Source organism: Galleria mellonella, unplaced genomic scaffold, assembly GCF_026898425.1.
Source record: "Galleria mellonella isolate WM207_F2 unplaced genomic scaffold, CSIRO_AGI_GalMel_v1 utg176, whole genome shotgun sequence".
NCBI classification, from domain to species: domain Eukaryota; kingdom Metazoa; phylum Arthropoda; class Insecta; order Lepidoptera; family Pyralidae; genus Galleria; species Galleria mellonella.
In genome coordinates, this window is record NW_026442019.1 from 491,585 (window position 1) to 779,942 (window position 288,358).

The 288,358-nt window shown below is 34.6% G+C and overlaps 4 protein-coding genes across 4 annotated transcripts; 2 read left to right on the forward strand and 2 right to left on the reverse strand.

Annotated features, from left to right (window-relative positions):
- Positions 1-1,530: 1,530 nt before the first annotated feature.
- Positions 1,531-1,869, reverse strand: LOC128200349 (snake venom metalloprotease inhibitor 02A10-like). The gene has a single exon (XM_052893513.1). The coding sequence runs from the start codon at positions 1,867-1,869 to the stop codon at positions 1,531-1,533; it is 339 nt and encodes a 112-aa protein (XP_052749473.1).
- A 36,065-nt stretch (positions 1,870-37,934) lies between these two features.
- LOC113509471 (uncharacterized) lies at positions 37,935-187,129 on the forward strand. Its single transcript, XM_052893529.1, has 8 exons — positions 37,935-38,144; positions 123,871-123,966; positions 139,116-139,321; positions 163,779-163,880; positions 168,064-168,172; positions 173,660-173,771; positions 179,065-179,243; positions 182,260-187,129. Exons 2-8 carry the CDS (start codon positions 123,891-123,893, stop codon positions 182,364-182,366), a joined length of 891 nt encoding a protein of 296 aa, XP_052749489.1. The 5' UTR covers positions 37,935-38,144; positions 123,871-123,890; the 3' UTR covers positions 182,367-187,129.
- A 33,346-nt stretch (positions 187,130-220,475) lies between these two features.
- Positions 220,476-221,873, reverse strand: LOC113509470 (zinc finger protein 271-like). The gene has a single exon (XM_026892809.3). It carries the CDS (start codon positions 221,801-221,803, stop codon positions 220,541-220,543), a length of 1,263 nt encoding a protein of 420 aa, XP_026748610.2. The 5' UTR covers positions 221,804-221,873; the 3' UTR covers positions 220,476-220,540.
- A 35,815-nt stretch (positions 221,874-257,688) lies between these two features.
- LOC128200350 (uncharacterized protein K02A2.6-like) lies at positions 257,689-261,998 on the forward strand. The gene is made up of 3 exons (XM_052893514.1): positions 257,689-258,257; positions 258,888-261,245; positions 261,713-261,998. The coding sequence occupies exons 1-3, from the start codon at positions 257,689-257,691 to the stop codon at positions 261,996-261,998; spliced, it is 3,213 nt and encodes a 1,070-aa protein (XP_052749474.1).
- Positions 261,999-288,358: the final 26,360 nt, after the last annotated feature.

Sequence of the window (288,358 nt, forward strand, 5' to 3'; positions counted from 1 at the left end):
ATATGCAGCGTATTTTACGATTAATGTTTATTTCTTTAAATATTTACACTTTTATGCACCATTTATAAAAATAATAAATACAATAAATGTTAATGAGAGAAAATGGCGGCCTTGTCGCTAATCAATCTCTTCCAGACTTTTTAGGTAGAAGACATTGAAAAAACAGACAAAATGTAGGTGGCGCACTATTATGATGAAGAGAGAACACAAAAATATAGTACTAAAGGAGAGTTAGTAAGGCTTAACAGAGGTTTTGAAGCTAGTGAGGCAGCTAGTGAGTGCCACAGGCGACTACGTGGACAGTAAAGAATTTAGAATAAAAGGAAGAAGAATTAGCGGCAGATTTATAAATGATTTGTCTACGTTTTACCATAATAAGCAGAGTTTTTTTTTTTTTAATAATTATTTATAAACACTAAAAAAGGTTTAATAAAGTTTTTAAAAATTGTCAGATAATTGAGATGTTGACCACATTTCGGTGAGGAAAAGTTATGAACGCTCTTAATTCAATTTAGAATGTATCCTACGTAGATTGTCTGAGACTGCAATACCAGATGAGGGTCAAGGAGTCTGCTATTTTTGCTGAAACAAGTACAGAATATTGATTTCTGATAGAACGGCCGGCATATTGTGTACTAGCTGGAAATTGGTAAATTGTTCGTGGAAATTTAGATAAAAATGATTCCAGGAACGAGCCATCTTTTTTAAGGGATTTTATTTGATGACGTTTATGAGTTATTCGTAATGAAATAATGGAGTACATAGAATCATCATTGCCAGTGTTCATTTTCGTTGTAATAAAATCTTGTTAATGATTCCATATTTCCTTATTCATAAACTTCCAAATATTAAAATGATAGGTATATAGTGTTCTTAGAAAGAATAAAATACGCTAAGAGACGAAGAGATGGTTTTCATCGATTTAAATAAATTAAATAATTACTTTTTATCACTATGTTACTAGGCAACTGAGAAACTATGTGCTGGAAAGTAATAAGATACAGTTTTTTTTTATAAAACTTGGAATGGCAAACAAGCTGACGGCCCACCTGATGGAAAGTGGTAACCGTCGCCTGAGCCGTAACATGAGCAGTACCATGGACATAACAGAGTATACTGTTTCGCCCATGATACCCCCAATGCGTTGCCATTCCTGAGAACTCAGGTGTTATTCCTCTGTACCTAGTAAATTCACGCCCTTCAAACCAAAACACAGCCATGCAAACACAATTTCTTCACGGTTAAAACACGAATGGGACAGAGGTACCCAAGCAATCGACTTTTGTACAAAGTCTCCCTCCTCTCCTATTATTCTACTATTCTATTTCTATTCTATTTCTATCCTATTTCTATTATATTTCTATTCTATTTCTATTCTATTTCTATCCTATTTCTATCCTATTTCTATTCTATATCTATTCTATTTCTATCCCATTTCTATCCCATTTCTATTCTATTCCCATTCTATTCCATTTCTATTCCATTTCTATTCTATTTTTATTCTATTTCTATTCTGTTTCGATTCTATTTCTATTCCATTTCTATTCCATTTCTGTTCCATTTCTGTTCCATTTCTGTTCCATTTCTGTTCCATTTCTGTTCCATTTCTGTTCCATTTCTGTTCCATTTCTGTTCCATTTCTGTTCCATTTCTGTTCCATTTCTGTTCCATTTCTGTTCCATTTCTGTTCCATTTCTGTTCCATTTCTGTTCCATTTCTGTTCCATTTCTGTTCCATTTCTGTTCCATTTCTGTTCCATTTCTGTTCCATTTCTGTTCCATTTCTGTTCCATTTCTGTTCCATTTCTGTTCCATTTCTGTTCCATTTCTGTTCCATTTCTGTTCCATTTCTGTTCCATTTCTGTTCCATTTCTGTTCCATTTATATTACATTTCTATTCCATTTTTATTCCATTTTTATTCCATTTCTATTCCATTTCTATTCTATTTCTATTCTATTCATCTACAACATCTGCAACATAAGGAGAAGCAAGCTGAAGTGGCAAAGGGCTGGTCACATAGCTCGACAACCGATGGGGAAGAAAAGTTCTTGAGTGGCGACCACGTACGGGTAAACGCAGTGTAGGACGACCCCCCATTAGATGGAGTGACGACCTGAAATGCATTGCAGGGAGTCAGCGGATGCAGGTGGCTCAGGACCGTTCTTTATGGCAGTCTGTAGGGGAGGCCTATGTCCAGCAGTGGACGGATAATGGCTGAAATGATGATGATGATGATGAAGTTTTAAGAGGGATGCTGCTGCTCATCCCTCGACCATTAAAATACTTAGTCGCCTTTTACAAAACCCACGGGGAAGAAAGAGATGAATCATACATAAATATCATACCGGGACCGGATAGATATTATACCTAAAAATATCGCGTACTTAAAAATTACAGTCCAGTCGAGAGTTTCCCCCGTTTTGAACTAGTTTCAAAATAACTTTACTAGTATCGTATTTAGACGTCGTAAAATGTATTTTAATGGTAACTGGCGTATCCTAGGTATGATCGTATAGTAAAGTTTTATAACAAATATACTCTTTTCTTAAATAAAATAAACCGATATTATATTTTACCAGAGGGAGACTTTGTACAAAAGTCGATTGCTTGGGTACCTCTGTCCCATTCGTGTTTCAACCGTGAAGCAGTTGTGTTTGCATGGCTGTGTTTCGGTTTGAAGGGTGGGATATGGCGTGAATTTACTGGGTACAGAGGAATAACACCTGAGTCCTCAGGAATGGCAACGCATGGGGGGTATCATGGGCGAAACAGTATACTCTGTTATGTCCATGGTACTGCTCATGTCTATAGGCGACGGATACCACTTTCCATCAGGTGGGCCGTCAGCTTGTTTGCCATTCTAAGTTCTATAAAAAAAAAAAAAAAAAAAAAAAAAAAAAAAAAAAAAAAAAAAAAAAAAAAAAATATTTTTACTGGTTATACTCTAAACCGACTTTAAATGGTTATTCGACTAATATAGTAACAGCAATAGTTGACTATTACCACTGCCTCTAATACTTTATCTGAGGGGGGAAAGGGATTGTTAGTAATGGGGACTGAGAATCCCATTGCTAGCAATATACCCAACCAGGTCGACCTCCTCGCGGTTCCCCCTGGAAACTGTCATGGTTAATTCCTGATGAATTCATCATGATGGGCTAACTGGCCTGTTTCCATTCTCATCTATCACCCTTCACTGGTGCTCCGCCAGCGTATCCCGTCAGCGCAGGCGGGGTTACCATAACATTTTCACTCATAAAAAAATACTTTATCTGATGTTACAGTTTCTTTTATTCCTTTTCATGTATTAAGAGTATATCGAGCATTAGAAATAGTCACCATTTCCTATGCCACTGTGTTTTTTTTTAACGGATGATAATGGAATGGTAACCCCACCCGCGCTATCGGTATACACCGGCGGGGCACCAGTGAAGAATGATAGGTGAGGATGAAGCAGGTCAGTTGGCCCATCGTGACGAATTCAACAAGAATTGTTCACGATGGTTTCCAGGGGGAACCACGTGGAGGTCGACCTAATAAGGCATATTGCTAGGAATTTTTTTTTTATACAACTTAGAATGACAAACAAGCTGACGGCCCACCTGATGGAAAGTGGTTACCGTCGCCTATAGACATGAGCAGTACAATGCACTTAACAGAGTATACTGTTTCGCCCATGATACCCCCCATGCGTTGCCATTCCTGAGGATTCAGGTGTTATTCCTCTGTACCCAGTAAATTCACGGCATATCCCACCCTTCAAACCGAAACACAGCCATGCAAACACAACTGCTTCACGGTAGAAACACGAATGTCAAACTCCATTGCTAACAATCCCTTTCCCCCCTATGCCACTGTGTTAGGTTGACTGGAAGAAATCTCTTTTAGAGATAAGTTCGCCATTGCTTGTTAGTCATTCTAAGTATTACAAAAAAAAAAAAAAAACTATTAATGAATACAATTTTTATGATTCTTTTTCAATTGTCTCATTATAATTCTTTTTTATTATTAACTGACTTCAAAAAGAAAGTGTTACTCAAATTAGTTAGTTAAATTAGATAGTAGGTAGGTAGGATTTTTTTATGCATTTTAGATTGGCAAACAAGCTGACGGCCCACCTAATAGAAAGCGATAACCGTCGTTTAAAGACATGAACAGTATCATGGACATAACAGAGTATACTGTTTCACTAATGATATTTCCCTGCGTTGCCATTCCAGAGGAGTAAGGTGTTATTCCTCTGTACCCTGTAAATTCACTGCCATATCCCACCCTTCAAACCGAAACACAGTCATGCAAACACAACTGCTTCACGGCAGAAACACGAACGGGACAGAGGTGTCCAAGCAAATAACTTTTGTACAAAGTCTCCCCCTGCTACGTAAATAATACCTACATACCTGCTTCTTTATTGCCGACGATTCGACGTGAATTGCACCAGAACTAAAGATGCAGGTATGAAGGTACTATTTGCTTTTAAAATTTTTCATCGCGCTAAGTACCGATAGTGTATTTAAAATATGTGTAAACACCGCGAAAGATTTTAATTTTTTTTTAATTAACTATGTATAAAGAAGAATATAGACTACTTCTTATACACGGCAAAAGTCACGGTTGAAAACTAGTAAATGAATAAACAATACTCAAGAAAAACTCATAAAGCCTAACACTCCACCCCCGCCATCTGGATTTGACGAGGACCTAAATTCCAATTTGAATTGAAACCACATAGAATAGAAATAAAAGATCGCGTAAAAGTTATTTCAACCAATGAAAAGGGATATGTCGACGGTTCGACGTTTATACGAGAGGCAATTTTATTGCTATAAAATTGTTTGAATCCCCTATGCATATTTGAGTTTAATATTTTCCATTACGAAGAACAGAGTTGGCTAAGCAAGCTCCCCTGTCTCTTGCATTGAAACTACTCAATGATATTTTGAGCCAGTATCCGCAATTGGGTGTATTTGCCTCCAACTTGCTGGAGTCTCGTCGAGTGACCACAGAGTATTTGTGTTCACACGTTTTTTGTTTGAGTTAAATCTTATTATATTATTCTTGTTATTTCTTTTTTATACAACTTAGAATGGCAAACAAGCTGACAGCCCACCTGATGGAAAGTGGTAACCGTCGCTTATAGACATGAGCAGTACCATAGGCATAACAGAGCATACTGTTTCGCCCATGATACCCCCCATGCGTTGCCATTCCTGAGGACTCAGGTGTTATTCTTCTGTACCCTGTAAATTCACGCTATATCCCACCCTTCATACCGAAACACAGCCATGCAAACACAACTGCTTCACGGTTGAAACACGAATACGATTTCTTTTGAATTGAAACTACTCAATGACATTTTGAGCCAGTATCCGCAATTGGATGTATTTGCCTCCAACTTGCTGGAGTTTCGTCGGGTAACCACAGAGTATTTGTGTTCACACGTTTTTTGTATGAGTTAAATCTTTTTATATTATTCTTGTTATCAATGTGTAATATTCCTTTTTTATATGTTATTGTACTCATGCTTTCCTGGGTGAGCTTATTGGAAGACTGTAAGGCTCACCCAGTGGATGTAATAAATAAATAAATATTCATTGCGTATATTCAACTGTCTTCAAAATGAAGAAGGTTTTTAGTTCCGTTGGATTTTTTTTTACTCGTATGTTCGTTACCACATAATTCTATCAGTTGTAAATCAATTTGGAAGAGGGGAAAGGGATTGTTAGTAATGGGGTCTAACTGACCCATTGCCAGCAGTAGCTATCAAGTCGTCCTCCACGCGATTCCTCCTGGAAACATATCTTGGTTAATTCTAGCGGAATTCGTCGATGGGCTAACTGACTTGCTTTCATCATCTCTCGTCCCTCACTGGTGCTCCGCCAGCGTATATCGATAGCTCAGGCGGGGTTACTATTCCGCAAAGAACGACCTCGAGCTACCTCTGCATCCATTTGAGGTCGTCACTCCATTTAGTGGAATGGTTGTCATTACAAGAACCTTTCCCCCCATCGGTTGTCCAGTCTTCGTTTTTTTGTTTCTTGTGACCAGGCTATTGCCACTTTAGCTTGTTTACCCTTATGTCATTATCGCGAGCAAACTTTTCATTAGCAAAACATTTATTTCATTATCTATTCCATTAACAGGCATATTTGTGGATCCACTAATTATATGGGCAAACAATTTACCTTCCGCTAAGCTACGTCGCACTTCATTAATCACGGCCCACCAGATCGATGATTACGAAAATAATGTTTTGGATATGGTTTTCTTACAGAATATAATTCTATAATATATATATATTGTTTTATTTAACTGTATATTTGTTTATGTACTTTAGCACTTCAGCTGCCCGCTAACAACGTGCTTTCTAACTGCATTGGTTTGACTGGAAGAGATCTCTGTCAGAGATAAGTAAGATTAACAATGTAATTTACAAGTGCAATAAAGAATATATATATATATATATATATATATATATATATATATATATATATATATATATATATATATATATATATATATATATATATATATATATATATATATATATCCACCAGGTGGGCCGTAAGATTGTTTGCCATTCTACGTTGTATAAAAAAAAAATTATAATCCTTTAAAAAAATTATATTAATTTCATAATGCAGATATTGTGCCTACTCCATTATTAAACATGGATCTCAGATCGAGTGTTCGCAGTATATAGACAACGCGTTGCTAAATCAAAACAAGTCAACAGTATGTCAGATATGCTAAATAATTAAAAGTAAGCTCTTGCAGACAAACATACGGCCCGCCTGATGATAAACAGCTATCATACCAATTGAATAAGTCTTAAAACGTTAAAAGTATTTGTGTGTTTACGTTCTTCATGCAACTTAGAATGCATACACGCAAATTCTCTGTTTTTCATGCAACTTAGAATAGCGAACAAGCTGATGGCCCATCTGAAGCAAAGTGGTAACCGTCGCCTATAGACATGAACAGTATCTGTTACTCTATCACCTATGGTACACCTTACGTGTTGCCATTCTTGATAAGTAAGGTGTTATGTCTTTGTACCCTGTAAATCTCACTGTAATATCTAATCCTTCAAACCTATACATAGCCATGCAAATACAAGTGGTTCACGGCATAAACACGAATGGGGCAGAAGTACCCAAGCAAACGACGTTTGTTCATTTTCCAAAATATTTATTTGTTCACAAATGAAGGTATCTTGAAAAGATTTATCTACTATCATTTATGATCATCATGATTTTCGTCATTGTATGTCTAGTGTCAGACAGATCACAAGCCTCCTAATAGGTGACAAGATAAATAAATATTTCTTTATACGAACTGTTAGTGTGAGGCACTTTTTTAATATAGAAATAAATAAAAAAAAAACTTTGTCACACACCGAAGTTATTTATTTAATACTAGCTGACTCGGTAAACGTTGTTTTACCATATACATTATTTCTAGAACTATACATGAAAATATATCGTACTACAATTATTATATTCGATTGTCATCTTGCAGCCCTATTGCGGCGTATAAAAATTGCGATTAAACAACAGGGGTTGATCAGCATGAAAATTTTAATTTATATGTATTAAAAAAAAATTAAGGGTTGAGTCACCCCTATCATTGAGTGGTATAAAAAATAGATGTTAGCCGATTCTCAGACCTACCCAATATGCACACAAAATTTCATAAAAATCAGTAAAGTCGTTTCGGAGGAGTTTGGTAACAAACACCACGACACGAGAATTTTATATATTAGATTTTACACAGTTCACAGTGCACTTCAACTAATATGAAGGTTTACTTTGACACGCAACGCGCGAGATCTTGGTTCAGGGTTTTATTGAGACTGGATGGTAAATGTAACTAGTTAATTTTACTGGCCAGACGCGCTAGGAGAAATCAGGTCTTAATAATACTGGGCAGTAATTTGGCTAGCTAAATTACGACTGACTGATTTAGAATTTGTATGAGTTTATACAGGCATAATACAGCTGATTTAAATGCAAATAAATGATATTGCTATTCAGCATTAATAAGTCTACATGTTAGAGTTGTAACAGAACTTATATTTCAAATAGTCGTTTTTTCCCGTCCCGATGAGTCCCGACATCGCATGGATGGACATTTTTACATTTAAAAAAGTGGCCATTAAGGCTTCACACGCGACAGAAGCTTAAAAATGCAGTAATTTCTCCTGTTTTCCCAACATTTCTCTTCACTGCTCTGCTCCAATTGGTCGTAACGTGATGAAAGTATACTATAACCTGCCCAGAAGTATGAAGAATAATTGTACCAAGTTTCGTTAAAATCCGTCGAGTAGTTTTTGTTTCTATACAGACGGACAAACATTTTACTGATTGCATTTTTGGCATCAGTATCGATCACTAATCACCCGCTGATAGTTATTTTGGAAATATATTTCATGTACAGAATTGACCTCTCTACAGATTTATTATAAGTATAGATAATTGGATTCACGCAGGCGAAGCCGCAGGATGTGGCTAGTACTCGATATACACCATACATAGCGACGTAATCGCAAAATATACACACGAAAAAAGAATCATATGAATTGAGAACCTGCACCTTTTGGAATTGCTTGAAAAAGGTTCAATAGAATGAAGGATGGTAATTTGTCAACGGTGACTTAGGTCAATGTACCTATAACAAAACGACTGGGACCCGACAAATGGGGAGTCTTATGGGGAATTGATTTTCTCCCATTTCAATGACTGGCCTTTGAGCCAGCTCCTAACTATTGTCAGTAGTAAGAAATATTATGTACAATGATTGATAGAAGACGAATAGATTTGCGCTTAAAGTTTGTTTCAATAGAATTTAATACAAATTCAAATCCATTTAATGCCAGACAAAAAGATTTATTAGGTTATATATTTTATTTATTTATTTATAATATTGTATACATTAAAATATGTCTTCAGGGTGGACTTAATGCCTGATAGCATATGTTAGGTAGGTAAATTCACGCCATATCCCACCCTTCAAACCGAAACACATCCATGCAAACACAACTGCTTCACGGTAGAAACACGAATGGGACAGAGGTACGCAAGCAATCGATTTTTGTACAATGTCTCCCTCTAGTAAACTGTAAAATGTATATATTGGATTTAAATTCAATATATACATTTTATTTTATGTATAAACTAAAAGATCGGTAGAAGTTATAGTAAATACTCCTATATCCTAATACGTATATATTTCAAAATTCAAAATATAATATTGCCAATCGTATGCAAGGTCCACTCCGTTCGGATTCAGATGCGGGCCGATCTGAAATAGTGCAATATTCTGTATTTGGTACGATAGTCACGTAGGTAAATACTGGTGTGCTGGTGCCAAAAGCAGGCTGTGCTGGTTAACAGTGCCAACTATTGATACTCGACATTACTTGCTATAAACTATTTCTATATAACTTGATAAAAATATTTAAAAAAATGGTTAATTGACTGAGACATGGTCTACTGATGGCCAGTAGTAGCAGAAATCAATAATTTGTGTTCTACAAAAAAAAAATACAATTTAATTAATTATGTTGATTTATTTTATTTAATTAATTATATATGTTAATTTAATTAATTATGGAAATTCGATTTAATTAATTTAATTCATTGGGGAAAAAACCAATTATATTGATTTAAAAACTAGACATCGATTTTAATGGAATTTCTATAGAACTAATCTGTAAATATAATATCTATCTATGTCCTTTCAGATACAAAAATATTTTTTCAAATCGATTCATAATTGACTAAATTATGAGGTAACAAACAAAAAAAAAAATACAATCGAATTAAGAATATTATTCTTTTTGAATTTAATTTAAAATTATTTGGAAGTTTCGATTCGTTGCTAACTTCATTTAAATAGTCTTACTATGATATTTTCAATAAAACTTGATTACATTTTCATTGACTTCTACTGAAACAAAGTATAAATATTATTCGATGAGGGTATCTCCCTTTGATGAAGTTTCTGAGTCCTAATGTACAAAAGCTACTTACGTGGCTTCCGCCCCGTGGCTTTCCATACCCTTCTAAGTACAAAACAAAATTGGAGTAATGAGAGTAATGTAATGAAGTTTAACGGTTACTGTTCTCTGTAACTGTTCTGTTATATTGTATACTGTTCTCTATGGACAGGAGCGCCACAGTACCAACTTCTTCTGTTAGACCGCATTCAAAGTCGGGCAGCTCGAATTGTTGACGATCGGCGCCTTACTGTCCGACTCGACCCACTGAAACTGCGTAGAGATGTTGCATCTCTATGCATCTTCTACCGAATTTATCATGGGGAGTGCTCTGAAGAATTATTCGAATTGATACCTGCTGCTAATTTTCACCATCGTACAACCCGCTATAAACTCAAATTTCATCCCAACCATCTGGACGAGTGGCGGTCCTCCACCGTGCATTTTTCAAGGCATTTTCTCCCACGCAAAACCATGGAATCTTTGAAATCAACTTCCACCAGCAGTATTTTTGAACCGATACGACATCATAATCTTCAAAAAAAGAGCATATTCCTTTTTTAAAAGGCCGCACACCTGCAATGCCGTTAGTGTTGTGGGTGATCATGGGCGGCGGTAGTCACTTACCATCAGGTGAGCCGCATGCTCGTTTGCCCCGTGTGTTGTAAAAAAAATTACATTTTAGATAATTTCAGACCTTACAGTAATAATACTTAGATATATTTAGATTGTTATTCAGAGTTCTTAGTAAAGGAACGGGTAAAATGGCAGACTTATCTAATAAAAGTAATTTATTTCTGGTTAGTTGATTAGAATTATTCTGTTTAATTCCGCTACCATTAGTATGCGTGCGACTGCCAACACTCGAAAATCGACTACTATTACGAGAATCGATCGGCACCCAAACTGCCAACGGTTAATAATAGACTCCGAGTTGCAATCTATTAATTTGCCTGACCAATTCTCGTTTAGAGGTTAAACACGTGTCGCAAAACGTGCGTAGATTGAATAGCGGTCGGAGTTTGCAGGCTAATATGGAAGCTGTTGTGTAGTAGCCATGTGGTCCCGGCGTAGAACAGGCCATCTCTTCATTTCCCGTGGATTCATTTCCCGTCGTAAAAGCCGACTAAGATAGGGCGAGGTATTGGCATATTGACCTATTGGCAGCAGCGTTTCTCTTAAAACATCTTCAAAGGCTAACTGCGGTTAGCAATCCGCCTGCCAAGCGTGGCAAATACTGGCAAAACCCCCCAAGGGGGTGACTTATATTCAGCAGTGGATAGTTAAAGGCCAATATGACGATAATAGAAGTTTGTAGAATTTTTGTTATATTAAATTTTGGCTTAACCGAAGTCGCTTTTTTTGTCGATTTATTATTTTTAATTGTTGAGGTTTCTAGCTATCTATCCATTTAAGAGCTGCGCTCTTGTCAGTGGAGCTCTTGCCACTCACTACGATTTTCAGCGAGTCTCTACACCTCTTGATACGACACGACACCAACTTCTTCCTTGGTTTGCCTGATGTAACTATGTCTCGGTCTCCCTCTCCCCCTTCTTCCTTCTATCTTACCTTCTATTATAATGGTCATAAGTTCGACGTGTCGTGTCTAGTGTCCCAACATTTTTCCCCTTCTGTCCTCAATAGTTCTAATAATTTGTCTTTTTTCCTTAACTATTAGAAATAAAAAAAAAAACTTATCTCTTTAATATTACTAGTAGTAGTAGTAGTAGATCTCAAGCCGATATATCACAAGATATTTCCCTTCCATTTGCACAAATGGTAGTGGCAACAAAATCTACAAAAGCTTCGAAGCCCGGCATATTTATCATACTCCGCTGGATACTACGTTTAAGCATTTCCAAAAGGAAAATTTATAATAGCAACTCACATATTTTAACGTCGTAAATCCGACAATATCTGGTTACATGACAATCTGTTGTTCTATTTTTATCTTTATTCCTTTTCCAACAAGATTGAAACAATGTTGTTGTTGTATGCAAAAGAGGGAAACTCATATACTATGTTATAATATAATATTGATGGACAGTTATGTTATTGGGGATTCTAGAATAAAATCAGCATGTAGCGATGAAGGAATTGATATAAAATGTTGCTTTGTTTTTGTATCAAAAATTTAAGCCCAATGTTTGTATATCATAGATTTAGATTATACAGATAGAGTCTTCATATAAATGCTTCGACAAAAGTATATTAACTTTTTTATACGTAAGATTAGAAAAATGTATGTACACTTACGAGTATATACATAGGATGGGAGAAATTATATTATGTAGTTACATTAAAAAATACATAAAAACCAAAAAGAAAAATTTTTACAAAGGTATTTGAAAAACACAAGCAAAAAAAAAATGCATAATGACTCGTAATGATCTTTACTGAATACTGAATTAATTAAAGATTAAAACCATTTAAATTAATATAGTATATTAATTTGTAAGCAATATGTACGTGTGTATATTTATATTATATCAGAAGGAATAATAGTTCTCAATTCATATTCAAAATATCGATCTGTGGGGTTACTCTTGTAATAAATTCCAATAAATCGATATTGAGATTGAGCCGTTTCGCACTCTCGAATTGCAATACTAGCGACATAATGGCTCCATATTGTTCTGACAGATGTATGTTAGTGCAACTTGCTAATGAAAACTATAGTAAATCGATCCCAATTATAACCTAATTCCTAACTGTTGTTTCACGAGTACAGTATAAAATTGTCATTGGCAATAGATTGGATATTGATATTAGATACAAGAGTAGAAACACTGTTCCGGGATTTTTTTAATCCGATTACTAGCTATGGTACTAGAGGGAGACTGTACAAAAGTCGTTTGCTTGGGAACCTCTGTACCATTCGTGTTTCAACCGTAAAGCAGTTGTGTTTGCATGGCTGTGTTTCGGTTTGAAGGGTGGGATATGGCGTGAATTTGCAGGGTACAGAGGAATAACACCTGAGTCCTCGGAAATGGCAACGTAAGGGAGGTATCATGGGCGAAACAGTAAACTCTGTTATGTCCATGGTATTGCTCATATCTATAGGCGACGGTTGCCACTTTCTATCAGGTGGGCCGTCAGCTTGTTTGCCATTCTAAGTTATATAAAAAAAAAAGAGTTGGCAACCGCAGTTAGGCTTTTACAGATGTTTTAAGAAGGACGCTACTATCCATCCCTCCACCATAAACTACCTTAGTCGCCTCTTACGACACCCACGGGAAAGGAAGAGGTGGCCCATTCTATGCCGGGATCGACACGGCAAATCTTATTTTTATACGTTATCTAGAAGTAGGTACCCACTACCTAGTTACCAGTTAAAGCTAATAACTCATAAAAAAAATAAGCCAACGCACAGCGTGTCTTTCACTCTATCGTGTTCGACACAATTTTATGTCATTGAACAAATCCGGGAGTAAAGATAGCGTGCTGAAACTCATTTTTCAGTTCATCAGTCGTTCACGATATGGCTTCAGTCCTCTGGAAAATGACGGCGGGTAGATATGGTAACAACCACGTTGGGTGTAATAAATATTTTGTTCTCCTCACCTTTTACGTCGTGGATTTAAGACGTTATTATAATATTTAAAACATTATTAGTTGATACGTAGTTGTAAATGTAAATACCCTACATTTACTTACTTCTAGAAAAGATTGAAATCTCACCTTTTAAATAACATTACATAATAATGCTTAATACAAAATAATATAATACTATAGTTAATACACTTACTATTATATGTATTGTATATGTGTATATTTTATATATATATATATATATTATTATTTATTATGTCTTTGTTCATAAATAAATTTATACATATTTTTAAATTTGTGTATGTGTATTTTATTTGTATTTTATTTATCTTGTATACCTTTTTACCTGTACCTTTCCTGCACTAGACTATCCGCTAATTATTTTCTATTTTTTGTTGGCTAGAAGAGATCTCTTTTAGAGATAAGCCCACCCTTGCTAACAAGTTAATTAACAGTCAAACTAATTCATGTATCTGTTTTTTCAAGAGTACTAAATAAATAATTGTATTTCGGTTTGAAGGGTGGGATATGGCAGTGAATTTACAGGGTACAGAGGAATTACATCTGAGTCCTCAGGAATGACAACGCATGGGGAGTATCATGGGCGAAACAGTATACTCTGTTGCATCCACGATACTGCTCATGTTTATAGGCGGCAGCTACCACTTTTCATCAGATGGCCCGTCAGCTTGTTTGCCATTCTATATTGCATAAAAAATAAAATAAATAAATATATTATAAAATAATATCAAATGTCGATCTGTATATAGAAAAAAGATAGTATCCAGAACTTTGGTACTAGATTGATTCTACCTACCGTTTGCAAGATCTGACATAGTGACAGACGACTGGATAAAGCCATGAAATCTCAGACCTAATTTCAAAGCTTCAGCGGTACGAATGATAGATCGACTTATATCCGTTTTAAAATAGATTAGTCTGTATTCCTAATGAACGTAGATACTTAAGACATTAACTGCTATAAATATAAATGAGATTATACTAAGTGGGGGAGCTTTTAACGATCATAGGGATGAAGTGTGTTTACTCGATGCTTCAGTTAATACGTACATACGTCTTCATTTATCATTAGAGGAAGGTGTACGACGAAGACCGAAGACCTCGGTTGGGTGGAATAGGGCTGTTATATAAAGGTGTTAAATAACAGTTTGTTATATAACAGGTGTTATATCGTCATAGTCGTAGAATACTGACGGATCTTTATATGTAATCTTTGTCAGATCCGTCAGTATTCTACGACTATGACGATATAACAGGTGTTATCTTCGCTGGAATATTGACTTTCATTACCTACTTCATCTCACACTTAGGTTGCTGGTTCAGCACACACACAACACACACACACACACGTCTGTGTGTGTGTGTGTGTGTGTGTGTGTGTGTGTGTGTGTGTGTGTGTGTGTGCGCTGTGTGTTTGTTCATAGCACAATGAAATGAATATTGTATGTCAGATTCTGGTGAAGAGTGTGAACAGTATTTAAATTCTTTTTTTTTATACAACTTAGAATGGCAAACAAGCTGACGGTCCACCTAATGGAAAGTGGTAACCGTCGCCTATAGACATGAGCAGTACCAGGGACATAACAGAGTATACTGTTTCGCCCATGATATCCACCATGCGTTGCCTTTCTTGAGGACTCAGGTGTTATTCCTCTGTACCCAGTAAATTCACGCCATATCCCACCCTTCAAACCGAAACACAGCCATGCAAACACAGCTGCTTCACGGTTGAAACACGAATGGGACAGAGGTACCCTAGCAATCGAATTTTCTACAAAGTCTCCCTCGAAATAAATATTTATATACCATCCTTTTTAGCACTTTTCAAACAAAATAAAGTTATTCGCAAATTGTTTGTGTATTTTGTATACCGACTCATACACTGTGTCCCTTCATAGTTACTAGTATCACGTATCCTGTGTCAGTTCCAGTAAACCTTTTCATATATCTTCGTCATAAGGTGTGACTATAGGTAATATATTTATATATAATAATTTGCAATCACTCATCTGTTGGCAGTTTGAAAGGTTCGTAGAGATTAGTACAATTCAGTTGATTATTACAGTGTAATAAACTACTTTTGAGTCCTTTATTACACGTTCGAAGATGGCATCCATTTGGCTAAAAGTTTCTAAAGAGACTTGCTTACTTGAAACCTTTTTCGCAACCGAGTGTCTTTGCTTACGCTTCTGGCAGCATAGACAAGATATTTCTTGGCGTACTTTTTGTAGGTTAGTATAATTATTTTAACCTACAAAAATAGGGGGGGAAAGGGATTGTTAGTGATGGAGACTGAGAATCCCATTGCTAGCAATATACCCAACCAGGTCGACCTCCTCGCGGTTCCCCCTGGAAACTATCATGGCTAATTCCTGATGAATTCATCATGATGGGCTAACTGGCCTGTTTTCATTCTCATCTATCACCGTTCACTGGTGCTCCGCCAGCGTATCCCGTTAGCGCAGGCGGGGTTACCATACCATTTACACCCATCAAAAAAATAACCTACAAAAATAATCTGTCAGTTCACAGAATATCAATGTAAAATAATAACTGTTTATCACTACTCCTCTCCATACATAAGTTACCTGGAATAAATCGCTTTCAGCGATAAGGCCGCCCATTGTTTTCTCACTGTGATCATTTCTTGTAATTGTTTGTATCTATAATAAATTTACTATTGTAATCTTTTGGAGGAAAAGTGAAAAGTATCTATTTAAGGGCGTGTATTCTTGACATGGAACGGGCCACCCCTCCCTTTGCTGTATGTGTCATATGAAGCGACTAAGAGATGGCGAGGGATGGGCAGTAGCGTCCCTCTTAAAACATCTCCAAAGCCTAATTGCGGTTGCCATATGGCAACTACTGGCAAAACCCCTCATGGGAGAGGTTTATGTCCAGCAGTGGACAGTTAAAGGCCGATGTGATTATGTCGATGCTCAAAAGGTTGCCTGGAGCAGATCGCATTTAGCAATAAGGTCGTTCATTGTTTTTTCACTGTGATAACTTCTTGTAATTGTTTGTATCTATTTTACTATTAATAATATTAATAATCTTTTAAAGGAAATACTAAAGAATATTTATATATCTATCTCTTTAACGTGTTATGTGGAAGCTCTCCATATATTAAGACATAGAATTTGCTTTCCAAGGATAAAAATCCTCATGCCAATGATAAAGTAAGTGTGCCAACTTATCACAAACAAATCCACTGATAAAAAGTCACGACTGAATACAACAAGAACAGAACATGACTTGGACATCACAGTATATACTTCGACGCCCTATAATAAATAATGTATAATGACTTTATTCATAGGAAATATTTTGCCTAACAATGTTCTTTAGAGATATGAAATGAAATATATATTTGCTTTAAACAGACATTTAATATTATAAAGGTCATGTAACAGAACTTTTTGGCATGTGTTTAATTGCCTTAAAACTGTAGGCATGTAAATTTAATGTATTAATTAATTAAGGATATAGCATTAATGTCGGTAATTACTATTATTACACAAAATAAATGTCATAAATAATAAATTTTAATTAGGCCATATTTATTAATTAATCAAACAGTATAAACAAATAAGTGAATATAATAAAGAGTGAGTCATATAAAAACCGACTTCGAAAAGTGATGTTGATTTAAAAATAAACTATTAAACCAATTTTGATAAAATTTGTATGAGACTAATCTATAAGTACCTATATTTACTTTCAGATAAAAAAATCCAAATTGGTTTACAACTGACGGAGTATTTTTTTTTTATGGATGATAATGGAATGGTAACCCCGCTCGCGCTATTGGTATACACCGGCAGGGCACCAGTGAAGGATGATAGGCGAGGATGAAGTAGGTCAGTTAGCCCATCATGACGAATTCAACAAGAATTGTTCACGATGGTTTCCAGGGAGAACCACGTGGAGGTTCGACCTAATAGGGCATATTGCTAGCAATGGTGCTATCAAACTCCATTGTTAACAACCCCTTTCCCCTTTCAACTAATGGAGTTATAAGGTAACAAACATTAAAAAAAAAATACAACTGATTTGAATTTAGGATAATAATTTTCAGTGTTATTGGGTAACGAACATAAAAAAACTACAATCGAATTCAGAACCTCCTTTTATTGGGTGTCGGTTGAAAATCATTGTTATCAGACTTTAGTTATACTGCATTATTCCTAGCCAATCAAGTCATATCCTCATTTCTTTCCTTTCAATAAATGTTCTACGTCATCGTTGGTCAAACTCTAAGGAAATTTGTCGTTTGTATTCCTCAAGGAAATTGGCAAAACCCATTCCCGTCTGCTAAATCCATCTTAATCTATGACAAGCCCTTTACGGTCCGGGTAACCCAATTGCCCTTTGTAGCGAATGGTCCTTTAGAGATCTTTAGGCGATGCCGAACATTGCTCAGAATGAAAAAAATCCCTGGTCAGTAGTTCAATTCGATTAGTACTTATTCGATTAGACTAAGGGACGGCGAGGGATGAGCAACAGCGTCCGTCTTAAAACATCCTCAAAGCCTAACTGCGGTTGCCAAACTGCCTGCCAAGCGTGACAACTACTGGCAAAAAAAAAAAAAAAAAAAGCTGATATGATGATAATGATATAGCAATTTTATTTAGCTTTAGATTTAGCTATTATAGCAAGACATATGACCGCACCATCCTCATCACAGAGACAACATGTTCTAGGAATATGATTAACCGAAAAGAGATTTAATTAGGTCTCCCCCATAAGGGGGTTTTGCTGTTTTTTTTTACGAGTATTTTTACAACTGATCAGCTTTTCAAGTTATCATTCTATTCTCTTAAACAGGTAAATCCCTTTTTCCTTCCTAGGTGTTGTCACTATTTTATTTACGCAGATATCTTGATACGGTTTTTTTTATAACAGATGATAATGGAATGGTAATCCCACCTGCGCTAATGGTATATGCTGACGAGGCATCAGTGAAGGATGATAAATGAGAATGAAAAGGCAGACAATTAGCCTCTCATGATGAATACAACTGGAATTTAGCACGATAGATTCTTGGAGGGACTACATGAAGGTCGACTTGATGGGGCATATTGCTAGCAATAGGACTGGTAGTCCATATGACTAACAATCTTTTCATCCAGAACATATTCCTTTTTAAAAGTCCTGCAATGCACACAACCTGCAATGCTGCTAGTGTTGTGGGTGATCATGGGCGGCGGTAGTCACTTACCATCAGGTGAGCCGCGTGCTCGTTTGCCCTCTGTGTTGTAAAAAAAAGCCCATCGCTTTTCTTACGGATTTTACCAAGTAGCTTCGATCACAGTTCACTAGTTTTGCTCAAACTTTCAAATTTTTCGCTAAAATTTATGATTTGTACTACTGCAGTTATTTATTTCACCACGTCCCAAAGGTCTTAAGACGATAGTATTGTGTTGTTTGATCGAGCACCAAGCACTCCTCTGCGGCTTGTGTCGAATAGGTAGCAATGAAATTAAATCTTCTAGGAAGTCATGTGGACAGTGATAACCTTTTAGTGGATTGTTTATCTTAACTCACGAATATAATACAATTATAACCATAATTTATTCATAATTAATGACAGAATTGTTATAGAATTAACGTGGGGAATTCATCTTCTTATCTTATTAATTTGTTGTTTAACCCTTTATAATTGAACCTACCATAGAATGGGCCACCCCTTTCTTTCCCGTGGGTGTTGTAAGAGGCGTCTAAGGGAGCTTATGGTCAGGGATGGGCAGCAGCGTCCCTCTTAAAATATCACCAAAAGCCTAACTGCAGTTGCCAACCCATCTGCCAAGCGTGGTAACTACTGGTAAAACTCCCTTTTTAGGGAAGGCTTATGTTCAGCAGTGGACAGTTAATGGCTGATGAATGAATTATAATTTACCTGAGTTTATCTCAATATTTTTTTTTAATACAACTTAGAATGGCAAACAAGCCCACCTGATGGGAAGTGGTAACCGTCGCCTATAGATATGAACAGTATCATGGATATAACAGAGTATACTATTTCGCCCATGATACCCCCCATGCGTTGCCATTCCTGAGGACTCAGGTGTTATTCCTCTGTACCCAGTAAATTCACGCCATATCTCACCCTTCAAACCGAAACACAGCCATGCAAACACAACTGCTTCACGGTTGAAACACGAATGGGACAGAGGTACCAAGCAATCGACTTTTGTACAAAGTCTCCCTCTGATGCCATTCGAATTCGTGGTGAATTTCGACCAAGTTTCACCGACCATGTCAAGAGTACACTGATGTAGTGCTGCCTTGCTTCCTCTACTGAGGCAAAAGTCTTTTAAATATTTTGGGTTACCAATGTTGAAGTTTGAAAATCTAAACTCACCACTCCTGACTATGCAAGCTGGGATTATTCTTTATTCTTTATTGTACACAAAACACACTGTTAATTACAATTCATTATAAACATAATGTACAAAGGCGAGCTTATCTCTAATAAGAGATTTCTTCCAGCAAAACCTTTCCATGTTAATTGTGTTATTTTAAAAATAAAAATAGGCATAAGTATTGTATAAACGCATAAGTTATGTATATATAAAGAATAATACAAACTACACATTATAAATTACATAAAATACCCTGTAAACATACACATATATTTTACACGAACATACATATACACATATATACACATACATATATATACACATATAAACATATATAAATATACATACACATATATATAATACGTCAGCATAGTGATAAGTAATGCTCTCTTAGACGACGCTTAAACATGCCTATACTTGCCGATTCCCTTATTTCGGATGGCAGACTATTCCATAGTCGAATAACTGTAAAGGAATTCCCAAAAGCCTGAGTATGATGTGGTGGAGTTCTTAGAAGTAATCGTGTCTGAGGGCTTATAGTCGTGAATATAGATGTTAGTAAGAACGTATATATTTTTTTTTAAATTTGGCAGGTAATGCAAACTGTTAGTTCGAAAAGCATCGTCTTAAAGGTGATTGATGGTTTGTCTCTAAAATGATACATGCGAGGTGCTATTTATATATTCGGTTCGTAAAGTGCAGAAGGAAATGGAAAGGAAAATTGTACTTAGAGCATTCACCTATAAGGGGAAACACTCCCCCTTACCCCTCCACCCACTCACTGCATAACACCATAATACACAAGTAAAAGATTCAAATCCATGGAGTTTTCTCAAAACGAAATTAGTAAATTACTCTGCTAGTGCAGTGTAATTTGGGCCAATATCTGTATATTGCAATTATAATATCTATGTATTAGCCAAATAACGAATGAATTCAATTAAATGTCGGTTACTCAATACGTAATATCCAAATGAAGAACCTGATCGAAACCTTAATATCGTATCTCAGTCTAAATCTCTGTAATTGTCGAATTCATGTTTTAATAACATTGTCAATTGCTTCGTGCTTTAGAGGGTACATAAGGCCTTTCTGCGGTCAGTCACGTCATAAACCTTCATAGAAATAAAGGCTGCCTAGAAACTTTTGAGTGCTTGTGCTAGAATTCTAACTCTTGGTACCAGAGGACGTTACCCTCACACGGAGATTAGTTCTTTTTATGACGCAATGGGAAAACGAGCATACGGTTCACCTGATAGCAAGTGATTACCGTCGCCACTAGACACCTGCAACATTAGAGAAATTGTAAGGCCTTGTGAACAGAAATAAGTTCATTAGTAGAGAATCGAATGAATATTGATGTCCAACTAGTATGAGGGATATCGATATGGTAACAATTTTTTTTTTTTTCATCAATGTTCAGAGGAACCCAATATATAGATATCGGAGAAGGCAAACTAATATTAGCAATGCATACTCTGCTCTCGCGCGCACATCCAAGTGAACTAAACTCTAGTTTAGAGTTCATAATCAGCAGCAGTGACGGTTTCTTTACTCTGCGAATAGTCGTAGAGCCAACTACTTAAATATTTCTTGTAGATTCTAGTTAATTCACTTTTTTATATTTTTTTTATAACACGGCTCACCTGATGGTAACCGACTACCGGCGCCCATGATCACTCACAACACCTAAGGCATTGCATATGTGCTGCCGGCCTTTTGAAAAGGAATATGTCTTTTCTTAAAGGTTATGATGTCGCATCGGTTCAAAAATATTGCTGCTGGAAGTTAATTCCAAAGAGTGGTGGTGCGTGGAAGAAAGTGCCTTGAAAAACGCACGCTGGAAGACTGCAATTTATGCAGATGGTTGGGATCAAACTTTAGTTTGTGGCGGATTGTATAGTGGTGAAAAACAGCAGCAGGACAAATCTGAACGATTCCTCAAAACTTGAGTGCTTGATGCATGATATTTTCGGTAAAATCTTTGCTGGGTTTCAGTAAAAACACCGCTTGCTATGCCATTTAATGCAATAATTTGCAATGATAAATTCTGTGCTAATACAAACATACTTTGTTAAATAAATAAATAAATATCTAAAAAATATCTAATATTATGTTCGCTAATCTTCTTTACTTTTTACTTTGGAAACCGGACTTTACAAATATTTGAGAATATTGAATCCAAGTTCTTTGTCCGCGATTTAGTCTGCATGGACTTTAAAAGTAGGAAAACAAACGAAAGGGACCATTTTTTTGGCGTATTAAGATAAAATATATATTAGGTTCTCCCAAAAGACTACAGCATGGCGTTCTTCAAAAGGGGGGTAAAGAGATTTCTTCAGGGTCAGCAACGCACGCGTAATACCTCTGGTATTGCAGGTGTTCATACCTATGCCTAACCACTTACCATCAGGTGGACCGTATGCTTGATTGCCACCTCAGTAGTAAAAAAAAAAGAACTTTCTAATGGAGTTATTCAAGAAGTAAAAGTAATTATTAAAACAATTTACATTAAACAAAATCTACGGCAATTGTCGATTACACAGCGGACCCCAGAAGCTTAAGTGTATATACTTATTTCCCAGTACCCACTTATTCTAGCGTAAATCCCAGTAATTACTCTATTAATTAGTCAAGAACATTATCTCGGTTCTCTTTGTATATACCAAATTATACAATATTAAAGAAGCTATGTTTATTAGCGGATTCAAGTGAGCTAAGGATTATAAGGTACTGCATGAATAATTTATCGAAACAGACGTATTTAATACAGAGCGCTAATATGTATACAATTAACGTATTTAATTAGATTACAATAATTCTCTATTATGTATTTCGTGTGGTCCCGGCATAGAATAAGCCACCCCTTTATTTATCGTAGGTAGTAAGAGGCGACTAAGGAGGGCGAGGGATGGGCAGTAGTTCCTCTTTAAACGTCTCTAAAGTCTGATTGCGGTTGCCAATCCGCCTACCAAGCATGGCAGCTACTGGCAATATCCTTCAAGGGGAGGCTAGTGTTCAGCAGTGGGCAGTCAAAAGCTGAACTGATGATGATGATGAATACTGTATCAATAATTATTTGATCAATCTTATTATTATTATTTTTTGATGGGTAAAAATGGTATGGTAACCCCACCTGCGCTAACGGGATACGCTGGCGAAACACCAGTGAGAGGTGATCGATGAGAATAAAAACAGGCCAGTCAGCCCATCATGACGAATTCACAAGTAATTAACCATGATAGTTTCCAGTGAGAACCGCGTGGAGGTCGATATGTTTGGGTATATTGTTAGCAATAGGATTCTTAGTCTCCATTACTAACAATCCCTTTCCCCCTGGATGGCCTATTTTATGCCGGAAAAAATATAGAAAAAATAGAAAGTATCATAATTTGTGCTTCAATCACCTATAAATAACCAGTTTGAGAACTGATCAGAGATCTCGCCGTTTGATCTAAATATAACTAACAAATTCTATAATAATCTATTTTCACTTAGCTTTTTATTTACTGTAGCGTATTTACAAATCATCTTTAACAAAACGCCCACACAGCAGTCTATTGTGGAATGCTCTCGCTCGGTTGTGAACAGAAGTAGATGGAGACGCATTGCGAGGACCTCAATCGCGAAGGAGGGCCTCATCGACGATCCACTATTATAAAAACCACGACCACTCGGTCAAGAGTGCACGACTGAAGAGAGATTTACAAATGCTTCTTCGTATCAACGCTTATAATAATACTAGTCTTTACCCGCGACTTCGTCGACGTTATTACGCTATATTCACTGACCGAGATAAATAGAACCTACAAAGGTAACAAACAAACTCACTTTTACATAATTATCTTTCTTTTTACTTACTTTACTTTCTTTACTTTTTACTTTCTGCCATCGTACGGCTCGCCATCGACAGGGAGTTCATCCTCATATCCTACAGCCTAAATGGTCGCGTACTACGCGGTTTCAGAGATATTTCCTCCCACGAACACTCAAGTTATGGAATGAGTTCCCTGCCGAGGTTTTCCCAAGAGACTACAGCATGGGGTTCTTCAAAAGGGGGTAAAGAGGCTTCTTCATATTTACATTGAAGTTTCCATATTAAATATTTTATTAAAAAAATGTGTTAATTGTATTATTCTGATTGTATGTTAAAATAAACTATAAATCAGAATCTTTACAATAATAGTAGTATGATTGGTGGAACAATTTAAATATTTTTATTTAAATTGTTTAATTTATTTAAATATTTGAACTAACAAATAAAGAAATGTAAAAAAACATATGTCAAAAAGAGTATGAAATAGAATAATATAATAAAAAAACAAATATACATATAAAAAAGGCCGGCTAGCGAAGCTGTCAGCAACAAGTGAATAGTAGAACTCGTATTAAATGTTTTTGTCTAAACGCTACTTCATCCCAGCGCTCATACAATGCGTTGAAATGAAATATAATTTGTAAATGTGTTTTACAATACAAGTTTTTCAAAAAGCCTTTCAAAACAGTCAAATGGTACAGAATGTTGCTAATTAAGCGATTCCCAACTAAAGTACTGGATGCTTGTTAATTTTAATCAACGTTAACTATGGTACTAATGTTCGTGTTGCCAAAATTAGAGTTTGGCAATATTTATAATAGATTTCGACATGCTGTTACCTTATTTAACCCTTCTTTGCATGATTCTTTTTATTGGTGTAATAAATCAAGGTGATATAATTCATGTTTAAAATTATAGTATGCGAAACAGTATACTCTGTTATGTCCATGGTACTGCTCATGTCTATAGGCGACAGTTACCACTTTCCATCAGGTGGGCCGTCAGCTTGTTTGCCATTCTAAGTTGTATAAAAAAAAATTTGTAAAGTCCGGTTTCCGAAGAAAAAGAGTAAATAAAAAGAAGATTAGTGAACATAAATGGCATAGCAAGCAGTGTTTTTACTGAAACCGGGTAAAAATTTTACCAAAAATATCATGCATCAAGCACTCCCGATTTGAGAAATTGTTCAGATTTGACCTGCTGCTGATTTTTACCACCGTACAACCACTACAAACTAAAGTTTCATCCCAACCATCTGGATGAGTGGCACTTTCTTCCACGCACAACCACTCTTTAAAATCAACTTCCAGCAGCAGTATTTCCGAACCGATACGAAAACATAACCTTCAAGAAAAGAGCATATTCCTTTTTAAAAAGCCGGCAGCACACCTGCAATGCTATGCGCGTATCTGTCTAATATTTATATCTGGTGTTGTGGGTGATCATGGGCGGCGGTTGTCACTTACCATCAGGTGAGCCGCATGCTCGTTTGCCCCTTGTGTTATAATAAAAAAATAATTATTATTATATTATTGAAAATTTTAAATCTAAACATTTACGCATACGTAATAATATATAAAAAAATATCTAAAAATAACATTACGAAATATTGATATAATTAAATTAGTTATTTTTAGTGTCACTTATCCTGTGTCTCCCACAAGTTCTCATTAGCAAAAGGGAAACTAATTGATTAGATAAGTCTCGGGATCTGGCTCATTAGGTGACATTATCTTCGACAGCGGATGTTCGTGTTAAGTGTCGGCTAATAGGGAAATGTAGGGCGACCTTCATTTAAAAAAATTGTGGGACATTCTTTTTTGTAATAGTTCAGCTGATAGATAGATAGATAAACATTTTCTTGAATCATTTATGACGCACGTAAATTAACAACTGAATTCATACAAACAAATGAATTAGGTACATAATTATAAAAAATAAAACAAAAGATAAAATACAAAAATATGTTTTCGACACGTGTATCGCAGTGGCCTAGTTTTTTGTACTAGTTCAGCTGACAGATAAATAGATAAATAATTTATTTGAGTCATTTATGACACACGTAAATTAACAACTGAATTCATACAAACAAATTAATTAGGTGCATAATTATAACAAATTTACCAGTGAGACTTTGTACAAAAGTCGATTGCTTAGGTACCTCTGTCCCATTCGTGTTTCAACCGTAAAGCAGTTGTGTTTGCACAGCATGGTGTTTCGGTTTGAAGGGTGGGATATGGCGTGTACGGTTACCACTTTCCATCAGGTGGGCCGTCAGCTTGTTTGTCATTCTAAGTTGTATAAAAAAAAACAAAAGATAAAATACAAAAATATGTTTTCGACACGTGTATCGCAGTAGTCCAAATAGGCACAATGTTTTGCTTGAAAGCAGTGATTTTCAGCTGCAGCCTGAAGTTAGGCTACACGGATGCGTGCAATAACCTCAAAATGTCCGTGTATGACCAAATTAACACACTTTGATAGTAAGACGATTAACATATAAAGCGGCTTAGTAGGTACCGCGACTCGCGGCGGATCAAAGCGGTTTAAAAGTTTTTTTATTCCCCGCTTTCCTATATGTAAAACATGGATTTATGCACACGACGGCGCATTCACTTAAATCCCCGATAATCTCTCCGTATGGTGATGGAGTAAAGAAAATACGATGTGCCGCTGTTTTTAGTACGTAAATTGTCGATAAAAGGGACTATGGGCTTTTTTAGAGGGCAAGTATAAGTATGTAATGGTTATCTCACCTATTGGTATACGAATAGATGAGATGATAGGTGAGGATGAAAGCAGGAGAGACTTTGTACAAAAGTCGATTGCTTAGGTACCTCTGTCCCATTCGTGTTTCAACCGTGAAGCAGTTGTGTTTGCATGGCTGTGTTTCGGTTTGAAGGGTTTGATATGGCGTGAATTTACTGGGTACAGAGGAATAACACCTGCGTCCTTAGAAATGGCAACGCCTGGGGGGTATCATGGGTGAAATAGTATACTGTGTTATGTCCATGGTACTGCGCATGTCTATAGGCGACGGTTACCACTTTCCATCAGGTGGGCCGTCAGCTTGTTTGCCATTGTAAGTTGATAAAAAAAGCCTGTTGTAATAAATTTTATAAGAATTAACTAATATGGTTTACAAAAGGAATCACATAGAGATCAACGTTATATGGTATATTGTCAACAATGGGGCTATTAGACTCCATTATTAACAATCCTTTTACCTTCGGGGTCTACGGGTGTATTGATCAATACATCAACCTAAAAAAAGGAATGCTCACACAAAAGTCAATAGGATTTTGTTGTTATTGGATCAGATTAGTGAACTGTAGGCTAATGTTACTCTCCTCTTTCAAAAACGAACACGCATTCAGTTGCTACATTCACTGAATAGTTCATTGAAGATAAGTAGACATTTCTCATTGGAAAGTTACTACTTCACAGATACTAAAAAGTAAAGATATTTTACTGTATGTTACCGGCATCATCGTATGGTCCAGGCATAGAATAGGCCACTCTTTCCCGTGGGTGTCGTAAGAGACGACTATGGAAGAGTGAGGGATGGGCAGCAGCGTTCCACTTAAAACATCTCCAAAGCCTAACTACGGCTGCCAATCTGCCTGACAAGCATGGCAACTACTGGAAAAACTGCCTAAGAGGAAGGCTTATATTCAGCAGTGGACAGTTAGAGGCTGATATGATGATGATGATGATGATGAAAGAATTTTGTTTTAATATGAAACTAGTAAACGTTTCCAACGTTCCCTTCCTTTTTTCTTCAATCCTTTCCTTCATACCGTAGGTGGCGGAAACCACCAACAAATGCATTCCCAAAGAGGATTGACGTCAGGCCGGTCGTAAAACTAAAAACCAAATCTTTTTGTAATATGGATAAAATCATATTACGCCGACCCCAAATGATAGGGATAAGGGTAGGAAGATGATGATGATGAAACTAGTAAACCCTTCTACTGTTTCTGTGGCGTCCTCTGATTTCAAGAGTTACATAACTAATAATCATCATCAGCTCTTAACCGTTCGCTGCTGAACATAGGCTCCTCTCTTCCTTAGGGGTTTCGCCAATAGTTGCCGCGTTTGGTAGGAGGGTTGACATCCACAGTTGGGCTTTGGTGATGCTATAAAAGAGACGTTACCTTAATTGCCTCTTACAATGCTCACAGGAAAGAAACGTGGCTTATTCTGTCGGTACCACACGGCGAACCCAAATTTTATAGTGTACCTTAGAACGTCTTAATGGCTTAACCAATAAGCCATTAAGACGTTATAAGGTAATAAATAAACAAACTCACTTTCATATTTTTAACTGGAGCATCAAAAGCTTTTTATTCTATTTAAATCATCATCTCGGCTATTATTCGTCCACTGCTGAACATAGGCCTCCCTCATTATATTTAAATATTAAGTACCAATTTTATTCCATTTTTCTTTCCATCGGGTGATCCCGTCAATTTGTTTACTTTTTTCAGTTGCATAAAAACAAACACCGTCATTTCGGAGAGGGATTATAAACAAATTTTCAATATGTTTCAAAGAATCTTAGAAACGGAAACCGAACTGCGTCGAACCTCCAACAACGCGAATTATTCGTGAAAAATCGAGAAAAAAAATACGGGTATCAATCACTGACACCGCTGTTTACAACAACAATTGTATGATTTATATTCAGTGAATAAAAAGAAAGCAAAAATAATTATAATACAAATATTCGTAAGATTTGTATAAAAAAAAGGTTTTAGGGAAATATCCATAAAATGTTGTTAGTGTTGTCACTCCTAATTAGTCGCGGCTACTAAAATATATTGTTACAGGGTACTTACGAATAGAATACATCTAAGTTACTCATTTTAGTGTTATAAGCGATACAGACTTGCGATTTTTATTCTATTTAATAAAAATCGCAAGTCATAGTCTGATGTATTAAAATGCCGGCAGCACACCTGCAATGCCGCTGGTGTTGTAGGTGACCATGGGCGGCGGTAGTCACTTACCATCAGGTGAGCCGCATACTCGTTTGCCCCCTGTGTTGTAAAAAAAAAGGTTGTAAACTGTCGTCATTGTATTTAGTCTCTGCTTGTCTTGATCACGACTCGTTTTGCCAAAAGGGTTTTACGATTTTTATATTCATTGATTACCACCACCAAGTCATTAAATAACTAGTACTTATTTTGTAAATTTAATTATTAAAAATATAAATTGATAGTTTTTAATAAAAAAATTATATAAAATTAATAATTGGTATTGTTTTTGAACATACAAAATAAACAGCGATTTGATATAAATAAACAAAGGAACCATTGACAAAATAGCATTTCATATTACACACAAAATTAACATAATCTTACAGTAGCGACTACTAAAGTATACTATATTAGAATACTTACGAATAAAATACATTTAAGTTACTGTCTTTACAAGCGTATGAGAGTCGTCTATATTGTTAAGAGTTTATGGGCTACCGTTGTTGTACTTAATCATGAAAAATATAGTATTAGTATAAGTAGACAGATTGTATACTAGCTTTTACATGCAACTTTGTTTGCGTAATCAGGATGCGTTTCCTTACCGGTATAAAAAATAGTATATATCTTACTCCATTTTATATATTATGTGTATTATAAATTTCATATTTATTGTTTAAACTGCTAAAGAGCTAAGAAGTAATAAACAAATTCACTTTCTTTTTATAGTCCTTATCATATCAGCCGTTATCCGTCCACTGCTGAATATAGATCTCCCTCATAGACTGCCACAAGGAACGGTCCAGAGCCACCTGTACCATTGATTCTAAAAATGCATTTAGGTTCGTCACTGCATGTATTCTTACACTATATTTTTCCGCACGGGTTCGCCACTCAAGAACTTTCTTCCCCATGGATTAGTCGGTACTTCAAGCTTTCTGATCAGCCCATTGCTACTTCAGCTTGTTTATTCTTGGGTCTATGTCTGTCACTTTGGTTCTTTTGTAGATATCGCCATTACGGATTCTATCACGCAAAGAAACATTTAGTATTAGTAAGGATAACAGGATCTTTACAAATAGAATACATCTAAGTTCCTTGTTTCAGTATATTAAACGATGCAGGCTTGCGATTTTTATTCGATTTAACTTTAAGTATTAGCTACTAGTGGTATCAAGGTAGCGCTTCCTGATAAGAGTTTATAGGCTGCTCTCGTTGTATTTAGTAGCGACTACTTTTTTTTTTTTTATTATGTTACACGATACTTATGAATACAATACTTCTAAGTTCTTCATTTTAGAGTTACGAGCGACACAAACTTGGCATGTTTATTCGACTTTTAGTACAAGGCACTAGTTGTGTGATGTTAACACGCTGTAATGAGATAGGCCGCCTTTGTTGTATGTAGTCGTAACTAATAGTATTTTTTTTTTTGTTACGGAGTACTTACGAATAGAATACATATAAGTTCCAATACAATTACAAGCAAAATTCGTGTATAATCTATATTAATAACACTTAATGAATCTATCAGCGTTTAACTTTCATTTTTAATAAGAGAGATATGAACACATGTTAGACATGTATTTATAGTAAGAAGTCTAAACATGTTTTGAACATCAGTCTATCGCAAGTTTAACTTTATGCGGTAAGACGGTGAACGTTTTAATTTTCACTCAATTGCGTTCTCCCGCGGCTTCAGCCAAGAATACTGTGGGGCGTATGCAAATATATGTGGAAGCTTTTTTCTTACGTACATATACGGAGCGGCTGAATTTCAATAAGTGTTTATCTATTTAACTTAATCTCCATGGTATTTTCCTTATGAAGGTGGAAGCATATATCAACTGTCTCTACCTATATCGCACATACATTTCATTTATAAGTCAGTTTAGAATTTTATAATTAAATAATTAACATCATATCAGCCTTTAACTGTCCACTGCTGAAGCCTCCTTCTTAGGGGGTTTTGCCAATAGTTGTCACGCTTGGCAGGCGGAGTGGTGATCGCAGTTAGGCTTTAAAGATGATTTTGAGAGGGACGCTGCTGCCCATTCCTCGACCTCCTTTAGTCGCCTCTTACAACACCCACAGGAAGGGGTGGCCTGCTCTATGCCAGGACCGCACAGCAAGTAATAAATAGACAGAGACAGACAAAGTTGTAAACAACCTCTTTACTATTTTTTAGTACGAAACCCTACTAGCATTACAATTTACCAAGTGAATATTTGACTATAAAATAAATATGAAGCAGTTGTATTTATTTCCACGGCTCTGCTTCAGCTTAAAGCGTAGGCTATGGCAATGAAATTACAGGGTACAGAGGCGTAACACCTAGGTCTTAAGGAAACACATGAAGGGTGTCACGGGCAGTACAGTATACTCTATTATTTCCATGCTATTTTTCATGTCTATAGGCAACGATTACCACTTTTCATCAGCTGAACTGTCAGCTTCTTTGCCATTCTAAGTTGCATAAAAAAATGTAATTTGAGATATTATAAAAAAAAATATTCGTATTTACATCGTCAAAGTTAATAAAATATCTAGGTTAATTAATAAGTTCAAGTGATTAACTTTCAATCCAGATTAAATGTCTAGTGATTAACGGTATCGAGATACTAAGATATAAGCTTTACTATGCCTAATCCCTATAAAGTTTCCGATCTGGATTCGATATATTAAAAAATCGATCGAACTTACCGGTATTTTAGAGCGGTATTTATTAAATCGAATCAAATATCGATACAAATATATTATTTTTGTTGTCGTCCTTTTTTTTTAGAAAAAAATCATTTATAAAATTCAAAATTATTTGTACAAAAGTCGATTGCTTGGGTACCTCTGTCCCATTCGTGTTTCCCTGAAGCAGTTGTGTTTGCATGGCTGTGTTTCGGTTTGAAAGGTGGGATATAGCGTGAATTTACTGAACGGAGGAATAACACCCGAGACCTCAGGAATGGCAACGCATGGGGGGTGTCATGGGCGAAACAGTATACTCTGTTATGTCCATGGTACTGCTCATGTCTATAGGCGACAGTTACCACTTTCCATCAGGTAGGCCGTCAGCTTGTTTGCCATTCTAAGTTGTATAAAAAAAATTGTCAAAATCTCTAATATATGTGAGAACATCTATTTTCTCATGGATTAATCTTAGTCTTCCTGATTCGAATCGAAAACATCGATATTATTGCCCTAGATATTAGAGCCTTGCTGAGCGAGAAATAATACTTACCTCAAATAATCTCTTTACACATAATTTAGAAGAGCGTAGGTCTCCATAGCGAGTGATATAATGATAAATTATTAATAATTTTGTAACTCGATATTCGAATTTTGAACGATATTTCTAACACATGTGTATCGATACTAAAACCGGTACAAAAATGAACAAATCGAGATTGATTTATTCCATTTTATATACATATATACCTATTACATTTCATACTACCTCACTATTTTTTAAACAAAATTATACTATTCCATGTATTTGTTTATTCACTCTATTTTGCACCACTTAAAATATAAAAGGCGGTCTTATCGCTAAAATATTTTTTTCCAGACAACCTTTGAATAGAGGAAAAAAAGAAAAAAGTCAGTAGCCGTTTAGCTTTATGCTTTTCCTGTTTTAAATATTAACGTGTACAGTAAAAAATTGAGATCGATTTTCATCGAATCGATAAAATGATTCGATCCTTTTACCCCAGATGGGAATTTGCAATCACTACGTTGCACTGAGCGAGAAACGATTCTTATCTCCAGGCGGCTAGTGTCACAGTGAAATTTCTTTATTAAATTCTCTTTGCACATAGATTTAGAAGAGCAAACGTCTCCACAGCAAACGGAATGTAGATGAATTATTCATGCGTATACATTTTGTGAAGTAACACGAAATTCGATGTCCACACAAACACCGCCTCTTCAATCTCAATTTACTGCGGAAATTTGAATTCATCAGGGTTTTTTTTTATTACAAGTGATGACTAAACATCTATAAATAGATATAATTTAAAAAAATATTATATATTTTTTTTATTATTTCAGCCGTTAACTGTCCACTGCTGAACGTAAGCCTTCCCCATAAAGGGAGTTTTGCTAGCGTTTGCCACGCTTGGCAGGCAGATTGGCTAATGTAGTTCGGCTTTTACAAATGTTTTAAGAGGGACGCTGCTGTCCATCACTCGCCCTTTCCTTAGTCTACTCTTACGACACCCACGGGAAAGGAAGTGGTGGTATATTTTATGCCAGACATACACGGCGAGCTTATATATATATATATATATATATATATATATATATATATAAGCTATATATTAATGGCGGACTTATCCCTTATATTATAAAGGGATCTCTTACAGTCAACCTTTGAGATGCTGAGAAAAAACTGTAGAATGTATAAGGGTAATAACCGCTTATCTGATCGTAAACAGAGTTACCATATCCCATGGACGCCTGTAACAAAAAGGACATATTAAGAAACCTTAATACGCCCTTTTCAAAGAACCTCATGCTGTAGTCTCTAGAGAAAGCCTCGGCAGGAAGATTACTCCACAACCTGAGTGTTCGTGGAAGGATGCTCTCTTTTATCAGCTGGGCAGTCAGCTTGTTTGCCATTTTAACTAGTTTAAACATTAATTGCTTCATGTCACTAATTAGTACAGCAAATACTTACAAAAGTTTATTAAGAAGCCATTACGAATAACAAAGTTCGCCAATTGACAATGAACTTTAGCTATTAATCACAAAAGTTTATTTTCTCTTCTCTTATATTATCTACAATATGAAAATTTTAATTGGAGAGTTTCGTGACGCGTTCGGGTATATTGCTAAGTGAAAATGAGGTCATAAAATATTAAAATATTAATCTTTCTTTTTTTTTATCTTTCTCTGTTTTCTCTTATATATATATATATATATATATATATATATATATATATATATATATATATATATATATATATATATATATATATATATATATATATATATATATATATATATATATATATATATTAGTAGTAGTAAATGCACCACCTACTTAATTTTCTGCTTGTCTTATAGTTGACTGGTAAAGAACGCCGTTAGGTGTTAAATCCGCTATTTATACACTTATATTATATTATTGTGCATTATAATTTGAATAAATAAATCAAACCGAATATAAGAAAATGGAATAAATACATACATATATATTATAATGGCATATATGTTATTATTTTTATTCTTTATTGTTCTTTATTTGACCACATTACAAAAAAATTTCTGGTACAAACGTATTGTGTCATTAATTATTATTAACAGAATTGTATTAATTTTATTAAGACAAAATAGTGTTTTCGAAACAAAATCTCAAATTATAATGCATCTTCGCCACAACGAGGAAAGTTTCCATAGAATACTACGGGGCTTATGTAAACAAGGAGATTTCGGAGTCGACGGTTTGGCAATGGCGATATTTCTTACAAAATCTCCCGTGGAGAAACAAATATTTTTTTATAAACGTGCCTAACATAATAATATGTTAGTTCGTGTAGATCTTAATACGTCATGACATTTTGGAAGCACGAAAAAAGACTACAAACTTTAGACGCCAGATGGCGTTACCCTAAAATTAAGTTAATAGGAAACAGTGAAATCATTTTTAGATTCTCTCTCTCTCTCTGATTATTATATATATATATATATATTTGTGAATTTGTATACCTCGATAGATGATGTCCATCATAGAGGACTTATCTTGTTTCACCGTTCATTGTTATGTACTGTTACCTATGTATCATCACAAAACAAATAAATAAATGAAACGAAATAAAAGTATGCATTAACAAAAAGAAAAAGCAAAATATATAAAGCAAGTAACACTTTTTGTCTTTCATACGTGTGCCACAGTAACACAAAATAGTCACAACACAGTTTATTGCTGTACCCTCAAAAGAGTAAAACACTGATATTCTGCTGTGACCAAGAGCCAGTCGCGAAATTCCTTAATAAAAAAATAAATATATATATATATATATATATATATATATATATATATATATATATATATATATATATATATATATATATATATATATATATATATATGAATAAAATTATATTATCTGTGGTATAGTTGAGTTCTACTTTTCTTGTATATCTGTATCCAATAATAATAATAATAACCTTCAAAGCAATATTTATGCTTCTCAGCGCTTCATAATGAGGCTACCTTTTTACGCTTGACTGCAGCTACGTTGGAGCCTCTGCAAACATGCCGGGGGAACTACAAATGAAGCGGACTCAAGCGCTTTATAGTGCTTAATAATCGGTTCGAATCGATTATTATTCGATAGCTCTATAGCTTATACGAACGATTGGGGCCATTTTCATTTTCATCATTTAATTATAGATTTTTTTAATTAACAATTAATATTACCCATTCATATTTTGCTAAACTTGTTATTTGATTTGAATTATTTTGTTTAATTCCGCTACCATAAGTATGTGTGAGACTGCCAACATTCGAACAACATAACAGAAGCATTATTATTATTTGTATACTATTTTATTACTTTTAGTCCTTTTCTAATATCGATTATAACTTTAATCGATAACGCCTCGACTAAAATTAATCATTAGATAATAAATCGATTAAATTACACACTTTCATATCAACTGATCGATATTCCGATTATTCTGGGTAAAAACTATCGATTAATTAATAATCGATTTTTATACAATACTATTTTTAAAACTTATGCACATTTTTTAATACGATGTCTATATACATAGGCATATAAAAGTAAATATTAATTTATTTAAAAGGCATACACAACAGGTCACAATCAATAACGTTATAAACATTTATAGAAAGACTATAGTATGAACTAGATTGAGACCCAGACAGGTGTACACACAGCACGGTTAAAGCAGTCGGCAAACAATGTTAAATTATAAATTGCATAAAGAAAGCAAATGAATGTGGTAAATAACAATGAAGTACATGCAAATAACAAAAATATAAAAAAAACATGGACATGTCAAATAGACTTGACGGCTGATTGTAAAATGTTTTTGAAGGCATTCAGACGTGAGTTGAAGATATGGAATTCACGAACACGAAAACGTTTCCGACAGATGCTTCGACTTCATCCGGAAGTCTTCTTCAGGGGGCGTACGGGGCTTTGGGTCATACCGTCTCGCCTTGTACTGCGGATCGCAGCTCGGGTAGCTCGTGATGATATCGGTTCTTTTATACAACATTAACAACATGGGCTTCAAAAAGGGCGTATTAAAATTTCAAAACACGATGACTTCCATGGAAATTTTCAGAAATCTGGCTTAAAATAACAATTTGATTTAATCACAATATATTATTTAAAAAGTCTAATTCTAGTGCATTGTTTTTACCAAAAAGCATAAAAAAAAACAAGCATAAAATATAATTTTATTTCTTGAATTCGAAAATGGCGTCCTGGAAAAGAACGCCATCTATGAGTTATCTCGTAGATGGCAGTCAACGTGTTAAGGATCGGCAATGCGTGCGTAACATTCAGGTGTTACAGGCGTCCATAGGCTACGGTAACCCCGTTTACCATCAGACGGGCTGTATTATTCTCTGCCACCATAGTAGTATAAAAAATAGTCTCGGAAAATAAGCGAAGCCTTGGAAAATTATGTATTATTATAGATTTTGCAATAAAGAATTATGATAGTGATTTTTGAAGTGTGAACTGTAATCAACCGTGGTGGATTATGTATATATATATATATATATATATATATATATATATATATTATAATAGAATAGTAACAATAGAGGGGTACAAATGAAAGATAATAGATGGGGATGAAGTCAATGTAATCATGAGGAACAAAGTCTGTGTCTTGATTAACCTAACCGCTTTCCCTCATGGATAATTTAATAAAAACAAGCGCTGATAAGTACATTAACCTCGTATCGTTCAAAGGTAAAAAGCAAAAAAAAAAACACTTTAACACCAGCATATTGTAGCCATCTATTGATAGTAGGACATATTCTTTTAAACCGACTTCAAAGAGGTGATATTTTTTATGGTTTTCTTTTAATGGGTGATAATGGAATGGTAACCCCGCCTGCGCTATCGGGATACGCTAGCGGAGCACCAGTGAAGAATGATAGGTGAGGATGAAGCAGGTCAGTTGGCCCATCGTGACGAATTCAACAAGAATTGTTCACGATGGTTTCCAGGGGGAACCACGTGGAGGTAGACCTAATAAGGCATATTGCTAGCAATGGGGCTGTCAAACTCCATTGCTAACAATCCCTTCCCCCCTGTTTTTTATGGTTGTTTATCACAATTTCGTTAGTTGTAAACCGATTTGGAAAATATATATTTTTTGCTTACACATTGGTGCCAAATTTTATCAAAATCAGTTGAGTAGTTTATTTTTTAGATCGAAATAACTGTTTTTGTCACAATTGAAATCAGATTTGTAGGACACATTCTTCAATTATCAATTGATTGTAATCATGTACCATATTGTCCCTGTATTTTTTTTTATGGGTGAAAATGGAATGGTAACCCCGCCTGCGCTAACGGGATACACTAGCGAAGCACCAGTGAAAGGGTGATAGATGAGAATGAAAACAGGCTAGTTAGCCCATCATGATGAATTCATCAGGAATTAACCATGATAGTTTCCAGGAGAAACCGCGAGGAGGTCGACTTAGTTGCTAGTATAACAATCCCTTTCTCCCCATTGTCCCTGTATTTGCTCAAAATAGTGTTATCACATAACTTACTAGAGTAAAAAAATATATTTATATAATTATACCTATTATTATATATATATATTAAGAAAAAGCAGCTCAATTTCGACAATAAATCATTCACATACAAAAAAAAGTTAGCCCCCAGCGTCCTATGAAAACCAAACTCTACCGGGCGTTTCGAACAAATTCGTGTATTAATTAAATAATAATAAATTTTATTATTCTAATAAAATTCTCCCCAAATTGTAATCTCCGTACGACCATGGGTTGTTTGCTGTACTAATATATTCATGGTTCGTCCAAAATTTTTTATACAATCAAATTAGCGGAATTAAAGTTGGTGACACAAAAATTATACAGTGATAAATACGGAATTTATATGTCTCGATGTGGCGCATGCGCGGTGAGCGCACGATATACTTGTATACGCAATAGGGGGTGGGGGTTAGAGAAGGTTTCACCGGCAAGGGGGTAGGTCGTATCTTACCCTATCGTTGATTTTCCGCGCGTGAAAAATGCAGTGAAGTGACAGATGTATAGATCGAAAGTGCTGTGATAAATTATTTCAAAGTGCGAAGTGATTTTTCTCAAGTTGACAACTTTGAGTTTTTGAGATATAATATTTTTTTTTTTTGAGTGCACTGTAAAATGTGTTATAAGGAGTAATTTGGTGAGTTCTATTATTTTACTGTCACTGGGCGATAATTGTTTTTATAATGTATGAAATAAATTAAATGTACTATTATGAAATTTTTGTTAAAAATACGACGTTTAACTTTTGACTTTGTTACGTAATTATTACATTTGAGTGGTAACTAATTAATTAAATTTTAACTAATAAATCGTATAATTCGTTCAAAGGTTGTCTGGAAGAGATCGCTCAGCAATAAGACCGCGTTTTGTACCACACTATACTTATTGAAAATTCATCAAAAAGTCCTGTAATACTAGTGCAATAAAGTATTAAATAAATAATAAAAACTCTTAGAAATTTCCTTTACTACCCGTATTATAAATGCAGCAGTTCGTGAGAAAGTTACAATAAAGATGTTTGTTTGTTTTTTTAACACAAAAATTATTAAACTGATTTAAATGGAATTTGGTAGACGGATAGGTTAATATCTTAGTTAAACATGTATGATACTTTATACACTAATTCAAGTGAGCGAATCCGCGGGATATAGCCACTTATTAAATAAAAATAAAAGTATACTCATTCCAAATATTCTTACATACATGGAGTATATAATTCATATCTTAATTTTTTTTTGAAGGTAAAAATGGAAGGTAACCCCACCTATGTTATCGATATACACAGACGGTATATCAGTGAGTAATAATAGGTGAGGATGAAGCCAAATCATTTCGGCAACTGTGGAAATTTCACAAAAAAAAAAATAACAACCAGGGTTTCTAGAGGAAACCTGTGTGAATGTCGACCTGTCTTCTCCCCTTTACTAACAATCCCTCCATATCTTTATATTACATCGCATACATACCTGTTAAAGATTACTTAACAAATTTATTTTATTTTTATGCAAAATAAAATGGCTGTTAAAAATAGTAACCGTCACTAATAAACATAAATAGGTTGTCTGTATGAGATTGCTTTTAGCGATAAGGCCGCCTTTTGTATATGCACATTCTGTATAAATACTCCTTGTATACATCTCTATTGTACGCAATAAAGAGTTTATTATTATTATCATAAATAGGATCATAGCTATTACATAATACTTTACCAGAGGGAGACTTTGTACAAAAGTCAATTGCTTGGGTACCTCTGTCCCATTCGTGTTTTAACCGTGAAGCAGTTATGTTTGCATGGCTGTGTTTCGGTTTGAAGAGTGGGATATGGCGTGAATTTACAGGGTACAGAGGAATAACACCTGAGTCCTTAGGAATGGCAACGCATGGGAGGTATCATGAGCGAAACAGTATAATCTGTTATGTCCATGGTACTGCTCATGTCTATAGGCGACGGTTACCACTTTCCATCAGGTGGGCCGTCAGCTTGTTTTCCATTCTAAGTTGCATAAAACAATAAAAGCATAAAACTGTGATTTATATGGTACCCCATATGCGCTGCGGTTTTTCAAAACTGTTTTTTTGTTTTAAAAACTTAAATAAAATGGTAACCCATCTGCGCTATTAGTACACACTGTTAGTAAAAACTAATTAAATAGGATGATTGTAAGCTATTTGAACTATTGTGATTAATTAACAAGGAGTTAACCATTATAATTTATAGGGGGGCCACGTGGAGGTCGATCTGATAGTGTATATTGTATCTTCTCTTAGACTGAGGGGATTTTATGGGTAAAAATAGAATTGTAGTTTCGCCTGCGTTATGGGTATACGCTAATGAGGTACAAATGAGTGATGATAAGTGAAGGTGAAAGCAGTTCACAGGGCCCACGGTGATGAATTCAAGAATTAACCACCGTGGTTTCCAAGAGAAAATGCGCGGAGGTTAACCCAAAGGTTGAAAGACTTTTAATGGGTGATAATGGAATGCTAAACTCTACCTGCAATATCGGTATACACTGACGCGGTACCAGTAAGTGATGATTGATAAGGACGAATGCAGGGCTGTTGGTCCATCGTGACAAATTTAACAAGAACTTCAGACTTAAGTTTATTCCAATATCTCATCTTCTAGTCTCTAATATAGTCTCTAACGAACCATCCCTTTCTTTCCCATGGGTGCCGTAAGAGGCGACTAAAGACAGCAGCTAATGGACAGCAGCGTCTATCTTAAAATACCACCAAAAGCTATCTACGGTTGCCAATCAGCTTACCAAAGTTGGCAACTACCGGCAAAACCCTTATGGGTGAATGCCTATTCGACAGTGGACACTAAACAGCTGATGTAATGTGAATTCCCTTTTCATTTCAAACCATAGTCACAGTTATATGTAGGAAGTAAGGAATATAAGAGCTAGAACATATATAAATGATACATATCTGTATGACATGATGAACATATCTATATGAATAGATACACACCAATATTTAAATAATGAATAATAATAATAAGAAAATACACACGATATACTTGAAAAAAGTGTTGTAGGGTAAACCTTATGTAATAATTATGTATTATGTATTAAGTAATTATTATGAATAAAAATATATACAACTTGTATAATTGCTTCAACAAACGAACACTCGTCTAATTGAGGTGTTTTGTTAGAATTTTTAATGATTGTTAGTATTTATTATTGATAAATACGTATTTAACGTTATCACTGCAGCGTGTTACATTTACGTACGAATTTTAGTTACTTATTAATAAATATAAACAGTCTATCTGTTTATAATTACTCCTCTCCATCCAAAGGTTGCCTGGAGGAGATCGCTCTTAGCGATAAGGTCGCCCGTTGTTTTCTCATTGTGATTATTTCTTGTAATTGTTTATATTTATAATAAGTTTACTATTGTAATCTTTTAGAGGAAACAATAAAGAGTATCTATCTATCTATCTATAGATAAAAAAGGCAGATAAATTATTTCATACCTAACTTAAAAAAAATTATAGCAAATTGTTTTTATTTAGTTGAAATAGAGAATTGCGCCATGACACGGTTCAAGACACATATGACTTGCAAATAATTAATCAGATTGGCATAAATATTATTTACCTAAATAACCAGACTGACTTCAATTTATTCTTATCTGATATTTTAAATTGTTGTTTATTTATTTAATGTAAATATGTAAAATATTTTTTTTTCTTATGCAACTTAGAATGGCAAACAAGCTGACAGCCCACCTGATGGAAAGTGGTAACCGTCGCCTATAGACATGAGCAATACCATGGACATAACTGAGTATACCAATTTGTAATACAGTAACAATTGTTTTTGTGTTTGAAAATGTTTCACATTAATAAATAATTTATTCACCTATTATTAATTTAAATAATATTTAATTCCTTATAGAAACAATGGAATAAAATGAATAAATATATATATATATATATATATATATATATATATATATATATATATATATATATATATAAAGAAATGTATACTTTTTTGTCTGTTTCAAATGTTTACTTTTAAATGCTAATAATAATAATTTATTTGCTTGATTTATTGTCTGTACAAATGGTCTTATATGATATATGTGAACAGTGCTATACATTTCGCCTTCTCTAAAGCCTTGCAAATTGTGTCAAGTATTTATCTCAGTACATTTTAAAAGTATAAATTCATTAATTACTTTAGTCTAAGCAGTTATTTTCAATACTGCTTAGACTAAAGTAAAAATTTTGTCAAAAATGTTTAATTTAACTAAACGCACGGACTATATATATTTTTTTTGAGTGAAAATGCTATAGTAACCCCGCCTGCGCTAACGGGATACGCTGGCGGAGCACCAGTGAAGGGTGATAGGTGAGAATGAAAACAGGCCAGTTAGCCCATCATGATGAATTCAACAGGCATTAACCATGATAGTTTCCAGGGGGAACGGCGAGGAGGTCGACCTGGTTGGGTATATTACTAGTAATGGGATTCTCAGTCTCCATTACTAACAATCCCTTCCCCCTCCCCCCCCCCCCACCCACGGACTATATTAAAACACATTAAATTCAAAATCAAACTTGAAACCATTGTTATCCAAATAGACTTGTTTACAAGCTAATTTTAAATCGTTATCTTTTATGATTCATGATGAGGCCACATTTATCCAAAAACCATAGAACGTTACAACGGTCGCATATAAATTTCTCTGTCGTTGCTTGTTACCTCAGATAGGTAACAAGCGACGATATTTTAATGATATTCAAAAAGACGTTCAAGATTCAGTACGAGTTCTCCTTCCGGGGCGTAAACGGGAATTCATTTAATTCGGCACAGGTTCGAGTCCTGCGAGAGGCAGTAACTGATTTTAGTGGTCGTAAACCGTCTTTAAAATGGAAATGAGAATTAGTGGGCACAATTCTTTTATTTTTATGTTTTGTAATTAGTTCAAAGCGTATCTATCATTAATAAATAATTCCCCTGTTGTATGGTCCCAGTATAGAATAGGCCATTTCATTTTTTCCCCTGGATGTCGTAAGAGGCGACTAAGGGAGAGCGAGGGATGGGCAGCAGCGTCCCTCTTAAAACATCTCCATTGTCCAACTAAGGTTGCCAAACCGCAGTCACCAAGAAGAAGGCTTATGTACAGCAGTGGACAGTTGAAAGCTGATATGAAATGTGAATTAAAGCATTTTAGGATAGTATTTTTTTACTATGGTGACGTTTGTGTCTACAGTTGACAGTTTTTATCAGGTGGACTGTAGCTTGATTAAATTTCTGAGTATCATTTAAAAAATTATGCCTAATAAGCAATGATATTCGAACGCTCAGGCTGTGGAATGAGCTCCATGCCGAGGTTTTCCCTGAAGACTACAGTATGGGGTTCTTCAAAAAGGGCATATTAAGGTTTCTTCAGGGACAGCAACGCGTACGTGACACATCCAATATTACTCTCCTCCTTAGGTTACAGTGACAGACTGTGTGCTTGTTTACCAGTTTCGTGGTTTAAAAAAAAGAAGGTATATTAGCGTTCTTAAACTATCAATTATTTTTCTGCACGATATAACTTTGAAACGACGTGAATGTATGCAATATTTTATTATATACCTACCACATATATATTTTTAATAATATAAAAATAAACATCAAAGATTCCGATGTATGTATTGTTACGTCGTTACAAAGTTATGTGTAGCAAGTCAAACGAGCGGAACTGGTTCAAAGTTATACTCACTTTGACCTTTTTTTCGAGGTTTTATTAAAAGAACTCAAAAGAGAAGGAGATATTTTGTCTAATTTAACAGTTTTATTCTTATATTTAAGAAATGTTTATCGTTATTGGCAAATTTTTAATTAAATTAGATTTGCCTCTTGCCAAATTAATGCCACAGTTGATCATTACGGCACTTAATTTATATCCAGATATTGTTTGGCTTTACCAGAGGGACACTTTGTACAAAAGTCGATTGCTTGGGTACCTCTGTCCCATTCGTGTTTTAACCGTGAAGCAGTTGTGTTTGCATGGCTGTGTTTCGGTTTATATGAAGGGCTTTCATTCCATGGGATATGGCGTGAATTTACTGGGTACAGAGGTATATAAATAATAACACCTGCGTCTTGAGTAATGGATAATACATTTCCTAATTTCTTATTTTGAGACATAATTGTGGTTAAAAAATGGGTTTATTTTTGGAGTCATGGGGGAAACAGTTTACTCTGTTATGTCCATGATACTGCTCATGTCTATAGGCGACGGTTACCACTTTCCATCAGGAATAACATCTGAGTCCTCAGGAATGGCAACATATTATATAGATACCATTTAAATTAGCAGTACAATTTTGAAATTTTGACTACCCTTGTGGTACCACCTAGCAAATAAAATAAAATAATTTTTTTTTTCAAATTATTTCCAATGCAGTTTATGAGAGCTAATTATATGTAAAAGTGTACCAAGTTTCAAAACAATAGCATTAATAGATGCTAAGTTGACGGACGGTTTAAGTCGCTGCATGAAGGTTCCTTTGCACCATATCGGTACGGAACCCTAATAATTGAACGCGAGCGGAGCTGCGGATAACAACGAGTAATATTATAATGTTAATGTTATAGAGACGCGGGCACTCAACTAGCAAATATTTAAATTAAACAGTTTTATTATACTCTGTTATGTCCATGGTACTGCTCCATGTCTATAGGCGACGGTTACTACTTTCCATCAGGTGGGCCGTTGTAAGTTGTTGTTCTAAGTTGTATAAAAAAAAATTACTGTTTTTATTAAAAAATATTATTATTATAGATAGATAGATACTCTTTATTGTTTCCTCCATAAGATTACAATAGTAAACTTATTATAAATATAAACAATTACAAGAAATGATCACAGTGAGACAACAATGGGTGGCCTTGTCGCTAAAAGCGATCTCTTCCAGGCAACCTTTGGATTATCGTTAAAAATTAATCATATCAGCTTTAAACTGTCCACTGCTGAACATAAGCCCCCCATGGGGGATTTGCCAGTAATTGTCACTCTTGGCAGGTGGATTGGCTACTACTACTACCTAGTAATTCCTTGACAAACTAAGTAAGTTTCCATAGAAAATTCGCTTATCCCTTGCTACTTTGTACACGTGAATTTATTGTATAGGAATATTATTTAACTACATCACTCCTAAATGCTATATTTAACATGCAATAAATTGGATGTTACTCAGGAGTCTTAGAAATATAACTATGAAAACTACATCCAATTTGGTGCAGTAGTCTTTACGTGATGTCGGAACAAACATACAGACAGACAAACAGGTAAAATTTGTTCGGTTTCTCTTGGTCTTATTTAGAGCCCTCCTATTCTTTTTTTTTTACAACACAGAGGGCAAACGAGCATGCGGGTCACCTGATGGTAAGTGACTACCGCCACCCATGATGCCCACATACCCACAACACCAACGCCATTGCAGGTGTGCTGCCGGCCTTTTAAAAAGGAATATGCTCTTTTCTTGAAGATTATGATGTCGTATCGATTCAGAAATACTGCTGCTGGAAGTTGATTCTAAAGAGTGGTCGTGCGTGGAAGAAAGTGCCTTGAAAAACACACGGTGAAGGACCGCCACTCGTCCAGATGGTTGGGATGAAACTTTAGTTTATGACGGGTTGTACGGTTGTGAAAATCAGCAGCAGGTATCAATCCGAACAATTCCTCAGAACACTCCCCATGATAAATCCATTTTATTTTCAAATATTTCCCGTGTACAGGAGTCGTTTAATTAGAATTTTATTAAATTAATAAGATAATGAAGATGAACTCTCCATGTTGATTCTGTTACAAATTTGTCTCTAATTTTAGCTGAATTTAAATTAATTATGTAAGTTGTTACATGTAACCCACGTTTACCCACACCAAAGTAACGTATCCATTATTGCGTTAGAGAGTGTAATTATAAATAGAAATAATGAAACAGCAACCCGTAAACACACATTCATACACATCAATTTTACAGGGCCGTATAATCGGTCCCATCGCCCAAGTGGTATAAAATAACCCTTCTAACATTCTGACGATGTGAAGTATCAAAATAAACGTGCCCCAAAAAAGGTAATACATAATTCCGAACTCGTCAGTACTTGTTTCGATTCTTCGTACTGTATATTTTTACTCATCTATTATTATTAAAATTAAAGGATATAAAAGTATAATATATATTTGATTAAACTAGGTATTATATTGCGGAAGTCCTTATTACTGGTTATTTAATTAGAATTATTTTGTTTAATTCCGCTATCATTAGTATGTGTGCGACTGCCAACACATCCATACTAATGGTAGCGGAATTAAACAAAATAATTCTAATCAAATAACCGGCATAATATATTATTAGGAGTAACGGATGAGGGGGCCCTAAGGTGTTATGTATTGTAATGTAAATGGCTGTCCATAGTGCTGTTCATGTATATAGGCGACAGTTATAACTTTCCAATAAATGCGCCTTCAATTTGTTTGCTATTCTTAGACTCATTAACAATGGACGCAATGATTTTTTAGGTAATTTCGTAAAGAAAAATAATTTATTCTTTATTTTTCTTGTATATTCTTTATATATTTATAGGTATTTATTGAAATATATTGGTATATTTCGCTTAAAAATTTAACTTATGATAGATATTTTGAAACTAAACACAACAAAGGTACAAACTCTGAAAAACATTACCTCCCTTGTGTCAGTCTTGAAAAGATAGCCCATCAGAAATATACTTCTGTCCCGAAGTCGGCTAAAAACTAACGTTGCTACTAACTTATATTAAATATCCTAGTTCTATCTTTATCAGACATTTTTATCAAACTTAGAAATAATTGATGGTAAAGATTTTAAAACTAAATATCTATAATTTGGCATACGTGCATACATCTGAAAAATATTACTTTGTTTATATAAAAACAGCATTAATATTGTACTTCTTTCTCGAAACCGGTATAAAACTAGCAGGACACCTAACTTACATAAAATATAGCCCTACCTTGTCCAGAAATTTTGATACAAATTTAGGACTACTTATGATAATGATTTTCTTTCTCTTTTTTTCATCTCATAATACATCATCATCATCGTATCAGTCGTTAACTGTCCAGGCTTGGCAGGTTGATTGACAACTGAAGTTAGACTTTGGTGATGTTTAAAGAAGGACGCTGCTGGCCTTGACCATTAAGCTTCATTAGTTGCCTCTTACAACACCTACGGATAAAAGAGGCATGGCCCATTATATACCAGGACCACATGGTTACATCCATACTACATACATACTGTTGAGATGGTTGGATGAAAAAATAGACGAGAACTTTTAATATATCTTATATTTTATTACATATTTTAGCCATGCAACGCAAGTGACAGAGGAAATCAGAGAGAGAAAAACAATATGGCGTGAGCAGAGTTATTTGACATAATTTGTTTCTCAAAGCGATAACAGATGGCGCTACGTGTCCCCTTTACATAAATATGATTATTAAATTTAACTTAATTACAACACATATTATATACATATAAATAATACTACACTGTAATTTTCAAGAAAAAAGCATATGTTTTTTTAAAAGCCCAGCAGCATACCTGCAATTTCCCAGTATCCTTGGTGCTCTTAGGCGGCGGTGATCACTTCTCATCAAGTGAGCCACATACTCCTTCGCTCTGTGTCACAGAAAAAAACCATCGGTAAAACATTACCTTTTTTTGTAAGAACTGCATAAATATTGTCCGTGTTTCTCGAAGCCGGCTAAAAACTAACTCAACGACTAACTTACATTAAATATAGCCCTACCTCACCCAGAAACTTCGCTACAAAGTTTCCCTGTACAAAGAAAGCCACTAGCGAGCAATATTCCCGTAGGATCAAAGTTATTAAGACCACTAAGTAATTAACGCAATCAAATTCACTTTGCTTGCTGCTCTGGTATCTAACTGTTTTTTTTTTTATAACGAGGTGCGGAATCAAGTTTGCGGCTCGCCTGATTGAATTCGCTCATGGTAGTATGTTACGCCTTTTCACACCAGACGTATCTCATGCGGTTTGTTACTTTTTTAAGATTTCTAAATAAGTATTACTTAGAAATCTTCTAAATAAGTCTATTCTAAAGATTTCCAAAAGTAATAGGTTTTCCATTCAGCTGAATTATTTCTTCAAATATATTTCACGATACATCAACCTTTCATGAACAAATCAATCGAGTTTAAAATAAGGAGGAGGAACGGAATAGCAACGGGGACTAATTTCCTCATTACTAACAATCCCTTTCCCCCACACAATTTGGGTTATACGTAGTATTTAAAACGGAGAAGAGTATTTGATACACTTAACCTTGATTAATCGATATGTCCTAGTCATGCAGACAAAGATACAGGTAAAAACTAGTAAAGTAAACAAATACATAAAGTAAGGATGAAAGAGATTAAAATTAAAAAAAAAAATTCGTACCTCAAAGAAATACGTGACTTATGAAATTATGTTAGATAAATAGACACACAAATAATCTACAATAGTGGTTGTCTAGAGTTTTATTGAAGACAGTCTGATATTGAAACTTGGATTTAACGTAGCATGTCTATTATTCATATTGTATTACATATTATTGATCAATCAATACATGTAATAAAATCGTAACTGGCCGCTGTCTGTACATGGAAGATATATAAGAAAAACTATTATAGGGTAGATTTATAATGTAATAGAACACAAAACAATGGTTTTTATAATTTTTGTCGGTCTGTTTGTCTCTACGTTTGTGCATTCTAATTTTAAAAACAGGTTTGCTTCACTTAACGATTAGTGTTTTTTTTATTTCAATTGATTCATAAATAAATATATATATATATATATATCAATCTAATGAATCGCATATGTATAATGCTATAAAATAACAGATCAGTTGAATTGGCTGAAACTTTTTTTATTACATATATTAATTTTGGAAAATTCTGTTTACTTGTGCGAAGCTGAGTCGGATCACTAGTTTAATATAAATGAAAAAGCTGGAACATCTTTACAAATGAATGAAATGAATTACAAAAAATTAATTTCATCTTTTCTTGTTATCAATATTTATACTATGAAGAGAAAAAATTTCATTGTTTATTTGCAATTGATAGATTCAAAAATTACTCAACCGATTTTTAAAAAATAGGCTATTCGTTATTTTTGAAAATTCTGTTTACCCGTTGGAAGCCAGGATGTATTGCTAGTTTATTTATATAGCCACATATTTTTTTCAAGCTACGATACCCTAAATTATAAGGAACTAGGCAACAGCCACAACAGGAATCGAATCCAAGACCTTGTCTACACATAATCTATATATAAGATAAGATAATTATGTACGAAAAGTGTAAATGTGAAGTTTATTTAAATCAAACATTAAATGAGATAACATCATATTTTTTATTTGTCTCGTCACGCGCCTACTAACCATTGCAGATCTGGCATGGTTATGCTGTAGATGTGCCTCGGATGTTCCACGGATGTGCTCATTACTGTGAATAAAATAGGGATGTGAACTTGCTTTGTAGATATATCGAGTAGTCAGAATTCGTCGATAGACAGTACTCGATAATATTTTAAAACTGAACTCTATCTTTTTAGTTTTTTATTATATTCACATTAAAGATACATACATATATTTGTATTATATATGAAAATTATATAATTTAAATATATAAGTACATAAAATATCCTACATCCTAAGTTAGTTTATAACGTATTCGTGTATCACATTTAATTCAAATCTGTTCAGCAGTTTTTGTGGGAAAGAGTGATTAAATCCATCTGTCCTTATAAACTTTCGCATTTATTATATTACGAGTAATAGGATTTGTTTCGTCACGTAACTAACTATAGCACTAGTAATACTAACGCAGTTATACCGTAGATATGCCGCTAATGTGCCACGGATGTGCTCATATCTAAACTAGATCCATTTCTATATATATATATATATATATATATATATATATATATATATATATATATATATATATATATATATATATATATATATATATATATATATATATATATATATATATATATATATAATATAATATATGTAACTTGAACATTTGATAAGGTCATGAAAGATGTTCTTATTTTGAATGAATGATTTTATAATTTTGGAGGTCAAAGACAAAATATATGAATGAAAAAATCTTAATATGATGATTATTTTCTGCCTATCGTTGGCTTAGTTCAACTTCTATTATGTACGTAATTAAGGACTTCGAGTAGTCACTATATAATAATATAGTTCTAACTCAGATCTATACTATATTATATTTTAAAGATATTATTTCTGACTAACTAATCGTAACTGATTCAAGACTACTGAAATCGTAAATACAAAATTTTATCTAGTAGAATTCTCCAGTATAAGAAACGACAAAGTGTTTTTGAAAATTCATTTTGTGGGGTTATAAAAAAATCGGTATTCAAATATAATAAAAAAGTATAATAAATATGCATCTGAATATAGTACCTAGTGTAGTCACAGGACAAATAAATACACACACAGTATCTCACCTGGCGTCAAATGTCAAGCACTGTCATTATAATGAACGCAATATTTTCATGACTATCCAAGAAGTAACGTAAAGTTTTCATGGTTCATATATGTATGTCGTGTAAGTTTCTTTATTCCAGCATAACTTCTAAACAGAATAAATTAATAGATTCCGTTAAATTCTAAAATTATTCCAGGCGATACTAGCTACATTATTTTTTTAAATAATTTATTTTTGGTAGGGCAGCCGTGTTTTTAATTTGCGGAGCAAAATTTACTTTTATATTAAATTGATATATTAATTATTAATATATTAAACTTCAATTACGTATTAAGATCTTCTAGCTTCTAATAAATTATATGATAATATTTTAGAATCACAGTTTACTACTCAATCTTATCGACAATTAGTCAACTGAATAAAAGGTACATCACTACTTATTACGTATTCGACGTAACCGCTCCGTGTCGTACATACACGGGCACATTTTTAAGGCGAGGTAACGCAATAGCCTTAAATGGGAGTGAAAAATTGAGTAGATTTCATGAATCTCATTGAATTTAAGAGTATATGCTTTTTGTATTTACGAAAAATACGTTTTCATTATGTATATAAAACCAGAGAGAGACTTTGTACAATAGTCATTTGCTTGGGTACCTCTGTCCCATTCGTGTTCCTACTGTAAAGAAGTTATGTTCGCATGGTTGTATTTCAGTTTGAATGGTATGTTTTGACAGTGAAATTACTGGTTATAGAGGCAGAACACCTTAGTCGTTAGGAATGACAACGCATGAAGTGTGTTATTAGTGACACAGTATACTGTGTTATATTCACGGTACTGTTTACATTTATAGACGACAATTGCCGCCTTCCATTAGGTGGGCTGTCAAATTGTTTTGTTAGTTTCTAAGTTACATAAGAAAACTTTTTTATGCGAATTGGACTAGTAGACAGGACTGATAACCATGACCTTTTACATGAATGTTCATAACTGAATATACTGTGATGCCCACGATAAATCTATTGCGTAACCATTTTCGAGGATTAAGATGTTATATCTTGATATTGTATGATTTCGCTTTCATAGGTTCTTTGATCAGATTTATTTTGTTTAATTCCACTACCATTAGTATATGTGACTGCCAACACTCGCACACTAAACACCACTATTACTACCAGAAGTTCCATTCCATATCAGCCATTAATCGACTGCCATTAAAAAAAGTAATGTAATAGCTAATCTGGGAGGTTATGGAACTTCTGGAAGTAACAGTGGTGATCAATCTTCGAGTGTTGGCAGTCACACACATACTTATGGTAGCGGAATTAAACAAAATAATTCTAATCAAATAACCAGTATTGGCTTTCGTAAGATAACACCTAGTTCAATAAAATATTCACACAAAATAAACAGCTTTGCTAGACATATCATCTTTCACACAATCCATCTCCCTTTTTTGGATCTATAGATAATTTATTTATTTAGATAGGTGCCTATTTAAAATGATAGAATTAAATCAAATCTATTATAAATCCTAAATATGGATTAGGACTTAAGTCTAAACTGTCAATCTGTCATCTAGGTACGCCTTAAAATATTTCTAATCAATATTAAAAGTATCTTTCCATTAAAAATAGTAGAATTGGATTATATATTTTTAGGTTTTTAGAATTATATATTTTATTGTTTATTTGTTTGAAATTGACAAAGTCACTACTTAGCTGATTTTAAAACTTCTTTCACATTATTAAAAGCTACATTATCAGTAAGTAACTATATATTAATAGATTATATATTCATCCTCATCATCATAGGAGAGTTTTACCAAAATATATGATATATATATATATATATATATATATATATATATATATATATATATATATATATATATATATATATATATATATATATATATATATATATATATATATATAGCATATTGCATTATAACATATAGGTATCACAACATTATACAATACAATATTAATGCACATGCCTATTATAGTATTCACAGCATTTACTTTAACGTAATTATACAGTGTAAGAAATTTAAGTAAATAACAAAAATAAACATGTAATCTAGTTTGAGCAAAATCAGAAAATAAGATTATGAGTAAATTAAATTAAAAAAAATATTAAAAAAATATATATTATGACAATTAGAGTTAATGTTCATAAGATTGTTGTACAAAGTGCTTCAGCAATTTATTCCTGTAGGAATTCGAATTATAGTACACTATATCAATTTCAGGTAATTTGGCATTAATTTCATTGTATGACGCACTAATCCTGGCCAGATGATGCAGTCCTAGGTTTGTTCTGCAGCGCGGTAAGCTAAATGTTCTAGTTATAGGGTGTCGAGGATAATTTAGAGGTACCGTTAATTGGAGTGAACTCAGTAAATCTGCACAATGAATTTTATTATTGAGAATTTTATGAATAAACATTAAATCTGCAATCATACGACGCGTCTTAAGAGAGGTAATGTTATTCTCTGACTATAAGGTCGCCTATGCGATATGTTACGGGTTATGTAAGATATATATATATATATATGGATTCCAGGAAACAGAGGCAAACTACTACGTACTACTGTTATAAAGAATTAGTTTGCCTCAATTTAAAGCCTTTTATATATATATATATATATATATATATATATATATATATATATATATATATATGTACGAACATTTATTTGTGTTAAGTAACATACCATTCAAAGTACACCATTCCCCAACACCATCTAAGTCTTTTTGGAGAAGTTCTGCATCATGTATGGATTTTATTGTGCGATAGATTTTTAAATATATATTTATGTATTTTATATATATGTAATATCATTAATAAATATCAAAAAGAGAACGGGAATATACGCCTATATATATTATGAAATCCATTAATAACTATAGGTCTTTGAAATAGGTATGACTTAAACCAACTGAGTATATTCCAAAAACAGCCAATTTGTTTAGCAACACAACATATATATAATGTCAACTTGTTCACCATTATCTATTTCGCGAGCTATATCAGACATATATATATATATATATATATATATATATATATATATATATATATATATATATATATATATATATATATATATATATATATATATATATATATATATATATATATATATATATATATATATATATATATATATGTTTAAATATTTCTACACAAACACTGTCAAGTTATAATTCTATATTATGTGTATATATTATAAACAATAATTAGAACTTTGAACGAAGATTATCAATCCATCATCTAAGTACGTCTCAGTGCGAAAGACCCAAAATAACCCGATCAATCTAAATGTGACCGAAAAATGACGTGTTAGCTGCTTCATCGGTCACCGTGGTACGATGATGAATGAGGTCATACATTACCTCGGGTAAATATACTATTACAACATTATATTACTAACACTAGCTGTGTTTGTGGCTTTGTCTGCATAAATCTCCGGAACCCGCTAACTACGAGTACTTTTTGTTTTTATTTTTTCAAAAGTCTTAATATTTTTTATTTTTAAAAGAAAATTAAAATTAAAAGCAGTTAGCAGTTAATATTAAAAGTGGTTATATAAATCAATTCAATGTAGTAGTATTCAATGGCAAACAAGCTGACGGCCCACCTGATGGAAAGTGGTAACCGTCGCCTATAGACATGAGCAGTACCATGGACATAACAGAGTATACTGTTTCGCCCGTGATACCCCCCATGCGTTGCCATTCCTGAGGACTCAGATGTTATTCCTCTGTACCCTGTAAATTCACGTTCTTTTAGTCGCCTCTTACGACACCGACGAGAAAGGAAAGGATTGCCCATTCTATGCCCATATCATACCGCAATAATGGTCAGGATAAATCACTAATTTAGTGTTTTCATAATAAACCAATTGATAAATGAAATTTCATAAATATATCGTTACTACGAAGTAGCTTGTAATATTAAATTTAAATATAAATACAAGTAATATTATAAATATACGCTTTTAAAAGCATTTTTATATGAAACAAAGGTTTCACAGACCACAACCGTCTGAAATATTGAATTGATATAAAATATAATACTACATTTCGCCGCTGGCGATATTAACCCAAAAAACGTACTCAGACAATGGTCGTGTATTTACAATTTCATAATTTTTATGCTCCAATACCTAAATCTTTCTTAGAAATATCATCGTAATCTCTAATGTTATTCCTTATAAAATATTAATTTCCACATTGTGGGTTCAAAAGTTATTTTCTCGATTACTTTCTCCTTTTGTGATATTAAAAAAAAAAAACCCCTTTTTACATTTATCGAAGTCTGAATTAAGCTTCAATAATATTCTTTCAATGTTGTCACATCAAATGGCTGAAATTTAAAACTCATTTGATCTTTTGATAGAAGTGGCTCACATTTGAAATTGGAACATTAGAATAATTCCATTTCTAAATTGCCGTTAGATATGTTCGTCAAATGAAAATAAAATGTTAGAGAAAATATTTGAAAATGGATACACTTTCACATGAAACAACAAAGCGGTTTTTATTTTTTATACATACATTACTTAATAACATTTTTGTGATATCAAATTGAATTGAAATAGGTTTTTTACGCATAGTACTTGTTCTTTATTAATTTAATATCTTTTTTATCTTAACTTTTTATATATTAAAAAGTACTTGTATTATATATATTTTGTAATAAGCCTATTTACAACTTGATTTTGTTTCAAAACAAACGACTTTTTACTGCTGCTGCTGTTATAATTGTAGTTGCCATGCTTGGCAGGCGGGTTGGCAACATCAGTTGCTATCACCCCTCGACTATTAAGTTCCTTTAGTCGCCCCACAGGAAAAGAAGGGGTGATCCATTCCATTCCGAGACCACACGGCTATCAAATAAATAATAACATATATACAGCAACTAGCGACCAGCTCCAACCTCGCACGGGTGCAATGCTGATACTAAATATACCTACCTACTATAAAATGTCCTTATAAATAACGTTTACAGCTTTTTTGTCATTTGACAATACAAACATGATAAAGTGCGCCGCCGGCCGCGCCGGTACCGCCGTACCGCTATGTCCCTGCATTTTAAATCTGTAATATCTTCGGAAATATTCATTTAAACTACATGCTGTAAAGGACTATATTAAGTTAACATAAAATATTCTCTCTTTCTTGAACATATGATTATTTCATACATAATTATTGCTACAATATTTATCCACAATATAATAATGAAATAAAAGATAATTTATTACATGTTCCATCCAATAACAGGCTCTTTTACGGCCGGCGTAATAAGAATTCATTATTCGAAGTAGGTGTAGAAAATAAATATTTATTTACATTGTTAGAATTGAATTAAAATATTGTACAGATATTGTTCAGTCGGCAGTTTGAAGTTAATATAACAAAACAAGAGAATATTTATCGCCGCGAGCTAATCTAAGCCCGACATAATTTGTACCAATTTCATTATTTCATTATACGAGTGCCTACAGAATTTTCGATATATATATATATATATATATATATATATATATATATATAGAATGTGCTGCAGATTTTCACCATCTACAACCCGTATCTGGACGAGTGGCGGTCCTCCACCGTACGTTTTTCAAGGCACTTTCTTCCACGCACAACCACTCTTTGGAATCAACTTCCAGCAGCAGTATTTCCGAACCGATACGACAACATAACCTTATATTCCTTTTTAAAAGGCCGGCAGCACACCTGCAATGCCGTAGGTGTTGTGGGTGACCATGGGCGGCGGTAGTCACTTACCATCAGGTGAGCCGCATGCTCGATTGCCCCCTGTGTTGTAAAAAAAAAAAAAAAAAAAAAGTAAAGGTTAGGTTTAACTACATAATTTTAAAATTTACTTATTTATTTATTTGTCTATAGGCGACGGTTACCATTTTCCGTCAGGTGGGCCGTCAGCTTGTTCGCCATTCTAAGTTGTATAAAAACAAAAACAAAAAACGGAAATTGGTAAATATAAAAGTAGGTATATAAATTAAGATTGTGTATAAAAAATAAGAATTTAATCATGACAAAACCAGTTTTTTTTTTTTATTTAAAACAAAACTACTGAACCAATTTCGATAAAATTTCTACGAGAATAGTCCTGTATGTATATTCTCTCAAATTAGAAACTAGAAATAGTATTTAAGAGATTGTATATTAACTTTAGATATACTTTAATTGTTTACAAGTTATTTAATTATTTACCTAAATTGTAAATTTTTACTAAACTTACGGGGTTTTTATCAGACAAAAGGGAGAGATTTTTAATTTTTTAGTACAATTTTTATTATATCACATATAATCATATTTACCTCTGTATATATATTTCTTTATACAACTTAGAATGGCAAACCAGCTGACGGCCCAACCGATGGAAAGTGGTAACCGTCGCCTATAGACATGAGCAGTACCATGGATATAAAAGAGTATACTGTTCCGCTCATGATATCCCCCATGAGTTGCCATTCCTGAGGACTCAGATGTTATTTCTCTGTACCCTGTAAATTCACAGCCATGCAAACACAACTGCTTCACGGTTGAAACACGAATGGGACAGAGGTACCCAAGCAATCGACTTTTGTACAAAGTCTCTATATATTATCGTAAAATTATAATACTCATCTACGTACCAATTAGAAAAAAAAACAATTGACAGATAAAAAAAAGAATTTTCAGTGAATTCTTATAACTGACACAGTTATGTTTTTATTTATTTATTTATTCTTTATTGAATATATTACGAAAAATTGATATTTTTCTTTCTTTCATTCCTTCCTTCATTCTTTCTAGCTTCTATTATCTCTTTTTTTTCTTTTTTTTTTTACAACACAGGATGCAAACGAGCATGCGGCTCACCTGGTGGTAAGTGACTACCGCCGCCCATGATCACCCACAACACCAACGGCGTTGCAGGTGCGCTGCCGGCCTTTTAAAAAGAAATATGCTCTTTTCTTGAAGGTCTTATATCTGAAGTCCTATAACATTCCCAGACATCCTATCCTCATGTTTTAGAAGATGGCCAAAGAGGTATCAAACTCATAATATTAATAATTGTGATAATCCGTCTAGGTATTATCATGCCTCGGATCCTATTATTTCACACATAATCTATTGTGGTTTTTCACGAGGGTCTCGTGTGACAGATTGTGAGTTCGGTTGAGGCGCAAAACGCGAAAGGATTATAAGGCGGTTGTCCCAAATTAAATTAATATTTTATGTTAACTTAATAATAATAACTTTTTAATTGTTGACTGTGTTTGAGGTTTTTTTGTTTTCATTTGTCACGCCCTGGATACACAAATAGAATAAAAACAAAAAAAAAATTAGTAACCTGAATTTAATAATAGGTAAACGCTTATCATCTGGTGAGCTGTATGCTTGATTTTTTAATGTCATTGAGGTGGCAGTGATACAAAAAAAAATTCTGTCCTCGTTAATTAATAGTTATCCAAATTTTTCTTATTTGATTTAGTTTAAAAAACAGTTAAATGTAGCAATGATGAGGATATGTGTCGTAGATACTTCGAAACATTTTAATTTAGAAATCGGATACGTGTAACATTTTTGCTTAGCAACAAACGAATATTTTTCTCTACAAATGATTTGTTAAAAATATTGTCAAAATTATTATTTTCCTTAGAAAAAAAATAAAATAAAAAGAAGCTATAAAAACATAAAATTCTAAAGAATTCGAGAATCTTCTATCTTTCTCTTCTTTTGAAATCTCTTCTCCTCTTCCTTTTAGGAGCAAAAAAAAATTACAATGTACATTTTGTAATAAATAAACAATGACTGGTCACTAATTTATCATGTCATCTATTCAGTTGTATGGGGGAAGGGATTGTTAGTAATGCGAGCTATCAGTTCCATTGCTATCAATATACCCTATCAGGTCGACCTCCACGCGGTTCCCCCTGGAAACCATCGTGGTGTGCTGGTCCCCCCCTTTCCGCCCCTGTGTACCCCTTCATATAATAACTACCCTCTAAACTAAGCTACACATGGAAAACTTACAAAGCCTAAGAAAAGCCTACGAAGGCTTAACCTAATGAAATCTATGAAAATCCAATGAAACCTACTCTAAAGAATGGCTTAACACCCTCAATATAACCCCATACCTATATTGCCTTATACACCCCAAACATCCTATGAATCATATAAACTCTTACAATAAACACATAATATTGAACAGATCTTATAGTAGAACACTTGATCATCTGGCCAGATAAATAAATGTGTGATCGTCTAGTAATGTAGGACCCGTTGTGTGTGTAATAACCAAAAGGTTCTTTAATTGGTATATGATAGGAGTTAAATAATGACGATGATTGATAAATCTTTAAGGATTAAGAATAATTAATGAATTATACTCATAATTCATGTAACTAGGAAGTTATGTTAATTTAATAGTAAATTACAGAATAACTGTAATAATAAAAAAATGGGGGAGCGGTCGGACCCCTCACACGCCCGGACCAGTGGAAGACTTTCCAACTATCTATAACTCTTCCTCCTAAAAGGTAGGGAAGGGTATTACTATTTATTAATGCACTCTGATGGTAATAAGGGCATGAGTATTCTCAGTTCCAAACCAAACATAAGTACATTTACTTCAACATTACAGTGGCTCCACCAGCCCCACGATGCTTCCAGTATAAATTGGTGTTTGCCAGAGGCAAAAAGATCGGAACTGAAATCCCAGGATCACTCCGACACGAGAGCTTACTCATGGGCGATGACCCTTTCAGTCCTATATGGCGACATAGAGATCACCCACTAACAGTACGAAACTGTTTCCCAGCGTCACCCTGTTACGAGCTTACTCAATGGGGTTTCCCTTCGGCTCCACAAGAGATCAGACCAAGAAGCGAGATCACCCAGACACCAGAACTTACTTTGTTGGGACATAACCCTTCGGCCCTATAATGTGACATTAGAGATCACCTGTGAAGACAGTCCGATAGAGATGAAGATTTGTGTGATAGGGGATACCTTCCACACCCTGGAATTGGCCAAGCCATATAATGTTGATAATTGCTATATCATAACATAGCATTGTCAATTTAATATTATTTACTTAATACCAAGAATACTCAAGGTTCAAGTTAAATCTGTTGATTAGGCCGGAGCCTAAGAACGAGTAGTCCAACCCATAGGTCGAGAGCTACTAAAAGTAATGAGTGCTATTGAATGAACTATAAGTCCAGTCAATTATATATAATATTATTGTTGATTAACCACATTGTGAATTAACCAATTATTTATTCAGAGAGATATATCTAAAGTATAGTTCCTTTAAAAGACACTGATTAATCACAAGTTAACAACGTCTCGTGAAATAACCAGTTGGGTTTTCTATAAGTTTGAGGACACTAAGTCCAACAAGCTATTATTGTGTTGAGAGTAATAGAGATCTTTTGTAATATTTGTAGAGGTTTGATTAAACACATTGTGAAATAATCAGATTAAATAATTATGTAGCTTTATAGAGAGGACTATAAGTCCTAATTGGTTGTTGTCATAAGTACTGATAAATTACACATTAAAGTGCCAGGTCAATTATTATATATAGGTATATAGGAAGGACAATAAGTCCTATTTGTGTATGTTGTAGTAGTAGAGGCAATATATTGCATAATTATAATGTGAAAGATATAGATTAAATATATATTTGTATAGAAAGGACAGTAAGTCCCATACAATTATTGTAGCTGTACTATAGTTATACTATATCTACTTCCTTTTAGTGTCTTAGTAAACCTATTTACTAAGAGGATTTCTCAGATAAACAAGTGTTTTAGTGTTTAAATCATCATGATTAAATCCCTAAGAAATTAAGTCTTTAAATAATTATCATATCATTTAAGTGAAATTTCTCATATAAATAATTCCAATATTTCCCCTACAGTTATTATAAAATAACAGAAAATTACATAAATTTTCTATGGACTTAGATATAGAATCATAACGTGTATAATCTCCTTTTGTTTGACATCTGTCACATTAATGACGTATTGAATGACGTATTGATGTATTGAATTGAATTTTGAATTCCAGACAAATTATCTTTTTGAAGACTAGGCAGCATGGTCTCCGACCTTAGCCTGTTCCAAACGGAACAAACGTACTAAAAAAAAAAAAAATTGAATTTTGATTATCTATCACAACTGTCAACGTAACAAATACTAGCAAGTTTGTTTATTTGTATTTGTTTAATATAATTAAATATAAAATCATCATATATCAACCGTAATATACAACTAAATTATCAGTGATATAAATAATCATGGTTTACACCAGAAATAATTAATAGTATTCAGTAATGCTGCAGTTTTATATTCATATCAGTAGCCAAGCTTACTTTCAAATTCAAGAATGAACAGAAGATTAGAAGTTTAACATTCTTATTGCAATTGTACTTGCAATAATATATACATATAGTACTAATTATCAAGAACATTCCTCAAATACATGTGTGGTGAAGATTTCCCAATATGCTATCTATTTGATTCCTAACCTCTAATGTAAATTTATTAAAGAAGTGAATAATCAGTGTTAGTGTTTGCTTTATTAATATTTAAAGTAATTGTCCTAACTTGATATTAATAGGATAATATCTCCTTGGATACAGTCCGACATAAACATATAACTCAATAATTAAATTTATAAAATACTATTATTATATTTTACTACTTGTATATCTCCATACTAATCCCATAAAATATTCAAAACATGTATATTAAATATAAATCCAATAAATATTCACTAATATTAACCCTGTCTGAACTTGTCTAGTCAATATAACATGAACAAACAACACACATACAAACCTTAACGCCAGGACAACTTCCTTTCTATATATGAGTAAAATACATAGTCTCACAAGTGTCATACAGTACCAATTTTATACTGAACCTCATACCTAGTTAAGAGTAACTATAGTCAGAGAATCTTTTAGTACTTTTATTACCATTAGGAAATAAATCCACACCTATAATATCAGCATAATTAAATATTATTAGTAATCAGTAATACACACAGAATTGTTATTATCAGCTTGCTTACTACAACAAAATCAATATTAAAGTTTATAATAAATCAAGACAAAATATCTATTTAAACAATACAGGCTTGTTTACCATAAACACCCCACAGTCACATGAATTTATCTACTAACACAACAATGTATTAAAAGTATTACATTCACATAAAATCACTTGCAACAGTTAAGCTGTCTCTTTGTACATCTGGTGTAAAACAAATCCCCACATGTAGTCATGGATAATCAAATATAGACTAAGAATCATTAATCTGGTCGACCGAGTAATGGTATAAAAACACTTCACTATGAAGCGTTAAGTATGAACAGATATTCCAAACCAACACTGTAATAGTGTAATTAATACAACTATTTCATCATCATCATCGTCTCAACCATCACCAACCCACGACTGAGCACAGGCAATTTCCACCGACTGACACAAGGAACGGCCCCACAATACACATAAAACAGTCACTCCAAACAATGGGGGTAGCCCACACCGCACTTGCATTTACAGGGTCGCCACTCAATAACCCCTCTCCCTCATCAATGGCTGTTTCCCCAGCAATGAGACCAGACCATAGTCACTTTAGTCTATTATCCTCAATAAATAAATACTTTATAATAACTAGATATGAAACTAGTTCAATAGTTGATTCAATAAGTATTTTCCAAACTGGACAATTAGAACATTGAATCAAATTGATGAAGTTCTATCAAACGACCATATAATTGGATTTTTTATATGAGTAGAATAACGTAAGTACGTAAATTATATTGATGTAAACTTTGTTCAAATGTGATTGCATTTAACGATATACGCATTACCTAAAGGTATATGGACTCGACTAAATACGTATTTTAACAGTTGTTGGGAAAAATATTAAGTATAGACTTTGCCTGTGATCACAGTCAAAAATCTAACTACGTAGTAATAAATGGAACAAGCTCACCGGATACTCCAGTCTTCTATTGATTAATTTCACACACTTAATCCATAGTGATACACTAAGATCTCAAACCCCTTCATCGAACCAGTCCCTCCTAGATCTATATCCTAGTTATTTTTTTTTATTTTATTGCGCAGTTCCTTAAAACACGACTCCTGCGCCATTTTTTTTTTCTTTTTCCTCATTGCGCAATTCCTAAAACCGACTCCCCACGCGCCCGCCGATCTGCCGGCTCTCCCTCTTTTCTTTCTTTCCTTCTCTTTTAGTAACGTCATAGATTATGTCACCGAAGGGTAGATATTTCAATAATCAGATTTAGCCTATTATTCGAACTGAACTTTTCTTTAAATTCAATTTAATTATATGTTAACGTATTTTGGTATTTTCTATTAAATTGATTATCGAATTTATAAAACTTTAAAGGCTCTCATAAACCTTATTAAACTGTGTTGTATGCATCCTTTTTTACATCTGATGATAAAAGGTAAACTATAATATGGTTATATATAAAATATAATATATTTTTGTTTAATTTATTAAATTTTCTTGTGACATCCACTACACTTTGGAAACACATCAAAGGAGTTTCCTTTCAGTGTCAATATTTCATATATGGTAACGTCTTCTCTGTACGCTATTGTGAACCTTGACTTTAAAGTTTGTTTATATTAAATAGCTCAGTTTTCGTAGCGGTCACCCATAGAAACCCCTGTTTCTTTTCTATGTACTTATGGTATTAAACCTATTGTACTATAGGCGAACCGTCACAGTGGCTAATTCTGATTAAATTCGTCATAATGGGCTAACTGGCCTGTTTTCATTCTCATCGATCACCCTTCATTGGTGCTCCGCTGGCGTATCCCGTTAATACGTAGGTGGTAGTCCGTACCATTCCATTTTCATCCATCAAGAAAAAACCACTCTTTGGAATTAACTTCCAACAGCAGTATTTCTGAACCGATACGACATCATAACCTTCAAATTCAGTTGTATTTACGTTTGTTACCTCATAACCTCGTCATATAATTCTTATTTATACATAATTCTTTATTTTTCCTGAAAGTATATACTTTAATAATAATTATTAAATCTAACTACGATTGATGTTTTCCCTTTTGTAAAACATAATTTTAAATTAGATATAAATCTACATATTGTAACGTTCGGTGAAAACAGATGTTCCGAGATGACAAATTTTTACCAGGCACGTAAAGCACTCGGGAGTTTGTCAAATAAAATATGGTAATTTTGGTGGCTTGCTATAAAACATGTGTAACATATGTTATATATCATATGTATATATATACATAAATCAATGAGGTAGTTGTGAGTTCACAATTTTTTTTATACAACTTCGAATGGCAAACAATCTGACGGCACACCTGATGGAAAGTGGTAACCGTCGCCTATAGACATGAGCAGTACCATGGACATAACAGAGTATACTGTTTCGCCCATGATACCCCCCATGCGTTACCATTCCTGAGGACTCAGATGTTATTCCTCTGTACCCTGTAAATTCACGCCATATCCCACCCTTCAAACCGAAACACAGCCATGCAAACACAACTGCTTCACGGGCTGGACTTTTTCGACTGTATTGCCACAGAATAAACAAAAAGAGGTAACAAATTAGGCAGAATTGCATTTTTAATGTTTATTTTTATAGTGTAATTAGAATTTATTATAATTTTTTCCATAATTGTAATATTTACACCAGAGGGAGACTTTGTACAAAAGTCGTTTGCTTGGGCACCTCTGTCCCATTCGTGTTTCTACCGTGAAGTAGTTGTGTTATCACGGTTGTGTTTCGGTTTGAAAGGTAGGGTATGGTAGTGAATTTATAGGGTATAGAGAGAGGAATAACACCTGAGTCTTCAGGAATGGCGACGCATAGGGAGTATCATGGGTGAATCAGTACACTCGGTTATGTCCATGGTACTGCTCATGTCTATAAACGACGGTTACCACTTTCCATCAGGTGGGCTGTTAGCTTGTTTACTATTCTAAGTTACATAAAAAATAAAAAAGACAAATATTGTATTTTATTTTTGCTTTTTAGTGAGTGCATTGTAAAATCTGTAAAATTGAATAAAATATGTGTATATATATATATATATATATATATATATATATATATATATATATATATATATATATATATATATATATATATATATATATATATATATATATATATATATATATATTCTATATACGAATTTGGCATTTAAACAAACCACTTGCATCTCAAAGGTTAAAGTTCCAAACTTAGTTACAATCACTGCGGCGGACATGTTACCAACGTCTCTCGGAACTACAGCCAAAATCAATTAAGCATTAAGCACTATTCAAGCTCAAATTTCACATTCTAGCTAAGCTATGTACGTATATAAAGCAATGCCTTCTGCAAGGACTTTGTGATTAAATATAAAAAGTGCTGTTTCAAGGAGAGATAAAGTTTTTAAGTTTTTTTTTTTATACAACTTAGAATGGCAAACAAGCTGACGGCCCACCTGATGAAAATTGGTAACCGTCGCCTCTAGACATGAGCAGTACCATGGACATAACAGAGTATACTGTTTTGCCCATGATACCCCCCATGCGTTGCCATTCCTGAGGACTCAGGTGTTATTCCTTTGTACCCAGTAAATTCACGCCACGTTTTTTAAAGACACTTAGAAAGGCAAACAAGCTGATGATACATCTGATAGAACCCCGCCTGCGCTAACGGTATACGCTCGCGGGGTACCAGTGAGGGATCATAGGTGAGCATGAAAACGCAGGTCAGTTGGCCCATCGTGATGAATACACTTGGAATTCAGCACTATGGTTTCCAGAAGGACCGCGGGCAGGAATAAATGTTCACAATTTAAAATGTATTCGTTTTGCGATAAAATCAAGTAAGCGGTCATATCTTCGAATGACTTCACAACTAGACATCCATTAAAGTTAAAACAATAGTATATACGCCTTATTTGCGTCTAGAATTTACTTCAATAACTGTGCTAAACATTTTGTATGTAATACTATTTACAGAGTAAACAAGAGTCTAACATAAACATTTTGTTTTCAAAGGTCTAGACAAACGTTCTGTGTAATGTATGTTGATATAGTATATTTAATGATAATCTGCCCAGGCAGGCTAGGAGAGCGCGTTTGTACAGCCTGTATGCTGTATAATAAATAGGCTTACGGTTTATATAATTACTAGCGGCCCGTACCGTCTTCGCACGTGTGGACATTTTTACAACATGTTAAAAAGTGATTATTGTGACATAACGATAATAGTTGGACATATAGTATTGTGAAGTCTTTTGTAGTTATTGATATTTCCTTCAATATTGTAGAACATACTTTTGTTCTATCACCAATAGTTTCCGCAGCGCATGGGACGAAAGATATTTTATAGCATTTTTTTTTACACCTTGAGTTACGTTACTAAAGTTTTACTAAGGATCCCTAATCTTTTCTAGCAATAAATATAGCCTATGTGACTCAGGGTGAATGTAGCTTTCTAATGGTGAAAGAATTTTTGATATCGGCAAAGTAGTTTTTGAGTTTATTCATTACAAACGTATACACAAGGTTAAATTAAAGGTTAAAATTAAGGTTTAATCCAAAGATAATATGTGTATTGCAATTATTAATATTCAAGTATGTGGTGTAGAATAGGCCACCCCTTCCTTTTTCGTGTGTGTCGTAAGAGACGACTAAGGTATGGCGAGGGATGAGCAGCGGCATCTCTCTTAAAACATCTCTAAGATCCGAGTGTAGTTGCCAAACATGGCAACTACGGGCAAAACCTCTTAGAGAGAGAGGCTTATATTGAACAGTTAAAGACTGATATGGTGATAATGATCCTTTCAGATAAAAAAAAAGTCCTACAACTGACAGAGATATGAGGTAATGAACATAAAGAAATATACTACTGAATTGAGAACTCTCTCTTTTGAAGTTGGTTAAAGATGACATAAGCAACAAAAAATAATGATAAAAATCTAGAACTCGTGCCACAAGGAAAGCAGTAAAGAGGACGTCGACAGTGGGTATTGAAGCCGGTGATTTTATGGCTCTCCACAGAAGCCTTTCTAATTCAAAGAGATATGACTTACGACGGCACAAATAAATCTATCTTAAGATCTTTTAAGCCAGTCTCGTATTGATATTGGACTGAGTTTCCGTTTTAAGGGTAGGGTATGGCAGTAAAATTACTGTCGCATGTCGAGTTTTATTTTTTATAAGGGGCAAACGAACATGCGGCTCATGTCAGGTAAGTGAATACCGTCTCCGATAGGCTCCTGCAACTTAAGACAAATAACAGGTATGTTGCTGGTAGAAATGTAATCTTTTCTTGAAAGTTTCAATGTCGTATCTGTACGGAAACACTGTTCTTAGAAGACGGTTCCAAAGTATGTGGTGCTACTAAAAAAATTGGTTACTGTTTATTGGCCCTAAGTGGTGGTTAATTTTCAATACATGGAATTAATAGAAAGTCTCTCTCTCTCTCTCTTTCTCTCTTTGTCCACTTCATTACTTAAGGTCGTGTATTTGAAAGGTGTTTGTTGCCTCTCTTATGATGTTATTCCATTTCGCACGGTCTTTAGCTTCTCGCAGGGCAGCTGCAATTGACAGTTCCGTAACGGCGGTTACTTGGTCCGACCATCGACTAGGTGATCGTCCGCGTGGTCTTTTCCTCTCTATCTTGCCTACAACCGTTAGCTTGTCCAGATTGTCGAACTGTCGACGAATGATATGAACAAAATAAATGTAACATTTTCGACGTTGTTGCTTAACATAGAGATAAAAATATGGATGGGTTAAAAATCTCATTTCCTTTTTAAAGTCATACAGAAATACATACTAGTTATTACTTTTACTCGCGACTTACCGTCGCCTATAGACATGAGCAATACCATGGACATAACAGAGTATACTGTTTCGCCCATGATACCCCCCATGCGTTACTGTTGCTGAGGACTCAGGTGTTATTCCTTTGCACCCTGTAAATTCACGCCATATCCCACCCTTCAAACCGAAACACAGCCATGCAAACATATACACCTACATATGGATAAGTGCTTGCAATAATTCAATTCTATTCCTTCTTGGAAATGTAATATTAAAGCTTGTTAATTTATCTCCTTACATGATATTTGCGGTAAGCGATGTCGCTTATATATAGTATGTATATATTATATATGTGTGTCGTGTACATTAACGTAATGTAATATCGGTTTGTCTTGTGGTATCCAACTTGTAGATAGAGGGAACTTGTCTCTCTTAAAATAGTTTAATTATACCTAGTTTATTTAAATAAAAGTTTAATAGAAAGCTAACAAAGTTCAAACAAACGGAGAGTACTGTGCTCGGAGTCTCTTTGCGTGAAACGAGTATATCCGCATATGAACCAAAAATAGGGACAAAGCCCGAAGGATAAGCAAGCTGAAGTGGCAATGGGCTGGACACGTAGCTCGAAGAACCGACATCCGATGGGGGAGAAAGGTTCTTGAATGGCAACTGCGTACGGGTAAACGCAGGACACCACTAGATAGAGTGACGACCTGAAATGCTTTGCAGGGAGTCAGAGAATGCAGGTGGCTCAGGACCGTTCTTTATGGCAGTCTATGGGGAGGCTTATATCCAGCAGTGGACTGATAATGGCTGAAATGATAATAATAATACTATTAACGTTCTGTTGGAACTATTAATGAAATTAGTAAGAAATCGGTACATTTAATCAAATAATCAATTTTCAAGTCCTCAGGAATGGCAACGCATGGGGGGTATCATGGGTGAAACAGTATACTCTGTTATATCCACGGTACTGCTCATGTCTATAGGCGACGGTTATCACTCTCCATCAGGTGGGCCGTCAGCTCGTTTGCCATTCTAAGTTGTATAAAAAAAACTATTTATCACGCAAAATTGTATGAAAATGTTGACCAGTTTTTCTGTATGGAGACACTATATCTATATAATCTAAAAAGAGAACAATTTAAAACAATATAAAAACAGAACTGTCGAAACGAATTGATCAGATCCATAAACGACATTACCGAAGATTTCGTTGCGCATTAGAACGAGCGAATGGTGAAATTGAGTTACAAATTCAATTCCATGACGCAGTGTGTCCCTTTATTTCATTACCGGCTTAATTTTGGATATTGTGCGATGTAACATCATTACTATGATCATTGTCCACTGTCATGTCTAATTTTGTAACAGAAAATATGTAATTAAGACCTGACGGGATGTCCTTGGTACCTTGGAAGATGGGACGTCCGCTTGTATGGGACTTCACCTGCGTCGATACGGTGGCGCCGTCTCACTTTCCAAGTACATCCAAGAGGGCTGGTGCCGCCGCAACGCACCAGGAGTCTATTAAGCGCCGTAAATATTCATCCCTTGGAAATGGATATATATTTGCGGCGTTTGGAGTTGAAACTCTGGATTCGTGGGGCCCCGAGGCCATGAATCTTTTCAAAGAGATTTCACGCCGGCTGGTGGAAACCTCTGTTGACCAGAAGGCTGGCCTATATTTTGGTCAACGCATTTCCATTGCTATTCAGCGTGGAAATGCAGCGAGTATCCTAGGCACCCTACCAGCTGGCAGTGATCTCAAAGAAATCTTTTATCTTTAAATAATTTTAAATTTTTTTAATTACTTGTTCTTGATAATTGTAATAAATTAAAGCAATTAATTTCAAAATTTTTTCTTCTCTTAATCTCAGGTCATTTGGAGGTTTCCAGATGACCTCAGATTAACCACCATTTCTATAGTTTTTATGACGAATCATTCGCTGCAGTTTCCCATTATTTGTAAAAGAAGCAAGACAAAGAGGTGACAATGGACGGTCTTGTCGTTAAATATTTATACTATATTCTTTCTTTCTTTTGTTGAGTTTTTTCTTTTTTTTTTATTTTCTTTTTTTTTCTTTTTTTCTTTACTTTTTTATGTCCTTTTTTTCACTCTTTCTTAAATCCTCATATTTAGGATTTGTTGATTGGTGATTTGAACTTGATTTTGATCGTAGTACTTGTAAACCAAATGTTAGGAAAATTCATAAAGCTGTTAAAACGCCAAGAGGTAATAAACAGAAATACAAACTCATTATCATATTTATAATTACGATATTTTTTAAGAAATTTAGAAAAAAAAAAGAATTGCAAATAATAAAAAATATAAACAACACTTCTCGAGTCAAAGTAAAAAGGACGAAATAAAAAAAAATGTATATACTCGTAAAATTATTTTTTGTCATCAAAAATTATTCATCCATCTATTATATTCTCAATTCTCTACTTTATCTTCAACATTTCCATACAATATTTTAAATACAGCTATTCCGCAGAAATCTTGTAAAAAAATATTTTTACAAGACAAATGCATAAAATTATATTTTATATCTGTAACAAAAAAAAAAGGTATAAAAATAGCAGTATGCGAGAATTCCTTGGCCTTCGTGAGGTTATATTTTAATAATAAATAAACATGAAATATGGCTGCCGTTACGCACAATATTAGCACCTTATTACGTGGGGAAAATGAATAACAGGCTAACATTTTTCACTATATTCCTGCTTAGTAAACAGATTGCACTGATCACGTTATCTCTATGAATGTAAAAAAAATATTTTAGCTGACATTTATTGACATTATTAGAGCACTAGCTTTTGCACGTATTCACTATACATAAAAAAGTATATATATATATATATATATATATATATACACGTATATATATATATATATATATATATATATATATATATATATATATATATATATATATTATATATATATACAATATATATATACATAACTAATTTTTATTTACCAAATTTCATAGTAATTAGTCAAGCCGTGAAGGCGCTATACAAACAAACAAACTCGCTGAATTTTAGTATTAATCATTATCAGTTTTTATTCTATTTAAATATTAATTAGCCATTTTTGCTTTTATGTAATCAAGTTTATGTAATTAATTATTCATTTTTTTATACATATTATTAATCTTTATAATCTGTATCGTTCTTTGATATTCACCTATTTTTTTTTATACAACTTAGAATGGCAAACAAGCTGACGGCCCACCTGATGGAAAGTGGTAACCGTCGCCTATAGACATGAGCAGTACCATGGACATAACAGAGTATACTGTTTCGCCCATGATACCCCCCATAGGTTGTTATTCCTGAGGACTCAGGTGTTATTCCTTTGTACCCTGTAAATTCACGCCATATCCCACCCTTCAAACCGTAACACAGCCATGCAAACACAACTACTTCACGCTAGCAACACGAATGCGACAGAGGTACTGAAGCAATCGACTTTTGTACAATGTCTCCTTCTGGTGATACCTAATAATAGTTTTCATTCATTCATTTATTCATTCATTTTATTTTTCTATCCATCAGATGTCCCCGTCAGTTTGTTTACTTCTGCAAGTTGCATAAAAACAAACACCGTCATCTGAGAAACGGATTATAAACAAATTCTCAATATGTGTCAAAAAACCTCAGTAATAGGAACCCGAAATGTGTCGAAGCTCCGACAACGCGGATTACTCGCGAAAAATTGAGAAAAGAAAAAAAAATACGGGTATCAATCATCGACACCGCTGTTTGCAACAACAATTGCATGATTTATAACAACTCCTGACCGGCAATTTTTCTATAACGCTCGACGTGTTCGTATTGATTCCGTATGCGGGCGCCGCGTCAAACTTTTGGGATATTGGAGAATAGAGTTGTTGAAACACTAGGACGGGGGGAAAGGCGCGAGAAACATTGGCGTTTTTTATGTTGAAGTGCGGTAGTCTTAACTAGTATTATAAATATACGATGTGGTCCCGGCATAGAATGACTCCACTGCTGAACATAGGCCTACCCTATAAAGGAGTTTTTCCAGTAGTTGCCACGCTTGGCAGATAAGTTGGCAACCGCAGTTAGGTTTTGGTGATGTTTCAAGAAGGATACTGCTGGCCATTCCTCGACCGTTAACTTTTTATATGTAAATTTATAAGTAAACGTTCAATATTTATAATGCATATATGTATGTACGTACATGTATACATTTGTACATGTGTGTACATGAATATTTAAGTCTTTTATCTTTGTATTGTATATTTATTTTCAAGCTTTTAATTTTGCTGAGTAATTTATATACTCGTTTTTATGTCTTTTAATTATTGTTTTATAATAATACTTTTAAATTTATAAAACAAAAGTTGATGATATGAGTATGGACGATCCTTTAGGCAGGATCGTATTGTAAAAAAATATATTTGTATGTGTATGTATATGTAGTATATATTATATGTTATAATAAGTAGTTTAATAAATAAAATGTAATTGATATTTTTGTGCATTATAGGTATTGTATTTAATGTACATAAAAATTATTAATTCATTCTTGCGCCACCTACCCACTTCTGTATGTTCTTTAACCAAAGGTTGTCTGTAAGAGATTGACCTAGCGATAAGACAACCTTTTGTATCTTTATGTGTATATTTTAATCTGTATTTCATCCTACTGTATTTTACTTAAATTGTTTATATGATATTATTTATTTTTATGTTGCTGGTGCAACAAAGAGTTAAATATATAAAATAAATCCAATTTCTATAGAATTGCCACTTCTTGTAAACGGTGCTATGGCACAGTGCGCTTGTGTTTATATATGTTTCACAACGTTTGTTCTCAGGTATCTTGTTACACGATATCTCAGTTTGAGAATTTTATTATTATTATTGTGTAAGTGTGTGTACTTAAGTCTTTTATCTTTGTAGTAGATTTATTTTTAAGCTTTTAATTTTGCCGAGTAATTTATGTAGCCGTTTTTAAGCCTTTTAATTGTCGTTTCATAATAATACTTTTAAATTTATAAAAGACAACTTGACGATATGAGTACGGAAGATCCTTTAGTCAGGATCATGTTGTAAAATATCCCATTTCTATAGATTTGCCACTTACCTTCTTCTTCTAAACTGTGTGTGTTCTGTAAATTTTATTATTACTATTGTGTGTGTATGTGTATTCAAGTCTTTTATATTTGTAGTATATATTCATGTTTAAGCTTTTAATTTTGCTGAGTAATTTATGTAGTCGTTTTTAAGTCTTTTAATTGATCTTTCATGATTTCTTTCTTCTAAAATTTAAAAAGAGAAGTCGACGATGTGGGTACATATGATCCTATATATAGGATCACACTGTAAAAAGTCTCATTTATATAAAATTGCCACTTACTTTTTCTAAACGGCGCTCTGGCACAGCGCGCTTGTGTTTATATTTGTTTCAAAATATTCGTTCTCAGGTATCTCGTTACACGAGGTCCCAGTTTGAGAATTTTATTATTATTATTATGTTATTAAATTGGTACGACCAAGTAAAGTTATTCGTTTTTAACATATTGTAACCATTTATGCATTTATTTTTAAATGTAAACAATAACTTTCACTCATATACAATTATATTCTATTATTAACTCATGATGGTCCATTGCTGGACAAAAGTCTCCCCCACCTCCTTCCAAAAGTTTGCATTAGTTTTTAAATGTGTCTGGGTCGTATTCCTGTGCCAACGGTGACGCTGTCCATCAATATAGGTGGAGACCTATGTAACCATTTAATTTATGTTTGATAAACATCTTTAATACCATAAAAAACTTTAATATATAATAATAAAACGTATGCAATTATAAAGATCATACATATACATACGATTTACTCTCCTGTTATATCGTGACGATATAATCATGCCATGCACGTTTAAATTCAAATTAAATTTTATTAAAATTTTATTTTAATAAAAATAAACAAATTGTACGATATCGTATTGTACTATAATAAATGATTAATAAGTCCAATAAATTAAGATTTATAATATTTTTTATTATAATATAGTAGCAAAATATACAGACTTTTTTTTTTATACAACTTAGAATGGAAAACTCTGTTATGTCCATAGTACTGTTTCGCCCATGATACCCCCCATGCGTTATCAGTGTTATTCCTCTGTACCCAGTAAATTCACGCCATATCCCACCTTTCAAACCGAAACACAGCCATGCAAACACAACTGCTTCACGGTTGAAACACGATGGGCCGTAACTTTTTAAATTTCTGTGCATAGGCACAGATAGGCATTATTAATTTTCCATAATGTTTGACTCAATATCATTATAAGTTGTATACATAAAAAGTTTTGCTCTCTCAACGGAAAGATATATGTATTTTAATGACGTCTTTCAAAAAAAAAGTTTATGTATATATGTGTATTCACCTCATCATTACTTAATATTAAATAAGATTGTAGTCAAACGAGTTTAAATTTGAAATAAAAAATTCACCCCGGTAAATTGTAAAAGCGCTTATGAACTTTGCAAAACCTTTTAACAGTCGGGTATGACTTTGCAACGTCGACTTGTTACGGAATAATTATATTCGTTTAATTTTAAACAATTCAATGCTATATTACCTGAAAATGAAAACGGCCGACCTTTCAAAGTAATAGCCATTTAGCAAATGTACCTCCATTGTATTCAAAGAAAATCTTTTAATGACTGTTGTAGGTTTTCATTTGCGTAATAAACAATTTAAAAAGGTTACGGGGCGCGCCTCTTTTATGTCATTATTACTTAAGTATTGAATCGTATTCTTTCCTTTTCAAAGGACAAAAATATCAAAAGGATTTTTTAGGAGACAAGATATTATTCGAACATTTCTCTTTAGTTTTGAAAGTGATCGTTGATTTTCTTCGATATTCGACATCTAAGAACCGTTTATTGGTCAATATTGATATAGATAGATAAGCGTTAATGCATAAAGGATAAGCAAGTAATTAAGAAGTGACAATGGGCTGTGCATATACCTCGAAGAACCGATAACCGATGGGGATCGTACGGGAAAACGCAGTTTGAGATAACTCCCCACTAGACGGGGGAAAAGGATTGTTAGCAATGGAGTTTGACAGCCATTGCTAGCAATATACCCTATTAGGTCGACCTCCACGTGGTTCCCCCTGGAAACCATCGTGAACAATTCTTGTTGAATTCGTCACGATGGGCTAACTGACCTACTTCATCTTCACCTATCATCCTTCACTGGTGCCCCGCCGGTGTATACCGATAGCGTGGGTGGGGTTACCATTACATTATCACCCTCTAAAAAAAAAACTCCCCACTAGATGGAGTGACGACTTGAAATGTATTTACTGCAAGGATTCAGTAGATGCAAGTGGTTCAGGATCGTTCTTTATGGCAGTCTATGGGGGCTTATCTCCAGCAGTGGACCAATAATGAGTAAAATGATCATCTAGATAGAGCCGTTAACTGTCCACTGCTGAACATAGGCCTCGCCTATTAAGGCGGTTAAGTCCGTAGTTGTCAGGCTTGGCAGGCGAGTTAGCAACCACAGTTAGACTTTGGTGATATTTTAAGAGAAACGCTACTGTCCATCTCTCGACTATTAAATTTCCTTAGTCGCTATTTAAGACACCCACGGAAAAGGAAGAGGTGGCACATTCTATGCCAGAATCATAATTATAGCGGAATTCTTTATGGGGTTCTTCAAAAGGGGGGTAAAGAGGTTTCTTCAGGGTCGGCCACGCACGCGTAATGCATCTGGTATTGCAGGTGTTCATAGGCTACGGTAACCACTTACCATCAGGTGGACCGTATGCTGGTTTGCTACCTCAGTGGTATAAAAAAAATTTATCAGAACAATTCTTATTAACTAACCAGTTTTTTGTGTGTATGACGCCCCCCCCCCCCACTAGATGAAGTGACGACCTGAAATGCATTGCAGGGAGTCAGTGGATGCAGGTGTCTCAGGACCGTTCTTTATGGTAGTCTATGCGTAAGGCTTATGTCCAGCAGTGGACGAATAACGGCTGAAATGATGATGATTTATTTATTTATTTATTTAAAGGAAAACCAACAGCATATTGCGTTATAACATATATATAACAAACATGAAATACAATACAATATTAATGCACATGCCTATTATAGGTATTCACAGCATTTGCTTTAACATAATTATACAGTACGAAATAAAGTTACAATTGTAAGGATTTTTTTTTATACAATTTAAAATGGTAAACAAGCTGACGGCCCACCTGATGGAAAGTGGTAACCGTCGCCTATAGGCACGAGCAGTACCATGGACATAACAGAGTATACTGTTTCACCCACGATACCCCCCATGCGTTGCCATTCCTGAGGACTCAGGTATTATCTCTCTGTACCCTGTAAATTCACGCCATATCCCACCCTTCAAACCGAAACACAGCCATGCAAACACAACTGCTTCACGGTTGAAACACGAATAGAACAGAGGTACCCAAGCAAACGACTTTTGTACAAAGTCTCCCTCTGGATACTAGACTACAAATATTTTAAAATTTGCTTTATTAGTTATGGAAATATACATGTAACCTGAGTTGTGAGTAAAATCAGTAAATACGATTTTTTGTAGAACATAACTATTACGGAGCGGTGGACTGTGATGAGGTGATGAAATTATGTAGACACGTAAAAACAATTTTAGGATTAATACATTTATTTTAACATATCACATAGTAAGCCATAATATTCTGAATACCCTCTTGACAATTTTAACAACACTATAATTAATTACGTATATAAATTAGACAATAATAAATAAATGTAATTCTAATTAGGCAATTATAACGTTATTAGGAATAAAGTTAGTAAGTTTCAACTATAAACAATATGATATATAAGTTTAATAAATCATAAAAATATAAAATTCTAACTTAGTTACACAGAGACCGAAATGTCTAATACTTGCTTCCCGCCTACGGCGTGGCGGATGTTGTAGTGGGGGGGGGGGGGGGGGGGGGAAACTCGACTGTTTTTTTAAATGACGATAACACACGGAATTTAGTAGCGAAATAAATGTATTAAACAGCGAGCAAGGAGCAGAACAATAATGATATATGTCAAAAAATATAAAATTTAAATTACAAATAATAAGAACATACTAAAAGTAAATGTATATAAAAAAAGTATAATAACGTCTAAAGAGTTTGCATCGGCCGGTCGCCAATAATAACCTTTATATGTTTTTGTTCTATCCATTTGTTATGTTACGATAAAATCCAAGTTGAAGAATGTTTTAACATAATACTGGTAATGCTGCATGCTTCCCGTACGTAGTTTATGAAGATTTTACTATAAAGAAACGTCGTAAAAGAACCTCAGCATAATAAAGAGCAAGTAATTTCTGGTATGGGAAACGATTAAGCGCATCGTATGTTTTTATGGTGGAGCTTCAACTATTCGGCTCCATGGACGGGCCGCCAACTCTTTCTGGTTAAATTAAATGTACAATCTTGGGTCAGATGCTTTATGAAAACGGGGCAATATCGAAGGGATCGGGAGAGGGGTTTGATTAAATTTATATTGTTTGGATATTATATATATATATATATATATATATATTTCATGTACAGAATTGACCTGTCTACAGATTTATTATAAGTATAGATAGATAACTGAGTGATTGAGATAGTGCCTAAGTTTTTTTTTAATGGATGCCAGAGGGTTGGTAACTCCGCCTGCGTTAACGGTATACCAGCAGAAGGACACCAATGAGGGATGATAGGTGAGATGAAAGGCAGGTCACTTAGCCCATCGTTATGAACACTTGGAATTCAGCACGATAGTTGCCAAGGGGGCCCACGTGGGGGTCGATGTAGCAGGGTATATTGCTAGCAGTAGGACCAGTAGTCCGCATTAATAACAACCCCCCCCCCCTCGGTACCTATGAGTTGTCTTTGATAACATAAATTGCATAACAAATTATTTATGGATTCAACAATTTTTTTTTATTCGAGACAATTACGAACATTTTTGTATAGTCATTTTTCTATTATTGTACCGCCCATTTGGAATGCAATTTCAACTGAAATGAACGGCCTGAAAACTCAACTGTTGCTTTTTTTAACAATAGTTGATTTCACAATTGCAAATACATGTCAATAGAGACTTAACAAACAGCACAACAAGACTTATATTAATTATTAAACAAACCTAATTTGTTATTTTAAATGTTACATTTAGATGTATGTTACATAATATATTTATATCATATTATATATATATATATATATATATATATATATATATATATATATATATATATATATATATATATAATATAACACAAATAACACAATATATATATATATATATATATATATATATATATATATATATATATATATATATATATATATATTGTGTTATTCCTCTGTACCCTGTAAATTCACGACGTATCCCACACTTCAAACCGAAACACAGCCATGCAAACACAACTGCTTCACGGTTGAAACACGAATGGGACAAAGGTACCCAAGCAAACCACTTTTGTACAAAGTCTCCCTCTGGTTGATGATGTGTTGATGATGATTATTCGGTATAATGAATAAAAGCAATACTTTCACGTCGTATACTCGTACATATATATAATAATTAAAATACCCATGCATGACCATTCAGAGCCAGGCATGTTTGTTATGAAAGTAGAGATATATAGCAATATCTATATATTTCAGTTTCATGGGCGAAATAGTTTACTCTGTTATGTCCATGGTACTGCACATGTCTATAGGCGACGGTTACCACTTTCCATCAGGTGGGCCGTCAGCTTGTTTGCCATTGTAAGTTGAATAAAAAAACCTGCATCCACTAATAGTTAAATCGAGAATGATGATAATTATTTAAATAAGTTTTTTTTCCGACGTTTTCCCAAGAGACTACAGCATGGGGTTCTTCAAAAGGGGGGTAAAGAGGTTTCCTCAGGGTCGGCAACGCGCGCGTAATACCTCTGATACTGCAGGTGTTCATAGGCTACGGTAACCGCTTACCATCAGGTGGGTCGTATGCTTGTTTGCCACCTCAGTGGTATAAAAAAAAATTTCCAAATTGTATTACTTATTTAACGGAAAAAGAACAAGGAAATCATATTTAGATATACATTAGTGGTTGAATCATTACATTATCACAAAGGGGCCAAGCCGCTGTCCGCTGACATGACCCCGCCTTCGCTTATTACTTAATATAACATATTTTCCTTATCCGCCCACAATCTTATGATTAAATTACTTGTACGACCCATATTATATAAACTTTTCTTACGGCAATGGATTCCATTAGTTAATATTTTTAACCGACTTAAAAAAGGGGGGAAAGGGATTGTTAGTAATGGAGACTGAAAATCTGCTAACAATATACCCAACCAGGTCGACCTCGCGGTTTGCCCTGAAAACTATCATGGTTAATTCCTGATGAATTCATCATGATGGGCTAACTGGCCTGTTTTCATTCTCATCTATCACCTTTCACTGGTGCTTCGCCAGCGTATCCCGTTAGAGCAGGCCATACCGTTACCGTTGCCGTTACCATACTATTTTCATCCAATAAAAAAATATATAAAAACCGACTTAAAAAAAGAGATTTTTGAATGTAAATAGTATCAGTTATTGATTTGATTCCCTATCTGTCACATGGCCCTGTGACAGAGAAATAGTAAGTTTTTTTTTTATTACTTGATTATGGAATGGTAACCCAACCTGCACTATCGGTGTATGAGGAGTAGGAGGAGTAAGTCATTTAACCTATTGTAAGGAATTCCACAAGAATTGTTAGCGATGGGGTCTAACAGCCCCATTGCTAGCAATCTTACTAATCCGGTCGACCTCCACACGGTTCCCCCGGGAAACCACCGTGGTTACTTCCCGTGGAATTCTTTACGATGGGCTCACTGACCTGCTGTCATCCTCGTCTGTCATCTCCCACTGATGTCCCGCCAGCGTATACCGTAAGCGCAGGCGGGGTAACTACGTATTTAATTATCACCCATTAATTAAACGGGCTATATTGCTAGCAATGTTGCTATTACCCTCAATTACTAAAAATATTATTTGTAACACAAACTCTTCTCTGAAAATACATAGATGGCGCTGTGTGATACTTAAAAATATACATAAAATGAAGTATTAATAATATAACATATAATATATTATATCTAAACCATAACATTCCGGAAAGAGGGATCAATTTTAATAATGATTACAAAATGTAAAACCAAACTTTTGGGGGCTTGCAAATTAAACTTTTTGCGAGATGATAAAACATTTTACACCCTCCTGTCTCTAGCACGTTGTACGAGGCCCTTAATTACGCAAAGTTTTTATTACTACCTCCTTCGAATTCACGTAAAGACACGTTTACATCGTCCAGTTTGCATTATGCGAACACAGTGTGATCATTTTAAAATTTTATCTTTTATCTTCTTTTATAATAATTAGTATGACTTTGAATAAAATCCGAAATGTTTCCTATTTCTGTTTAACCGACTACTAAAAAAAATATACAGTTAGTTTTGTTTTTAGAGAGATTTAATTATATTTAGTAATATAAAGAGTTTTCTAGGGTTTTTTTTTCGGATGCTTTATTATTGAATACCGATCCATACATTCTGAAGGATGGGCAGCAGCGTTCTTCTTAAAACCTACCCTAGCCTAAATGCGGTTGCCAACCTGCATTATCAGTGCTTAATTTGAATTATGTACAATAAAGATTTTACAATACAATACAATGCATGCCCAGCATGGCAACTACTGGCAAGACACCCCCTTATAGGAAGGCCTCTGTTCAGCAGTGGACAGTAAACCGCTGATATAATAATAAAAATAAAATATAATAAAACATTAGTTTTAACAAATTGATTTTTCTGCACTTAGCCTTGGACCGTAATTACAATAACGTAATTAAGTAATATAACAAAATAAAAATTAATTGAAGTTTATAATATATCAACGTCTTTGAACACATTTTTTCAGAATTTTCATATTTTGCCCAAAAGTGCTTAAGCATATGATTAATCATATCATCATCTTACCCTTATCCCAATAATTTGTGGTCGGCGTAATATGATTTTGTCCATATTACAAAAATACTTGGTTTTTAGTTTTACGACCGTGATATATATATATATATATATATATATATATCACGGTCACAATTTCAATTAGTATAGTGCTAATTGGATAATGTAATTCGCACTTCACAAAGTTGCTACAGTAAAGAGGTAATGGCCCATAGTGTTTATTACTATAAAACAAAGTAAACAGAATTTTGCAAGCTTTTTCAACGCAGTCTTACAATTGACGAAAAAATTAAATTAAATTATTAAATCGACCATTATATTATTTTTAAAGAACCAAAAAAAACAAAAAATAAACGGAAAATATACTCTTTTAAGCAGAAATATAATTTTCCAAATCGGTTTATAACGGACGGAGTTATGAGATAACAAACATAGAAGAGAATTACAACTGAATTGGGTACATTCTCCTTTTTCCAAATCTGTCGAAAAGATCTCCACCCGTTTGGAAAATACGACAATACACAAGGAACGAAGGCTTAAATTTCCCTTTTTTGCGATACGGATTAAAAAATGCATCAATGAATTCATCACTTGAATTTTCCGATGTCAAATAACAATATGCTCATGTTCCTTTCATATAGATAAGAATATGTTTACATTTGGATTGTCGTTTGACCTTTACCCTGATTTTCTTTACGGCATTGAATGCCCCGAGGAATCAGGGGACTTTGCCTTGACTAAATGTACTCGGAACATGAGAAATGTATATCTATTTGGCATGTTTACACATGTTTACGTTATAGTTTGTGTGTTGGATAAATCATAATAACAATTTATAACTCTGATTGTGTATAAAGATCCTTATTAATATTTTAATGTTTTTTTCTAACTGGCAATAATAATAATAAATTTATTTGCAATAAATAAGTTAACTATCGGTGGTATTATATTACATAAAGTTTCGAGCCTATTTAGCCATTTACAGAATAACATGCAAACGTTACATTTTGGTAGAAAGTTTAAGAGAAACTCTTTTATCACGTCATCATCGGTAGGAAAACAAAGACTAATAATGACAGAATTGTAAAAACATAAGAACAATAGAAATATAAAAAATAATTAATTTATGCATTTACAACTATACTTGATATTTATCTATACTTTAAAAAAAATTCATCTACCGAGTAAAAGCTTTTATTAAAAGCTTTTAATGGAATGGGAACCATAGCCTGCGCTATCGGTATACGTTGGCGGAGCAGCAGTGAGTGATGGTAGAAGAGGATGAAAGCAGGTCAGTTGGCGCATGCTGATTAAACCACACTACTGAATTGATTTTAAAATAATTTCTATAGGACCAAACTGTAAGTTTATCCTTTCAGATAAAAAAATCTGGTTTATAGCTGACGGAGTATGAAGGTATGAAATATAATAAAATACAACCAAATTGTAAACATTTGATGTGGCGAAACATAATGGACATCTTATAAACTTCACATATGCAACACCTTTTCTACAATGTTTCTAGCAAATAAATTTCATTTCATTTCATTTCGTTTCATTTCTTCTTTGTGAAGTCAGTTGAATAATGACAATAATTAAGATACAAAGAAAAAACTGTATTGTTACTGTTGTAGTAAAATTAGTTATTGTTATTTAAAAACTAAACTTCTGAACTCATTTTGATGAAAGTATATTTTTTTCAAATAAAATAAAAAATTTCCAAATAAGTTCATAACTGAGTTATGAGGTAATCAAATATAAAAAAGTACAACCAAATTGAGAAATTTCCTTATTTTGTCGTTTAAGTCGTTTGTAAATTCGTCGTTCGGTAAACTATGTTAGAGGCCTAGTATAGAAGAAACTTTTGACAATAGATTGTGCACCTTCACAGGATTAATTTTATCTATACATATAAATAAAATTGTAGTGTCTGTTTGTAATATTGAAATAACCATTTTTTACTACATGTATATGAATATATATGTATGGTACATATATCAAAATAACATTTTTTACAATTTTTGTCAATCAATCTGTCTCTTTATTCCCGCTAATCTCTGAAATGGCTGGACCGATTTTGACGGGACTTTTATTGGCATATAGCTGATGTACTAAGGAGTAACTTAGACTACGTTTATTTTAGAAAAAATATTTTATTTTAGAAAAATAATGTTGCAATGTCCAATTACTGTCCAATACCGCGCGCAGTTAGGCGAAACGAAGTTCGCCGGGTCAGCTAATTATTAATAATATTAGATAACCATCTACAAATACCTCTAATTAAGGATTAATCTAATTTAAAATGTAATATCAATATTTATACAATGCTTCCTATGAAACGAGGATACGATTGAAAATTTAACCCTCCGCCAATCACGTTTTCAATCAAGCCACGGAAGGACTGCTTGTCGCTTGGCAAATTTCAATTTCTTTTTTTTTCGACATCATTAAGTCCAACGTTGGAGCCAATTACTTCGTTAAAAGAAGAGATTGGAAAAATTACCAATTGCGCACTCCTTGGGGTGATTTGAAACGCGATTACTTTAGGTAGCGAAGGGTTAGGCATTTGTGGCTTTATAGGCCTGTAAAGGATGATGTTTTCCACGTAACATTTATCAACTAAAAATTTGTCTATGATGTAAGTCCCAGCATAGATTAGGCCACTCCTTCTTTTTTCCGTGAGTGTTGTAAGAGACGACTCAGGGAATTTAATGGTTAAGGGATAGGTAGCAGCGTGTCTGTTAAATATCACCAAAACCTAACTGCCGTTGCCAACTCGCCTGCCAAGCGTAGCAAGTACTGGCAAAACCCTTTAAATGAGGTGTTACAGGACAGTCATTAGATGATGATGAACTTAGATAAGTTCTTATATTTATATCTTATATTCTATAGATATAGACTTGAAACATCATCGAGATAAAAAATCATTATCTCCCTATCCGTGTCCCATTGACAATCTTCGTGGTGCAGTTGTGGGTTTGAATCCCGCTTGGACTAATTTAGGAAACGACAATTTGACTCAGGATTGACTGTTCTTTACATGGCCCCTATAACACAAGGTCTCATAATTTTAGTATCAGGTGATAGGGGTAATTATGTGGAACTTTTTTTATTTCTTTATGCAAATTAAAATAGCAAACAAACCGACTGCCCATCTGATGGATAGTGGCAACCTTCGCCTATAAACATGAGCAGTACTATGTACATAATAGAGTATACTATTACGCCCATGATATCCCCCATACGTTGCCATTTTTGAGGACTCAGGTATTATTCCTCTGTACCCTGTAAATTCATCGCCATATCTCAACCTTCAAACCGAAACACAACCATGCAAACACAACTGCTTCACAGCACTTACGAGTATTATTTCTACTTATTTTTTTTCTGCATAAAGAATCAAAGTTACCGACATAGCCCGAAGTATAAATAAGCTGAAGTGGCAATAGGCTGGTAACATAGTTCGAAGAACTGACAACCTATGGGGAAAAAATGTTCGTGAGTGGCGACCTCATACGGGTTAACGCAATGTACAACGACTACTAGCCACTAGATGGAGTGACGACATGAAATGCATTGCAGGGTGTCAGTGGATGCAGGTGGCTCAGGACCTTATGACAGTCTATAGGGGAATCCTATGTTCAGCAGTAGCCATATAATAGCTGAAATGATGAGATGATATTTAATTTTTTGAGTGACCATTTCTCCTCTTTTTAATTGATTAATACATTTAAATTGGTACCCCATTATATTATACTGATATAGAATTTTTTAATGGATCAAAATGGAAAGGCAATCCCGCCCACGTTAACGGTATACACTAACGGGTTACCAGTGAGGAATAATAGGCGAGAATGAAAATGCAAGTCAATTAGCCCATCGTGATGAATACATCTGATATTCAGCACGACGGTTTCCAGGCGGGACCACGTGGAGGTCGACCTGACAGGATATATCACTAGCAATGAGACTAGTAGTCCGAATTACTAACAATCCCTTCCCCCTACTAATATAAGGTTGGATACGTATTTGTATAGAAACTAGAAGCTGTATAGCCTAATAGCAGAAAGAATCAGAAAGTTCAAGTGGGAATATGCAGGCTGTATAGCGTCAAGAATCGATAATCGATGGGAAAAAGAACCTCAAGTGGTAACACGGGACAATGAAACCAGATATAGGCCAATCCTTCACGAAGACCAAATAAATAAACTGTAAATTCGTCAGTACACTTAGTATCCCGATAGCTAAATGTAATTGGCTCTCAAAAATAAGGAAAACGGTATTCTCTAGCAAAAAAAAAAACGAGGAAATCATGATTTGATAAATCAAATTAGTTATCAACCTTACGTGATCCTTTATTTATTTATTTATTCTTTATTGTACACAAAAAATTACAAATATATAATATATATTAAATAAAGATGTACAACAGGTCAGCTTAACTCTGTAAGAGTTCTCTTCCAGCAAACCCTGAGTGGAAAGGAGCATTAATTACCAGCGGGCAGTGTGCGTACAATAATAGAAGGAAACAGTATAGTTGTTTCTATTAAGAAATAATAATTATGTTGACAGATATATATTATATATATATATAAATTAACTCATTAAATTAAAATCAAAATACATACATATCTGTACATAATAATATATACACATATATACTTACTATACTTTATGTAAACTATAATTATTTATTTATTTATTAATTTATCTGAATTATTTCCACGTATATTTTTAAACTAACTATCGAAATTTAACGCGATGAAAAAAATTTGCAATAAATAGTACCTACATACTTGCTTCTTTATTGCCGACGTTTCGACGTGGATTGCACCGCGTCGTGGTCACGACAGAACTGAAGTGAGCGGCGTATATGTCTAGCAGATCGCACAGTTTTCTCGGGTACCCTCACACTGTATACCTCACTCACTCGATCCACATCTTTGTATTATTCTTTGAGTGATGCAATAAAGAGTAAATTAATTAATTAATTTGTATTTATTTATTTATTGAATAATTCATTTTTGTAAATAGAAATCTATTGTAATATGTATTAATTAAGTACATATTACAGAAGTCTGTTCATATCTTGTGCTTATAAAATTTGTTGTACACAATATCCAGTCGAGTGAAACCATCGACAGTAATTCATATTTTTGTTATGTTTTGCGGATTGAAGTAAAATGAAAGAGAATTGTTGGAAATATTGTACAAGCCCTATATCTAATATATAAAAATTCTCGTGTCGCGGTGTTTGTTACCAAACTCCTCCGAAACGGCTTTACCGATATTTATGAAATTTTGTGTGCATATTGGGTAGGTCTGAGAATCGGCCAACATCTATTTTTCATACCCCTCAATGATAAGGGTGACCCACTCCAAAATATTTTTTTTTTATTTTTATGACATTTTTTTATTATTATTTTATTATAACTAAGCATTGAAAAATACATGCAACTTTAAATTTTCATCATTTTACGACCAACCCCTGTATTTTAATCACGATTTTTATATTTCGCAATAAGTGGTAAAACAACGTTTACGGGGTCAGCTAGTTTATATATATATATTTACCTTGACTTTTATTATTTCTAAAGAAGTATTACTTTAATACCGATTCCGAAATTGCAAAACATATCCATAAGTAGGGACGAACTATCCATTAGGTAGTAAATCTTAGGTAACTACCTAGGGCCCCTCATCGGCTAGTGGTCACGCGATATAATATATTATAATATTATTAATTATATTATTAGTAAAATATTAGTTTGTTCTAAAAAAATTCGTAAAATAAAAAAATATTAGTTTTTTTCTAAAAACAATTCTTAAAATAAAAAAAAAAACACATTTAATTTACATTTGGTAATTAAAGAATGTTTCCTTCAAATAAAAACAACCTCAATTGTGACAAAACCAGTGATTTTGGTCTAAAAATGAAACTACAACCGATTTTGATAAAATTTCTATGGGACTAGTCCAAATTATACCACCATCTCTTCAAATTAACACAGCTAAGTAAGCATAGCTGTATCCATTTTCATCAGAAAAGTTTGTACAAAAGCCATCTGCCTGAGTAACTCTGTTCCACTTGTACTCCTGCCGTGAGGCAGTTGTGTTTGCATAACTGTATTTCTCTTTGAAGAGTGAGTATACAATAGTAAAAAACAAGATATGGAGGCATAACACCATAATCCTCAGGAATGGCAACACATGGGATATCAAGGACTCTCTTCGATGTTCATGTCTACGTCTAAATGACGAGTACCACTTTTTTTTAGGTAAGCCGTCAGCCTGTTTATCATTCTAAGTAGCTTATATACCCTTTGGACCTATTTTTTACCATGAAGGCAGACATACAGCCCGTCTGATGGTAAACGGTCACTGTAACCTACGGACGACTGCAACACTAAGGGCTAAATACGTGCACGTTGCCAACCCTAAAAATAAAAAATAAAAACACTTTTTGAGACCCTATACAGTAGTTTCTAAGGAAAAAAAAGAAGTTGGAAAAGAAATCCTAATTACTTAGTAACAATATTCATTTTACAACAACATAGCAGTGCTTCTTCCAGAGTATTTTTCAATGCGTCTCACGTCCTAGGAACTACATCGAACTTTCATCAAGGACCCTCTGTTTATTATGTTTGTGGCGATATCGTCCGGATTAAAGATCGATACGATATCCCTTGGTTTAGGCAGTCTTGTTTTTCTCCTAATAACTTCATATCCATGTTGATCTTTATCGAAGATTCTTGAAGTTCTTGAGTGGCAAAAGCTTACGGGTAAACGCAGTGTAGGATGACCCCCCACTAGATGGAGTGACGACCTAAAATGCATTGCAGGGAGTCAGTGGATGCAGGTGGCTCAGGACCGTTCTTTATGGCAGTCTGTAGGGGAGGCTTATGTCCAGCAGTGGACTGATAATGACTGAAATGATGATGATCAAAATATGTTGTGACATGGCTCAACCATTGTTATAAAATTTGGTACACATGTACAAATTAGGATGGGAAAAGACAATAATCAATCGGTAATCCCGAAGAGTGAAACTAAATCACAGCCAGAACAATTGTTTACATAAAAATTTACATCGAATTGCACTAAATAGACGTTTTTCAAAGTTGGATTACTTCAACCTAATCATGGTACATATAGGGGGGGAAGGGATTGCTAGTAATGCGGACTATCAGTCCCAATATGCCCCATAAGTTTTAATGATAACAACATAATTTTTAAAAATAATATCACCTAAGCCGACTGTTGGGATGTATCATGGAACAAATAAACATAGAACTACTCCACGTGACACCACAAAATAAGATCTAAAACATTTAAATTGATTTTTTTTATTCTAATTCTGTATAGGATAAAATTGAAATAAAATGTTCTACCAGTAAAATTTTATATCTTTCTTAACGAAAGATAAGTCAAGAAACGATAAAAACCTTAGAGCCTCCTCCTATATTGACCTGCCAGCTGAGCTGTGGTATTGTAGGCTAAAAAATTCTTCATTTTCGGCTCATTGTAAATTAGGGTAAATGTTCAATTTTGCTGGTATTTCTTAAACTAACTGGATTTCAGTGTTATTGGAGATTAACAAATTTCTTAATTGAGTCATATAAAATCAAAAACAGCTAAAGCCAAGTTTGTTAAATGTTCAGGAAACTTCAAAAACTAATATTTTGTCAAGGATATAAAACGATATCTTTTTTATTTTTTTTTTATTATTCAACTTAGAATGGCAAACAAGCTGACGGCCCACCTGATGAAAAGTGGTAACCGTCGCCTATAGACATGAGCAGTACATAACATGGACATAACAGAGTATACTGTTTCGCTCATGATACCCCCCATGCGTTGCCATTGCTGAGGACTCAGGTGTTATTCCTCTGTAATCTGTAAATTCACGCCATATCCCACCCTTCAAACCGAAACACAGCCATGCAAACACAACTGCTTCACGGTAGAAATACGAATGGGACAGAGGTACCCAAGCAATCGACTTTTGTACAAAGTCTCCCTCTGGTATTCTAGCGATATTCTATATTTTAAATCAGATTGAAAAAAAAATTAGAATATTATTAATAATTTGAATTTAAATTAATAGAACTTCCTCTATTCTTGAGTACAGAGTGAAAATGAAATCGATTTAATGGCATTTAGCTACCTTTGATTTTATAGGCTTCAATTTTCGATTCATGATTAGGTGTAATGATCGGTTTTGCAGGTATTCTTTATAAGGATGCTAAGGATTTAAGTGTCAGCCTATTCGATAGCATCCTATTTTTCGCATTTAATAATTCTGTACATTTCTTTAATAATAATATAGAAGATCTTTAGCACGAGCGTATTATCTGGGTCTTAATTTAAGGAAACGCAAATGCCTAAGGCGTGCCCTGAATTCCTTAGTAGCCCTAGTAATTCTTATCGGTTTTAGTCGACGATTTCTATTAGATAGACCGTCAGTTTATACCTAACTTTAGTATATATAAATATACTGAGAAAACCAAGTGATAACATGAGTTATAACAATAATACCAGAGGGAGACTTTGTACAAAAGTCGATTGCTTGGGCATCTCTGTCCGATTCGTGTTTCAACCGTAAAGCAGTTGTGTTTGCATGGCTGTGTTTCGGTTTGAAGAGTGGGATATGGCGTGAATTTACTGGGTACAGAGGAATAAAATCTGAGTCCTTAGGAATGGCAACGCATGGGGGGTATCATGGGCGAAACAGTATACTCTGTTATCTCCATGGTACTGCTCATGTCTATAGGCGACGGTTACCACTTTCCATCAGGTGGGCTGTCAGCTTGTTTGCTATTCTAAGTTGTATAAAAAAAAAAATTCAGACTTTTTGGTCCATTAAATATTTATTAGTATCATTACTCTTAAAACTAATGTAAGTATATTTGCACACACAACACACACATACGCACATACGCAAATATATTAGATAGTATACAGATAATCACCGCTATACAATTCCATTGGAAATTGCGCAGCAGTGATTAACGTACACACAGTCCAGCCTGCTCGCTATCATACTCAGGATGCTGTTGGCGCTGGCACGTACTCTGCGCACCAGGGATGCGCACCTTTTCCGCATCATGGCATAAAAACAATCTACACAATGCTCTGTGAACATCCTCGACGCGCTGCAGAATCGTGACAACCCCATCAACACCCTGAACGCTTTGTTATATTGGATACGGAGGTCGCTGCAGGATTATTGGGTAAAAACCAAATATACAAATAGAAGAGTTTTGCTCACCTTATGAACTCATTACAATAGTAGCTAATTATCAGCTTTTATATTTTATTTATTTATATATTACTTATATTTTATATATCTATTTATTTATATGCATATTTATTTATTTTTATTTTGTATAGGTGTACATTATTAGTCGTTATTTTCTTTACTTATCTCAATAATAAAGTACCGCGTTCGTAATTCACTGTTCATCCAAAAGGTTGACTGGCAGAGAATGCTACTAGCATTGAGTCCACCTTTTGTACCATATTTTATTTTGGTCAACAAAGTTATTTAAATAAATAAATAAATATACTATTCATAAAAAATATTAGATAGACAGGTAGATACTCTTTCTTGTCTCCTCCAAAAGATTACAATAGTAAACTTATTATAGATACAAACAATTACAAGAAATAATCATAATAAGAAAACAATGGGCGACCTTATCGCTAAAAGCGAATTCTTCCCGGCCAGTTTTAGATGGAGAGGAGTAATTATAAACAGATTGATCTGAGGCATGATGACAATTCTATTATTTATTATATTATATATTAGTTAAACCAATTATCTTATTGTGTGAATCCCAAATAGATTTATTAATATTAGCTTCAGTAAATCAGCCAACATAACAGTACTAAACTAATGTAACGTTCCAAAACTTGATGGAAACAAACTTAATTGCAACAGTTTAGATCAATTTAACTGACATAATTGAAATGTCGAAACAGCTTAGTCCCACGGGCCATTACTGACTCGACGGAATCCTGACAACGGACTTGTTAAAATCAGCGTTTGTATAAATAAAACATAAGGCTCGAGACACGCGGACGGTTCTCCCGTCGTATTAATAAAACATAAGAGCTTTGGTACAAGGACGATTTTTCTACTGTAAATGCTGTTCTTAAATCGTCCGGTAATGATTAAACTAGGTAGGGTCGAAAGAAACTGGCATATTAGAGTTACAACTTGTCTTTGGTCTGCACCAAGATAGACTATATATTCTTGACCATTCCAAATAATACAAGTACTTACTGGAGGGAGACTTTGTACAAAAGTCGTTTGTTTGGGCACCACTGTCCTATTCGTTTCGACCTTGAAGCAGCTGTGTTTGTATGACTGTGTTTCGATTTGAAGGGTGGGACATGACAGTGAATTTACAGGGTACAGAGGAATAACACCTGAGCCCTCAGGAATGGCAACGTACGGGGGGTATCATGGGTGAAATAGTATACTCTGTTATGTCCATGGTACGGCTCATGTCTTCAGATGACGGTTACCACTTCCCATCAGGTAAGCAGTCAGCTTGTTTGCCATTCTAAGTTGCATAAGAGATCATAAAATACCTTGACCTGTTTTTTTTTTATAGTACTTTACTTATTCTATTCTTAAAATCCCAATTTATATTTAAAATTACACTCTGCTCTACTAAAAGACTGTTCTTGTTTCGCTTATCATTCTGCCATCAAGTTAATTTATCCAGATATTCATCCGCTACTTACTCGTGCGATAATAACACCCTCTAGCGTTAAAAGTTTCTTTGCCTCCATTTTATTCATCCACTGCAATATTTAATTTCTTATCCTCTTAAAGAGTTTTGTTTCAATATTTCCCGGCATAGAATAGGCCACCCCATCTTTTTTTTCGGTTCTATTAAGAGCGACTGAGAGAACTTTATAATAGAGTCCTCTCCTCTTAAAACATGTCTAAAAGTCTAACTGTCAATAAGTGTAATCAGCCTGCCAAGAGTGTCAACTACTGGCAAAACTCCTCTTATGGGGAAAGCCTATGTCCAACAGAAATGATTGAAGACTTTTAATTAAATTAATTCTGTGACGTTTTATAAACGGATCTGTGGTGAGAAAACCGCTCGTGTAGAATTCTCCGAGGTAACGCTTGCCTTTTGGGAGGGCGTTTGTGTGCTGTTACACCTGAACGGATCAACAATTCCAATTTATCGTTTTCCTGTTTTCTGCAATTTGTAATATCATATACCCCAATGACTTTTTAAAGACGATACGTCATATGCTCAGTGAAAGGTACCGCCTTCAATTGTGACAAAAACATTTTTTTATACAACTTAGAATGGTAAACATGCTGACAACTCTTCGAATGGAAAGTGGTAACTGTCGCTTATAAACATGAGCAGTAACATGGACATAACAGAGTATACTGTTTCACCCATTATACTCCCCATGCATTACCATTCCTAAGAACTCAGGTATTATTCCTCTATACCTTGTTCTTTTCACTTTGGGTTTGCTGGACAAGAACTCTTTTAGAATTAGGTGTAGGTTTTTGTACATTTGTTTATATCTGTTATATTTTTGTGTATAAATACAGTGTACAATACAATATTAAATAAAAAACAAGTATATCCATTTAAATGAAAAAAAAATCCAAATCGGGTTACTACTGACAGAGTTAGGCTACGGCAACCACTTACCATCAAGTAGGCCGTATTTTTATTTGCCACCTCAGTGGTATACAAAAAAGTTACGAATTAACAGACTTAAAAAAGTACGATATAATTGAGAGTGTGCTTCTTTTTAAAGTCGGTTGACAATTGAATAAAAATATTCATGAACTCATTCATGAACAGAGTACATTAGAATTTCACTAAATTGTCAAATAATTTAAAATAGGTGAAGTTATTAAAACAACGGGAATAGACAATATGATTTTCGTTTGTCACTGGTACTAAATATAATATAGGTAATAAAAATACGGCACACCTGATGGTAAGTGGTTGCCGTAGCCTAACTCTGTCAGTAGTAACTTGAATTGTATTTTTTTTTTATCTAAATGGCTATACTTATTTTTTTATTTATTGTGAATGATTACACAGAATGTATTACATATATTGTAAATGCTAATTTAGTGTTATCTCCAAGTTACAATTTTAGCACGTTTGTAAATATTCTACCTTTTCTTTCTTTTGTAATACCATTGATAGTTTTTCCCGGTACTACGTAGGCGCAGATTTGAAATTAGTAAAGCAATAACGTAGACCGTCGATCTAGATGGCATATCAAGATAAAACATACACCAGTTTTTAGGGTAGGAATATACTTTAATAACTTCAGGAATATAACTGTAAAAACCGCAACTTATTATGTGCAGTAGTTTCTGCGTGATACCAGAACAAACATGCATACGTGTAGAAGGATAAAATTTCTAAAATTATGATTTTAGTATCTATTCGTCTTATTAAAACTCCTTATATTATATATTTTTTTCAAATACCTCCCAGATGTACAGAAATTGTCCAATTATAATTTTATTATCTTAATAAGATAAAAATCAATGATTCGATGGTTTGCTATAGAATTTTTATGGGATTTTAGTTTTCTTGGATTTATATAGATAGATAGATAATTTATTTACATTACTACAGCACACAAATTACAATAAAAAAACATGCACATAATACACAGTAAAAAAGATAAAAGAATGAAAATAAAAAACACAGATAAAAAAAAAACAAAATATATAAACTAACAATCTCCCTTCTTTCCCTTCCTTCATGCGTGTGCCATAGTAACACAAAATGGTCACAACTCAATTTATTGGTTTGCCCTTAAAAGAACAAAACACTGATATTCTGCTGTGGCCATGAGTCAGTCGCGAAACTCCTCATTGGAACTAACAATAAAAAGAAATATAAATAAAATGCATTGTATGTGTCCATTATGCATGCATGTATTACAATTTGATCCCCTTATGGAAATGAAATTATCTTGGGGATTAAAGTGTTGACACTTTTCTTTTATTATTAATAATGACAAACTTATTTTGCATTTATAACTATATTGTTTGCAAATGCATTCCAAAAGAGGGTTGACGTCAGACAGGCGACTGGTCGTAAAACTATAAGACAAATCTTTCTGTAATATGTATTAAAAACATATTACGCTGACCCTAAATAATAATTGGGATAATAGTAGGAAGATGACGAGTAAAATAAACACCTATATCGATTCTATTATTAATTTAATTGTCACTCATTAAATATACCTTCTTAACAATTCATTATTGTCCTGTTAGACATGGGTCGTTTTTATAAAGAAAAAAGGAATTTTACCAGAGGGAGACTTCGTACAAAAGTCGATTGCTTGTGTACCTCTGTCCTATTCGTGTTTCTACCGTGAAGCAGTTGTGTTTGCATGGCTGTGTTTCGGTTTGAAGGGTGGGGTATGGCGTGAATTTACTGGGTACAGAGGAATAACGCCTGAGTCTTCAGGAATAGCAACGCATGGGGGGTATCATGGGCGAAACAGTATACTCTGTTATGTCCATGGTATAGCTCATGTCTATAGGCGACGGTTACCACTTTCCATCAGGTGGGCCGTCAGCTTGTTTGCCATTCTAAGTTGTATAAAAAAAAATTTTATTCGTGCCCTTAACTGTCTCTTACAATATTTTGGATATGACTTTTTTTAAACAACTTAGAATGGCAACAAGTTGTTGGCTGGTGTCTTATAGGAAGTAGTATCACTTATAGACATGAACAGTGCCATAGATTTAACAGAGTATACTGTAAAACCTATAATAATCATCCACTAAGATCTTAAGCCTCTGTACCCTGTAATTTTGTAATAATTTATAATTGTATAGAATAATAATAATAATAAATAATTTTTATTCAAGTAAATTTACTAATAAGCATTTTTGAATGGTCACATTTTTTATAAATCTACCGCCAAATTCGAAATGTAATTTCAGTTTAGGAGAACGGGAAAGAGCACAAAACTGTTGTTTTTTTTAAACAAAAGTTATGTTTACAACTAAAACTGAATGGGTAAAATAACTATCACAAACTTCGCATCGATAAAAGAAAGAAAAAGCTGCAATCAATCACAGTATTCCTGCTTTATGTTCTAATAGCTTCAAAAATTTACGCCAGACTTATTAACATCTGGTCTTTTCATATTAAATTGATGTCGATTGGACACATAATTAAAGATTAAGTCGCAAAAAATCCAGCTCCAATTGTGAAAAAACTAGAATATAAAAATTATTTTGATCTAAAAAATAAAACTATTAAACCTATCTATCTATCCTATTTAAGAGCTGCGCTCTTGTCGGTGGAGCTCTTGCTACTCACTACGATTTTCAGCGAGTCTCTTCACCTTTTGATACGACGCGACACCAACTCCTTCCTTGATCTGCCTAATGTAAGGTCTCGGTCTCCTTCTTCCCCTCCTTCCTTCTATCTTACATTCTATTATAATGTTCATAAGTTCGTCGTGTCGTATCAAGTGTCCCAACATTTTTCCCTTTCTGTTCTCAATAGTTCCAATAATTTGTCTTTTTTCCTTAACCCTAAACAGGGCAGGAGAATGAGGAGGTCCCTCATTGCTAATTCGTTTTGTTATTAAACCTATTTTGATAAAATTTATGTTGAACCAATTTGTAAGTATGTCCTTTCAAATACAAACAGAATTTTCCAAATCGGTTTAGAACTGACGAAGTTAGAGGTAACAAAAAACAAGCCCAAGCTTTTGAAGCTCCTTTCTGAGGTCTATTAAAACAAGACCCATTTCAATTAAACAGAATCGTAAAAAATATAAGATCAGTGTGCGCTGGAACGAAATCTAATCGTGCCTCATATCCTATTCGTAGAGTGATATGCAAACACCGTACTGCCGCTGGTCCGAAATTGCTCTGACACAGACGTCCTTTTATCTTCTCCGTTTGAATGGCTTTGTGTATACCAGTATCTATAAGGTTTATCCGGCTTGGTAAATTTGGCCTTGCGCTGTGCGGAAACGTAATACGTCTCTCCAGGAGATATATGACTTTCTCGCCACGTTATAATCTTTATCCGTGACTTTGGACGCGCTGGGGGTTTTAAACGTTTATTTGTGTAACTTACACAGTCACTTTTGTTTTTACACTATCTGCATGTGGTGGTTTTGCTCGCATGAATCAGTATATAAAATACCACTTTTTTAATATAATATGTTCCAGGTGTATACATTACGATGGGCTAACTCCCCTGCCTGAGATGAGCTGAGATGAGAATTAAAATCTCACCTATCATCCCTCACTGGTGCCCCGTCAGTGTATACTATAAGCGCAGGCATGGTTACCATTTCATTATCATTTATTAAAAAAAATAACATAATGGGAACATTGTAGTATATTTAGTGAGCAAATCAAGGAAATCCTATAATGTATGTAGTTCCCTATATTTTGCATATCGACTATTTTAAATAGCGCCATAAATTGAACAAATGTGACAGTTCGGAAACCACAAATACAATTTAATGGTTAATGGCGCAAACAGCTCTGTATTTATTCCGTAAAAAATTACATTATTGTTAATTATTTTTTATAACAAGTATGCGAGAGTTATAGTTAAATTCTAATTTAAACAATTTAATTTCTGAAGTAAAGAAATTTAACGAAATTACGATATGAATTTAAGTCAATAATCCGCGAAAAAATAAAATAGCTACTTCAAATTCTCTAGGTTATATTGTTAGCAATTTAGATGTTTTGATTTTTATGGGTAATAATAAACAAGTAACCCCACACGCAATATCGGTATACACCGGCGGCGCACCAGTGAAGGATGATAAGCGAGGATGAAACAAGTCAGTTAGCCCATCGTGACGAATTCAACAAGAATTGTTCACAATGGTTTCCAGGGGGAGCGACGTGGAAGTCGACCTGATAGGGCATATTACTAGCAATGGGGCTGTCAAACTCCATTGCTAACAATTCTATTCCCCCCGCAATTTAGATCTTTGTTCCGCATTTCTAACAATCCCTTCCCCCCTAGCAATAGGTGCAATTCGAATACTTATTCCAACATCATCACCATATCAGCCCTTAACCGTCCACTGCTGAACATAAGCCTTCCCCATGGGAGGTTATGCCAGTAGTTGCCATACTTGGCAGGCGGATTGGCAACCGCAGTCAGGCTTTAGAATTTTTTTAAGAGGGGCGCTGCTACTAATCCTTCGCCGTTCCTTAGTCGTGTCACACGACATCCACGGGTAAGGAAGAGGTAGCCTATTCTATGCCAAGACCACACGACCAATTGTTATTTATTTAATATCAAATGACGAGATCTCCAGTCCGTGATGCCTTGTCAGGTTGACCTCTACGAGGTTAATTTCCTACGGAAAAATGATGGTTAATTTTTAATGAATTAATTATAAGAGACCAACTGACCTTCAAAACTCACCTATTATCCCTCATTGGTGCCCAGACGGCGTTAAATCCACCAGAGGGAGACTTTGTACAAAAGTCGATTGCTTGGGTACCTCTGTCCCATTCGTGTTTCAACCGTGAAGCAGTTGTGTTTCCATGGCTGTGCTTCGGTTTGAAGGCTGGGATATGGCGTGAAATTACTGGGTACAGAGGAATAACATCTGAGTCCTCAGGAATGGCAACGCATGAGGGGTATCATGGGCGAAACAGTATACTCTGTTATGTCCATGGTACTGCACAAGTCTATAGGCGCCGGTTACCACTTTCCATCAGGTGGACCGTCAGCTTGTTTGCCATTCTAAGTTGTATAAAAAAAAAGGTAACTGTTTACAACCAAACGAACTGTATATACCATACAATGCCATCATAGCCATAATAAAATATAATATATACTTAAAATTTTGACACTGTTTTAAATTAGGGATACTTGAATACAAAGTAGCAATTTTCTTTTTGCTCGCAAAATGACTTGCATTAAAACGGCTCAGTGCCAGTTTCGAACGAGTTCTGTGACAAATTATTTTAACTAAATTGATTATAAAAAAAAACTTTGTTAGCTGAATTATAAATCGTGAGTGGACTTATTCATTTTAATAATTAAAATATTTTGTAATAATAATAAATTTTATTTTCTTTAAATAGGTGATAGCAAAGTTCTTATTGGTTAAAAGTAAAGAGTTCATATTCAGCTTGTATAAAACGTGCAAATTATAAATTGTAGCTTATTTCTTTTATTTTATGTACCTTACCGACTTTAAAACAAGCTATGTGCAAGTGATGTATGTATTTTATGATAAATTAAAAAGCAAAACAGGACTATGTAAGTTGTATTTGAATTTATTTTACATTTCTTTCATCATGGATAGTCTGATCAAATGAACAAAAACATTACAAAAATATATAACGTATCGGGACAAAATCTCGTACAGCGTAAGCCCTACACAGATTTTAATCACCGAGCTTTAAAACTCTCCGAAAGTGAATGAGAAACTCAAACAGTAAATGTTGGGGAAAAAAATCCCCGAAACTTTTAACAACGCGCCTCTATCTGGATTAAAAACTGAACGTTGGATCGGACTGCGACCAATCTGTGTGATCAACTATTGAAGTATCATCAGCGTAGGTAGATATCGAAATAACTCAATTTTTATATTTTCGAGGTAATAAAATACCTAGTTATTTGATTTGAATTATTTTGTTTAATTCTACTATTATTAGATAGATAGATAGATGACATTTATTACCATTACTAAGAAATTAAAACAACAAAAAGGAAAAAAAAAACAATTAATGTTGCTGGTAATAGGAGCCGCCTCAGCTATTGCTATATATGTACAGCTCCAGCGAGATGTACCTATATAGCGCTGATTTTCAGGCGGCCCCTTAACTTCTTTACCTTTAGCATGCGTGCGGATCGCTAATACCTATTTCTCGGATGGGAGACTCAACACGCTTACCAACAAATACATAATACATTACAACACATACATAAAACATTACAATAAATACATAAAACATTACAACAAATACACAAAATATTAGTACAATAGAATCTCGATTATCCGAATCAAATAAAACCAGGAGTATTCCGTATAATCGAAAATCCGGATAATCGATTTTATGGTCGAATTGAACAATATGTAATTAAATTTTAATATTTTTTTTTTATTTAAAGAGTTTTACATACGTCATTTAGACAATATGATATAAAAAATTACAAGCTATAAAGATAATAAATTACACGATACACATTTACTAAATTAATACATAATACCATTTTTAAATCGGTAACTAGAACCGTGAAGAATAAGATAAGATTAATAATATTTTTTTTTATATAAGAATTGTTAACATTGTTCATGTAGTATATATATATATATATATATATATATGTATTTTAAATTTTGCACGCCAAATTGTGGCGAAATTGTATGAATAAGTTAACCCGCTTTTTTTTTCGGGGCATTTGTGTGGAGACACTCCGTCTATATAATCTAAAACTTTACCAGAGGGAGACTTTGTACAAAAGTCGATTGCTTGGGTACCTCAAAAAAAACTACACCAATTAAATGATAGAATCGATCATTTAAATTTATTAATTCATTTAAATACAAACTGTTTATAATTACTACTCTCCATCCAAAAGTTGCCTGGAAGAGATCGCTTTTAGTGATAAGGTCACCCATTTGTTTTCTCACTATGATTATTTCTTGTAATTTGTTTGTATCTATATTAAATTTGTTATGTCCATGGTACTGCTCATGTCTATAGGCGACGGTTACCACTTTCCATCAGGTGGGCCGTCAGCTTGTTTGCCATTCTAAGTTGTATAAAACAAAACAAACAACACTATTGTAATCTTTTGGAGGAAACAATAAAGAATCTATCTAAGTCCGGATAATCGAATATTCGGATAATAGATGTTCGGATAATCGAGTTTCTACTGTATACGACTGCTAACAGCTGGACTAATCACTATCAAATATTTATGGTCACACAAGAACTAATGGTAGTAGAATTAAACAAAATAATGCTAATCAATAATTAATTACTGGGACACTGCAGTTACATGCTGAGCACGCACGTGGTTTTGATGAATACTGCGACTCACACATGTACCATTCTATACTGAGACTGATGTAATGTTTCTTGTATTGTTTATCCTACACTAGCGACCCGCCCCGGCTTCGCGCGGGTTCAATGCTGATACTAAATAGCGCCGCCCGCCATTACATTACGATATTACATTAGAAACCTCTAAAATTATCAGTGTTTCTCTACTATCTTATGTATATATTATGCATATGAATCTTCCTCTTGAATCAATCTATTTATTTAAAAAAAATGCATAAAAATCCATTGCATAGTTTTAAAGATCGAAGCATACATAGGGATAGATAGACGGGAATGAACTTTGTTTTATACTATGTAGCGAAGATAATTTGATAGTACAGTAGTATTTCGTTATCAACATCATATCTGCCATTAATGGCTGAACATAGGGCTCCCCTAAAACGAGTTTTGTTGTTGGTTGTTGCCACAGTTAATTTTAAACATTCGCATTGTTTACACATATTTTAAATACACAATCGGAACTTAACGCGATATGAAAGCTTTTACAGGTAAATAGTACTTACCTGTTTCGTCATTGTCGACGTTTCGACGTAGATTGCACCACGTCGTAATGTCCTGCAGTTATAACATTTTTTTTATTCAACTTAGAAAGGAAAACAAGCTGACGGCCCACTTGATGGAATGTGGTAACCGACGCCTATAGACATGAACAGTACCGCAGATATAACTGAGAATACTGTCAGCCCGATGGAAAGTAGTAACTGTCGCCTATAGACATGAGCAGTACCATGGACATAACAGAGTATACTGTTTCGCCCATGATACCCCCCATGCGTTGCCATTCCTGTGGACTCAGATGTTATTCCCCTGTACCCTATAAATTCAAGCTATATCCCACCCTTCACACCGAAACACAGCCATGCAAACACAACTGCTTCACGATAGAAACATGAATAGGACAGAGGTACCCAAGCGATCGACTTTTATACGTATATTACAATCATCGTTTTATGTTACTTATTTTGTAAAATTATATATTATTAGCTGTTATTTCCTTTACCTATCCCAATAATGAAATACCGCGTTCGTGTTTCATTGTTCATCCAAATTGTCTGATAGAAAATACTACTAGCATGAAGTCCGCTTTTCGGACCATATTTTCTTTTAGTCAATGGAGTTATTTGAATAAATAAATAAATATTTCAAATGTTTGTTTTTAAATTTCCATCCTAACTAAATAAGAGCCAATGTTAATATTGTAAATTTCATTATTAAACTTTTATAACGAACGAAACTTTAATAATGCTTTTTTATTGTTATAACATTAAAATTATAACAAAAAACCACTTCATTATAACAAATGTTGTTATATCATATTTTGTTAAGCAAAATGTATCGATAGAAATTAATATCGACAAATATTTGGAGGAAACTTGAGTCACTAAATAAACCCATTTCGTTGATACAGAAGGGAATGAAGTTAAATAAAGGACGACACTGGGGGACGACTTTCTCCTTAGATTACTGGGGGCGTCCTTGACGGCTCGAAACGTGAGAGAGTGCTCCAATTTTGTTTGTCAACCATCTATACGGAATACTGTGTGATATTATAATGTACTAGCTATATCCTGCGACTTGAATCAATAAAGTATCATGTGTGTTAAATAAGATTTTTTTTATAGCGCTGAGGTGGCAAACAAGCATGCGGCCCAACTGATGGGAAGCGGTTACTGTAGCCTATGGACGCCTGTAAGACCAGGAGTATTGTTGTATTGTTTACCATTCTAAGTTGCGTAAAAAAAAATATAATTTTTTGTAAGTTATTATTGATTACTTTATTACATCATACTTTTGCTGTTTTACTGTAAAATTATTTTATGACCTCTTTCTTATAACCTATGTATATAAAATATTTAACACAATATTATATTATTACGAATAATCCAAATTGATGAATGAATCCAAAACACTTCTAATTTCGGATGTTGAGTTGCACCATTTTTACCACGGTGCCCCATAATAGTATTTACAATTTGGCAGGAGGCCGAGATATCTAGCCAGTAAAAAGGAGCTTCATTCATTTCCCGGGCTTTCATAAATACTGACTTCGGATTTATTTGGGATAAAACATTCCCCTAATAAAAGAGCAGAAGTTCGCTGGTGAAATAACGGAATGGACTGGCTCTGTCAGCTAATAAATGTTAGTAGATGTATTGTGTACGCACACATATTATAATATGTCAAATTTATATAGAACAGTAATTATATATAATATAAACTTCCACACAAAAGATTTTTTGGTTAATACCTATCCTGTTTCGGCGTTAAAAGCATTTTCAAAGGTATTTTTTTACACCTTTGAACCTTCGGTTCAAACGGTCAGGTTTTTATCAAAAAGAAGTTTCTACAGGGTCATCGACGCGCACGTAATACGTCTAGTATTGTAGGCGTTCATAGGCTACGGTAACCGCTTATCATTAGGTAGGCCGTTCTTGTTTGCCACCTCAGTGGTATAAAATTACCTTTTTTTGAAAAACAGTACAAGTGTTTTTCAAAATTATAAATATGGTTAATCGGTTAGAATTATTTAATAACATACTTTAGTGAAATATAAATATCTATACAAAAGTTGATTGGGAGAGAATGCTTTCCGCATTAAGTCCGCCTTGTATATATATATATATATATATATATATATGATTTTGTTTTATTTTTTGTATATTTATTCAATTAGTAATTATATAGCTATTAATAATATACTTGATTATTTATATTATTCTTTAGCTTTATATGCCAGTAGTTGACATGCTTGGCAGCCTCAGTTAGGTTTTATAGATGTTTAAAAAGGGATGCTGCTGCCCATCCCTCGCCCTCCCTTAGTCGCCTCTTACGACACCCACGGAAAAGAAGGGGTAACCTATTCTATGCCGGGACGACAAAACGATATATTGCAAATAAATACTATTAACAAATATATATATGAATGAATGAGTATACTTTATTTGCATTATACAATATAGGAATAATAAATGTAACGATACAGTCGTATAAGTACTGTAAAGCGGTCTTATAGCTGAGAGCAATCTTTTCTAAGACAACAAAATATATATTGCAATAATATATTTTTATTAATAGCAATGCAGATAATATGATTAAATGTACGTCACTCGGCGATCTATGGCGGGTGTGTGCGTAAAAGTTTCGCTAAGTGATTGATTTCGAAACAATAGCAGTCAATAAAACGCGAGCATCTAAGAGAAATTGCCTACGCTAAAATGTCTGAATTTCGGTGGATATTTTAAGAATGGACGCTATTTATAAATGGTTTTTTTTTCTTTGGCTTTTGTTTTGTGTGAACTTTATTATTTCAATAACCCGATTTATATGCCACTGTTGGACAAGTTTAACCCCGTAAAAGGAGTAGAGTACTTTTGAATTAGTAAACGGGGCATATTTGTAAATTTTATTAACACAACTCTACCAATGCAAAAAAGGTGCAGTTCCTCATTCATATGTATTTTGTATTAGTTTTTATATAAGTATTAGCACTATATTAATGTTATTAAAAATGTACTACTACCAAGAATGGTCACACACAGTGCGGTTTTAGAGGAGCTTCCTCCCACGAACATCCAAGTTATGGAATAATGTTCCTGCCGGGGCTATACCTCACCAGAGGGAGACTTTGTGCAAAAGTCGATTGCTTTACCTCTGTCCCATTCGTGTTTCAACCGTGAAGCAGTTGTGTTTGCATGGCTGTGTTTCGGTTTGAAGGGTGGGATATGGCGTGAATTTACTGGGTACAGAGGAATAACACCCGAGTTCTCAGGAATGACAACGCATGGAGGGTATCATGGGCGGAACAGTGTACTCTGTTATTTCCATGGTACTGCTCATGTCTATAGGCGACGGTTACCACTTTCCATCAGGTGGGCCGTCAGCTTGTTTGCCATTCTAAGTTGTAAAAAAAAACCTAGTGACTACAGCATGAGATTCTTCAGAAAGGACATTAAGATTTCTTACCACTCAGGAATGCGTATGTGACAATCCTGGTGTTACAAGCGTCCATAGTCTAGACGGGCCGTATGCTTGACACTATATTTATATACAAAAAAAGGGAAAAAATATATAATATCTTCTTACGATAAAAAAATTATGAGAGTTCAAGGTATTTTTATAGTAATATCAATATTTGTAACAAATTTTGTCAAGTGCAAATATTTTTTTTATACAACTTAGAATGGCAAACAAGCTGACGGCCCACCTGATGGAAAGTGGTAACAGTCGCCTATAGACATGAGCAGTACCATGGACATAACAGAGTATACTGTTTCGCGCATGATACCCCCATGCGTTGCCATTCCTGAGGACTCAGGTGTTACTCCTCTGTACCCTGTAAATTCACACCATATCCCACCCTTCAAACCGAAACACAGCCATGCAAACACAAGGTATTTTTATAATAATATCAATATATGTAATAAAATCCTTCAAGTGCCAACAATCTTGACTATTAACATTACACCAAAAATCTTTACTAATTCTAAAGTAACATTAAAGATTCTTTTGTTAAAAAGAACCGTTTACTTCCATGTTTTTCTTAGAATGATTTTATCCAGATTGGAGTATTTTTAGTTCCTTTGAAGTGTATTGTTTGAAAGAGTTTAAAATAGCCATCGTGGATTAACTCCATGCCAAATAGCGTGTTAAAGGGGGGAAAGGGATTGTTAGTAATGAGATTTAACAGGCCCATTGCTAGCAATACACCCCACCAGGCCGACCTCCACGTGGTTCTCCCTGGAAACCATAGTGGTTATTTCTTGTTCAATTGGTCACTATGGGCCAACTGACCTTCCTTCGTCCTCACCTGTCAGCCTTCACTGGTACCCCGCCAGCGTATAATGATAGTGCAGACGGGGTCACCGTTCCATTTTCAGTCATTAAAAAAAATTGCATGTCAAATTTCAAGATTGAGCCTTTAAGTCATCAAGAGTAACTTATTTTTACATTAATTACTAGTATAGTATTATATTATCTGTGCTATTACTAATAATCTGATAGATAGATAGAAAGATATATTAGTAACTTAGATTATATATATATATATAGAGTGTCCCATACAAATACTTCGAGAAAAACGGGTCAACTTTTTCATACAATTTTGCGTGATAATTAATGTTTGGTATATATGTTATAATGCAATATGCTGTTGGTGTTCCTTTAAATAAATAAATAAATCATCGTCATTTCAGCCGTTATTCGTCCACTGCTGGACATAAGCCTTACGCATAGACTACCATAAAGAACGGTCCTGAGCCACCTGCATCCACTGACTCCCTGCAATGCATTTCAGGTCTTCACTTCATCTAGTGGGGGGGCGTCATACACACAAAAAACTGGTTAGTTAATTAGAATTATTCTGATTAATTGTTTTTTATACCACTGAGGTGGCAAACAAGCATACGGTCCACCTGACGGTAAGTGGTTACCGTAGCCTATGAACACCTGCAATACCAGAGGCATTACGCGTGTGTTGCCAACCCTGAAGAAACCTCTTTACCCCCTTTTTCAAGAAGTCTCTTGGGAAAACCTCGACAGGGAGCTTATTCCACAACCTGAGTGTTCGTGGGAGGAAACATCTCTAAAACCGCGCAGTACGCGACCATCGAGGCTGTAGGACATGAGGATGAACTCCCTGTCGATGCCGAGCCATACGATGGTAGAAAGTGACTGTGGGCATCGTGTTGAACAATTCCTCTTAGCACAATCCATTGTACAGGTACTTTTATAACTTCTATATTTATTTTGTCTTATAAATTCTGCACCTTTTTAATGTGCAACAACTTATTTTATTAATTAAATAATTAATTTACACCAGGATACATTATGTGCGTAAGTATATAAAACATTAATAAAAACAAGGAGTCAGTTAATTTGACAATTAGCTGACAAAAAGTTGACCTGTTTTTAAAACTCGATCTATCGATCTATCTAGTTATTATATTGCTCTATTAGGTTACATTGGTTTCACAAATAATATACAGTCTTTGTTACTAGCTGATAATATAGCATTCGGTAGTTAAAAAATTTAATTAAAAGAATTTCTATCTAATAGATTTAATTTTTTTTTTTTTGAGTTTATCCATTAAAACATTTTATTTATTTATTTTTAACTATAACTATTAAGTCGATTGGTACACATGTATAACTGTAACTACTAATGAACTGTCAGTTTTCTCATATTGGGTTTGCTGGAAGAAATCTCTATTGGAGCTAAGCTCGCCTTTGTGCACTGTTATGTTTGTTTTTACATTTTAATAACCTTTTGTGTACAATAAAGAATAAAGAATAAAAAATAATTATGCAAAATTAGCGTTCATATAAATAAAATATTTACAAGTAAATGGATTATATGTACATCACGTAACCTTCTGTTTTAAGTGTAGAATAAAATATTTTACAACGTATAAAGAGTGGGAGTGAACTGGTAAACGCCAAAGAAAGCGTGATGACATTTATTCGTTTCTCTCTGTATAATGCTGACAAAGACAGCTGGAGGTTGGAATATCATTATTCCAAACTCCAGCTGTTTGAAGTTATCTTCTAAGTACCTACGTACAATGTTTGAACAGTTCTTTTAGTATTTCTACAATATTTTTCAACGTTTTACGTAATTTACGTTATTATGTCACTTATATAGTAATAATTATATATCTGTACCAAAAAATAATTAATGATTAATAATTAATTAATCAATTTATTTATAATTTGTTAATTAGTATTTACCTCTATCTCATTCGTGTTTCAACCGTGAAGCAGTTGTGTTTGCATGACTGTGTTTCGGTTTGAAGGGTGGGATATGGCGTGAATTTACAGGGCACAGAGGTATAACACCTGAGTCCTCAGGAATGGCAACGCATGGGGGGTATCATGGGCGAGACAGTATACTCTGTTATGTGCATGGTACTGCTCATGTCTATAGGCGACGGTTACCACTTTCCATCAGGTGTGCCGTAGCTTGTTCGTCATTCTAAGTTGCATAAAAAAAAAGGTTACATTTCATCCCAGTCAGTAAAAAGATCCCTACCACTTGAACGAACTAGTGGACAAAAGCCAATAAAGTAATAAATATAACTTTTCTTTATCTAAAATACCGGGAAGTAATATTTTATTCTCCGGTGTAAAAAAAAAAAATCAATCAGTGAAAAGTGTTCAGCGACTATTACTGGAGATTCGGGGGATTTGTCAGGAAGGGATGGAGGGATGATTCCGCTAGGGATTATAGCTGGATTCACTAAAGAAATTGACACCCTCACGGGGTAGACTGTGTGTGTACACGATCGAGTTATATTATCGCGTCTATCAATTGCGACATTCGACAATAAACAGGAACTGTCCTGTTTTTACTCAACTTCACGAGATGCGTATTTTTTTTTTCGGATACAGTAATGTGGATATCGCAAGATTGTTATAAATGTGATATAAAAATATATCTACAGCTTAAATTATATAGATAGAGTGTCTCCATACAAATGTTTCGAGAGAAGCGGCTCAACGTTTTCATACAATTTTGCGTGATAAATAGTTATGAGTGATTCCTTTATACCTACCTATCCATTTAAGAGCTGCGCTCTTGTCGGTGGAGCTCTTGCCACTCACTACGATTTTCAGCGAGTTTCTTCACCTCTTGATACGACACGACACCAACTCCTTCCTTGATCTGCCTGATGTAACTATGTCTCGGTCTCCCTCTCCCCCTTCTTCCTTCTATCTTACCTTCTATTATAATGGTCATAAGTTCGTCGTGTCGTATCAAGTGTCTTAACATTTTTCCCCTTCTGTCCTCAATAGTTCTAATAATAGTGTAGTGGCAGAGTTCCATAGAAACATCCTTCTGCGGAATTTCATTTATATCACATTCCGCAAGCTCAATATACTGATAGATATTTCGTACCCTTTTTGCGACGAAATATGAGCAATAAAGTGGGACTTTTAGCTTGTTACTACCATTTTTGTTGATATTCTTTGCTTTTGTTCGTACACGTTTGTATTCTTTGTAACATGTTTATAAAAAATAAAGCAAGTATTAACTGTAGAACAATACTTGGATTTGACGAGCCCCACTAGATGGAGTGATGGCCTGAAAGGCGTTGCAGGGAGTCAGTGGATGCAGGTGTCTCAGGACCGTTCTTTATGGCAGTCTGTAGGGGAGGCTTATGTCCAGCAGTGGACGGATAATGGCTGGAATGATGATGATGATGAATACTTGGGGTACCGGGGTACCCCAGGGCGGTTTATTTTTTATTGAGAAATATGAAAAATAAAACACATAGAATTTCGTGTATTTCAGTTTAATTATGATCATTATTAATATTTTTTTTTATTCAACTTAGAATGGCAAACAAGCTGACGGCCCACCTGATGGAAAGTGGTAACCGTCGCCTATAGACATGTGCAGTACCATGGATATAACAGAGTACACTGTTTCGCTCATGATACTCCCCTTGCGTTGCCATTCCTGAGGACTCTGGTGTTATTCCTCCGTAACCTGTTTTCTCTTAACTATTAGATCTTTTTATCTTAATACATTGTATATATTAAATACAACATGATATTAGATCTTGACAATTTTTATAAAAAAAAATAACAATATATTTTAAGAAAATTAAATGTAAAAAGAAAATGGAGCTCACGCGTGAAAATTTCGACGCAGTAATTTATCACAATTTACGCCGAGGGTTGTCCCGAGAAGAATGTCCCACTGAACTTGTTTCACTTTACAACGTTGAAGTATCTACCAAGTCAAACCATAATATATCATTGCTATTAGGTATGAGTACTAAGGGTACCGGGGAGGGAGGGGAGGGATTGCTAGTAATGCGGACTACCAGCCCCATTGCTAGCAATATACCATGTCAGGTCGACCTCCACATGGTCGCTCCTGGAAACCATCGTGCTAAATTTCAAACGCATTTATTTATTAATTTATTCTTTATTGGCCATATTACAAAAAAAAATGTCGGGTACAAAAGGCGGACTTAATAATATAGATAGATAGATAGATAGATAGATAGATAGATAGATAGATAGATAGATAGATAGATAGATACTCTTTATTGTTTCCTCCAAAAGATTACAATAGTAAACTTATTATAAATATAAATAATTACAAGAAATAAATTCTCTCGCAAATAACTTTTGACAAAACAGAAATTTAATTATGTGGTGAAAAAAATTAAAATTGTTTCAGATAAACTATTACATGTACGTATCTATATATTCACAAATCAAAACATATACAATGGAGAACTACTGCACATTATGATTATTTATTTATTTATTTATTACATCCACTGGGTGAGCCTTACAGTCTTCCAATACGCTCACCCAGGAAAGCACGAGTACAATAACATATAAAAAAGGAATATTAAACAAAAATAATACAAAAATACTCAACTGAACACAAAAAACGTGTGAACACAAATACTCTGTGGTCACTCGACGATGACTTATACATTTATATAAATAAACATGTATTTATCATGATGGACTAACTGGCATGCATTTTCATTCCCACCTATCATCCCTCACTGGTGTATCGCCAGCGTATCCCGATAGCGCAGGCAGGGTTAACATTTTATTATTATCCATTAAAAAAAAAATTAATACCTTACCACTTATTGAGCCCTACCAATTTTCTTGTAACCTATACTTATAATAAATCTGTAGAGAGGTCGATTCTGTACATGAAATATATTTCCAAAATAACTATCAGCGGGTGATTAGTGATCGATACTGATGCCAAAAATGCAATCAGTAAAATTTTTGTCTGTCTGTCTGTATATTCGTTATAGAAATAAAAACTACTCGACCGATTTTAACGAAACTTGGTACAATTATTCTTCATACTCCTGGGCAGGTTATAGTATATTTTTTTATTACGCTACGGTCAATAGGAGCAGAGCAGTGAAGGGAAATGTTGGGAAAACGGGAAAAGTTACTCTATTTTTAAGCTTCCGTCGCGTGTGCAGCCTTAATGGCCACTTTTTAAAATGTAAAAATGTCAACCTGTACGAAGCTAGGACGGGCTGCTAGTTTGTTATAAAAAAGAGAAACAAAGAAGATATATATATATATATATATATATATATATATATATATATTCAAACACATTGTTATTCAAAGCGTTCACTCAGCAACGCATGGTATTATAAATAGGTAATGTAATATGTCTACTATTGAAGTCGCTGTACACCCATAAACTTTTATGTGTTTATATCCAGGACAGACGTCAATGTGTCGCCAGAGAACTGTATTGTTACTATATTATATTTAAGTGGATCCGTTAAAATTCATTTTGTATAGGTGAAGTTTTAACAAGTAGCTATAATATAGGTACATCTCGCTGGAGCTGTACATATATAGCAACAGCTGAGGCGGCTCCTATTACCAGCAACATTTTTATTTTTTTCTTTTTGTTGTTTTAAATTTTTATTTTCTTAATACTGGTAATAAAGGTTATCTATCTATCTAACTTCTGTTAATAACTTTTTACACATGGAGTTTAAATATGGGTGACAATTTCTGTATAGTGTGCTGAGGTAAAATATACACCTACAGTCCTACTCTTGAATTTAATATGGATTTTTTTTTATACAACTTTGAATGACAAACACCTATAAGCATGAACAGGGTATACTGTGCCACCCATATAGAATATTTTTTTATGTAAATAAAGCCACGGAAAATAGATATCGATTTTACATATTCCAGTGTCTGTACTTATTTAGTATTCATTATAATCGGTTACTGGTTATTGGACACGAGCCCACAATATATTTAATAGACATTTTCGTCTAGCCTTTATGATGAAAATGAAAAATATTACTCACCGTCCTGTATGTCATTACAACGAGTCTCTTTATTGGAAAACAGTTTATAAGAAATTCCATAAAATCAGTGACTTCATATTTTTTTTTATTGATAGTTCGAGAACATTTTTCATTTACAAGCAAAATTTAACAATAAATTGCAGTTTATTTATTTATTTATTTATTCTGTATTGCACAATAAAATTTGGGAGGTGATACCAGTGAGAGGTGGTAGGCGAGGATTAAAAGGCAGATCAGTTACCCTATCATGACGAATTCAATGATAAATTAGTCACGATAGTTTCCAGGGGGAACCGCGTGGAGGTCGACCTAATAGGGTATATTGATAGCAACGGGGACTAACCTCCCTATTACTAACAATCCCTTCCCCTGCTTGGGCACCTCTGTCCCATTCGTGTTTCAACCGTGAAGCAGTTGTGTTTACATGGCTGTGTTTCGGTTTGAAGGGTGGGATATGACGTGAATTTACTGGATACAGAGGAATAACACCTGAGTCCTCAGGAATGGCAACGCATGGGGGGTATCATGGGTGAAACAGTATACTCTGTTATGTCCATGGTACTGTTCATGTCTATAGGCGACGGTTACCACTTTCCATCAGGTGGGCCGTCAGCTTGTTTGCCATTGTAAGTAGTATAAAAAAAATTAGACTATTTCATAATAATATCATAAACATCATTGATGTTTTTAGTAGAAGCCTGCCAAAGATGTTAGGAGCGGCTCAGAAATATCTGGAGTCGAGTTAAATATCGTTAATACAATTTTGTATGTAAACACTAGAGTTATAACATTGATTTAGTTTTTTTCTGTCATAATGTTATAATTATTTTAATAAAATAAAAAAAATATTTTTTAAAAAGATTGTGTTTCCTAAAAAAACTGTCTTCAAATGTGACAAACCTAGTAATTTTGATGTAAAAACTAAATTACCGAATCGATTTTGATTGAATTTATATAGAAACAACCTGTAATTATAAATATACCTTCGGATAAAAAAAGAATTTTCCAAATCGGTTTATAATTGACGAAGATTTGAGGTGACAAACGTAAAAGGAAAATGGATCCGTATTTAGAACCTTCCTTTGTATGATGAACTCTTTGAATGGCAATGTATTGAATGTATGTAATATAAAACAAAAGGAAACATTCTTTTTTGTTTGTAATAAAGTACAAGAAAATTATGGACTATTTTTTTATCTTTTCGTTCATTTATCTCTCACCCCCTTTTTCTCAGAGAGAATGAAAACAAAATGAACGAAAGAGAGGGAGAGAGTTCTCTCTCTCCCTTCCTCTCTCTCTCTCTATACGAGTAACAGACAATAAATTTGATTAGTAACATGTATATTGTTAGTATACATTTTCAAGCTCATTTAATTTTCAAAAACAATACACGTTTTCATATAAAAACTCGTCACTAACCGCAAACTGTGCTCGCAACCACGAAACCAATTATAACAGAGACATCACATCTGTTACTCTGTTTGTGACTGTCAAAATTTCTCATAACTTTCAGCGGGGCCGGACAGTTTTTGAATATTGTATATTGTTTGTTGGCACACCTGACGGGCTTTATCATGGCTTTCTACGAAGCTCTCGTTTTAGTTCAGTTTAAATAATATGAAATTATACACTACAGGAAAAAATGAAAGGATCAAAAAAAAATGCCAAATTTTGAGGTTATTCAAGTAACTGTATTTTCCTTAAAAATGGTCGTATTAGAATTTAAAAAAAAAAGGATTTTAAAGCTCAAAGTTTCTAGTTTTGAGATTTTATGAAACAAAATAGACCAAAAAAATTTGTTTCGGTATTCATTAGAATTGAGCGGAACATGTTGCTTAAAAAAATTTTTCATCATAAAAATAACCTCAAAAATTTGGCGTTGTTTTTGATACCTTAATTTTTTCCTCTAGTGTATTTTAAAAAATTAAGAAAAATAATCAATAATCTATGACATAGTGATGATAATGATATCAGCCGTTAATTGTCCACTATTGAAAATGGGCCTCCTCCATAAGAGGGGTTTTACCAATAGTTGCCACCCTTGGCAGGCGGGTTCTTTTTAATAGGTGATAATGGAATGGTAACCCCGTCTGCGTTATCAGTATACGCTGGCGGGGCACCAGTGAGTGATGACAGGTGAGGATGAAAGCAGGCCACTTAGCCCATTGTGACGAATTCCACTAGAATTAACCACGATGGTTTCCAGGGGGAACCACGTGGTGGTTGACCTGATAAAAGGTGTATTGCTAGCAATAGGTTAATTAGACCCCGTTAGTAACAATCCCTTTCCCCCTTGGCAGGCGGGATAGTAACTGCAGTTGACCTGCCTTTTCATTCTCACTTATCATCCCTCACTGGTACCCCGCCAGCGTATACCTTTAACGCGGGCGGTGTTACCATACCATTATCACCCAAAAAAAGATATTTTAAAAGAGACGCTGCTCTACCCTTGCCTTAAGTCGCCTCTTAAGACACCTAAGAAAGAAAGAAAAGAAAAGTATGGCCTAAATAGGCCATGGCACATGACATAGTTACACTTGGCGTAATTCTATGCCACCACATAGGTATACGTGGCATAAAATTATGTCATGGCCAGACGGCCAATCATGTATATATATTATACAATATAGTAATAATAGCATATTAAAAGTGCATCTTCTGTCCACATAAACTCATTATGTCTATGTATGTATATATGTATATGTATTATTATATACATATATGTATGTATTTTGTTTTTAATTATATGAGTTACTTTGTATATATGTCAACATATTTATTATATCTTAATAGAAACAACTATACTGTTTCCTTCTATTATTTTACGCATACTGCCCGCTAGTAATTAATGCTCCTTTCCACTTAGTGTTTGCTGGAACGGAACTCTTACAGAGTTAAGCTCGCCTGTTGTACATCTTTATTTAATTATTATTATATGTTTGTAATTTTTTGTGTACAATAAAGTATAAATAAAATATACAATATTATACCCATTTTTTTATTCTCATTCCCTATCAATAAATATGATTAAAAAATGAATGATACCAATTCAGACTTTAATTCAGCTGAATGTTCTATATGACAACGCGTGGAACAAAACTATTTTATCCCTCGACACTAGATGGCGCCTCTTACAGGTTTCATTAGTTAGAAAGCTTCATTATTATCATCAATTAAACGTTCATTATAATGTCTAGACCAGAATTTATTAAGTCTCGTTGCCTACAGCATAAAAAAATTTACTGATTTTAATTTTATAGATAACTTAATTTTTTTTTTAGTTATCTATATAAGTATGTATCTTTGTCCACTAGTGTTTCTACGGCCAACCTGTTTCTATCTACGCATCTATAAAGGAAGAGATCTTAGATTATATAGATGAAGCATTAATTGAATAAATTAATTGAAGTATAACATTTAATCAAATAAACGTCACTTTGACATTGACACATATTTTTTTTAAACTAAGTGCACGCCACTTTTTCAGCATTCCAAGTAATTTGTTTAAAAATTTCCTAGATCAGACCGATTTCTTCAGTTTGTATTGAGAACTATTTTTCTTACATAATATAAATATGTATAAATTCAAATTCAAATAAACTTGTTTACAAGTATTTTAATTCGTCATTTTTTTAATTTACTGCAGAGTTCAGAAAGATGCCATCTCTTGAGAAGAGCCCGCAAGAAACTCAACAATTCAATATTGTTTTTTATACAACTTAGAATTGCAAACAAGCTGACGGTCCACCTGATGGAAAGTGGTAATCGTTGCCTATAGACATGACAGAATAAACTGTTTCACCCATGATACCCCCCATGCATTGCCATTCCTAAGGAATCAGGTGTTAAAATAATATTTTACCAGAGGGAGACTTTGTACAAAAGTCGATTGCTTGGGTACCTCTGTCCTATTCGTGTTTCAACCGTGAAGCAGTTGTGTTTGCATGGCTGTGTTTCGGTTTGAAGGGTGGGATATGACGTGAATTTACTGGGTACAGACGAATAACATCTGAGTCCTCAGGAATGGCAACGCATGGGGGGTATCATGGGCGAAACAGTGTACTATGTTATGTCCATGGTACTGTGCTTATGTCTATAAGCGACGGTTACCACTTTCCATCAGGTGGGCCGTCAGCTTGTTGCCATTCTAAGTTGTATAAAAAAAAAGTATGTATATATTGTTTACAAATAATAATTATACATGTGTTAATTAAAATGGAAGCCATTTTCAATTTACTTTAATTGAAAGTGTACTGCTCCCATTTTAATTACTATAACGAAAACCCATTTAAGGTCTAGTCTCGAGAATAAATCAAATGAATCCGTAAATATTAGCATCACTACGAATTATTATTTTCTATTATTATTAACGTTTTTACCGTTATTTTAAAATATTATTATTTCAGCCATTTATTGTCCACTGCTGATCATAAGCCATTCCCATAAGGGGAGATTTCCCAGCCTCGCTTGGCAGGCGGGTTGGTAACCGCAATTAGCCTAACTTAACTTTAGAGATGTTTTAAGAGGCACGCTGCTGCCCATCTCTTGCCCTCTTAATTTGCCTTTTACGACACCTACGGAAAAGAAAGGAATTACATACAAATATTGCATGCATCCAGTTGCTCCGTAAGAAAACGGCAGCTTCCAACATCAAAAAATTAAAAGACCAACACTGACTTTGTCTTCACTTACTTTAGTTGTTAGTTGTTAAGTATTTAATAATAGTTGTAAGCTATATATATTTCTCTGTACTTATTGTTATACATGTATCAATATATGCTGTGTTTGCCTATAAAAAATTGTTACACTTAGTTCTAAGCTCCATAATTGTATATATATTTACATTATTTTGTGGAAACAATTGTTGGTAAACCTAAATAAATAAATAAAATAAAAAATTCACCTGTCATTGCCCATTGGTACCCCTTCAGTAGAGATTGGGTAATATCCGACATCTATATATTGAGTTCTTTAATACATTGATGATTACCCGACATCGTCCATACTTTTTTTTATACAACTTAGAATAGCAAACAAGCTGACGGCCCACCTGATAGAAAGTGGTAACCGTCGCCTATAGACATGAGCAGTACCATGGACATAACAGAGTATACTGTTTCGCCCATGATACCCCTCATGCGTTGCCATTCCTGAGGACTCAGATGTTATTCCTCTGTACCCAGTAAATTCACGCCATATCCCACCCTTCCAACCGAAACACAGCCATGCAAACACAACTTCTTCACGGTTGAAACACGAATGGGAAATACCAGTCGGATATCTATATTCACTACGAACGGACTCTTCTTTACGATATTATATCGTAATTTTTTTCTGTTGTATGTGTGCTGTTAAGTATGTGTATATTATGCATATATTTGATTGTGTATATATTATATATGTATGTATGTGTATGTATCTATATATGTTTGTATATGATAATATTAATATAATAGTGCGCCACCTACCCTTTGTCTTTCTCAATGTCTTCTACCCAAAGGTTGTCTGGAAGAGATTGCTTAGCGATAAGGCCGCATTTTGTATCACTTCTCATTAATATTAACTGTATTTGTTATTTCTCTTTTTACTTGTTGCAATAAAGTGTAAATAAATAACTCCAGAGCATACCAATACCGCAGATACTGACACCATTCCATATTCACTCCATTAAAAAAAAAACAACACGATCGTCGAAGACTTACGTAACAAAAAGAAATTATTTAAAATAGACCTTAACTTACAAAAAAATACGATACAAAATGAAAATTCACCATCTTCGGTGTAGCGGAAAACAGAAAATCGACATCTGGTCAGTGACTACGCTCTGTAATTGGGGGAAAATAATTGTGACCTACCTACGACTCACTCATTTATTATTCCATTTCCCCGCGTCTTTAATTAGGAATATATTATTACTGAGAACAGATATTTACAGAATTATTTAAAATTCAGAGATAGCTATCTACCTATTTGTTTATTTTTTTTATCAGATTCAGAGAAAAAGAATAAATACGATTATTTTTCTAAGAAACTTATAAATGCTTACTAATATTAAATGAGAATGAGAAGGTAAGCTTGTTTATTTCTTAACACTTGACATTTAAACAATAAAAACATACTAGAGGGAGACTTACTTAGTACAAAAGTCGATTGCTTGAACAACTCTGTCCCACTCGTGTTTCAACCGTGAAGCAGTTGTGTTTGCATGGCTGTGTTTCGGTTTGAAGGGTGGGACATGGTGTGAATTTACAGGGTACAGAGGAATAACATCTGAGTCCTCGGGAATGGCAACGCATGGGGGGTATTATGGGCGAAACAATATACTCTGTTATGTCCATGGTACTGCTCATGTCTATAGGCGACGGTTGCCATTTTCCATCAGGTAAAAATGTTTACAAGGTTTTTTTTTATACAACTTAGACTTACTTAGAACTTAGACAACTTAAGGTTGCGACCAAGGTATATAATAATAAATAAATCTTTTTATTTCAAGTATGTATATACTCGTATGTAAATTCATTACGATAATAAATCAATTTTAATTAATTCCAATTTTTATATTGCATTATACAAACATTAAATGCGGTTGCCTACCCGTCTGGCAAGCTTGGCAACTACTGGCAAAACTTCTATTATGGACAAGGCTTATATGTTCAGTAGTGGACGATTAATGGCTGAAATGAATTGAAGTATTCGGAGGGGCGTGCCATGTGAACTTAGACAAAATGTTCTATGTAATTTATTTTATAACTAACCACGTTTATATATGGGAAATATTTAAGAAAAACTGATATAAGAGAAATGGAAGCGAAAACAATATTTTTAGAAATTTGTCTGCCTCTCTTCTCTCTCTCTCTCTGTCTCTCCTGTACACACACACACACACACACACACATGCACACGCACATACGCACACACACATACTGTCTATCTATTTCTCTCTGTGTCTGCCATTCTCTGAGTTTGTGTGTGTGTCTGTCAATCTGCGTGTATGTGTGCCTCTCGCTGTCTTTGTGTGTGTCTCTCTTTCTCTCTCTCTCTTTGCCTACATGTTTGTTTCAGCATCACGTAAAAATTACTATACCAAATTGCAATTTTCACAATACCGTTCCTGTAGATTTACGTCTTATCTTTATATGCCATCTATAAGTGATGTCACTGGTTTTCCTACATCTCAAATCCACGCGTACGAAGTGGCGGACAAAAGCTAGTCGCCAATAAACATATTCGACGTAACAAGGTTGTCAATAATATAAATAAATATGTATTCTATTCCTTTATATTACGTATCTTATCCCAAATATATTATTCAGAGCGTCGAAACTAGCTGAGTGGGCCCAGATAGCGCTTTGTTTTGCAAATCTTGTATTAACAAAGTTTACGAACGGCCTGTCCCGCTCACGAGGACAATAAAGTTGTCTGTATTATTTGTTTTATTATTATAAACTCACTCCTTGATTCCCTTTTACGTGAAACGAACTCCACTTAATGGGGAAAGAGGTTTGATTTCTTTATGGAATGCGAAATGGCAACCCTGCTTGCGTTATTTACGATTACCGGTTAATAACGGTCGTGTGATCCCGGCATAGAATAGGCCTGTCCTTTCTTTCCCGTGGGCAACTATGAGAAGGCCAGTGATGGGCAACAGTGTCCCTCTTAAAACATCTCTAACGCCTAACTGCGGTTGCCAATCCGGCTGCCATTTATGATGACTACTGGCAAACCCCCCTAAGGGGGAGAATTATGTTCAATAGTAGACGATTAAAGGCTGATATGATGATGATGATGAGACGTGAGGAGACATCACGTCGGTTGATATACTAAAATCATGGACGAGGTTCTTATTCCATTTTCAAATTTTAATAAACACCAGAGGGAGACTGTGTACAAAAGCCGATTGCTTGGGTACCTCTGTCCCATTCGTGTTTCAACCGTGAAGCAGTTGTGTTTGCATGGCTGTGTTTCGGTTTGAAGGGTGGAATATGGCGTGCATTTACTGGGTACAGAGGAATAACACCTGAGTCCTCAGGAATGGCAACGCATGCAGGTTATCATGGGCGAAACAGTGTACTCTGTTATGTCCATGGTACTGCTCATGTCTATAGACGACGATTACCACTTTCCATCAGGTGGGCCGTCAGCTTGTTTGCCATTCTAAGTTGGATAAAAAAATTTTTTATCGATTTTCTTTATGTTTTCCCACGTTACCACAAAGTGAACGGTGAAGAAAAAAAATTACTAATATTTCTCCAAGCAATGTTACTCTTCTCCAACGTTTCTCCGAGAATTATATTTCACCAAAAGTCGCTACAGGAATGTTTTTGCACAAAATTGCAAAAAAGTTCTCAATATGGCAACACTACTCTCAGAACTCACCACACTATCTCTCCACTTTAAAATTTAAATTCAAATAGACTTGTTTACAAGCATTTTTAAATCAGCATTTTTTATGAATCTAATGTAAATATATATTCTCACTTTTTCTTTCTTTCTCTAAAGGTTCTCAAAATTTGGGGGGAAAAGGATTGTTAGCAATGGAGTTTGACAGCCCCATTGCTAGCAATATACCTTATCAGGTCGACCTCCACGTGGTTCCCCCTGGAAACCATCGTGAACAATTCTTGTTGAATTCGTCAAATCTTGAATTCGTTGAATCTGACCTACTTCATCCTCAACTATTATTCTTCACTGGTGCCCCGCCGGTATATACCGATAGCGCGGGTGAGGTTACCATTCCAATATTATCCATTTAAAAAAAAAGGTTCTTAAAGTTGACTGTGAGAAATCCTTTTAAGGGGTAAATTTGCTTGTGTATATTATTGTTTTAATCTAATATCTATATTATAAGTGAATGTACAAAAATATATAAATAAACAAATAAACATAAATATACCATGTACGTACATGGAGATTAATGTTTAAGCTAATTAAAATCCATATAAACGTGAAGGGGAAAAAATTCTTATGGCGGGATTAAATCCAAAAATGGCGAAGTAACAAGGAGAGGATATAAACAATTTATTGTCATTTCCTAAAACGAAAAGGTTATCAAAATTACTTCCTGCATTCTGGTAAATATGAATGTTTATATATAACTCATATATTTATTATTCATTTGAAACGTGAAATACAATTTTTTTTTATACAACTTAGAATAGTAAACAAGCTGACGGCCCACCTGATGGAAAGTGGTAACCGTCGCCTATAGACATGAGCAGTAGCATGGACATAACAGAGTATACTGTTTCGCCCATGATACCCCCCATGCGTTGCCATTAAAACATCACCAAAAGCCAAACAAAAAAATGAATAATAAATATATGAGTTATATATAACTCATATATTTATTATTCACTCTACACATCCCAAAGGCTGACTAGTAAAGAGTGTCTATAGCATTAAATCTGTCTTTGGCACCACATTTTATTGATCAATAAAGTTTGAATAAATAAACAAATAAATAAAATTATTGGGAAATAAACTGATTAATACAAAGTCAATATTATACAGAGTATTTTACAATTTGCTGTAATTTCCTTATCTCGTAACGGGCAGATCAATAAAATGCAAATAAGCAATGCTTTACGTATTCCGCAAAATCCCACATTTAATATGGAAAAGTGGGAGAAGATTCATCATCATTTCTCAATAAACTTGGAAATTTATTGTAATATTATACGACTAATGATCTAGCCTAGTTTTTATCCGCGACTTCGTCTGTGACCGGGATATGTTCACTGGCCGGGAACTGGCCTACGTCCTTCCCCATACAATATTGTGGGTGTATATCAAATTTTATAGCGATTGGTTGAGCCGATAAGGCGCCAAGAGGTAATAAACCAATAAACAAACTCACAATTATATGTATATACCACATCAGACATTAACTGTCCAACGCAGAAACTGTGGAACTCTCCCTATTGGGGGTTTTGCCGTGTTTGGCAGGCGGGTTGGCAACCGCAGTTAGACTTTGATGTTTTAATGTCCTAAGTATATATATTGCACAGCCGAATCTGATAAATCTAGAATCTAGAAATTTTGCAGATAGATTCATTAAACAGCGTAGGTGAACAATAAAAAAGGAATTTTGAAAATACAACCTCTAAAGAGTTAAAACGAGAGTTGAAAATTTGTTTGGAACTTCGTCAGTTTAGAAATTAAACATGGAATTTAATAGAACGAGAAATTGAATATTACATACGAGCGAATACCTACATACATCATATATACACACTTATCTGTCACGCCTGTCTCCCATTAGGGTAGGCAGAAACAATGGAACGCCAAATGCTTCGATTCAAACCTACCTCTTTCGCTTCTTCCACATTCCTCAATTTTTTCACACACGCTCGTCGGTTACGGTTACTTTTAATTTGGTCCTTCTTCAGCACGTCGTGTATGTGGTCGACATACGTCCATCTAGGGCGACCCCTACCGACATCTCCATTCATTCTTGCTCGATAAATCTCTTTCGTAATTCTCCTTTCATCCATCCTCTCCAAATTAATACTTAATTACATAAAAGCAAGATAAAAAAAGGCAATAATGGGCGAATGGGCGATCAAAAGATGATTAGGATTGCCCAATCGAGGCGGCCAAATTGTAGTTATAGTAATAAGTAATCCTAATAAATAAGTATTCCTTACTTAAAGGTAGAAATATACATTAGGGTAGAAACAAAAGATGATCTGGAGTTTCAGCCTACCCTAATGTGAATGCAGGCGTGTACTTCGAATAACAATAAATTAAATATGTACAAATCAACTATTAATTAAATATAAATGTTGCGTCAAACAATTAAATCCACTAACAAAAACACGCACAATCGTATAGAACAATACTCAGCGATACAAAGCGGAAAATAATAAAGGATTCTGCATCGTATGAACGTTTTGTTCTGTAAATATGTCAGTTAATAAACTATTAATATAATTAATTATTGGCTATGTGGTCCTTGTATAGAATAGGTCACCCCTTCCCTTCCCGTGGGTGTCGTAAGAGGCGACTAAGGGAGGACGAGGGATGGGCAGCAGCGTCCTTATTAAAACATCTTTAAAGCCTGACTGCGGTTTGCAATCCGCGTGCCAAGCGTGGCAACTACTGGCAAAACTCTCCGAGGGGTAGGTTTATGTTCAGCAGTGGAGTGATGATGATGATGATGATAATGAATTAATGTATTGAATTATAAATTAATAAAGAGAAGAGAAAGAGAGAATTTTTTTTATGCAACTTAGAATATACTGACAGAATATACTGTTTCGTCCGTGTTATACCCCATGCGTTGCCATTCCCGAGGACTCAGGTGTTATTCCTCTGTACCCTGTAAATTCACGCCATATCCCACCCCTTAAACCGAAACACATACATGCAAACACAACTGCTTCACGGTAGAAACACGAATGGGACAGGAGTGTCCAAGTAAACGACTTTCGTACAAAGTCTTCTGGTGATATAAGGGATAAAAATCCCGATTTGTAAGTAAAATAATAATTACAGAATTCTCAGAAAAACCTACGACACTGCGACCGTTCCATGATCTTTTGTGCTCGCTCTTACTTTAAAGTTCGATTATATAAATAAAATATTTTTAATTGTTTTTTTTTTCTTTTTTAAATAAAATACAGCCCATATTACTCGCTCATAATGCAGCTTTTTATAGTAAAAATAATTTTTAAAAATTAATTTGGATATTTGAATATTTTATTAAACTAGATGTTATTTGAATGGACGGAATGGCGGTCGGACGTCAGATGTCTAATAAAAAGTTTATATATTCTTTATTGTACTTGTAAATTACATTGTAAATGCATTTATAAATATTGTGAGCAAGGCTGGACTTATCTCTGACAGAGATCTATTCCAGTCAACCCAATGCAGTTAGAAAGCATATTGTTAGCGGGCAGCTAAAGTGCTACAACTAATATTTAGAGTACATAAACAAATATACAGTTAAATAAAATATTAAGATACATAATAAAATATTACATAAATACATTTACTATAAATAAATATAATACCTACCTACTTATACAATAGATGTTAAAATAAATGAATATACTACCTACAATAGAAATTTTGTTGAATGATTTTAAGGTTGGTCAGTTCAATTACAAAAATGAAAAATTAAGTTTATGACTCAAAGGAAAGAAAATGTAACTTCAACGTTTCTAGAACCTCTAGCGATAATAATCCTCAAGTGTTGGCAGTCGCACGCATACTAATGCTATGGTGGAAATAAATATAATCTTTCTAAACAACCATCAAATATTTTCACTTTTCTGATTTTAAAAAGAAGGAGGTACTTTTTTTTATTATTTGTTACCTCATATCTTCGTCAGTTATAAACCGATTTTGATATTTTAATTTCAAATGAATATTCACGGATCAATCCCATAGAAATTTTATCAAAATCGATTCAGTTGTTTACTTTGTACATCAAAATGTCACTAAAAATCACAATTGATATCGGTTTTTTAATGCGACACAATCTTTTATTATTAATCATTATTATACATTTAGGTTTTATTTCTCATTTCATTTAAGAGTTTCCTCTTGTCGGTGCAACTAATTCATGCATCTTCCTCCAGCCAGCTCTATCCCAGGCCATATCCTTTATCTCCCTATACGACATGACGCCTAGTATTTCCTTTATCTGTCCCATGTAGTTAATCCTCGGTCTTCCTCTTCCTCTCTTGCCCTCTATCTTTCCTTCTATTATGCTCTTAAAAAAATCGTCATGTCGTATAAGGTGGCCCAGCATTTTACCTCTTCTATTCTATATTATTTCAACCAAGGTTTTATTACCAATATTAAAATTATAAATATAAATAAAATAGTTCTTCAAACGATATAAAACTTTTTGTCTATGCACACAGATTTTAATTTCGGTCACATCTGAAAAGCTGGTGGTAATCTCTTTTAATACCTTATACAATCATTTAGCGAGATAACAGTGCTCCCAGTTAGTTTAGGTAACTACTTAACATTAATTTACTTAGAGGATAAGCGTGGACTTTGTTTTAGAGACGAAATATTAGTTTAGTCTTTTTAATATACACAAGTTTTAGAGTTATTAAATACAAAATTAAGGACACTTATTTATAAGTAGTTTTAAATCAAAAATATTTAAATTTTGCCTATTTGAAGTAACTATCTAAATTACCAGAGGGAGACTTTGTACAAAAGATTGCTTGAGTACTTCTGTCCCATTCGTGTTTCAACCGTGAAGCAGTTGAATAAAATAATCTGTAAGCCTAGGCCTTCTTCATCAGCCGACTTCGAAGAGAAGAAGGTTATCAATTCGATTATATTTCTTTATGTTTGTTATCTCATAACTCGGTCTATTTTAAACCGATTTGGATTTTTTTTTATATCTGATAGATTATACTTACAGATTGGTTTCATAGAAATTGTATCAAAATCGGTTCAATAGTTTTTAGACCAAAATAACTGTTTTTTTTTTTGTCACAATTAAAATCTTTTTTGTGAGACACAATCTTTCATTATTAGGTTTATTTATTACAGTAATAATCAATGTTTAAGTTTTTTATTTATACAACTTAGAATGGCAAGCAAGCTGACGTCCCACCTGATGGAGAGTGGTAACCTTCACCAATAGACATAAGCAGTACCATGGACATAACAGAGTATACTGTTTCGCCCATGATACCCCCATGCGTTGCCATTCCCGAGGACTCAAGTGTTATTATTTCTCTGTACCCTGTAAATTCATGCCATATCCCACCCTTCAAATCGAAACACAGCTATGCAAACACAACTGCTTCACGGTAGAATCACGAATGGGACAGAGGTGCCCAAGGAAACGACTTGTGTACAAAGTTTCCCTCTGGAATCAAGTCACGAAGTTCCTAAACACACTTTCTAAAATAACCGCTATTAAAGGTCCTCTACTTATTTACAGGTACTGTACCCTCGACAGCGATGTCGTTGGAGGGGCAGCGATGCCTATGCGTTGTGGTGCTGCTCATCCATACTACGGTCATAGGCGCTGGTGAAGGTAAGAAATTCAATTATAAGTTATGGGGTTAACTTAAGTTAATTATGGGGGAGGCCCATGTTTAGCAGTGGACAATCAATAATAAATAATAATATGGCAATGATGATGACATACATCATTTGGTCCTCAAACTAAGATACGCTGTGTTTTAAGAAACCAGCCATTTGACATCTGGGAGCATAAAGTCCATATATGTATTTAAGATATTATTTGGTACTACGTTTATTATTCATTTATTACAATAACTCATTGACCAAAAAATGGTACAAAAGGCGGACTTAATGCTAGTAGCATTATCTACTAGTCAACCTTCGAAATAATGAATCGAGAACGCAGTATTGGGATAGGTTAATAATAAAATATAGCTAATATTATTATATTTATAACTGTTTATGCCTTAAACTATCCACTGCTAAACATAAGCCTTCTGCCTGGGCGGAAGGAATTATGAGTAATAACTATCCCTTCCCCTTAGGCAAATCAGTTAGCCCGTCTTGATTAATATCTGGAATTTAGCAAGATAGTTTCTAGGGGGGACCACGTGTTTGAAGCAGTTGTGTTTGCATGGCTGTGTTTCAGTTTGAAAGATGAGTGCAATAAATTTACAGGGTACAGTGGAATAACACCTGAGTCCTCAGGAATGGCAACGCGTGGGGGGTATTATTGGCGAAACAGTATACTCTGTCATGTCCATGGTACTGCTCATGTCTGTAGGCGACGGTTACCACTTTCCATCAAGTGGGCCGTCAGCTTGTTTGCCATTCTAAGTTGCATAAAAAAAGTGGAAGTTGACCTGACAGAATATATTGCTAGCAATGGAACTGGCAGTCCGTATTGCTAACAATCCCTCCTCCCCTTATTTCATTGGTTTTTTTTTTTTTATTTTTGAAATCTATGCATACGGAGTAGTGGGCAAAAATATAGTTATAGAATTACGCTTTAGTTCAAATAAAGGCAAATTGATTGTTTATGTAAACCACTTAATTCTAAGTAATGTTTGTATTGTGAAAAATTGATTGATCCGATATTGCGGTCAGGGTGATTGATGGCGTGATTTACTCTAATCCAAAATGGCGACTTCGTAACTTAATAGTTTCAATATAAAGTAATCATGAAAATATGAAAGAAAGAAAGAAAGAAAACATTATCGTATAATATTGCCACATACAATACATAACTATTGGGGGGGAAAGGGATTGTTAGTAATGGAGACTGAGAATCCCATTGCTAGCAATATACCCAACTAGGTCGACCTCCTCGCGGTTCCCCCTGGAAACTATCATGGTTAATTCCTGATGAATTCATCATGATGGGCTAACTGGCCTGCTTACATTCTCATCTATCACCCTTCACTGGTGCTCGGCCAGCGTATCCCGTTAGCGCAAGCGAGGTTACCATATCATTTTCACCCATCAATAAAAAAAAACATAACTATTTATATATACTTATTTGTATGTTTATGTAAATTTTAGTATACATATATGTATTTGTTTCTGACATAATGGAAGAACGCGAATTGGCAACCGCGGGTAGTCTCTGGTGATGGATGGATTAAAGATGGGCGCAGTTGTCCATTCCTTGGCTATTCATTTCCGTTAGTTATCTCTTACGACACCTACGGGAAAAGAAGCGGCAGCCCAATCTCTGCTATCTCTATCTATCTATCTCTCCGGGACCACATAGCTAAAATAAGTAAATAAATAAAAACAATTATATGAAAACTGGCTTCGTCGAAATAAATAGTAATCTGTCTTTCTCCATTCTATGCAAATTTTTTTATACAACTTAGAATGGCAAACAAGTTGACAGCCCACCTGATGGAAAGTGGTAACTGTCGCCTATAAACATGCCATTATCTGTTATCTGTCCATTGCTGAACATAAGGCTCCCCCATAGACTGCTATAAGAACGATCCCGAGCCACCTGCATCCACTGTCACTCTGCAATGCATTCGAGGTCATCACATTGAAGTTCACATTAAAGCGCTCAGAGTTAGCAAACAAACACTTTCACATGTTATAAATTACTATTATTAATAATTATTATAAGTTAATTGTCTGCTACAAAAAACTGACGTCAAAACCAGTTATTTTATTTTAAAAACTAATCTACTCATTTTAAAAAATAATTTAGTAAAATAATATTTTTCCAAATTGGTTCACAATTGGCGAAGTTATGAGGTAACAAATATAAAGAAAATATACAACCGATTTAAAAACCTATTTCTTTTCAAAAGCGGTTGAAAAGTACAAATTGTACACACATATTAGACTTTTCTGTTTACCAATTCAACAAACACAAAACCACCCTAATAAAACTTGAACACCACGAACTATGGTGCCCGTAAAAGCGCCCAAAAGTCGTTATCCGGCGAAGGAGTTGACAGAAATAAAATACGAATGTTCCACCTTGTATTAATGTATAGAAGCATCTAAACTTTGTACACGAGGTTACTCACATATCACACTTCATCATCTTATCAACTTTTAATTGCCCACTGATGAACATTTTTTTTGTAATACAACTTAGAATGCCAAACAAGCTGACGGCCCACCTGATGGAAAGTGGCAACCGTCGCCTATAGGCATTAGCAGTACCATGGACATAACAGAGTATACTGTTTCGCCCATGATACTCCCATGCGTTGCCATTCCTGAGGACTCAGGTGTTATTCCTCTGTACCCAGTAAATTCACGCCATATCCCACCCTTCAAACCGAAACACAGCCATGCAAACACAACTGCTTCACGGTTGAAACACGAACGAACTTGTACAATTTTGAGTTGTTACTTTTTACTACATTTTGTAAAGAGTATAATGAATCATTCATTTATTCATACGATTCAGAGACACAATATTATCTAAATTGTACATCATCAGATAAAAAATAAAATAAATTTTACAACTGTTCAAATTACTGCCATTTGCACAAACTTCTGGACAATGTATATATTCCACAGCTGTTTAAAATACTATTGTTCAACAAAAACTTTTGGACAATGTTTTCTGTTTAAATCTGTGAAATCCTACAGCATCTATTTACTCAAAATGTGTGGCAATATATCACTAGCTGTGTTCGAGACATTCTCATCTATTTGATGATTTAACGAAGACAATATTTTCTTCTTTTATCTTCTTAATCTAATCTTTTGCCTCTCTTGAAACGTCTCAATGTTTGTAGACAAACTTTTTAACATCAGTGTAATTGTTTAAATAAAATATGGAGATGTAAATTCTTACTAATTTGGTAAAATTTTAACTACACGATGTCTGTACATGGAAGATCATCTTCGTCATCATATCATCCTTTAACTGTCAACTGCTGAATATAAGTCATCCCCTTGGGGGGTTTTGCCAGTAGTTGCCATGCTTGGCAGGCGGGTTGGTAACCGCAGTTAGGCTTTAAAGACGTTTTAAGAGGGACGCTGCTGCTCATTCCTCGCCCTCTCTTAATCGTCTCTTACGAGATCAACGGGAAAGGATCAGGTGGCCTATTTTATGCCGGGACTAAAAAATAGTAAGGGAAAAAAATAGTGAGGATTAAATATAAAATGGGGTGTTTTACCAGTAGTTTCCACGCTTGGCAGGTGATTTGGCAACCGCAATTAGATTTTAGAGATGTTTTAAGAGGGACGCTGCTGCCCATAAGAGATATTTAAGAAAAATTAATAAGAGAGATCTTCATAAAGCTAATAGATACCAAAACGATGTTTATTTTTGAAATTTTATCTCTGTCTGTCTATCTATATATTTGTTACGCCATCACGCAATAATTACTGCTCCAAATTATATGCGGTTTTCACTGTTGCATTCCTGGAAGTCTAACTTAAAATCAAACTACTCTTAAAATAAAATTTACTTATTTTTAATTCATACTTAAAGTCTAAATTAAAAATAAGTAGTATAAAAAAAAACGACTTTTGTACAAAGTCTCCCTCTGGTATACATGATATATATTAGATTCCGATATATGTTAGAGATTGTATTGATGAGTAAGCATCTGGAAAATGTATTCAAGTATTTAATGCAATCATTTGCTTCTGTAGTTCACAGCTCACTTCAATAAGCAGCGAAGCGGCGTTAGTACTCACACGTTAGACCGTTTGCGCAGTCATATACGAGTATACATTTTCGCGTAACCGCTTAAAAACCTGTACATTTTTTTCACAAAAGAGCAAAGTGAGGCACACGCGGCGGGTTCTGCGGTTTTTTTGTGCCTATCCAAGTTCACAGTAGATACATCCCGAAATACGAATGTACAAAAGTATTGTTGACTTTGACTGACCTCAGCAGGAATACGCAAAATGTTTTGTAGCCAATTTTTCTTTACACATAAAGTGGCATTGTTTGACACATTTATGTGGCAAACAGTTTTTTGGATGGTAAACGATAACCTTAGCCTAGATAAAGACAACGGCAAAACCATCCGCTATCTAGTCTTAAACTCAGCAAGGAAGAAATCTCTTTTAGAGATAAGTTCGCCTTTGCTAACATTGTTATTAACTTATTGTTGTTACTGTATGTTTTAGTGCAATAAAGTATATATAATAATAATAATATTGTAAATATCATCATCGTCACCATATCTCATAAACAATCATAAGCCTTGGGTACCCATTCGTGTTTCAACTGTGAAGCAGTTGTGTTTGCATAGCTGTGTTTCGGTTTGAAGGGTGGGATATGGCGTGAATTTACAGGGTACAGAGGAATAACATCTGAGTCCTCAGGAATGGCAACGCAGGGGGGGTATCATGAGCGAAATAGTATACTCTGTTATGTTCATGGTACTGCTCATGTCTATAGGCGACGGTTACCACTTTCCATCAGGTAGGCCGTCAGCTTGTTTGCCATTCTAAGTTGTATAAAAAAAAAGCCTTCTCTATAAAGGAAGTTTTGCCAGTAACATAATTATCGCACTTGGCAGACAGATTGATAACCGCAGTTAAGCTTTGGTGGTGTTTTAAGAGGGACGCTGCTGCCAATCCCTCGACCATGAAGTTGCCTCTTACGACACCCATGGAAAAGAAAAAGGTGGCCTATTCTATTCCGGGATCACACGGTGATTTTAAATTTGTAAACATCCAGACAAGTACAAAAATATATACTATATATGTATTTATATTGTGTGGGAATCGAACCTGCGACCATCGGAAGGTGAACCAGTGTGCCAAACGGTTATACAACTACCTATGTTTGTTAAATTATCAGTAAATTTATATAATCTACTTAATGCACAAATATTTAATAGTATGAAATTTTTCAAATATGTTCCGTAATATAGGGTAGGTAAGGTAGAAAATATCGGAGACATAAACGGAGATCCGTTAGAGATATCTAGCAGGGAATCCAACAGAGAAGAAAAGTCGTTAGAAGGGGCTGATGAGAAATTTTATCGGCCACACGTCTAGTAGCTAATACAAGAAATATCGCCTTCCTGACTTAGATAACTATTAACCTAGAAATTTAGGTTTTATTGTACTGTAATAAAGGTGTATTTCTAAATAATAAAAATAATTAAATTTTTTGTATACTACGATATTAAACAGGTTCTCTTGAAAAGAGTCTTACTGGAAGCAATCAACATGAAGGCTTTATTGTATTTAAACAAATATATCTATTGTTTGTTATTCTTTTATTTTTTACTAGCTGTTTTTTATACCACGAAGGTAGCAAACAAGCATACAATAACATGTATAAAAAAAGTCTCTGGATGCTTGCAACACTAGAGTGTCACGAGTACGTTGCCAACATTAAGCTTTACCCAAGAATTCGTACATATGGATTCACGAAGAGAAAGCAGTAAAATGAATAACTTTTAGATTCTTATCGAGATGAGCTCCCTGCCGAGGTTTTTCCAAGAGACTACAGCATGGAGTTATTCAAAAGTTATTTCAGTGTCGTGTTTATTCAAAGGTTTCTTCAGTGTCGGTAACCGCTTACCTTCAGGTGGGCCGTATGCTTGTTTGCCACCTCGGTGGTATAAAAAAAAAGATGAAACATAAACTAGATTTTAAGTTTGGTTATCACGAATATAACTTTAAAAGCCACATCGCATTTTGTGCAGTAATATTTAAGATACTAAAACAAAGTTATAAACGGACAAACAGTTAGATAAAAATTCTAAAATTTATTGTTTTTGCTTCTATTGCTCTTGTTAAGACGATGAACGGTTTCCTTATTTTTTTTTTCTTTAGTATCTTCTATGTACAAGCTGTTTTACTTGTTAATAATGTAGCTTTCTGTAGGTGAAAGAATTTTTAAAATAAGTCGAGTAGCTGGCACGTTGCATCATATCAGCCTCCCCCTTAGGAGGTTTTGCCAGTAGTTGCCACGCTTGGTAGGCGGATTGGTAACCGCAGTTAGGCTTTAGAGACGTTTTAAGAGGGACGCTGCTGCTCATCCCTCGCCCTCCCTTAATCGTCTCTTACGATATCAACGGGAAAGGATCAGGTGGCCTATTTTATGCCGGGACTAAAAAATAGGGAGGGAAAAAAATTGTGAGGATTAAATATAAAATGAATTTTATTTTAAACTAGAAATTGTAATTTATGATGCAAGAACTAAAACACTATTTTAATTTTATTTATTTATTTATTTTATATTAGCAAGGCAACAGAAAAGTAAAAACGGCATGTCGTATACAGATAAACAGAAATAACAAAATAATTACGCGCCCCAGTAATAGTTGCAAGTTGATTAAGGGCCAAGATTATTCGGAACCCAAACAACATTTAGTGAAATAAACATACATCATGCAAGCACTATCTCTCGTAATATATCACGACATGATAAATGATGGTAAAGTATAGTGCATATGCGCCCCTTATCGTATGTAATCCGGTGACAGACGTCCCACTATACGTATGTATGGAACATCTATCTTGGGCGTGTTATTTTTTACATAAAACGTGGAGGTACTTCGGTAATATATTGTATTTAGGGATGTGTAATATGGATACCGATGCGATATCTATATATTACTGGAAAGGTTTTTTCCCATTTCGATGTCGTCCGGATCAGTCGGATATCTATTTTCGGATATGTTAAGCTTGTTATCGGATTTTATTTTTTTCAACTAATATACATATATTCTGAAATTATATTAAATATATTTATATTTAACATTTATATATATTTATTTATTTTGTGAAGCAAAATGTATGATTTTTTTTTCGAAAGTTTAGATGAAGTCTGAAAATTTTTTATACGACCTTCAAAAATATTGTTTTGAAAAACCACATTCAATTTAATTAAATACTTTTTGTGTAACAATTTAAAAATTATAAACACAAACAAAAATTAAAAAAAAATATGCTTTGCTTTTTACAGCTTTCAGTAAAATAATAAATTTATTAAATATAATAATAATAAAATTTATTAAATATATCCCACGTACAGACATGTGGGTAATAGTCATGTAGTTACAATTTTATTACATAAGTAAGATTTTTTTATACAACTTAGAATGGCAAACAAGCTGATGGTCCACCTGATGAAAAGTGATAACCGTCACCTATAGACATGAGCAGTAGTATTATGAACATAACAGAATATACTCTTTCGCCCATGATACCCCCCATGCATTGCCATTCCTGAGGACTCAAGTATTATTCCTCTGTACCCTGTAAATTCACGCCATATCCCACCCTTCAAACCGAAACACAGCCATACAAACACAACTGCTTCACGGTAGAAATACGTATGGGACAGAGGTACCCAAGCAAACAACTTTTGTACAATGTCTCCCTCTGGTGATTAGATTAATAGATTATATATTTATACCTTTCCAGCATAGGTGTTGCTGGAAGAGAACTCTTTTAGAGTTAAGCTCGCCTTTGTACATTTATTTACCTCTAGCATATTTTTGTGTATAATTAGTGTGTACAATAAAGTATTAAATAAATAATTAATAGATTTAATTCGAATTATGTACTAAAACATAAAGTAAAAATGTTATTCGTTCTATAGAACAAATGAGCGGTGTGTCGCCTCTTTTCGCAAAATAAAAGAGATTGTTCGACCTCAATCCTGCTAGGAGCAATTCTCTGCTGCAATATGGCTCAAGTTGGAAAAATTTATTCAGTATCCCAAGGAATGGATTCAATTAACGAGTCGGAGTCAACTACACATACCACATTCTATTTTTTTTTTTCTCATTTAAGAGTTTCCTCTTGTCGGTGCAACTAATTCATGCATCTTCTTCCAACCAGTTCTATCCCAGGCCATATCTTTGACCTCCCTACACGACATGACACCTAGTGTTTCTTTTATCTGCCCCATGTAGTTATTTCTCGGTCTTCCCCTTCCTCTTTTGCCTTCTATTTTTCCTTCTACTATATTCTTTCAACATTTGTGAATCATTGGCTCTAACACACCAGCAAAGAGAAAGATTAGCTAGTACACAAAGCGCAATGGAAAAAAGCATGTTGGGCACCGTGATTGATGATAAAGTCAGAAATGCTGATACTAAACAGCGCCGCCGGCCTCCCATTACACTACGACACTACATTAAAAACCTCTAAAATTATCAGTGTTCCTCTACTGTATAATACATGTTTTATACATATAAACGTTCCTCTTGAATCACTCTATCTATTTAAAAAAAAAATCGCTACAAATTCCGTTGTGTAGTTTTAAAGATTTAAGTATATATAGCGACGGACAGACAGCGACAGCGACTTTGTTTTATACTATGCAGTGATATGTATCAACAACATGGAAGTTTAAAATTAACTAAAGGTTACGGTATTATGACGTTATTTATTTATTTTGATTTACGTTGATTATTTTTGAATGAATGAATGAATGAATATACTTTATTTGCATTATACAATATAGGAAATAAGCAAGACAATTTACAAACACAACGATACAATTGTATAAGTACAGTAAGGCGGTCTTATTGCTGAGAGCAATCTTTTCAAGACAACCTTAAGGTGATGGACTAATTGTTGTACAAGTAGGTATGATAGTGCTGTATAATTAAAAAAGCATCTTTTTTTTCATATGGTAAGTGTATTATTGAAACGCTTATATTATTAGAATTACAATAAACATCCAAAACATAACAAATCGTACGACGAAATGAACTATCTTAATCACGTCATCACAAAAATAAACAAAAATTGTTTAAATTAAGTAAATAAATAAATATCAGCCTTTAACTGTCTACTGCTAAACATGAGCTTCTCTCTTGAGGAGTTCTGCCAGTAGTTGCCACGTTTGACAGGCAGATTGACAACTGCAGTTAGGCTTTGGAGATGATTTTAAAGGGGACGCTGTTGCCCATCCCTCGTCAGATTTTTTATTTTTATTTAAATACGATTTAGCATTGAAAAATACATACAACTTTAAATTTTCATCGTATTACGATCAACCCCTGTATTTTAATCGCGATTTTTATATTTCGCAATAAATGGTAAAACAACGTTTACGGGGTCAGCTAGTATATATATATATATATATATATATATATATATATATATATATATATATATATATATATATATATATATATATATATATATATATATATATATAACTCGAAAACGCAATGTTCTGAACCACACCAGAACAACATGGCAGTCTTCTAATTAACGCTTTGAATTCAATTAAAGATTTTTCTCTTTGGATTCCACTAATTGATAATTAAGCATTCCAATTTGTTAATCAAAAGGACCGTTCCTGTGTGAAACGCCGGATTTCGGATGGTCGAAAACATTTCGGAGATAATTATTTTATCGGGCTTTGTTACCGTTTTTGGAAATGTTAAGTGGAAATAAATAGGTATCATCGTCAATACATATAATAAAATCGTAATTGGTCGCTGTCTGCATAAGAAAAGTTATTATAAGAGGCTTTTTGAATACAATAAAAGTTTATTTGTCTGTACGTTTGTGCACGCTAATCTCAGAAACAATTTAACCTATTTCGAATGCGGTTTTCACTAATGCATATTTATTTATTTAACTCTTTAATGCACCATAATAAAAAATGTACAATGACAAGTGAATAATTCAAGTGAAATACAGTAACATACAGATTGAAATATATACATAAAAGGTCTTATCGCATTCCACTTAGCATTTAGTGTTTGCTTTATTTCAATCGATTCATAAACAAAAAAGTTACATCTATCTAAAAAATCAAATATAAAATGCTATAAAATAACCGATTAGCTAAACTGGTTGAAACTTTTTTTATTATATATATTTATTTTCAGTAATTCTGTCTACTCTTACGAAGTCGGATCGAATAGCCAGTCTATAAATAAAAATCGAAAGCGAATGTGTTGCCAAGTGCAAAACTCGAGAATGACTAAAAACATTCAAACGCATAAATATTCAAATAAACCCTTGTGTTCCGTGGAAGGCAAAAAAAGAAAAGGAAAAAAAGAAGAAAAAATATTCTGAAAAATGTATTTTTTCCCCCTCTTTCCCATAAAAAACTATTTCTGGATGCCATTTCAAAACACTTCAATAAAACATCAATCTTTTTTTTTAATTTTTCTATAATAAAATACAGTACAAAATCTCTACAATATTATATAGTCATTTGAGATAAAATTTTAATTCCTTGATCTTTATTTTATATTATTACTGCATCAATATGTATAACGTCGTTTATGTTGCCAGTGTAGAAATTGCACTTGTACCACTTCCACGGAAATTTAATGGCAACATTTAATTTATGTTAAACAGAGTGAAATTGGATTCGTTGGATGTCACAGCAAATGGCGGACTTGGAGGGGAAATATTAGTTTTCCTTCTTTAATAATATACAATCTAGAATTTGTATTTTGAGAATTTGTTTGTTGTATATAAATGTAGCACAACAAATTAAAGTGGTCGCTAAACAGAATTACACACGAAATACTAGATGTCGCTGGAATCGAGACTTGTAGTTTTTGTTGATTATTTAGTAAATTTAGTAATTAATTGAAATTAAACAAACACTAAATCTAATTTCTAATGTAAGTAGTATATTCATTTATTTTAACATTTATTATATAAGTAGGTAGGTATTATATGTATTTATAGTGTATGTATTTATGTAATATTTTATTATATATTTTAATATTTTATTTAACTATATATTTGTTTATGTATTAATAGTTGTAGCACTTCAGCTGACCGCTAACGAAATGCTTTCTTACTGTACTGTGGTAACCGTCGCCTATAGACATGAGCAGTACCATGGACATAACACAGTATACTGTTTCGCCCATGATACCTCCCCATGCGTTGCCATTCCTGAGGACTCAGGTGTTATTCCTCTGTACTTAGTAAATTCACGCTATATCTAATCCTACAAACCGAAACACAGCCATTTAAACAACTGCTTCACGGTAGAAACACGAATGGCACAGAGTTACCCAAGCAATCGACTTTTGTACAAAGTCTCCCGTTACACATTTAAGTAGTAAAATATTTACAAAACATCTAAACGTTGATGATAACTTGCCTAAGTGGGGTTCACTTACGAAGACCCCCATTTATATTATTTTTCCCTCGACCTCGACAATGTTATGGATCCCTAGGGGTCTAGACGACTTTACAGAACGATGAAAAATAAAGCAAGGTACTGCTTACTTTATAGTTCTCCGCAATCTGGGATATTTCTTTGCCAAAAAGCAAATGGTAGGGTTTTGTAATAATCTTAAAGTAATCCTTATAATATAAATGTGTAAGTAAGTTTGTTTATTTGTTACCTTTTGGGGTCTAAAAGTCTCTAAAAGTAGATGATACAAAAGATTAACTATACTAACTATTTAGTACAGCGGAAGAGATTGTATGAATATATATATATATATATATATATATATATATATATATATAACGATCGGCGTCTTACTGTCCGGCTCGACCCATATATATACTGTGTAGAGATGTTGCATCTCTGTGCAGTTTACCGAATTTAAAAGTGCTCTGAAGAATTGTTAATGATACTGCTGCAGATTTTCACCATCACTTCGCCATAAACTAAAATTTCATCCCAACCATCTGACGAGTGGCGGTCCTCCACCGTGCGTTTTTTACTTGGTGCACAACCAAATTTGGAATCAATAAAGTATTTGAACCGATACGACAACATAAAAAAAAGAGCATATTCCTTTTTAAAAGGCCGGCAGCACACCTGCAATGCCGTAGGTGTTGTGGGTGACCATGGGCGGCGGTAGTCACTTACCATCAGGTGAGCCGCATGCTATTTACTATCTGTGTTGTAAAAAAAAAAGTCAGCGTAAAGATTGTTTACACACACACACACACACACACACAGAGAGAGAGAGAGAGAGAGAGAGAGAGAGAGACGCACGCACGCACACGCATACACATATACTGAAAAAATATCAGTTAAAAAAAAATAATAGAACTAAAATATTTATATAATTTACAAATTATTTTGTTAAATCTATGCACCGCCATTTATTCTCTCTGTTTATCGTAACGGTTGACTGGTATGTATGGTATGGAAGAATGCTATCAGGCATTAATTATATATATATATATATATATATATATATATATATATTATTAAAATGATTTCATATTCCACGAATTATTGTATATTATTATATAATTGAAAAATTTCAAAGTGGATGAGATTTTGAACTCGTAACTTATACGCCATGCCTTATTATTTAGTAATTTGACAGTTAATATAATTATTTATCTCAATAAATAATGCAAAAATTATGTACATTTGGCTGACTTAATACAGGACGGTGTTCTCTACCAGTCAACCATTGGGCAAACAGAATTGAATAGAAGAATAATAAAGTAATACTTGATATATTATAAACATAATTAAACTATTATAAACATACATACATACTCTGACACTTCCCTGTGGTTGACTGGGAGAGAATGCTTTAAGCATTAAGTCCGCCATGTACACATACATGTACTAATGAATAAATAATAATAAATACACATAATAAATGTAAAATAAATAAATAAATATACATATGTAAATAAATATATGTACACAAATAAATGTGTACACAAAATATAACATGTAATTAACTGTATTAGAAGAACATATAAAATAATCAATTACCACTCTTTCTTCAAATAATCCTGAATCTTTTAAGCTACGGGATTAAATGAAATAATATAAATAATTCATATAAAATGGATGCTAAAACATAAAGTTATGAAACGTATCTGATATTACACAACAAGCTGCAAATTTGGTAAAATCATATTAATTTTCGGGTAAAATTAATTTTACCCCATCCATAGGAGAGGTTGGGGAATTAATTAATTCTTGCACAAAATGTGGTAAGCTTAAAAGAAACTCTCTCAATTCCCATAAATTTGGTCAGCATTGAAGGATTAACACAGATTTTGCTCTACAAAAAAAAATGCTGCAATCGGAGCAAAACTTGCCCTTTATTTTTTTGTGCAACTTAGAATAACAAATAAGCTGACGGCCCACCTGATGGAAAGTGGTAACCGTCGATAAAGTCGACCGTAGTCAAACATTATCTAATTTTTTTTATATTATGAAGGCGCCAAATGCGCATATAGCCCGTCTAATAATAAACTATAGCCTATAGAAGCCTGCAACACTGGGGGTGTCACGTGCGCGTTGCCGACCCCAAAGAAACCTTAATATACCCTTTTTGAAGAAACCTATACTGTAGTCTCTAGAGAAAACCTCAGCAGGGAGCTTATTTTGGAGGAGGCGACGGTTGCCACTTTCCATCAGATGGGCCGTCAGCTTATTTGCCATTCTAAGTTGAATAAAAACAAATCATATCTCTATATTAAGAAATAATAAAATTTCATCGTGGCTCCGATCAAACTGTTTATAATTACTCCTCTCCATCCAAAGGTTGCCTGGAAGATATCGCTCTTAGCGATAAGGTCGCCCATTGTTTTCTCATTGTGATTATTTCTTGTAATTGTTTATATTTATAATAAGTTTACTATTGTAATCTTTTGGAGGAAACAATAAAGAGTATCTGTCTATTTGTCATATCAGCTGTTAACTCATAAATGTTGCCAGTAATTTCCATGTTTGGCAGGCGGGTTGGCAACCGCAGTTTCTTTAGTAATATTTAAAGAGGGACGTTACTACCCGTCCCTCGACGATTAAATTCTCTTAGTCGTCTTTTACGATACCCACGGGAAAGAAAGGGATAGCTAATTGAAATCTAGAGAAATTCACTACCATGTTAAATAAAGAAATACATAGATAGATAGATACTCTTTATTGTTTCCTCCAAAAGATTACAATAGTAAACTTATTATAAATATAAACAATTACAATAAATAATCACAATGAGAAAACAATGGGTGACCATATCGCTAAAAGCGATCTCTTCCAGGCAACCTTAGAAATGTGTTACATTTAAATTTTATATTTTATTAAGTAACTTAGCATGGCAAACAAACAGACAAGGTAACTGATGGAAAGAGACAATTTTCGTATATGCATGAACATCACATAATATACTGTGACGCCCATAATACCATGCTGGCTTAGCGACTGATCTACACTCCACCTTTAAGTCAACGTGGTAATATAAACTCAATTTTATTAAGTTTTCTTTTTCTCGCACTGGTGTGCTATGTTGTGTTCCTTTAGCCTCTGTCATATTTAGGGGATAAAGGAATGGTGCCAAGCGTGGCAACTACTGGCAAACTCCCCCAAGAGGCTTATGTTCAGCAGTGGACAGTTAAAGGCTGATATGATGATGATATGATGAAAGGTATGGTGATAAATTTTTTTACTACATCATAACATGAATAATTTCTTTTAAAGCTCTGTGTGAAATATATACATATTTGAAAAATTAAAAATAAAAAAAAATAATAGAATTAAAATATTTCTTTAATTTACAAATTATTTTGTTAAATCTATGCACCGCCATTTAGTCTCGTTTATATTATATATACCGAAACAATATATTTAGCGTAGCGTAATCAGTTATTAAGTTAACCCTGTAGACATATTTCGTGTTTATTTCGACATTACTCATAAACTACTGCACCAAAACGGATGCGGTTGAATTTTTTTTGAGGGTGTATATGTTATTTTTTCACGACATCTAGATTAGTTAGATTAGACAGATCATGACCAAATTTTTTTTTGCTTTTGGTTGCAACTTTTAAAACAAAAAATTAATTTCTTTTTTCTAGGTCCATCACCACCACCCACGTCGTCATCAACTCCCACGGTCAAGCCTGAACAGAATGAGCTGACTGTCACCTTCCCACCTCTGGAGGATTTATACAACAACACGCCGGAGAAACACTTCGGCACCGAGAACAATACGGTTGTGACTTCACAAACCGGATCCACAGCGTTACTACCTTGCGTTATTAGAAACATCGGGGATGGAATTGTAAGTATTTAGAAGAAATATTTATGTAGATTTAGTCTCTTTACCTACCCATTTGTATATAACTTATATATGTAACAAACGCTGAAGAAACTGCACTAGAAAAATCATTGGGAAAAATACGGTTGTGACTTCACAAACCGGATCCACAGCGTTACTACCTTGCGTTATTAGAAACATCGGGGATGGAATTGTAAGTATTTAGAAGAAATATTTATGTAGATTTAGTCTCTTTACCTACCCATTTGTATATAACTTATATATGTAACAAACGCTGAAGAAACTGCACTAGAAAAATCATTGGGAAAAATACGGTTGTGCCTTCACAAACCGGATCCACAGCGTTACTACCTTGCGTTATTAGAAACATCGGGGATGGAATTGTAAGTATTTAGAAGAAATATTTATGTAGATTTAGTCTCTTTACCTACCCATTTGTATATAACTTATATATGTAACAAACGCTGAAGAAACTGCACTAGAAAAATCATTGGGAAAAATACGGTTGTGACTTCACAAACCGGATCCACAGCGTTACTACCTTGCGTTATTAGAAACATCGGGGATGGAATTGTAAGTATTTAGAAGAAATATTTATGTAGATTTAGTCTCTTTACCTACCCATTTGTATATAACTTATATATGTAACAAACGCTGAAGAAACTGCACTAGAAAAATCATTGGGAAAAATACGGTTGTGCCTTCACAAACCGGATCCACAGCGTTACTACCGTGCGTTATTAGAAACATCGGGGATGGAATTGTAAGTATTTAGAAGAAATATTTATGTAGATTTAGTCTCTTTACCTACCCATTTGTATATAACTTATATATGTAACAAACGCTGAAGAAACTGCACTAGAAAAATCATTGGGAAAAATACGGTTGTGCCTTCACAAACCGGATCCACAGCGTTACTACCGTGCGTTATTAGAAACATCGGGGATGGAATTGTAAGTATTTAGAAGAAATATTTATGTAGATTTAGTCTCTTTACCTACCCATTTGTATATAACTTATATATGTAACAAACGCTGAAGAAACTGCACTAGAAAAAGCATTGGGAAAAATACGGTTGTGCCTTCACAAACCGGATCCACAGCGTTACTACCGTGCGTTATTAGAAACATCGGGGATGGAATTGTAAGTATTTAGAAGAAATATTTATGTAGATTTAGTCTCTTTACCTACCCATTTGTATATAACTTATATATGTAACAAACGCTGAAGAAACTGCACTAGAAAAAGCATTGGGAAAAATACGGTTGTGCCTTCACAAACCGGATCCACAGCGTTACTACCGTGCGTTATTAGAAACATCGGGGATGGAATTGTAAGTATTTAGAAGAAATATTTATGTAGATTTAGTCTCTTTACCTACCCATTTGTATATAACTTATATATGTAACAAACGCTGAAGAAACTGCACTAGAAAAAGCATTGGGAAAAATACGGTTGTGCCTTCACAAACCGGATCCACAGCGTTACTACCGTGCGTTATTAGAAACATCGGAGATGAAATTGTAAGTATTTGGAAAAAATATTTATGTAAATTTAGTATCTTTATGGGTGGGTGGGACATTTGTAGATAATTTAGTTATGAAACAAACGTTGAAGAAACTGCACTAGGAAAAACATTGGGAATAACACGGTTGTGACTTCACAAACCGGATTCACTGCGTTTCTACCGGGAATTATTAAGTACATCAGGGATAGAATTATAAGTGTTCAAAAAAAATATTTATGTAGATTTAGTCTCTTCACCTTTCCATATTTTGACAATTTATATATATTTTTTTTCCGGGTCTCTTACCGCCCCCCTTTAGGCCTCCAGCGCCCACAAGGGGGCGTTATTGCCCACTTTGGGAAAGGCTGATCTAAACTAACAAATATAATAACAGTTCCATAAATAATCCCCCCTAAGCAGTTGAGAGGTATTCACTAATCATTTGTGCGCGTAATATTTTTCCAGTCATATCCGTCTTTTATTAAGGACTGTCCATAATACGACGAGCGGAGAACAGACGAGTACCGCGAACGCATTAACTTAACAACCCATTAACGTCTCTCCACTTGTGGTCCCTTGTCACTGCCCATACAAAAAGGATATAGTATGCTATATTCTTCTAATATATTTCCTTATTATCAGTCTGGCCTATTTGGTGTTAATGCACCAATATAATTACTTTATTCCCTGGTCGTTGATTACATTTGGGGATCCAATTTGTGTAGAATATTACACATACAAAGATTGTATGAAGAAAATATTCTGTGAACACTTACATGAAGCCGGAAAGTCGGATGCTCCCGTGGGAGAGCGGGGAACACGTGTTTCGTCTTGATGCTTTCTCAGCACTTTAAAATTTACACTCGAGAACTAGTTCACACAACTTGAATTTCACTATTTTCTTATTTACAATACGTATTACATGATTTGAAATCGAAGAGAAGCTACATCGAAAAGCCCTCACATCGAAAGGCTGTCAACAGAGACATGTGACGTCGAGTCTGCAATATTGATTGGCTTAAAGTATGACCAATTCACAAACTGGTCAATGATTGGTAGTTTCAATCTACAATGTTACAAATAATAACTGAATATTAGTAATCGAATGTGAGTAATGATCAAGTTATTAACGCACCCATAACCCTTAGTGGTAGAGGAAAAGCGATTGTTAGTAATGGAGACTAAGAATCCCATTGCTAGCAATATACCCAACCAGGTTATCCTCCTCGCAGTACTTCCTGGAAACTATCATGGTTAATTCCTGAGGAATTCATCATGATGTGCTAACTGGCCTGTTTTAATCTTCATCGTTCACCTTTCACTGGTGCCCCGCTAGCGTATTTCGTTAGCGCAGGTCACCATTCAATTTTCATCCAATAAAAAAAACCCTTAGTGGTCTTTTATTTTGTGGATGAAAAGCAGTATAAAGAACATTGTATTAAGAAAAAAATACTAAAAGAAGAAAGAAAACATATTTTAAACGTACGTAACTTTCCTCATGTAAAGCTTTACAGACGTAGAAGTGTTTTCCTTGTATTTATAGATCCATCAAAATAGAGCACACGTTTCTATATGAATTCTTTTATTGCATTGCAAAGTGCCAATACGTATCGGTAACAACTTTTAGCTGATACAACGGGGAATTTTGTCCCCTATAGATAAAAATTGTGGAACTGAACAGGATTATATTATGATTGTATGATCTTTTATGTATATTTAAGTATAGGTAATAAATAAACGTCCAAACATTGTTAAAAAATTTCACATGTTATTTGATGCATAACTAGACAATATAAATTTAGCAAATTATTTAAACATTCGTAGTAATATAATCAAGGTTTCATATTAATAAATGATATGAATATTAAAGAAAAAAAAATAAAACAGAAAATATTCATCGAATCAATTTAATTACGAATTCAATCTGCGCTTAATCCTTATCCACTTGTTGTAATATGGATAACCCCTTACTTAAGGAAAACTGTGCTACTGTACCTTTCTATACCAAATACTTTGCCGTATATGGACTCGTTCTATAAGCCCTTTTCGTACATTCATTGTTACGATATCACTCTCCACTATAGTGATGTGCCGAATCAGCCTTTTTCATATTCGAGTACTTTGATACTCATTAAAAAAACAATCGAATCCTGATTCGAGGACTCAAATGAGCACTCGAGTTCTTGATCAGACTCAATTAATTTTTTAATTAATTTCTGATAGTTACTTTTCAATAAACTTTTAAGTAAACTAGCTTTTATCAGTGACTTTGTACGCGTAACAGAGATATGTTCACCATTCAGGATAAGAAGTAGTCTATATCCTTCTTCTCATATACCATATGTATACCAAAACTTTTTTTTTCTCCAACTTAGAATAGCACACAAGCTGACGGCCCATCTGATGGAAAGTGGTAACCGTCACCTATAGACATGAGCAGTACCATGGACATAAGAGAGTATACTGTTTCGCCCATGATACCCCCCATGCGTTGCCATTTCTGAGGACTCAGGTGTTATTCCTTTGTACCGAATAACATATATCCGAATCTTGTAAATTAAGTATTCGAGTACCTAAGAATCTTTTTTTTTAATAATGATAATGTTATGGTAATCCCGCTTACACTATCGTCAAGTGTGCTACTGGCAAAACCCCAAAGGACCACATAGAGGTCGACAAACCTGGGTACCTGGTAATTATTCGAGTCAGTACTCGAGTTAGTTTTATTCGGCACACCACTAATCCACTCGTAAGGTAACAGGTTGTCATTACACAAGAAAGTAACTACAGTCGTATCGTTTGTTTTTATATGGAGCCACGCACATTTGACCCGCCTATCTCATTAAAGGAAGAGATGGTACATGTATAGTTTTACCTATGAATTCTTTTGATAATTAGCAATAAAATTATTAGTAATAAGATCTCTAGCTGCTAGCAATATTATAAATAAAATAAAATATTTATTTGCTTTAGACAAACTTTTAACATAATAGAGACAATGTGACAGAACTTTTTGGCATCTGTTTAATTACCTTAAAATTGTAGGCATGTAAATTTAATGTATTAAATAAATAAGGACTTTATATATACTTAATAAGAAATATAATAACAATCTTTATTACGAAAGTCTCGCATGTGTACTCTTATCTATACACACATACACATACACACGCGCACACACAAAAACACGCGCGTGCGCATACACGCAACATGCACAAACACCCACACGCACGCACACACCCGCATGAGCACGCACGCACATAACGCTTAATTGCAAGTGTAAATTTTTATTCGCAAAATATGTGTGCAAATAAAAACAGCAAAATAATTTAGAAGAATTGAAAATTTCCTACTTTTGATAAATTGTACAGGAAATTGTCGCGAATGACAATTTTAGTGTGTCAACATTGTGGCGAGTCGAAGTGGTATGAATAAAATTACGTTTTCATTGCCATAAAATATCTGATGAAAATGCATGCACTGAAATGATCAAATTATGCGATATACCACAATTTATTGCTGAGTGAGACATCGAGTTAAGCGTTATATTATTCTCTAGCGACATTTCGTATCTGCCGTAGTATTTTCAATCATAGTACCAAGTGATAAGTTTTAATTTGCTGAAATTATGGACATATATAATCTTGCGTCTTAAAAAAGGCAACGCATATAGTGTACCATGGCACAACGTATTCTGTAATGTCCACTATGTTGTTGATGTTCACAGTAGGTGTTGCTAATATGGATACCCATCCAATATTTATATATTGAGTTTCTATTTCGATATCGTTAATATCTGTCAGATATCTATTTTCGATATCTGATCAATATTGGCTAAATATAGGATATGTGGTAAATGGCAAATAAGTAATTTCAAGTGGTATAAAAGACTGGAAGAAATTTGTCTAAGTAATAAAACCTTCATTTACTGTTTATATGTAATTATTACGTATTTATAAGTAATTGGGTACTACCAAATTTAAATATCAAAACTGGAGATCGCGAGCCAAAATCAATTTTGATGTTTAGTTGCCAATAACTCTTAATTTGTATACACACAAACACTGAAATCTTGTGAGTATGAATGCGCGCGTGTGCGTGCGTGCATGCGTTCGTGTGTGTGTGTGCGTGCATGTGTATGCGTGCATGTGCATGTATGTGTGTGTGTGTGTGTGTGTGTGTGTGTGTGTGTGTGTATGTGCGCGCCCGCGCGCGCGCGCGTGTTGTGTGTATGTATATGAGTTTGTATATTTGTTTGTCTGTGTGCGTTCACGATTGAAGTTTTTTTTTTTTGCGGAAGAATAATACTGAGTTTGGTTTTTAACTCTTAGTACTATGACAGTACAAATACTACTTGAATCCTAGATTATATTTTTATGCCAGTCAACATAATATATGGTCAAGCGAACGAAGTCGCGTGTAGAAACTAATACACTATAATTATTTAATTAATATTCGTTTAGCCATTTTAACATGATGGATTACATTAACAAAATTATAGACATCATTACGAACTTTCTCATTTATCTAATTAGTAATTCAATTAATTTCTTCCTTTATGTACAGTACTACCAACTTATTAGAACATGGTCCATCCGTGTACTATATTTAATTCAAATTCCTTGATCTATTTAAGTGTAACTGAATTACAAAGATTGAAACGTCTTTATGAACTTTCTCATTTATAATATAAGCCTTATAAGGGCTTATACATTTAAATATATTCTAAGAAAATATTAATGGGCGTATTGTATTATCTTTACGTAGATAATGTAGGAATTACAATAGTACATTACTGCAGCGGCCAGTAACTGAGGCATTGATGGACGAACATGCAAATGTGGGCCGAGGCGTAGCCGAGGCACATATACGTGAGTCCATCAATGCCTAGTTGTGGCCAAGGTTTGTATAGTACTTTTCTCAAACAATGCGCGGAAATCAAAAACACAATTTTACTTTTTTAAGTTCAATGACGAATAACGAACAATAATAATTTTTCTTTGTTTTTTTTTTCAATAAACAGCTTTCTATTTGCAAGCCAGATCGAAGTTTAAATAAAACCTTTTATTAGTTACTTCCTTGGTAGCCATGTTTCGACGTAAAAGGTCATTCCATTTTTAAATTACAGGACAGATATGAGTTTACATAGTAATTTATCTGGCCGCAAAACACGACAGATATGGATTTTCATACAACTTTTGCCGGCCGCTGCCCGCATGTATCTGGCCAGTACGGCAATTTTGATTTATCTCGAAGAAGATTGTCAAAATAATGCTCACATTTGCAAGCATGTTTGAGAAAATGTAATTATAATATCTGTCTACCGTAAATAGGTACGAACGGTTACGTCGAATGGATAATGTAATTTAATTTTCGAATTTCCATGCCAATTCTACATATAAACATGGCATGATTATACGTTTGGTAATAATATAGCTAATTATCGTATTCTGTAATTTTCGAGGGAAATTGTACACCCCGAGGCGGGGCCACAGTAAGAACAAAACGCTCTGACATTTTCATGTGTATGTTGCAGTCATATCTGTTCAGTCAAAAGTACTTTTGACTGAAAATTATTGGTTATTTCTTCTTTGCATAATTTTTTTTTATTGGTGAAATAAATTAAGGTGATATAATCCGTGTTCAAAATTGAAGGAAAAATGGTTAAAAAAATAAATTTGACAGCTATGTTTTTTTTTCCTGCAACAGACATTAAAAATGTATCCAGACACGATCAACTTAAAGTGAACTTGTTCTTTTATATAATTTTTGGGCATTCAATGCTATGATGGAAATTTCTACCATTATGCAAAGGCACATTTGACTCCACATTTGCGGTTAAAATTACTTTCGACTAACGCTCTTCGTCAAAAGTAGTTTTAACTGCAACAAAGCATTAGTCAAAAGCACTCGTTAGATAAAAAAAAAAGATATTTATTAAATGTGAAATCGTTTATTACGAAAAAAATGGTATTACAATTGATACAAAAAAAAACATACTAACCTAACCTAACCTAATTTACTTTATTGAACTCGGAAAAAAAATTTAAAAAAAAATTTAAAATAAAATTAAAAAAAAAAACTCAGTAAATGTATAAGATAGACAATATGACAAAGATATGTAGGTTGTCGCATTAAAACATAGCGGCAGAAGCAAAAGAAAAAAAAAATAAAAAAAATAAACCTAATTTACTTAGGACTTTTAACTGATACAACCATTTAAAATCACTTTTTTGACGGAATTACTCAGTCGAAAGTACTTTTAACTCCATTGGACAAAAGTACTTTTAACTGATTTTACTAGTCAATAGTATTTTTGACTGGTTAAGAGTTTTGACTGCAACATGTATAAACCCACGTGCTTAGGGAAAAATTGTTACATAAACCCTCTTTATAAAAACAATACTAAACATAAAATTGTAATCCAATTGTGAAATTTAACAAAGATTTTTTTTATACCACAAAAGTAGCAAACAAACGTATAACCTGTCTAATGGTAAACGGTCACTGTAGCCTACGGACGCCTGAACACTAGGGGTGTCACGTGCATGTTGCCGACCTGAAGAAACCTTAACATACCCTTTTTGAAGAACCCCATACTGTAGCATCTAGGGAAAACCTTTTTTTTATACAACTTAGAATGGCAAACCAGCTGACGGCCCACCTGATGGAAAGTGGTAACCGTCGCCTATAAACATGAGCAGTACCATGGACATAACAGAGTATACTGTTTCGCCCACGATACCCCCCATGCGTTGCCTTTCCTGAGGACTCAGATGTTATTCCTCTGTACCCTGTAAATTCACGCCATAACCCACCCTTCAAACCGAAACACAGCTATGCGAAACACAACTGCTTCATGGTAGAAACACGAATGGGACAGAGGACAGGGAGGTGGTCGTACAGCCTGAGCGTGGGAGAAAATGTCCCTGAAACCGTACTGTACGCGACCATTTAGGCTCAAGCGTATAAGTATAGATTCCCAGTCGATGATGAGCGGTACGATGATAAAAGATATTTTATTCTCCAAAAAAAAAGCGAATTCAATTACGAACACATACATTGATGGTCGTGTTTAGTGAGGTACTTCCTAAATCATCATCATCATCACATCAGACTTTAACTCCAGTCCAATGCTGAACATAATCCTCCCCCTTGGAGGGTTTTGCCAGAAGTTACCACGCTTGACAGGTGAATTGGCAACTGCAGTTGCTTTAAAGATGTTTTAAGAGGAACGCTGCTACCCATCCCTCACTTTCCCTTAGTCGCCTTTTACGACATCCACGGGATATTCTATGCTGGGACCACACGGCCAGCTTCCTAAATATCTAACACTAAATTTTTATTTGTGTTATAAGGTACTGTCTATATCTATAGGTGACTGTTACTGCAAGTACACTTCATCAGATGGGCCGTCAACTTATTTGCCATTCAAAGTTGCATAAAACAAAATCAAAGCATTTGACGTTCCATTGTTTCTGTCTACCCCAAAGGGGCACAGACGTAACCATCCACTGCTGAACTACTAATTGACTCGCTTGGCAGGCGGGTTCTTTTTTTTTAATGGGTGATAATGGTTAAGTAATGCCTGTGCTATCGATATACACTGGCGGGGCACCAGTGAAGGATGATAGGCGAGGACGAAGTAGGTCAATTAATTCATCGTGACGAATTCAACAAGAATTGCTTTCGATAGTTTCCAGGGGGAACCACGTGGAGGGCGGCCTGAAATAATAATATTGCTAGCAATGGAGCTATTAATCCCCATTACTAACAAACACTTCCCCCCCCCCCCCCCCCGCCCTTGTAGCTCCTCCTGCGCTAAGGGGATACGCTGGCAGAGCACCAGTGAAGGGTGATAGATGAGAATGAAAACAGGTCAGTTAGCCCATCATGATGAATTTATCACGAATTAACCATGATAGTTTCCAGGGGGAACCACGTGGAGGTCGACCTAATAGGGCATATTGCTGACAATGGGGCTGTCAAACTCCATAGCTAACAATCCCTTTCCCCCCTAGTAGTCGAGTTGGCAACCGTAGTTAGGCTTTGGGAACGTTTTAAGAGGGACGTAGCTGATTATCCTTTAGTCGCCTCTTACGTCACCCGCGGGAAACGAAAAGGTGGCCTATTCTATGCCGGGACCACAAATAAAGTCGAAATAAATAAATAAAATATATATGTATATTTTCCTCCAAAATACTGGCTACTACAGTTAGGCTTTGGTGATGTTTTAAGAGGGACGTAGCTAATCATCGTTTAATCGCCTTTTACATCACCCGCTGGAAAGGAAGGGATTCTATGCCGGGATCACAATTAAAGTTTAAATAAATAAAACATGTATGTATATTTTTTTTAAATACACCCAAATTGTATATTGTAGGAACCAACCCAAGGTTACTGGGGGGAAAGGGATTATAGCAATGGAGTTTGACAACCCCATTGCTAGCAATATGCTTTATCAAGTCGACCTCCATGTGGTTCCCCCTGGAAACCATCGTGAACAATTCTTATTGAATTCGTCACGATGGGCTAACTGACATACTTCATCTTCACCTATCATCTTTCACTGGTGCCCCGCCGGTGTATACCGATAGCACGGGTGGGGTTACCATTCCATTATCATCCATTAATAAAAAAAAACCCAAGGTTACTAAAGTGGTAAATCGCTCATCATTTGTATATGCATTAAACATTTCCGAACGCACTATCCTTCTACCCTTTATACCTATCCATGTTCCCTGTCAAATCTGGGATCACATTGGGGGGTAGATGGACAAAATCGGTCTGTAATCTAACTGCGCGTCGAACTGATCAAGTTCCGCTAAGATCACGAAAAAATCTCCGCCAGTTGCGAATTATTCAATCAGCCGCGATCTCCGCGCAACACATAGTGACACCTTAAGCGAATCAACAAAAGTATTGGATAATTTGAAGATAGAACGAGAACGCGTACAAAAGACCTACTCGCGGGGACTACGTGGACCAGGTTTGTCCTTCACCCTTTCTTTTTATCCAACATAAAGTTTATTTTGTACAAAATCACCTTTCCAGTACTTCACTCATAATATCCAAAGTTATTCGGTGTGATTTATTACGCAATTATATTTTACCTTGGGTCAAATTGTGGTTGACCCGCAACGCTTTGGCTAATTACCCCAAAAATAGGGATATAAAGAGGGTGACTCTTGGAATAATAATTTGTACTCATTAAAAACGGATTTAGGAAACTGAAGTGCATATTACTTTAATATTATTTGGTAAGAGTGGATAGCCACTTATTGTTTATGAAGCTGACAGCTTCGTTGGATAACGGTTGAGGCGGTCCGCGAGTCCCAAAATCGAATCTCACGCGAAATCTTTGAATTTTCATGTTAATTTTTTATTCATTTATTAAAATTGTGTTCCAAAAAAGAAGTTAACTTTAATAATAGCAAAAAACAATTAGTGTTTAATAAAATAAATAAATTTTCATTTCAGAACTAAATTTTGAAACTAATTTAAAAAAAGCTTCTACAAGGCTAATCTGAAAATATAGCCTTTCAGATAAGAAAAGAATATTACAAATCGATTCACAACTGACGGAGTTATGATAAACGTAAAAAAAGACTTAAAAATACCACCTCTTTAATTTCATTAATTGAAAACTACCTCTATTTTTTAATGTCGGTAGTTTTTAAAAAATCGATATCCAAGGTTCTTGACCGTTCCCAGTTAAAATTCTATTATTTTATTACTGACGATAAAATAAACAAAAACAAAATTATTCAAAAATGCCTAACTTTAAGTTTATTTAAATAAAAACTTGTTTCTAGTCTGTTGAAAATTTGCAATGATAGATTGGTGTTTGTTACTCTTTCACACAAAAACTTTTGTACGGATTTCAATGAACTTTGCTATATCGATAGGTTATATTCTAACCTTTTACATAGGATACCAGTCAACCGTCATCTGTCCACTGCTGAACACAAGTCAGGCCCACTATTGGGGCCTTTTGCTAGTTGGTTGGTGAAACTCCCATTATGAGGTAGGCTTATATTTAGCAGTTGACAGTTAAGGGCTGAAATAATAATAATAAAAAAAATGGATCGAATCTAGGGAAGATTGCTAGTATGTAGTAAAAATTAAGGTTAAAGAAAAGAGACAAATTATAAAAAACTATAAAAAAAAATAAACACAAGCACAACCACATATGCACGAACACATTTATTATCATAAATAGACACTTTTCTTTTTTATGATATGTACATTTTTTAGTATTATTGTATAAAAGTATAACAAAGAAAATCATTAATGCTGATTAAAAAAAAAAAGTAAATTGTAATTATTATGAAATTTAATTATTGTTATGAAAGAGCGGTTTCTCCTGACACAAGCAATCTTTGCTTAACAGGAGATGGTATCTCCTGTTATGTAACCCTGTAATGTAACTACCTTTGTATAAAGAAATAAATTTACTATAATTATTATTATAAAAACTATGGAGGACAGAAGGGAAAAAGTGTTAGGACACTTGATACGACACGACGAACTTATGAACATTATAATAGAAGGCAAGATAGAAAGTAGGAGGGGAAGAGCGAGACCGAGTCATAGTTACATCAGGCAGATCAAGGAAGGAGTTGGTGTCGTGTCGTATCAAGAGGTGAAGAGACTCGCTGAAAATCGTAGTCAGTGGCAAGAGCTCCACCGACAAGAGCGCAGCTCTTAAATGGAATAGATAGATAAAAATACTCATAGAGATCATAAAAATACTAAATGTGTAAAGAAATTAAAAGGTTGAAGTTACATTTTCTTTCCTTTGAGTCGTAATCTTAATTTTTCATTTTTATAATTGAACTGTCAAATCTTAAAATCATTCAACTAAATTTCTATTGTAGGTAGTATATTCATTTATTTTAACTTCTATTGTATAAGTAAGTAGGTATTATATTTATTTATAGTATATGTATTTATGTAATATTTTATTATGTATTTCAATATTTCATTTAACTATAAATTCGTTTATGTACTCTAAATATTAATAGTTGTAGCATTTCAGCTGCCCGCTAACAACATGCTTTCTAACTGCATTGGGTTGACTGGAAGAGATCTCTGTCAGAGATAAGTCCACCCTTGCTCACAATATTTATAAATGCAATGTAATTTACACGTATTATGTATATGTGTATGTATATTTATATATGTTTATAAGTGTATATATATGTATGTGTATATATGTGTATATGTATGTTTGTGTAAATATATTTATAAATGCATTCTTTGTTTACAATGTAATATATACAAGTGTGTTATAGTAGATACCTATCAAGTATTACGACACACCCTCAACGGCGATCGGATCGGACCACCTAGCATGACGCAAGAAGATGCGCTACCGAGAAAGACACCTGCGTCGAGTCAGCATTTCAATTCCCACAGCAAAAATACCCATTTCCTTTATGTTTGATTCGATATGACTTCACTTACGGATCACACATCGATCTGAAGACACATGTTATTGTAATAATTAATTTTAGAATTAAATTTAGTTATATTTATAAAATAGTTTATTTTTTTAGGTCTTCCGCCAGCGACTTTAATAACTAGTGCAATAAAGTATATATTATAAAATAAAAAACCTTGCCCATCAATTACGCTACAAAGTCCGTAAACGTAATAAAGTCCGAACGTACAAAGTTGCTACACTCATTAATTAAAATTAAATAATCATTTATTTGTGATGTCAACAGATGCTGAAGTTTTGAAGCCATTCGGGGCTTCGCGAAAATAAGCTGGCTTGTTTGTTAATAACTTGGGTACTTTAAGCAAATTAACTTATATAAAACAATGGAAACCTTTTGTTATATAGGTATTGCTAAAACATCGCAGAATTCAGAATAATATAATGGACGCCATTTACCTAATTAGAAACTTTGTATCCAACACAGTGCCTAGAATTTTAATTATGAATATTAAATTTTGAAATTATTAATAACATTTTTGACCGATTTCGAAACAGCGGGTTCTCATTTCGCCGGAATCTTGAATGAAGGAATTTTTTTTTATATTTGTCACCTCATAACTCTTTCAGTTATTAATGTATTTAGAAGATTATTTTATTTATCCGAATAGATCATCATCATCGTCATCACAGCCATTATCTGTTCACTGCTGAACATAGACCGCCCCTATAGATTTTTTTATACAACTTAGAATGGCAAACAAGCTGACGGCCCACCTGATGGAAAGTGGTAACCGTCGCCTATAGACATGAGCAGTACCATGGACATAACAGAGTATACTGTTTCGCCCATGATACCCCCCCCCCATGCGTTGCTGTTCCCGCTTTATAATTCACGCCATATCCCACCCTTCAAACCGAAACACAGCCATGCAAACATATACACCTACATATGGATAAGTGCTTGCAATAATTCAATTCTATTCCTTCTTGGAAATGTAATATTAAAGTCTGTTAATTTACTGACTCCCTGGAATGCATTTCAGATCGTCACACCATCTGGTAGGGGCTTGTCCTACACTGCGTTTGCCCTTACGAGATTACCACTTGATAACCTTTTTCCCCATCAAATGTCGGTTATTCGAGCCATTACAGGTTACCATTTCAGCTTGCTTATCAATCTGTAAATATGTATGTATGTATGTATATACATACTACCTATTAGTGTCTTGTATTTGTTTTCAGTTAGTTGCAAAGGCCCTATCTATTACCCCTGAATACCCCATAACTTCATTATCAGTGTCCACTTGGTGCAATCTAACCTAGTTTGCTTGCGTCAAGTTTTCCCAGTTTCAAAACTAAGTTAACTCAACACTGGCTCTCTGTCTCTCTCGAGTAATACCATTTATGGTATATCCACTGTAACTCAACTAAATAACAACCCATGTAATGTAATGAAATATTTATTAGCTTTAACATAAATTTTACGTATACTCTATTATGTACATGGCACTGCTCATGTCTATAGGAGACGGTTACCACTTTCCATCAGGTGGGCCGTCAGCTTGTTTGCCATTTTAAATTTAATAAAAAAGAAATCATGTTCTGACAGTATTTTTGGCATCCGTTTTAAATATAGATAGATAGTTATATAAATTTATTTGCATCGCTAACTGCATATGAAATAACAACTCATACTCTAGATAGTCATGAACAAAAAGAGAGAAGAAAATATATAAAAAAATCTCTGTGAACATATATTTATTTATCTATATATGTAGGTATATTGTATATATATGTGTATATATGTGTAAGTATATGCATAGATGTAGGTATATATTTATGTATATGTATATGTGTGTATGATAAAATATAATGTAATTAATTTAATTTTGGCTGTTTAAAAATTTTACACTGCTGTATCCGCTAACATTGATGCTCCTTTCCACTTTGGGTGTTGCTGGAAGAAAACTCTATCAGAGTTAAGCTCGCCTTTGTACTTTTGTTTACCTCTGTCATATTTTTATAACTTATGTGTACAATAAAGTATCAAAAAAAAAAATTGTTAAATGCAGTCTTTTTTTAAATTTATTATTAATTTTGTCGTTATTTATCCACTGTAGAAAATCTGCCTCAACTATAAGAGAGATTCTTCTAGTAGTTGCCACACATGGCAGTCAGGATGGAAACCACAGTTAGGTTGAAGTTTTTCGAAAGATGCTGCACCCCATCCTTCTACCATTATGTTCCCTTAGTCGCCTATTATGACACCCCTGATAGAGGAAGAGGTTATAAAATTAATCTATATATATATATACTAATATTATAAATAAAAAAGATTTGCTTTTTTGTAATGGATAAACTCAAAAACTAATCAAATGATTTCAAAAATACTTTCACCTATAGAAAGCTACATTATCAGTAAATAACATGGGCTAACATGTTATTATCGAAAAATCTATTTACCCATGCGAAGCCGCGTCAGATCGTTAGTAAAGTATATGTTGTCTTATGTATGTCATAGAAGCAATACCTATCAATTGCAAAAAGTTTTACTAAAATATATTCAGTACATCGATGACGTAACTCGTAATAATACAAACAAGCTGATGGCCCACCTGATGGAAAGTGGTAACTGTGGCTATACGTACTAGTACGGTAACTATAGACATGAGCAGTACCATGGACATAACAGAGTATACAGTTTCGCCCATGATACCCCCCATGCGTTGCCATTCCTGAGGACTCGGATGTTATTCCTCTGTACCCAGTAAATTCACGCCATATCCCACTCTTCAAACCGAAACACAGTTATCTGAAAGTATACCCTTTAAATGAAAATACAGATAAATTATTTCATACTAAACTAAAAAAAAATTAATAGCAAATTATTTTTATTCAGTTGACGACTTTTTAGCCAATTGAAATGGAGAATTGCCCCATGACATGGTTCAAATCACACATGACTTGCAAATAATTAATCAGATTGACATAACTATTATATTATATATCTATATATATATATATATATATATATATATATATATATATATATATATATATATATGATATATATGTATATATATATAATTAATATATATGTTTAATCTAAATGGACATTAATGCATGCATGTAAATTACCTACCTATCAATATAATTTTGCTACACAAAAACAAGGTTTCATGTACTTACTTATCATAAGAACATTATAACAACTCTACATTATGTACATGAATGCATTATAATAATAATAATAAATAAAAAAGTAATTTTCCAAATCGGTTAATAATTGACGGAGGTATGAGGTAACAAACATAAAAAAATACACCCGAATTAAATTTTCTAAATCAGTCCATAATTGATGGAGTTATAAGGTAACAAACATAAAAAAAAGCAAACGAATTAAGGAATTAATTCTCCATTAAACAGCCACATACGACATCATAACCTTCAAGAAAAGAGCATATTTCTTTATAAAAGGCCGGCAGCACACCTGCAATGCCGTTGGTGTTGTGGGTGATCATGGGCGGCGGTAGTCACTTACCATCAGGTGAGCCGCATGCTCGTTTGCCCCCTGTGTTGTAGAAAAAAAAACTTAAAAAGTCCAAATGAATTCTCTTTATTGTTCTATAAAGAAAAATCTATAAAAAAGCTAAGCATAATTCATTCGCATCGTTTATTTGTGGACAAAATTTGTGACTAACTGTGTAGTTAAGCTAGCTAGTTTTTTTATAAGCCAATTTACCAAAAAGAATTATCGTTCGGTCAGAAATCGAAAAACAAAATGAAAATAGGTTAGGCGACACTTACCATAAATTCATGGGAGTTGTGAGCCAAGTCCATAAAGCTGACATGCTCGTTGCCAACTGGATGACAACAGTGAAGCTCTTTGTTTTGTGATACAATGAATTAATGTTACGGACAATTAAACATTCAGATAGCCAGTGTAAAAACCGTTCAAGTGTCGCTTCGTAATAAACTAGTTTTTACCACCGAGTTATTGTTACCACCATGTCTCTACTGACTGGAATAAAAAATAGTCTATGTCTTTCTAAATAGAGCTGTCAAACTAAAAGGTGATAAACAAATTCATTTTCACTACAATACTTATTTTTGGCCCCAACTTTGCCTAATCGGGGTTTCATCATCATCATCATCATATCTTACTATTACTTACATTACTGTGAACTACAAGTTAGGTATGGATAAAACTGCTATCGGGGTGAAAGGGATTGTTAGTTATTGGGTTTGACCCCATTGCTACCAATATACCCTACCAGGTCAACCTCGACGTGGTTCCCCCTGGAAACCATTTTGAATAATTCTTGTAGAATTCATCACGATGGCCTAACTGATCTTCATCATCAACTGAGCTTCAACCTCACCTATCATCACTTACTGGTGCCCCGCCAGTATATACCGATAGCGCAGGCGGGGTTACCATTCCATCATCACCCATTAACAATACTACTGTTGTTCCAATATATATATATTGGATTCCAGTAAAAACAATATCCAGATGTTGCCTTTACTGGCCTATGCTGAACATAAGCTTTCCTCTTGGGAAGTTTTGCTAGTTTTGCGGTTTGGCAACCACAGTTAGGCTTTAGAGGTGTTTTAAAACGGACGCTGCTGCACATCCCTTGCCCTCCCTTAGTCGATTCTTACGACACCCACTTGAAAGGAAGGGGTGGCCTATTCTATATCGGGACCACACAGCAATGATCGAGGTATCTTGATTGGCATATGTCCTTCCATTATAAATTACATTAGTATTAACTTTTAGACTTCACACTGCATATGTCTCATCATCATCATCATATCTGGCTTTAACTGTTCACTGCTGAACATAAGCTTTCCTTGCTTGGGGGGTTTGCTAGTAGTTGCCATGCTTGGCAGGCTGGTTAGCAACCACAGCTAGACTTCTAGTGATGTTTTAAAAGGGATGCTGCTGCCCATTCTTTGATCATTAAATCCCCTTAGTCACCTCTTACGACAGCCACGGGAAAAGAAGAGGTAGCGTGTTCTATGCCGGGACTGCATGGCTAAGCGCAAATAATATTTATATTTAATAAAATAATTTAATTTATGTTTCATTTATAATTAATAATTATTTATATTAAATTATATTATTTAATTATAATTGCTAATTATGTTATATCTTATTAATTATTTATATTTAATTTAATTAAATAAAAAAAAATTTTATACAACTTAGAATGGCAAACAAGCTGACGGTCCACCTGAAGGAAAGTGGTAACCGTCGCCTATAGACATAAGCAGTGCCATGGACATAACAAAGTATACCCTCCATGCGTTGCCATTCCTGAGGACTCAGGTGTTTTTCCTCTGTACCCAGTAAATTTACGCTATATCTCACCCTTCAAACCAATTAATTAATTTAATAAAAACTTCGCCGCTTGATCGTTGACTCTGAAATTAAAAATCGGACTTCCCCACATTGTTTTCTTGCAAACTGCCTATACAGCACTTAATTACATAATTTTCACACGTGTTAATACAGCAATTGATAAACAAACTGTTTTCTACGCCGACTGTTACGTAGGAAAGAGGGTGGTCATAATTTTTTATGTCCATAATTAAAGGGAATTACTACTACCCTTTTACGAATATTGGGTTAAATAGGTTTCGTTATCTTTTTAGTATTTTTTTTTTACAACACAGGGGGCAATCGAGCATGCGGCTCACCTGATGGTAAGTGACTACCGCCGCCCATGATCAACCACAACACCAATGGCATTGCAGGTGTGCTGCTGGCTCTTACGGTATTTACGGTTTTACGCAATTTTGTCTTTGTAAATTATATATAATAACTATAGATGGGTAATATCCGATACCTATATATTGAATTCTTTTATACATCAATGACCACCCATTGCGATATCGCCGATACCAGCCAGATATTTATATTCATTATGAATGGGTTCTTCTTATCGCTATTGTATTTTGGATAACCAATAGTTAATGTATCTGTTATTGCGCCAATATATGTATATCTATATATTCTAACTAGACAATGTTTGTTTATGTAACTTAGAATGACAAACAAGCTGACGGCCCACCTGATGGAAAGTGGTGACTATCGCCTATAGACATGAGCAGTACCATAAAGTGTCTTTATATATATAACGGAAGGACATATGCCAATCAACATACCTCGATCATTGCTGTGTGGTCCCGGCATAGAATAGATCACCCCTTCCTTTCCCGTAAGTGTCGTAAGAATCGACTAAGGGAGGGCAATGGATGTGTTTTCCTATTTCCGAAATCCACGTGGATGAAGTAACGGGCGAAAATCATGGGTCGTTCAGGATGTATGTATTCGTTCAGAATGGTGTGAATCATCCCTCACTCTCCCTTAATCGCCTCTTACGACACCTACGGGAAAAGAAGGGGTGGCCTGTTCTATGCCGGGACCACACGGCAGCAGTGTATTTACATATATAGTACGTATGTATATGTACAATTTCATAGCTTAATTCGATCGTTGTTTCCAATTAGAACTGAGGACCAATACACTTTGTGGTTAATATGTATGTACGGTTGGAGCAAATATTTGGGTTAATTTTCAAATATTTGTCCCATTGGGTACAAACATAATATCTATTGCAATGTGTTTATTGTTTTACTAGTTTTTACCTGTGACTTTGTTTGCGTGATTGGGATATGTTCACTAAAACATAGATAGAACGAGCCTATATACTTCTCCATCCTGTATATTAACTTTATACCATTTTTAATAGTGGTAGGTTAAGCTGTTAAGGCGCATAAGATAACAAACAAATAAACAGACTTTCACATTTATAATATTAGTAAGAACGATATTATATTATTAAATTTATATTAGAATAAAGTAATACGTTTTACCGCGTGGTCCCGGCATAGAATAGGCCAATCCCCTACTATCCCGTAGGTGTCGTAAGAGACGATTTTGAAAATTATTTCACCGTTGGAAAGGTACATTATCCCTGAATGTCATAGACTACTTTTTATTTGGATAAATATATATTTTCAATAATTAATACGCTTTTAATTAATTTTTACCCTCCCAAAATAATTGTATGATTTTTTTTTTTTGTTATAAGCATAATTTACGCATTTTGTGTTTATTTTATGATTATAATCTACATCTATAACTTTTTTTATGTTGTGTAGCTATTTTAAATGTTTGAAGGAGTGTATACGCCAAACGATTTACCTGAACGGAATTTATTATTCTTATGATAAATAAAGAACTTTTGAAAACAAAAAAAAAAATAAAAACTATGCTACCTATAACATGGCATACGTTAAAAATATTCAAAAATACTACTTCTAGCTTTACAAAAAAGTCTGCGATACCATATACCTAAGTTTAATATCTCAGCCAAAAAGATGGTATTTTATGTTAAAAATCAAATAAATATTAGAAGCTGTTCATTTTAAAATCTTAGAGAATATCAATGCAGTACTTTCATACATGCCAAAATACCAACCTTACTTAAAAATATGTTGAACAGTTTAAATGTTACACAAACAAATATCGTACTCGTGCGAAGCCGGGACGCGTAGCTAGTATTAAATAAAGGTCACGTATGAAAAACACGCTCATTCAGTTAAAACGAGGAATGAATAATAAAGTGAGACAAAAAGTGATATGAAATGGTGTTTGTAGTCAGACGTCACAAAGCGTTTATTTGATAATTAAGCAAAACTACCAACATTACTACCACTCACGGATTATCTTTATTGAAAATAAAATTTAAATGTTACCTAATAGTGAAAGGGGGGAGGGGGGGGGGGAATAGTAATGGGTTCTTACAGCTCCATTGCCTGCAATATTACTATCATATTATTATTATTTCTAGCAATGTAAACCCTATCAGGTCGACCTCCACGCGGTTCTCCCTGGGAACTATCGTGGTTAATTCTTGTCGAATTCTTCACGATGGGCTGACGGACCTGCCTTCATTCTCACCTATCATCTATCAACCCCGGCAATATTTACCGATAGCGCAGGTGGAGTTACCATTCTATTTTCAATATATTGCTGGTAAAGGGACTGGTAGTCTTCATTACTAACAATCCGTCCCCCCTCCCCCCCTCCCCATAAACAACGGTTACCACTTACCATCAAGTGGGCCGTCAGCTTTTTTTTTATACAACTTATAATGGCAAACAAGCTGACGGCCCACCTGATGGAAAGTGGTAACCGTCGCCTATAGACATGAACAGTACCACGAACATAACAGAGTATACTGTTTCGCCCATGATACCCCCCATGCGTTGCTATACCTGAGGACTCAGGTGTTATTCCTCTGTACCCTGTAAATTCACGCCATATCGCACTCTTCAAACCGAAACACAACCATGCAAACACAACTGCTTCACGTTAGAAACACGAATGGGACAGAGGTACCCAAGCAATCGACTTTTGTACAAAGTCTCCCTCTGGTAGCTTATTTTCTTCTCGCAGTACATTCTAAAACAACCTTGTTACCATTACCAAAGCAAAGGCACCAACCGTACTCTTTCTTCATTAAGATTTCAAGCGGTAAATTAATTCAAAAGATCATTTGTACACGAATGTATGTTGTTTACAGGCAGTTTATTGCCAGTAAACAACATACAAAATGCTAACGTTGCTTTAAATTAACATAAGTAGCAATAATTAATATGTTTAGACATATAAATTATTGTTACTTTTAATTCAATTATTATTTAATGAAATCTTTTATCACTGTGAAATTTTTTATCACCAGTGATTGATTATGGGTGTGATTTTTGCTCATTGTGATTTAATTTCACCTTAGGCTTATTCACTTTAGGCTTATTAATATATATATACAAGAGGTTCAGTTTTCATTCCAAAGTTGTCTAGTGCTCATTCTGTTATGCTTTTAAATGTATATATATATATATATATATATATATATATATATATATATATATATATATATCACCCTTCAGAGGTTAGCGCAGGCGGAGTTACCATATTATTTTCACCCATCATTCCAAACCTTGTTGTCTAGTGTTCACTTTTCTCCCTCGAAATCCAAAGTCGAGTGGGCCCGATGTATTCCTATGCTTTTGCGCACCAAGTTGGCTCCGGTTCTTACGCGTCTTTTTCGGCTCAGCTACTCACACAAAGTTTTGGAAGACTGGGGGAAAGGGATCAGATGTTAGTGATGGAGACAGAGTACGGCTTTCGACAGGGACGTTCGGCCATTGCTAGCGAATATACCCAACCAGGTCGACCTCCTCGCATTTGGTTCGCCAGTTTTCTCAAGGAACGTAGAAACTATCATGGTTAGTTCCCGCAAGGCTGTGATGACTCTGTTTCTTCTGCATATCATCATGATGTGCATTATATAACTGGCCTGTTTTCACTCCTCTCATCTATCACCCTTCACTGGTGCTCCGCCAGCGTATCCCGATTAGCGCAGGCGGGGTTACCAATATAATTTTCACCCATCAAAAAAAATGTATACAAAGATATCTTGCCCTACCTTGAAAAATAATCTTAAATACATCAATAACACTTGCTACTATTTGAAGTGAGATATAAATATAATTTTTAATATCACAGTGCTAAGGAGTAAAACTCTTTACAAACCCACTCGGCTATCTGTTGTGATTTCATTTCAATACGTTATTATACCTCCTTTTTCTTCGTCTAGATCTGAATCTAGATTTGTACCCAAGCATCAAATATCTCAATATGGCGTAGGCTTATTTACCACCTCAATAGTACAAATAAATATAAAATTTTTTCCCCCCAAATCGGCAAATAGATTTCCAGGACTTTTATCCAATCACGAATTTATATTAGTTTTCACTGCGTTTCGCCATGTGTCATAAAATGAACGTCCAAAAAAAAAATCGGCCAAATTACTCCAAACCTATTTCCACTCTTTCCAAGAATTTCCTTTCTCCAAAATTTCACGAATAGAAAACTTTTCATCCAGAATTGCGGAAAAAAAAATACCCAATCTGGCAACACTGAAAAGTAAGCACGAGTATGTGAACATTCAATAAATATCGTCTGTGTAGGTAGCAAATTCGATTCAAATCCATTCCGCTATTTAGACATAATTGAGTAACTAATATACAAATATCTTTACGAAAATTCTACACGATATACGTTTTTATTACCAATTTACCCTCTTTTGATGTGTTGTTCCTTTATTTACTTTTGAAAAGTGACGATTATGCAATGTGTTCTTAAAATAAAATCATTTATTGACTTTATAAATAAAAAAAAAAGTTATATTCAAGCAGCTATATTAACATTTTTCAATAGTCATTCTCTATAGGGGAAAAGGTTTGTTAGTAAAGGGATCTAATTTACCCATTGCTAGCAATACATCCTATCAGGTCGACTTCCACACGGTTCCTCCTGGGAACCATCTTGACTAATTTATCGTTGAATTCCTCACGATGGGCTAACTTACCTGCCTTTTCATCTTCACCAATCATCCTTCACTGTTCCTAAATTGTCCAGAATCTAGGAACTTATTTACGTAAAATATACTTATAAACCAGTTATGAAGGTCATCTCCGTATTTATTTGTTTGAACACATAATACATGTAATATACATAAACTTAACACATTTTATTGTGATATGTAAACGTGTAATGATCCCTATTAGTAGTAAGTAGTAACTAGTCAAGTTTTATGTACGTACTCAACAGTGCAGTGTCGTAAAACAACAACGGTGGAAGATTTTCACGAGAGATTCGTATAAGACTACGGCAACTAGATGTAGTCCCAGTTTACTGCCTATTTCAGTTAATGACAGAGTAAACGTTCAGTTAAATCTCTTAGCACTATTACAATTGCATTGTAAAATACATTAGTGCTATTTTTATATAAATCACTAACTCACCTGCTGGGCTATAGTGTAGGTTGCCTGTAGACGAGAACAGGGTAAGGGGCGTCACAGGATATACGAGTACTGTGATGCTCTTGGTATTTCTCACGTGTTGTCATTAATTAGTTATTATAGATTAAGTTATTATATATCTATACTTTACTATTTCTTTGCTATCTTAAATTTATTATTTTTTAGTTAATTGTTAAATCTTAAATTTCTAATCAAACTATAGTTGCGTACAACTTGTTTTTTTTTTTTTAATTAATGCTAATGAAATGGTAACCCCGCCTGCGCTATCGGTATACACTGGCGGGGCACCAGTGAGAGAGGGTCAAATGGCCCATCGCGACAAATTTGACAATAATTAATCATGATGGTTTCCAGGGGGAACCGCGTGGAGGTCGACCTGACAGGATATATTGATTAGTAATAAGGATTAATGTCCCCATTACTAACAAATCAGAAGATTTAAACCCCCCGCGTATAGCTTGTTGTCGTCGGGTGTAAGCCATGTGGTCCCGGCATAGATCATTCCTTCCTTTAAAAGAAGACTAAGGGAACTAAATATTTGAGGGATGAGCAGAGTTCCTCTATAACTATCTCATTTGTTAAAATTAATGATTTTGTTTCAGGTATCCTGGATTAGGAGAAAGGACTACCACCTCCTGACTGTTGGTCTGACCACATACAGCTCGGATCAGAGATTTCAAGCCATACATTTACAGCACTCAGAGGTAATTAGGATATAATATTTGAAAATGTCTTAAAAATCAAAATGTCTTGACTTAAAAAAAAATATTAGGTGATTAAAAAAATTGGGATTTTTTCTTATTTTTAATGTTTATAACAACTGTCAGTTTAATAGTGTAATTCGATCGAGAAAGATCGGCTGGTTTTGGAATCAATTCGTTATCCTTAATCAAAAGCAGCTGTGACACGAGCAAGCCAGACTGGTTTATCTTTTGTTAAAAGTTTTGTATGTAACCATTATATTTCAACTATGTATAAGAAAAAGAATTAAGGAAGTCAATCCAGTTTTTGTTAATATAAAAAAAGAAGGAAAACAGCATTTTTTTCTAATAATATCAATTTTAAGGTCTTATTCCTACTTTTGAAGTAACCTCTAAAGAGAGAGGTCCTTAAAGTTTTATGATATTTGTATGGTCTTGTCGTTTACGCAATGATAAAATTCTGAGCCGATTTTGAGGTTTTTTTGTGCTTAGTACAGTTAACTCAGATATTGGTTACGTGCAAATTTCAACACATCTGAAAGTAGCTATAATTTTTTAAAGAAAGACCGAAATTATTTTATGCATAACTAAAAAGTTAAGGGAGAATAAACTTTTCCAATTTTTAAGCACTTTAGTAAACTTATATTTCCGTTAAGGTAATTTTGTAAATAAAAAACCAAAGTGACTGACACACCCCGAAGGATAAGGAAGTTGAAGTGGCAATGAGCTGGTCACATAGCTCGTAGAACCGACAACAGATGCGGAAGAAAGGTTCTTGAGTGACCCCTTACGGTCAAACGCTGTGTAGGATGACCTCCCCCCCCCCCACTAGATGAAATGACGACCTCAAATACATTGCTGAGCTAGAATGGCAAAAATACTGTATGTATGTGTATTAGTAATGATTCCACGTCAGCTTGTTTGCCATTCTAAGTTATATAAAAAAAAAATAGATGAAATGACGACCTCAAATGCATTGCAGCAGGGAAAAAAGGATTATTAGTAATGATTCGACAGCCTCATTGCTAGCAATACACGCTGTCAGATCGAGCTCCACTCTGTTCCCTTTGAAAGCCATATTGATTAATTATTAATCGATTGGCCACTACGGGCTAACTGACTTACCTTCATCCTCACCTGTCACCCTTCACTGGTACCCTGCCAGCGTATACCAATAGCATAGGCGGGGTTACCATTCCATCTTCATCCATAAAAAAATGCATTGTAAGGAGCGAGTGGATGTTGGTGGTTCAGGACATTAGGACATTATGGCAGTATATGGAAAGCCTATGTTCAACAGTGGACAGATAATGGTTAATATAAAAATGAATTTATAAATAAAAAAAAGGATAGAAAATTCTTATTTTGTACAAAGGAAATTTTTTTCACGAATTAATCTCTCGTCAATTTCGTTACAAATCAGTTGGCTGGCAGAAAATCCGATTAATTTGGCGACTGTAAACAAAATTAATTGGGCAACCGATAAAACCAAATTTCTGGTGAATTCGTATCGATATACCAACGGATCTGAGTTCACCCTCACTTTTCATCCCTTATTAGTATCTGCGAGTGAAAACCAATAGTAAAGTAGAATCACTATTTTATTTTAATCCATGAAAAATATATTTCCATAGATTCATAATGTTTACATAGATTGTACATATATAATATAGTCCTGTAGCTGTTTTAATAAAACTTAATAAAAATATAAACAATTGAATCATTGATCAAACTATAAAACTACACGCTAATATCTTAATTAAAACAGGAATGGTAATAAAAATATAAACAATACTCTGTTAGGTTGAACTTTCTATCAGGTGGACCGTCAGCTTGTTTGCCATTCTAATTTGCATAAAAAAAATCTAATTGATCAAAAAATTAATTAATTAACTGAATGTTTATATTTATTACTAATTTAATTTTAAGATTATTTTTGTGATAAATTTAACATAACTTAATTATGTTTTTATTAAATAATATTAAGGCAGACTACGCAAATGCATAGCCGAAAACAGCCCAAAATTTTAAATTCTTGGATGGGTATAACTTTGTATTATAAATCACATACAGATTTACTTGATTGGTCAGTGTGTATTTAAAAATCAAAACTGGATATCAAAATGTTATAATTATTTATTACGAGTCTAAAAACTAGGGCTCTTTATTTTTAAGTGATTTAAAAAACACGAGGTTCGTGAGGCTCAATTCAGTCGTATTTTTTTATACTTCGCATCTCATAACTCCGTCAGTTATAAACCGATTTCGAAAATCCTTTTTTTATCTAAATATAAATACTTACAGATTAGCTCCCTAAAAGTTTTATCAAAATGGATTCAGTAATTTAGTTATTAAATCAAAATAATTGGTTTTGCCACGATTGAAAACAATGTTTTTTTTTTTGGAAAACAATTTTAAATTATATTTAAAAAGAATACAATTCAGTCTACAGTTAATTGACCGTTTATTTTTTGCATTATTTTTTAAGTCATTGCTCCATCTACTCGTATATAATCTATGCACACTTTCTATAATAAAATACAGTCATGATGAAAACACGACTTTATTAACACTAATTATGTGAAACAATAAAAATAGCGAGCAGCAAAGAAGACTTAAAAGATTATTTCCATAAGCAATTAGCGGGGCATCCTTTTGTTTTTATTTTGAAACAATCTTGCAGATTTAGCAAAGTATTAACGTCTCCCTTTACACGAGCGGGTAATAAAATAAAGGTACCTTAATGTAAAAAAAAAATTACTCAAAAATTCATATTTTTTTATACAACTTAGAATGGCAAACAAGCTGACGGCCCACCTGGTGGAAAGTGGTAACCGTCGCCTATAGACATGAGCAGTACCATGGACGTAACAGAGTATACTGTTTCGCCCATGATACCCCCCATGCGTTGTCATTCCTAAGGACTCTGGTGTTATTCCTCTGTACCCAGTAAATTCACGCCATATCCCACCCTTCAAACCGAAACACAGCCATGCAAACACAACATAGAGGACGGCTACTACTTTCCATTAAATGGCCATGAGTTTGTTTACTGTTCTCAGTTACATAAAAAACCCCTAAAAATGAACTTCGATATTAACACCACCAATTTAAAAATGCACCACCGAAGAGAGAGAAACATTTTAAATTAACTAGTCCTTGCATTAAATATTGGAACTAATTTCGTAGCTAGACAGAATAAAAAGAAAAGGACCAAAAACAGATCAAGGCGTTTATATAGAAATCCTGATTTTTATTTGAAGAGACAATTTCGTCGTCCCAACGGACATGGTATTGGCACAGCAAATATTAATACTGAAAAGTAGGGATTAAATTTAATTTATTCAGTTTAAAAACGGACTGAAAATAGAAAACTGGAAAGGAACGTTCTAGTCAATATCTGCGAAGTCCATATTGTCCCTAATTGTAAGGCAATATGCTATTCCATTGGGTCTTAAATTAACGAAGTTGTTACACAAAAAAAATATGATATTTTTATCTTTATACAAGTAATATACGCCAAGCTCACACGCACACGCACACACACACGTACACACACCAGAGGGAGAGTTTGAACAAAAGTCGATTGCTTGGGTACCTCTGTCACATTCGTGTTTCAACCGTAAAGCAGTTGTGTTTGCATGGCTGTGTTTCGGTTTGAAGGCTGGCGTGAAGGGATATGGCGTGAATTTACTGAGTACGGAGGAATAACACCTGAGTCCTCAGGAATGGCAACCCGTGGGGGGTATCATAGACGAAACAGTATACTCTGTTATGTCCATGGTACTGTTCATGTCTAAAGGCAACGGTTACCACTTTCTATCAGGTGGGCCGTCAGATTGTTTGCCATTCTAAGTTGTATAAAAAATAAAAACACACACACACACACACACACACACACACACAGAGAGAGAGAGAGAGAGAGAGATAGAAATACATGCACGCTCACACGCGCGCGCACACATCACACACACGCAAAAGTGTTTGAGTGTATAGAATAAATTTTCTGTATTAAAAATACCCTCTGTAATTTTTTTTTTGACTAGTTACATATATTTACATATATTTTCTACTTTATCATTACTTGTTTATTAGTTGTTTATAAATATTTAAATAAGTTTTCTTTTGTGGAGTTTTTAGTGTGATAATTATACTCTAAGTGAGAATAAATAATTTTTTGTTACAGGATTGGACATTAAAAGTGCGATTCGTGCAGAAACGAGATGCTGGCATTTACGAATGCCAAGTATCCTCACATCCACCCACTAGCATATTTCTACGTCTCGACGTAGTCGGTGAGTCCAATTTAATATTCGAGGACTGTACAAAAGACGTCTGCTTGAGTAGCCATGTTCCATTCGTGTTTCTGCCATAAAATAGCTGTGTTGTGAAATTACATGGGTATGGAGGCATAACACTGTCATCATCATCATAATCAGCCTTCACCTGTCCACTGCTGAACATAAACCTCCCCTTTGGGGGGGTTTTGCCAGTAGTCGCCGCGCTTGGTAGCCGAATTAGCAACCGCAGTTAGACTTTGAAGATATTTTAAGAGGAACGCTGCTCATACCTCACCCTCCCTTAGTCGCCTCTTACGACACCCACTGGAAAGGAGGGAGTAGCCCATTCTATGCCTGGACCACACGGCCAGAGCCAAACCACGGGATAACACTATAGTGCTAAAAAATGGCAACGCATAAGTGATATCATGGAGTCGTGATAATCTGCGATTATGTTTCACCCCTCAGGGGTGAGGCAGTTAAATTATAAGGTACAAAGGTATCTATAATCTTGAGGATTGCGATGCATATATACCATGGAGTTATGGTATTCTATAACGTCCATAGTGTGTTTCATCTTTATAGGCGACTATCATCTATTGAGTGAACAGTGAGCTTGTTTGTTAAGTATCAATATGAAAAAACCCACGCATGAATAGCTTATTATTTCTATAATTAGGTAAAAAAACATCTCATTATAGCCCATTGAGAAGTAGAGAAATATACAATATATTATATATTTCGAATAATAATTATAATAGCAATATTATATATATATATATATATATATATATATATATATATATATATATATATATATATATATATATATATATATATATATTTTCCATTGAACTGTTGAATAATGATAATATTTTAACAGGAAATTAAATATATTTCCTTTTAAAAAAATTCTATTTAAAACGTATTAAAATTTATATGGACCAGTGAGAAAGGGAGTCTAATGATTGAAATAAAAAATGAATGGTCACATTCAATTTGGAATTAGCAAATATTTCGCGTAATATATATACGGCCCACCTGATGGCAGTGGCGGATTTGCCCTAAGGCCCAGTAAGCTCGGGCCTAGGGTAGCCAGATATTAAGGACGGCCAATCGTGATAAAAAATACACTGAACTAAACTTTCTTGTTATCAATAAATAACTCCAAATACGTAAAAGAAACCTCGGAAAATATTACAAACTAGCAGATATTATAGTTAACTAAATTCATGAATCAATTTCGATAAAAGTTGACAAAAAAGTAAATTCATTGTGTACTCGATATGATGGGTGCTGAGAAAGAGGTGGCTGGTACTTACTACATGGCCTGGGGTCTAGGGTGACCAAGACTGCAAATCCGCCACCGCCTGATGGTAAATCCCATAATTACCTGCAATACCAGGGGTATTACGCGCACGTTGCTGACCGTGAAGAAATCACTTTACCCCTTTTTTGTAAAACCCCATGCTGTAGTCTCTTGGAAAAACCTCGACAGTCATTCCAAAACCTGAGCGTTCTTGAGAGAAAACATCTCTTTCAACAATATATTTCTCGGTATGCCCAATGGTTGACTGGTAGAGAACACCGTCAACTGTTAAGTCCGCCATACGTACATAGAATTTCACTGTGCATTGAAGTTTAAATAAATAAATAAATATATAACGATTGAAATTGCAGAACGATCGTTAGTCGCTGAAAGCCGTCGCCTGTCACTGTACTGTAACTATACTCAGCGCATATTGCACTTGAGAAGTTATTTCCGTATACCTTAGCTTAGAATTTTTCATAAAGATATATTTATTTTTAAAGTAGCTATTTCTTACTGACAATTTATGATTTATTTTATTTTAAACTACATTGAGTACACATATGTGTCCTCAATAATATTTTAAATGTATTATATTTATTTATTTATAAAAACACTAACAGAATATTGTATTAAAACATACATATTTTGATTATATAAATAGAGCCTTAAGTCTCAGAAATGAGTCAACTTTTTGTCTGCAAATTGTCAAATTGGCTGACTCGTTTTTTTTTTTTTTTTTTTACCAGTGTTCTATAATTATATTCTGACCTAAGAATTGTATTGTTTAATAAATATTTACACCTTAAAAAGGTGCAGAATTTATATGACAAAAGAAATATAGAAGTTATAAAGGAATCACTCATAACTATTTATAATTTGTGCTTAAGTGAATTAGTACTAAACTAAACTAAATAACACTACATGTTAAAAACAAAAATTCCAAATTAAACGTAGATTAAATAAAAAACTATTTATAACGCAAAATTGTATGAAAAAGTTGACATGTTTTTTCTCGCAGCATTTGTATGGAGACATTCTATCTATATAATGTAAGGTTACAAGTGATTTGATTAAAAGATACCTTAATCAAACTAAGCATATATATATAGATATATATATATAACAAACGACACGTGTTTCGCTTCCACACGAGGCATCTTCAGGCAAATTATTGAATGAATGAATGAGTGCGTGAACAAAATGGCTGTCGAAGATTGATGGCTAATATGGAAGGTTGTGGAACTTCTGGTAGTAATAGTGAATGAATGAATGAATGAATGAGTATACTTTATTTGCATTATACAATATAGGAAATAAGCAAGGCAATTTACAAACACAACGATACAATTGTATAAGTACAGTAAGGCGGTCTTATTGCTGAGAGCAATGAGAGCAAGTGGTGGTCGATCTTCTAGTGTTGGCAGTCACATACATATTAATGGTACTGGAATTAAACCAAATAATCCTAATCAAATAACCAGTTTATGAGTTAATCCATTACAAAGTAACATACAAAAAAAAACAAATATTTCCTCTTCATAATGTTACTAGCTTTGACCTGCAACTTTGTCCAGGTGGCCGGGATAAAAAGTAGTCTATATCTTTTTTTATCCCATACATTACGTGTATACCAAATTCCATAGTATTGTTTAAGCTGTGAAAGCGCTATAAGGTAATAAACAAACTTACTTACTTACTAAATACTATCGTGAAGCAGTTGTGTTTGCATGGCTGTGTTTCGGTTTGAAGGGTGGGATATGGCGTGAATTTACTGGGTACAGAGGAATAACACCTGAGTCCTCAGGAATGGCAACGCATGGCGGGTATCATGGGCGAAACAGTATACTCTGTTATGTCCATGGTACTGCTCATGTCTATAGGCGACGGTTACCACTTTACATCAGGTGGGCCGTCAGCTTGTTTGCCATTCTAAGTTGTATTAAAAAAAAACTTTTTATGTTTCCGTCTTTTAACTAGCCGACCTCCTTTTCCCATCATTTCTTATTATATACATTCTCGTTTTTATTCCATTTCTTTAGCCATCACATGGTTACCATTATATTATTATTTCTTGTTCATTTTACTGATGATATCAGGATATGTTATCTCTTGTTATGTGAATTATCCACCATTATTTTGGCTTTCTTCTTTTCTTGGATACATGTTCCAACTTATTCTTGTCTTTTTCAATCTTTTAACATGCCTAGTATCGTCATTATAACAGCCTTTAACTGTCCACTGCTTTGGGGGATTTTGCCAATAATTGTCACGCTTGGCAGGCGGATTGGCAGCCGCAGTTAGATTTTAGAGATGTTTTAAGAGGAACGCTGGTACTCATCTCTCGCTCTCCCTTATTCGCCTCTTACGACACTCACGGGAAAGGAAGGCGTGGCCTATTCTATGCTGGGGCCACACGGCCCATACGTAGCATACTTCATATTGTTTGTATCATAGGCCTTCCCCCAATAGAGCCAATGATACAACAGAAAACATAGAAAAATAGTACTAAAGAAAGAGGCAGTAGATTTTATAATAACAATTTTCCAATGCATCATTATCTCTCATCTTTTTTGTTTAGCAGTGGACAGTTAACGGCTGGCATGATGATGATGATGATGAACACACATGATAAGACTCGGAAAGACTTGAAATAGAAAAAGAATGACTGCTTATGTGAAACATGAAAAAATATTGGTCTCAATAGAAGTGATTTAAAAGTGTTCAACTGCAAAACAACAAATATAATTTTTATTTATTTATTTATTTATTTTTAGATAACTGGGATCCATTCTTGTTAGTAAGTGTACTTAAAAACTATGTTAATACTTAATTACTAATAATAATCTAGTCCTCTCGGAGAGCATTTTCACGAGAGGACTGTCCAATTTATTAACAAACATGTTCAGGATACTTTTTATTAGATAATTTCCCCAATGCACTCTTTCTTTTCTTAAAAAAATTGTATTCTATAATTTAAGACTCTACTGTAAAATAAAGTGTTAGAAACATACAAACAAATAATGAACCTATGTTAAGCTTGCCTTATACATATGTGCAAAACTTTTATTGGCTTTTAAATTATTTTGTAAGTGTATAATTATGTACTGTTAGAGCTGTCTGTTTGTCTTAAATAAATAAATATATAAATAAAACTGCACGACCTATCTACCCAATACCGTAAATATAAAACAGTAGGATTATTTAAATTTCCAAGCGGGTGAATTCCTGTGCGCCGCGCACAGCGCCCTCTCCATGGCCGCCGCCATTCACAGTAGAATTTTAATTATTTTTAGGATGTCCCTCGGAGCCCCTTCTATTGTTCCCACTGAAGTTTTAGCTCAGGTCAAGTAATTTACATATAAATATGTTATAAAAGAAAGCCAAATAAAAAGTTAAGCCAGAAGTCATTCTTTATTGTTATGAACAAAATATTTATATTTGGATAAAAATGTAATTTTTAATAATCCCGAACAGGGCCAGAGATGTTTTTTTTTTTTTACGGAAGTCGGGCAAGGTGGATTAAAAAAAAAAGAGATTTTTAATTTAACCATAATATATTTTATTTATTTATTCTCCACCAGCTTTTTGCTTGTTAATTCGTACGCATGGATTTCAAAAACAGATAAACCGTTGTAACAATCTATTTCTAAATGGCATTTCGAGATAAAATATACATTAGACTTTATGGTAGACTTTCAGGAATACAACTGTGAGTTCCGCGTGTAATATGGTGCAATAGTTTTTGCATGATGCCGAAACAAATATATATAGACAGACAGACAAAATTTGTATAAATTGTTAAACATAAAATTTTTCCTTTTTTCAGTTTTTTAATTATTATTTTAGTGTTTTTAATTTTAACTAAAATTGCTTTTTTTATTTTATTTATTTATTTATTAAATACAAGAAATTTACAAGAGCGAGTGCATTAGACCCCGCACTAATGTAATACGTAAACGTTTATTATTTTAAAAACTTCTTTCGATTTCGCGCCATTTCGTATATTTTTTCGTGTTCATTATCAAATTACAATGTGCAATAAGCTTTCTTTAACGTAATCGTGAAAACTATGAAAACTTTAGTTATTACAATGTTCTTATATAGGATAGGTACTTAACTTAGTTAAATAACTTAACTAGGATTCTTCCAATATGTATGTAAATAGAATTAATTGAGTTCTTTTGTTTCAGAGGCGAGAGCACAAATCTCGGGGCCGACAGACAAATATCTCAAGCCCGGCTCCACACTGAGGCTCCAATGTTCCGTAGTGCAGACAACGGAGGCGCCTGCCTTTGTTTTCTGGTAGGTTCCTATTTAAATACACAATTAGGACTTAACACGATGAAAATGCTTTTACAGGTATACAGTACCCACATACTTGCTTCTTTATTGCCGACGTTTCGATTCGGATTGCACCGCGTCGTGGTCACGACAGGACTGAAGTGAGCGGCGTAGTAGCAGCTCGCGCTTTTTTTCGAGTACCCTCACACTGTCACCATTGTTCTCTAGAACCACCCTACACACCGCATTCACGATAACCACAATGCGTTTAAACAAATTATCGCATGTTAGTGTACTAATCACTGGGTTCCATGCTGATGAAAGCCTAAATCTTCCGTAATGAAATTTTTCGGATTTTCCCTAATTTCAATTGTTTCACGTACTATCCCAGGATAACAGTGACGCTCATATATATATATATATAATAATGAGTAGATAATATTTATATTATTATATGTATTACATCTCCCATATCTAGAACTAACAAAAAATTTTTCATCGTGCCTCCTACCAAATTGTTTATAATTACTCCTCTCCATCCAAAGTTGCCTGCAAGAGATCGCTCTTAGCGATAAGGTCGCCCGTTGTTTTCTCATTGTGATTATTTCTTGTAATTATTTATATCTATAATAAGTTTACTATTGTAATCTTTTGGAGGAAACAATAAAGAGTATCTATCTATCTAAGAGTATCTATCTCAGTAGATAGAACCTTTGGGTCATGCATCACGACGTGGTGCAATCCACGTCAAAACCTCAGCAATAAAAATCAGAAGTATGTAGGGATTGTTAGCAAAGCAGTTTGACAGCCCCACTGCTAGCAATATGCCCTATTAGGTCGACCCCCACGTGGTTCCCCCTGGAAACCATCGGGAACAATTCTTGTTGAATTCGTCACGATGGGCTAACTGACCTACTTCATCCTCACCTATCATCATTCACTGGAGCTCCGCCGGTGTATACCGATAGCGCGGGTGAGGTTATCATTCCATTGCCACCCTTTAAAAAAAAATTTCATCACCAGACCTCAAGATTTATTGCTTTCTAAATATAGATATCTGTGTTGCGTTCTTGTTCTTGCAGCTCGGAGTTAGTTTATGCTATCATAAGCTTGCAATTAGCCTAAATTTCCCCTTAATTACCTTGTTGGCCTATGCAAGAGCATTGCCAAATCCAGCTGCCAAATTAGCCTCTATGTACTGTCTATTTAATTAAACAATCAAATAATACTTTCCGCTTACTGAAATTAGAGTAGAAGATCAAGTTTCTCTTTTTTTTTTTTTACAATAGTTGTTAACATAATATACATTTACATGTTGTTAACAATAGTCATTTGTTATTTTTAAAACACACTCACATGCAAAATTTCAGCTTTGTGAACGCTTACTTCTTAATAAGGAATATTTTATAAATTTTAAACCCGTAATTGGCTGTAAGTACTTAAAATAACACTAAAATATTATACGTTTTTAAGAGCCGTAGATTTTGTAATAAATTATTAATAAGTTTTCTCTAAAATCTTTATTGTGCATAAAAAATATGTATGAATGAATGAGTATACTTTGATTGCATTATACAACATAGGAAATAAGCAAGACAATTCACAAACACAACGATACAATTGTATAAGTACAGTAAGGCCTATGTACCTATACAAGGAGTATTTATACAGAATGTGCACATACAAAAGGCGGCCTTATCGCTAAAAATCAATCTCTTACAAGCAACCTATTTTTTTAAATACAACTTAGAATAGTAAACAAGCTGACAGCCTACCTGATGGGTAGTGGTAACCGTCGCCTATAGACATGAGCAGTACCATGGACATAACAGAGTATACTGTTTCAACCATGATACCCCCCATGCGTTACCATTCCTGAGGACTCAGGTGTTATTCCTCTGTACCCAGTAAATTCACGCCATATCTCACCCTTTAAACCGAAAGCCATGCAAACACAACTGCTTCACGGTTGAAATACGAATGGGACAGAGGTACCCAAGCAATCGACTTTTGTACAAACTCTCCCTCTGGTTAATAGCACACATACAACAGAGAACATAGAAAAATAGTACTAAAGGAAGAGGCAGTAGATTTTAAAATAACAATTTCCCAATGCATCATTATCTCTCACCGTTGAAAAACGCAAATTGTTCAAACAATTTTGAAATCTATATACGTCCATAACTTCTCAAACTGCAACTAAACAACTGGAATAACATTAAAAACACATTGTAGAACATTTTGTTTTGAAGAAACTATCTCGAAAGTTGGCGAAACTTTGAGCATTTCCGATATCTTTGTTTCATACTTCGAACTATGTTCTTGTTGAACTGGAAGTAGGAAATTTTGAACTCGCATTCTCATTTGTATGTGCATCCCACCCTCCTCTCTCCTGATATTACATACGTAAAAGTTTCCATGTTTGATGTGAACAGATTTCAAATTTGAATATCAAGTCATATATATTTGTATGTATATATAATATATAAATATATAGGTATGTATTTTGTATATATTTATAATATTGTTCGGTATGATATTTATATTAACAGGTAATTTTTTTTTTAAATAATGTATTTTCGCCACCACTGCCTTCAAATGCTTTCCGTTTCTAATATTTTTTTTTATGAGTGTTAAAAAAATGGTAACCCCACCTGCGGTATCGGTATACGCTGGCGGGGCATTAGTAAGGGATGATAGGTGAAGATGAAACCAAGTCTCCTAGTCCATCTTGACGAATTCCAGAAGAATTAAACCATTACAATTTCCAGGGGGAACCATGTGGTGTTCGACCTGATAGGGTATATTGCTAGCAACAGAACTAGTAGACCTCCATTACTAACAATACCTTTTCCTCTTTTATCTAATGGTTAGCTGGTAGACAATGCCATATGGCATTGAAGTCGCTATTTATACAAATTTTATTGTTTAATAAAGAATAAATAAATATATAGCATTTATATGTATTTTTTAATATCTTACTAATATAATAAAATTGTGTTCAGACGATGTCTGTACCTGACACAAGAGACAATTAAGAATAATTTATGTGAATGGTCTTAATAAAAGCAATAGAAGCAATATTTTAGAAATGTTGACTGTCTAACTGTCAATATATTTGTTCTGGCAACACCCAAAAAGTGCTGCACTAAATCAGATGCGGTTTTCACAGTTATATTTCCAAAGATCTAACTTAAAAACTGATGTATACTTTATCTTGATACGTCATGTAAAGGTACAATATTTATATGATTTTCCTAAGTCTAAAATCCACGCGTGCGACGCAGCTGGCATAAAACGAGTTATACATAATTCGAGTACACGATATTAGAATACAAATTTCGAGTATTTACGATACTCGAATATTACTCGCGTATTTATTGTAAGCGTACTACTGTCCGTGCATCCTCATGCATTCATTTTTACCTTGTGCATCTAGTTTAAATTAATTTTCCCTGTACAGTATTATAAGGGGAATTTAAAAAAACGTATCCGCAAACATTTAAAAGACTAGCAACGCCCAAACAACTCCTCTCATGATGCAAGTGTCCAGGGGCGACGGTGGTCGCTTTCCATCAGTCGTCTGCTCGTTTGCCTCTTTAACAATAAAAAAAAAAAGTTTTATGATTCCATTTTATCCTTTCATTATTCCTTTAATAATAACCAAAAAAAGAAAAATGTTTGAGTATTATCTTCCTTAAAAGTGAGTTTTTGGAATTAATTTAAAAATTATACGAGCTTGTTAAATAGTCGAATATCCACAACTACTCGAATATAAAACTCGAGTATGTATATAAACTAGTTACTTGTATAGACAAATCATTATAATTCGTCATGGATACATCCATTATTTTATTTCAGTCCAATAAATGAGTTTAGCGTTAACACTCGAACGAGCCATTAGGTTTGCATCGAGACGAATGTGAATACTTGTCTTATCCGCTGACACTGAAAAGGGCGGGAATCGAGAATCGTTTGACAGTCGAATGACAAACGTTTGACACTTGAATGCGCGGGAAACATCGAGTGTTATCGCATTAAAAGTGCTCCAAAGGCTTCGTTTCTAATTAAATATTTTAATGTTGTTATTTAATTTAAAATTCTAGGAAGTAAACATAATATGTATTTCAAAATATATATATTTTGAAATTATTATATCAGCTATTAACAGTTCACTGCTAAACATAGGCCCTTAATAAGTTTTGCCAGTAGTTGCCATGTTTGGCGTGCGAATTGGCAACTGCAGTTCGGCTTTGGTGATTTTTTAAGAGTTGTTTTAAAAACTAAACTACTAAACCGATTCTGATAAAATTCCTATGGAACTAATCTGTTAACATATTCTTTCAAACAAAAGAGGGTATTCCAAATCGGTTTTAAAGTGATGGAGTTATGAGGTCACAAACATAAAAAAAAATATAACCGAATTGAGAACCTCCATCTTTTTGAAATCGTCTGGGCCCATAACCAGTAATAAAAAGATAGGTTTTAAAAGAATAGGTGTAATTCAGATCAGAGCAATAACACAAGTGAAAGTTAAACAAAAGATTAATTCCATTTTTTTAAGAAACTGCCAGATATTCTCACTAAAGATCTAACAAAAATGAATAATTTACTTACTAAAAACACAATCTAAAGAACTCTCTTGTGAATATTCAATAGAAAACAAACAAATAATTCTAGATTGAGGAAGGTAAATCCATTTTCTTGGAAGTATACCTTTTAAAAATAACTTACAGCGTCTAGTTACTGAGTCTTGTTAAATGAAAAACAGTAAAAGACTTTAATGGGATGAAGGCATCGTTACTCTGTAACACAATATCTGAACGGTAGTTTAACTAACACCTGAACATTGGAAAGTCTAAAAATATCTAACTAGAGAACTGTTTAAATGAGTTTTTATAACTGAGAGTTCTAAGTTTTTTATGCATCTTAGATTAGAATTTCAGTAAGCTGACGGCCCGACTGATGGAAAGTGGTAACCGTCAACACTAAATGATTACCTGTAGAGACGTCATGAATATTTATTTATTTTATTTATTTATCTTTTATTGACCACATTACAAAAAATGTTTGATACAAAAGGCGTACTTAGTACTATATAGCATTTTCTTCCAATCAGCCTTTGGCATAACAGAAATGTAAACATATAGTGAAAAATTGAAAATTGTTGTGAGTAAACACAGAAGTATATATAAAAAAAATATGAAACATACTAGTTTCTTGCCCACTACTTTGCACGCGTGGATTTTAGATGTATAATGGTTTGTACACAATGTGGTTTTAAACCCCCTAATTTACTATTCCATCTGTCCAGGTACCACAACAGCAGAATGATAAATTACGACATCGAGCGAGGTATCAACGTGACCACGGACCCTGCGCAGAGACTGTCCGACCTCCTCATACCGGCTGCGAGCGTCTCGCATGCAGGAAACTACACTTGTGTTCCTAACAACGCAGTGCCGGCGAGCATATGTGTCCATATATTTAATGGTAAGTATTATGAAAATGGCCATGTAAGACCCGGCATAGAATAGGCCACCCCATCCTTTCCCGTGGACATCGTAATAGGCGACTAAGGGAGCTTATGTTGAAAGGATGGGCAACAGCGTCCCTCTTAAAACATGACCAAAAGCTAAACTGCGTTTGCCAATCTATATGCAAAGCGTGGTAAATACTAGCAAAACTTCCCTTATGGAGGAGGCTATGTTCAGCAATGGACAGTTAACAACAACACCAATTAAAAGTAAATTGCAGGCAGTGAATACAGTTCTATATGACAGTCTATGGAGAGGTCTATGTTCAGTAGACAGATAACTACAGATATGATGCTGAAGATGAATAAAAAAATATATTTAGATATAACCCGAAGAATAAGCAAAGTGGTAATGGGTTAACCTTATAACTCGGAGAACAGACAACCAATGTGGAAGAAAAGATCTTGAGTAGCTATCCGATATTTACAAAAGCAGCCTAAGACAGTCTCCTACTCGATAAACTGAGAGTCTCAAATGCATTGCAGGTAGTCAGTGAATACAAGTGTCTTAAGACCATTCCTTATAGCAATCTAAGCTGGAGGACTCTGGCGATTACGAGCTGAAATGATGATAATGATTATGAAAGTACTAGAAGTATGGGTATAAATAATTGTCTGTATATAACATGAGAATAAGATGAACTTGCTGTTTTTCGCTTCCGACAATTATTTCGAATTTAACCGGAAGTCTTCTTCCGGAGGCATACGGAGTACGGTTTCCATCGCACCATCTTGTTATTTTTAAAGTTTGCCGTAGTGTAGATACATGAACAATGCTTATTTAATTAATTTTTAACTCTTCTTCTGACTCTTGGCTAACTGTTGGACCATTCGTTATGAAATTAGATATATGCATACTCTGTGGAAAAGATTTCGATCACGAATATCGTCAGTTTATTCGCTATTCTAAGTATCATTAAGAAAAATTAAGAAAGATATAGCTTATTTTTTATCACAGTCAATAATCCTGATCTCGCCAATGAAAGTACTTGCATATACTTTGTTCTCCTGTTATATCGTGATGATAAAATTGTAATAATGATTGTTAGAAACGACTATTAAGCAAAACATAGAAACATAGAGAGAGAGAAATAAAAGAAAAAGCAGGAAAAGAAGCAAAACTAGAAGTAAAAACCGTTATTAAGATACACGGTTAACGTGATACGTTAATATCCTTCCTTTTGGATCTATCCATTTCTACAATTAGATCCATAAGGACCATAAGGAATTGTTATAATTATGATAAAAACACAACGTAACATTTCTGACTTATCGATACTTTAGTAAATAAATTTTAAAATCCACTATAATGTTGATTTCCTCGACCCAACGACATTCGGGCACATAAAAATGCCAGTTTAAATGTCAATAAATTTGTAACTGGACTATTTATTTGTTTTAAAACGTTTACAGTAAACACATTCACGGTTTAAAAGCCATCTGAAAATATTGGGAGTTGGAGAAAATTATGGGGTTTATCGTCGATAAATCAATGGTAATTGTAATTCATCAACCACATATAAAGCGATGATGGATCTTGTTGATTTTTTAAAGGCTGTTACTGAAATTATTACTCAGCTCACATAACAGGTTTACGCTAGTTGGCCAGCAGTGATAACAAATTGGTAGCCATAAAGTCAGGTCCGTTGGCCTTTCGGAATAAGCTCGTCAAGGATTAACCGTAATAGTTTCCAGAGTGAATGGCACCTGACAGAATGTGGTATTAGCAGTAGGATTGTTAATCTCACCGTTATAAATAATATCTCCTATCCTGCATCTATATATTGAACCGTGGAGAAGATGGAAGAGAATGAAGACAGAGATGCCAATATTAAGAAACTTGTCTGGGACAACAAAGAATAACTGAATATATATTCAATGCCCAAGGAAGTATACCTCTGTCCTATTCGTGTTTCTACTGTGAAGCAGTTGTGTTTGTATGACTGTGTTTCGATTTGAAGGCTGGGATATGACAATGAATTTACAGGGTACAGAGGAATTACACCTGAGTTCTCAGGAATGGCAACGCATGGGGGTATCATGGGCGAAACAGTATACTCTGTTATATCCATGGTACTGTTCATGTCTATAGGCGACGGTTACCACTTTCTATCAGGGAAGCTGTCAACTTATTTGCCATTTTAAGTTGCATAAAAAAAGAAAAAAATAAGCCTCCTCCTTGGGGGTTTTGTCAGTAGTTGCCAAGCTTGGCAGGCGAATTGGCAACCACAGTTAGGCTTTAGAGATGTTTTAAGAGGGACGCTGGTGCTCATACTTCATCCTCCTTTAGTCGTCTCTTACTTAGAATGGCAAATTCTAAGTTGCGTAAAATAAAATTCGAAAATTGAATCAGTAACAGATAAGTTGCTATATGACTGTCTCAATATAAGCATCTCATGCAGAAGAATGAAAGCTATGTTTTGAATTAGGTGTTAAATGTAGGTAAATGTAGGTCAGTGAACAGAAAAGGATCGACCAAAAAAAAGGTTGAATTGTGTAAAAGATGTAATACGTGAAAGAGAAATATGTTTAGGTATAATAACTGATAGTAAAAGAGGTGCAACATCGGTCCCAAATAAACGAGATAAAAGCACGACTTGGTTAAATATGACGATGATTAAATATGGTATTCAAAACAAATCAGATAAAATCAAGGAGATTATTCAATTATTTAACTAACTAAATTGAAAAATGAACATGTAATTAATTTAATTAGAACATCAATTTTTAAATCACTTTTAATCTCTTTCTGATAATTATTTGATGCGTATCACGGATAATGGACAAAGCAATATTTTTTGAAAAAAAAAATGGTAATATACGTACCTTGATCAAATTATAGCATGCGTTTCGCTGCAATAAAATATCTATTCCCGTAAGAAAGTTCAAAAAATCTCCGTCCAAATGATATGGGCACATTGTGTCTCAAAATAACTCGAAATTCGACTTATTTCAATGAATTATCTTTCACAGATGAAAACCCAGCGGCAATGCAGTCTTCATCGCCGAGTCTCATCTCGCGTCTCAATTCCAACGGCTTCTTATTACCCACACTTACTACACTCCATCTTCTACGGTGACAATCATTACACTAACTACCCTAGTCATTTGCTGGTAAAGTATAACGTACTCTATATATAATAGCTACAAAGTCCATGTTCGCGTGAAGCGAAACGCGTCTGAGAGAGACTCAAATGACGTCGTTACAAGCATAATCGGGTAAATGAGAGTGTTAGGCACAGATTATTGTTTAAGTGTGAAATGTCTTTATTCTGTGTAGTGTAACGTACATGTTTCAAGCACAGTATGACATGTAAAATAGCAAGATAATTAGAGAAGAAACACTTCAAACAAAGGTACAACTTGAGATTAATTAGTGAGATATTGTACTAAATTATTTCATTGCCGAAACAGTCTTAACTCGGAGCGTTTCGTTTTACGGTAATTGTAAAAACTGATTTTAAACAATCATTGTAAAGTATAATAGTATGATATTTAATAAGACTACTTGTATTATTTGTTGATGGAATTATTGTGTTTAAATCTAATAAAAAAAGTTAACTATCTACCAGAGATAAGAGATAATAAATCATTTAGTTTTCATAGTAACGCTGTCTCAGTTCAGTCACCTCTGTGACTACATTTCAAAGGCAATTATTGGATGTGGAAGTATAAAACTTATTCCATGTAAATAGCCATGCATATATCTATAGACGACGGTTGCCACTTTCAATCAGTTGCTTATCACTTCAAATTGCATAAAAAAGTACGATTTCAAGTCCTTAATTTGATGCCACCAAACCACCTAGACAAAAAACAAACGAATCTGATAATAGAATAGAATATCGCTAATGAGTCCATAACATAGAAACCACTTATAGAATCGTTATCTCTGACTAATTTATGAGATAGAATGAGATGGCAATGTATGCTGTCTTATTCTTTCTCGTTTGAGTGTCAACCGAAAATATTCTATCGACAGATACATTTGTAACGATGTCTAGAGAAAGTAAGTATGTAAAGATTTATCATTTTACTTTCTGTTACTTTTACGGCTATTCACGTAATCCTGAAATGTGAAACTGTAGCCCTTCAACATTTAGAAATCATCGGAACAGTTCAGTCGCTTCGTGAAGCCAGAGAAGATACCAAGAAGCTCCTGTGCTTCTGGGCGGAAATGCGCTGGCTGTACTAGCCACGACTCATACGCACAATGGCCCAAATGAGAGGTTAAGCGCGGATAATAAAGTCCAATTTACATTTCTGTTACTTTAAAAAAAAAATAACAAACCCACTTGATAAGTGCAAAGTTTCTATCTATATATATGGACGTCTCTATCTTATTTTATCATTATCGATAAAATGAGATGCCATCGATAAATTCGTTTGCCAATTATCCAGAGCCCCCTATCAGTTGAGCAACGTTTAGTTCCTATACAGAGATCTCATTGAATCCTAGTCTAAACTCTCCTATTCTTTAAATTTTCATGTTCGAATCATTTATAAATTGCTTATCACATCCTTGGTGTTTCGGGCACAGTAAAGGACATCACAAGCCTATGTGTATAAAAAAGGTGATCAAGAATATTGACACTAGAGGGCACTGCCACCCTTATGTGACTAGTAATAGTATTGCGATTCACTCTACTTCTGCTGTCAGTCATTTGTCATATTCCGTTCTTTACCCATCTCGTTCAATTCCTCTCAGTTATTTTATTCAAACATCTCTAGTGGACAGCTAGCTTTAATATTATATACGTGAATGAGTCACGTACTCCCCTTTATTTTTATATTTTACACCTCTCGAGTTTTAGTTGGGATATCAGATGTGTCTCATCTTAATGCTGGTCGTTTAAAATATTACACGAGAAGGCTTTTGCAGAGTGCGATCAAACAAAAATAAATTCGAAAAGATATTTTTGGGTGATCATTTGAAATAGTACAAAGATATTGTGTGTGGATATATATATATAAAAAGAATTAGTTCAACAGAATTTACGTCTGCATTGATTCTAGCCTTATACTAATTTTGTTATTTTTTTTTTTAATATTCCAAAAAATATTTATATTAATATTTAAAGCGAAGGAGTTTGTTTGTTTGAACGCGCTAATCTCTGGAACTACAAGTCGGATTCGAAAAATTCTTTTTGCATTTAATAACTCCTTTATGGTTATAGGCTACTCGTTATCATGGTAAAACCATAAACGAAACCACGGGATATAGCTAGTATGATACAATTATCTTATTGAACAGTATATAGTTTATTTCCATATAGTTTTACTTCAAATGATCATGAAAATAAAATAATAAATAGATTTTTTTTTTATTGTTTGAATTTGTTTTTTAAAGTTGCCAGCACTACGGTGATAACACAGCAGGACATCTTAATACGTCCGCCTTTTTTCAAATTTCGAACAATAAAAACAAATGAAAAAAAAAAACATTATTTAGATTAATTTTAATTACGTAATTAATCTATAAATAAACGTAATAATTTTTATACTCCCATTATATATATATTTTTTTATTTATTGTTAGTTATAAATTTTACTATGTACCAGTTGAACTAAAGTTATGCATTATATTAATGATTCTTTTATTAGTCATCAAAATTTTTATCAAGAGAAAGAAAAATATTGTAATATACGTACATACAAAATTATTACTACACTTATGTCAAAACTGTTTGTAATCATAATTCATTAATTAAATATTTTTAATGTATGTATTTCCTGAAATGTGTAAAATGTTTTAGTGTAAAATATCCACAAAGTGATACTGGTAATTTCTTAGAAAATTATAAGTTAAATTTTTTATTTATTTTTTTTTATTTTTAGTCTAATATAATTCATCTTAATTATCACTCTTTATATCTACTATATTCATGGTATGTCTTTTATTTTCTGCCTACCCTAATGGGAGACAGGCGTGACAGATATGTATGTATGTGTCTTTTATTTTTAAACATAATATCCATTTAATAAATTATTATAATGATGAGAGTAATGTTAATTATGTTTAAAAACCTATAAAAATAGATATTTTAACTATTATACTATTATTTATTAGTATGTTTAAATTATTACTGATTTATATATTTATCTGAATATAAACATAATACCAGTGTTTTGCTCTTTTAAGGGCAAAACAAATAAACTGAGTTGTGACCATTTTCTGTTACTTGTTTTATATATTTTGCTTTGTTTGTATATGCATTCTTTTTACCTCTTTTTAATGTGTATGTTTGTCGTTATTTGTGTGCTGTAAGTAATGCAAATAAATTATTTATAAAAATATATAATCTTTTTTTATATTTATGTAAACTTGTTATCAATTAATCATGTATATTTATTCATTCATTCATTATTTTTACGTAGTTTTACATTTTATTTTAAAGTACCGCCATCAAACATCTCTATTCCATGGTTAAATAGTGGGGAACGCCTTTAGTACTTTTATTTATATATATTTTTGTTATATACATAAAAGTTAAATAAATATTTTTTTTTCTAAATATGAAGCAAGTATTATAAAGCTATTGAATAAAGCACCAAACATATATTAATACACGAAAGATATAGTGGAAATAAAATTTTATACCAAACTATGTGCCCAGTACAATAGAAGTAAACTAATCATTAATAATGAAGTCATCTAAATAAAGAAATGCCCAGTAACAGAAGTTCTATTAATTTAATACAAATATAGCCGAATTATTTTCCTTCTCAGTCTATTTTTAATCATTATTACGGTAATATTACTGTATGTAACAGCCATACATAAATGTCAATATATCTTTTTATGATTTCTTTATATCTCTATAGAATATAATATATACTCTTATAATATATATTCTACCCAAAGATATTTAATTCCATTCGCTTGAGTTATTGATCACAAATACCACAAAAAAAATATTTATACAATTACATTCTGTATAAAAATTATTACAAGTATAATTATTATTTTCGGCATTACTCGCGTGTTTCACTTCGGGATTGCTCCTCTAGTTTCGGACTAGCATACAGCACTGTACAAGTTCCGCGCAGTGTTGCTAAGAACATACCCGTAAAATTGATCTGCTATTGAGTCCGAAACTAGTCAAGTAATCCCGAAAGTCAATACAGAGTACACCGAATTTTGCCTAATTTATCGTTACTAATATTTACGAATATAAAGTGAGTTCGTCTGTTTGTTTTTCTATTTATTTATTATCTCTTAGCACTTTAACGATTTAACCAATAATCATGATATATGGAACACACGTATATGTACTGTTTCTGAAAGAGAAGGCTACCCGATCGACCCGGTTACGCGGGCGAAGTCACGGTTAAAAGCTAGTAATTTAAAATTGAGTATAACTCAAAATAATTATAATTAATCAACAAAAGTATGATTATGGTTATTTTATATTGGAAGCTAGCTATTTCCCATGGCTTCGTCTGAGCCGATTCGTATTCTTTCATTTTTGTTAAAATTTCGGGAAATAACTTTATACTCGTTTATGTTATAAAAATTTATCTTAGTATTTACGTCTGTACGTTAATATGTTAGTTACTAACTCCTTTTATATATAGTAATAGGTATAGATAATTGTTTAATTTGTTATTTGAAGGCAAATCAACGTTGTATTTTACTTTTTCCTTATCCTATGGGGTAAAAAATGTTTTGTTACTAGATTTTTCACTTAGATGAGGATATATATGCCTACTAATATTATAAAGAGATAAATGTTTGTATATAGGAGGAAATCTTAATATCCCTGAAATTGATTACTTACTATGAAATGATAGGAATGAAGAGATGTCTTTCAGGATTGTCAAAGTGATTGAAGAAGCACAGATATTAGGATAAATATAATACAACAGTTTTTATCGAGAAGTTATAATCCTTTCTCATTTTATGACCATAATCATAATAAACACTTTTGCGCACAATAGAGAGATTTATACAAGGAGTATTTATACAGAATGTGCATATACAAAAGGCGGCCTTATCGCTAAAAGCAATCTCTTACAGACAACCTGGAGGCCATACCATATGGAACTCCACTTTCTTTTAGTTTATCCGTTATTGGAACTTTGAAAATTTCTTTCACATACTCATTGCGTATTTTGTTCATACACATCATACAAACATTAAAATTTTTCTCATTTACAATATTAGTGGTATTTTAAATAGAAATAAATTTATATATTATTATTATGCATGTTTCAGTTTGTATAAATACATATTTTGAAAAAAGTTATCTGTTATGAAAATATAATTAATTTATTTTTAATTATACATATATTATCAGTGAGTAAAATCACTATAAAATATTATGTATATAAATCATTAGTATCGTTTGTGATAATGGCGCTCATGAATGATTGTTAATATTTGTAAATACATTGTTAGAATAAGTTAAACCACTTATAAATATAAATAACTGTTCATTTTATCTGTTGTTTTATTTTTAACTAACATCAAGAATGAAAATGTTGCTCTCAAATCGATTTTATTTTTGTATCTCTGTATTGCGCAATATCTTATTATAAAGAAGTAAAAATAAGTTTCTCAATTTATATATAATTGTTTTAGGATTGTATCACGCGATAACATCATTAATTCTGAACCAATTCCTTTAACACTTTTTGCAAACAATATTTTTTTTTTCTGTATTGGTCTTATTTATTTTTTACTATTTATTTCTATTATACACTTAATATTAAAACATTTTATATAATTATAGTTTCATTGTAATTCAGTTCGTGCGGTCACAGCATAAAATAGGCTATCCCTTCCTTTCCTGTGGGTGTCGTAAAAAGCGACTAAGGAAATTTAATGGTCGACGGATGGACAGCAGCGTTCCTCTTTAAACATTTCCTTGGCCTAACTACGGTTGATAACCTTTAAGGACATAACGTAGAACATCCAGATCCAAGCAAATTTAAAAAAAATATTTTTTAAATTGGCTCGAATGAGAATAGAAACAGAGACCTCATAACTCAAAATAATGTATCTATCATACATAGTAGCATACAAGTCAAACAATTTCCTACGCATAGAAATAAAAAGTGACTTAGGACAATCTGCCAACCAGTACAGCATTGAATATATATATATTCAACCTTAAAACTTAAACCACTAACCGGTAATGATCAAAATACTTTAAACTTTGAACTATTTACACAAATTACTATACCATTAAATGAAATATGTGATCAGCTAGTCAATTAAGTTTCATGTCACCAAAATACTGTTTAATCCTAAATGTTTAGCAAGAACACTTAAACTTAAGCAGAATTAATGAAGCATTTAACCTCTACTGAGTATCAAAAGGATCGTGTTTGCTTTTCCGGATAAACGTGATGTAATGGCAATTAGTTCCAAGACACAACCTTAGCTTTTAAATTTAAAAATTAAATATAGAGTAAGGCTATAATTATCCCAAAGTGACGTGTTTTAAGTAATCAAATATGAGATATATATACTTAATGGGATTTTTTTACTCAAGCTCTGAAGATTTTTTGATCTCCAATTATATCCCCAATTTGGAGTTTCTACGTCAAATATATAAAAAAAAAAATATTTTTAATGATTGGGATTCACTTTGAAAGATAAATTACATTCATTAATTATTTAAACCTGGACTAATGCTTGAACATACTGTAGTATTAACAGTAGTACTTTCTGATGTATGTTTAGACATGTGATAATGGAACGAAATTGAATATTTAGAAACAGTTAGAAATTTTAAAACATAAACGATCCAATATGCTACTAATAAACCAACAAAAAAAGATATAAATAAGCAATTCACCTCTTTTAGAATTATTTTCTATACCCAGTCATCATAAGATCTAGAAAAAAAGAACCTGCACTTTCTCCTCGATAAATACAGTAAAACGCAGCAACAAAAACTCATACCGTATTCTTGCAATGACTTGCACTTGCACGATATTACCACTCACACTCCTTCTTATTAAAAAAGTATAAATGCTGTAACACGACCTAAAATTATTCATTGGCAGTTTGGGTGCCGAACGGCTAACACTAAACTCCAAGTAGTGATCTATTGCCTGAAGATGCCTCACTGAGAAATGAAACATGTGTGGCAAAACATCAGTGAACATAATGGCAGTTGGAGATTAATTACTAAGATTAAGAAAATTCAAGTAACGGTGGTAAATTTTCAAATATTGGCATTCGTACACATTCTAAAAATAGCGAAATTAAACAAAATAATTCTAAGCAATTAACCAGTGATATGGAATTCTGCAAAATACCTAGTTTAGTGAAATAGTAAGTAGCAGCGGTAAGTCTTTTTACGTCTTAATACAGTACTATTCCAACTTTTTCCTTAATCCGTCTAATGTAACTTAGTAAGCATACCTATCTCTTCTTCAGTGGTTTCCCTAGATTGTTTAATTTCCCTTCTATAATAAAGTATATGAGTTCATCGTGACGCATCAAGTATTTTCCCTTTCACGAGAAGAAATACGATGATTTTTAAAATCTGTCCTTTCCTTCCTTCCGTCGTTTAACTTTATGTACTTGTGAAATTACGGGGTACAGGGGCATAGCCCACTTTTCAGTAATGCACAAGGATGTCGCGGTGTTCTTCAACTTCTCTTAAATCTCTTAAATCTCACATTTCTAATATTGTATTCTGTTCACAGCGACATAAAACTAAAGTCACAATCAAGGACGACGCAATAGCATCTTAGAATCTAATTTATACAGATACCCAGATGAATATTATTGATTAGGGCGAATTTGGAAGCGTGTCACGTTTCGAGCGGCCGTTGTAAGGGCCACCATCATTACTAAGATTATATTTAATGGAGTACATTCTGAGTATTTCTTATCTGACGGTGAGAGTTTCAAAGAGCAAAGTTCCGTATTGATTTTATGTTAAATGAAATTTTCGATTGATTTGTGATTGCCCTAACTGTTTTCTGAAATTGATGATTTAAAAAAATAATGTGTAAGTAGCAATAAATGTCTTATAAATACATTCTCATGCTAATTTTCTTAAATTATCTACTTATTCGTTGATTTGTTGTATCACCCATTAGTTTTTACCTACTAATAGCTTTTGACTTTTATTTTAAGGGATTTTTCTAGATTTGCAACACCTGTCAAGCGAATTGGACTTTGCAGTTTACTTCTGGTAATGTTTAAAGAACGCTGCTGCCCATCTCTCCACCGTAAGCTCTCTTCGTCGCTTAATAATGAAATAATATTTTGCATTATTTATTTCTTTAGAAATGAACCAATGAATGAATAACTATAAACGGATATATTTATATCTCATTTTAAGTCAACTAAAGTGTTAAATAAAAATAATAATGTAATTAATGACAGAGCATTGTAAGAAGGTTTTTTACTTGATTACAGTCAAGCAACTGAATGGACATAAAGGTCCACCGATGGATACAAAACGAATACGAGTATAATAATCCTAAATTAAGGTATAGCAGTCTTACCTTAATTACACAAACAAAGCCACAGTTTATAGCTGATAACAAATTAGGGATGAAATTACCGTCGAACTTATATAAATTTGGGGTTAGAAATGTGAAATTTAAATCTAATGAGAATACTTGGGTGATGTTTTCGTTAAATATTGCTAGACTTAATTATGTTTGTATGTTGTATCTTCTTAATTAAATTATAATATAAAATTACACACCCCTGAGGCATGTCTATCAGAAAGAAGACATATGAGACATGGACAAAGATGTAGAATTAAATGTTTATAATTTTGTTCCACTAATAATCGCAAGAATTGTAATATGTTTTAGACACTTTGTTCTGTCTGATGCTGGTATTTATCTTGTATCTGAGTAGTTTATGTGTGTGAGTGTGTGTATATGTGTGTGTGTATGTGTGTGAGTGTGTGTATGTGTGTGAGTGTGTGTATGTGTGTGTGTGTGTGTATGTATAATGTACAGTATAATGTAGATAACATTAATACTATAGGTACATTATTGTAAAATTACTGTTTCAATTTCAATAGCATCATGTTGAACCGTTAATTATATTATTGTCGACGCTTGAATAGTAGATAACGCCGTATAGTGTTAAATCCACCATTTCCACTATCTAAATGTATTAAAGTTTAATAAATAAATAAAAAAGTATCGAGTTTAACGTAATAGAAGCTGACAAAGAAAGAAGAGAGGGGAGAGAAAATTTTGGAGTGATGAATTCATATTACCAATACTCATGGGAGATTGTTACCCAATGACGTCAAAAGTCTAGGTCATTTGTACCAATTGATTTTTAAATTATAACCATCCAAATATTAATTAAAGAGTCCAAAGGCGTAGGTTGGAATTTAATCTTAGGATCCCCGGACTGCAGTGAAGCGTTATCCGACTAAACGATGATATTTTTAAATAGATTTTGTATCGCAATAAGCAGTATTTTGCTTTTTCAAAAAAAAAAGCGGCTTCTATATAACAAAATTAAGAATGTATAATTGATAACATAATTTCATAATATGAAGCCATAAAAAATCGATAAAATTAATAATCGCTTTAGAAAGTTCCATAAATATTTCATCTTGTATAATTAAATGCAGATTCCCGACTCTTTTCAACGTCAACAGAATAAGCCATGATGTGTAGCCGGACATAAACTTTTTCCATTCATCATACAATAAGTCGTCCTCATATTTAATGGCGCAATTTACCCAAAGAATTTCCATCATTTATGGCACAACTCAGAAAAACCGGAATATTTCAAGTGATATTCACGCAATCAGTGTTCGGTTGATAAATTTATTCCCCACCTTATTAACAAGGCTTATGAGTTCATTTTTCATGTTTCTCAAATGTAAATAAAATTGCAATCTTCTAGATAGCACTTTTAAGGAAATTTGCAAAATTATGAACATCGAACACAAAGTAATTTATTAATTCATTACATTCATTACTTAAGTGGCGCGTTTTCGTCGATCGAGCTCTTGGTACTTATCATGATTTTTACCAAGTCTCTATACCTTTTTATACTACACTATACTAACTTTTTTTTTTTTATCTAGCCTGAAGTTACTATTACTTGGTTTTGCCATACGGCTTTTTCCTTCTATCTTACCTTCCATTATTTTTATTACATGACTGGAAATATCTTTTTCACCATGTATTTATTTTACACTGTATTTTTTTTTTTATTGGTAGAAAATGGAATAGTAACCGCACCTGCGCTAACGGGATACGCTGGCGGGGCACCAGTGAAGAGTGATCGATGAGGATGAAAACAGGCCAGTTAGCCCATCATGATGAATTCATCAGGAATTAATCATGATAGTTTCCAGGAGGAACCAGGAGGTCGACCTGGTTGAGTATATTGCTAGCAATGGGATTCTCAATCTCCATTACTAACAATCCCTTTCCCCCTTTACACTATATAGTACCAGTTAGAAAAAGAATAAATACAGTAAATCCTCAGTTTAGAAAAATCTAATTTTGAAGTCAACCCATGATTTTAATGACAACAACATCAGAATACACTGCGTATAATGTTCTCGAATAAAATTGACCAATCAATAATACTCGGCTACATCCCAATAAATTTATACTAAATGAAAATCATAGGAATGAAAGATCGATAGAGCGCGCTTGGCCTAACACTGGTTTAAGAATGTCACTGCATCTTTTAATCCTCCCGTGTCGTCATTAGATCCGTTATTAGTACAAGTCATTCTATTACCTTAAGAACTTTAATGGAATTAATTAAACTTCAAATAACAGGTTTCTCCGTATTACTGTTTACAATATCCGTAACTAAAGTTTTGTTATTTTGTAAATGAGTCTTTTGTCGAACATTAAAAATTCATGATACTTCTAACAAACTTTTAAACTTGGAACTTTAAATGCCAAGATAGCCTCTAAATTTTTGGCATTTAAAAGCAAAACAAGTAAATACAATTTTTCTTTGTAGCTCGGTAGGTGGTAAGTGAACCCTTAAGTCTTAGGAGAGATTTTGTCTCACTCTGCGTGTTCTACCGCTTATACAACGGATTGTGCTCAGAGGAATTATTCAATATGATGTCTACGGCCACTTTCTATCATCGTACGGCTCGCCATCGACAAGGAGTTCACCATCATACCTTACAGCCTAAATGGTCGCGTACAACGCGGTTTCAGAGATGCTTTCTCCCACGAACACTCAGGTTATGGAATGAGCTCCCTGCCGAGGTTTTCCCAAGAGACTACAGCATGGGGTTCTTCAAAAGGGGGGTAAAAAGGTTTCTTCAGGGTCGGCAACGCGCGCGTAATACCTCTGGTATTGTAGGCGTTCATAGGCTACGGTCACCTCAGTGGTATTAAAAAAAAAGTGACTACCGTCGCCCGTAACCACCTTTAACACCAGGGGAATTGAAGGTGCGTTGCCGGCCTTTTAAAAAGGAAAATTATTTTGAAAATTACGATGTTCTAGCTGTTCGATAATTATACTGCAGGGAATTGTTACCAAATTAAATTCGGATCAGGTTTTCCTCATTACTTTTGTGCAAAACGCACCTTTTTGGATTCCTTTTTAATTTTAATTAAAAAAAAAAAGTATTTTTTGTGACATGAAGTAATGGCCGTGTAGGTCTTGGCATAGAATAGGCCACTCCTACCTTTGTCGCGGGTATTGTAAGAGGCGACTAAGGGAACTTAATTGTAGAGTTAGAGGGATGGACAGCAGCGTCCCTCTTGAAACAACACTAAAAGTCTAACTGCGGTTACCAAACTGCCTGCCAAGCGTGGCAACTACTGGCAAAACTCCCCTTTTGGAGAAGACTTATGTTTAGCAATGGACAATTAACTAATATATTGGCTGATAAAATGATGGTAATGATAAAGCAATTGCCATATTTGGTTCAACTTCTTTTTGTTCTCTTCTTCCTAAAAACACCGTATTTCTATACCAGCTTACAATCTTTTTCGCCAACAACTTTTTTTGACTATTTCATTCAAATATAATTATTGACGGCTATTACTTTCTATCAGGTGCACCGTCAGCTTCTTTGCCATCCCAAGTTGCATTTAAAAAGTGCTTCTATGGATTTAATTCTAAACCAGTATTGATAGATCCTTTAGCAATCGATATAGTTTACTCCTATTATGGCTTCATATTATTTTTAACTACGGTTAATCTTTGTGAATAAAAAAAAATATGCTTATTGTAAAGCAAAACAAACTGCCTTTTTTATGCAACTTAGAATAGCAAACAAGCTAACGGCCTACCTAATGGAAAGTGGTAATCGTCACATATAGTCATTAGCAGTATCATGAACGTAACAGAGTACTCTTTCACCCATGATACCCCCCATGCGTTGCCATTCCTGAGGACTCAGGTGTTATTCCTCTGTACCCTGTAAATTCATTACCATAGCCCACCCTTCAAACCGAAACACAGCCATGCAAACACAACTGCTTCACGATAGAAACACGAATAGGACAGAGGGAACTAAGCAAACGACTTTTGTACAAAGTCTCCCTCTAAAGTTAAGTGTTAATTTGTCTTAAACACCTCCTATACACAGACATCGTCTAGTAACAATTTCATTATATTAGAATGATAAGTTATTTCTCGTATCAGATTTATTACCCTTTACTTAAACGCTAGGCAACAAAAGGCCAAATCTTGAATAGCTAGAAATCAAATAGAGATTCGTTACACGAGTACATTCAAATCAGACGTATCTAAAAATATCACGCTTTATAATCTATCAATACGTATCGAACATATTTCTTACTAGCTTTTACTCGCGACTTTATCCGGAACTGGGATATATTTACTGACCAGGTTAAAAAGTTATGTATATCCTTAGATTATACATATATTTTTTTTTTTTACAACACAGGAGGCAAACGACCATGCGGCTCACCTGTAAGTGATTTCCGCCGCCCATGATCACCCACAACACTAACGGCATTGCAGGTGTGCTGCCGGCCTTTTAAAAAGGAATATACTCTTTTCTTGAAGGTTATGTTGTCGTATCAGTTTGAAAATACTGCTGCTGGAAGTTGATTCCAAAGAGTGGTTGTGAGTGGAAGAAAATGCCTTGATATGTATATAGATAGAGTCTCAAGTCCCAAAAACGGGTCAACAGCTGAGAAAATCAGCTAATTATCAAATTAGACGACTTGTTTTTTTATCAGTGTTCTATATTTTTACGCACGCAATATATCTTGACGTATTTATATATATGTAATTATGAATTTAATTTAAACGAGGAAATTATGTATTTAATTTAAATACATAATTTCTACATAATAGTGACACTTCGTACTAATAGTGATTTATTGTATATGTAATTGAAAATTAAATATATGATGTACCTGTATAAAATAGAAAATGGATAAATTCAATAATTAATATTTGCATGCCATTTGATGTGGCGAAACATAATGGACATCTTATAAACTTCACAAATGCAACACCTTTTCTACAATGTTTCTAGCAAATAAATTTCATTTCATTTCATTTCAATAAAATGAGTTTCTGCGCATAAAAATGGTCTAAAAATTGTAAGACAAAATAAATATAAAAGTTATAAAGTAATTATTCATAATTATTTATTACGCAAAATTGTATTAAAAAATTTACCATTTAATAATTATCATCAACAGGGAGACTTTGTACAAAAGTCGTTTGCTTGGGTACCTCCGTCCCATTCGTGTTTCTGCCGTGAAGCAGTTGTATTTGCATGGCTGTGTTTCAATTTGAAGTGTGGGATATGGCAATGAATTTACAGGGCGACGGTTACCACTTTCCATCAGGTGGGCCGTCAGCTTATTTGGCTTTCTAAGTTGTATAAAAAAACACATAAACAATAATTTTATACTAAAGTTTGTACAAATGTATAATACAAGTGAAAGAAATATACAAAATTAAACAATAAATGGTATTGTTATATATATATATATATATATATATATATATATATATATATATATATATATATATATATATATATATATATATATATATATATATATATATATATATATATATATATATGTATTATAGTTTTACAACAAAAGACCAGAAAAGGAAAAGTTTTCTTTGTGCGTTTGTTTTTTTTTTCGAGCAAACTACTTAAATTTTGTCATTTTCAAATAATAAACTTTAACCGGACGCTGTGTAATATAAAACTGCAGTTATGGTCGTGGAACGGAAGACGTGGGAAGAAAAATATCTTTTTGCTTGTTGTTTAAAGCGACTGGAAGTAATATTATAACTTAGTGGGTTCGCGAATAAGTTTCTTTCTGTGTATTTTCACAGAGAAATAGGGGTGGTTCATAAATACATAAAGAAAATACTTAAATTACTTTACAATTGACAAAATTAAGATAATGATAGCTAACGAGATTTCCCCTAAAGACTACAGTATTTTTAAAAAAGGTATATTAAAATTTGTACAGAGTTTACAACGCACAAGTGACATCACTAGTGTTGCAGGCGTCCATAGGCTGCAGTGACTGTTTACAATCAGATAGGTAGTTTGCTTGTTTGCTACTGTCACAGTATAAACGCCCACCAAATACAGTGGCCGAAAAATATTTATCACTTAAAAATGTCCACAATATATGAAATACCAATTTCATATATTGTTTTTACAATTTTTAAAAACCTCAGATATTAGGCGATTGAAATTCAATTTTTCAATAGTAGCTAAGTAAAATTTAACTTAATAAATGTTGAAGTACCGCATTTAAGTTTCAGTGTATGGATAGTCAATCTTTGGGATGGCTCAAAGATCGGCTGTTAGAAAATGTTACTAACATTAAGTTCAACTTTTGTACTATATTTTCTTATGGCCAATAAAGTTATTTAAATAAAAAACATTTAAGTTTACTATCAGAGTACATTTTAAATAAATCAATCGACAATATTCAAACTTGTTCCATTCATATAGTCCATGATACTGTTCAAGTTTATAAACAACTAATGAACTGCTTCGGTTTCGCATGACAACGATGTTTTTTAGCATACAACCTGTCTGATGGTAAACGGTTACTGCAGCTTATAGACGCCTGCAACACTAGGGGTGTCACGTGCGCATTGCCGACCCTGAAGAAACCTTAACACAACCTTTTTTAAAAACTCTATGCTGTTGTCTCTAGGAAAAACTTTAGCAAATACCTCATTCCACAGCCTGAGCGTTGACGGGAGGAAACTTTTTTAAAACCGTACTGTACGTGACGACTATAACTCCATATTCTGGGATTTCACTACCATATCTGACACTTCAAACCAAAACACAGCCATATACGGAAAGCTGCTTCACAGTAGAGCCACGGTTATAATAGAGGTAACGACTTTTGTACAGGTTTTCTCTGGTGAGAGAGAAACTATATTCTCTTTCATGTGTTTAGAATAGAATAGAATGGAATGGAATGTAACGGAAAGGAATGAAATAGAATGGAACAGACTGGAACAGAATGGAATAGAATGGAACAGAATGGAATAGAATGGAATGGAAAAAATTGAATAGAATAGGATAGAATGAAATAGAATGGAATTATGAAATAGAATAGAACAGAAATAATGTTTATTCAAATAAACTTGTTTACAAGCTCTTTTAAATCGTCAATTATTAACTCATTGTATTAAGTTAGAGTTACAGCTACTATTCGTACGATGTATGTTTACTATGAAATAAACAAATATATCGTTAATATAAATATCTGCAATAGAAATGTTCGACCTTCTTCTTATTTACTGTTTTCGGAGAACTCCTAAAAACAAACAAATGTATTCGTCAGCATATTTTTTTTTTGTTTTTTTCTTCTCAATTTGAAAGCCTCGTCTTTCTTTGTTGCCAGTATTTAAACTGACTTGTTTTAAACAGGAAACGAGGCTTTTGATGGAAATTAAAAAATTATTTACCTTTTCCAACCGGTAAACATAAAAAATTAAGTCAATCGACTTTATTTTCTTTAAAATTTTCCGTTCCATTTTACGCGAGATGGTCTTTATTGTAATTTTCCGTTAATGGACGATTGAAATAATTTATTGGAACACACGGCACGGCACGACACGACACGGCACGATTCTATCGTCACAATTATTATCGTATGAAGGCAAATATATGCAATTGTATGAAGCGTTTAATATTCCGTGCACGCTCACGATATCGACGCTGGAAAATAAAAATGTATTAAGTGACATTTCGAGAATTTTGTTGTAGACAAAAAGAAAAGAAAAAAAGTAAGAAAAGGAAAAGGCAAAGTAAACTCTCACATCGCGGTATTTGTGGTCGCCCTCCTCCGAAACGGCTCGACCGATTTTTATGATTTTTTTATATATTTGGTAGCCATGATACTTGATAGGTCGTAAAGTACCATACCGCCAGGTGTTTAGGGTGTCCTTACCCCTCTTTTATATAGTAAAATAACGTTTACCGAACTAGCTATAGTTAAATATAATAGTACCGTATGTGTTTGCTAAGATAAAATAGTCTTTTATTATATTTTTTCAATTTGGGTATAATCATCAAAACTAAAAAAGAGAAAACAGTCATAAGTAATGAATGTGAACCAAAGAAATTTCTAAAGTTAGTCATTTTTTTATGCAACTTAAAATGGCAAACAAGCTGACGGCCCACCTGATGGAAAGTAGCAACCGTCGCCTATAGACAGTGAGCAGTACCATGGACATAACGGAGTATACTGTTTCGCCTGTGATACCCCCCATGCGTTGCCGTTCCTGAGGACTCGAGTTGTTCCACTGTACCCTGTAAATTCACTGCCATATAAAACCTTAAAAACTGCCCTTCAAATCGAAACACGGTCGTGCAAACACAGCTGCTTCACGGTAGAAACACGAATGGGGCAGAGGTGCCCAAGCAATCGACTTTTGTACAAAGTCTTCCTCTGGTAAGACTTTGTGACTTGGCCAAATCTCACCACCAACTTCATTATTAAATATAACATCCTATACACAACAGGTTTCATTCAGTAATACTTAGAGAACTCAACTAGCTACATTTCGCGGCTCCGCCCGTTGCTATATTGTGATTTCGAATAGCCTTTGAAATGATGCTCAATAAATAAACTATCAAATGCAATAATATTTTTTGAAATCCGACTGGTAGTTACAGATATTGGCACGTTCAAACAAACATACTCTTCCGGTTTATTGCAATAGTACTTTAGCTAATTTTTACCCACGACTTCGTCCCCGTGATATGATCACTAATTAGAATAAAAACCAGCCCAGCCTTTTGTATCCCATATAGTACACGTATATCAAATTTTATAGTGATTGATTGAGGCGTTCAAACGCTAAGAGATAACAAACGAACAAACACGCTTTCACAATCTTACGAGTACTAATATTGTAAATGGGAATTGTTTGTTAGAGGAATATTGGAATAAAAAGCATAAAGAAAATGATGGCAAAAGGACGGCGTTTATTGTAGAAGTGAACGAAAAAAAAAACTTTAGAATCGTAACAAAAGATTGACATGTGTCAAATTTGAATAAATCGTTTTTTAGTTTTTATTTTTTGTAAAAGATTTGATTTACAAACGATCACAAAAAGGAATGAATAGAACATATTCACTTTATTTGTTTGTTACATGTTAATGCCCAATACCATGTTTATACCTGCCAGTGAACATATCCCGGTCATGCGGACGAAGTCGCGTGTAAAAGTTAGTTTAGGATATTAGTAAGGAAAGATATCGGCCATGATGGTACTTAATACGTTTAACTCTTCCAGCGTCGATGTTCTCATGACGTTATTCCCAACTGAAAAGAGTAAACGCAGTGAATATTTGCAACTAAGTATTATTGCCAGAGCATTAGGTGCCGTTCCACTCTCGTATCACAGTTCCTATATATATATATATATATATATATATATATATATATATATATATATATATATATATATATATATATATATATATATATATATATATATATATATATATATAAATGAACTAGGGCTTTCCAAAAATAGGATCTAAATGTCAGAATCCGGGGAAAGGGATTATTAGTAAAGGGGGTGTTACTGACCCATTGCTAGCAATACATCCTATAAGGTCGATCTCCGCGCGGTTCCCCCTGGAAACCATCGTGATTTCTAGTGGAATTCGTCACGGTGGGCTAACTGACCTGCTTTCATAGTCACCTATCATCTCTCACTGGTGCCCCGCCAGTGTATACCGAAAGCGAGGGCGGGATTACCATTCCATTATCACCCACTAAAAACTTGTCAGAATTCATATGCGTACCTACGCCGTTTACCCCACGAGAAACCATTTTTTTTACAAAAATGAAATATATACTTTGAATCTATTTATTTAATACCTTCCTCCATACAAATTTGAAGAGCCTATTTCCTTTCTTAATAGAATGTACGTCTCGCGTTTTTCCCCCGGGTAAAAACAAAGAGTTCACGAGAAAAAAACCCATTAAACGAGCTATGTTTCAGATCTACCTATCCTATTTAGTCGTAAAACGATATTAATAGACATAGCCCTTTGTTGTGACTTCTTTTTCCTGTATCCCGCCTTATGAGATAAATTATATAAGTACATATAATCCTATTAAGTTACCAGATTAATATTACTATCCCATTCGTGTTTCTACCGTGAAGCAGGTAACCGTCGCCTATAAACATGAGCAGTAACCATAGACATAACAGACTATACTGTTTCGTTCATGATACCCCCCATGCGTTGCCATTCCGAAGGACTCAGGTGTTATTCCTCTGTACCCTGTAAATTCACGCCATATCTCACCCTTTAAACCGAAAGACCGCCATGCAAACACAACTGCTTCACGGTAGAAACACGAATGCGGCAGAGATACCCAAGCAATCGACTTTTGTACAAAGTCTCCCTCTTTCTCAATGAATAAATTGTTTTTTTTTTCTATTATTAAAGCTTAAAGCATTGAATAATATTAGTTAAAAGCATTGAGACAACATAGATAAATCACTTTGAGATAAATTTTACTCCCCTTTAGTTACATACATTCGTAGGTTATATATTCTCTCAGCTCCGCAGTCACATGCTGAGTTTAAAAAAAAAAAACTATAAAAAACATAAATCCGAAACATGCTCTCGTTTTAATATTAATTTCGTTGGGTGTAATGCTTCCGAGATCAAAAACCGGTACGCGAAGGGAAATACAGAATGTTACTATATTTTCCTGTAAGTCGACGATGCAACGCTACGGAGTCCGGTGATGTAATTTGGTGAATTCCGTAGAAGCTAGAATAAATTTTTAATAATATCTTGTTCGTATTAATGCAATAAATACTATAGTTTGTAACGATGGATATTTAGATAGATGTTTGTTATTTTTTCACACAAAAACTACTAAACGGATTTAAATGAAAAGTACACGGGTAGATTATTATTTTTTTTTAATGCAACTTAGAATGGCAAACAAGCTGACGGCCCACCTGATGGAAAGTGGGTTACTGGGTACAGAGAAATAACACCTGAGTCCTCAGGAATGGCAACGCATGGGGGGTATCATGGGCGAAACATTAAACTCTGTTATGTCCATGGTACTGCTCGTGTCTATTGGCAACGGTTACCACTTTCCATGAGGTGGGTCGTCAGCTTGTTTGCCATTTTAAATTGCATAAAAAAAACATAGCATTCCTGCCAAATTGAAAAAGAATTAAAACTGTCTAAGTTTAAGGTTTCGACCAATGAATATAATACTCCTCTGGTCGGACTGGTACTGAACACGTTCACTCACATAAACAAATAGATTACCGTGTCTGTATATTGTTAAACACATTGGAGCAAACTGCTGGAGGGGCGAACCATGTTTATGTAAACAATCTACATTGATTCACGCGGGTGATGCTGCGGAATGCAGTTAGTTGATATTATCTGAATTGAATTGAAATCCTTTATCTGAATTATAGATAGATAGATACTCTTTATTGTTTCCTCCAAAAGATTACAATAGTAAACTTATTATAAATATAAACAATTACAAGAAATAATCACAATGAGAAAACAATTGACGACGAAAAGAAGCAACAAACAACCTTATTGTTTATTGCCTTGCTACTCATTTCGTCTCAACAATTAATCGTTTTTTTTTTTTAAATAGATGATAATGGAATGGTAACCCCACCCGCGCTATCAGTATACACCGGCGGGGCACCATTGAAGAATGATAGGTGAGGATGAAGTAGGTCAGATAGCCCATCGTGACGAATTCAACAAGAATTGTTCACGATGGTTTCCAGGGGGAACCACGTGGAGGTCGACCTAATAAGGTATATTGCTAGCAATCGGGCTGTCAACCTCCATTGCTAACAATCTTTTTTCCCCTAACAATTAATCGTTATGAAATTTGGTACACATATAAATTTATTTGGAAAAGTATATGTACTATTTTTTAACCCAGTTAGACAAATGAAGTCGCGGTTAAACCTAATCTTATTAATATTGTTCATCACGTTTCACGGTCATTTATCACATCACACAGCATTTCAGCCTATAACTGTCCACTGGTGAACACAAGCCTCTCGCTTGGGGAAGTTTTGCCAATAGTTGGCATGCTTGGCAGGCGGATTAGCAACCGCAGTCAGGCTTTAGAGATGTTTTAAGAGGGACGCTGCTGCCCATCTCTCGGCCTCCCTTAGTCGCCACTTATGACACCCACAGAAAAGAAACGGGCAGCCTATTCTATCCCCGGACCACAAAGCCAATAGTCAATTATATTTTCTATTATTCCTGTATACAGTCGACTTTTTAGGTGTATTAAAGTAATAAATAAATAAATAATATAATAAACTTGTTACAAGTTGTAAACAAAAAACAAATGTACAACCATAAAAGACACTTCTTAAGTGTAAAAATAATACAAAGGCTCCTAATAAGACTAATAGAGGACAAAACAATATTTTTTTACAAATTTTGTCTGTATGTTTATTGCGGCATCACGCAACAACTATTGCACCAAAAGTTAATTTTCTAAATTGGCCTTACCGAGTATTAAAATTAGGACCATATTACACAAATCAATGTGCCTTCCGCTGTGCCGTCATAAATACAGTCTAAGTCCCCCCCTCCCCTCGTATCTCCTCCAGGAAACCATCGTGATAAATTCTTGAATTTGTCACAATGGGCCAATTGACCTATTTCATCCTCACCTATCACCCCTCACTGATGCCCTACCAGCGTATACCGATAGCGAGGGCGGGGTTACCATTCCATTATCATCCATTCAAAAAACCTTATATCATCTCCAACAGACGTTATTCCCTTATATCAGAACCAAAGCAACGCACTTTTTAAAATTTATTACGTATTTATAATAACCTAATTAGAATTTTAAAGGTTGATAGAATTTAATTTAATGGCATAATTAATTAAACATAAACATAAAAGCTTTAATTAAACTTTTCATGTTTAATTTTGTTTAATGGACGCAGCAAGAAACTGTTTGGTTTGACTGTCGATAATCAATTTGGTGTGGGCAAATAATGGAAATGCCAAACCGAATTTTACAGTGTGTGCATTAATCTTATTTGAATAATTACACGTACAAGCAGGCTTCAGTTTGATAGCGGTCGCTTTACCAATATATTACATTAAACATTATGTTGTAATCTTACCTTTTTCATCTACATTAATATTACAAAGAGGAAAGTTTTGTATTTTTGTGCATATGTTTGTAATGAATAAACTCGAAAACTATTATGCCGATTTCAAAAATTCTACGAATCGCCATGTTTCTTAACAAAATTTTTAAGATTTTTTAAGTGATTTCCGAGAAAAAATAAACTGCCCAATAGTGGGTTAACGTGGGTTTAATAGATGTTTATTTATTTATTTATTTTATTTATTTATTTAAGGAACACAAACAGCATATTGCATTATTTTATTTAGTTATTTATTAATTAAACACAAGAAATATACAACATGAGTACATTGGGTCACGCACTAGGCGATCCTATGTCACCGGAGTCCATAAGGGATTATCAAGACACAATGTTTTACAAACATAGATCAGTGAGCCAATTTTACAGAAATAAACATGATAGATGGACATTGTTAACTAATATACAAGTACTTCGTGAAGACACTTGCATAAAACTATAAATCGACACTAATATTATAAAGAGAAAAGATTTGTATTTTTGTGTGTATGTTTGTAATGAATAAACACAAAAACTACTCTGCCGATTTTAAAAATTCTTTCACCATTAGAAAGCTACATTCACCCTGAGTAACATAGGCTATATTTATTGTTAGTAAAGTTTAGGGATCCTTACTAACACTTCAGTAATGTAATTCGAGGTGTAAAAAAATGCTATAAAACATCTTTCGTCGCGTGCGTTGCGAAAACTATTGGTGATAGAACACAAGTATGTTCTACAATATTGAAGAAAATATCAATAACTACAAAAAACTTCGCGATACTATATGTTCAACTATTTACGTTATGTCACAATAATCACTTTTTAAAATGTTGTAAAATTGTCTACCCGCGCGAAGCCGGGACGGGCCGTTTGTATTAATTTATTTATTTATTTTATAAAATCGTACTCCTTGAAAAAAAATTACTCATACTTTGGCGAAACCAGTTTTATTTTTATTTAAAAAGTGCTGTACCGATTTTGATAAAGTGTCTATGAAATGAATCTATAAGTATATCATTATCATCACATTAGTGTTTAACTGTCCACAGCTGAACATAAGTCTCCCCCTTGGGGAGTTTTGTCAGTAGTTGCCACGCTTGGTAGGCAGATTGGCAACCGCAGTTAGGCTTTGAAGATGTATTAAGAAGGACGCTGCTGCCCATCCTTCTCCCTCCCTTGTTTTGCTTGAAAAGATTGCTCTCAGCAATAAGACCGCCTTACTGTACTTATACAATTGTGTCGTTGTATTTATTAATTGTTTGGCTTGTTTCCTATATTGTATAATGGGAGACTTTGTACAAAAGTCGATTGCTTGGGTACCTCTGTCCCATTCGTGTTTCAACCGTAAAGCAGTTGTGTTTGCATGGCTTTGTTTCGGTTTGAAGAGTGGGATATGGCGTGAATTTACTGGGTACGGAGGATTAACACCTGAGTGCTCAGGAATGGCAACGCATGAGGGGTATCATGGGTGAAACAGTATACTCTGTTATGTCCATGGTACTGCTCATGTCTATAGGCGACGGTTACCACTTTCCATCAGGTGGGCCATCAGCTTGTTTGCCATTCTAAGTTGTATAAAAAAAAGTATATTCATTCATTCATCCCTTAGTCGGCTCTTACGACACCCACGGGAAAGGAAGGGGTGGCCCAATCTACGTCGGGACCACACAGCTAATAACAGCGCGATAGTCGTCACGAAGTATATTAAGATGCCTCATGCGTTATCATTCCTTAAAACTTAAGTTACCTCATAATTTCACTACCAAAACGGTAAAAACACCCATCTTTTTCCCATAAAACAATAAACGCCACCAGAAAAATGTGGAACAATATTTTGTATGACTCGCTGTGAATTTATACTGCAGTTGAACAAGTTCAAGCTGTGCACTCTTCCATGAAACTGCAGTGGGCGTCGCGTTATGAAGTTGCAAAATAAAAGTTGGACAAGCGTTGCCCGGTGTGTGTATGTGTGTGTATGAACCATGCAATTCGTGCATCGCGGTCCGCTTCGAATATATTCATACAAAACATGGGACTATGTGATGTGATTTGACAAATATTCGATTAACCAGCCTTTGCTCCCGGCGTTTATCGCGCATAAAATCCTTTTGACAAGATTTATTCAACTTACAATGTATATTAGAAAGAAAGAAATATTTTTATGTATTTTTGAATAGTAATTTTTGGTTTTCATTACCGCCCATTCAAAACGCAATTACGTTAAGTCAAGAACAGGCAAGAATCTCAGCTGTTGCTTATCCAAAATGACTAAATATATAAATAATGAATTTATGTAAATACAAACTACTAAGCGTTATTAAAATTTAAAATATATAGATATATAGACATAATTAAAACAAATCAATAAAATAACTAACTTGCAGACCAGTCCTTACAGATGGTTAATATGTTTAGGTCAAGATTATATGTACACACACACACACACGCACGCACGCACACGCACACACACACACGCATGCACGCACACGCGCGCGCGCGCACACACACACACACACACACACACACACACATACACACACGCACGCACGCACGCACGCACGCACGCACGCACGCACGCCCTCACACAGAGACACATATAGATTTTAAAAATAATATTTATACCCATTAATACCGTTTTTATAACAATAATATTTATAATAATAATAATATTAACACAGTACGGATATAAAGTATCAACTAAGCAATCAACATTAAATAAACACCATGGCCACTTCAAACCATCGAGTCGAATGGTGCCACTCCTGTGAAAATTGCGGCCGAGGGTCCTCCAGTAAGTCTAATCACAGCCATTTCAGAATCAATTTACAAGTATTTTCGATAATATAAATTTATTCAATTATCTATTATAAACTTGTTTAATTTAAATGAATGTAATACTTTAAAATTAATATTTAAAAAACTGCCAACATTTATGTAGAAACACTTACGATTGTTTGTTACAAATTTTTAACGCGACTTCACAAAGAAGAGTGTTATATTCTCAGAGTTCGTGTATGAGATTCTAGATTACCAAGGGATCATCATCTTCATCACTGGTTTTCATCATCTTCTCAATGTTTAGAAGTTTAACAGATTCTTTCAATGGATAATAATGAAATAGTAACCCCGCCTGCGTTATCGGTATACACTAGCGGGGTACCAATAACGGATGATTGGTATGGTGAAAAAGCAGGTCAGTTAGTCCATCGTGACGAATTTTACGATAAATTAATCACGATAGTTTCCAGGGGGAACCGCGTGGAGGTCGACCTGGTAGAGTATATTGATAGCAATGTGGACTGACTTTTCTTTTTTTTTTCTTTTCCTACCCGTTAAAAGTTGACTGGTAGAGAATGATTAAGTTTATTAAGAATGAGACTAGCATTAAGTCCGCCTTTTGTACCTTATTTTATTTTGAGCAATAAAGTTTTTTCGTGAAAGAATTAAACTGTAAATACCATAGTTGTTACATATATATCTATTAGGATATACAATAGAGATTTTCCTCCATCTATTACCCTTCATAATATTATATCTCGACACCATTTCTTAGTACAACCAAGGGGTCGGAATGAACTGGGTCACGTCAGCTATTCTAAACATTACTATCTAACGCAGCCGTAATGCAAAGATTTAGGATTCTGAGTGGGTCACCAAGATGGATTGAATCACCTCTAAAAGAATAAAAAATAAATTCTTTGTTCTCTCGTTTCAGAAACTACCACATATCTTATCATCCATTTTTGTGATCGTGCAAGGATAACAAAAAAAAAATTATACTATACTTACTTCTTCAGACATCTAAAAGATTTTATAAGTGTTTTATGTATATGTACATATAAGCAGTATTTATATATTTTTATGTATTTGTGTCTATATGCATGTATGTTTACGTGTATATGTATGCGTGTGTGTATGTATAGGGATATATATTTATATTATTATATGTATCACATCTCCATATTTAGAACTAATAACATTTTTCATTGTGCCTCCCACCAAATTGTTTATAATCATTCCTCTCCATCCAAAAGTTGCCTGAAAGAGATCGCTTTTAGCGATAAAGTCGCCCATTGTGTTCTCATTGTGATTATTTCTTGTAATTGTTTATATTTATAATAAGTTTACTATTGTAATCTTTTGGAGGAAACAATAAAGAGTATCTATCTATCTATCTGTCTATCTATATTTGATTATAAATAATTCGTATCGTATTTATGTAGAGAGTTAGGCAGGGGCCTCCCTCTTAAAACATCACTAAAAGTCTAACTGTGCTAAGCTGTCTGCTAAACGTGGCAACTACTGGCATAACCCCCCTTTTGGGGGAGACTATGTTCAGCAGTGGACAGTTAATGGCTGATATTGCCACATACTATACAAGACTGGGGGGAAAGGGATTGTTAGCAATGGAGTTTGACAGCCCCATTGCTAACAATATGCCCTATTAGGTCGACCTCCACGTGGTTCCCCCTGGAAACCATCGTGAACAATTCTTGTTGAATTCGTCACGATGGGCTAACTGACCTGCTTAATTTTCACCTATCATTCTTCACTGGTGCCCCGCCGGTGTATACCGATAGCGCGGGTGGGGTTACCATTCCATTATCATCCATTAAAAAAAACTATACAAGACTAACATATAACACAGCGCCACCTATTACCAAATTAAGCAAAGCATGTACTATGGATACTAGACAACTGATAGAATACCTACTTAAAAACTTGTTTTATCGTTTCCCCTTCATTTAGCCGTTATCTGTTCTAAACATGGGTCCCCATAAGGTCACCTACCTCCACTGGGGGGAAAGGGATTGTTAGTAATGGAGACCAAAAATCCCATTGCTAGCAATATACCCAACCAGGTCGACCGCCTCGCGGTTCTCCCTGGAAACTATCATGGTTAATTCCCGATGAATTTATCATGATGGGCTAACTGGCCTGTTTTCATTCTTATCTATCACCCTTCACTGGTGCTCCGCCAGCGTATCCCGTTACCGCAGGCGGGGTTACCATACCATTTACACCCATCAAACAAAAACCTACCTCCACTTACTTTCTACAATGAATTCGATATTAACATTATGTGTATTTATTTAAAAGTATCTATCTATGTTAATAACTAACGGCCCGTCCCGGCTTCGCACGGGTGGATATTTTTACAACATTTTAAAAAGTGGTTATTGTGACATAACATAAATAGTTGGACATATAGTATTGTGAAGTTTTTTGTAGTTATTGATATTTTCTTCAATATTGTAGAACATACTTTTGTTCTATCACCAATAGTTCTCGCAGCGTACGCGACTAAAGATATTTTATAGAATTTTTTTACACCTTGAGTTACGTTACTAAAGTTTTAGTAAGGATCCCTAATCTTTTCTAGCAATAAATATAGCCTATGTTACTCAGGGTGAATGTAGCTTTCTAATGATGAAAGAATTTTTAAAATCAGCAAAGTAGTTTTTGAGTTTATTCATTACAAACATACACACAAAAATTCAAATCTTTTCTTTATAATATTAGTGCAGATTTATAGTTTTATGCATGTGTCTTCACGAAGTACTTTTATATTAGTTAACAATGTCCATCTATCATGTTTATTTCTGTAAAATTGGCTCACTGATCTATGTTTGTAAAACACTGTGTCTTGATAATCCCTTATGGACTCCGGTGACATAGGATCGCCTAGTGCGTGACCCAATGTACTCATGTTGTGTATTTCTTGTGTTTAATTAATAAATAATCAGAGGGAGACTGTACAAAAGTCGATTGCTTGGGTCTTGGTCTTGCCTCTGTCCCATTCGTGTTTCAACCGTGAAACGGGATATGGCGTGAATTTACTGGGTACAGAGGAATAACACCTGAGTCCTCAGGAATGGCAACGCATGGGGGGTATCATGGGCGAAACAGTATACTCTGTTATGTCCATGGTACTGCTCATGTCTATAGGCGACGGTTACCACTTTCCATCAAGTGGGCCGTCAGCTTGTTTGCCATTCTAAGTTGTATAAAAAAAAAAGGCTTCCTTTTTGTCATATCACTTGTAGCGGTCCTGTGCTCAACCTCATCCACTGCTTCTCCGCTATCCACACTATGTCATATAGTATAATATAATCCCAAGAAAAACCAGACTATTTACGAATCACCTTCCTTTTTTTCAGTTTATTTTTTCTAGGAAATCGCTTAAAAAAATCTTGAAAATTCTGTTGTGAAACTTGGCGATTCGTAGAGTACGCCTATATCCGTAAACAAATGCAACAATCCAAGGTCACAATTCTGATGTTTGTTCCTCCACCATGTTTACTCTTCCAGGAAATATTACTGATATTTACGAGGAAATATCTTTGATATACAGAATACAAGAATTCATAACATAAACGGTGAATTATATATTATAACAATCAGTTTGTTTAGGCTTAGCTTTCATTAAACATTATCTCACAGTTGAGAAGGGTTTTAATTGCCTTTTCCCTGAAATGACGGATTAAAATAAGTTGTCATGGAGAAAAATTTATTAATTTATTCTTCTATCCTTTGAGAGTTGATGTCGAGTGCTAATAGCGTGTAAAAGAGAAAAAATACGAAATATAATATAAATGAAGCCTAAAAATAAAAATAAAAATTGAAAAAGAAAACAAATAAAGGTAAGTTTTTTTTTATTCAACTTAGAATGGCAAACAAGCTGACGGCCCACCTGATGGAAAGTGGTAACCGTCGCCTATAGACATGAGCAGTACCATGGACAAAACAGAGTATACTGTTTCGCCCATGATACCTCCCATGCGTTGGCATTCCTGAGGACTCAAGTGTTATTTCTTTGTACCCTGTAAATTCACGCCATATCCTACCGTTCAAACCGAAACACAGCCATGCAAACACAACTGCTTCACGGTAGAAACACGAATCGGACAATGGTACCCAAGCAAACGACTTTTGTACAAACTCTCCCTCTGGTAAAAGATATTTTATAATATAAGTCCAAATCTACGCACGACCTAGTTATAACTAGATGATAGCGAAGTAAACTTTTCCTTTATTATCAAGTCCCTTTGGCTGTATAACAAGTCGCAACTTTAGCCCTTGAGCCTTAAATAATGTTCACTCGACCTGAACATTTAGTCTAGAAAAAGGGTTATAATTAAACATTGTGAATCACAAAAAAGTCGACTTCAATTTTGACAAAATTGTGTTATTTCGATTTAAAAGCGAAGCCACTGAATCGATTTTGATAGTATTCCTATGGGGCTAGCCCCTAAGTATACCCTATCATATAAAAAAAAGAATTTTCCAAACCGATTTATAACTAAGAGAATTATGAGGTAAAAAAAATACAACCTGAAAACTTCTTTCTTTCTAAAGTCAGTTGTAATAAAAGACACCGGAGGCTGGGAAAGGGATTGTTAGCAATGGAGTTTGACAGCCCCATTGCTAGCAATATGCCTTATTAGATCGACCTCCACGTGGTTCCCCTTGGAGACCATCGTGAACAATTCTTGTTGAATTCCTCACGATGGGCTGACTGACCTTCTGCACAAACACAACTGCATCACAGCAGACACATGAATGGATCAGAGATTCCCAAACAGTCGACTATTGTACAAATTTTTCTACAAATTTCTGACTTTCCGAAGCTTGCTCATACTGCTGTCACCATAAGATCATGGTAGATGCCCACTTTATCCGAGTCCCAAATATTAGATTGGAAAACGTAACCCTCTTTCCGAGAAAAAACATTACGTACCTTTTGGTAAATAAAATTTGCGAAACGAAATTTTAGAAAAGTTCATTCCGTAAATGGGCCCGGATGCGGAACCCGGGTCTTATTTACACGATCCAGCTAACATCTGGGTTACAAGCGTGGAATATCTAATAGCATGGTACAAGCATAAGGTTAAAAACTAGGGATGGATAATGTATAGTATATATAGTTGTAATATCTGTATATTAATCCAATAACAGATACACTTGATATCGGTTCTCCAATCTATAGGCGACGGTTACCACTTTCCATCAGGTGGGCCGTTAGCTTGTTTGCCATCCTAACTTGTATAAAAAAAAAACTATTTCATTATCACCCATAAAAAAGACATGAAGATGATGATGAATATAGACTAGGTATATATTAATTTCGAAAATTTTATCTACCCTACCGGACCTGATCACCAGTATTGTACAAAATCATAGCTCGCAAGGCCCTATGAGCGACGACGTTTACCTGCCTGTCTCGGGGTCGTTTCGATCCCTTATAACGTCCCCTGAAATAGGGTCAACCGTCTGTAACTCTGACTCTCTGAGGAAATGAACTGGGCACCTTCCTAATGCGCCCGTATGTTTGTTGCAACTTATATTTGGCAATTGGCTTTCAGATTTTTATTAATACTTCTTAAAAACGCCGACCGCATATCTGAAATTTTATCGGTCTTGCGGGTTTTTTTTTATACAACTTAGAATGACAAACAAGCTGACGGCCCACCTGATGTAAAGTGGTAACTGTTGCCTATAGACATGAGCAGTACCATGGACATAACAGAGTATACTGTTTCGCCCATGATACCCCCCATGCGTTGCCATTGCTGAGGACTCAGGTGTTATTCCTCTGTACCCTGTAAACTCATGCTCTCCGGCAGTTGTCACTTTCAATCAGGTGAACTCCATGCTCGTTTATCCCTGTGTTTTAAAAAAATATCCCATTCGTGTTTCTATCGTGAAGCAGTTGTGTTTGCATGGCTGTGTTTCGGTTTGAAGGGTGGGATATGGCGTGAATTTACTGGGTACAGAGGAATAACACCTGAGTCCTCAGGAATGGCAACGCATGGGGGTATCATGGGCGAAACAGTGTACTCTGTTATGTACATAGTACTGCTAATGTCTATAGGCGACACTCACTGCTTTCCATCAGGTGGGCCGTCAGCTTGTTTGCCATTCTAAAACATTGACTTAAGTAACTTTTATGTGTATACCAAATTTCATAATAATTGGTTATTGGATTAAGTTCTTAAAGCGCTAACAAACAAACTCACTTTCACATATATAATATTAGAAAGGATATTTAGGTTAAATTCCGTATATATGGAGAGTAATATTATTATACTGTGCCACCATATGAGACGTCCACGTATACAAAGGTCTAATATTAATAACATTGTTCCGTTATAATAAGGGATTGTAACTAAAGCGGTTATACAGCTTGATACCAAAAACTTTAGTCACAATGGGTATTATAATAAGAAACAATGGATGGCTATTACTTGATTATATAAAGGGCATACATATACAACTATGGGGAAAAGGGATAGAGAAGTAATACCATAACTTACTTGTCCTTATTAATTTTATTATTAATTTGAAAGTGGGTTAGTTTATTTGTTTGTTACCTTATAACGCCTTAAAGGTTTAATCAAACACTATGAAATTTTTATTTGTATACAAGTTCGTGTGGTCCCGGCATAGAAACCAGTGAAAGGTGATAGATGAGAATAAAAACAGGCCAGTTAGCCGATCATAATGAATTCATCAGGAATTAACCATGATAGTTTCCAGGGGGAACCGCGAGGAGGTCGACCTGGTTGGGTATATTGCTAGCAATGGGATTCTCAGTCTCCAATACTAACAATCACTTTCCCCCCAGGACGTATCGGTTATTTACGCGACCCAGAACTACCAAAAAAAAACCTTGGGGGTCTTGCGAGAAAATCAAGTAGAGAAAGATTTTTCATGGATGAGATGATTACCTTCTGCGCTAACGGTATACGCTGGTGGGGCACCAGTAATAAATGAGAGGTGATGGATGAAAGCAGGTCAGTTTGCCCATCGTGACGAATTCAATAAGAATTAACCACGATGGTTTCCAAAGGGAACCGCGTGGAGGTCGACCTGATATGTTGTTAGTAAGGGGGCTGGTAGACCCCATTACTAACAATTCCCTTACCCTCAAGTAGAGAAAATAGTAGTAGTCTACTGCAAGGGTTCCTAAACTTTTAAGATAAAGGAACACCCACCATATACCTTGTATTTTTTGGAACCCCAAATCAAACGATTGCATATCAAAAAGGCGGGCAGGAGGGTTGGCAACTGTAGTTAGGCTTTTAAAGACGTTTTAAGAGGGACGTTGTTTCCCATCTCTCGCCGTCCCTTAGTCGACTCTTACGACGCTCACGGAATAGGAAGAGGTGACCTATTCTATGCCGGGACCATACGGTGAATATAATATAATTATGTAGTAATATTGTTGGCTAGAATTATATAATTACTAGTAATTAAAGATAGATAGATAGACATATAATTTATTTGCATTACTCACACCACATAAAAAACAACAGGAATAGACACAACACAAAAAAAATAAAAGAATACATATACAAAAAAAGTAAAATACTTAAAATAAGTAACATAATGTTTTATTTCATGGGTGTACGAAAGACTACAAAAAAAACCAGACTTCGATTATGACAAAACCAGTTATAATTTAAAAACTAAAGTGCTGAACCGATTTTGATAATTATTACTATGGGATCAACAATCTGTAAGTATATCCTCCCAGATAAAAAAAGAATTATCCAAATCGGTTTATAACTGACCAAGTTATGTAATAACAAACATAAAAAAATGCAACCGAATTGAAAATCTCCTTTTTTGAAGTCGGTTAAAAATAATTGTGGAACTATGATGTTCAAGGAGACACTTTATACGGACATAAACGAATACAAGGCAGGCGACACTATTATTGTAGTAGGCAGCACTTCGATCAATAATACCAACTAGATACATAACACCTCACTAACTGAAACGGAACTCAAATATGACTACGCTGAATAACGCCTCACTAGCTACATCTCAAATACTCGTGAATGAATTTTATAAATTATAAATATTATTATTAGATATCTCGAAAGTCAAAAGTGTCAGTTGTAAAAATACTTAGATTTTTTTATACAACTTAGAATCGCAAACAAGCTGACGGCCCACCTGATGGAAGGTGATAACCGTCGCCTATAGACATGAGCAGTACCATGAACATAACAGAGTATACTGAGGCCATTCCTGAGGACTCAGGTATTATTCCTCTGTACCCAGTAAATTCACGCCATATCCCACCCTTGAAACCGAAACACAGCCATGCAAACACAACTGATTCACGGTTGAAACACGAATGGGACAGAGGTACCCAAGCAATTGACTTTTGTACAAAGTGAGACAAAGTCTCCCTCTGGTGTCTGATGTTTGTTATTCAGTTACAGTTAAATAATTAAGTGGATTTATAGGAAGTTTGGTAGACAGATGGATTATATTCTGGACTAATAAATAGAATATTCTTAATGTAACTAAAATAAACGATGCAGCGAAATACAGACTATTTAATACAAATGAGTCTGAAAATATATACATTTTTTAGGTGAATCTTTCAAGATTTACAGTTTTATGTTCTAAAAAATTTTACCTGGATTATTGAAATCAAAGTCCATTTCGCTCATATTACATCAGTTATGATCATGATTCTACGTGTTCTCAAATAAATAAAAAACCTTTTGCTAAAAACCCCGACATAGTAGTATTGAAATCTTAAAAAATAGGAATTTTAAATATTAAAAAAAAACAGGCACACAAAGTGAGACGTTATTCGCTCGGCCATTTGGTTCACTGATGAGACATCTAGTTGGTTCTATTGATCGAAGTGTCGAACCCAAGTAAATAGATTACAAGCGGCCCTTGTGTTCAGTGCGAACGGTATTGCGGTTATGTGGTTCCGTACTGTTCTGTTCTAATGCTCAATGCCTGAGGGTTTTACTTGTTTGATATGTTTTGCGTTATATGTAGTTTTGTGGGTAATTGAATACATTTGGGGTGTTCCAGGGCATTGTATGTAATTATACGAATAAGTTTGGTTTGACAACAGTCAAATATGTGGAATACTGTTGCAAATAATTGGTTATGATGATCGAAGCTGTCTTTTTTGTTGTATCTATCTTTAGGCCAAGTCTATTTGTGGGTTTTTTTTTTATACAACTTAGTACGGCAAACAAGCTGACGGCCCACCTGATGGAAAGTGGTAACCGTCGCCTATAGACATGAGCAGTACCATAGAGATAACAGAGTATACTGTTTCGAGAACTGTGTATCTAATGATTGTATCCTCACATTGACCTTATTTTCTCTTGCTTGGTCTACTTTCATAACTCGTTTTAAGGCATGAGTTTACGCCAAATATACAGTTCTGGGAAAAAAGGATTCTTAAGGATGGAAATGTTAGTCTCCATTGCTAGCAGTATATCCTGTCAGGTAGACCGCCACGCAGTCTCTCTTGGAAACCAACGCGGCTAATTCGTCACAATGATCTAACTGACCTGCTTTAAGTCTCATCCATCGCCCATATACTTACAGAATGGTCTCATAGAAATTTTATAAGAATCGGTTCAGTAACTTGGCTTTTAGACCGAAAAAAGTTTTGTTACAAGTGACGTTGGTTTGTTGTCGTGGAACACAGTGTTTAATTATTATCCTGGGCAATTAACATATTGCGGTCAGACAGACGAAGTCGCGGGTAAAGGCTGGTAAATATTAAAGAAGACAAGCACTTAAAATAAATTCTTTTCTACTAAAACATTTAATGGTCTCGACGTTTCATTGTTAGCCCAACTGTGATTTAAATATTATATTTTTGACAGTTATTAAAATTGTCTCAAGTGAAATTGTAATGAAAAAACCATAATCCGAGAGATTGTTATTTCAAGAATCCTTACTCTAATATTATATAAACTAGCTTTTACATGAGTCTTTGTCCGCACGACTGGCATTTGTTTTTCTTTTATACCACTGAGGTGGCAAACAAGCATACAGCTCACTAGGTAATCAGTTACCGTAGCTTATGAACGCCTGGAATACCAGGGTCATTTCACGTGCGTTGCCGATCCTGAAGAAACCTTTTTACCACTTTTTTGTAGACCCCATGCTGTAGTGTCTTGGAAGAACATCGACAGGGAACTCATTCCATAACCTGAGCGTTCGTGGGAAGAAATATCTCTGAAACCGCGCTATACACAACTATCTAGGTTTTAAGGTATGGGGGTGAACTGCCTGTCTGTCATGGGCATCATATTGAGCAATTCCTCTGAGCATAGTCCGTTTTATAGGCAGTAAAAAATATATATAAAGAATATTGCAAAGAAATATATATATATATATATATATATATATATATATATATATATATATATATATATATATATATATATATATATATATATATATATATATATATATATATATATATAAATGACTATTTAAACGACAATAATCCATAAATTTGAATATTGTATTTATTTTCTAATTTTAAATGGCTGTTAATTAATTTAATTAACATTCTCTTATATTTATAACTTAATATTCACAACGATAGTCACTCTATGATCATGGCTAAATTAATAAGTTGATGTATTTCGCCATTACATTATATTTATTAATAATTTAAAATAATTTAATCACAATTTCCATTATTATTTAATTCATATTGTAATATCTTTATTCGTTTAATGATATTTAATAATTAAAATCCATTGTAATGTTTATCAAACACAAGGCACGCTGTGGTTGCCTATAAATGTAAGAACAGTTAGATCTAATCTACCAGTCGTATTGTATTGAAATGTTTCGCTGTGTCTCATGTTGGTGATCCTTTAAATAAATAAATAAATAATTATTATAAAATTTTCATAATAACATACCATAAGAGTCTGTAACAGTGTTATAACAAATTGTTTTGATTGATTTAATTCAACATATGTATCTATAATGGACACCTCTGTTCCATTCGTGTTTCTACCGTGAAGCAGTTGTGTTTCGGTTTGAAGATTAGGATATGGCAGTGAATTTACTGGGTACAGAGGAATAACACCAGAGTCCTCAGGAATGGCAACGCATAGGGGGTGTCATGGACGGAACAGTATACTCTGTTATGTCCACGCTACTGCTTATGTCTATAGGCGACGGTTACCACTTTCCATCAGGTGGGCCGTCAGCTTGTTTGCCATTCTAAGAATCATAAAAAAGTGTTCAAACTTCACTGATGGAGAATGATTTTAAAGATGAACGCCTTTCTACAGGGATAATAGGCTATTACTTTTACTAGAAATCCTAAAGTTACGCCCACTAGCATTATAAAGCAAAGATTTATTACTTTTTAGTCTCATATCCGACGTAATTGCGTTCGTTCAGTTTCATTACTTATTTTTACTACTTCCTCGACTCTACCTTCGTAGTTCTTACTCGTAGGGTTGTCAATCACACAGACGTGTCAAATAAAAATAAAATAGGTTTTTTATGCAACTTAGAATGTCAAACAAGCTGACTGCCCACCCCATGGAAAGTGGTAACCGTCGCCTATAGACATAAGCAGTAGCGTGGACATAACAGAGTATACTGTTCCGTCCATGACACCCCCTATGCGTTGCCATTCCTGAGGACTCTGGTGTTATTCCTTTGTATCCTGTAAATTCACTTTTTTTTTATACAACTTAGAATGGCAAACAAGCTAACTGCCCACCTCATGAAAAGTGGTAGCCGTCGCCTATAAACATGAGCAGTACCGTGGACATAACAGAATATACTGTTTCGTCCATGATACCCCCTATGCGTTGCCATTCCTGAGGACTCAGGTGTTATTCCTCTGTACCCAGTAAATTCACTGCCATATCCCACCCTTCAAATCGAAACACAGCCATGCAAACACAACTGCTTCACGGTAGAAACACGAGTGGAACAGAGGTGCCCAAGCAAACGACTTTTGTACAAAGTCTCCCTCTGATTTAGTAGTATTATTGTTTACAACAGACTTCAAATAATACATTTTCGGATGAAGTCGAAACAACTTTTGGAAACGATAAATATGAGTAAGTTTATAAAATTATCATAGAGAGAGAGAGGGATTTTCCTTTAAAAATATCACCGAAAGCAAAACTGCAGTTGCCAATCCACCTGCCAAGCATGGTAGCTACAGGCAAAATCCCCCAATGGTAAACTGCCATAAGGAATGCCCCCGTTCCTTATGGTAATCTATGGTGACTTATGTTGAGCAGTGGACAGATAGCGGCAGAAATGAAGAGGATGATGATAATGCCCAAGACTTTTAATGTTTCCTCTAATAGGGGGATGAACAAAATTAAACCTTTCAATGATCAAAATTAAGCCTATATTCGATAATTTTATTTTTCCATCCATTTTTATTTGTATGTCAATGTTCAACCGTAAAAAAAAATTAATATTTTTTTTTTTTATTTATGGTACAACCCTAATTGCTAATGTGGTATTCTATAAAACAACTTTGTAGGATCATGATGACTGTAACAAGATTGTTGAAAAATACAAAAACAATGTCTCGTCGTATGACTTACTTTTTTATATCATCATACTAGATTTTGAATTTACTGGGTACAGAGGAATAACACCTGAGTCCTCAGGAATGGCAATGCATGGGGGGGTATCATGGGCGAAACAGTATATTCTGTTATGTCCATTGTACTGCTTATGTTTATAGGCGACGGTTACCACTTTCCATCAGGTGGGCCGTCAGCTTATTTGCCATTCTAAGTTGTATAAAAAAAAAAAGCTGCGGCATCGTCCGCGTGATTAGAATATTGATTTTAAGAGATAAAAAGTAGCCCATGCCCTTGCTCTATACCAAATAGTATGTTTATACCAAATTTTTAAAAGTCAATGGGGATATATATATATATATATATATATATTCTTTATTGCACCTAAACAATACATGTGACGATTAGTTTAACAACTTGTCAGCAAGGGAGGGCTTATCTCTGAAAGAGATCTCTTCGAGCCAACCCAGTGTAGTTAGAGAGAAAATAATTTAATTTGGGTAATCCAGTGCAGGAAAGGTACCGGTGAAAATAATGTAAATACAACAAACACAAATTGTGAATAAATATATAAATAAATACGTAAATAGATAAATATATATACATAAGTGCATAGAATTATCATGTACTATTGGTTAAAAGGTGTGATTTCACTTCTTAGATGTAGACAGATAACAGATAATATACCTGGACACTATAGTAACACTTATTTATTTGTTTATGTAGTTCTTTTTTTAAATTTATTATAATTTAAATTTTTAAGATTTGTTGGCAGTTTGTTATATATTCTGACTGCCATGGAATAACAATTTAAACTACATAAAGATGTCTTTATTTAATGGTCTAACTAGACCTGTTTTCATCACCTATCATACCTTGCAGATGTTCCGCCAGAGTACAAGGATAACGCAGGCTGGGTTACCATTTCATTGTCATCCATTAAAACACTTATTCTGAACCTGTTTGTAGTCCTTAATAAATAAAAAAAAAATTAGGACTATGAGAATACTAAACCTTAGTCCTTAAAAATGGCAACATATAGTGTGGACGTCAAACTGTGATATTTATGTTACTGTTCATGTTCACAGATGATTATCACTTTCCATCACAGTGGAACATCAGCTTATCCGCCATTCCAAATTGTATGAAAAATATACCTAATAGGGATTTGTAGTCACTCACTAAATAAAATAAATATTAAAAAAAAAAGTTTAAATGATTATTTATTATAAAATATATATACATAATTGTAATCAGGTAATTCTTCACATTATTGTTCAGGAAAACGAGTGTTTCTACCTTTATTAATTCGTACTATCTTTCCCTGCATTTCCCTCGGTATACCATGTCGCTCGGTCAAATGACGTCTCACTGTTGCAGGCTTAGCATAAGTCGCATCACATTTATGACATAAATACATATATATCCTCTCGTGCATGTTGTTTGCATGTGCCAACATTTCACTGCGACGAAAAAACTTTTTAGGACACTGCGGGCATTGTACTGATTTCTCGGTGTGGTAGACCATATGTTTCCGCCAGATCGCACGTCTACGGAATGTGAGACCGCATTTATCACATGTGTACGGTCGTTCACCAGTGTGCAATCTTTCATGTTCAATCAAATTTATTTTTCTCGGTGCCTTATATGTGCAATGTTGACATTGCAGGTACGGTCCAGTACCATGCCGAGCGACCTGGTGCATTTGTAACTCGAGTAGTACAGGAAAACCTTTTCCACAATGCTCACATATATATCTACATCCGTTGTGCCGTTGCATATGATGATTGTACGTATGTGGATTTGCTAATATCTTTTGACAGATCTTACAAACTAACTTTTCTGTAGTTCTCGGAACTTTCTGATCCATTCTTCTTCTCTCTTGCAAACGTCTCCGAACGAGTTGCAGTTTTTTCAATTTATTAATCTTCATTTTATTTCGTCTCAACAAATTTTTACTTTTTAATGGTCTTTTGACATATTGTTTATGTAAAATGGTAAATTTATCAGACATTTCTTCTAATTCATCCAATAAATCATCGTCGCTGTCCCTGCTCGTGCCTTTATCACCATCACTTAAACTACAATAGTCATTTGTCTCAAGATAGGGGCCAACTTCAAATTCCTCTTCAATATTTTCCCCAATATAAGTGCTAGATGACTCTTCTGTGTTCTCAGAAGGAAAATATTGGGTATACATCGCGTATTGTACAATAATTTCTTTTAAATTTTCTTCACATAAATCTTTGTTGGCAGTTTTCTTCGTTAATTGTAGAAGACGTTTTTCACTGGATTCACACTTTAATTTGAAATAAATAGCATGTTTCAGTAATAATAAACAGTTTTGACACATAACATTGGGTAAATTATAGTTATGTTTTAATGAAATATTAGCGAAATTTAGTACAGCTTTGCCATAACAAGTTAAGCCATTATCACAGGAATTGTCAATGAGAGACACAAATTTTTCGCCATCTCTGTACGACAGACACACTCGACAAATATATTTATATGCAGTCTCATAATTTTCCATAGTTTTAGCTTAGTTTATTTTTATTATTGTCAGTAAATATGAATTTGTTGTTTGGTACCAACACTGTGGTTGTCATTATCTATTTGACAGAAACGTAAGTTTCAGGGTTACCAGATATATTCTTTTATTTCTCCCGAAACATGTAATTTTATACGTAAACACCACAATTTGTATTACCAAACAAAAAATCACAATAGATCAGCATAAGCTTTTTTCAGGGTAATCTAATATAAAAAAAATACAGGCCACAATAACATTATACAAATATCGTCATAGTCATAGAATACTGACGGATATATGTATGTAATCTTTGTCAGATCCGTCAATATTCTACGAATATGACGATATTTGTGATTCATTTTTCCTCGGAACATTTATCAAAAAAAATCTTCAAAATGATAAATTTTTACTCAGAATTATGAAAAAAATATTCACTTGGCTACATTTGAAACGGTTGCCTGTCTATTGTCTGTTGCGTTTTGTTTTATCAAATTCATTATCTTACGTACGTTTCGATTTAGCAAATAATACTTGTAATTAGTTAAAAGTCACTATTGCATAACGGACTTTATAATAAAAGTAGATTATTTATATACATTGTTTGAGAAAAATGTAGAGTTTTCTTCTTATTGATTATTTTTTAATTATGCATCATCATCATCGTCATCATCATATCAGCCATTAACTGTCCATTATTAGACATAGACCTCCCGCTATTGAGATGTTTTGCCAGTAGTAATTACCACATTTAGCAGGCAGGTAGGCAACCAGTTAGGCTTTGGTAACATTTTAGGAGAGACGCTGCTACCCATCCCTCGACCGTTAAGTTTAAATTATTCACATACTTTGAAATTTTTTTTTTCTATTATTTAATAAGGTACACCCAGAATGTTTAAATGTGAATTCATATTTAAGTTAATTATTATTAAATGTGCTAAATATCAGATTAAAATGTGAATTAATAATTATCACGTATACCTACTTACATTAGATACATAGTATCTATAATATACATATATAATTATATAATACCAAATCGGCTTAAAATAAGCTTCTTGTGCGTTTATGCAAGTTCATTGTATTGCTTTTTTGCGGAGCAAAATCTACTTAAGTATTTTGATAATATAAATAATGTTGTAATTATTAATGTCAGCTTTACTCAAGTTTTTCAATTCGGGGATGCTACTGGCAACACAGCCGTGAACCGCGCGTATGAATAGGGCTTCTATTGAATTCAAAACTAGTCGGGCATTCCCGAGTTTAAAAACCTGAATAAAGAGACATAAATAATTACAATACAAGTCACGGTGGTTTTATTTTTTTTTTTTATTTTTAATGGGTGATAATAGAATAGTAACCCCGCCCGCGCTATCGGTATACACCGGCAGGGCACCAGTGAAGGATGATAGGTGAGGATGAAGCAGGTCAGTTAGCCTATCGTGACGAATTCGTCAAGAATTGTTCACTATGATTTCCAGGAGGAACCGCGTGGATGTCGGACCTAATAGGGCATATTGCTGGCAAATTGCTAGCAAAACTCCATTGCTAACAATCCCTTTCCCCTCGAGTCACGGTAGTTGTTATTCAACGAAGTAAATAAAACGTCGGCAATAAAAATTAGATTTTATTTTTATTTATTTATTTACACTTTATTGCACCATTTATAAAATAGTAAATACATTCAACTGTAATAAGAAATGATACAAAAGGCGACCATATCGCTAAGCAATCTCTTCCAGACCACCTTTGGGTAGAGGACATTGAGAAAAGTAGGGAAAAAAAAATTATTAACCTATATAGGTATTATTGCAGGTAAATCGCGTCGTATTAAGTTCCGATAGTGTATTTAAAATATGTGTCAACAATGCGAAAGTTTAAAATTTAATTAATATAAATAAATTTATAAAAAAATGCAAGTTGTAATGATTTAAACAGTTAAGTCATCATTTCAGCCGTTACTGTCCACTGCTGAACATAAGCCTTCCTCATAAGGGGAGTTCTGCCAGTTGTTGCCACTTTTGGCAAGCGGGTTGGCAACCGCAGTTAGGCTTTTAGAGATGTTTTAAGAGGTACCCTCTATCATTGAATTCCCTTAGTCGTCTCTTACGACGCCCACAGAAAAAAGAGTGGCCTTTTTTTTACTACTTAGAATAGCAAACAAGCTGACGGCCCACCTGATGGAAAGTGGTAACCGTCGCCTATAGACATGAGCAGTACCATGGACATAACAGAGTATACTGTTTCGCCCATGATACCCGTCGCGTTGACATTCCTGACGACTCAGGTATTATTCCTCTGTACCCAGTAACGCCATATCCGCCTATTCTATGCCGGGACCACATGGACAGCTATATATTTAAATAGACGTGCAATTTGTCCTATAATGAGTGAATAATTCAATTAAAAAAACATGCGGAACCCTAAAAATGTATCTATCAAAGGTTTTCATTTAATAAAGTTTCCTCTCGACGGCTTCTTCTGAAATATTGGAAAGTCAAATGATTTATTTTATTAGAAATCACGTTGCGATTAAGAAACTTTTAACCACAAAAGTTATTAAGTCATTTTTGGTGTCACCGTCACAGCTCAACGGCTTCATTAGAATGGTTTTTTTTTTATACAATATTAAAAATGGTCTGCACAGAGCAAGTAATCACCAAGTCATTTAAAAGTCGGCACTGAAGTTGTATTGACAAAACTGGAAATTAATTCTATGCAACCATTGGCGTATTAAATGTTTTCAAGTAAAGACGAGTGGGGTTACTCGTGAAATAAATACCAATACATTGATTTTGAATTGAGACGTTTTGCATTGTCGAAATGCATTACTAGCGAAATAGCGGTCAGAAAAAAAAAATAAAAAGATCTTATCTGTTTTTTTTATACAACTTAGAATGGCAAACAAGCTGAGAGCTCACCTGATGGAAAGTGGTAACCGTCGCCTATAAACATGAGCAGTACCTTGGACATAACAGAGTATACTGTTACGCCCATTATACCCCCGTGCGTTGCCATTCCTGAGGACTCAGATGTTATTCCTCTGTACCCTGTAAATTCACATATCCCACCCTTCAAACCGAAACACAGCCATGCAAACACAACTGCTATACGGTTGAAACACGAATGGGACAGAGGTACCCAAGCAAACGACTTTTGTACAAAGTCTCCCTCTGTTACAGTTCAAAGGTCTATTTATTTATTGAAACTTAAATTAAAACGTATCTATGCTCGTGGATGTGAATTTAAGGTTTGTTGTATTTTTCTTATAAATGCATATAAGTGTAATTTTCCGACAGAGGCCTGACCGATATTTTTTATAATTGACATCTGTCTGTATGTTTGTTCCGGTATCACTCAAAAACTGTTGCATCAAATTAGATGCTATTTTCACAATTTCATTCCAAAAGTCCAAAAAAAAAGTTTACTTAAAATCTGGTTTTTATTTTAAACTTATCCGCCTTAAAAAATGGTTACCTACTTCTAAAATTCTAAAGCTAGTTCGATAAAGATACTATGGGTATAATTTTAATTAGAAACATTAATTAAACATGAAGTAAAGTGAATCTTTCGAATGTTCATTAAGATCCGTTGGTGGCCTAATCGATATTGCGTAGGTGTTATGTTTATTTTTGTTGGATATTTACATTTTAATTTTTGGCTATTTTGAAAAGGAGATGGTTTTCAAACTGACATTTTTTATGTAAGAATTTAATGAGAGAAGTATACGTGAAAGTCTATCCTTATCCCTATATCCCTTTGTAAGAAAGAAGACGAATGTGACGTGTTAAAAGGTGAAAGCAGTGTTGCCCTATTGGGTAGTTTTTTCACAATTTTTGGGTAAAAATTTTCTGTTGGCGAGATTTTGGAGGAATGAAATACTTGGAAAAATATTTGAAGCAAAGTGAAATGGGGTTGAAGAAATTTGAGTAATTTTCTTTTAAAGTTTTAGTATTTCTAATTGTACAACGGTTATAAATACAATGAAATATACCAATGAATGTAGCAAAACAAAAAGTACGCTTAAAATACTTGAATGGTAAGGAGTGACGTTTTATTTTCGGCGTTCTTTTTATGGTTACGTCGCAAAACGTAGTGAAAATCTACACAAATTTGTAATTTTATGATTGGGTAAAAACAAGAAATTACATCTGGCAAAAGTAAAAATGGATTTAAAATGCGACTTTTATAGAAGAAACAATAAAAAAACCTATTTCATCCAACTACGATATTACTCTTGCCCACGTTTATTTCGTCAATTATTGTAGCCAATTTTATTTAAATAAATAAAATGGTAGCCCAGTCTGTATGAAGGATGGGATTGTTAGTAATGGGGAACTAATAGTCCTATTACTAATATATTCTATGTAGTCGACAATCACGTGATTCCCATTGGACACCGTCGTACTTAGCTCTTTGGAATTCGTCACCATGAGTTAATGAATCAAATAGGTGAAGATGAAAGGTGATCAGCTTTGTTCATCTTGCGTTAACCCATCGTAATAGGGGGAAACGGATTGTTACTAATGAGGTCTAATGAACCCATTGCTAGCAATACACTCTACTAGGTCGACCGCCACGCGGTTCCCCCTGGAAACCATCGTGGACAATTCTTGTTGAATTTGTCACAATAAGCTAACTGACCTGCTTCCTCGCCTATCATCTCTCACTGGTGCCCCGCCAGTGTATATGGACAGCGCGGGCGGGGTTACCATTCCATTATCACCCATTAGAATAATAATTAATCACGATGGTTTCCAAGAGAAACCGCGAGGTCAACATAACAGGGTACATTGCTAGCAATAGGGTCAGCAGTTCCTTTTATTAACAATCTCTTCCTCCCTAAAATCATTGTTATCACTAAAATAACTCCAAAATAAAAAAAAAATCATATTAAAGTGATCGTGGAAAAACTTCACTTTCAATCAATCACAATTAAAATTACTCAATTATTTTCTCTCAAAAATCGTGACCCGATGAATGCAGAAAAAATCCTTTGTTCAATTCCAAGAATCCCTAAGAGAAAAACATTCGTCCTTTGACCTTGACTTAAGCCGAAACTGGCGGAAACCGGATAAAACTGGACCTTTTAAGGCTCAAACACACTTGAGGTATGGGCCTATTAATGCACATTTAGTGGCTCAGCGAGATCTAGCATTAAAACGAAGTTATCTCGTTTATTTAAAACACTTGTTTGTTCTGCTTTATTTTTTTTTTTTATTACAATAAAGGCGATGGGATACAAGTATACAATATGATAATAAAATTGGACTAGACGGACGTCTGTACGTAAAAGAAAGCGCATGTTCCTGATATTAGAGCTATTAGTCCCTCTACTAACAATCCTTTCCAACTTAATAACTTATTTATTTATTTATTACATCCACTGGGTGAGCCTTACAGTCTTCCAATACGCTCACCCAGGAAAGCATGAGTATAATAACATATAAGGAGGGAGACTTTGTACAAAAGTCGATTGATTGGGTACCTCTGTCCCATTCGTGTTTCAACTGTGAAGCAGTTGTGTTTGCATGGCTGTGTTTCGGTTTGAAGAGTGGGATATGGCGTGAATTTACTGGGTACAGAGGAATAACACCTGAGTCCTCAGGAATGGCAACGCATTGGGGTATCATGGGCGAAACAGTATACTCTGTTATGTCCATGGTACTGCTCATGTCTATAGGCGACGGTTACCACTTTCCATCAGGTGGGCCGTCAGCTTGTTTGCCATTCTAAGTTGTATAAAAAAAAATCTAAAAAGGAATATTACACAAAAATAACAAAATATAAAAAGATTTAACTCAAACAAAAAACGTGTGAACACAAATACTCTGTGGTCACTCGACGAAACTCCAGCCTAAGTATATACCCTTAAATCTATTGAAATTTTTAACCGACTTCAAAAAAGAAAGTTCTTTAATTCCACTATATATTGTTTACTCTTATTTTCTACACTATGTGATACTAGCTTTTACCCGCGACTTCGTCAGCATGACTGTTCACTGACTCTATTGTTCTATATAACATCTCTTATTCTATATAATACGTGTATTTATACCAAATTTCATAGAGATTGGTTAAGCCGTTAAACAACTAAGAGATAACAAACAAATTTTCACATTTAAGCGTGAATTTACTGGGTACAGAGGAATAAAACCTCAGTCCTTAGGAATGCCAACGCATGGGGGGTACCATGGGCGAAACAGTATACCCTGTTATGTCCATGGTACTGCTCATGTCTATAGGTGACGGTTACCACTCTCCATCAGGTGGGCCGTCAGCTTGTTTGCCATTCTAAATTGTATAAAAAAACATTATATCGACTAATATATACAGTTGGTCAGTACCTACTTTAAAGTTTTATACATATGTACCCTACAGTACTATATCGACTATATATGAATATATTATACAGTGGGTCACAGCCCTTCTTTATAGTTTTACACATATTTCTCCCACATTATATCGACTAATATATACAGTTGGTCAGTACCTACTTTAAAGTTTTACACATATTTCCCCCACAATACATCTACTAATACATACAGTGGGTCAGCACCCTAATTTCTGTCCGGGTGTGCGTTTGTTTGTATAAATAAACCACCGCTCGTTATTTTGATTTACCGTGACAATAGAAAACGGCGTCACTAGCATTTTTTCACCCTTCGTTGGCTTCGTGTGTTGTGGATTTAGTGAGAAAATTCCAAATGACACATATATATTTTTTAGTATAGTGTAAAACTGTTTGTTCTTGTGTAAGCATATATATTTTCTAGCAACACAACTGAGGGGGTTTAGCTGTGAAACAGCTGCGCTTGCATGGCTATATTTCGGTTTGAAGGGTGCGATATTGTTGAGAATAAAGGCTCGGTTGGATGAACAAACATATTAAACGAGACAGTGACAAATACAGAAATTTATTACTAACTAGTTTTTAGCCGTGACTTCGTCTGTCCTAATGCAGAGTTTTAATTCTTTTAAAGCCAATAAACATGTGCATTAATATATGAATCAGTCAATCAGTCAGCATCTTCTATCTCAGTCAGTATCATCAATCTATCTATATATATATATATATATATATATATATATATATATATATATTCCTCTTTTATATATACAAACACACACATACACAAGAAAGAGGTTTGTTTGAATCGAAGTCTTTGGTGTTCCATTGTTTCTGCCTACCCTAATGGGAGACAGGCGTGACAGATATGTATGTATGTATGTACACATACACACGCACGCACGCACGCACGTACGCTCGCACGCTCGCACGCACACACGCACGCACGCACGCACGCACGCACGCACACGCACACGCACACGCATACATTAATCGTATAACTAGCTTTTACCACGACTTTGTCCGCGCAACTATATTAACATTATTTTTTATATTGACATTATAAATAATTTAATTAAAATACAAGATGATAATTAATATGTTCTAATGGTGAGCATGAGTTAGTTTGTGACTGTTGATTGACATGTTTTATTTTATTTTCAATTTTATTGACAATTTTAATGTATGACTGTAAAATAATTAATGTTATGTAATTAATCGTATTTTATGCCCGATGTAGGCTGTTTTCCTTTAAGACGTTAATAACATCTTACGTAAAATTTTTAATGTACAGCTCACAATAAATTTCATTTCTGTTCTGTTCTGTTCTGTTCTGCTCTGCTCTGCTCCGCTCTGCTCCGCTCTGCTCCTCTATGCTCCGCTCTGCTCCGCTCTGCTCTGCTCTGCTCTGCTCTGCTCTGCTCTGCTCTGCTCTGCTCTGCTCTGATCTGTTCTGTTCTATAACAATATTTTTGCCGAAAGAAAAATAACCTATGTTTTTTCCATACCATATACTATACACATAGTATACCGAATGTATACCGAATTTTATACTAATTGGTTAAACCGTTAAGGCGTTAAGATGTTAAACAAACTTACTTTCACATTTATAAGGTTAGTAAGGATTTTTTGTCGAAATGTGCCTCTTTCCATTTCTCTTATTGAAGTTGTACGGTCAAGATTGTGCAAACAAACACATGAAGTATCATCCTTCTTTTTTGACAATCGGCTAATATAATCCATAATATTATAACCAATCTAATGAAATAATATAATTCCACAAAATGTAGGCACAATTTTGGCCGAAATGGTAACACTGTCACGGATATAAATTAATTGGTAGGGACACTTATTTCTATTTTTAAAATTTATATTATAATATTTATGAAATATAAAGAAATAAATATAAAGAGGATAGGCTTGATTTATTTGTATGTTTGTTTGTAATACATAAACTCAGAAATTACTCAACCGATTTTAAATATTCTTTCACCTATAGAAAGCTACATGCACCATATAATATTTAAAAAAAAATAGAGGTCCCTATGAAAATTTTTAAACTGTAACGTAAAGTATCAAAAATGTATCTATTATAAAATGAAAAGATTGATGAATGCGGAAGGAGCGAAAGAGGTTTGTTTGAATCGATGCATTTGGCGTTCCATTGTTACTGCCTACCCTAATGGGAGACAGGCGTGACAGATATGTATGTGTATGTATGCGTGAATTTACAGGGTGCAGAGGAATAACACCCGAGTCCTCAGGAATGGCAACGCATGGGGGGTATCATGGGCGAAACAGTATACTCTGTTATGTCCATGGTACTGCTCATGTCTATAGGCGACGGTTACCACTTTTCATCAGGTGGGCCGTCAGCTTGTTTGCCATTCTAAGTTAACCATCAACGCTGGATGTTTACAAATAAGTACATAATTAAGTTAAATATACTCTACTTTCAGTTTTTAGTCGCGAATTATACTTTTGGAACTTATTCTATATCGATGAACGAAGTTACTTTTTTTTTCTTTTTTTTTTTAATCTTAGATTATTGCCAATATCGTTTTAACTGTACCACCCACCACCGAACCGGCTTTTCTACTTCATCCAGATTTGTGTGTTTAAGTAATTGGAAGTCCTGGCCAGTCAGGTAAACATCCTTCCTATTATATCCGGGGATATCCGGCCCGGATAAGTGGTTATACTTTTGGCTTGTTTGTCTTACTCGATTCCGTTTTTCGAGCTTTACCGTGGGATTAATGAATCGGAAGTTTTTTATCACCCGCAGTTAGAATCGTTGTAAATATTTCCAAAGAATATATCTCACAAATACAAACACATAAAAATAAACACCACTGGGTATTTCTGTACCTCGCCGTGTGGTCCCGGCGCAGAATGGGTCACCCCTTCCTTTCCTGTAAGAGGCGACTAAGGGAGTTTATGGTGAAGGGATGGGTAGCAGCGTCCCTCTTAAAATATCACCAAAGGCCTTACCTCAATTGCTTTATTACAAGATTATTTACCTTAGTATACCAGAGGGAGACTTTGTACAAAAGTCGTTTGCTTGGGTACCTCTGTCCCATTCATGTTTCAACCGTGAAGCAGTTGTGTTTGCATGGCTATGTTTCGGTTCGAAGGGTGGGACATGGCGTGAATTTACTGGGTGCAGAGGAATAACACCTGAGTCCTCAGGAATGGCAACGCATAGGGGGTATCATGGGCGAAACAGTATAGTCTGTTATGTGCATGGTACTGCTCATGTCTATAGGCGACGCTTACCACTTTCCATCAGGTGGGCCGTCAGCTTGTTTGCCATTCTAAGTTGTATATAAAAAAAAAGTTATGATTATTAATATATAGCATCGTCATCATCGCAGCCATTATCCGTCTACTGATGAACAAAGGCCTCCCCCATAAACTGCCATAAAGAACGGCCTGAGCCATCTGCATCCACTGACTTCTTGCAATGTATTTGAGGGTGTCACTCCATCTAATGGGTCATCTTACAGACTAATGGTGGTACCTGATATAGATGTAAGACACCTGTATTTACAGGTCACCAGAGTCTCACTCCGCAGGGTTACTTACTATGCACTTGTAATATAGTAATATCTATATATTTCAGTTACGATATCTAAAAAGAATTTTGGATAACAGATTTTTAACATATTTATTTACGATATGGGTGATATCGAAATGGGATATAACTAGGTATATATTAGATTTTACCGTAACACATTCGCAAAAAAAAATCCAGCAGTAACAAGAACTTTCGTCTTTTAAGTGTCGCTTAAAAACAATACTATTCTCGCCAAATTTAACAACAATAAAGATATTTCCACAAATGCCGCACCATATCGATACCGGTATCCCAAAGAACTGACCCGGAATACCGTTTCAAGTTACGGGTACCTTTTGAGAAGCAAATCACGTTCGCGACGTCCTTTGAAGACGTTTAGCTCTAAGTACGGATGTCGAATAGTAAATAGTGGGAAATAAACGGCCTTTGTCCTGGATTTACAATGGTACGAATAATAAGGGGTCTTATGACGAAGATAGATTGAGATTTTATGGAAATTTTTACATTTTTTTTTTCTGTTGAGAGCATTCAAACACAAACACATACACACACATACACACCCGCATGCACGTACACGCACATATAAATAGACACGCACACACGCACCCCAATCCTAAATTAGAATAAATGCAACTATAAAAATATATATATATATATATATATATATATATATATATATATATAAACAATACATGTGCTATATTGGAAGGAGAAGGACATATGTTACTGTTATTCTAGTCTGACAACATATCCAGTTAAGCGAAGGAAGTCGTGGGTACAGACTAGTCTTACCAATATAATACAATATTGTAACTAGGCGATGTCTATACATGGGACATATTTAAGAAAAAATAATATGAGAGATTATAATTAGCAATAATTTAAAAAAAAAAATCTGTCTATACGTTTGTTCCGGCATCATGCAAAAACTACCATATCAAATTGGATGCGGTTCTCACAGTTGTATTACTGAAGGTCTAACTCAAAATCTGGTATACATTTTACCTTGATGTGCCACCGAGAAGTGATAAAATGGAATAGAAAACATTTATTGCTGAAACACACACACAGTGCTTGTTTGTCAGCCAGTACCTCTCATAACATTTATTTCCTATTTCTGAGCCTATAAGGTTACACTAACCAAATTATAACAAGTTATTTAACTAACTGATCTATTTACAATTCTTGCATCAGTTTAAAACAACGTAATTGAGTCACTATCAGTGTGCGGAAGTTGTTGACTTAACTTTGTTAAGTTTCAAACCCCAGTTAGCGCTACCCCCAGCGGTATTCACCGTTAAAGTTTTATTGCAGCTGCTTGGAACTGAGAGGTTAACTTAATTCGTGTTTACTTTGTACAGATATTTATTTTAAATAATATTTTTTTATAGTTAAAGTACCAATTAAAGGTGTGGTCCCGGCATGGAATAGTCCATCCCTTCTTTTTACGTGGATGTCGTAAGAGGAGACTGTCCATGGTACTGCTTATGTCTGTAGGCGACGGTTACCACTTTCCATCAGGTGAGCCGTCAGCTTGTTTGCTATTCTAAGTTGTATAAAAAAAAGCCTAAGGAAGAGCGAAAAATGGGCTCTTTTAAAAAATCACCAAATTTTAACTGCGGTTGTCAACCCGCCTGCCAAGCGTGGCAACTACTGGCAAAACCCCCCAAGAGGGAGGCTTATGTTCGGCAGTGGACAGTTAAAGTCTGATATGATGAAAGTGCCAATTTAATTAAAATTTAATTTAATTAACTTTCCAATAAAGATTGTATTTTAAAGTCATATTATTAACATTTTAAACCCATGTGCTTAAGAATCCGTAGATATAACAACATAATCAAAGACATTACGGTGTATTCTATGGTATTTCATTTTTTATCTATAGGAAACTATATTACCAGTAAGGAACACAGGCTATATACGGAGGTGGCTGACTTGTCTAGATCCAAGATCTACTATTTACTGACGAAACCCTTTGCGGTCTATTTAATTACATACTTCTTGAAATATTAAATGAAACAATATAATTCAGTATGTAGGGGAGAAAGGGATGTTAGCAGTGGAGTTTGACAGCCCCATTGCTAGCAATATGCCCTATTAGGTCGACCTCCACGCGGTTCCACCTGGAAACCATCGTGAACAATTCTTGTTGAATTCGTCCCGATGGGCTAACTGACCTACTTCATCCTCATCTATCATCCTTCACTGGTGCTCCGCCGGTGTATACCGATAGCGCGGGTGGGATTACCATTCCATTTTCATCCATGAAAAAAAAATTCAGTATGTAACGCAGGTCCCTGAAAACGCCACCGCGCAACGGCCGCGAGTAATTCCCCTTTCCGATCGTCCTCCCCGCGCACGTCGCCCTCCCGTGCACTACCGTTTTTTTTTTTTGATAGGTGAAAATGGAATAGTGACCCCGCTTGCGCTAACGGGATACGCTGGCGGAGCACCAGTGAAGGGAGATAGATGAGAATAAAAACAGGTCAGTTAGCCCATCATGATGAATTCATCAGGAATTAACCATGATAATTTCCAGGGAGAACTGCGAGGAGGTCGACCTGCTTGGGTATATTGCTAGCAATGGGATTCTCAGTCTCCATTACTAACAATCCCTTTCCCCCCGTGCACTACCGTTAGCTTAGCGGCGTCGACACCGATAGCTGTTACCGACTAACTCTTAGAGCGTTTCTATGCGACTCACTGGGTCGCGCGCTTACGCCGGGAATTCAAAAAGTAACTCCGTTTCGATAGTAAACGTATGTTATGTAATTTATAGTGTTACCATTCGATGCCTACACACTATAAGTACACAATTATGTACTAATGTAGTATTTTTTTTATTTTATTATTAAGGAAAACATAAAACTGAAATTTATTTGGACTCAGTTATAATCAATTTCGCAGATAATTGCATAAAATAATGTAATATTTAGAAGTTTCTTCTTCTTCTTCTTCTTCTTCTTCTTATATAACTTTGTTTTGTTTTTATTTAACTTTCTTTATGTTTACGTTTCTTTTTATGTTTAATTTTTTCACTAATAGTTGCAACCTAATGGCTTTGTTGCAGTCGCATTTATTATTGGATCATGCTGCGTGCACATGTTGTGGCAAGTTTACCCGATCAATACATTAATATACTTGCATGTTATAATTTATGTTTGTATTTGTAAACTTCTGTTATGTGCGCCTAATGAATAAAATAAAATAAAATAAAATTTGTATTAGTGTAAGCATCGCATCTGAGCATCTTCCGCTAGATTAGCAAAATATATTTTTTGCTTTACTACCATCGACTGGACGAATAGACCGGTCGATCGCGCTCGACCTGTATGCCACCCCTGCTATATATTATTCTCAAATTACAGATCCCTATCAAAATTACAATAATCTAACCCGAACTACCAAATTCCGTATAAATTATAGCCTATTAAAGTTAATCCTTACTAATATTATAAATATGAAAGTTCGTTTGTTGCCTTTAAGCGCCTTAACAATTTAACTAGTTACTATGAAATATCTAACCCATATAATACGGGACGCAAGGGATTGTTAATAATGGAGATTGAGAATCCCATTGCTAGCAATATACCCAACCAGGTCGACCTCCTCCCGGTTTCCCCTGGAAACTATCATGGTTAATTCCTGATGAATTCATCATGATGGGCTAACTGGCCTGTTTTCATTCTCATCTATCACCCTTTACTGGTGCTCCGCCAGCGTATCCCGTTAGCGTAGGCGGGGTTACTATTCCATTTTCTACCAATAAAAAAAACCTATATAATACGTGTATACCATACGTACTATATGGGTTAGAGAAGCATATAGGCAATTTTTTATCCCGATCAGTGTTTTCTATCAGGATATGAGTATATCCTGATAACCTGATGAAATTACAGATAAAAGTTAATACAAAATACTGATTTTTTTTATACAACTTAGAATGGCAAACAAGCTAACGGCCCACCTGATGGAAAGTGGTAACCATCGCCTATAGACGTGAGCAGTACCATGGACATAACAGAGTATACTGTTTCGCCCATGATACCCCCCCCATGCGTTGCCACTCCTGAGGACTCAGGTGTTATTCCTCTGTACCCAGTAAATTAACGCCATATCCCACCCTTCAAACCGAAACACAGCCATGCAAACACAACTGCTTCACAGTTGAAACACGAATGGGACAGAGGTACCCAAGCAATCGACTTTTGTACAAAGTCTCCCTCATTTGTCCCTGATTTGTCTTTCTATCTAGTTATCTGCCCGTATGAAACCGGGTCAGATCTTTAATAAAAAATTTTTAAGCTGCTAAATAAACCTCGCCCTTGAGGGGTTTTGCCACGCTGCGTAGACGGGTTTTTTCTTTTTAATGGATGACAATGGAATGGCAACTCCACCCACGCTATCGGTATACACCGCCAGGGCACCAGTGAAGGATGATAGCTAAGGACGAAGCAGGTCAGTTAGTTCATCGTGACGAATTCAACAAGAATTGTTCACGATGGTTTCCAGGGGGAACCACGTGGAGGTCGACCTAATAGGACATATTGCTAGCAATGGGGCTGTCAAACTCCATTGCTAACAATCCCTTTACCCCCCGTGGACGGGTTGGTAGCCGCAGTTTGACCTCGACCGTTAAGTCCCTTTAATCACCTCTTACGATACTCACAGGAAAAGGAGTAGCCCATTCTATGCCGAGACCACACGGAAACTGTGATAAAACTGTTTATTTTGATCTAAAAACTAAACTGTTGAACTGATTTTGATTAAATTTGTATGAGACCAATCTATAAGTATGTACTTTCAGATAAAAAATAATTTTCCGAATCAGTTTAGAACTGATGGGGTTATGAGCTAAGGTATCCATAGGTCGCTGGTTCAACTCCGGCTCGACGGAAATTTGTATTGTACTCAATATAGACACATGGATTTAATATATAAAAGGCCAAAGATAATTAGAAATACAATTTTTTATTCTCCCATTTTATGACAATTTTATTTTATTCTTTTTTTGTAATTAAAAATATAATAAAAAGTTTTTATGCTAGTATTAATTTTTGTTGGAGTTTCCAACAACAACCGCAATAAAATAAAATAAAAAAGAATTGAGAACTTTTTTGTAGACGGTTGAAAATAAATTGTGATATTCAATAGTAATTATTATTATTATGTCCACTATTAACTGTCCACTGCTGGACATAAGCCTTCTCCATAAGAGAAGTTTTGCCAGTAGCTATCACGCTTGGCAGGCGGTTTGGCAATCGCAGTTAAGTTTTTAGAGATGCTCTAAGAGGAACACTGCTGCCCATCCTTCGTCCTCACTTAGTCGCCTCTTACGACACCCACAGGAAAGGAAGGGGCGGCCCATTCTATGCCGGGACCATAAGGCGATATCAATAAATTGCGTGATTAAAGCTTTTTTTTTTTTTAAAGAATAATAGATATCCACTTGTTGTTACAGTTTTGTCATAAAAAAGCGATGTGAATTAACGTTAAGAGCAATCGAGTTAAGACATCCGAATGCACCCCGGGGTCCTTAGTTCAAGCAACAAAGTTTGTCTGATTTAATAATGCGGTGTGGGGTTTCGTGTTATGATTTATTTACCAAAGTTGCAGCTTAACTAAAGGTTATATTTTACACGGGGACTGCCAATATACATATTAAACGGCGCAACAACTATACACAAGTACAGGAGTCGAGCTATGTTTTTATTTATTTTCAAATTAAATGAAATTCGTTGTGATAAGTCTAGTGTTTGTTTTACCTTGATACAACATCTGAAAGTAAGGGGAAAGGGATTTTTAATAACGGGTTCTAACAGCCCATTGCTAACAATACACCCTACCAGGTCGACCTTCACACGGTTTCTCTTGGAAACCATTATAGTTAATCCTTTGAATGAAGAATGAGTATACTTTATTTGCATTATACAATATAGGAAATAAGCAAGACAATTTACAAACATAACGATACAATTGTATAAGTACAGTAAGGCGGTCTTATTGCTGAGAGCAATCTTTTCAAGACAATCTTAAGGTAATGGACTAATTGTTGTACAAGTAGGTATGATAATGCTCTATAATTAAAAAATCTTTTTTTGCAAATTAAAAATATATGAAAATTATATATATATATACACACATACACACACACATATATATATATATATATATATATATATATATATATATATATATACACACAAACACATATATATATATACACGTACATATACATATGATTTCTCCACGATGGGCTAACTGGTATGCCTTTATCTTTATCTATCATCTATCACTGGAGCCCCGTCAGCGTATACCGATAGCGCAGGCGGGGTTACCATTCCATTTTTACCTATTAAAAAAATCTGGAAATTTCATAATTCAAGCGTACAAAGTAGCGAATAAAGTGTTAGTTCAAAAAAATCATCAGCATCGGATGAAGATACTAGGAGTGACAAGTCAGTTCGCTTGAATACTATTCGGTGATTTTAATATCCTATCCAATCTCCGACCTCTGAATTTTTCAAATTCATGCTCAAACCATTAAAAAAATGATTGTCACTTTTTACGCACTTCAGAAGGCATGGAATGCTGTTATCTTATAAATCAGGCAGAAAACTTTAGAGCTAGCTAGAGGCATTTTACCGTATTGATTTAACGTAATTTTTTTCTTTTAAAAACGGTTCACGGCCCTAGAAAACGTTCCCTGACACCATCAGGGGATTTCCGTCAAAACCGTCTTTAAAAAAAACGTTTATGCTCGCTTTTATATTTTATCCGAGCAGTTTTTTTTTTTTTTTGATGGATGAAAATGGATTGGACTCCGCCTGCGCTAACAAGATACAGTGGCGGAGCACCAGCGAAGGGTGACAGATGAGAATGAAAACCCAGTTAGCCCATCATGATGAATTCATCAGGAATTAACCATGATAGTTTCCAGGGAGAACCGCGAGGAGGTCGACCTGGTTGGGTATATTGCTAACAATGGGATTCTCACTCTCCATTACTAACAATCCCTTTCCCCCCTTTTTATTCAAGTTACAATGGCAAACAAGCCGACGACCTACCTGATGGAAAGTGGTAACCGTCACCTATAATCATGAGCAATACCATGGGCATAACAGAATATACTGTTTCGCTCATAATACCCCCCCATGCGTTGCCACTCCTGAGGACTCAGCTGTTATTCCTCTGTACAGTGTAAATTCACTGCCATATCCCACCCTTTAAACCGAAACATAGCTATGCAAACACAACTGCTTCACTGTAGATACACGACTGGGACAGAGGTACGCATGCAAACGACTTTTATACAGACGTCCACGACAGCAGCGTCCTTCTTCAAATGTTACCAGAGCGTAACTGTGGGTGCCAACCCACCTGCCCAGAAGGGGGTGGGAAAGGATTGTTAGCAATGGAGTTTGACAGCCCCATTGCTAGCAATATGCCTTATTAAGTCGACCTCCACGTGGTTCCCCCTGGAAACCATCATGAACAATTCTTTTTGAATTCATCACGATAAGCTAACTGACCTGCTTCATCCTCACCTATCATCCATATCATATTGTGGTAGAGCCACGCTGTAATCCTATATGGTATTGCAGCATGAATGGGCCGGCTGGACAGGGGAAGTACCACACCCTCACAGAATACCGACGCTAAGTGGTTGCACTTTTAGTGCGATCACATTCCGTATGGTGAGTGAGGGAGTCCTGAGGCCCATCCATACCCATCCCTTTCCTATTCCTAAAATCCTTTCCCCAACCCCGTCCCCCTATCTTACAACACGCAACCATGGCAGTACTGCCAACGCAAAAAAAAATAACATCTCTCAGGGAGGTACCAGTAACCATGTTGCTGGAGAATCCTCTCTCGAGCAACCACGCTCGGGCTGCCCTGCGTATTCTGGGGGGGGCAAAATTCCGCTCTCTTGGAACCAAGGGCAAACGAAGCAAGATTTCTACGGCATCCCCTTCGCTCAATGTGTGCTTCTGCAATATCAGGGGATTACATTCTAACTTAAACGCTGTTCACCACCACCTAGAAACGGCGCGTCTGGCATGGCTTTTCTAACGGAGACACAGATATCCTTTCCAAACGAAACTTCATACCTGACGTACCCGGGATATAAACTTGAACATTGTTTTGTTTCGCGTGCCGGTGTATGCGCGTATGTCAGAGAGGATATCTGCTGTCGCCGCCTTGGAATTCTTGAAGGTGCGGACCTGTCTATTTTATGGCTGCGCGTAGACTGCAATGACCATCCTCGCGTCTATGCATGCCTATACAGGTCCCACAGCGGTAACATCGAAACCGACCAACTCATTGAGCACGTCCAAATGACTACAGATTCCCTGCTCGAACAGATTCCTTCCGCTGAAGTCGTGATTCTTGGCGATTTTAATGCCCGCCATACCGAATGGCTTGGTTCACGTACAACCGACTATGCGGGAAGATCTGTTCATGACTTCTCCATTTGGCTTATGGTCTGACGCATCTTTATTTTTGCCTCGCCTACGCGAATACCTGATGTGTTGGACCATTTTATGTTGGACCTTCTGCTGACCACCCACCCAGACAACTATGTGATTTCCGTCGAAGCTCCGCTTGGATCGTCGGATCACTGTCTGGTGCGGAGCGATTGCCTCTCATTATGTCCCGATTCCACCACGTTCCACATAAGACGTCGTGTTTGGCACTACAGGTCGGCAGACTGGGATGAGATGCGGTTTTTTTCGCATCTTACCCATGGAGGCAGGTTTGCTTCGCACTGAGGGACCCCGACGCCATCGCCAATTCCATCGCCGATGTGGTGCTTCAGGGAATGGAATTATTTATTCCTAACTCTGTGGTACCTGTCGGTGGGAAATCCCAGCCCTGGTATGGAGCCTCTTGTAGAATAGCATCTCGCCTGAAAAAGGAGTGCTTTAGCCTGGGCCAAAGGTGTGGCGTCGCGAGATCCTAACATCAGTGCCCTTAAAAGAAGTATAACTTTGCCTCTAGGTCCTTCAAAAGAGTTTTGGCCACAGCGAAGTCAGAGCATATTGGTAGAATTGGCAAGAGATTGGCTAGTTTACCTTCGGGGTCTCGAGCTTTCTGGTCTCTTGCCATAGCTGCACAAGGGAATTTCTGTCAGTCATCTTTTCCACCATTGCGCAGGGAGGATAACTCGTTGGCTCTGAACGCCAAAGAGAAGGCTGATCTCCTTGGATCTCTCTTTGCATCAAACTCGACGTTGGATGACGGGGAGAAACCACCGCCGACCATCCCGCGTTGTAGAGATCTATGCCGGATGTTAAATTCACGCAAAGATCAGTGCGTAGAGCACTTCTCTCCCTTGAAATCCATAAGTCGAGTGGGCCCGATGGCATTCCTCCAATTGTGCTTAGGACGTGCGCACCAGAGTTGGCTCCCGTTCTTACGCGTCTTTTTCGGCTCTGTTACTCATCAGGTATAGTCCCAAAATTTTGGAATTATATGCTTTATACACACATACCCTATATATATATATATATATATATATATATATATATATATATATATATATATATATATATATCGATATATCATGGAATCACATATATAACCATCAACTGCTCCGGTACCTAGAGGATCGCCAGCTGATCTCAGATCGCCAGTACGGCTTTCGACGGGGGCGCTCGGCTGGTGATCTTTTAGTTTATTTAACACACCGGTGGGCGGTGGCAATCGAGAATAAGGGAGAGGCCTTAGCTGTTAGTCTGGATATTGCGAAAGCCTTTGATCGGGTGTGGCATAGGGCACTAATCTCAAAACTACCTTCGTTTGGGTTGCCTGCGAGATTGTGCAGTTGGGTCGCCAGTTTTCTTAAGGAACGTAGCATTAAGGTCGTAGTCGACGGAGCATGCTCTGACTTAAAACCTGTGAATGCTGGTGCCCCGCAAGGCATGGAATGCTGTTACTATCTCCGACACTGTTTCTTCTGCATATCAATGATATGTTACAGATCAGTGATATTCATTGTTATGCAGACGACAGTACAGGAGATGCATTATACACCGGTCATGCAAAGATCTCGCGGGCACATACCGATGAGCTCCGGAACAGACTTGTGTCTGAAATCGAAACTTCGCTCGACAAAGTTTCGATCTGGGGTGAACGCAATCTTGTTCACTTTAACCCTAAGAAGACACAAGTCTGCGCGTTCACCGCAAAAAAGACACCGTTTGTCGTATCTCCTTACTTTTGGGGCACTTCCCTCGATAATAAGTCGAGTCTGGGGAATCTTGGCGTCGATATATCTAGCGACGTCCAGTTTTGCGGTCATCTGGAGGAAAAAGCTAAGATAGCTTCCAAAAAGTTGGGGGTGCTTATATAGGAATGAGACGGTATTTCATATATAAACCGCCTGAAATATATAAAGCTCAAGTGAGGCCACACATGGAATACTGTTCTCACCTGTGGGCAGGAGCGCCACAGTACCAACTCCTTCCGTTAGACCGCATTCAAAGTCGGGCAGCTCGAATTGTTGACGATCGGCGTCTTACTGTCCGGCTCGACCCACTGGAACTGCGTAGAGATGTTGCATCTCTGTGCATTTTCTACCGAATTTATCATGGGGAGTGCTCTGAAGAATTGTTCGGATTGATACCTGCTGCAGATTTTCACCATCGTACAACCCGCCATAAACTAAAAATTTCATCCCAACCATCTGGACAAGTGGCGGTCCTCCACCGTGCGTTTTTCAAGGCACTTTCTCCCACGCACAACCACTCTTTGGAATCAACTTCCAGCAGCAGTATTTCCGAACCGATACGACAACATAACCTTCAAGAAAAGAGCATATTCCTTTTTAAAAGGCCGGCAGCACACCTGCAATGCCGTAGGTGTTGTGGGTGATCATGGGCGGCGGTAGTCACTTACCATCAGGTGAGCCGCATGCTCGTTTGCCCCCTGTGTTGTAAAAAAAAAAAAAATCCTTCACTGGTGCCCCGCCGGTGTATACCGATAGCGCGGATGAGGTTACCATTCCATTATCATCCATAAAAAAAAACCCGCCTGCCCAGCGTGACAACTATTGGTAAATCTCACTTTTATGAGAGAGGCCTATATTTAACAGTGAACTGTTAACAGCTAACGCGATGATGATGATGATGATAAATATCATCACCATATCTTCAGCCACATACTCAATGACTTGTGCTTATCCGATACACGAGTGTGTTATTTGAGATCCGGGACAGAACTGTAGTATATTAAGCGGGATTAAACTGTCGCGGGATTCTATGTAACCCTCGGATCACCTTGAGACACTTATACGTACTGACATACCGAAGTTCAGTTGTATGAGCTTTTTGCGTTTTGGCATGAAACTTAGAACGATGACCGTCCAAGCAGACACTTGACTACCATCCATGGGTTTCAAGTTCTTTTTTTTTTTATTGGGTGTTATTGGAATGATAACCCTGTTTGCGCTATCGATATACGCTTATGGGGCCAATGAGTGATGACAGGTGAAGATCAAATCAGGTCCATTAGCCCATTGCGGATTAATCAAGATGTTTTGCGAGGGGAATCGCGTGGAGGTGGACTCGATAGGATCTATTGGGTTGTTATTACTGATAATCCCTTTCTCCCATTACTGGTATACTTTTTTTTAAAGGATGATAATGTAATGGTAACCCCGCCTGTGCTAATAGGTAACATATGCTGGCGGGGCGCCAGTGAGGGATGACTGGTGAGAATGAAAGGGCAGGTCAGTTTGTCCATTGTGATAAATACACGTGGAATTTAGCACGATGGCTCCTAGAGGGAACGACGGGGAGGTCGACCTGCCAGGGTATATTGCTAGTAATTGAATTAGTAGTCCGCATTACTAATAATCCCTTTCCCTCCCCCCTTACTGGTATACTAACGATAACCTATTGATTTGCATTGATAAAATGACACAGATGGGTTTACAGCAGCCTTTCCCAAAGTGGGCGATAACGCCCCCTTGTAGGCGTTGCAGGCCTAAAGGTTAGAGACCCAGAAAAAAAAATGGGGGCGTTGTGTAGAGGCTTGGGGGGTGATTTGTTGATCTTGAAGTAATAGTGGTTTTTAAGTAGGTGAAAAAAATTGGGGCGTTAAAATATAATTTATTCTCAAAGTGGGCAGTAGACAAAATAAGTTTGGGAACCCCTTGTTTATAGTGTTGAATTACTATACTGCCAGTAATGGGGCTACTTATCCCCATTACAAAAAACTCCTTTCCTCCCTCTATTGGTTGTTTCTAGGAGCCGTGTGTATCCACTGAAGAGTTTGGCCGTATTACTTTATTCAGGTGGATTTACTTGTACATTAATTAACTGTATGTATCCATTAAAGACTCGAATTGCGACGTTATCATTCAAATGATAAGCTGTATTATTGATTGATGTTTCGCTTCTATATTGTTTTGTGAACAACTAGTTTCTAGCCTCGACTTTGTTCGTGATATAATGATTGATCGGGGTAAAACGTATACTATTTTTTATTTCACCAGAGGGAGACTCTGTACTAACAATTACAATTTAAACAGTATACTCTGTTATGTCCACGGTACTGTCCATGTCTATAGGCGACGGTTACCACTTTCAATCAGGTGGGCCGTCAGATTGTTTGCCATTCTAAGTTGCATAAAAAATTGTTAAAGTTGTCGCAAAAAATCTTAGAAAAAAAAAAAAAAAAATTATAAAAAAAATTAAATAATTTAAAATTTCGAGGAAAAGGAACAACCTGTGCACAGATACAGGTTGTTCTTTTTTCTTCGCGAATTTTCGCGAACAGCAATAAATAATGATAAAGTATACCATATTTAGAAGTAACAAACAAACTCACGTTCATATTTATAATATTAGTAAACGTTAGTATAATTTTACTAGCTGTATATCTAATATATAAAATTCTCGTGTCGCGGTGTTTGTTACCAAACTCCTCCGAAACGGCTTTACCGATATTTATGAAATTTTGTGTGCATATTGGGTAGGTCTGAGAATCGGCCAACATCTATTTTTCATACCCCTCAATGATAAAGATAACCCACCCCAAATTTTTTTTTTTTTTATTTTATTTTATTCATAATTTAGCATTGAAAAATACATACAACTTTTAATTTTCATCGTTTTACTATCAACCCGTGTATTTTAATAGCGATTTTTATATTTCGCAATAAGTGGTAAAACAACGTTTACGGGGTCAGCTAGTATATATATATATATATATATATATATATATATATATATATATATATATATATATATATATATATATATATATATATATATATATATATATATATATATATATATATATATATATATATATAATATTCCGAAATAAATAAAAAAACCTAGTTGGATATATATATATTATTAAATACAATGCCAAAGGTCCATTTTATGGAATTTCATTAAGGGGATCGCATGCCTACGAAATATAGGGGGAGATAGAGGCTTCGTAAATTTTGATTAAATCCATTTTGATTAATATTTTGATGCTATGGCTGTGTATATAAATGCTAGTATTATTTGCAATAGTGAGATTAAAAACTAAACAATTTAAAAAAAGTATAAAAAAAATAGAAACACGACACTTTTCCCCCTAATGTGGTCATTTTAATGGGTGAAAATGAACTAGTATGTCGGGAAAGGGATTGTTAGTAATGTAGACTGAGAATCCCGTTGCTAGCAATATACCCAACTAGGTCGACCTCCTCTGTTTCTCTGATGAATTCATCATGATGGGCTAACTGGCCTGTTTTCATTCTCATCGATCACCCTTCACTGGTGCTCCGCCAGCGTATCCCGTTAGCGCGGGCGGGGTTACCATACCATTACCACCCATCAAAAATGAGCTAGTAACCCTACCTGCGGTATTGTATACACTGGAATAAAGTATATTTATTTTTATATTATTCTTTAATTGGTGCAATAAAGAACAAATAAATAAATACATATAAATAAATATATTTTTTTTTATGTATCTTAGAATAGCAAACAAGCTGACGGCCCACCTGATGGAAAGTGGTAACCGTCGCTCTAAAAACATGAGTAGTACCATGGACATAACAGAATATACTGTTTCGTCCATGATACCCCTCATGCGTTGCCATTCCTGAGGACTCTGGTGTTATTCCTCTGTACCCTGTAAATTCACGCCATATCCTACCCTTCAAACCGAAACACGGCCATGCAAACAACTGCTTCACGGTAGAAACACGAATGGGACAGAGGTACGCAAGCAAACAACTTTTGTACAAAGTTTCCCTCTGGTTTTACTCTACTTACATAATGGCATGCTTCTGCGTTCGAATTTTAAATATACATATATATTTATAAATTTATTTAATTTTTTAAATTTATTTTACGTTTTTTTTTTTTTAATAGCGTGATTTTACTACAGATTAATATTAATCTCCGCACAATTGAATTCTCAGTTTGTTGAGGAAGCAAAATATTTTTAATCAAAACCTTATACTTCCTTGTTGGTCCCCAATATATAATTTTCTTAATATCGAATCTTTTTTTTTTAAGAGCGTTCAAAACTTTTCCTTACCGAATTGCGTCAACGTGACAATTATTAAAAATAATTTTTCTCAAACATGCTTGGAAATGTGAGCATTATTTTGAAAATCTTCTTCGAGATAAATCAAAATTGCCGTACTGGCCAGATACATGCGGGCAGCGGCCGGCAAAAGTTGTAGGAAAATCCATATCTGTCGTGTTTTGCGGCCAGATAAATTACTATGTAAACTCATATCTGTCCTGTAATTTTAAAATAGAATGACCTTTTACATCGAAACATGGCTACCAAGGAGGCAACTAATAAAAGGTTTTATTTAAATTTCGAACTGGTTTGCAAATAGAAAGCTGTATATTGAAAAAAAAAAAAAAAAACAGGAACATTATGCCGCGTGAAAAATTATTATTGTTCGTTATTCGTCATTGAACTTAAAAAGTTAAATTGTGTTTTTGATTTCCGCGTATTGTTTGAGAAAAGTACTATACAAGCCTTGGTCACAACTAGGCATTGATGGACTCACGTATGTGTGCCTCGGGTATGCCTCGACCCGCATTTGTACGTTCGTCCATCAATGCCTCAGTTGCTGGCCGCTGCAGTAATGTACTAAAACATTTTTCAATATTTCTGACTACTCGTGCTTATTCAAAAATTGCTCTGCCCGGCAAACTAAAATGATTTTTAATTTAAAGATACCATTGCATGTATATCTAGCGTTACAAAATTTTTCCCCTACTTGATATTTTGTTCCGTAATTTTTTGAATATATTTTTGCTATCAAAATTTTAATTTTCATTGACAGCTTAATAGGAATACGAGGTCTGTCCGGAAAGTTCGTATAAAAGTGTTCTGGAATGCGAGAAAGAGGAGTGGGGAGGCCAGGTAAGCGCAGGACCCCTTCCTTATGTCCCTAACAATGCTTCAGTTCTGGTCTGACCGCCGTGCGGTGCGAACTGGCTTGTCACGCCATCTGTGAAGTTACCTCTTAACGAAACCCCGTCGGCATGGAGCCCGCTTCCGTTGAAGAGCAGCGCGTCGTAATCAAGTTTCTCTCGAAACTCGGCAAGAATGGCCGTGAAATTTTTGCCGATCTCAGAACAGTTTATGGGGATGATGCTGTGAAGGAACCAACCGTCCACAAGTGGCTAAAAAGATTCAGAGAGGGCCGAGACAATGTTGATTGTTTTTTTCGATGTTTTTAATTCGTCCCTCCAGGCCAGACAGTTGATGGAAAATTCTACGTCGATGTGCTCAGACGCCTCAAAGCTCGTGTGGCACGAGTTCGTCCAGAATTGGCGCGAGAGGGGCGTTGGATTCTTCACCACGACAATGCCCCTGCCCACACCTCTCTTGTTGTCCGTGAGTTTTTGAGTAAAAATTCCATTACGGTGACCGAACACCCCCCCTATTCGCCGGATTTGGCCCCGTGTGACTTCTTCTTGTTCCCAAAAACCAAATTGGTACTTATTTGGGGGACATAAATGAGATTACGACGGGGCAGCTGAGAAACCTACAACCAGAGGACTTTCAAGGAGCCTTCTCACAGTGGAAACGGCGTTGGCACAAGTGCATTATGTCACAGGGGGAGTACTTTGAAGGGGATAAAATTGATTTACCTGAATAATTGTAAAATAAAATTTTTAAAAAACTTTTATACGTACTTTCCGGACAAACCTCGTATTATTGCATATTTAACATTTTAGTTTGTTAGGAGAGTGCTTTTTAAATAATTAAATGGAAACATTGAAAAATGTACAAAGCAGGTGTGTTAAATTAGGATGTAACTTACCTATGTAATATACCTATATATTTCAAATCCAATCAATCATTTAAACGTAGTTGATTAACTTAGTATTAGTCCATTAATTTTATTCTGTAAAAGATTTAAAAAAATTGAAGTTCATGATTTATGCTCAATAATGTAGAAATTAGATTTGACTTATTATTAATAATAGTAATTTAAAGTAATAAAAATAATATTATTTATTTATATTAAGACTTTATTATCTATATATTAATACATGAAGCAAAAACTTTGTGCCCATTTTTACGAAAATTGCGCGGACGGAGGAGTAACAAATACTCACAGTTATAGTTTGTATAGTGTAGAAGTGCAGAATATATATATATATATATATATATATATATATATATATATAAAAATATATATATAAAAAACACACACTACCATATAGTTGACACACACACACGCATATATATGAGTACGCACACTTTTGTTTATTGTTCAAGTCTTTGGTCAAATTGAGAATAGATTAATATTATTGACTTTAATATTATTTGTCTGTACTCTTGCTAAATGTCAACAATAACCATAATAAATTCATTTTTTTTATGTTATGGTCGAATTTCTGACCACTGGACGACCACTAGTTTTAATAGTCGGAAAAAAGATGTTTACACACCTATGTAACGGTAAATATTGCACAATTGTAATTAATTTTAAGATCTGATACTTTCAATCACCAATATTAAGTAAAAAAATAAATAAGTATTCAATTATTCCCACAAATTTTCTCATTTATAATAGTGGACATAACAAGAGATCATGTGTAGACTATAAATAGTAAAGTAACGCGCCAAGAACAAAGGCTACTGCAGTTGATCATGACGCCGCGCCGACGAGACTAACAACTTCGTCAGCGAACAAATGAGCCCATCGAAACCAGTGGAGTCGCCTTTAAACTTTATTTGCTCGCATTAATTAGTACATAAAGTATTCTATGTTAGGATATAATCTACCCGTGTACCAAATTCCATTCAAATCCATTCAGTACATTTTGCATGAAAGAGTAATAAACGTCCATCCATTCATTTTTACATTTTTTTCATATTTATTATAGTAATAGGATTATTGACATATAAGTAGATATATAGATATATAATTCATCCTCATGTCCTACAGAGATGTTTCCTCCCACGAACGCTCAGGTTGTGGAATGAGCTCCCTGCCGAGATTTTCCCAAGAGACTACAGCATGGGGTTCTTCAAAAGGGGGGTAAAGAGGTTTCTTCAGGGTCGGCAACGCACGCGTAATACCTCTGGTATTGCAGGTGTTCATAGGCTACGGTAACCACTTACCATCAGGTGGGCCGTATGCTTGTTTGCCACCGCAGTGGTATAAAAAAAAAAAAGATATATAATTTATATGCATTATTTAAAACACACAAATAACAAAAGACATAGTTAGACATTATTTCTTTGGCAAACAAGCTGACGGCCCACCTGATGGAAAATGGGTAGACACGAAAAAAAAGATAAAGGAAACGTATAAAAAGTGACATATTTTTTCATTCACACGTGTGTCATAGCAATACAAAATGATCACAACTCAGTTTATTGCTTAATTTTGATTTTGTATCTTTTGATATGCTGTGTCATAAGTGTGTCGTAAGAAGAAACTAAAGAAATTCAACGAACAAGGGATAGGCAGCAGTGTCTCTCTTAAAACACCACAAAACTTAACTACGGTTGCCAATCTGCCTACCAAGCGTGGCGACTACTGACAGAACCTTCTAGTGATGCAAATAAATAACATCGTAGTTGTTACAACGAATGAGTGCAGTTCATATTTATAAGCGCTGGTTTCTACTTTCTATCAAGTAGGCTGTCAGCTTGATTGCCATACTAAGTATCATAAAAACACTTGTATATCTATTTATGAAGTATAATACTTTATCTTCGTAAATTTAAAGAAATTGCATAAAAAAAATACGTACCTATTTCATACGCGCTAAACATTACCGCACGCGAGTAGTGACAAACAGCGCGCTGGTCGCGTAGTGCTGCTCGCGCCAAACCCGTGAACCGCAGGGGGAAAGGGATTGTTAGCTGTGGAGTTTGACAGCCCCATTGCTAGCAATATGCCCTATTAGGTCCACCTCCACGTGATTCCCCCTGGAAACCATCGTGAACAATTCTTGTTAAATTCGTCTCGATGGGCTAACTGACCTGCTTCATCCTCACCTATCATCCTTCACTGGTGCCCCGTCGGTATATACCGATAGCGCAGGTGGGGTTACCATTCCATTATCACCCATAAAAAAAACACATGAACCGCGCGCATAAATAAGAGCTCCTATTGACTTTAACTAAATTTTTAAATAAATAAGAGCTCCTATTGACTTTAAATAAATTTTAAATTTGGAAATGTTTGACTAGTCAAACATTTCCAAATTTAAAAAGTTAGTAAAGCTGACTACTACTACAACGTAACCTTATTTCCTTAGTCAGTCGGATAAAAGCATCAATCGTTTGGATCAAAAATAATGTCATCAAATATTAAAGGTGGCGTTAGTGAAGGGGTCCGGTTATTACCGGGCGCCCACCGTCGGCGACATAAGCCGGAGGTTTCATCTTCCGACAGTAATTATGTCTACGTTTGTGAAATTTCTGAGAATCGTACGAACAGTGAAACGCATGGAGATGTCACTTCGCCATGTTTTAACGGTGTTTAAATTTTTTTAGTATTTTGAAGCCTATTTTATATTTCTCTTACTAATACAATAAAATAGTAACCAGACAATGTCTGTATATGGGTGATCATTGTCATGATTATCGTGTAGCCACTGTCCGACTCGACCCACTGAAACTGCGCAGAGATATTGCATCTCTGTGCATCTTCTACCGAATTTATCATGGGGAGTGTTCTGAAAAATTGTTCGGATTGATACCGGCTGCTGATTTTCACTACCGTACAAGCCGCCACATACTAAAGTTTCATCCCAATCATCTGAACGAGTGGCGGTCTTCCACCGTGCGTTTTTCAAGGCACTTTCTTCCACGCACAACCACTCTTCGGAATCAACTTCCAGCAGCAGTATTTTCGAACCGACACGACATCGTAACCTTCAAGAAAAGAGCATATTCCTTTTTAAAAGGCCGGCAGCACATCTGCAATGTCGTTGGTGTTGTGGGTGATCATGGGCGGCAGTAATCACTTACCATCAGGTGAGCCGCATGCTTGTTTGCCCCCTGTGTTGACCTCTCCCATCGACTGCCATAAAGAACGGTTCGGAGCCACCTGCATCCACTGACTTGCTGCAATGCATTTGAGGTCGTCACCGGTTCTCATCAGTGTAGGATGCTTACCTAATTAGATGGAGTGTCAACCACATGGGAGATATTTCAGAAAAATTGATATGAGTCTTAATAAGGACCATATGAGCAAAAAAAAAATTTTTGAAATTTTATCAGTCCATTTGTCTGTCTGTATATTTATCACACAAAAACCACTATATCAAATTGGATGTAGTTACAGTTGTATACTAGAGAGAGACTTTGTACAAAAGTCGATTGCTTGGGTACCTCTGTCCCATTCGTGTTTCTACCGTGAAGCAGTTGTGTTTGCATGGCTGTGTTTCAGTTTGAAGGGTGGGATATGGCGTGAATTTACTGGGTACAGAGGAATAACATCTGAGTCCTCAGGAATGGCAACGCATGGGCGGGTATCATGGATGAAACAGTATACTCTGTTATGTCCATGGCACTTCTCATGTCTATAGGCGACGGTTACCACTTTCCATCGGATGGGCTGTCAGCTTGTTTGCCATTCTAAGTTGTACAAAAAAAAAACCTGAAGGTGTAACTTAAAATCTGATATATGTTTTATCTTTGTACTCAATCGAGAAATAGTCTATTTCATTGAATCTTCCACTTATGAAAACACGTACAAAGTAACAGGCTAAAAGCTAGTTTAATAATAATGTAATACATACCGATATTCAAACAATGGCTTCCATTCTTCCCCACCGGTAATAAGCCTCGACTCGAATGAGGTCATTGAAATCAACTCTCAAATCAGTCTGAGCAACATCATTTATTACAATTGTGAAGTTTCCGAAGGACACCAAACCCCACAAATTACTCGCTTCAACAATAGCACAATACCTTTCATTAACCATCGGATTTTCAATCAAAACCATAGATCAAGCGCTAGTATTAGGACAGAGAGGAGAGAAATGAACGTATTGTGCTTGTACGTAATTAAATAGAAAACATAAATCAATGAAGCGGCCGAGGTAGGCAGCCCTGAATTAGGGTACCGCGATCGTGACTTGAGATTGTGAACTAATATATTGGCAGATATATTATTATAGTACCCAAAATATTTATATCTATGTCTATGTCTATGTCTATGCGTATGTCTATGTCTATGTCTATGTCTACGTCTACGTCTACGTCTACGTCTACGTCTATGTCCATGTCCATTGTCTATGGAGAACTATTAACTTCTATGCCGTGACCACATAGTGTAGATTGATTTAGGCGATTACATTTGCTCTAGTGTTAGCTCCATTTCAATTTATTAATGATTGAATCTGATTAAAAAATTGATTGATCAAGCTATTAGAACTTATTTAATCATCAATCAAGAAAATAGGAACTATCAAAAATCGATTTAAAACAGGCAATGTAATCGTGTAACGAAGTCACAAAAGTTTTTGACAAATCGAGACTCGAGATCTTTTTTGAAAATCACTCGCAACAAATTGATTTATATTATTAGTTAGTATTAATTTCACAATTTTTGGTAAAAATTAAATACGATAAAGAAAAGAAAGAAAGAGAGAGAGAGAGAGAGAGATAGAGAGAGAAAATAGAAACTGAAAGAATCACCTTTTTTACGTCTTTCACTTTACCACACATGGCCAAATAACGATTGGATAAAAGTCCTGGAAATCGTATCGATTTGGCAAAAATATATAACGTTTGGGTGAAAATCAAAATTGGCATTTGGCAACCCTGCTTTGTACGTAAATGCAGTAACAAACCAACAACCCGCTTTTCATCAGTAATCGAGTGGAAAATAAGTAATTAATCGAGAACGTAGCTGCAGTCTTCGGCGCATTGCCTCTCAATTTCCTACTGCCATCCTTCCGTTCAACATTCCTGAGAGCCCTCGATTGCTCGGTACTTCACATTCGTAGCTTTTCAGAATCCGCACAAAGTATTCTCTCTCTCTCTTTCTCTCTCTATTTCTTTACAATTTCTTATTACTAACTATTTATCGTGACTTTGCTTGTGTAATTTAAAAATTAAAATCGTATTGTTGTATCTTAACTAACATAACGGAGAACATGAAAGAAATGTGTATATATGTATATATATACATATATATTTAGATTTTAGATTTACCTCCATGAATTGACGAAAAAGCGTTCACGCTCACTTTTTATTTTTATCCGAGAAATAAGTGCTTTATATTATTCCCAAATTCGTGTATAATATAGTATATATCATATATGTTTAAGTATATTTGTTATTCATATATATTTATTCGTTTATATATGTAATTTTAGTATGTATGTATATCAATAATTAGTAGTACCGCATTCGTGTATTCTGACACTCCCCTATGGTTGACTGGGAGAGAATGCTTTTAGCATTAAGTCCGCCATGTACACATATTTGTACTAATGAATAAATAAATAAATTGACAAACAAGCTGACGGCCCACCTGATAGAAAGTGGTAACCGTCGCCTATAAACATGAACAGTGCAGCCATTCTGAATTTGTTATTTCAACCGTTAACTGTCCACTGCTGGGTATAAACCCTCCCCATAAGGGGAGGTTTGCCAGTAGTTGCCACGCTTAGCAGGCGGGTTGGTAAGTGCACTTAAGCTTTTAGAGATGTTTCAAGAGAGGCGCTGCTGCCCATCCTTCCACCATAAGATCCTTTAGTCGTCTCTTACGACACCCACAGGAAAGGAGGGGATGGCCCATTCTATGCTGGAGCAGACACGGTGACATTCTGATTACATTATTATCAGTACGGCTGATATAATTCATTTTTTCGTTGCACAGCACATTCGGCAATTAAATTTAATTAATATATTAAATACGGTTTAGGCAATGATGCACGTTACTCGCTCAATATTCTCGCTTACTCGAACGAGACTCGAGGGACGTGAGAAATAAATTGGTTTCTCTGACTTTTTATAAAAATTAGAGGTAAAGCTCATTGGAATCCGACTCCGCATTCCCACTGGACCGCAGCGGTTAAATATTGATGTCTGAGATTAAATAATCAACTTACTGTTTTTTTTTTATTTTATTCTAATATTTTAATAAAAAATACTATGAGTATACGATATGAGTCATACACATCTAGATGTAGCGTTGTGTCAAAAAACGTCCAAAATCAGTCACTCAACTGTTGGAACATGTTATCCGAAGGTGTCCTTAGTAACATTACAAAGATGTGAAATTTAGTTCATTTACTGTAACCTCGTGACGCCTTTATGACTTAATTATTAGTTGTGAAACTATGTATACACACATTATTTAGAATAAACAAAACCAGCGGCAGTTTTAATCTAGTTAATATCCAAATAAGACAAATGAAGTCACAGGAAAAAAGTAGTATAAAATAAACATTAAAATTAAATTCATTTTATGTTTTTATAATAAAAGTCATCGGTAAGAAGTTTGATACAATATTACTCAGAATAAAAAAATGTGCCAAAAGAGACTTGCGTTATTTTGTCAAAGCGTTTTTCTAGATTACACTCTATCTGGATGTAATTTGATCTATATTTACTACGCCAGTACAAAGTCATGACATGCTGTCATGCAACTAAAATTTTTATAAATGCAAATAATATTTTTTAAATTTTAATTTTGTTTTTAAATAACTTATTTTTATGCCAATCTGTGTTTACAAGCGTAATAAATAAATTAGAAAACCTGAGTTACGTACCACCGAATTGATTTCAATGATAGAAGGGCGTAAGCTGGACGTTTCAGGTTCAAAAACTGTTTACAAAGACGAACTTTGTCAAACTATATTATAAAAATCGGTTAGTTGCGAGTTGAACTCTCACAACGAGGGTTCTTTACATAAATATATAAATATGAGATAAAATTTATACTAATTTTTATGATTACTCCGTGTATGTAGATGATATAAATAAATTATGCAAGTAGATAGATAGATAGATACTCTTTACTGTTTCCTCCAAAAGATTACAATAGTAATCTTATTATAAATATAAACAATTACAAGAAATAATCACAATGAGAAAACAATGGGCGACCTTATCGCTAAGAGCGATCTCTTCCAGGCAACCTTTGGATGGAGAGGAGTAGTTATAAACAGTTTGATCGGAGGCACGATGAAATTCTATTATTTCTAAATATGGAGATGTGATACATGTAATAATGTAAAATATATATCCCCACTCATTATATACACTTATATACTATTATATATATACACACATACATATATACAGACATGCATATACCTACCTACACAAATACATAAAAATAGGGGGAAAGGGATTGTTAGTAATGGAGACTGAGAATTCCATTGCTAGCAATATAACCAAACAGGTCGACCTCCTCGCGGTTCTCCCTGGAAACTATCATGGTTAATTCCTGATGAATTCATCATGATGGGCTAACTGGCCTGTTTTCATTCTCATCTATCACCCTTCACTGGTGTTCCGCCAGCGTATCCCGTTAGTGCAGGCGGGGTTACCATACCATTTTCATTTCACACATAAAAAAAAAACATAAAAATAGACTACATGTTTATACAAGTAAATTATGCGAATGGGCTATATAAATATATTATACTTATAAATTATACAAGTGGAGTTTACTAGTTGAAATTAACTTTGTTACCGATTAAATTTTCTGGTTTTTACGTAACAAAAAGTTAAATTATTGACAAAGCGTTCGTTAGCAGCGGAACTTGATTAGTTAATTAATTGACTAAGCCCGAATAATCCTTGAAAATGTTTCAGAATGAATTTTATTTAAATCTAGTCATATTTCACGGCTTTGTCCGAGTACAGTGGAAGAAACTACAACCCCAACAGCTTTAACACGTCTCGAACGATTGTATGACAATTTGGAATGCATCGTCTGTGTTCTATCTAGACGTATCCTTTAGACTACTAATGAGAAAAAGTTCTTTATACTGTATCCCCCGTGTATTAAGTTAAAAATTAATTTATACATCAATCTAATCCAAATCCTGCCATTAGGTCCCGGTAAAGGATTGGCAACCCGTTCTTTTCCCATGGATGTCGTAAGAGGCGACTAAGGGAACTTAACGTTCGAGGGATGGGCAACAGCGTCTTTCTTTAAACGCGAGCAAAACCTAACTTGCTGATAGCCAAGCGTAACAACTACTAGCAAACCCCACTTATGGGGGAAAACTATTTTTTTTTATACAACTTAGAATGGCAAAAAGCTGACGGCCCACTTGGTGGAAAATGGTAACCGTCGCCTATAGACATGAGCAATACCATGGACATAGCAGAGTATACTGTTTCGCCCATGATACCCCCCATGCGTTGCCATTCCTGAGGACTCAGGTGTTATTCCTCTGTACCCTGTAAATTCACGCTATATCCCACCCTTCAAACTGAAACGCAGCCATTCAAACACAACTGCTTCGCGGTTGAAACACGAATGGGACAGAGGTACCCAAGCAATCGACTTTTGTACAAAGTCTCCCTCTGGTATATTCAACAGTGGACAAGTAATGGTTGATACAAAGCAATAAACTGAGATGTGACCATTTTGTGTTACTATGGCACACGTATGAAGGAAGGGAAAGCAAGGAGATTGTTTTTTATGTTTTATTTTCATTCTTTTATCTCTTTTACTGTGTACTATGTGTATGTTTGTATTGTAATTTGTGTGCTGTAAGTAATGTAAATAAATCATCTATCTATCTATCTATCTATACAATAATAAATTATCAATCCCAGATATCCAAGTCTATCTGTGCACTGAATTCCATTCAAATCCGTTAAGCTGTTTAGTAGTAACATACAGTCAACCTTTGAGAAGCTGAAAGGAAACTGTAGAACGTATAAGGGTAATAACCGTACAATTTAAGATAAACTAAATAATACCCAGTAAAAAAATTAATATGTAATACAATAAAAACAGCTGTATACGCCTACATATGTAAATAATAAAAGTACATGAATAATAATATAACATTAATACATAAATAAAACTTATATATATATATATATATATATATATATATATATATATATATATATATATATATATATATATATATATATATATATATATATATATATATGTTACGTACGCTCGGAACGCACCTCAACACGAAATGTCAAATGTTCTGTCAGATTTGCGCTGTCTGCTATCGCTTGCTTTTACAAAATTAATACGTATAATAAATCTGTTGTTTGTAATAATAGCATTTAAACACTACACCCAATATAAAAACCCACAAAACACAACAGACTGGCGACGAGGATCGAAGATTAACTGGTACAGCAGCATTAATCGGTACACCTAAAGTGAAATGGCGGGACAGCCACGTGTTCAATAACCCAATTGTTCCTACATACATACCCTTCCTTCCAATCCAGGGGCTCCTTTCCCTGTGATGATAGCCCGCTTCACAAATTCCTGTATCCATTACAATGGAAGTACAATTTACGCAACTTATGTCGTCACTCGCCGAGACACTACGTACGGTGCAGAACCAACAAGCGCAGATGCAAACCATGTTTATGCAGCAACAGCAAACTACAAGTAATAACACAGTAAGTGGTATTGTTTTACAACCTTATGACGAACTCCACGAATCTTTTGGATCATACATACAAAGATTGAACAATTATATTAATCTTAAAGGGGTTACAAGCCCTGTTACAAAGTTGCAAATCTTCTTAAATTGTATTGGTGCTAAATATTACCAAGTCCTCAAAAATATTACTGCTCCAGATACACTGGAAAATAAAACATATGAACAACTTGTTGAGATATTAAAGAACCATATTGCACCAGAACCAGGAGAAGTTGCTCAACAACACAAATTCTGTTTAAGGATTCAAAATGAAAATGAATCTATCGCTAACTACGTAGCGGGACTAAAGGAAATAGGAGGAAAATGCAATTTTATCTGCAATTCATGTAAATCTACAACATTTGATACACATTTACGTGTACAATTCATACGAGGTCTTCGCAGTTCAGAAATTAAAGAAAGGTTATTACAAGAATCATCACAAACATCATTTGATGAAATAATAAGGATTGCAATGGCAATCGAAACATCCAAAAGTGAAACCCAACAAATGGGGCCAGATGTTCATATGCCCAATATTAATAAAATTTCACAAAAACCTATACCAAAAATTTACAAAAATACAGGTAAGAAAGGCAGCTGTTATAGATGTGGAAAATCAAACCACAAGGCAAATAAATGTTATTTGAAGAATAAATTATATTGTAAAAAGTGCAACCGAAAAGGACACATCCAATCAGTTTGCTTTAAGTCACAAAAACAAATTACAACAATTGAAGATGAAGAATATTCAAGTCAAGATGAAATTTATGAAATACATAAAATAGAAAACAGCGAAAAGGATGAAAAGTTTAAAATTACATTACAATTACATAGCAAAGAGAGACATACATGGGAATTGGATACAGGAGCCGCAGTCACCACCTGTTCTACAGAATATTATAATAAATATTTCAGTGATTTAAAACTAGAAAATTCAAAAATAAAATTGAGAACTTATACTGGTGAAATTATAAACCCAATAGGAATTTGTAACATAAAAATACAATACAAAAATAAGAAAATTACAGGAAGATTATTTGTTCTTAATAGGAAAGTCGACCCAGTAGTGGGAAGAGAATGGTTAAGAAAATTAGGAGTACGTTTGGAAATAAATAAAATAGAGATAGGGAGAAATGATATAACTGAAGAACAATACAAGAAAAATTTAGAAAAATTAATAGATCAATATAGAGAGATATTTTCAGAAGAAATTGGAGAAATAAGGAACTACACAGTGAAATTCAGCTTAAAAGAAAATGTTACACCAATTTTCATCAAAGCAAGACCAGTACCGTTTGCACTAAAAGAAAAAGTTGAAAACGAAATTGATCGATTAGAGAAGGCTGGGATATTAGAGAAAGTTACATATTCACAATGGGGAACGCCTGTAGTACCAGTCGTGAAGCAGAATGGCAGTGTACGGTTGTGTGCTGATTACAGAGCCACATTAAATAAAAATTTACTTGATGATAAGTACCCAATCCCAAGAGTGGAAGAAGTTTTCTCCAAACTAAGTGGTGGTAGATATTTCTGTACCTTGGATATAAATCAGGCATATTTACACATGAAAACTGACCCAGCCACAGCTGAAATGCAAGCCATCAGTACATGCAAAGGTACATTTAAAGTCAATAGACTAATGTTTGGTGTCAAAGTCGCTCCAAATCAATGGCAAAGATACATGGATCAGACCCTCCAGGGACTACCAGGTACAGCCTGTTTCTTCGATGATATAGCTATTCAAGGACAGACATACATAGAATTATTAAAAAGAATACAAACTATCTTTCAAAAGTTAAAAGAGTGTGGACTACATTTAAATAAAAATAAATGCCAATTCTTGAAGAAATCTATTACATACTTGGGACATAAAATAAATGAGAACGGCTTGCATCCTACTGAAAAAAAAGTAAATGATATTAAGAATAGTCCACGTCCCACTGATGTATCTACATTAAGAACATTTCTGGGAATGGTTAATTATTACCAACAATTCATTCCTAATCTAGCTTCAAAACTAAATCCTCTATATACACTTCTACAGAAAAATATAAAATTTATATGGTCAAAAGAATGTGAAACTTCATTTCAAGAATTAAAGAAGGAAATATGTAGCGAAAAGGTACTTACACCCTTTCATACACACTTACCAATTACATTAGCTACTGATGCATCACCTGTTGGATTTGGTGCAGTGTTGTCACACATTATGCCAGATAATAAGGAGAGACCGATAGCATTTGCATCGAGATCACTTACCAGTGCAGAAAAAGGCTACAGCCAGCTGGATAAAGAGGCAGCAGCATTGATATGGGGTTTGAAAAAGTTCTTTCATTATTGCTATGGACGCAAGATTACATTAATAATTGACAATCAACCACTAACAAGAATACTTCATCCGGAAAAGCCTATGCCTACAACTACCGCTGTAAGACTATTACACTATGCAAATTTTCTTGCTGGATTTGACTACAATATAAAAGTACGGAAGTCTACGGAACATGCAAATGCAGATTATTTCTCAAAGTTAGAACACCCTACAGTAAAATATAACCAACTAACAGATGATGATGTATTCTACTTGAATCAACTTACAGTACTACCAGTTACATTCCAGAAAATTAAAGAAGCTACAGCTAAAGATTTAGAATTACAGAAATTATATCAGGATATTCAATCAGGTACAAATTATACAAAAGGACTACATGAATTTTCTATACAAAGTAACTGCATTTTCTATGGAATAAGAATAGTCATTCCAAAACAATTACAACCTGCAATTCTACAAGAATTACATACAGCTCATACTGGTATTGTAAAAATGAAGGCACTAGCAAGAAGCTATGTCTGGTGGAAAAATATAGATGCAGATATAGAAAGAATGGTAAATGAATGTAAACCATGTTGTTTATTACAGAAAAATCCTACAAAAATACCTATACACAGTTGGGAATACCCAAAAGAACCATGGAGTAGAATTCACATTGATTATGCAGGACCATTTTTTGATCAATATTTTCTGATTGTTGTGGATGCATACACCAAGTGGCTAGAAGTAATACCTACTACATCCATAACAACTACAGCTACTATTAAAATATTAAAAAACTTTTTTACTACATTTGGACTACCTATAACTATAGTATCAGATAACGGAAGACAGTTCCGTTCAGAAGAAATGATGACATTTCTGAAAGAAAATGGAATTCAGTCCAAGTTTACAGCACCGTTTCATCCATCTACAAATGGACAGGCTGAAAGATATGTACAAACTTTTAAAAATAAAATTAAAAGCATGATTCATGAGAAAGGCACATTAATGGAAAAGTTATCAAGATTTTTGATGATGTACAGAAAAACTCCTAATAATACTACAGGATTAAGCCCAGCGGAAATGATGTTTAAAAGGTTATATAGAACAAAAATAGACTTAGTAAAAAGAGATCTAACTACAGAAATGAATATGAAACAAAATACAGAAGGATTTAATAAAATATATAGAGAAGGAGACAGAGTGCAGATTAGATTCTATGACAGTAATAAATGGAAAATTGGGAAAGTAATACAAAAGAAAGGAAAACTACACTACAATGTAGAAGTGGATGGAAAAATACATACAAGGCATATAGATCAGATAAGAAGAACTATGTGTACTCAAGGAAATGATGTTACATACTTACCTTACTTACCTAAGTTGATAGCCACGCCAGCTGCGACATCTGTATCATCACCTGAAAAAGAAAGAAGATTGAATTATACACCTGATGGGAGAGAATACTCACCTGACTCACCTGTACTGGAAACTTCACCCTGCCATGAAACAGGAACGGAGAATAATAAGCCTGTTTCGAAAAGAAAATCTTTATTTGTTCCAGGTTCTATTACAGAGAATGTGACACAGCCACAGCTCGCACCAGTAGCTACGCCGGCATCTCCGAGTGGTGTCGAGCAACCAGTTGTGCTTCGCCGAAGTACGAGAATCAGAAAACCTACAAACAGATTGAACCTTTAAGTTACAACGTGGGGGAGTGTTACGTACGCTCGGAACGCACCTCAACACGAAATGTCAAATGTTCTGTCAGATTTGCGCTGTCTGCTATCGCTTGCTTTTACAAAATTAATACGTATAATAAATCTGTTGTTTGTAATAATAGCATTTAAATACTACACCCAATATAAAAACCCACAAAACACAACTATATATATATATATATATATATATATATATATATATATATATATATATATATATATATATATATATATATATAATAGGAATAAGGACACCCTAATAACCTAATAAATGTATGATATGTACTTTACGGCCTACCAAATACATACCTTCCAAATACGCATCAAAATTTCATGAATACCGGTCTAGCCGTTTCAGAGGAATGCGACCACAAACTATGTAGTTTCAAATTCAATTACTAACAATCCCTTCTTCCCCTTTTAAAATCAGTTTGAATTAACAAAAAATTATAACATATATAAATAAAATATAGTAGTTAAATAAACACATCAGTAAATTATACATATGGATGGGCGATCCCTGTTTGTGCAGTGTACGGTGTGATTTATTTGAAGCGCTTAATCACTTCCTTTGCCACTTTTTGCTTTATTTTAAGCTATATTTATAATCAAGTTATAAGGAAAAAAGAGTTATTGAACTAATACTATAATCGTATCACGTGGCTTTGCTCGCTTAAATCAAGACAAAAAAATATATATTTATTTGCACTAGTCTATTTATGTATCAAATTTCATTCAAATTTATTAAGCAGTTTAGATCTTACAAATACACACATATATTTTTTCTATCTTTCACATTTGTATTTTTTTATAATGATATAAGGATAAGAAAATGTGTTTAAAGTTAATTGAAAATTATAAATTGCCTTGCTTATTTCCTATATTGTATAATGCAAATAAAGTATACTCATTCATTCATTCATTCATTCATTCATTCATAAATAATTATATTTATCATACGCAAACCATATGAATGCTTGCAAAATTTTTATGATATATTTTATTTTTTTATACCATGTAGGCAGCAAACAAGAATACAGCCCGTCTGATGGTAAACGATCATTGTAGCTTATAAACGCCTGCAACACTAGGGGTGTCACGTGCACATTGGCGACACTGAACAAACCTTAATGTGCATTGTTTGAAGAATTCCATATTATAGTCCTTAATGAAAAAATAATCCAATCATAGTGTTGTGTATAAATAAATATATAATAATTTTTTTTTAATACATATAATATAAAAACATGTATTTTAAATGATATTATATATTCGATACAATTAAAAATACTGGCAAAATAATAAGCTAAATAAATGTAAAATACAACAAAAAAAATTACATTTATTGTGTAAACGAATTTTAGTAAAAAAATAAATTGTCAATTATATGTTGTTACCCAATTTTTACTATAATTTATATTCAAATCAATCTAGACTAATTATTTTTAAGCCTTATTTATATAGAATTTTGTCAAATTATTATAAGTATATTCCTAATTTGCACGCTGTTTACTCTTAAAATTTATCATTATCATATTCAAGATAATGTAATATTGTTTGAAAATGGTCCCAGCGTAGATTGGGCCACCCCTTCTTTTTCCGTGACATAAGAGGCGACTAAGGGAACTAAATGATCGAGGGATAGTCAGCAGCGTCCCTCTTAAAACTACTCTAAAGCCTAACTGCGGTTGCCAATTCGCCTGCCAAACGTATTGTACCATATTTGTAAAAAATGACAATAAACACATTTATAAACATTACATTACAGTATGACTCCGACTGTTACCATTATAATAAAATTCTTAATGAAAGATAGATTTTTAGAAAAAAAAACTAAACGCTCGCTTGTAGAAGAGAAAAATGTAATAATACCCATAAGAAAGTGGCTGTCAAGTCAAATATAGAAAAATAAAAACAAAATCTTAAAAATATACTAAAGAAGGAAATTCTGCACAAAAATAAAAAAAAAGAAGAAAAATAATCGCAGCAGTAAACCATCCTAATGGATGCAGTACTAAAGTGTCATTACAAATTTTATTCATCTAAAAGTGTCGCGCGTCGACTTTGAGTGGCAGATTTATTTGAGCGCCTTCCTCGGGCTTAATTACAATGGTTCGATTTTAGAGATCCGCACATGGAATGGAATTTTTAGACGACTTCCAAAATAAGCACGTTCTATAGAATTCGACTGTATTTTTTTTACACGACTGTACAAAAAGAAGTGTGATGCTTTCAGCGTTTCTTGTTTGTGAATTTGTTTATTTGAACAAGATTTTGATGTATGTTTTAATGGTTAAAAATTGATTGGTAACCACATCTGCGCTATATATATACGCTGATGGGGCACCAGTAAGAGATGACAGGTGAAAATAAAAGCAGATCCCTTTGCCTGTCTTGATGAATTCAATAAGATGTATTGCTAGCAATGTGCTTATTATGCCTCATTATTAACAATCCTCACTCATTATTACTCTCCCCTCCCCCCTATTTTCATGTATGAAGTATTAAAATACTAGTATTGTCACGAGTAAAAAAAAAAAAAACAAAACAAAAAATTTAAATATAAAAATAAAATCCGCAAACAAAGACAATTAATTTCTCTACCAAAAAACGAACTTTTAAAAAATATTTCACATTGTTTTCCACAAAAAAAAGAACTACTTCACTTGTAATAAAACCAGTCATTTTGAACTGAAAATTAAACTATTAAATACATTTTGATATTTTTTTTCTTACAACACAGGGGGCAAACGAGCATGCGGCTCACCTGATGTTAAGTGACTACCGCCGCCCATGATCACCCACAACACCAAAGGCATTGCAGGTGTGCTGCCGACCTTTTAAAAAGGAATATAAAATTTCTGTAGGACCAATTTGTAAGTATATCCTTTCAGATAAAAAAAGAATATTCCAAATCGGTTTAAAACGGACGGAGGTTTGAGGTTACAAACATAAAAAAAACAACCGAATTGACAACCTACCTCATTTTAATTCCGGTTCAAAATTAGCTAAAAACATTGCCTCACGAATTTTTATTCATCTACCAAATACGAACATGGTAAAACTTTTGATGTTTTGATGTCAAACATTGTTTCCAGTACTATATGTACTTTTTTTTTTTTATACAACTTAGAATGGCAAACAAGCTGACGGCCCACCTGATGGAAAGTGGTAACCGTCGCCTATAGACACGAGCAGTACCATGGACATAACAGACAGTATACTGTTTCGCCCGTGATACCCCCTATGCGTTGCCATTCCTGAGGACTCAGGTGTTATTCCTCTGTACCCAGTAAATTCACGCCATATCCCAAGTTATGTATATCTGAAGTCAACATGTTGTGACAACTTGAATGATCAATAAACATGCAAATATTAATTGCAATTTGCATGTTTAGTGAACTAGTTCTATAAAATATTATGGATATTTCACACCATACTGATTTTGCCCACGAATTCGCACGCGTGGACTAGTCGTGTAGTCCCGGCCAGTCAACACATAGAATAGGCCACCCCATTCTCGTGGGTGTCATAAAAGTCGACTAAGGGAGGGCGAGGGACGGGCAGAAGCGTCCCTCTTTAAACACCTCCAAAGCCTGACTGCGGTTGTTGCTGTACTGGCAAAATCACACATAAGCCTCCCCTTGGGGAGCTTATGTGTGATTTTGCTAGTAGTTGCTACGCTTGGCAAGCGGCTTCTTCGAGCTATATGACCTACCCATTGCCATTTCAGTTTAAGCAAACTGAACTCCTTTGGACTATGTCGACCACTTCGGTTTTTTTGCAGATCTCCTCATTTCGGATTCTCTCAAGCAAAGAAACTCCGAGCATAGCCCTCTCCATAGCCCGCTGAGTAACTTGAAGCTTTTGCATACGGGTAAGTATGCGGGACCATGTGACGGTTCTATAAGTCATCACTGGTAACACGCACTGGCTAAAGACCTTTGACTTCAAATTTATAAGTACTTTGAATGAGAAGATGTAGCGTACTTAAACCAAATTAGATACAATAATTTTTGAATGATTTTTGGATAAACCTGGTTACTAGTATATGATAAAGCAAAAGTACTTATCTTTTGTTTTTCTTTTTCTTTATTATACTTTTTAAATAATCATATGATATGAAATTTAACAGTATTATTTTATCGACAGACTAGTTTCTGTTCCTCTCTCAGAAATATGTGAATTATTCAATATTAAGTAATAGAAGGGACTAAGAAAAAATCCTATCTTGGTACATCGTGGCTGACGTGTTACAAATGAGCCTACCTCTGGGTCCCGCATACTTAAGTATCTAACCGTTTAGTGATGGCCATTAACAATATCGATAAATGTATATTTTATATATATATATATATATATATATATATATAAATCTTGGAGGCAATCTTGCGTCTTATATGGGCGAATTTACCAATGATACTGCGTCCTACTGACTTATTGCGTCCGTATACCGGACGCAAGATTGATCTTTATGCCACAGACTCCTTATTGTTAGTATAACGTTTTACCAAAAAATTGGCATGGACGCTATTTGGTCACCTTATTGTAATTCGGCGTATTTTTTAGTTCCGCGGTTTGTCGCACAACATTTGGAGGGCGATACTGTGCGCCGTATATCGGCGCATCGTATATACAACTTTTTTTCCATACATTACTCCGCGAATGCTACTACCGTATACTATAGGCAATTTTCAAGTTTTTATCTGTCTACATTCATTATTTAATTGCTTCCGTTGGTAAAGTATATATGGGAACGTATGACAAGGAGTAGAGATGGAGGGGGAGGGGGTAGCTGTTTTAATTCGCGCGTTTTAATGTTTATTTATTTAAGAGCGGTGTGGCATATGGTCATTTAGCGTCCTTTATGAGCGGACGCTGCAAAGGTTATATACGTGAGTTTAGTGAATATCAGGAGTGAATATTGGAAACGAAAATGAAAAGGAGTATGAGAATTTTACAATTATTGAAAGGTAAGTACCTAATATTTATATTAGTAAGTATACCTTATGTTAGAAAATTAAAGGAAATTTTAAGGACATAATCTTACGTCCCTACCTACATACGTTGATAATTTAGTTATCTTAAACATACAATAAAATCAAGTCAGTTGCAGTAGTCGATTCGTCGTTATAAATCGCACGACCTCATCATGATCATTGTTATTGATGTAGACAGATTTTTTAATAGAAATGACTTCAAAAGTTATTATAAACATTGTCTACTGTGGCCGTGGTATTCCACTCATTTTGTGTTAAATAAAACATGTTGTGTTTGTGACACAAAAATTGCAAAAGATCTTGATTCGATTCCAAATCATTTTGTTTTATCTATGAATCGTGATGATATACTAAAGCTGTGTAATAGTTCCTTCTTTTGGTGTAATATTTGTCAATATGCAATTTACGATCACTACCCAGAAGACGAATGTTTTTGTACTTAAAAAGGTTACCTAACATATTTTATTTATAATCGCAGAAATAATAGACATTCTTAGCATATTAAATATATTTTTGTGTTATTTAGTTATGTACTATTGCCTAATTTGATTTCGACGGTTACCACTTTCCATCAGGTGGGCCATCTCATCAGCTTGTTTGCCGTTCTAAGTTGTATAAAAAAAATTGTTTTTTTTATTCACATTTCAGAAATGTCTGACTAAATTAATTACAATTCGGGAACAGATTCCAACTACACTGTGTCAGCACATGACGTAAGTAGACAATTTTTTTTTAATTTACCAGAGGGAGACTTTGTACAAAAGTCGATTGCTTGGGTACCTTTGTCCCATTCGTGTTTCAACCGTGAAGCAGTTGTGTTTGCATGGCTGTGTTTCGGTTTGAAGGGTGGGATGGATGGGTGGTGGAAAAAAAAAATTGATTTTTTAATACTTTTCAATTTGATTTTTCTATATTTTGTTATATCAGTCCTAATTCATCTAAGAAATATAATCTTAATATGAAATTATTTTTTATTTTCATACTAATTTTATTTATGTGAAAAACTCAACAAATGCTTTCTTGTTTCGACTACATTTATAGAAGTATATTGTTCAATGTCATCAGTATTATCAGTACTGTACTGTACATTGTTCTATAAGCCATGTATAATTATTTCATCATTTGTTCTTTTATAAAAGAAACAATGTTCAATGTTAAATACTTTATTCTTATATTAAAAATATCATTGATTTCTACTTTATATTACGTTTCTCAAAAAAATCATAATGATTAAATACATTAAATTTTTGCATGCATTTATGAATTAAAAATTAAAATGTATTTTTTGCAGACTAGCTCTGATGAATCATTCATACAAGAGAATATGAACTGTCCCGTCATATTAGAAAGAAACATCCAAGAATCAACAAAAGACGTAGATAGTACTAGTCGTCATATTAGTAATAAAAATAATACTTCTTGCGGCGAAATAACTTCCATTGAGAGGTCTTTATGCAATAAAAATTATCCTTTGAAACAAGATAATAATAATAATGTTCTTGGAGACAGTAATAAAAATGAGATAGTAATACCTAATATGCAAATCCCTCAAGTCAAAAAAAAAAAAAAAAAGTAATCCGTAATAAAGACTTTTGTTTTTACTGCAAAACTTTAGTTCTAAATTTTGCGAGACATTTACTAAGAAACCATGCTCTTGAAACAGAAGTACAAAAAACATTATCAGTACCTAAAAAAGTATAACAAGAAAAAAACTTATTACGGAACTAAGAAAAAAAGGAAATTTTATACAAAATTCTGTCGAAGTGACGAGGCCCATGAGAAGACATAAATATACTAATTATTTACCTTGCACTAATTGGTTAGCATTTTCTTTAAGAAATCTTTTATGGAAACATAAAAAGAAGTGCACTGGAAAAAATACTAAAAATGTGCAATCAGAAGCACAAAATTTGTTAATAAAACATTTGAAAATCGATGAAAAACTTAAAGAAACCGTATTCCCCAGAATGAGACCTGATATCGTTTGTTGCTAAATCAGATTTGCTCATTTGTGCATTTGGGTCACAATATATGAAAAATCATAGACAAATACATTTTGTGAATGTAATTTCTAGAAAAATGAGAGAAGTAGCTAAATTGTTAATTGAAATAAGAAAAAAGATCAATCGGTGAAAGATTTATTAGGTGCACTTAATCCGAAATATTATGATCTTATAGTGTCAGCTACAAAGGTTGTAGGTAAATATGACTCGGAAAAAGATACATTTGATTCGCCTACATTTGCAATGAATATTTCTACTAGCATAAAGCAGTGCTGCAATATAGCATTTATGCTTGCATTAAAAAAAACAAGGGCCATACATGGAAGTAAACACTGCTGAAATAGAAGCGGGCCTCAAAACTTTGATACACCTTATAGATTCTAATTGGAAATATGATGTTTCAAGTCAGGCTACGATCGATCTAAACAAAAAAAAGTGGAATAAAGTTACCATAATACCTTTAGCAAATGATTTAAAAATTTAAAGAAAAATTCCTAACAAACACGCTGAAGAAGCTGCCAATAAAATTAAGGAAGGTTCTTATCATCTTGGGGTATACATACAATTATTAGGGACAATATATTGCAGAGTTTTGCTACTGAATCGGCGCAGACTTGAGGAATTTCAAAGAATTACGCTACATGATTACTTGGAAAATGACCTAAATACTTCTGAAAAATATGAAGAATTCGATCGGACGCTAAGTGCATCTGAGCGAGTTCTAGTAAAAACATTTAAACGAGTTGTTGTTAGAGGCAAACGAGGACGTGGGGTTCCCATGTTATTTAATAAAGAAGTTCAAGATGATATAAAACTTTTGCTTACAATAAGGGACAAATTTGTTTCTACAACAAATAAATTACTGTTTGGGAACCCAGGATTCGAGAACTCGATATATGGTTATAAAGTTTTGGAAAGGTACTCGAGGTTATCTGGAGCAAAAAATCCGAAAGCAATTTCTTCCACAAGACTGAGAAAACATTTAGCGACGCTATCACAAATATTTAGTATGTCTGAAAATTATCTGGAACAATTAGCTACGTTCACGGGGCGTACTAATGAAGCTCATAAGAAATCGTATAGATTGCCAGATGATGTGTATCAAACTGCTAAAATTTCAAAACTTCTAATACTTATGGAAGATGAAAAAGCAGATGCTTATAGAGGGAAAGGTTTAGTTGAAATAGATTTAGATCTAAATGAAGAATTGCAGGAAGGAGAAAAAATTGTAAATGATGATATTTTAGATTTTGATTTACCCACACCACAATTGTCAGTTGAAAATTCTTGTGTACAACCTGGTCTTTGGATTGAAAATAAAATATCTGAACTTAATCCCCAGGTGATGACAATGACAGATAAAAGAACTGAAAAAGGGAAAAAGAGAAACTTAGTACCCTGGTCTATGGAACAAAAGAAAATTGTTACCAAATTTTTCAAGAGCCATATACAAAATAAAAAAAACCTCCCAAAAGATTAGAATGCGAAACTTTAAAAGGACAATACCCAGAACTGTTACAAAATAAAGACTGGCTCAAAATTAAAGTTTTTATTCAAAATATTTATTCTAAAAAATAGGATAATTATCATTACATTGGTTTATTTGAAGCAAACTTACTCCAAAAACTTGCTTATCTTTTAATATGACCCTTTATTTAAAATATACATATATTAATATAATTAAGATGTGCGTGTAAGTGTTCAAAGTAATATTATTTATATTGAGCTTACAGATTTATTAATGTTGCTGATGTTGAGCGATGAAAATTAAATAGACATTTATTTTATTACACTATAGATTTAACAATAATGTGATTTTTGTTAAAAAATTTGTTAGTTACTGTTATTATAAGAGGTCTTGTTTGTTTTTATAACATTTTTTATAAGTATACAGATTGTACTGATTTTCTTTAAAAGATAAAACAAATATTTGATTGTAATTATAAGTTCTTTTATGTAATTAAAAGCTTTGTTCTGAATAATTATTTTACAACGGCACAATTCTAAACCTATGAAAGGTTTAGAATTGTGCCGATTTTGTTAGATAAATAAAATAATAACGTGCTTCGATTTAAACATGTTGATGCTTAATGTTACTGTAAGAAATCTTATTTGTATTCATTACATTCATTTAACAGATTTTAAAACTGATTTTCTTAGACAATTTATAAAATAATATGACTCAAATAAAGAAATACTTTTGTTTAATGTTATTATGAGAAATCTTATTTGCTTTGTTATTAATAATTTTATTTAATAGATATCTGTACTAATTTTCTAAATAAAACAAGAATGTGTTTTTAGAAAAATCTTTTAATTATAGTACACCTTGCATGTATGCAAATTTAAAAAGTATATGGAAGTAAAATACCGTATGATTACCATTATCAAGAGACGCATAAAGTTAGTTAAATAGAATACATAACATACGAAATATACGGTGCGCCATATAGTATCTGTCTTAAAAGGACGCATTTAAATTTACACAAAATACTATAAGTATACGAATATACTGAGTGCTGCATGATCTGCGAGACGAATGGACGCATGAAGTTTGCATGACATACAAACTATATACGGAATATACAAATGTGCCATATGATTCCCGCTATGAACGGACTCCGGAACGTCGGCTAGAAATATGGAAAATTGAATATTGATATCTGCTATTTAAAGAAATATAATTATGAGTACTGATTTTAGCACGAAATAAAGTAATAATATTCACTTTCAAAACAATTGTAATTTTACTGCAACTGGGGGATGCAATAAGTATCGGAAGTGAAAAGACGCAATATATATATTTATATATATATATATATATATATATATATATATATATATATATATATATATATATATATACATTTATCGATATTATTCAAGTGTATTGCTAAGAGATTTCACAACACGATCCAAGACTGTACCTTGATACACTTTGGCTGCACTTTTTCGCTTCTTTTTCACAAAATTCTAGTTTTGTGACTCCTTGATAAAACACGCCCCACCAAACCATCATTAACGCAGGATGATGATGATAATGACCACGTTTTACGTTATCGACCACATGAGCTTCTTTAGAACTGTGAGCGTGCACTTTATCATTTTACTTATTGTAGTGTTTTTAAATCGTGAAAATTTTTTCATCGGTAAAGAGGATATTTCTGTGCCTTTCACCTGCGTAACAGTATTTATGGCCCGATTAATTATTTAATGTAAACAATGGATAAAATGCTATGTAGTCTCAGTATAAAATGGACCACTCCTTCTTTACCCGTACGTGTCGTAAAAGGCAACTAAGGGAGGGCGAGAGATGGGCAGCAGCGCCCCTCTTAAAACGTCACCAAAGCCTATCTACGATTGCCAATCCGCCTACCAAACGTGGCAACTACTAGTAAAACCCCCAAGGAGGAGGCTTAATAGGGTATAGCGAAAAGAAATGCTGGCCCGACAAGCCCAAAATAAATAACCTCAAAGCGATAAAAATTTGTAAAATTGGAACCACAGAAGTGGAAATGAAGTGAAATTAACAAGAATTGTTGGGCGGTAAGGAACTGTTAGTAATGATAATTAACAGCCCCATTGCTAGCAATATACCCTATCAGGTCGAATTCTACGCGGTTCTCCCTGGAAACCATAGTTATTAATTCTTGTTCAATTAGTCACTATAGGTCAACTGACCTGCCTTCATCCTCACCTGTCACCCTTCACTGGTGCCCAGCCAGCGTATACCGTTAGATGGGCCGTCAGCTTGTTTGCCATTCTAAGTAGTATAAAAAAAAAAACACAAAATACAGACATAGACGTGAAAATAGTAAAAGAGATAAAAGAATGAAAAGCAACAAAAAAAAAACAAAAAACAACAATGTCCTTCTTTCACACGTGTGCCATAGTAACACAAAATGGTCACAACTCAGTTTATTGCTTCGCCCTCAAAGAGTAAAACACTGATGTTCTGTTTTTTTTTTTTTATAAAGATGATAATGAAATAGTGATCCCACGCTATCGGTATACACTGGCAGGTCACCAGTGACGGATGATAGGTGAAGATGAAATAGTCAGTCAGGTCAGTTAGCCCATCGTGACGAATTAAACGAGAATTGTTCTCGATGGTTTCCAGGGGGAACCACGTGGAGGTTGATCTGATAGAGTATATTGCTAGCAATGGGGCTGTCAAACTCCATCGCTAACAATTCCTTCCCCCCACTAATATTCTGTTATGGCCAATCGATATTTATCGATATACTCTTATACCGATATTGCCCCACCCTAACGCATCCCCACCTGTCACACGAGCCCGCATCGTTTACACCGTCTTTGTTTCAGCCACAAAAAAAAAAAAGGGTATTAATCTAAAAACAGATAATATAACGAGAGTTGCCTACTGGCTTCCTCTTTTTGTTACACCCCACTCAGACGGATGGGGTTTTTTGATAAGATCACTGTTGATAAATGTTATGTCACTGTACCGCGTGTTACGTATCACGTCTTATGAATAAGTAAATTGAAAAGGATAAGTTTAGAAGATATGAACATGAGGCACAAATAGACATATTACTTTAAAACTGTTGCCATGTATACTGTACACATTTGCCCTTGCTATGTTCATTTATATTTAAAAAAGGGGAACGGATTGTTAGTAATGTGGATTAACAATTCTATTACTAGCAATATACCCTGTCAGGTCGACCTCCACGTGGTCCCCCCTGGAAACCATCATGCTGAATTTCAGACGTATTCATCACAATGGACTGACTGACCTGCTTTCATCGACGCGATAATGGATTGTTAAAAATAGGGATTAGTAGCCCCATTGTTAGTAATACACTCTGTCAGGTCGACCTCCTCGCGGTTCCCCCTGGAAACTATAGTGTTCTATTCCAAGTGTATTCATCACGATAGGCTAAGTGACCTGACTTTTCATCGTCACCTATCATCTATCACTGGTGCCCCGCCAGCGTATACCGATAGCACAGGCGGGGTTACTATTCCATTTTCCTTATTAAAAATAAAAATTATATAATATTTCATGTGACAATTTAAAACAAATATCACTTTTGAATGGAAATTTAAAAATGAATTGTAACACGATTTCAAATCGTAAATGTCTTGTCAACTTAAAGGCATCTTCATTTAATAGATATTTCAACTGTGATTTTATACTTGTTAGGGTGGCCATTAATATATTAATTAAATTTCAGGATAAAACGTTTATTTAAACAAATCTATTTTATACAAATAGTGGTTTATATAAATAATGAGCGCGGCAGTATAATAGTTTAAGATTTTGTACAAAAGTCGATTGCTTGGGTACCTCTGTCCCATTCGTGTTTCAACCGTGAAACAGTTGTGTTTGCATGACTGTGTTTCGGTTTGAAGGGTGGGATATGGCGTGAATTTACAGGGTACAAATGAATAACACCTGAATCCTCAGGAATGGCAACGCATGGGGGGTATCATGGACGAAACAGTATACTCTGTTATGTCCATGGTACTGCTCATGTCTATAGGCGACGGTTACTACTTTCCATCAGGTGGGCCGTCAGCTTGTCTACCATTCTAAGTTGTATAAAAAAAAACCTCACTTTCTAGTGATTGAGGTACAATTCCCGGTCGAAATAAATAATTGTTTTCACGTCATGTACCTATGTATAAATTTTACAATACTATACTACCTTCTTCCATTGACTACCTACAATTTGTTATCCTGTCAGGTCGACCTCCACGTGGTTCCTCCTGGAAACCATCGTGCTGAATTCCAGGTGTATACATTAGAATGGGCTAACTGACTTGCCTTTTCATTCTCACCTATCATCTCTCACTGGTGCCCCGCCAGCGTATACTGTTAGCGCAGGCGGGGTAACCACTCCATTATCATCCATTAAAAAAAACATTCAATACCGTCGACTTTGACATCTTACTAGAACTGTTACACTCTCTTAACGTATCTCCGCTTGTAGTTGAGTGGTTTCGTGATTACTTGTGTGGACGTCGGCAGCGAGTTCGAATTAACGATGTGTCTTCATCTTGGTGCGATACGTTTGCTGGCGTTCCGCAAGGTGGCGTCTTGTCTCCTCTCCTTTTTTCAGTTCTTATAAATACTATATCAAACCAACTAACTTCTCTCTACCATCTATATGCAGACGATTTACAAATGTATACTCAGGCTCCTTTAGACGACTTGAACGATGCTATTGCATTAACTAACCAAGATCTCAAACATATAAGTAAATGGAGTAAAGCTTTTGGCCTTAAAGTAAATCCTTCCAAATCTCAGGTAGTACTGGTAGGTAGTCCTAAGCTAATCCAAAAGGTAGATTATTCAACGCTTATACCTATAACTTTTGGTGATGTGGTTATCCCCTTCAGTGTATCGGTAAAGGATCTAGGTGTAATTATTGATAGTTCTCTTACTTGGCGGCCACAAAAAGAATTTGTCAGCAGAAAAGTTTTCGGATCAGTATGCTCACTTCGTAGACTACGTAATTTCCTTCCTACTGCTACCAAAATTACGCTATCTCAATCTCTTTTACTTCCAATTCTTGATTATGCCGATACTTGTTATCTGGATCTTACGGAGGACCAGCTTAACAAACTTGAGCGCCTTCAAAATGTTTGTATCAGGTTTATTTTCGGTCTTAGAAAATATGATCATATTTCCCAGTTTCGCGCTAAGCTCAAGTGGCTTCCTATTCGTTTTCGCCGGAATACTCACATTCTTTCACTGCTCCACAATGTCCTTTTCAACTCTTCTTCCCCTTACTATCTGAAGGAGCGGTTTGAATTCCTGCATACCGTCAATTCTTTTAATCTTAGGTCTTCTGAGGGCCTCCAGCTGAAGACTCCGGTACATTTCTCAAACTTTTATGACAAATCGTTTACGGTGCAAGCTGTACGGCTTTGGAATGCTCTACCAGTTTCCATACGAAGTATAAAATGTCTGGTTACTTTTAAAACAAAAGTTAAGGACTTTTATTTAAGCAAGTTGTCATCTCCTTAATATGTTTATATGTCTGCTTAGCATACTTATTTCTTGCATATTTTTCGTGAACGTTTATATGCATGTATGTATGTGTGTATGTATGTGTATGTGTATATGTATGTATATGTGTGTGTATGTATATGTATGTGTATATGTATATATATGTATATATAATAATAAGTAAGGATAATTTTTATATTATTATATGTATTACATCTCCCATATCTAGAACTAACAAATTTTTTTATCATGCCTCCTACCAAATTGTTTATAATTACTCCTCTCCATCCAAAGGTTGCCTGGAAGAGATCGCTCTTAGCGATAAGGTCGCCCATTGTTTTCTCATTGTGATTATTTCTTGTGATTGTTTGTATTTATAATAAGTTTACTGTTGTAATCTTTTGGAGGAAACAATAAAGAGTATCTATCTATCTATCTATACAATTTATTTGAGAATATCGATCAAACTATTTTGGGATATTATATAAATATTAATAGTATTTATAGTCCAGTAATGGGACATAAAATATATAAGACGTGGCGACGGCTAAACTTGTATATTTTAGTTATTTCCATAGCATAATGTCTTATGGCATACTGCTGTGGGGTAAAGCAGCCGATATAAATACTATATTTGTTTTACAAAAGAGAGCCATACGTTCTATTTATGGTATGGGTTCGAGAGAGTCATTACGTCAGTGCTTTAAAGACTCAAATATCCTCACAGTTACTTCACAATACATTTATGAAAATATTATGTATACACGGAAGAACTTAGAGAGTTTTAAAAAACTCAAAGACTGTACAAGTAGAAACTTACGCCATATAAATAAGCTTATTTTACCTAAATGCCGTCTGCACAAAATCAGTAATTCATTCTATGGTAATTGCATAAGATTTTATAATAAACTGCCGGAATCTGCATTAAATCTGACAGAGCGGCAATTCAAATCTTATATTAAACAATTTTTATGTAAGAAAGCCTATTACAGGATAGACGAATTCATAGATGACAACATATCAAGTAAATAATTAGTTTATTAGCATACAACGTTATAATTTTATTTTCTCATTGCTTTCTTGATTTAATTGATTAATTTTAGAAATATGAAAGCGTAGCGGTTTTTTGTATTAATTGCCGCATGCATTCTTATGTAAAATGTGAATACTATAACTATCAGATGGCAATTGTGAGTAGCTTTGACGTGGTCTAGTGTTTTGAGTAGTCATGCTCACTAAAATGTCCAGACTTGTGGCGGCGTGGTGGGCCGGGTCATTGGGCTCCCTAAAATATGGTCGAGCGCAGTGATGGCTGTCTCATCCGTCATACTCGTGAACGGGTGCTGCTTGTAGGGACTGATCTGCTCTAATCACTATGACTGATTTCCTCTTATTAATTGTTTAACCAGTTGGTTATGTATTCAATATTTTTTCTTTTTGAGTATTTAATTGAATTAGTGCTAATTGGTGGTTTGTATTCACACAATTAAACTTAAAAATGTAAAGTAATAATAAAATTATTTAAAAGAGCAACACGCAAGTTTCTTGCTCGTTCTTCTTGTGATGAGACAGCTTTCCGAACGAGCGGTAGATTAAAAGAAATGTAATGACTATTCAAAAGTGCTTCAATGTAAGTTTATTTGAATAAATGATTTCTATTCTATTCTATTCTATTCTATATTTTATGTCCCATTACTGGACAAGATAAAACATCGCAATTACTTAACAGTAAATGGGCTATGTCTACTGATAAAAAAAATTTAATTAATTTTCCTCCAACACAAGATTTGCCAACAATGGAAGTATTAAAGTCGTTGGTTTTGTTCTGAAGCAGTGCAAAAATATAATATATTTCTATAAAAACTCCATTTTAAATAATAACCCTTTATTTATTATAATAAAAATTTATAGACACGTTTAGACGTTGAGCGTTATGTGAAAATTGAGATACGTCAAGGAGTTATTCTTCTCTATCTTACTTAAAGAAAAGATTGAAATTTCACTTTTTAACTAATAACATATATATATGATTATAAATTTTTTTTGTATGTTTCTTTTATTTATATTATTTTTACCTGTACCTTACCTGCTCTAGATTACCCGCCAATCATTTTGAAAGGTGTTATTCCATTTTGAAGACCGTGCAAAATGGAATAACACCTTTCAAGGACACGATCTTCAGTAATGAAGAGGACGAAGAGAGAGAGAGATTTTTTTTGTAAAATTCTATATTAATTCTTGGGTTTCCAAAATAAATAAACAATTTTCGTTGTGTAAATATCGCTGCTTAACCTAACAATCAAGTACTTCAATACTCTATCTCTTCACCTTAATCTATAGTGTTTTATTCTAACGGAATTTCGGAGATGATAAGAGCTATATAAGAACTAATAGTTCCTAGAATTGAATGAATGAATGAATTATCAGAAAAGTGGTTTGAATCAAGTTCTTTTTCGATTTACAATAACAAAGAGTGATATTAAAATTTTATTAAATTAGCTGGAATATCCTAGAATACCCAATATGTGTGGTTACAGTAATGCTTTCTTCAATACGAATGGCAATAAAACACCCCTTTAAGAGAACGATGTGTAGATATATACGTATCTATATTTATATAGGTGTGTAATAGGTGATTGTGAAGTATTAAACCGTTAGAGCAGTGTTTCTCAAAGTGTTGGTCGCGACCCTTGGGGGGTCCCCGAACCTCTACAAGGGGGTCGCGGAAGGTCGCGAAGCAGTTCCGTAAATATGATGTATCAATCAATAATACACAATGAAGTATCTATAACAGACATCGATTACATGTCTGTTTTATATACTTTATTATGTATCATTTATTTTATTTTATCGATACCAAACTGTGAATATAAATACAACTGTACGGATTTCATAATTGTACTATAATAAAATTCATACACATTCGAAATCGTGGAGGGTAGGGGGTCGCAAGATATTTTTACATAATAAGGGGTCGCAAGATATTTATACATACTAAGGGGGTCGCAAGATATTTTTACATACTAAGGGGGTGGCAAGATATTTTAACATAATAAGGGGGTCGCAAGATATTTTCACATACTAAGGGGGTCGCAAGACTTTTTTACATTCTAAGGGGGTCGCAAAATATTTTAACATAATGAGGGGGTCGCAAAATATTTTTACATAATAAGGGGGTCGCAAAATATTTTTACACAATGAGGGGGTCTTAAGATATTATTACATAATAAGGGGGTCGCAAGACATTTTTACATAATAAGGGGGTCGCGTCATGGAAAAGATTGAAAAACACTGCGTTAGAGAAAACTCTTAAGTAGTAAATATCTAAAAGTGTGTTTGTTTATCTCTCGACACCTTAATAATTCAACTAATTGTAATAAAATGTAGTATTATTATAAATTCAGCCGTTTAATGGTGAACATAAGCCTTCCCCATAAAGAGAATTTTGCCCGTAGTTGCTTATGCATGCCTGGTATTATAAGCGTTCATAGGCTACGGTAGCCGCTCACCTTCAGGTGGGCCGTATGCTTGTTTGCCACCTCAGTGGTATAATGTTTCTTCAGGGCCAGCAACGTGCACGTGACACCAGTAGTGTTGCAAGCGTCCACAGGCTACAGTGACCGTTTGCCATCCGTCGGGCTGTATGCTTGTTTGCTGCCTTTGTGGTATAAAATAATAATAATAATACCATTTTTTGTAAATTTGATTTAAATAAATTGATAATATAAAATACTTTATCTGGCTTCTCGGAACTGCACTAATGTTGTACTCGCATTTAATTTGACATCCGGAAACCTTAAAGTTACGTTTTCTGATGTCAAATTAAATAACATGAGAGACTTAAAATTTTGCGTCGTTATTCCATCAATTTTTCTTTAGAAAAATCGTCCAATTTCATTGGCGGATATTTACTTAAAAAAATGGTAATAAGTAAATAAAACAGAATTTTCAAGTAAAGTGTGTGATATATATATACAAACAAACAGGGCAAACGCAGTGTAGGACAACCCCTACTAGATGGAGTGACGACCTGAAATGCATTGCAGGGAGTCAGTGGATGCAGGTGGCTCGGGACCGTTCTTTATGGCAATCTATGGGGGAGGCTTATGCCCAGCAGTGGACGGGTAATGGCTGAAATGATGCTGATGATTTAGTTAGATCTACTAGCCACCGAAGTGTATACTCAGTGTATAGTTAAACAACTTCCTTTGACTTAAATATTTATAAAAGACACTACAATATTAGTAATTAGTGCAGTTTACTAGACTTATTAATAATATGGATTGGTAGTTAGGTCTTTTCTAATTGTATAATTATTAGTTAGTATACATTGACGCTTATCTGTGAGAGCTGTATACACCTTTAATTGATGTGTTCATATAGCCTTAAGCTTGGTAGTGAGGAGTAAGATTTTTTTGTTCAAACTTAGATTCAAGCATTTTGTAATAGTAGTTTTTCTCTTTTACTTACTAATAACATTGTATATTGTCTGCTTAATTATTGTGAGCATATTGTTGGTGTGTCTTTTAGAAATAAATAAATAAATAAAATAAATAAATAAAAATAAACACACTCAAATTTGCAATGTCCAAGATACTTTTAATGCAACATAGTTAAATGTGGGTAGCATTATATTAGTATTTAATTTAGTTGGAGACAAAATAATTAATTAGATATTATTACATAAATGAGCAAAAAAAAGCATTTTTTTTTTACAACACAGGGGGCAAACGAGCATGCGCCTCACCTGATGGTAAGTGACTACTGCCGCCCATGACACCCACAACACCAACGGCATTGCAGGTGTGCTGCCGGCCTTTTAAAAAGGAATATGCTCTTTTCTTGAAGGTTATGTTGTCGTATCGGTTCGGAAATACTGCTGCTGGAAGTTAATTTTTATTCCACATATGAGCACAAATATTCTATATTTTTTTTATACAACTTAGAATGGCAAACAAGCTGACGGCCTACCTGATGAAAAGTAGTAACCGTCGCCTATAGACATGAGCAGTACCATGGACATAACAGAGTATACTGTTTCGCCCATAATACCCGCCATGCGTTGCCACTCCTGAGGACTCAGATGTTATTCCTCTGTACCCTGTAAATTCACGCCATATCCCACCCTTCAAACCGAAACATAGCTATGCAAACACAACTGCTTCACGGTTGAAACACGAATGGGACAGAGGTACTCAAGCAATCGACTTTTGTACAAAGTCTCCTTCTGGTAAAATTTTATTATTATTATTTGTGCTCAAGCATGTAATAACATAGAAGATAGAAGTAATATTAGTTGCTATATTAGGTACTGCTAACGACCCTGTTATAAATAAACTTCTAATTTCATACCCGCCAGGAGTTTTCCCGATCATCATGAATGTAAATTCTTACATAAACAATAATTTTAAAACAAAATCTAAACATGCAAATAGTTTAATGAGTTCTGTTAAATATTTCAGGGTCAATCCATCATTGTGCGAGGAAACGCGTCGTGTGCAAAAGTCAACTTTCCGTGCTACCAAGAATTGTTAAGGGTAGGTCACTTAAAAGGTTACTTTTTAACAAGATAAAAATGGAATGTTGAATTCTTCTGCGCTATCGGTATACACTGGTCCCATCAGCCAGCCATCACCAGGAATGGTGATGGCTGGCTGATGGAACCAGTGTACCATGGTACGGCACACCAGCACACCTGCAATGCCGTTGGTGTTGTGGGTGACCATGGGCGGCGGTAGTCACTTACCATCAGGTGAGCCGCATGCTCGTTTACCCCCTGTGTTGTAAAAAAAACCAGGAATGGTATGTAAGAATGAAGTCAGTTTAGTTAACTGTCCAAGACGAATTCACCAGAATTAGTCACGATAATGGGAAAAGAACTTACTAATAATGGAAATTACGGGCCCCATTGCTAGCAATATGCCTTAATTTTTAATGGGCATGTGCTATCAGCATACGCTGGCGGGACACCAGTAAGAAATGATAAGTGACGATGAAAGCGGGTCAATTAGCCCATCACGGCAAATTGCACATGAATTAACCAAGTTGGTTTCCAGGGGAAACCGCGTGGAGGTCAACCTTATGGGGTATGTTGCTAACAATGGGGCAGTATGACCACATTACTAACAAACTCTCCCTCTCCTAAATATACTCTATTTTTTGATGGATGAAAATGGTATGGTAACCCCGCCTGCGCTAACGGGATACGCTGGCGGAGCACCAGTGAAGGCTGATAGATGAGAATGAAAACAGGCCAGCTAGCCCATCATGATGAATTCATCAGGAATTAATCATGATAGTTTCCAGGGAGAACCGCGAGGAGGTCGACCTGGTTGGGTGTATTGTTAGCAATGGGATTCTTAGTCTCCATTACTAACAATCCCTTTTCCTCGAAATATACCCTATTAGGTCAATCTATCCACGACTCCCCCCTGGATACTTGCTTAATTCCAGGCGAGTTCACTATGGTAAGCTAATTGACCTACCTTTTCATTCTCACCTATCCCTCAATTGTATCCTGCTAGCGTATACCGTTAGCACAAGCGGAGTTTCCAATCCATTATAATCCACCAGGAAAAAGAAATCACAATGGTTTTTAAGAAGGGCTGCATTTAGGTCCGAATATTCTATGAAACCTCTTGAATTATACTAGGGGATACTGTTAGTAATGGGGAAAAATTCAAGCCTAACTCTCAACTAATTCTAACCTTCCTGATCCTCTACCTCCCAATTCGACAAAATAACTATCTATCTCATCAGAGATTATACTCATCTTGTTTGTTTATTTATTTTAAAAAAAATATTGTACATTACATGTGAAAAAGTTTGCTACATAATTATTAGTTTATTCATCATCATCATCAAGTCAGCCTTTAACTGTCTGTTGCACTGTTGAACATAAGCTTCCTCCGTAGGGGGGTTTTGCCAGTAGTTGCCATACTTGCCAGGTGGATTGGCAACCGCAGTTAGGCTTTAGACATGTTTTAAGAAAGGCGCTGCTGCCCATCCCTCGTCCTCTCTTAATCGGATCTTACGACACCCTCGGAGATGGAAGGGGTGGCCTATTCTATGCCAAGACTACACGAACATTTATTATGGCGATGTAGTCCTGGCCATATTATGTTTATTATTATATTTTATTTAACAATATAATATTGAAAAGTCTTGACACAGGCATAATTAATATAACAATCTGCCAGCACTTTTGTTGCGATCGAACACGATTACCTACCAATTTTGATTACCAATTTTCGTGCATGGAATATTGCATGAAATTTAACTTAATTACTTCCTGAAAGAGGACAAAGATTTTGTGCAATATTTAAATATATATATTTTTTTTCATTTCAGCCATTAACTGTCCAATACAGAACACAGATTTTGCTTTTGAAGCTTTGCGAGAAGTTGCCACTCTTGGCAGGCAAGTTGTAACCGCAGTTAGGTTTTAGAAATGTTTTGAAAAGAACACTCTTGCCCAACTCTCGACCAATATATTACCTTAGTGACCTCTCACATCACGGCGTTAACTTATATATTTACACGCTTGATCTTTTACCCAATAAAAATAGGACCAAATAACTACATTTAACCTCGGCTCTCGCGCGAAGGACCGGGCAGAGTCGGAGTTGTTTGCGCGGTGGTCGACCGACCCATGTTTTCTATTATTTGTTGGTTCTTACCTAACCTAGCAGTTCTGCATTTGTAATGGCCACCCAACACTGGATGGCTTTAATAATAATATACTACAAATAAAATAAATCATAAATTGATATATACACACTATGAGTTGTATCCCGTTAATGACACACATTGACTCCAACCAGTGGATCGCAGCGGATCTTGGAAAAAAAAGGAAACTACATTTAACATCTAAATGATGTCTCCAGCCTTATATATTTGGTTTAGAAACATGATATTTCACACAGTCTCCATAAATAGCTTTAATAAATACCTCAGAAGAGAAACTATTATGTGATAAACACTATGAAGGAATTTCCAAATTTCCGAAAATTGCCACAGGAACGAGATATTAGGTTTCTAAATTTATATAACCAGAGGGAGACTTTGTACTAAAGTCGTTTGCTTGGGCGCCTCTGTCTCATTCGTGTTTCTATCGTGAAGCAGTTGTGTTTGCATGGCTGTGTTTCGGTTTGAAGGGTGGGATATAGCAGTAAATTTACAGGGTACAGAAGAATAATACCTTAATCCTCGGGAATGGCAACGCATGGGGGTATCATCCACCATGCGTTGCTAATCCCAGTCCGTGGTGCTGCTCATGTCTTTAGACGACGGTTATTACTTTCCATCAGGTGGGCCGTCAGCTTATTTTTATCATTCTAAGTTGCATAAATAAAAATATATAAAGTTTATATTTTTTTTTATTAAAGTTTTTACAACTCACCTATGCAGAAACTACTGTCTTACGTTTTTGGCTATAGCAAAAACTGAGTAAGCTGATATGTTTTGATTGAAAAGGAAGAAAGCCGGTGCATTATTGTTTTAAAAATAAATAAAATCCTCAAAAGTAACGCATGAAGAGTGCCATGGTTGCCATGATACATTTTTTAGTGTTCACGATAGCAGTTACCTCTTTCCATCAGGTGGGCCGTCAGCTTAATCATTCAAAGTATCATAAAACAAAGATGAGATATTACCTTCTTTGCGACTCTTAATATTACTCACAAAAATGCAACACTCTCATTCATTCGTAACCTGTAGTATCTCCGTGCTAGACAAAGGCTTTGTCCATCATCTTCCTTCTTCCCACAGTTGACGATAAAGGTATATCAGGTGTAACATTTTCTTTATCATCATCATTATATCAGTCTTTGGCTGTCCTCTGCTGAACATGAGCCTTCCTTTGAGGGTTTTGCCAGTATTTGCCTTGCTTAGTAAAGACGAGGGATTGGCAACAGCGTCCCTCTAAAAACATCTCGAAAGCCAATTCCCATACCACCATAAAATTTACTTTACTAACTCTACTCCCCTACATTATAGGAGAACGCAGTAATGAAAATAAAAAATTTGCCAACTTCCATAATTTGTAACTTTCAATTGGTCCGAATCCAATAAAATTGTAATTGGCGGTCGTAATTAAAATAAATGGGCCCTTTTCGATTACGATTTAGAACCCTTTTTGGGTGTTAACATTAATCATTCCATTATCAGAAGTTTCGCATCAGATAACACCGATAGAAGGTCTTTACCCATTGATAGCTTGTAGGTGCTTTCTACCGGTCCACATAAATTGTTCTAAGTATGGACAGGAAAGGTTAAAACCAACTTTTGATTGTATCTAATTGAGCTTTTACACCTCTGCTGTATTTCGGAACTGTGGTGTTTTTAGATGATTTGGAATGGTAAATTAACTGATAATCCACCTGATGGTAAATGGTAACCTACAGACGTGGTCAGCGTGGAGATCACAAGACATCTTGCACATGATGCCCATCATATCTCCTCATTGCGTTTCTATTCCTCCGGCCCATTATGGTAATAGACCTTCCATGTTCAGCAGTGGACTGTTAAAGGTTGATGTGATGATAGGTATTATTTAGGGACTAGTCCCTAAATAATAGCTCAATTTCAGCTAGCTGAAAACCAGCGCTGTTCACATTGCGCTGGGACACTCACAGCATCAGCTGAGCCTTTTGCCTAGTGTGGGACACTTTTTGTATATGTTATTTATATTTTATATTCTAATTGTATGTTTACTGGCAATAAATGTTTCTATTCTATTCTTAAGCCGCGTGGTCCCGGCATAGAATAGGCCACCCCTTCCTTTCTCATGGGTGTCGTAAGAGACCACTAAACGAACTTAATACTGAAGAGATGAACAGCAGCGTCTCTTTTAAAATATCACTAAACTACTTAACTACTGGCAAAGCTCTCCTTATGGGAAAGGTTTTTTTTATTGGATGAAAATGGTATGGTAACCCCGCCTGCGCTAACGAGATACGTTGACGGGGCACCAGTGAAGGGTGATCGATGAGGATGAAAACAGGCCAGTTAGCCCATCATGATGAATTCATCTGGAATTAATCATGATAGTTTCCAGGGGGAACCGCGACAACTGCGCGTCAACCTGGTTGGGTATATTGCTAGCAATGGGATTCTCAGTCTCCGTTACTAACAATTCCTTTCCCCCTATGGAAAAGGTTTAGCGCGTTGACAGTTGACGGTTAAAAACTGGCGGGCTACCAGTTAGGGATGATAGGTGAGGACGAAAAAGCAGGTCAGTTAGCCCACCGTGATGAATACACGGGAACCACGTGGAAGTCGACCTGATATTGCTGGCAATTGGACTGGTAGTTCACATTACTAACAATCCCTTTCCCCCCTATATCATAGGTACCTGTAATCACGTCGCGTTGAATGCTGATCGTAAATTTAAATATAAATCAAGATGTTAAATTTACCAGATTTGTACAAAGTCTCTCACTTTGTACAAAAGTCGATTGCTACCTCTGTCCAATTCGTGTTTCAACCGTGAAGCTGTTGTGTTTGCATAGCTGTGTTTTGGTTTGAAGGGTGGGATATGGCGTGAATTTACTGGATACAGAGGAACACCTGAGTCCTCAGGAATGGCAACGCATGGGGGGTATCATCATATCATCTCTGTTATGCCCATGGTACTGCTCATGTCTATAGGCGACGATTACCACTTTCCATCAGGTGGGCCGTCAGCTTGTTTGCCATTCTAAGTTGTATAAAAAGTGTTTTTTTAAGACTGGAAATGGGATGGTAACCGTTGACGTATTTAGTTTACGCTGAATACCAGTGAGGGCTAATATAAAAAAACTAAATAAGGTCGTTGACATATCGTTGTAATTTTACCAGGAATTAACCACGATGGTTACCACAGGAACTGAAAATTGATCTACAGGATTTTGGAAATCGGCAAAAACGCGACTCAAACAAAGACAGACAAACGACGTTTTGAAAATTCTGATTACGAGAAAGTGTTATTCTTCTCTCCTGCCGCCTATATTTCAGCATAGTAATAAATTTACTCTGAAACCTACCCCTTAATCAACCCTTACGCGCACGCTTCATTACCCAGATTCGTTTGCGAACAATTTCAGTACAAACATTTTAAATTAACTTTTTATGTAGATTAACTCGACTATGAAGGAAAACGTCGTTATAATGTGAAACTCTTTTTTTTTTAATAACACAAAGGGCATATGTGCATACGGCTCACCTGATGGTAAGTGACTACCGCCGCCCATAGGAATAGACACTTCTAACACCAGAGGCAACAAAGTCATATGCTCTTTTCTTGAAGGTTAGGATGTCGTATCGGTTCAGAAATACTGCTGCTGGAAATTAATTCCAAAGAGTGGTTTTTTTTATGGGTGAAAATGGTATGGTAACCCCGCCTGCGCTAACGGGATGCGCTGGCGGAGCACCAGTGAAGGGAGATAGATGAGAATGAAAACAGGCTAGCTAGCCCATCATGATGACTTCATCTGGAATTAACCATGATAGTTTCCAGGGAGAACCGCGAGGAGGTCGACTTGGTTGGGTATATTGCTAGCAATGGGATTCTCAGTCTCCATTACTAACAATCCCTTTCCCCCCTCCAAAGAGTGGTTGTGCGTTAAAGAAAGTGCATGTTTCATACTTTGAATAATACACTTACATTTTCCAAACCGGGGTGCAAAAATGAAAAATGCAATGTTATTCCCACCAACAGATACCATTAAAAACATTGCATAAAAAAATCAAAGAACCTAAAATAATTCATCTTCATCAGCATCATATCAGCCATTAACTGTCCCCTATTGTACATAGGCCTCCCCCTATGGGAGGGTTTTGTCAGTAGTTGCCACATTTAGCCAGCTGGTTGGAGCGGTTGAAGATCTAACTAAATGTAATTTATTAGTCAATAAAGACAATTATTATAAAGTTATTATATATATATATATATATATATATATATATATATATATATATATATATATATATATATATATATATATATATATATATATATATATATACACTTTTACTATAATTATTGCTGAACTCCCAGTGATGCAACGTTTCAAATAAGTATCTCCATAGATTTTATGTTTGTATTTTTTTTTTCTATTTAATTTAACCTACCCTCTAAAAATAAGCATAATATCGTCTGGTGTACAAATTGGGAATCTGTAATTGGCAAATGTATGGTGTATATATAATATTTTTAATTATTCTAGATATAAGCTTTTGATTCCAGATGTAATATTAAAATAAAAAATAAAATAAATTGAAGTAAATATATTTTAAGTTAATTCATGCCAAGATGTTTTGTTAAACTACAATTTATTTCAACTCGAACGAACGGACACGAACTCCCTTCGGGCATGAATTACCCGTCAGATTTTCGAAATTATTGCCGCAATGTAAAAAAGAAAAACCGCTAAACTGAGAGAGTACTAATAAATAAAAACGTCAGCCTTGTAACTAGAGCGATGTGAAATCTGTTACAGTATTAACCACACGGGCAAATATTAG

Excerpts from the sequence above, each read along its gene's own strand:
- LOC128200349 (XM_052893513.1), bottom strand. The coding sequence starts at position 1,869 with ATGGAACAGAAATGGAACAGAAATGGAACAGAAATGGAACAGAAATGG.
- LOC113509471 (XM_052893529.1), top strand. The coding sequence starts at position 123,891 with ATGTCGTTGGAGGGGCAGCGATGCCTATGCGTTGTGGTGCTGCTCATC. Across the intron at positions 173,772-179,064 it reads GCGCCTGCCTTTGTTTTCTG|GTACCACAACAGCAGAATGA; the intron begins GTAGGTTCCTAT and ends CCATCTGTCCAG. Across the intron at positions 179,244-182,259 it reads ATGTGTCCATATATTTAATG|ATGAAAACCCAGCGGCAATG; the intron begins GTAAGTATTATG and ends TATCTTTCACAG.
- LOC113509470 (XM_026892809.3), bottom strand. The coding sequence starts at position 221,803 with ATGGAAAATTATGAGACTGCATATAAATATATTTGTCGAGTGTGTCTG.
- LOC128200350 (XM_052893514.1), top strand. The coding sequence starts at position 257,689 with ATGGAAGTACAATTTACGCAACTTATGTCGTCACTCGCCGAGACACTA. Across the intron at positions 258,258-258,887 it reads AGTTCAGAAATTAAAGAAAG|GAAAGTCGACCCAGTAGTGG; the intron begins GTTATTACAAGA and ends TGTTCTTAATAG. Across the intron at positions 261,246-261,712 it reads GCGGAAATGATGTTTAAAAG|GTTCTATTACAGAGAATGTG; the intron begins GTTATATAGAAC and ends TATTTGTTCCAG.